This window comes from Cryptomeria japonica, chromosome 9, assembly GCF_030272615.1.
Source record: "Cryptomeria japonica chromosome 9, Sugi_1.0, whole genome shotgun sequence".
Taxonomy (NCBI): domain Eukaryota; kingdom Viridiplantae; phylum Streptophyta; class Pinopsida; order Cupressales; family Cupressaceae; genus Cryptomeria; species Cryptomeria japonica.
In genome coordinates, this window is record NC_081413.1 from 716182239 (window position 1) to 716470596 (window position 288358).

Sequence of the window (288358 nt, forward strand, 5' to 3'; positions counted from 1 at the left end):
CAGGGACCGTGGCGAATGGAGTGCACACGGTCCTCGCAACTTTTTTCGAAATTTTCAGGGATGAAAGTTATGATGATTTTAAAGCTAATCTGAAAAAATTGAGTGATTTTACGATCTGTAGATAGGCCAAATTAAAGTTGCAATCTCAAGATTGAACCCTACCCAGATTGTTGAAAAATGCAAAATTTGAATTTTGAAAAAGAGAGGGAAACTGAAATTTTGGATTTTATGATTTTAGAGGGAATACTAAGAGCAATGCAAGCTTTGAAATTTAAAAGTTGACTCAATTTCACGCAAAATTCAATTTTGAAAGCGGAAATCAAAGTTGGTGTAATTAAACACTTAATTTCAAAAGTCACAAATTGCAAGAATTTGAATAAAGCACTGAAATTTTGAATGAATGTCGACACACTTTTCAGATTTAGGACAGTAAGAACACAATTTTGACACAAAATTTTAATTTCAATGATTTTTGAATGATTAGAAGCCTTAATCCAAGCAATCCCTAGACCAACTTTGACTTTAATTTTGAAAGTGTTAGAATTGATCAAATCAGCCAAAATTTTGGATTTTAGCAGAGAAATACAGTAAGATCTAGCTCCCGAAATTTCAGAAAAAATGTCGAGGACGATGGCGCTCGGGGTGCACACAGTCCTCGCAACTTTTTTCCAAATTTTCAGGGATGAAAGATATTATGATTTTATTGCGGAATCCAAAGTTACAGCTGATTTGGAGATGTTTTGATCAGTGAAATTGTCGGTCAAAGGTTGAACAAAGAGGGTTTTAAAAACTAGGGTTTTGACACTTAACCACTTAATTTTCAGAATTAAAGCACAAATATGAATTGATAGTTTGCAATAGAAGGGTAGATCTGAAACAAGCATTAACAATTAGACATTTCACAAGCTTAATTACTAAAAAGAAAATTTAGGGTTTTTATGCAATTAACCTCTAAACTTTGCAAAATATCAAACATGGAAATGTAATCAAGGAAGCCAATTTTTCAGATCTAACCATGAATAATCAGAAAGGATGTTCACGTCAGGTTCACCAAAATGTAAAGCGAAAAATCACGAGCGAACCCTAAGTGTTCCCCCCACCACTCCAAGGGGAAAGGGGGTCACTTAGGATTGACGGTTTTCACTTAGGGGAGACTTTACATTCAAAAAAGGGGTTGAAACCCACAAGATCCAATCCCACACAATGCAAGATTGGATTCTAAATGAGTTTCAAGGGTTAAGATAGCAAGGCTACCCTCTTTTGTAAAGAATGTAGATAGAAGGATTAAGCTAGGAATGCATGAAAAGTGAGAAAGATTCACTTATAAACAAAGATAGGAATATAGGATGAAGCTGCGAACCTAGAATTAGCAATAAAATGTCGAGACAATGTTGTCCTGCAAATTTGAGCAAAATTTGACGGGACGATGGCGCCCGACGTGCACACGGTCCTTCAAAAAATCTGCGAAACGAAGGGGGATCTGTTCGTCTCTGCACAAGGATTCCAGATCTTCAATTACAGCCGCGTACCTACAACCTACACACAGAAAAGCGAAGATGATTGGGGGGTTAGGGATTAGGGGTTTGCCCTTAGGTCAAACCCCGGTTTTGGAATTAACCAAGAAATGAGAAATGTTGTAAATGTAAATGATTGTAATGTAAAACAAGTACTAGTACCTTGTTGTAAGAATGTTTGTATTCTTACATGTGAAGGTGTAGATGTTGTTGTATGTTGTATGTTGTATGTTGTATGTAGTATGTGTTCTCCTCTTCAATGGTTGAATCCTTGTCTTGAATGCAACACTTAGCCTTGAATGGAGACTTAGAATGATCAATTGCTTGAAGGAATGCTTGAATGCTTGAATGCTTGATTGTTTGAATGTTTGAGTATCGCTTCTGCCCTTTTTTCCATCTTCTAAAATGGGAGAGGAAATGTAGTTTATATACTTGTCAATTAGGGTTAAAAGACTAATTTTTCCGACCTTAGGCCGACCAGGAAAGGTTATTTTCCAATTTGCAAACTTAAAGACCCGAGACCCAAAAGAGATCGGGCCCAAAAATAGGGCCAGGGACTAGGGCGTTGGGCGCCATGGTCCTGGGGGACCAGGGCATTGGGCGCCATGGTCCTGGGGGACCAGGGCGTTGGGCGCCCTAGTCCTAAAGGACCAGGGCACTGGGCGCCATGGTCCCACCTCCCGGGATAGCAGGGTGTAAGGAGGATCAGGCCAGGGTGCTGTAAAAAAATGCAGTTTTCAGTGTCATGAACAAGTTTCGGGGTCTCCATTCAAGTTCAGTGTTGCGTCGCCATCGTGAAGACCCAAATGTGGTTGAAATTGCAAGTGTCACAATTTTAGGACGCTGCACCATCAAAGTATAGTTTCCAGTTTGTTTGTGCTAACAATGCAAATACTGATTCATCTAGAAAATCTACCACCATCGGATGGCTGTCTTGTAGGGGTACCTCTGCAAGTTGATATGCTATGATCTACTCCTTGATGGCTTTTATGTCGACATATTCAATGTCGAATTCACTAAGTATCATGACCCACTTGGCAAGCCTTCTGGTTAATGCTACTTTGTTCATCAAGTACTTGAGTGGATTGAAGTGTGCAATGAGCTAGACTTTATGACTCAACATATAGTGTCTCTATTTTTGTGATGCAAAAACTACTGCAAGATATGCTCTTTCTATTGGTGTCTAATTGAGTTCATATCCAATGAGTGTTCTACTAATGTAGTAGATAGCTCTCTCTTTTCCTTGTTCATCATGTTGTGCTAGAAGAGCACCTAAGGAGGAATTTGTCGCAGCTATATACATGAGTAATGGTTTCCCGTGTATGGGTGGAACCAAGACTAGTGTGGACCAAATATATTATTTTAGTGTTTGGAATTCCTCTTGGCATTTTTGTGTCCATTTGAATGTGACACCTTTCTTTAAAAGATGTTGAAATGGATGACGCTTTTCTGTTGATTGGGCAAAGAAGTGCCTTATGAATTGTAATCTACCCTGCAGGATTCTAAGTTGCTTGAGTGTAGTGGGCGATGACATGTCTAGAATGGATTTTAGTTTCTCTAGATCTATTTCAATGTCATGATTGGATACAATGAATCCCAAGAGTTTGTTGAATGTTACTCTGAACACACATTTTTTTGGATTGACTCGTACATTGTATTGCTCAAGTCTATCAAAGATCTTAGCCAATATGTCTAGATGATCATCTCTTGTGTTGGATTTTGCTAGAAAATCATCTACATAGTCTTCCATGATTGTGTGTATCATGTCGTAGAATAAAGTGGTCACTGCCCTTTGATAAGTAGCACCTACATTTTTAAGGTTGAACGACATCACATTCCAGCAATATGTTCTCCATGGACAAGTGAATGTTGTCTTAGGTTGGTCCTCTAGCACAATTTTGATTTCATTATAACAAGAAAAACCATCCATGAGTGATAGCATTTCATTTCCATTTGTCAAGTCCACTATCATGTCTATGTTAGAAAGTGGAAAATCATCATTTGGGAAATCCTTGTTGAGATCTTTGAAGTCGGTGTAGATCTTGATACCTCCAGTATGCTTCATTACTCGAACTAGATTTTGAATCCACTCAATATAGTCTATGGGTCTAATAAAAATTATTTTCAATAGATTTTGTAGCTTGATTTTGACCAACAAAGCTATGTGAGGGTGCATCTTTCTGAGTTTTTGCTTATATGGTTTTACTCTTGGAAATAATGGCAAATGATGTAAGACCAATTCAAGATCTAACCCTAGCATATCTGCATAAGGCCATACAAAATTGATTGGTCTGTGTTTAAAGAATTGGATAAACTCTTTTTCTATTGGATTTAGGGACTTGGCTAGGTGTATATTATGAACATTTTTCAGCATCACCGATTTGATTTCTTTGGTTTCTTTAACCAATAATTTTGATTATTCTTTATCAATATGAAGAGTGTCCATTCTGTTATGAGTAATGTGTTCTGCTTCATTATCATTGTCTTGATTGGAAGAGGGGTTGGCTTCTCCAAAATATGCAGTTATGTCCAAATACATTGCAAAGCTAGCCTTGTGATCATCACAAGGGAGTTTGTCCCTTGCCCCCAAGAATTCAACTATGGCTTCATCATTTTGAAACAATTCTAATTGTGGTTTTTCTTTTTGCCCCAAATCTATTAAGTGAGGATGCATGAGACAAAGATAATGTTCTTCTATTGGAGGAGATGTTGTTGAGAGCATACAAATTCTATTATGGTCATAAACATATTTGACAGATGGTGGACTGATTGGTATATCTTCATATTCAATTCGATCATTTTGGTGTGGTTGGTTATCATAAGCTTTGAAAACTGAATATGAATCTGTGGGTAGATAGGAATTCATAATCATGTGAATCAGTCGTTATACTTTCTGCATAGGTTTCTCTATCGAATTCCTCTTCACCAATTTACTCAATTGGAGATAGCAGAGTTTCATTTGTGTTGATGATATATGGGAGAGTAGTCTTATTTGCATCTTCCTCTTCCATGATAGAGGCCTCATTAAGTGCTTGAATGAGAGATAGGGGCAATATGGAATTACCATCCCTTTTTGGTGCTATATATGTTTTTGTTGAGGCTCTTGTTGATACTGATGATGATGTAGATATATCTAATGCTGGTGAAATCCATGTTTCCATCACTGGTGCAATCCTTGTTTGCATTACTATATTTACATGGGAAGTTGGTTGAAAAATTATTTGCAATGTGTTGCTTGATGATTCAGAATTCAGATTTCCTTTTGTTGTTGTCAAACTCTGAATTATTGGGGAATCTGGTCGGGGTATTTTTCTCCACCTTGTTAATCCATTGTATCCCAAATCCCAATTCTTAGGATTTTGTGTAGGAAATATGGGCTCAAATATGCCTTGTGCATGTGCCCCCAAGCTTGTGGTTCCATCATAACCATGGTGTTTTAACATTTTGAAACCATGACCATATTGTTCTAAGGGGAGTTGGACATTCAGAGTGTCACTATCTTCTCTGTACAACCATTCATTTATATCTTCTTCTAAATATTCTTCATTGAGTCCTCCCCACCAGATGAAGGAGCAGTCATCAGAAAACTGGATGATTTCCTTTCCTTTGTCTTTGTCTGTTGATTACGGTAATGCTCTCTAAAAGGATTGTGGAGATAGTTGCCCTACTGGTAATGTCCTAGAACATGAGTACTCACCACACCCTTCATCCTTGATTTAAAGAGGAGGTGTTGTGGGTGTGCTAGGTATTGATGTTGGTGTTTCTGCAACTTTTAGGGATTTCATTTTTAATTTTTGTGGAGCTGCCTAATTGTTTGGTACTTGATTATTTGTGCTTTCCCTCAAATAATTGTATTGTTGAAAAGGGTTTGGGTCACCATGAATGGTGATCTCAATGTCATTATATGAGAACTTAACACATTGGTGAAAAGTCGATGGTTCTTCCTGCATGGTATGTATCCATGGGAGACCTAACAACATGTTGTATCCTGATTCTCTATCTAGGACCTAAAATGTGATATATGTTGTAACTAGTCCCACTTTTACTGGCAAAGTCACTACACCCTTAGAAGGGTGTTCCTCATCATCATAATCTTTGATATTGATTCTCTTGGTAGGATCAATATGATGTTTGGAATATCCTAAAGCTTTAATCAAATGCAATGTACATATGTTAAGGACAACTCCACCATCTATAAGTACTCTTTGAACCTTCTTTCGATGAATCAAATCTTCCAAGTGTAAGGGATCATTATACATGCATCGGTCTATAGGTATATCATGTTCAGTGAATGTGATATTTGAAGATGCCAAGTTTCCAACCATTGACTAGAATGTGTTCTTATCAATATCTTTGGCAACAACTGAATCTTGTAATGCTTTGTCAAGGACTGCCTTATGAGCTGGTGAGATGTGTAGTAACTCAAATAATGAAATTTGAGTTGGAGTTCATTTCAACTGATCCACCATATTGTAATTTCTAGTTGTTGGAGGTGGATTTGATGGTACCCCTTGTAATGTGACCTTTTATCTTCTAGTGATGACAACACAATCTCTTCTTTTGGGATTTATTGTGCTTATGGTCACTATTGCATCTCCTCCCCTAAGTGTGTTTATGGCATAATCAAATGCGACATTGGTATAGTTGAAAGTGTTGTTTTGTGCATTGGAACTAGAAGCCTTTATGTTGTCATGCTTGGCAAAAGGATCCTTGAAGATGGTATGATATGTGTTTGGTGTCTTACTGGCATCTACAGTAATGTCGCCTTGATCAATGAGATCTTGTATGAGGTTCTTCAACTTGTAGCAACTTGTTCTCTTGTGACCTTTATTGCAGTGGTGTTCAATCATTGTCATTCCACCAAGCGGGCTTGAATGGACCCAGTTCATATGACCTAGCTTTTGGTAGATTTATGGCATTACTTTCTATTAGCTTTTTGAGTGCTGATTCAATAGGTGCACCTACCCTTGGTGATCTTGGATTGCTTGACTGAATTGCATTGGCATTGTTTATCTGAGTTTAATTCTTAATGGTAGAATCAATTGGTCCTTGTAGAAATATTATTGGTTGAACTCTATTTACAACATGAGCATCAACAACTTCGTCACTTGTGACATTTTTGTTCCTAGGCCAAAATTTTGGCCTTTCATTGTTTGTACTTGTGGCTGGCCCGTTATTTTTGTGGTGTTTCAATATTCCTTTCTCTAATAAGCCTCTTTCACACTTGATGTCTTTCTCCATGATGTCCTTAAAAGTCCTTAGGCACTACATTTGCAATGGATACTTAATTTGAGGCACAATATTTTCATTGAAAATGTCTACTTGCTCAACTTCAGGGATATGGCTAAGACATCTGCGGTATAGGCCCCTCCATCTTTGCAAGATTGTAGCAAAGGATTCTCCTTCCTTTTTCTTTGTTGCACATAAATCCATCAAGGTAATTGGATTATCTATATTGAATGCAAAGTTTGATATGAATAACTCATCCAATTCACCCCATGAGGCAATTTTGAGTGGGAGGTGTGAAAACCATTCCAATGCTATCCCTCCAAGTCTTTTGGAAAATAGCCTCATTAAGTATGTATCTTCGTGGGCTTCCTCAATACATGTCGTGAATAATTCCTTGACATGATCTCAAATATCACCTTTCCCTTTTTACTTGTTGAACCTTGGAGTTTCAAAATGTGGGGGAAATGGTGGCATGTACAAATTTCTGTCAAAAGGATATGGACATAGGTCCTCCATTGTATATCTCTTTTTATCATTAACTGTTTGCATACTGGTCATTTTCTTCTGAAGATTCTCCATTTGCTGAGTTAGGATCTATGTTTGAGTCAATGGTGTACTGACTTGATAAGTGTTTCCCACAAAAGGGATAGTGTTGGAGTATCTTAGAGCTTGCTGAAATGTGGACTGACCATGTAATCGTGCACCAAAAGTCCCACCAGGTGGTGTAAAGTATGCAAATTGTGTATTGATATTCGGCTGAGCTTAGCTAGTTGTCCCTTGATTCACATTTTTTCCACTGTAGGTGGATGCAACTAAAACTAAAGGTTGAGTTATACTTGCTAAAGTAGTGTTTTGAGCTATGGTAGCTTGCATTGTTACACTGGGTGTTGTCCGGGATGCAACATTAGTACTTGCTAATGCCATTGTTGACTGTGTTGAAGTTGTAGTTGATTGAGTATTTTGAGTTACACTCAGGGTTGATTTAGCAAATGTTGCTTGAGCCTGTGTAACAATAAGCACTTCAGTAACATTTTGATTCAATGTCACACCTGGCGGCAATATTGTTGAAATTTCCACCCCAGGAGGTAACTTGGCTCCATTCTAGACTAAAAGTGTGGGATATATATCTCTATCATTGTTGATGAGGGTGTTGAGGATCATAATCATTGTTGGATCTTGTCGGGCTGCCTCCAATTCTTCTTTTCTCAGATTATGTTGTATCTCATCAATGGAGGTCAACATGTTTGTATTTTTTGGTAAGGTTGTGGGTCTTTGACCCCGTGTTTGTTGATTTGTGAACAGATTTGAATTCCATGTGTGGTTAACCGAAGAGTCGTTGTTAGGATCCATCTGATGTTTTTCCTTTTGAGCATGTCTTAATGGCATGAATTTTATTCCAAAGTGATATTGACTCTGTAAGACTCTCTAAAATGCAAATGCAAGACTCAACTAAATGCAAGGTCCTATAAAGACACTTATTGAGGTTCTTGGGGAGAACCTTGCTCTTGTATTGTAAGCTTCTCGAGCATTTTTTCAATTTATTCTTGTCTTCTTTGCTCCTTAATTTTGATAGCAAGGGAAACCTCTAGACACACTGATCTTCTGATTTCTTTGTTTATGACAGCTTTAATTTCTCTATATGATGGAAGATCAGTTCTTATAGTTCAAGAAAAATCGTCTAGGCTATCAACTATTTCTAATTGACTTTCGCTTGGTTGAAGGTTGGGTTGTTCGAATGGAAACTGAACATCTCCTTTCAAAATCATGCAACTAGGTATGCTTCTAAGACTCTCTAAGGACTAACAAGCAGACAATGCAATCTATGAATGAAGACTTGCTACCAAGGATTTTGAAATTCAAACACAAGGCTTTCAGCGTATTGTTGGAATGCTTCTAGTTCTGCCTCTTCTTTGATTTAATTTTTGAGGTCTATTTCAATTTGCACTGACTTCTGAACTTCATCATCTGTGACAACTTGGACTATGTTGTATTGGTCTTGATAAACTATCAATTCCTCAGCAAGAATATTCAAACCATCAATTATTTCTAATTGAACATTGTCTGGCCCAAGATTGGGTTGCTCAAATGGGAATTTACCGTCTCCTTTCAGACCTATATGCTAAAGACTACATTGCAGACTATATAGAACCTAGGAATGATTAACACTTTTCTTTAAGAACTCTAACAAGGATTTAGAAACTCTGCTATGGTTTTTTCAACCAATCATCTGATGGTTTCCTTTTGAGCTGCCTTTTTTATCTTTTTCATCAAGACGAATAGATTTCTAGATCTCATTGTCTATGACAATTTCAACTATGTCATACTGGGCACTATTAACTTTTAATTCCCAAGGGAGGTTATCCAAACTATCAATTATTGCTAATTGGTCGTTGTTTGGCCCAAGATCGGCTTGCCCAAATGGAAATTTGTCATCTCCTTTCAGACCCAAGTACTTAGGTACACTTCTAAGACTGTAATGCACTATTGAATTCTATATGAGTGGATGCAAACTTGATTCAAGACTACTCTTTTGTGATGTGAGGACTTGTGTAAGGACTTTGTATAATAAGAGGACACTAAAAGACTATGCATGAACTAAATGCCTAGGACTTAAGATCACTTGAAAATGCCATGTTTTCCATTTCTAGAGTGTCGCAAAAGTTTGATTCTGATCTGATGTTTGATGTTGATGTTGAAACTTGACCTTGCTAATGTGTTGACCTTGTTGAACTTTGGTATTGCAAAGATAGTAGCAAGCAAAGAAAACAATTTTAACAAAGAGAGCACCTGTTTAAAGGAATTTTTCAAATCCCCATGAATGTTGAGATCTTTTTCAAGACCCCATTTGTTTTTTGATAGTATTTTTGGCAATTTGATAGCACATCAAGAAGACTCTCCTAAGGTCAAAAGGTCACAAGTATTACCACAACCCACATCTTGATACTCTGTCAGCTCAAACAACCTTGTCACACCCTAGGGTGTGCCCCTTTTTTTGCCTTTTCCGAAAATTAAACCAAAGAAGATTGCTCTTCAATTGGCCTGTTATAATTCTTCCCCACCCTTACATTGTGATAATTCAAGTGTCTGGTTACTGATTCAGTTTGGCATCTAAATCTTAAAGTTTTTAATCAGGCTTCTGTTCAGGTGGTCATAATCAGCAGCATGTTACACTCTGTTAAGGAGGTCTCCCAGTCTGAAGAGGTTGGGCTCTTTAGGTTTTTACGTGCCAAAGACACTAAGGGAAGCATAACATCGTTATGACAACATGTATCACCTGTTGCTTACAACTTTCATTGCAAACAAATTGATTTTATAGTGGTTTAGAATACTTGGCTTTAGCCATTACCACTTGGGTCATTTCCTTCTCACTGGCCCCCTCAAGGCAACTCGGGAAGGCAGACCCTTTAAAGGATGTAAGTACAAAAATTAAATGAAAGCATAAAAGAAGAGAGTCTAGTTTTCTGATCACCCATTAAAGGGGAGAGCATAATACCTATCACTTCAAAGACATGTGAAACATAATTCTTTTTATACTCCCATTGCAATGATTCTCTACTCTAAGTGGAGATGTTGCTCCACATAGGCATGGTATTCAATTTTAATCCTCATAGCAATTTGTGAAGTAAAGAAAAGAGTTTTTTTGTTCTTTTTAAAAGCACCAAAAGAAATTTTTCTACTCTAACCCTACAGATGAAAATTACATTAGTGGACACATGGTGGACTATCCAACCTATCTTTCCCTTGGTTACAAAACTCTGTCTTTTTTACAATCAGAGAGTAATTATGACAAAAATCAGCAAGCATGAAAGACAAATTGAAGAAAATTTCAAATTGCAATTGTTAATTAACTACTAATCAATTGTGAACTAACTACTGATCAAGTGTGAATTATTGTACCATCAAGTGTGAATTATTGTGCCATCAAGTGCGAATTCATCTCTAAGCAATTACAAATTAGTTAACAGACAGAATTTAGAATTTAATTTAGACATAAATATAAGATAGGAGAGAGAAGTTTATTTTGTGATGGTGTCACTCCAGATTACACAAGCCATCACTTTGATGTCATCGTAAAAATTAAATTTAGCAAGGAATCGATCAATGTTTTTGTAGTATTGAGTGATTTCCTCTCCCTCTTCAATTTCAAGAAGTTTTATTTCTGCCTTTAGAAGACCTTGGTATGCTCTGTGTTGTCTTCTATGTTATCTTGCACTCCTAGCACCTAAAATTTTGAAAGTCACCTTACCTATCATCAGATTAGACATATTTCATGCAAAAAAGATGAATTTTCCAAAATTAGAAAACATTTATGGGTTAGGTGCGCAAGACCAATTAATTGCAAAACAATAAAGAAAAATTGAATTTTGACTCTTTCTGGCAATTGCGGAATAGTTTCAGCAATTGTGAGATATTTTAAAGGCAATTGCGAGACATTATAACATCAATTGTGAACTGATATTGGCAAGTGCAAATTTCTGCACTGTCAATTGCGGACCTACATTTTTTAGGCTCATACGGATCTACAAAATCAAATAAATCATAAAGCGAAGGTTAAATATGTTGCTTCACATCCGGTTCACCATTTGTTTCAAGGGTAAATTAAGCATAAATAACTTAATTAGATTATCAGAGCGAATAACCATTTCTAATCTAATCAAATTACTCCTAAATGATAATGAAATAATGCTAAAATTAATTCAATTATGAAATGAATTGAAATCTAATTTAAGACTCCCTCAATTGATTTATTAAGGCTTCCATTGCTCTTCTCCTTAGTTGTTGTTTAATTGGCTCTCAGGTATTTTATAGATTTTCAACACAAAAGGGGTGAGGATTTGAACTCAAGTGTTGATTGATAGATAACTAAAATTGATTGATCAGTGAACTCAATAGATTGATTTGTTAACGGAGTTGATTAACTCATTTGATTGACTTGTTAACTCATTTGATTGGGGAATCAACTAGATTGATTGGATAGTGAACTGAATAGATTAGTAAGCTAACTAAATTGATTGAGAGATGATTGATTAGATCGGTTAGAAGACTGAAATGATTGATTAGCTAGAAAAAGTTGATTGAGAGTTAAAAAGGGTGATTAAACAGTTAACTGAGATAACTGATTTAATTGCTCGGTTAAGATTTTCAACATGTGATTGTAGTGACATGAAATTGTGACCCTTTCAATTGTCGACCATGTTAGGGTCCTCATGCATGCAAATCGAATCCGTAAGCGTGATCAAAGATCGGAGACTTGCTCAACACCTGAAAACTACATCTCTCTTGCCCTCTGCATTGCCCCAACTGCATCCTGTACTGGAAAAAAGGGCAAGACAGGGGCATGGCACCCTTGTCCCTACCCCATTTTGGGGTAGGACCCTTTCCAATTTTGCATTGGAGGTTGTGCATTAGGCAAGAAAACTCCCCTAGTGTTGGCCTGTGACAAAAAATCAGTCAATTAACCCTAATTGACAAGTATATAAGTTGCATTTTCCCTCTCATTTGCCTAAGTTAAACAAGAAGATAAGTTGGATAAGTGATAAGGTGGGCATGAGATCAAACATTCAAGAGCATTCAAGCATTCAAGGATTCCTTTCCAGCATTGAGAATTCTCAAGTCTCCCTTCAACTCTAGGTGTTGCATTCAAGTCAAGGATTCCACTATTGAAGAGGAGATTCATTCCAAAATTCAGCTTCATACAAGCAAATCTATCAACATTTCTATCACAACCTCCCTTGAGGTGATTTACATTTCAGTCATCCATTTACATTTACTTGCAAGTACTTTCTTTCATAATTTGGTTAATTCCAAAACCGGGGTTTGACCTAAAGGCAAACCCCCAATCCCAACCCCTTTCCCTCTTTTTTCTATGTGTAGGTTGTAGGTGCGCAGTTCTACTTTTGGATTTGGACTCCATTTGCAGACGTGGAAAAACCCTTTTTGTTTCATGGATTTTTTAGAGGACCGTTAACATTGTCGCCATGGTCCAGGCAACTTTTTCTTAAATTCACATGGTGGCTTCATCTTGACATATTGGTGCACAGCTTCATCCTATGCTTCTATCTCGATTTATAATCAGATCGTTGTCGCATTTTCACTTGGTCATAAGTACACAATTCAATCAATTCAAATCTCATTCTAGAAGAGGGGATTAACTTACCATTCTTATATCACTCAGAATTCAATCTTCTTCTTAAGAGGTTGAATCTAGTGCATTTTCCCCCCTCTTCTAATTTAATGCATGAAAAGTGTTTGAAGGGGAATCCAAAGTGAAACTTTCATCTCTCATCGGAGGGAAGAAAAGCTTTCCTCTAGATCTCCATCATTTTTTCAACATTACATTTTGGTGAACCCGGCGCCTTACATGCTTTATTCTGAAAATCATTGCATATTTTTCATTTACAAGTTTAATTTTTCTGCAAACTTAGTGGTTAAATCATTCAAAACCCTAGTTTTAAAATTGAAATTGAATTTGTGTTTTGATTGCTATTGTCTTAGATTTGAAAAATTGCTTTGTTTGTCAAATTCAATTTCCTCCTTGTCATGTTCAATTTGCAAATCGAATTCATAAAATGAAGTGGTTAATTGTCAAAACCCTAATTTTCCAAAATAATATTGAACTTGTGCAAAAATTGAATTCCCATTCAATTTTCAGATTTGTCTCCATTCCTACAATTCAAACTTTTTATTTCCCTCTTCTTTACAAAATTCAAATTTCAAAAATTAAGTGGTTAAGTCATAAAACCCTAATTTTCAAAATTAATTGGATTTTGTACAAATTTCAATCAATTTCATTCAAATTCAAATTTCTAAAACATTTTCCAAGGTGTCCCTCCCCTTTAGGTTTGACCCTTTTCAAATTTGTAGTCCAATTCTTGTTTTTCTTCAAAACCCTAATAGGGTCCTATTTTCACATTTGAACCTTATTTTCGCCTATCTAGAAATCGTAAAATCCGCTAATTTTTTGGTACTAGCTTTAAAATCATCGTAATATTTGTCCCTGAAAAATTTTGAAAAAAGTTGGTCGGACTGTGTGCATTTTCGCCACGGTTGATTTTTTTCCCAAAATTTTGGGAGACTTTTATGACTATATTTAATAACCCAAATCTAGAAGATTGGTTGCTTTTGTTGATTTTTGATACCTCGAAAATAAAAAATATCTCCAAAATTCAACATTTCAAATTTTAAGAAAAACTTTTAAATTAAGAGGTTAATTATAATCTGCCCTGATTTTTAAAATTCTATTTTTTTTAAATTAAGTGGTATCCCCTTGGCCCTAATTTAAAATTCCAATTCCCTTTGATTTATTATTTTGGAAATTGTGTCATTATCTTCCTCCAACAAAGTTCAAATTGTTTAATCATTATTTTCTTAAATTTTGCATTACTCAATTTTGTATGCTTTGTTCAAAATTCAAAATTTTAATTTTCTCTCTAGTGCATGAGTTTCACCACTATTAGTCCTACCTACACTATCCCCGTTAGACGAAGCATCAGAATTAAGGCTTCCCAAGGTTTAATTACCAAGGAGATGGAGCATAATTTGGGTGACTTTTTTAATGAAGATAATGCTAATTCTTCACATCCTAATCATGAGCCCATTTATCCCATTGATGAAGAAGAAGCTTTAATGAGGGTCTCCATAGATCAACTTTCAAAATTGCACAATCAATTTGATAACTTTCAACAATGGATGTCCCAAGAATACCCTAATAGTGAAGCTCTTCCATTAATTGAAGGTCTTAAACGCATGATTCAAAGTGATAAGAATAGAATTGATATATTGTGTGGCATTGCTCATATCGTTGATTCTATTATCATTCCTATTAAGAGTTGTGTTGAAAACTTAGGTTATTAACAACCTTCAAATCAAATCAATTCTTCTATTCCTTTGACCACTTCAATGGCTAGTATTCCTACTTTCACTTCAAACATCATGGCTACATCAACTCAAAATGTCATTCCTACAACCATTGGTCATGGGGGAAATCCCTCTTCTTCATTTAATCCTCCATCATTACCTATGTCTTCCATAAGTATTCCTATTATCCCTCAACCAATCAATGTGACACAAGGGGGCAATTCATTCAACAATTTTGTTCCTCCTTTAAGTGTCTTGTTTCCTACGCAATCACCACCTATGCCTACTATAGTCACATAAATCTATCCACTTAATTAAATGAATATTTACTATTTATTTGATTAGTTAACCACTAGTCATCAGTTAATTCAATTTAAATTAACATTTAATTAATTCATCTCTAAACTCTTCTGCTATTAACTAAATAAATTATCCAATTTATTTAAATTAATTCATTAAAACCACATCCCAAATCAATTAAATGAATAAAACATATTTATTTAAGTTAACCCCTTTCCTCTTTTAAATAAATAAATAAATATTTATTAAAATCCCTAAACTACCCCCCCCACTTGCATTCTCCTACAAATGCAAGTTGCACCTATTTTGTTGAAATAAAGTTATTTTATTTTAATTAAAATCCTATTTTCCCTCAACCACCAAACCCACTTGCTCACTAAACACATTCTAGATTCTTCTAAACCATTCCTAATTAGCCTAATCCTATCCCCTAATTATTGTCACATTCCTAAGAAACTTGGAGTCACTTCTCAAAGCCTCAAAGTCTTTGAAAAACATTAAAGGCTTTGTGTCTTCAACAAGTTAACCCCTAAAGTCTTCCAAACCATTAATGGTTCTTACATAACCATTTATGGCTCTTACATGACCATTAATGGTTAAACTCAACTCACCCACATGGTTAGAGACTTTCCCTCTAACTCAACCCCCAATTAACTCATGGGTCTCTTCAAGCATTCATTTCTTTGACCATGGTTATCCTCACTAACTCTTCCACAAGATTTTATCCATTGGATAAAGGCATTATTCATTGGATAAAGGATTTATTCATTCAACTCAGCCTAAGCCTTACCTCCTAAGGTAACCTTCAAGTCATCTCAAGCATTTAATGTTTTTTCCCTCTCCTCTCAAGCCATCTCATGTTGATATTTGTCATCCTGGGATTGGGTTGAAAGCCCTCACATGGATCACAAACCCATCAATCCTAGCCCTTGTTGAGATTACCCAATCTCAACCATCCATTACTCTATTTTTCCTATAAATAGAGCCCATTCCTTCATAATCCAGATCTAGAAATCTTGTAAGCATCAAACCTATAGTAATTTTAAGAGAGCATTTTTTAGGAAAAATTAATTTGTTACTTTGGTTAAAATTAACATAGATAATTAGGTGCTTTCTTCCATAATTAGTTTGTTTACACTTGCTTTTGCGTAATCTTCATTTTCATAATCTTGAATCTCCATAAGACATCCAAAGTAGTGTAAAAAGTTGAGGGCTAGACTCATGTGGAACTTGGAGAGGAGAGGAACAAGGGAGGAGCAACTATGAGCATGTTGGCAAGCATTTGGGAGTGTTTTGTGTCTTTTCTCCATTTTTATATGCTTTCTATAATCTGTTTAATATATCTCTTGATATGCATGCTTAGGACTGTAGTTTCTTTCATCTTTCATTGTTGATTGATACTAACAAACACTAACGTTTGAATGACTTGTCTTGTGTTCCTAACATCCTTTTTGCAATGCATCATTTAATTACTTTGTTATTTTGGTTAAAATAACATAGATAATTAGGTGCTTTCTTTCATAATTAGTTTGTTTGCACTTGCATTTGCATAATCTTCATTTTCATAATCTTGAATCTCCATAAGACATCCATAGTAGTGCAAAAAGTTGAGGGCTACACTCATGTGGAACTTGGAGAGGAGAGGAACAAGGGAGGAGCAACTATGAGCATGTTGGCAAGCATTTGGGAGTGTTGTGTGTCTTTTCTCTGTTTTTGTATGCTTGCTACAATCTGTTTAATATCTCTCTTGATATGCATGCTTAGGATTGTAGTTTCTTTCATCTTTCATTGTTGATTGATACTAACTAACACTAATATTTGAATGACTTGTCTTGTGTTCCTAACATCCTTTTTGTAGTGCATCACCTACTTATCATAATGTCCCACTACCTTATTCTCAATCCATGCCTTCCTTCAATAATATCAAACCACCTTCTCTATCAACCATGTCTAACATCAATTCTTCTATCGAAACAACCATTAAAATAATCTGGCTCAAACTGTATCTTCCTTACAACAACAAATTGCTTCTATGAGTCAATCCAAGTTTAGTATGCCCACCTTTAATATTGTGAGCCCACTTTCTCTTGATATTGTTAAATTCGTGCCACATAAGCATGTGGAGGTACCTCAAATGGAACTCTATAATGGAAAAGGTGATCCTCTCACACATGTTAAAACATTTCAAACCTTGTGGACTGATTTTGCTTATGATCAAATATTGCTTGCAAAACTATTTACAAGAACATTAAGAGATAAGGCTTTACAATGGTAGTGCTCTTTGCCTTCTTATTCCACCACTTCTTTTCAACAGCTAGCAAATTCTTTCATCTAACAATTTCAAAATAACATTGATCCTAAAATCACTTTGACTGATTTAATGCATTGTAAACAAGGTGTTAAGAAAAAGTGATTTATTTCATTGGTAGATATAAGCATTTGTGAGCTCAAATTTCTTTACATGTACCTGATAATGATATTCAAAGAATTTTCGTTTCTAATTTGCAAAAAGATATTAGGGAAAAGTTTCTTTTGTCTGAGTTTACTTCCTTTCCGCAATTTTGTGTAACACTCCACAATTATCAACTAGTTGTGAGTAAAATGGAGCAACCCACTCCTATGGCTCCAGGTGATAAAGGGGAGAATGTTCAACAACCGTTTGCGAAGTTCAAACCAACAAAAAGCTTCATCAAGTTCAATGATACAATCAACAACAACAATGTAAATACTACAATAGGTGTGCCTTCTATTTCTATTTTTTTCAAAAGAGAAAGACAGCTTACTCATTTGAATGAATCTTTAAATAGTATTATGTCTCAGTTGTTGCAAAGAAATGTTATCAAACTTCCTCCTATAAAACAAGTTGATCCTTATAAACTTGCATCCCCTTATTTTGATAACAATTCCTTTTGCCAATTTCATCATTAGCCTGGTCATGATACCCGAGAAATGTTTCGCATTGAAAAATAAGATTCAAGATTTGATTGATAACAATACTATAACTATGGCAGGTGTGAATGATAAAGGAAATAAATCTGTAGCTCCTCCTAATCAAAATCTTAAAATTTTTACTGATCGTTTGCCTTCTCATACCTCTGACATGATTGAGACTAGGTATACTTCTTTCTCCTCTGAGTAATTCACTTCTATGGCACTAAACTTGGTAAATATGGTAGAAAAACAAGATACGCCTAAGGATTCTTGTATTATATTTGACCCTAGTGACACCATGAGAGCACCAAATGGCCCTTTATACATAGTTGCAAAGGTTAAGGATATACCTTGTCGTGGCGCTCTTGTTGATCCCTCTTGTGTGGTTAACATCATCACTGAGGAGTATATTTTCACTTTACGAATGCATAAACCAATATATGATTCCTCTAAAGTAGTTGTGAAGTTATTTGATGGATTCTCTTGCCCTACCATTGGCTCTATCACCCTTCCTGTTGAAGTTCATACTAAATCTATGGATGTTGACTTTCTTATCATACTCTCTTCCAAGAAATTCTACGTGAAGTTGGCCTATCCTTGGCTATCTTCCATGAAGCCTATTTCTTCTCCAATCCATAAGTGTTTCAAATTTCCTCACAATGGTAAAATCATAACTGTGAACCATAGCTTATTTAGACCATCTGAAAGAAGCCTTGGCATTCCTATTGATTTCTTTTCCCCTAAGAAATTTCAATCTCTTCCATCAAGGAGCGATGCTCTTTTTCAATCTTATCCAAAATGGAAGAAAGATATGATCTTATCCTTAAGTCAACCTAGATCCCCAACACTTGACATTCCTATCATACTTGAAGATGAAGTTCTTCCACTCACAGAAAGAACTAATCTCCCTCCCAAGGAAGATCTTCAATCTATCTCCTATGGAGGTGACTATGCCTTCTCCTAAGAAGAACAACAATATTCCTCTTAAGGTTAGACCTGTACCTCCTCCTCATGATGGACCTGGCCTTCTTCCTACACCTAACATTCCTCCTTTATATGGCATAGTTCCACCTCCTTCCTCTTATAGAGAGAAGAGGCTTGCTTCTTCTCTTGTCCAGCCTAAAAGATCTCAACCTAAACCTTCAACTATCAAAGAGGAAAACATTCCTACTTCAACAAGTGTTCCTCCTCCTTCTCAACCTTCTACTAAGACTCAACAAAATCATTGTGCAAGAGAATGTCGAGGAAGACGTCATGCTCAAGCTCGTGAAGTTGTCCCTCAAACTATTTCATCTCCTAAAACTCCAACAATTGATCTGATTCCCTTTTCTCCTAAGAAAGATGTTGAACCTACATCTCCAAATCATAAGTTGCACAAAACATGTGATGGTTTTACTCCTATTCGTATTCACGCTCCTCTTTCCATAAATCTTGATGAAGAAATGAGTGAAAATGTTATTCATGGTGGTAATACAACTCCTTATGCTTCTGATAGTGATTATGAATATGTTGATGTGGATAAACATTTATCAATTGAATTTTCACAAACCCTAATCCTAGCTCCTATAATCGAACAAAGTGACTTATCACACGAGCATAGTCCTTGTTTGGATCTTGTGTTAGCTCTATCTATTGTGCTTCATGTCGCTCCTCTAGCATGTTTCTCACCTTCCCGAAATAGTGATCACCAAGATCGGGAGGTGGATGTCATGCTAGATTAGTAACATTATCACTGTAGATCTCTTCTCCCTCTTCTTTCTTGCTCTTTTGTGACAATCTTCTATGTGTATCCCTGTTCTTCTATTGTTCCCTTAATCTCTATTTGGGGATGATGCAAAGCATTGAGATCTTTTCTTGGCCTCTTTCATGTTGACTCAAATGACTCATCTCTTTCCTTTCTTTTAAGGTAGTGTCCTTTCTTTGGGGAATGGCGATTATTATATGCATATACATATATGATATACATGAGTTATCATACAACATACTAACCCTAAGGAAAGTGAAACTGCCTCGTGTTTTGTGTTCATTATCCTTGGGTTTATTCCTCTCTCGGGGGCTAAGTCCTTGCGATAATGTGCTCCCTCTCTTCTCTTTCCCTTGAGTGTATCCTACCTTAAAACAATTGCTACCAATAAGGCATGCATGAGCGTACGTGGGGGCATACACTCTGCTCATATTTTCCTTTTTGATACTTAGAATTATTTAGTGAACTCAGCTTTTCTTTATAATTTTGGTATCTTTTTCATGACTCATAGTAAGGGGAACCTTGCTACTTGCAGTCATGGTTTTCCCCTTCTCGATCTTCCCTTTAACTTTGTCAATCGATGTCGTAAGATCCTAAGTCCACAGGGGGCTTGGTGCATCTTGCCTCCTTTATGTGGTAGAAGTCTTTCAATCTTGTTTCCTTGTACTTTATCGACAGTATTGGTGTACGCTTATACTCCCGCTAAAGTGGGGGCTAAATATAGTGTCATGAAATTATGACCCTTGCAATTGTCGACCACATTAGGGTCCTCACACATGCGAATCAAACCCCTAAGCCCGATTGGAGACCGGAGACTTGCTTGACACATGAAAACTACATCTCTCTTGCCCTTTGCACTGCCCGAACTGCATCTTGTCCTGGAAAAAAGGGTAGGATAGGGGTGTGGCGCCCCTATCCCCCCTAGGACAAGGGCGTGGTGCCCATGTCTCTGCCCCATTTTGGGGCACGACCCTTTCCAATTTTGCATTGGAGGTTGTGCATTGAGCGGGAAAAATCCCCCAGTGTCAGCTTGTGACGAAAAATCAATCAATTAGCCCTAATTGACAAGTATATAAGTCGCATTTGCCCTCTCATTTGCATAAGTTCAACAAGCAGATAAGTTGGATAAGCGATAAGGTGGGCATGAGATCAAACATTCAAGAGCATTCAAGCATTCAAGGATTCCTTTCCAGCATTTGAGCACTCTCAAGTCTCCCTTTAAGGCTAGGTGTTGCATTCAAGTCAAGGATTCAACCATTGAAGAGGAGATTCATTCCAACATTCAACTTCATACAAGCAATTCTATCAACATTTATATCACAACCTCCCTTGAGGTGATTTACATTTCAGTCTTTCATTTACATTTACTTGCAAGTACTTTCTTTCATCATTTGGTTAATTCCAAAACTGGGGTTTGACCTGAAGGCAAACCCCCAATCCCAACCCCTTTTCATCTCTTTTATGTGTTTAGGTTGCAAGTGTGTAGCTATACTTTCGGATTTGGACTCCATTTGCAGAGGCAGAAAAACCCTTTTCATTTTGCGGATTTTTCAGAAGACTGTGTACACTGTCGCCACGGTCCGGACAACTTTTTCTCAAGTTCGCAAGGCAGCTTCATCTTGACATATTATTTGCTAGATCCAAGTGCATAGCTTCATCCTACGCTTCTATCTCAAGTTATAATCAGATCTGTCACTTTTTCACTTGGTCATAAGTACACAATTCAATCAATTCAAATCTCATTCCAGAAGAGGGGATTAACTAACAATTCTTATATCACTTAGAATTCAATCTTCTTCTTTGGAAGTTGAATCTAGTGCATTCCCCCCCTCTTCTAATGTAATGCATGAAAAGTGTTTGAAGGGGAATCCGAAGTGAACCTTTCATCTCTCCTCGGAGGTAAGAAAAGCTTTCCTCTAGATCTCCATCATTCACCTTTTTCAACATTACAGTGATGTAGGAGATAACTTGAAATTCAATTTCATTTTGATTTCATCCTGAATTTGAGTTTTCAAATACTGAAATGCACATGAAATTAACTGAAATTCACATTTCTTGAAATGTTAATTTGGAAGAAATAAAATTAATTGAAATGATATGAAATTTGAATTTTGGGAAATGTGAAATGAAATTAGATGAAATTAATTGGAATTGGAATTTGGGGAATTGGAGGAATAATTAATTAATTTAAATAATTTAAATGAAATTATTTAAACATTAGAAATGAGCTTAAGTAAATAATAAATATTATTTAACTAAGGAATTAATCGTGATTAATTAAATAATTAATATTTAGAAGAGGGTTAACTGATTAAAATGATTTGAGAATAGAAATAGATATAGTTAGTTTAATCAAAATGTGTTGAAGGGTGATGATTAAAAGATATAGTTAGTTTAATCAAATAATTAAATAATTACTTAATTAAATAGAGGAATAATTAGTGTAGGATCAATGAGACATTTTTAGGTTTCTACATAAACTATACAAAATTATGAAAAAAAAACTAAAACATTATTATATTAACACTAATTTCTTTGCCCCCTTCTTCTCCTCGGCTGCTAAACTCCCAGTTAGTGCAAAATGGGGGGAAAATCTTTTTTTGTGACTTATATAACAAAGGGGTTCCAGTCATAACCCCTTTGCCATGCGATCGCCACGTGACTACCACATTGGTCCAGCTAGAACCCTTCTGATCAAAACGGTTCTGCCCAGATTGTACGAATTAGCTCTAAGTGCGACACCAATCGGTACTTTTACCCTCTAAACTCTCATTTTTTACCCAAGATAGCTCATATGAACTTTTAGACACATCTATATGAATGTGGAATTTTTCTCCTTATTAGGATCCTTTAATTGTAGGCGTTACAACTAGAGCCTTTTTAATAGTCTCAAAGGGTGTTTGACAATCAATTGTACAAGTAAATTTAGAGTCATTTTTCAACAAGGTAAATAATGGGTCCACTATCTTAATAAATCCTTCAATGGACCATCTATAATGCCCATCATGTCTTAGGAATCTTTGTTCTTCCTTTTCACATTGTGGTGCAAGTTTTTGTATAATAAATTCAATTTTTTGGGGATCTAAATTAATCTGTTTTTGGGATATATGATGTTCAAGAACAATGCTCTTAGTCATCATAAGAAGACATTTCTCATGATTTGATAGTCAATGTTCTCTTTACCACTCTAAAACTTGTTTTAAACTTTGTAGAGATTTATCAAGTATTTTCTCATGAACTATGAAGTTGTCCATGTATACCTAGATGCAAGTGGTGGTGACATATACAAAAAAATCTAGAAATCCTCATCGAAAAGTGATTAGGGTATGCAAGGTTTGAAAGAAAAAATCCTTATAAGAATATGTTCCCTAGGGATGAGTAAAGGTGGTATTTTATTGGTCCTCAATTGCCACTTGAATGTTATTATAGCAACTAAAACTATCTAAAAAATAAAAAATAACTTCTAGATAGATTTTCCAAAACTTGATCTATAAATGGAACTAAAAAATGCTATTTGTTGCTTTGTTCAACTCCCTATAGTCCATACAAAGATGCAATTTCCTCTTTCTTTTAGAAAAAACATCATTTTAAATCCCTTGTGGAAAATTCTTTTCACAATAAATTGAAACGTTGATTAAGATCATGCAATTCCTACACCAAAAATGCACCTATCTCGACTAAACTTTCACATAGAACTCTCGAAACATATCTAATTGATAAATCCGGTTAAATAAATGAAAAAATGCTACTACATAAGCAAAAAATCTAGCAACAATAGAAACAAAATCTAGAGATTATTCAAACAAAATCACTACCTAAACTACAACTCACAAAAGATTGCAAACACTTAAATACTCTAAAAAAAAAATCAACTCCACATATGGGACTGGTCTAAAACACATTTCTACAGTAATTAACCTTACTTCAAGAAAATCAAACAAATTTGAGAACAACACCATACAACAATTCCATCAACTATACACTCTAACTTCCACTCCAAACATAAAATATTTTTCATCCACAAGCTCCAATCTACAATGAGCTCTCATACATTGAAGAAGACACAAGCACAAAGATTTGTGAGAGAAATATAATAGATGCAATAAATGTCAAAATGATAAACTTCTAATTTTTACATGAAAAGGGCCCATAATGGGTACCCAAACTCCCATGCCTCGCTTTGGAATATTCTACAAAGTGATTTCCAATAATAGGTTGCGACAATTTTCATAGTGTTGTCAAAGTGATTTCCACTAATAGGTTACGACAATTTTCATAGTGTTGTCATAGTTATCCATGTATTTTGTGAAAACTATAATATGGGGGCAATATTAAATTAACAAAAAAATACTTGATGATGCTTGTAAATTCTCACAACAGAACTATGTTTTTTATTAATAAAACAACAAAACAAGGGTGTTGACCCTTGCAAAGACAAGCCAAAAAGGCTACATACAACTAGTCAAGAACAGACCTCTGACAACAAAGGCCAAATAGCCCATTTACAGCACACTAGCAAAGCAAATAGTAACCCACCACAAGTGTGGGTAGAAGTTTCACCCACAACTCGGGGAAGACTTTGGGAAGAAGGGGAAGAATGATCTTTCCTCTGGTGACAAATGACAATTCATGCAATACTATCATTTGGAACACCAACACAAGGGAAAGAAAAAGAAATCCCCTTAGCGAGACTGCAAGCACTAGGAGCAGGATGTTGACTAGGTGACAGATCCACAACTGAAGGCTAGAGAAGAACATGAGAAATAGGTGGAGAAGGGTCCATAGGTCCAAATGGGAACAAACCAATAGCATGAGGTGAAGGAGGATGCACGAGGCTTGAGGAGGCCACACTAGTAGCAGGAGGTACAACATCATCTTGTGAGGAATCATCACAATCTTGTGAAGAGTCATCAGAAGAAGAATTAGAAGAGAGGACAGTTAGATGATCATCATTAGCATCCTTCCACCAAGTGGTAGTCCCTTAATGGTGCGAGAGAGAACAATTTGTGGTCAAGTGGCTAGTAGAGAAGCAAGGACGACAACAGAAGGGGAGACCCTCATAATCCAACAACTTAGTTTGTGGCCTATCCCCAACCATAAGAACCACATCCCCAAGAAGAGGTATGAAGATGCTAATATCAATTAGAATGCGTATGAATGTAAAAAGACCAATGTTGGAAGTGGTATCATCAACCTTCAAGAAGCGATCGATAGAGTTGCCATTGGCCTCAAAATAGGAATTCTCCCAAAAATGAAGGGGAAGGTTGGGAAGATGAACACACACTGGACACACACTAAGTGGTTCAGTAATAGGGTTGAAGTAGGTTGTCTGTGGTTTGGTCGAGAGAGAATGAACACCCTAAGCCCACAACTTGCTCAACACCAAATAACAGGCAATGGAAGAAACAAAAGAAGCAACAAAAATGACTTTAGCACAAGGAAAAAGCTCAATGTTACCCAAAACTAAAGGCTTCCAAGACTCAATCACCCATTGATGAAGATCCAGGAGAGAAGGCCAAAACCCAACAAATCTACACACCAACTTGCAGCATTGGTAGAAATCCACATTTTCCACCACATCTTGGCCACAAACCACAACAGGGGAGGTCTTGGCACAAGTAAGAGGACGAGATTTCCCCTTGGGAGGAAGTACAACAGCACAGACAAAGGATTGTCCACAAGCAATAGAAGAAGGCCTTGGAGGAGGGACCCCAACACCAGAGGGCAAAACATTCTCACAAATAGTAGCACCACCCACTATCAAACTAGTAGGAGTTGTTGAGGGACCAAGTAACATTGACCAAGCAACAGCATTGGAGGGCACAAAAACCCGAACGTGAGAGGTAGAGCACATAGGGAGAAAGTTAGATGAAACCAAAATAACAAACACCAATGCATGAGTAATTGAAGGACTAGGTAACATTGACCCAACAAGAACATCGGAGGGTGCAACCCCAATACGAGAACATGCAGGGGGCAAACCAGACGATATCACTATTGTAAAAGTTGGAGTAATTGTTGTCATTTTCAAACCAAACCCAAGTGTTCAAAACAAGTGCATAAGCGAGAGTGGGAGCCATTTGTTGTCTCACACCCTAACTATGTTGGTATTTAATTTAATAGTGGCAAATATTTGATTTTGTTTGAGCTCGGTTCACATTTATTCACAACTTAACTAGTAAATGAATTATTAACCAACATATTGGTAGTTAAATTATTTAATACTTAATTTGTCAAAAAATGTGAATTGAGTCCAAACAAAATTAACTATTAAATGTAATATTTTCCTTAGCTTCTTAAATTAACCCACAAGTAAAAATGATGATTTATATCAATCTCGGACTTATTATTTTTAGAAAGGAAATATGACACATTGATCGCATGTTTACTTTTCTATACTAATTTTCTCAATATTATAAAATTTCCCCATGTGCAATCCACACATAAAATATCTAGCCCAATTTACATACACATTTATAAGTTACCCCAAATAAATATTTAATGTGGCAAAACATATCTCCTAAGCATGGACCACAAATAAATTGTTATTTCACATAATTAACTTAGTCTAATGTTATGCACAACGTACAAAACCTATTTCTAACAAGATTGCCATTGCAACAAATTAAAAAAATTTAAAGTGAGATATCCAAAGCCTAGAAGACAATGAGTTTGATCTACTAAAACCCATATATTTCAATCACATCCAAGCTTAGCACATACTACCTATCAACTAGAATGTTTGAGAAGTGAGGAATTTGGATGAAAAGATAGTTGTAGAACTTGAAAGAACACAAGAGTGGATGAAGAAAACTACTAAAAAATCAAGTGCAAAACCTCTAAAGACAAAAGGAACTGTAGAACAACAAGGAGAAGAGCAAATGAAACCTTCCTCCTCCCACCCTACATTATTAACTAGCTCTCAATCCATAGTTGGAGATGGAAGAGATGATGTCATGTCATTTTTTGGTTAATACCAACATTCTTGGGAGGTTCCAACATCCTTAAAGAATTTCAAAATTCTTAGAAAGGATCGTTGAGGCATTTATGGCTTTATTTAGACTTATTAAAGATAAGTGGCTCATTTTGATATTTTTCAAGGAACAAGGTATGAAGATATGGAATATATATTTTTCCTTTCTATAAACAAGTTAATTAGTAACTAGCTACTCTAGCATCACATGTAGCACTAGAACTCAGAAGTTGCATGTTGTAACTCCCAAGGGGCCAATATTAGTTAGAAAGGTGTTAAATGAGAGGAATAAATTAGATTTTTTTTAAAAGCACCTAAAGTGTATGAGGAAAAGTTTGAATGCTCGAGTGGTTAATAACAATTACAATTATTATTATAAGTGTAAAAAATTTGTTTTCCATGCAAGTTGTCATAGTGGAGGTTACTTTCTAAATTTTGTCAAGAATCTTGCAACGGTCATAATGGGGGCCTATTTTGAAGGGAAGTTGATGAAATTAATATTAATTTATATACTTTTCTAGGAAGGGATCATTTATATTTAGCCCTCTACATGATTGCAATAAATTTTACATTCTAGGCATCTCTTTTCATCTTGTAAAAACTCCATCAAAATATGTTTAGACAATGTGTTCAACAAATAAATTTATGTAATTGGCTTGAGTTTGAAATGGCTCCTCCCACCTACCCTTGCTCAAACGTTGTTTTTGCTCTGCATATTCTGTCTAGTATCCCTACAGTGCCTACGCTCTCTGCTTTTCCTCCCCTTCCCCCTCGCGTTGGGGTATGGTGCTCCTACCATGGTCAATGGAGTCATTTCTTCTCACGCAATGCCTGTTGTTGGGTTTGCCACTTCTCCTACCCACTCTCCTTTGAACACAACTCCTTGTGTGGACAATGCTCACCCTACGGTCTCAGTTGCTGTGGTATGGGCCTCTATGGTGGTTGCTTTGGGTCCCCCTATTAGTGGTTATGCCTTGGTGGTGGGTGATTTGTGCTCTCCCCCCTATGAATGTCCTTCTAGATGGTTTCATTGTTGTGAATCTTGTTGCTCCTCTTGATAGTGATGTTGTTACTGATGACAACCCAGCTGCAGGTGCTAAGGTTCAGTCTAGACCTCCCTTTGTTGGCAAGCACATCTTTGCTCGTGTGGCCAGATCTATTGCCCATTCCCCCAAGGGTGTTCGTCCTCTCCCTTGTGTCAAGTCCTCCCCTATGGTGGCTTGTGGACAACATTAGGTTCCACCAACGTTGTGCTTTGGTGTACAAATTTTTTGGGTTCTGGCCTTCGTTACCAGACCTCCATTATTGGGTGAGTGACTCCTAGAAGCCTTTCGTTGCTCATAATATTGAGCTCTTTGCTTGTGCTAAGGGTTTTTTCATTGCTTCCTTTACGTCTTCGTTTGATCGTGATCTAGTTTTGGGCAAGTTGTGGGCTTGGGGAGTTCTCTCTCTCTCTCTCTCTCTCTCTCTCTCTCTCTCTCTCTCTCTCTCTCTCTATATATATATATATATATATATATATATATATATATATATATTAAGCCTCGGACAACTTCTTTTTACCCCATTTTTGAACCACTTAATGTGCGTCCGATTTGGGCTTGCCTTTTGAATCTTCCCCTTCATTTCTTGAAACATTCTTGCTATGAGGCCATTGGTAACTCTAATGGTCGCTTCTTAAATGTTGATGATGTCACGTCATCAATGGGCCACTCCACCTTTGCCTGTATTCTAGTTGATATTGGCATCTCCTCGCCTCTCTCATGTGATGTGGTTCTTATGGTTGGGGATAGGCCTTGTAGTCAACTGTTGGATTTTGAGGACCTCCCCTTCCACTGTCGAAAGTGCTTCTCTACGGGCCATTTGGCTTCAGATTTCACTATTCTGCATCACAGGGGTGCTACTACTTGGTGGAAGGATGCTACAACTGATCACTTGACTATCTTTGCTTATGATTCTAACTCGGTTGGCTCCTCTTAGGAGGATGATGATGTTGTTGATGTTGTTGTCGATGTCATTGTTCTGGCCTCTTCCACCCCTGTGGATTCAACTCATGTTGCTCCACTTTTGCTACCTTGTTCTTCTCCTATTGATGTTGGTGTTGTTTCTGCTTCTGATGTTGCTCCTTTGCAACAACCTATTGCGGTTCTACAGTAGCATTTTGTTGCTCTGCAATAGCACTCTATTGGTGCTACTCATTGTAACCCTACAGGGCCCTCCTCGCCAGACCTCTCTCTTGTTGGTCCAGATGATAGTATCACCTGGACTGTGGTTTGTCACAGGTGAGAGGGGAAGTCCTCCTCCCTCCCTCAAAAACCTCATTGTCAAGGCTCAGGTGTTTCCCCCTTCACTGAGGTGGGTCTAGGTAGTTGCCAGTTTGACAAGCTTTTTCCTTTTCGCCTATCCAACCTCGTTTTTGTTAGACTTGTGTGGATATTGTCATTGATGTCAAACCTGGCTATCTGGTTAGAACTGGATGGTGTATGTTGTTGAAGCAATTTTGGTGTTGTTGGTTGAGCATCAATGTGATATGAAGCAATAAGGCATAGTTAATCTATTGGAGTTATTTCTGTAAGATCCTCATCTCTGAAATCTTGAGTTGTTCTTATTTTGGTTTGTATCATATTTTGGTATCAATAGTGTGTGTTTCGGTATCAGTTATATTAGGTATATCTGATTGTGTCTATCATGGTTCATGTATTTGGCATTTGTGGTATCCATTTTTCAGAGTTAGGAGTTGGAGTTTTGTGCTTATGGGTTCGTGTCTAGTGGACCCCTGTTCTATTCTGGTAATTAAGGTATATTAAATAAATAAAGGAAGTGTGTAGAAGATCAAGTGAATGTTGACTTTGTTATCATGTTCTTTTTGGTTTAGGCTTTATTGGATAACATGTTCATCCAAGTAGCATATTATTGTGTAAATCATTTGTGCTTGACCAACATATTATCTTGGTGTATGCTCTTTTTGGTATACATACATACATATATGTGTCTGTGTGTGTGTGTATGCAAGGTGTGGTATGGTGGATGTGAGTGGAGGATGTATATGATTTAGTAGAGTTAGAGAAGTGCGAGTTATGGATAGTGAAGCAATTGCAGTAATAGGAGCACCGAAGGAATACATATAGAAGAGTCTGTAGACAGTGTTGCAATAATCCTTTATCGGATATGTTGCAAGTGATTGGTTCGGCTGAGTAGTGCAATAATCCCTTACCAGATTTGCTACAGGTGATTATGGAGACTGAAATAGTGATCTCTTACCAAATCTGTTGTGAGTTTTGTGAGTTGTTATCTGAGCTTAATCTAGAACTGACCTCATGCATTAGGAGATGCATTTTTTTCTCAATTCAATCTCTTTATATTGTAGTGAGCATTCTGGTAGTGAGCTTCTTTTGTAATCTAGCAATGAGCCAACCGATAGTGAGTCATCCCATTTTGTAAACACCATATGATTAGTTATATTATCTTGAAAGCTAACACTCTCCATGGTTTTTCCCATTTGGGTTTTCCATGTATAAAATCTGGTGTTCCATTTGTGATTGTGTTATTTTTTTATTCTGCATTTGCTATTTCTTGTTGATGAGCTTAATTGATGAAATTAATACATCAGAAAAGTTTTAGTTGTTGTAGAAATATCGATTCAAACCCCCCTCCCCCCTCTCAGTATTTCGATCCATTCAACCAATTCAATAGTTTTTCCAGAGCTTGCTCCCCTGTTTGTTGTATCTCTTACTTCCCAAGGGTTGTTGTATTAAGGGTGAACACCCTTGTTCTTGTTGCTATTTTAATCAAAAACAAATAAATTTATGTAGACAAAAATCCATTAAATATTAGTGACTAATAGAAGATACTCCCTTTTTAAGTTTTTAAATATTATAAGATGAAACTCATTTAATACATGAGGGAATTCTCATCTAAAAATTGCTACAAAGCTTCATGGGATTATAGTTTCAACTAGTTTTTGGTGCATATATTTACAAGTGGTAGATTGCACTTTGACTTCGATTTGTTGTAAGTTTTTTACTATTATTTGATGTTCATTTTTCTATTCTATCATTTCCTAAGACCATTATTTTGTATATGTGTGTTTCATAGTACAATTTGATGTCATTTAGTAGTGTTACAAGTAGTATTCCAATGAGATTGTCAATTTATATTTAGCTGTATTGTTGCTATAGATTACATATTTCTATGATTTATTGTTGATAATGTTATGACTCATTACAATACATCTTGATGTAAAAATTAGACTTATACCATATACAAATTTTAGAGTTCATATGTTTTATTTCTATGTTTATCTGTGAAATCTAGTGCAATAAAAGTAAGGGTAATGACTACTAATAACATTATTTTATAATACAAAGGAATCAAAGTTAAAGAGAGAAGCTTGGTCTGAAAAAACTAGTTAGAATTTGAAGAGACAAGCATAATGAGACAATTCATCGAAAAGGGTAAAAGTTGGCCCTAGAATTATTTTTAACTAGTCAAATACCATTTTGGCTAAATTTCCCATCAAAAGTTTTGGATCATATAGCAAGGCAACAAGCTAAATCACGGATAGATAAAAATACAAATCTAGTAGAATGAATTAAAACATAAATATGTATTGTTGTTTAGATAGATCACATATATTTATTAAATTGATGCTAAATAGATAACTACAAGAAAATAATGGTTCATTCATGTTTTGGACAAATGACACACAAGTAGGGATACAAGGGAAGGCACTAAAAAGTATCTCGTCTATGAACTCACCAGTATACAAATAGTGTTAGCTTAATATTTTAGAGCACTAATTATGGAGGATTAAGACATACTCATTGTCCACTATCCCACCTCAAGGTATTTGGGGCTAACTACTCATCAGTACATTAGATAATACCTATGGCTTAAGGTTGCCTAGATTTAGGCAATAAAAAACCTTGATAGATTTGACAATATACCTATAGATTCATGACAACTTGTAGTTGTATACAAAGGTTATCTAAGGCCTGGGTACTGGAGCAAAAATACTCCTCAATTTTTTATACTTTATGGGAATCCAATACAACCAAAAACTTTTGAAGATATTTAAAACTCCATGACATAAGGTTTCTAACCTTGAAAAAATAACTAAAGGAAAAAAAATATAAGAACTTGGGTACGACATAATGTGACTATGGTTGTATCTAATTTATGAAAACTAGGCTCCCTCTAGGGCGAGGTGAGAACATACTACATATAGTCATGAATGGTCCCAAATTGAGGATTTTGCTTACCACAATAACCCTAAACGGGTTATGATACCACTTGCATTGAACCTACTTAATAAAATAAGGTAAACACACAAAAATGAAAAAGAAACGAATTTTATTATCTTTATACTACCAAATTGATGGGACAATCTCCAAATACAAAATACACTCTAGTTACAAATTATCTAAAATGCTCTCATTTGAGAAGTCATTATGCTATATACAGTACTCCCAAAGGCAACTAATACAATCGCATGCATGTGGGATAATTACTTTGTTCTCACAACTAGTGGAATGACTTATAAAGCATATTTATTAATATTGGCCAAGAAATATTTCAAAGCATATACACTCAACTAATACTTATAAATTGCTAATTTATTAGAATGTAAGAAACTTGTTCAAATTGAATATTTTTTTTTTTACATAAATATAAACTTCTTAAACATAAAAGATGAACTTTGGCCAATTTTATTTTCACAAAATAACCGTAAGAAATAAACCAATGCAATAAACAAAGGTATATTCTTGTTGAAGCCATTCATTCATACGTTTGGTAGTAATAAATGTAAAATTATTGACCTTGCCAAGAACTGAACACCCTATTCTTATTAGATTGCCTTAGTTAAACAAATACATTTAGGGGTAACTAAACTATAAAAATTAAATTAAAAATAGCCTATGTTACAAACATTCTTAGATTAAACATAAGCACATGCTGATTAATAGAAATCCCTTGACAATTAACATGAACTCAGGAAACTTGATTGTGTCAAATAATCGAAGGACTCAAAGTTGAAATGGTCTTTTGTATTATTCGAGTTTCTAAGCCCTCCAGCATAGCCTTCATAAAGTGAAACTCTCTTCTGTTAAATCACTTCATATAATTCTTATTTTTTAAAAATAAAGCAAGCATATGCTGGGCTCTTCGCCCATACATATCAGATAATGAAAACTCTGGGAATTTGATTTTGCGACATATTTATTGAACACCATGCTTGGTACATACAAAGGGAAGGATTGTGTTTTAGTTTTACACGTCTCTCATGCTTTCCTATCATGTTGACAATTTGTCCTCGCAATATTCCTGCCATTGACAGTTTTCCTCTTTAAATTCCTGATGCACTTTAGACTCTCAATGCTCGAGACGAATAGTTGTTCAAAGTAAAAAGTAAGGGCCGTCGGCGGAAATTCATCAACGTTCAAATAGAGAAAACCGGTTCTCCGTGAATTGGTAGTATTTCCATTATGGTAATGAACAAGTCAAAAGCACCTTTAATCACAGGCGATAGAAAATGGACCCCCAAAATTGTGAAAAAATTCATGGCCTAATGAAGGAAATTTGAGCTCTTTCTGCTTAAGCATGGCTAACTGAGACCAATTTTGCAATTAAATGGTAAATTCAAAACAGGATCCGACTCATCAAGCATCTCACAAGAGAAGTCTTTTGACGTCTTTGAAGCTAGCAGACAAGGCATCCAGAAACATACCTGTAGAACCAACAGAAACAACAAACATGAAAACTTGAAGAACAAAACACTTTCATCGGCTGCAGTATGGGTAAAAGTATTCCAACTTTATGATATAAAAAAATATATATAGAAAAAAATACATTTAAATATTAATCATTGAAAATTTTGAAAAATACAGACAATTTGGATATATTTTATGTCAAAGAATGACTAATGCCAAAACAGGGAAATGATCAAAAAACCATTAGGCTTACACAAAGTTTCCTTGAAACATTACTTAAGGAATGGAGCATCTGCAAAACATTGTATACCAAATATATTGCCTACCTCCAATACGATCATCGTAGACTCTATTATCAGCTGATAATGTTAAGCTCATTTGAGTGACAGTGGATACTTTCCCTTGCCCTGAAAAGAAATATAATTAGTTACTGCATGTCTATCTTGGGATGAAAATAAAAGATATCATTTTTAGCTTAACCAACAGCATACCATTAGAATCTTCTTCCCACACAACCACTTTATTGCCTCTTCCCACAGCCAAGATACAGGCCTGTAAACCAGTTAATTCTCTCATTACGAATGCTAGAAATAGTTAAAAGATTCTTAGAAATACAGGCATTGTAAACAAATACACTCCGTTATTGACATTTTCTAATGAATAATGAAAACATGAAAAGAAGAAATGTTTATCTTGTTTACAAGGAAATACTTTAAAAAAAAACATATGTTCCATCAAGCTTCTGAATCGAGATTGCAGGGGCCAGGGTGACACATTGTAGCTTCTGGGAGGCAATTTTCCAGGGTACGGAAATTAAAAAATAAAGGTGAACTTTTATAATATAGAAAAACTTTAAATATTCATATGCTAATACATTCACAATATTCATTATGTAATCATATTATGAAATGTTAGAGTTGAATTGAGAATTCTCACAAGTTGAGATGCAAATTTAACAACATTTCAATGCCTAATCATTTGAGTTTTGTTGGTTGCCTGATCGTTTGAGTTTTGTTGGTTGAAAATTTTGTATATTGGGAAGATGTGCAAAATTGTGGTTTCAGCCACAGCATGTGAATGTAAAACTCTCCTAATTTAAGGGAAGACTCCTCCTTTTAACTAAACACTAATCTAATTTGAGTGGGACAACGTCCTTTTCTCTTTTTTCATAAAAGATGATATTCTTTCCTCTTCCTAGGAAAGAAATAACAGTTTTGAAAACAAATACAACAGCTTAAAGAAATGATAAGAATGCTTAAAATAAAAAGGAAGTGAAGTTTCCATGAAAGCCCAAAGTCTTCCGTCACTTCCCCTGGGACAGGGACATAGAAACAAAGCACAAAGTCTTGAGTTCCCACTATCTTATCTACCTTTTCAGAATAATAAAACAAAAACAATGAACAGCATATAACAACACAAAGTCTACAAGTATGATGCACCTTCAAATGGGAACAACCACAAGCACAAAGTCTTGTAACTTTTCTCAGATTTTAACTAATAACTAAACAAATTCAACCCTCACTATTTGCAGCACAAAGTCTGCAAACAATCAGATTGAAGCTCCTCTCAACAACTTCACTACAATAATCTCAAATAAATATAAAGCACTATGCCACTATGACACAAGAACACAATGAACACAAAGTCCGAAACTCACAATCTTCTTCATATTACTTGAGAAAAACAATTTTACAAGTGCAAAGCTCAAAGTCTTTATGATTGCAAATTTTTGCAGAGTTTTTTTGCTTGCTAGAAAAATAAAAATTACATAGAGCACCCTCCTGTATATATAAGAGAGGGCTGAGAGCAAAAAGTGGGAGAAGTCTAACTAACTGAGACTTATTCCAAAACTAACTATGACTTATTCTAAATTACAATTTTATTGTCTTTCGACTTATAATTTGTTTACATGCAATTACAAGTTATAAGAATGCAAGTAATGTGACTACTTGCAATTACATCTTTTGACATTACATATAATTTGTCAAAACTAAATTACAAATGCATAATTGAAACTAATCTAAGTGTCTGAGACACGACTTTATTTACATCATCCTCTATCTAAGAGGTTTTCATGCTGCTGGCATTTGAAGTATTCAAGATCAGTGAAAGTGGAACAACAACTTGCATCATTTGACCATGAATGGTGACCTCATGAAGATCAACCACTGAACTTGAAGATAATTAACATTCTTCATTGGCTATTGTGACAACGAAAGTCACTGCTTTTTACCACATAGCACTACTACAATGCATTCTTCTGCTACATTACTTCTTCATTTGTCAAGTCTTCTCTGCTTCATGGTTCATGCCATTTTGACCCTCTATGCATATGACAGCATACTCTTTCATTTGACATCATTTCTGCCATCAACATATGACAGCAGTGGCTTTTTCTTGCTGTCCTTTCATATGCATTGAGATCTCTTGTAATCGGGTCTTAGAAACCCGATTACAAGTCATCAAAGGGTGCCTTCTTGTAGTTGGGTTTTGGAAACCTGATTGCAAGTATTGATCTTGCAAAAGGAAAATGTGGGAATGAAAGTATATGGACAATGTGAATTTCAGATCTTGGGAGGTCGATTGCAAGTGAATGGAAGGACGCTTAGAATGCATGACTTGGGAGCAATGATAAGCTTTTACTTGCAATCGGTAGGACCCGATTGCAAGCAAATAAACTTGAAGAAATGGTGGGTAAAATGATACATCTTGCACTTGTAATCAGGTCTTGAAAACTCGACTGCAGGTGAAAATTGTTTGCAAAAGAGTGAGCGAAGTTGATTGTTGCCTTTGAAATCGGAATTTGGGAGCTTGTATGCAAGTGATGTTTGAATGTTGAAAACCACTTGCAATCGGGTTTAAAAGACCCGATTGCAAGTAAAGATAACTTGCATGAAAGAAGGTGAAAAGGAACTTGCAATTGGGTTCCAAAGAGTCGATTGCAAGTAAATATAACTTGCAAAGAAAATGTATACCCTCACACTTGCAATGTTGGACATAAAATCCAACTTAACTTGACAAAACTGCACAACCAAATGAACTTTAGTTGCAGTGGGGTCTTAAAGACCCGATTGCAAGTAATAATGCAAGACAACTTGTAATGATGCTTCAAAAACCCAACTTTGCAAGTAACTTGTAAAGTGAGCAAGAAGTTCCTACTTGCAGTGACATTTACTTCCAATGACAACAAAGAGTTCCTACTTGCAATGACTGACTTGAAACCCGAAATTGCACAGAGAGCTAGGAAATTGAGCAGGAAGTAAAGTTAACTTGTAAAGTGAGCAAGAAGTTCCTACTTGCAGTGACATTTACTTGCAATGACAACAAAGAGTTCCTACTTGCAATGACTGACTTGAAACCTGAAATTGCACAGAGAGCTAGGAAAATGAAAGCCAAAACTAATCAAAATTTGGACAATGATGACAAAATCACCCATGCATAATTAGACACCAACCAATATGAATTTTTTGCCTCGTAAAACGTGCTTTAGAGAAAAAAAAAAAAAACTATGAATTTTGCGAAAAAATTTGTAGGAGTTGTCTATTTTTGAAAATTCAAAAATTGAGACGAGAAGTTTTTTATCGATATGCACATACAACAAAATAAAAATGCTAAAAGGAGACAACTACAAATTGACAAAATGTAGACAACTAGATCTATTGCTGTTATGCCTCTAGCTCACCTTTGCTTACAGCTGAGTCAAAATCAGATTCTGATCTAAATCACTACCAATATGAGGGACTACCTCATCCAATAGAACCCTAAAAATTCCCTTATGTGTCTCCTTGTCATCAATCTATGTGGCATCTTTGCAATTAGTCTTCCACCATCGATACTCGAGTTTGTCAATCTTAAAATCACAAGGCATTATGCATGCCCACCAACTCTTACAACTTTTTAGTTTGTCAAAAGGCAAGCCTATTCTTCTTGACTAACTTAATGAAGTTGTGTGAGAACCAATTCCTCTCTGCCGAAAAGGAACTAGCAGCCCGTGAAAAGAGACAAGTGACAAACATCCTCAACTACATTGCATCCATGTCCAACATCCAAAAGGGTCGGATCAAACTCATGAAGCTCAATCTATCTTCACCTCTAGTTTGTTAAATGTTGGACCCTAAAAGTTAACATAGTCAATTCACAGTGTTCAAAGTAAGTTGGCTCCTGAATAATATATAGGTTTTCGGGGAGCTTCATTAACCCTTGTTTCACCTCTTCATCATCATTAATAGACACTTTTTCAGGCCTTCGTGCATATCATGTAGGATTTAGAGCATAAATTACCATATGAAGCGAGGTGTTCCACCACTATGTCACAATATGCCTAATACACTCCCCATACAATCCACCACTATGTCACAATATGCCTAATACACTCCTCATACAATCCAAAATCAGATTCTCTTGTATGTATCGTTTGCTTCATCTACCCAAGCATGATATCAAATGCATTGTAAATCTCTCGACTGAAAAGTTTGTATCAATATATCTAATGACCCACACAGCAAGTGAGGTGAAGGAACAAACATATTTACGAACAAGAAATTTTCAAACAAAAAGACTCAGTTTTAAGTGAACAATTTACAGAATGAAAATAATTTACAAGTTACAGATATTAATAAAATTAATAATAAAATCATAAATTTCTTATGTCAAAGATCTTTTGCTTCACACTTTCTCTTTCAACTATGTTCACCTTTGACAATTTACCCCACTCTGCATTAACCATCATTAACTATATATATCTCTTGCTTTTGCTACAATTTTATTCATCCAATCTATATTTCTTACGTCTTTAATATGTTGTTCAATGCATAAACACAATATAAAGTCCAAAAAATGTGCTTATAATCACCCTCCGCCATCATGCCAACTTACACATGTTAAATCAAAGACCACCTATACAACATCTGTGGCTCCAATCTCCTCTATGGCATACTTCAAAAGTGTGCATCCTTTCTCTTCCCTAAATAATCGATAGCTCTAAGAAAATAAAATTCAACTACACGTGACATTGATATTGATAAGTGTCGATGTCTAATATCAGTCCATGCAACCATGATTATAGAGCACCCCGTTCCCATAAAGTTTGCCTCGTGTCCTCACCAAACTACTTTCGAATACTCTCTTCCAATGAGACTGGTGTATAGTTTATGTTCCCTATGAGGGGCATATGAGAGACCAATAGCAGTTGTATCATTCAACATTTGTATTAAATATAGAGAACATGCCACATGAAATGGGATGGCATGGGAAAAGAAAAGTTTGACAACCAAAGAATCTACCACTTCCCATGATTGCAGATTGAACATCCCTACAACATTAATAGCCCGTCTCTTTCCCTTAATAGAACCTTCTATTTGCAACCAAAACACCTATCACATCTGCAAAAAAAAGTCATAATTAAGTGTTATGCAAATGTGTGTGTGTGTGTGTGAGAGAGAGAGAGATTGATCCAAGAAAGCATGATTGATATGCATATATTGATTGACTGAATAAATCTGGATTGGTTGCAATGATAACAAAGAATGCTTATAAAAGTATAAACATAAATCCCTAGATGAAACTCTAGGTGAGGATTAAGTTAGTCATGGCAAGTATCTTCATCCTATTCTATGAGAGAACATGACCTAAATATAGCTCAATCTAAATATAGAGAAGCACTTCGGCTTAAGTGTGATAAAGTAATAAGTGACCTAAGAATTAACAATTGATTAATTAATTACTAGGGCAACTGCCTAATTACTCCAGCATTCTTAACATCCATGGTTTGTGTAGGGAATGCACATTAGATTGCATTATCTCTACTAGCATTCCCTTATTTCTCATTCTCACCCAACCTAGACACCTCAATCTTCTCAACTAATGTTATTTTTTCATATTATTCTAACCCTTGTCCACTTGTGCACAAAAAATGACTATAAACCCTTGGATAGCTTCCCCTATAATCCTTGTTGAAAAATGATATAACCAACCTCTACTCCCTCTAAATAAAATGTTTTTATTGTCCACACCTAGAACCACTAGTATCTCCATGACCACTTTGTTGAATCTAAACCTCTTCACCTCCACTATCCTCACTGTTGCTTATATTTTTTTTTCTTTTAACTCAAAATGCAGCTGCAAATGTAAATGTAATGTCCCCTACTCGGAGGCTGTCAATTCCGAATGATTAACATACATAACTATGCATTATTATGTCTTAAATCAGATTACTAAATTTAAGGAACAATTAGGATTTATAATACATTTGACAGTTACTATACTGAAGCCCCATTCCTTATTTCTTTCCTAATCATCAACCCTAATGGAGGATGGGGAATCACTTGTCACAGGGCGCTTGGCCACCAATCTACAAGTAGGCTCCCTCAAGGTTTCACGACTCTGTCCATTTCCCATCTTGGGCTTACCTATCTTGTGAGGTATTACTCCACCTCTCCCTAACAAAACCAACCTATCCTCATGAGAGGCAACAGCGAATGATAACGAATGGGCTATGAGTACACTAACTTCTAATGTATTATGATTGTATATGAAATTAAGTATGACAGTCATACGTATTGCAGTCTAAATTAATATAACTATTAAATTCTGCATAAGAACAATTTCAGGCTTCATATATTAAGCATACATATTCAGCACATCCCCATGCGTACCACCAAAAACAAGGATGTTATTGCCTTTAACTTAATAACAGTTCTGATCTGATCTGTTCGATGGTGATGGCGCTGGAGGCTTTTGATTCCTCTCCTATGTATCTCTCAATGTGAGGGAGAGGTCACACCTCTTCATCATGTATGCCCTTTGACAATAGACACACCCTTTCACCATTATAATCCTTTGTAGGAGTGCAACTCTTCATTATTTCTGTCTTTTGAAAGGGACACAACCTTTCACAATCAGATTTGCACTTCTTATTTAAATCAGATCTACACTTATGATTCCCAAATTATCCCCCTTCAAATGAGTTCTCTTCTCCTTTTTATACCTCATCTTTGGGTGAGTCACAACTTATCATTTCATGCCTTTTGAACTAACTGTAATCAAATATTAATCATATTTAATTAAATTATTTAATATATTTTAATTTTATTTTTATTTTTATTCTTTTGTATTTTAATTTTATTATTATTTATTAAATTATATTTCAAAGTAAGGACATTACAGTAAACGTAAAATCAAGCAAAAATATTTGTAAATTTGAAAAATTTCAACTGCAAATGAACACTGGATAATAAAATTACCTTACATTCTTAATATTAAAAAAAATAAAAAATCTTATAAGTATTTGTAACTTTGAAAAAAATAACTGCAAATGAACACTGGATAATAAAATTACCTTACATTCTTAGTACTGTTCCGTATCTTTGACTTCTCACAAAATGTAAAATGGCTAAATGAGAGGGCTAAATGAGAGTTTTAACTCTTTTGTTTGTAGGTTTTAATGAACACTGGATAATAAAACTACCTTACATTCTTAGTACTGTTCTGTTTCTTTGACTTCTGAAAGATATGTAAAATGGCTAAATGAGAGAGTTTTAACTCTTTTGTTTGTAGGTTTTAATATCATTTGTTTTAGGTGAAAGGACATAAATAGGTGTGGGGTCCTTGTTAGCCCCAGCAACTCTTTTTTCTATTTTTGTGTTTTTTTATTTTATTAATTTTTTTATATTATTATTTTTTTATTTTTTTTTTGAAAAGTCTGGGTCACAAGGCAGTGCAGTTGGGGTCCATCTAGACATTCCCTAGCTGCCTTAAGAACAGCTAGTTGTCCCCTAGTATTTCCAGAGATTTCTATTTTTTTCCCTATCGAGTATATGGTGTAGGGCACGTCACTATGGGGAAAAAAAATTCAAAGGGTTCGGTACGTTTGAGTACATCCATGGAAAAAACAAAATAAATATATACATTAAAAATAAATATATTAATTATATATTAAAAATTAAATATATATGAAGAAATTGAGAAATACAACTTCAAAGATCCCAAGAACACCTACAAGCAAGATACCTGTCACAAGAGAAGAATGGAGGCAAAAAGCAATAATGGCTCTGAAGAAGAAGATTATCATTCAGAGAGGGAATACAATGAAAAAGTACAATACAATCCTTATAAAAGGATATTCGCAACCCTAAACAAACCCTAAAGGGATAAAGTGTATTTAATACCTACAATATTATTAAATGCCTAAGTTTAGCTTAAGCGTAGAGTATAATAGACTAATAATTAAAAAAATTAATTATTAGCTAATACATGATAACTCTAACACTCCCTCTTAAGATGAACTTAGGGAGTAGCTAAAAAACAAAATGCATGAAGCAAAAAATGCAACTACAGATGAAGGCAAATTTGGGTCCCGGCAACAAAGACTGATGAGATACCCAATCACAACCAAATCTCTATAAACTGGAGAAATAGACAAAACCACGTAGGAAAAAACTCTACTCCAAAAAGAGATGGAATACAAGTGAAAGACTGAAGAAGCCTCCAAACAAGAATGTTCCAAAAGATAGGAACAAAAGAAGAGCAGAAGAAAAACTGAAGCATGAAGAACCTGCAAACACTGTCGAAGTAACTATCGATCTGAAGAACCACCACTAAAATAGAAGATGATCAGGTAGAGAAGACTGTAATCTGCATGAGTGCCCTCAAATAACACTACTCGAATCAGATGGCAAACAAAGACAAACAACTGAACTCGAAGATACAGATGGCAAAAAACACCAATGTCTGAAGAGTTGATCAATCGAAGATGGAAGGTTGCCTCCAAAAATAGGAATGAAAGAGTGTCCATATGGGAAATGATCCATCTCACCGAAATGCATAGGTAACCAGCCACTGCATCTGCCTAGTACATAGGAACAAATACTAAATACATAGCTCACTCCAACGAACCAAGGAAGCATTAGAACCAACAACCAACAGGAGAAACCCCCCCATAATGCTAACAAGGGAGAGGTGAGGTGACAGGTACACTGAAACTGAATGCCAAGAAAAACTGCATGACGAAGAACTAGGAACATCAAGAGTGCAACAGAAAATACAAACACATATAAAGGCAAGTGTCGTGGAAGGAACACTCACTTGACACACATCATGATGCTAACGTCATGGAAGGAACACTCACGTGACAAAGGTAGATGGCAAACAAAGGCAAACATCAAACCCCCCCATCGCACTTTATAACAGAGTGCAAGTACAATAAGGCACAAGATGTGCAAGATCCCAAGCATGCAAGGCATAGTGGCACTTTATCTCAGTGCGTTTGCAAAAAAGAAAAATGCTTACAAAATGATGTATACAATGCTCAAAAAGGACAAAACGCTAGAAATACATGAAGAACAGCCAACAACAAGGCATTCCACGCAAACGAGAAGCTTCCATGATCTCATATGTCCAAGTAATTCACTAGAGTGTGAAACACAAAAAATTGAATAAAATGTACCTGGAGTTAAATCTGGAAAAAGTGCATGGATGGCTGTGAAGAGCTCTGAAACACCATCCCAACGCCACTGGAATCGCAAAAAATGGAGAAACTCACGAAAAGATATGAGCTCGAGACTGAAAACAGCACCGCTGACTTCAAATGGCTATAGAATGTACCAGCAGAAAAACCACGTGATAAAACCCACAAATCTAGAAAGTAGATGAAACCAACTTTCCAACAATATCTCGTTTGCCCAAAAACCATATCGTATGCCCAAATGAAAAAAAACCCTCTTTTAGGGCACAAAGAGGGTCACAGAGGCCAAGAAGGGCTTCCGTACTGCTGACGTCAGCGAAATATTCCGAGAATATTCTCTCACCTGCCAAAAAAATCCTCCTTGCTGAAAAAAAAAACTGTTGCCTCAAAAAACCCGCCTGAAAAATTGGCAGTCGTTGGAAAAAGTATGCTTGCAGGAAACAAAATCAGGTTGCCGGAAAAAATTCTCTGAAAAAATTGAGCGGTGCCGAAAAAAACGTCAGCGACATGCTCGGCCTGAGCGGCAGCTGCCGGTGGCCGACGGGCGGGGGCCTAAGCAGCGGTGGCGGGAGGTCACCGGCAGCAGCGGATGGCGACAATCAGAAGGTGGCGGTGGCCTAGGCAGAGCAGTAGTTCCAATGGCGATGGAGGTGTGCATGCATGGAGGCCGAAGGGCGGGGTCCACGGCCTGTTTCGAGTTCGAGTTCGTGCCCAAAAAAGGGCAAAAATCAAACAAAAATTACCAGAGCCAAAGTTGTCCAAATTGGACAAATTTTATATGAAAATGGGGTTTTCCGGGTGTTCTGAGCTCAACGGTGAGGTTTGCCTGAGCCCAAAATGCCTAGAAACAAGAAAGCTCCCCAAATGCAAATAAAAAAACTCTGAAAAAACTTGAAACCCTCCTCCAAAAAATCTTCTAAAAAATCAGGAACAAGCAGCAGCAGATGTAGGCTATGATACCATGAAGAAGTTGAGAAATACAACTTCAGAGATCCCAAGAACACCTGCAAGCAAAATACCTGTCACAAGAGAAGAATGGAGGCAAAAAACAATAATGGCTCTGAAGAAGAAGATTATCATTCAAAGAGGGAATGCAATGAAAAAGTACAATACAATCCTTATAAAAGGATATTAGCAACCCTAAAGAAACCCTAAAGGGATAATGTACGTACAATATTATTAAATGACTAAGTTTAGCTTAAACATAGAGTAAAATAGACTAATAATTAAATAAATAATTATTAGCTAATACATGATAACTCTAACAATATACATTATAAATAAAAATATATATATTAATATTTAATATTAAATACTGTAATTATCAAAGTATTTTAAATTATGAATTTTAAAAACTATGATTCCATATACAATTTATTATTTAACAAATAATAAATATAAATTAAAACTTATATATAGTATTAATATATAACGATTAATAATCTATGAAACACGAGGACGCATCCCCAGGGTTTTTTGTCGTTGCTCCTCCACCAAAGTTGTCTTGAGGACAAGGAGCGGCTTGGGGACATTTCCCAGCCATTCCCAAAAAATTTCAAATGGCAAGATGGCCAAGGAGCAGGGTGGGGACAGCCAATCGTCTCCTCATTTCCAGCAGCCAAATGACTTTGAAAAACACCCATAAATATTTAAAGAAACACACTTTTTTTATTTCTTTGTGGCCCCCATGTCCCTCTAACCTAAGTCAGCGCATTCGAATTCAAATTCAAGTTCGGCAACAATAAAATTCTGATGAAATTTGGCAAAGGCAAAAAATTTGAAAAAAAAATTGGCATTAAATTTTCCTTATATAAATTTACTATTAAATATAAATAATATATATAATAAATTATCAAAATAGTTTAAGATTGCAAAATAGATTTGAAATCATTCAGATTAAAAATAAATAAAAATAATAATAAATTAAATATACTAAATATTAATTTTTTAATGAAAAATTAAAATAAATTAAATTATAAAACAATAAATCAATCTAGATCTATTTAATATTAATAACTAAAAGTATATTAAAATAACATTAATCTTAATGCAAGGAATGAAAAAAAAAACCCTAAAAAAACAAAACAAAAATTCTAAATGAAAAACTATGCCAAAGCCTATAGGGACGACGGGTTACTTGGGTGAGTCTAAAGCTTTGATGGCGGCAATGCAGTACGAGCGCAAAAAGTCACAGCTGCGCAGGGGCTCACACAACTAAGGAATAGCGGCGGCTGGGCATAGCCACAAACAAAGCAGCTTCAATGGTGGACTTGGCACGACCACAAACAACTTCAACCGTAATGAACAACAAACCACTCATTTTGCAGTACAAATTTCCAACGAATTTTTCTGAATTTTATTATTTTTTTATAGATTCACAGAATTCCGAACCTATAGCCAAAAATTCAATGAATGCAGTGACTAAGCCTCTAACCCTAACATGACAACACAAAACACTCCATTGCATTTGACTTCATTTTTACAAAGGAAAAAAACATTTGCAGCCAAGTTAAAAAGACAAAGCAGTAGGGTTTGAAGGTATTGTTGGAAAATCCAACATTAATCAGCAACAAAGGAGAGGAATGAGGTAGCACATTGTTAGGCCGTAATTAGGAATAAAACTTTTAAGTTATTGTTATGTTTTGGAGTCGGACGTGTGGGTTCCCGTGTTAGATACAACGGTTGGTACCTCAGCCAACCGCCAGATAGTATATATTGCCATGTAAGGGAACCCCAGTAATAATGTTGATGTACTAAATATTTTGGTAATGCAATAAAAGAACATCTTTCTGCCATATGATTGTCACTTCCATGCTCTGTAGATAGTTGAATTGTTATATGTTTTGTGTGTATTCCTCGTTCATTCTAGAACTTAAATAATTCACGATAGGGAACAAACATTTTGGCGCCGTTGCCGATTCAAATTCCAGAGATCAAGATGGCAGCAGGCGGTAACCACTAATGGGCCGACCATTTCAACAACAGTTAATAGTCACTAAAGGTGATACACACAAGGAGCCCATGCAGGCAGAAGCTAGAGAGGATCAACTGACGGGGGATTTGGTGGAACTGTGAGACGTTTCTGTCACCCAATACGTGCAGAGGGAATCTCGGGAGAGAGCGGTCCCTGAAGGCACAATACATGGAGAACTCACAGTAAATTCGGTCGTATTTGATCTTCTGGGGAGCCTTCCTAGACTGCTAGCACGGAACCTCATTAAACGGCAAGAGCAGAGAGAAGAAACCAGTTGGGAACGTCGTCGGTAGCAAATCCTACAGCAATACGAAGAAAGGAGTCGTAGGGAAGAAGAGAGGGATATGAGCAGATGTCGTACCCCCCACAATTAATGCCCCTACGTCCCAACAAGGACCGACAGCATACTGGTACCAACGGAGAGGTAGGTGAGGGGTCCATACGAAGATCCCTACAAATCAAAGAACAAAACGAACAGAGACGTATGCTGCGACAAATTGTCGAAGGGTTGGAGAGTTCAGAAGGGCGAAGCAAGAGTCGAAGTGAGTCGGAGCCGTAGTCGGGAGAGAGAGAAACCATGCATGTGGAACAAATTGGTAGGGGTTGCTAGGACCCTGCCACTACCGAACGTAGCGGAGGACGATCTCACCGACCAAGCAGCTCACTTGACATTGAGTGAAGAATCTGGAACTTAGTCCGAGAGCAATCCATCAGAGCACTCTGACCGCGACGAAAGGGTTGCACGGGACCTACAGGGTGAGGTTGCCGAACTTTTTGAGAATAACCTGTACCGAATTGGAAATCTATCGCTCGGGGAAGACTTACAAATAGGAGGGTTAGACACAGAAACTTCGGGAAGGAGGGAATATAGGAGTGAGGGTGACCAAAGCGCGGAGGACGAGGGTGGACGCGTAGAAGGCTCGTGGATGGAGCAATACAGTTCGATCCGGTCAAACGCGTACTGTACCTTCCAGGCGCATAACACCTTCCAGGCATATAATAACTTCCAAGCGCTACATAAAACCCTCTAGACGAAGACAATGGCACATACCCTAGAGAAACAGAAGCTTCCAAAGTTCATGGGAGATGGGTTGGAGGACCCCATACGACATTGCAAGACACGCGTAACCATTTGGGACGCAAACGGCCAAGATGACCAGGATTACTAATTGAAGGCATTTCCGGCCACCCTTCGAGGGATAGCAATTGACTGGTACACGAACCTTGATGCCGAGCATAAAACATCATGGAACAATCTGAAGAAGGCCTTCCAGGAGGAATTCAAACTCCTATGTGATGACAATGAAATTGTGGCGGAGATTTACAATACCAAGTAGGGAAAAACTAAAAGTATCCGGGCTTACATCCGAAGATTGAAGGAACTACTCAACAAAATGAAGAACCAGTCGGCTGATGGGCTGAAGAAGAGATGGTTTGTCAAAGGGCTGGTACCATCCCTCAGACAAAAGATGAAGGTGGTCCCTCCATCGTCATATGACAAAGCATACAACCAAGTGATGGATATTGAAAGTGAGCAAAACATCAAAGGGGAAACAAAGGGCAAGTGACGATGACAGTACGGACGGAAGGAGCGACGACGAATCCAAAACCGTACAAGCACTTTGAAAGGACATGTTGCGAATGATGAAGGAGTTGAAGGCTGATAAAGAAAGTGGTAGAGACAGCAAGGAGCTTTGGTGCACCGACTGTTAAGCAGAAGGGCATACGAAGGGGACATGTTCAAAGAAAGCTTTATGTGATATCTGTCAGGTACTAGGCCATTCCACAAAGGAATGCCCATACAATTTAAAAACACGAAGCACACAAGTGCTCTACACTCAAGGCGAGCAAGCTACCCCACCAGTCACACCACCTAAACAATCAGCAAACTCAAAGGCTTCACCAGGAGGATACCGTAATAATCGGCACGGGAACAACCGTTCCAATAATAACACGCCAAGGAGTAAAATTCAGTATGATACAAAAGGGCGGCCCATGATCTAGTGTCGGAAATGTAATGAGTGGGGCCACTTTGCTCGGGAATGCCAGAACGGAAACAATGGTGGAGGTTTGTTGTGCAAATGGTGTGGTCCTGGAAACCATGAGGACACTAACTACCCCAAACAGAAGGGAGTAAACATGTTGGATGTAAAGGAGCCAGACAAGGAGGTACTGGCAATCACAAGATTGCAAAGTAAGAAGGCGGTATACCCTGATCCCTGCACAGAGGAGAGACTCCGGGAAGCAAAGGCTGATGTAGAACGAGCAATGGCGAAAGAGCGCAGGGCCTCACACAATACTACTAGTACCCCACCCTGCTCAAACTCCGAAAAAACCATCATTAAACAAATGTTGCAGACCACCATACCTGTACGCATGTCCAACCTTCTGCAAACAATGCCACAATTGAAGATGGCCATTACAAACATTGTTCGTGACAACACTGCCAACTAGGAACACCATCAGATGGCAGCAAAACCATCTGGCACAAACCCAATGGCCGCAACAGAACTACCTAGTACATCTACTACAGACCCCATGCTGCTCACCGTAAGCATTGGTCGGAAGCCTGTCGTGGTCGAGATGGAGCTAATGAGACAGAAGTTGACGAACACCATTGTTGACGACGGCTCCAAAGTGAATGTGTTACCGGAGGAGACATGGAGGGGTCTAGGTAAGCCAACTCTCTGGCCACCAACATTCCACCTTGTCGGCGTCGACCAACATGGAATTAAGCCCTTGGGGACACTCATGGCACAAAAAGTTGTGGTCGGTACCCAAAACTTTTTTCTTGACTTTGTGGTCATACCGTTGGAGAAGGCGGCCTATGACGCCCTTCTAGGAAGAGGTTGGCTAATTATAGCGAAGGCGAACCACAACTGGAAGAAAAACACACTCTCGATCGAGAGTGAAGGCCAAAAGTACATGATCGACTTGAGAAATCAAGTCGTGGGCGAGGAATTGGCATCCTCCAATTCAGACTCAGATGACTCGCATAATTGGGAATGGGGCTCACAGAACGACCGGGAAAGGATGGAACCTAATGACGAGGGCGTTTTGGAACTGGAGGGATGTTCAGAGGATGAAACAAGTTCCCTCGTCGGACTCAATTCACAGATGGAAGACTATTAAGTATTTCACCCTGATTGCCACATGTTGCAAATCTACAAGATCGGGGAATCAAGTGCAAGTACGGAAGATGCAACTTTTCCTCCAAAGTACGGGGAGTACCGTGAGGGGGTAGCAAGGGTGGATGATACACCCGCACACCGTTTTGAACGGGACAAAGTCATCAAGTACAAGGAGTCCAACATGAACAAGGTGAATTTGGCAAATCATATCAATCCGAAGGTAATTCTGGTCAGGGACGATTGGAACCCCGTGCTAAAAGCAGCGGCATTTAAAATCTTCCTAGAGTACAAGGATGTGTTTGTGTGGATGTACAAGGATCTGAAAGGGATACCCCGGAACTATGCGTACATAGAATACCCCTCGTACAAGGTGCCCAACCCGTACGAAGGAGACCATATAGAATGAACAAGAACTATGCAGCAAAGGTAAATGAGGAAATTGAAAAGATGCTGGAGGTCGGAATCATCTTTAAGGTAGAAACCAACGAATGGGTATCGCCAATTGTCATCTCACTAAAGGAGGCAAATCAAATCAAGATATGTGTGGACTTCCGATGCTTGAATGTCGTGACTATCAAAGATCCATTCCCAATTCCGTTCACTGACAACATTTTGGAGGAGGTAGCAGACCACGAGATTTACTCATTCCTGGACGGATTTTCTGGATACAACCAGATCAGCATTGCTGATGAAGATAAATTGAAAAAAAATCCATCGTGGAGGATGGAGTATATGCATATAATCGCATGCCGTTCGGACTGTGTAACGCTTTGGCCACCTTCAAGCGGATTATATTGCACATCTTTGATGGGATGTTCGTCGGAAGTTTCAAAGCATTTCTGGATGATTGGTCTATTTACAGCAAGCAGGAAACTCACTTGAACGCGCTCAGGGAGTGCATGGAGAGGTGTAGGCGGGCCCAATTAGCCCTGAATCCCAAGAAGTGTCGGTTCATGGTACCACAAGGTAAGCTGTTGGGGCACATTGTGTGCAAGGAAGGGCTGAAGACAAACCCCGACAAGGTAAGGGTAATTGTAGATATGGAAAGTCCAACGGATGTCACGAGGGTAAAATCCTCCCTGGAACATGTCGGCTATTACAGGAGATTTACCAAAAGTTTTGCACAAGTGTCATGCCCTTTGGATAAGTTGACAAGAAAAGGCGAACCATTCACATGTGGAGTAGAACAAGAGGAAACATTCAAGGAATTGAAATCCCGATTGGTGAGTGCACCAATCCTGGCATACCCGGATTGGGACAAGGAGTTCCATGTCCACGTGGACGCCTCCAACTTCGCCATCAGTGCCACTCTGGCACAAGTAGGTATATAGGGGTTGGATCACCCTATATTTTTTTGCCAGTCGTCTGCTCTCCAAGGCTGAACGGAACTATAGTACGACAGAAAGGGAGGCACTAGGGATGGTGTACGCAGTGCAGAAGTTCCGCCACTACCTCTTGGTGACACCATTCACCTTCTACGTAGACCATCAAGCCTTGATGTACTTGGTGGACAAACCGGTTATCCAAGGACAGATAAGACGATGGTTGCTACTGCTCCAAGAATTCACCTTTACAATCATCGTACGGCCTGGGAAGAGTCATGTCATAGCAGACCAACTGCCAAGAATCAGATCTGAAGAGCCAGGGTAGGGAGTGAATGGGGCTTTTCCCAATGCTCACCTATTCCAAATAGCCGTACTACCTCCTTGGTACGAGAGCATTGGCGAGTACCTATCCACCTCTACATTTCCATGGGACATGCCACCAAGGGAACGGCGTGAGCTAGCACTGAAAAGTAAAACCTTTCAATTGATCAATGGCCTACTATACAAGATGGGACCAAACCAAATCCTGCGAAGATGCATGATGCAGAAAGAAATTCCTAGCGTACTGAAGAAAGCTCATGACAGATTGGTTGGGGGCCAGATGAGGCCTGATACTATCGCACGAAAGGTTTTGTTGGCAGGACTGTGGTGGCCAACCTTGCACACTGATGCACGCAAATGGGTGGTTGGATGTGACACATGTCAGCATACCGAGAAGCCTCTTAAACGGGACTTCATGCCCCTATTTCCGTCCTAGCCGCAAGAACTGTTTGAATGATGGGGACTGGATTTTGTAGGACCTCTCAAGGTGAGCAATATGCATAGATGTCAGTACATTGTGGTAGCCACGGAGTACCTGACGCAGTGGGTCGAGGCTCGAGCTCTGCCAAACAACACTGCCATAAGTATAGCGAGGTTCCTGTACGAACAGATTGTAACCAGGTTCGAGATCCCAATCCAGATCACAAGTGATAGGGGGTCCACTTTGTTAACCAAGTCAACCAGACAATGACGACCGAATTTAAAAAATTTCACAATCTTTCAAGCCCCTACTACCCCCGAGCGAATGGCCAGGCGGAAGCCACAAATAAGGTGCTCGTGTCTATCATTTATAAATCCTGTGAAGTGGAGTGGGAGGATTGGGATGAACGTCTGCCAGCAATACTTTGGGGATATTGTACCTCTTACAAGGTGACCACGGGCCATACACCGTTCCAACTCATGTACGGCCAATAAGTGGTGGTACTGACGAAGTACACTGTACCAAGCCTTCGGATTGTTGTTGATAACCGGTTGGGAGATGAGAGAGTTTGCATGCTCAACTGCCAAACCTCACCAAGCTTGATGAATGTCGAATGATGGCACAATGGGCGACGAAAGTGGCCCAACATTGGTCGAAGCACTGGCACGACAAACATCTCCGGCGAACAAACTTTTGTCCTGGACAACTGGTTCTCAAATATAACGGCCGCAACAAACTTCGTCCTGGGAAGTTCAGAGTTCGTTGGCTGGGTCCCTATAAGATTAGGAAAGTGGGGACGAATGGAACAGTGAAACTGTCTAACCTGGATGATAACCCAATTCACAATCCTGTCAACGGCTCAAAGTTGAAATTGTATCGAGAGCGTGATAAACCAGTCCTATCAATCAACATGTTCGGATATGCCACAAAAGGAGACTGGACTATTGGAAGAAGCAAGGAAATTGAGGAAGACCCCATGGTCGCTACAAAACCGTATAGACACAATGAAGATTGGGCTAAGCCACTTACATCCATTGAAGAGCGATTGGTTCCAAAGCAAGTTGAAGGCATAGCGGTGCCCAAAATTCACAAGCACCTGACAAATGCCTAATTTGGTGATCTGGTAACATGGATAAGGATTACGGGACATTGGAGAAAGAGGGCTCCTGTTGAGGTGTATTTTGTACACCATCAAACACAGAATAAAATACCCAAGGGTACCTTATCCTCTCTTGAGTAAAGCCTCTGATTGCTGAAGATATCGCGGAAAAGGATCAATCAAGATGACTCCAAGGTTCTTCGTTGTAGGATCTCTACGTGTGGATAAGCTCTCTGTGGTATGATGTGATTTGCTGGAATCACAAGGGGACTTACATTTGATGATTGAATGTCTGATCTGCTTTGAATATTGCTGGAACACAGGCTCTTGCTAGCTTTGATTTGAAAAAAGGAAAAGAGATGAGGGCGAGGAAAGGATCTAATCCTAACACTAAGAATGTAAGAGCAATGAATGATCTTTGATGAAATTCTAACTAGGTCTTGTTTTGACATCACAGGACCATCTCCACAAGGCTAGTGCGATCTTCGAAGGAAAGCTTTATGATGTTCAAATCATCACTACAAGCATAGACACCATCAAGCTGATGCATATCAATGAAGAAGCAACAATTGAAGTTAAGCTTAAGTTGAATAATTCCAGTTGACTACGCAAGGCAAGTCTGCAATCAACAAACTGCTAGTAGTATGGATATGCGAATTTAACCATCAATCAAGCATATTTCTTCCACTCATCTAATAACATGAAATCAAATACGAGAAGTATAGAGACCATGCAAATTGTCGAATCGACCCATAAATTTCACCATTTCTTCAATGAAGTTACAAGTCTTTTACAACAACATCTTGGCAACAATCTTTGCCTTCTCTCTCTACTCTACTCTAATTGCTATTCTATCAACTAGCTAATCACCTTCTAACTACTCTCTATCTACTAACAGCTTCCAACTATTTCTATATTATTTTTACAAAATGAAGAGTCGGGGCTTATATAGTGCCCTCAATACATCGACGGCTTAGATCAATTCGAGATCAATGGCCAAGATTCAACAATAAAAACCCTAATTAGGGTTTGTTACAACCATTACATAACATTTAATGCTTGACCAATGATAAAATTGTATTGCTTGGACACATGTCCTCTCTGGAAAATTCCACCAATGAATAGCCGGGGTAGGTACATCGAAGTTTGTGCCACCTCCCATGAGTTAGGTACATTGAATCTGGACATGTTGAGGTGGACCACACTGACTGGAGAAGTGATAACTAGGATGCCACCTCGTCTGACACTTGTAACTTGGTAGATATTCAACTTGATGTTGTTGAGAAGCTAGCTTTAATTAATTCATCTGGAACTATCTGCTTCTTCAACGAACCCTTGCTCTGACTTCCTTTTCTTTGATGTGCAGGACGATTATGTACCTCGCCTTGGAATGTTGGATTGGAGAAGTCGCCCTTGATGACATTAGTCCAAAGAAGGCCGTCCTTGTCGATGCGAGACTGTAGGAGGTCGCCCTTATCCTTGCTTGATCGTCCCGGAGGAGACCGTCCTTGATCTGGCTTGATTTTCCTTGATGAGATCTCCATTTGATGCCTACACAACATTTCAAAATTAGTAATATATCTTGAAGTCTAAAATTTAAACTTAAAAGGAAGATTCAAGATTTTAATTAGGAAACTTCATGATAAATCTTGAGTTATCATTTCCTAATTAACCATGTAATACTTAGATTTTCCAAAACAAATGTCTAAAAAATCAAACCTTGAACAAGGGTGTCAAGATGATTTCGCCATACCTCCTCTTGAGTTTTAAACTCTAAGAAATGATGTAAAAAATAGATTTCGCTAGGCAAAGTGTAGATCAAAGCCTTCTCTTGAACAAATTGCGCCTCCTTCAGCTTGGAAAAGAACTCCACCTTCCACTAGCTTCTTCAAGATCTGGAAATTTGCCTTCAAATGTCTTCAAAAATCTGGAAATTATCCTCCAAACTAGCAAGAAATTCGCCTCTCCAATTTGCTCCTCCAATTCGCATTTTAAAACAATGAATGAATGATTTGCATTTGTCCACAACACTCCTCTCTTATAGAGCGCTCACCTTCTTCAACCATGAGGCTGACTTAGCAAATAAAAGCTGAAATAATAAATAAAACCTCAAAAGGAGTAGGCCGACCTAGCAAATAAAGGCAAAATAATGCCTTGTGCGCTCAACTTTTAATTTTTTATTTCACATAAATTAATTTTAAATACCTTTATAATAGAAATTCGATTTTAGGCCCAAAATTAATTTATTAAATGCCAATTTAATTAATTTTTTCAAATATTTCGAAGTTGGCAAATTTAGCTTCTAATGCGATTTGGAAGATGTTAACGTCCAAAATATGGTAGAAAATAGTGAATGCCAATAACTTCGCTCTGGTCCCTTGGAGAGGGACAAGAGCACTTTTTTCATTTTTAGGCTAGGATTCTCAATTTTTGAAGTCAAACCTTTGTTCACCACGCTTTAGAAGATTCTTCCCATCTCATACAACGTTGCCTTAGCATAATCTCGAAGGGAATTAGTTGTTTTCATAAAAAGTGGGACGGTCCTTCAGTGAGGGACGGGAGAACTTTTGAGTCCATTGCATGAATTCTTGATCATATTAATCTTCAATTTACCCTCAAGGCGTAGAATATCACATTTCACACCATCTTGAGCCTTGGTAAAAAATATCATTTCAAAATGCAAGGTAAATGGTCATATTTGGAAAAAGCGCTCTGGTCCCTTGGTGAGGGACGGGAGCACTTTTGCCAGTTGTCGTCAAAATTTGCAACTCTCGCATCTCAATTCCACTTCAAGGCATTTTAAACAATTTTTCAAACTTGCGCCTTGGCCTCAATTTGTCCAAAATTGGTGAGAAAGGCAAGATAACATGTTAAGTGCTCTGGTCCCTTGGAGAGGGACGGGAGCACTTTTGCAATTCCAAGCCAATTCATCCTTTGCTAGTCTTCCAAATTATCTTCAATGGATGAATCTTGCCTTCTCTCATTCATTTCAATCACGCAACTTGCCTTGCCTTGGCAAGAAATTTGTATTTTTAGAAAAGTGGGATGGTCCTTCAGTGAGGGACGGGAGCACTTTTTGACCTTGGCATACTTTTTTTTCTTCTTTAAATCTCTCAATTGCGTCCAAGGCATAAAACATCCTTTCTCCCTCTTATCCAAGTCAAGTTTTGCCATAAAATATCAAACAAAGAAGAGAAACTTGAAAAAGTGGCATGGTCCTTCAGTGAGGGATGGGAGCACTTTTTGTCATTTGGGTTGATTTACTCTTTTGTAGACTGCTTAAATTATATTCAATGGACAAAACATGCTTCCCTTAACCTCTTCAAATCATAAAATCACCTTAACCTTGCAAAGATAGTGCAAATTTGAAAAAAGTGGCACGGTCCTTCAGTGAGGGACGGGAGCACTTTTGTCTTGGTCCCTTGGTGAGGGACGGGAGCACTTTTTGTCATTTGAGATGATTTCCTCGTTTGTGATCCGCTTAAATTATATTCAATGGACAAAACATGCTTCCCTTGACCTCTTCAAATCATAAAATCACCTTAACCTTGCAAAGATAGTGCAAATTTGAAAAAAAGTGGCACGGTCCTTCAGTGAGGGACGGGAGCACTTTTTGCAATCTAAGCCAAATTGTCTCACTTTTCACCTCGAAATTTCTTTGCTAGGGAAGATTTCATCTTACTTCATCCTATGAATAGAAGTTAATGTCCGATAAAGGTCTAAAATTGTGCATATAAAGAAAAGTGCTCTGGTCCTTCAGTGAGGGACGGGAGCACTTTTGACCTTCTAGGCCAAAACTTCATCATTTCATTGTTTTCAATCAAGTCTGGATGCTCTATAATGTTCATTTCGTCCTTCACCATGCCTTTGATGTCTCAATTTAACCAAACAAGGCCAGGAATGGCCCAAATAAGTCTTTTCGCCCTGGTCCCTCAGTGAGGGACGGGAGCACTTTTGCCTTGGTCCCTTGGAGAGGGACGGGAGCACTTTTTCCTTTAACCTTCAAAAATTCACCAATTTTGTGCCTTCAAAATCTTCAAAAGTATCAAGTCATGTCCAATTATCATTCCGGAAGACCCTGCACAAAACAAAATAGAAAAGTCAATGACAAATATGCATAAAATAACATTTGTGCTCTAGTCCTTCAGTGAGGGACGGGAGCACTTTTGTCCTTTCTGGCTAAAATATTCAAAATTTAGGTCTCCAATCATTTCACAAGGCAGAATTAGGCCATCTTCAAGGCCAGGAATTAGTTAGCAAGCCCTCGCAAAACAAGAAATTGCACTTAGAATGAAATTCGTTCTGGGCCTCCAGTGAGGGACAGGAGCACTTTCTCTATTTCAGGTATCATCTTGCCTCCAAAATTTGATCAAAATTTACCTAGGCAAAAATGTACAATTTCATCTTCAAAATGCTAACACTTAGACAAAATTTGAATTGTACCTCAAAAAACCCTGACTAGACCTAACCTGAGACATATCTGACTTCCTGACAGACTTATCTTACTTCAATAATCAACCCTAGGGAGGATGCTTAATAACTTTCAAAATTTGACTGGACTTAGCTTGAAAAATATCCAAAAGAAACCCCTAAGGTTTAGCCTTAGCCCAGACAACTCACTCACTCACTCAAAACCCTAAAAGCAGAGAGAAGAACAAGCAAAACAAAAAGCGAAAAGAGGGGGTCCCCATTTGCAATGGGGCGATGTGTGAAAACGTCACAATAGCTCCCTACGAAGATCTCCACGAAGGCTATATCGCGTATGACATTGATGAGGAGGCGGAGGCAAAACGGAAGGCGTAACTTGCTGGGAAGGAAGAGGAGCCAGTGGACCTGGAGGAGGTAGATTTGGAAGAATATGGTGCCACCTTGGGACCGTGCCTGAAAAATGGTCCTGAAAGTCGAAGATTTGTTTGTGATATCTCTCCAATCGGGCAAGTAGGAAGCCGGTCCTAATGCACTTTACCGGGTAATCCCCAACCCCGCGGGCCCACCGCATGTGGATGGCAAAAAAGTAACATGGTACCAGCAGTACGGAGGACGATACATAGATGGGAGATATAAAGGGGTGGGACCAGCACTATTGGTAGATAAAATATGGAACCTGGAATATGTGGGCACATGTTGTCCCAAGGAATGTTACAGGAGACTACCACATGTGTGTGCATGGCTTCACGACTCGGAGATCAAAGTCCGACCCCAGGAGGATTCGACGGGGGCAAAGAGGAAAATGGATAATTCTGATGACGAAAGTGATGATAAAGGGCCAAGAAAAAATTGAAGGAAGGAATTAGCAATAAAGCAAAGCCGGGAAAGAGACTAAGGTTGGTGGGACAAAAAGCTAAGTTGCGTAAGCAAAAGAAGGCGGTCGTGCAAAGAACAAAGATGGGACCCACCAAGGTACAGCCAAGCAATAAAATAAGTAGTTAGGGGAGGCATGCAACTCAGTACCGTAGCCACCTAAAGGTACGAGGATTAAAATTTTAAAAATGTTGCCAAGTTAAAAAATTAAAAAGATATTTTAAAAGGAGTACTAAAAATAGAAAAAGCAAGGCATGACTTAAAAATTAAAAGGAAAAGGTTGGAAGTAATTAAAAAATTAAAACAAAAGATAGAAATTATGAATATAGAAAAGGGAAAATTGATGATGGTGAAAAAAAGATTATTTTATAAAAAATTACTGAATTTTGCCCTAACCCTAAAAGTGAGAACTCTATAAGATGTCCCGAGTGGCCAATTTCCATAGATTGTACAGCCAAGGAGCAAGTTAGAAGCACAGAATCGGCGCACCGTACGATTTCCGTACGAAACCAATAGAAGGATGCAAGGGGGTGATTGGAGTGGTTCGTACTATTCTTGTACTGAATTTACTAAAGGAAAAAGTCGCAAGGGAAAGAGAAGCATGTACATACCCTATATGGAATTCACACCAAAAGACAAAATTTGCGTGGAAGGAAAAAATCCGTACAGTACAAAAATTGTAGGCAGAAGTTTGTACGGAGGTTGCAGAGAGTGGAAAGCACAACGGTACGAAAATTGCAATAGATAGAAGTTCATATGGAGATTGTACGGAGATGGCAGGCATCGGAAAACCAAGGGAGTCGTACGGATACCGTACGGGAATTCCACACAAAAGCTCATACAGTGGCAGTACGGAATTTGAAGTGACGCAAGAAACACAAGACGGAGGAAAGTTGAGAGGCGACCGTAAAAATCCGTACCATAACACAGGCAACGAAATCTGTACGGCAATCCGTACAAGGCGAGAGAGGGTACGAGAAAAAGTCACTAAAATTCGTATGGAATTGGCACAAATCCATATGGAATTAAGCCGCTACAAAACTCCATACAGTGGAGACAAGGAAGAATTCGGGAGGATTTGCATGGACGGCAACAATCCATACAATTGGCACGGCTGGAGGAAACAGAAAAAAATTTTGTACACCACGAACAGCTGGCAGAATTCAGTTGATTGCGGAAACAGTTGGGCTAACGGATTTGACAAGGACAGTGTAGATTTCTTGGGTGAATTGGACAAGCAATTTGATTGTATAAAAATTGATCCAGATATGCCGAGGCTGAGTTTGGGAAACCCCAACGACAAAGGCACAGTCATTTTCGTTGGGAACATGGCCACACCAGGCAGCAACAAAGGAAAGGTGTGGGCATGTGTGCAGAGAGACGAGCCTGTAACTGTGCAGTCCTTGACATGGGAGGGGTTGAATGGCAATGACTGCAAGACATGGTGGGAGGAGACGGACGACACCAATATTATCAAAATGAATTTGAAGAGGGCAGGGGTCGACCACATTCTCACCATGCCAGTTTTTAACATTAAGGAATTTGAGCCTGTACTGAAGGGAATGGTGGCAAGATATCATCGGCATACACACAGCTCTATGGTACAATATGGGGGATGTCATCTTACCATTTCTTATTCCACCCTCGAGTTCGCCAAAATTTTTGGGATTCCCAACCAAGGCAGCCCTGTCATTAAAAGAAAAATGACATTGGAACAAAAGAAGCAATTGGTTTCGATTGGTTTGCTGAGGGGACATGACACAAGGCGAACAAAACAGCATATGAAAGTCTGGCAGTAGCCACGGTGTGAAGCGGACATTTCTGGCCAATGCAGAGTGGCGATGTATCATGGGCATCATCAAAAGCAGACTGATAGAAGCTAGTCAAGGGTCAAACATCGTCGTGTGGATGATGTATTTGATTAACGGGTTGAGGAATGGCACGGTCTTCAATTGGGCGTCATTCCTTTCGGAGTGCATCTATGAATGCCTAGGGCTACAACACAAGGTTTTTAATGTCGCATCATGCCATCGCCATGTTCCTGGATGTCGTTCGTACAAGAGTTCCACCTGAGAAGAGGGGCGACTTGCAGCCATTAGCCAAGCTAGAGCCATATAGACCCCCCATCTTTTACTGCACGCATCTGGACATCATGACAGTCGACAAGGAACCACAGCAAAAGAGGCGATGACAAGATGTGGGGCAATCCCCCAAAGAAGGCAGCGGGGATAGTGAGGAAGATGTCGTGGAGGCATCCTCGTCCAACGATGAGAGTGGAGATGATGACAGTTTTCGCTTGGCTCCAGCCCTCGGCCGACTGCTAGCTGAGGTTGGAATGGAGGGTGGTGATACTCCAGTGGCCGAGGAGGTGACAGAAGGGGCAGGAGACAGTAGCATGGTCATGGAAGTGACGGTGGTCGAGAACCCTCTAGACAGACCACATGTGGTTGAGCAGACGAGGGATGTACCAACCCAAGCAATTTATGTCGTGGTCATGGAGGCATCACCGCCACCGCCACTTAGGGTGACCCCTGGACAGGAGGAGACCGTCCCACACTTGAGTCCCACCCGAGCTGATGACCACCAGGAGCAGACAATCGACTCCTGGCTGCTGGAGACCCTCGGGGTAAGGGTGGAGAAATTGCCGCCGTCACTTGGTGGGGATGGAGGACTTGATACCAGCAATTTGCAAATTGGCGGTGTGGAATCTGATGAAGGGAAGGATCTCTAGACTCATAGGCCTATAGGAGAGCTTACATTGCACAGGGAAGTTCAGGAAGGGAGGGGGCAATCTTCCTCGCTTCATACAGAAGAACTGATACTTCAACTGCAGAGACGTGACCCTGCAGACCCATTTGGCACTTTGCAGCATTGTGCGTTCCAATTGGAGGGCATGGCGAAGCTCCTGAGTGACGTCGGACATATCATGAAGGGTGTGGAAGTTGGCTAGGACCCGAGGATAGCTCAAGTGGCCGAGCGCCTGTTGTCCTTTGTCAGGGAGGACTATGAGGGGGAATTCTTTCGATGCTTCACGGCCATCAGATAGAGACCCTAGAGATGACAGATACTTGGATGAGGAACATGATTGTCACAGAAGAGACTGGGATTTATGGTTCCTTGCATGGAATAGAGACAGCCTTTCGGGACCTAGTCTTGAAGTATCAGTGGATGGCAGTGGTGAGGATGGAAGCCATGAAGGCCCAGCAGGATCAGGCAGTGCAGGAAGCAGAGGGTGTTAGGAAAACATTGGCCCACCATATTCAGCAGAGCCAGTTACAGTTGGCTCAGGAGCACTCTCGGATTACCACGTTGGAGGAGACAGTCGCCAGGAACGTGTAGGAGTTGGAAGTGAGTGGTAAGGTGAAGGATGAGCTGATAGCTAAGGTAGCAGGCTTGGAGACTAGACTAGATGAGAAGGAGCAACAGTTGTAGGAGTAGGGCTAGGAGACTCAGAGAGACCGCAACAAAATTGTTGAGGCTGCCCATATGGTCAAGCTGGCACGAAAGCAAGAACTGGCAGCTACACAGCGACTCCAGCGAGCGGGCACATCTCAGTCATTTGTACTTCCAGGGACGCCCTCTCATCCCTCTTCACATTAGTTTTAGTTGCTATAGAAGCTTCCATTTGTTTGTCATCTAGAAGACGACTTTTTTTTTTTTGGGGGGGGGGGGGGGGTGATGTTAGGCCGTAATTAGGAATAAAACTTGTAAGTTATTGTTATGTTTTGGAGTCGGCCGTGTGGGTTCCCGTGTTAGTTACGACGGTTGGTACCTCGGCCAACCACCAGATAGTATATATTGCCATGTACGGGAACCTTGACAATAATGCTGGTGTACTATATATTTTGGTAATGCAATAAAAGAACATCTTTCTGCCATCTGATTGTTACTTCCATGCTCTGTAGATAGTTGAACTGTTGTTATATGTTTTGTGCTTATTCCTTGTTCAGTCTAGAACTTAAATAATTCATAGTAGGGAACAAACACACATAACAAGAGAAGTGAAAGAGATATGTTAATTTTCCATTTGATCTTTTTTCTTCAAAGTTTAAAAAATAAAATGTATGATTTTTTGTGTTTTTTTATTTTCAGTTTCAAAAAAAAAAAACAATGAGCAGCAGTAGTGAGAGTAGTGGGCATGATGAGAGGAACGAAAAAAATGAAAACCAACTTGGGGGTTCATTGTAGTTAGCATACAATGTCTATTGTTATGTTTGATAATATTGGTTATCCAACAATGTATTAATTGTTCATTTTAAGTTATTTGTCACTCTCGAGTAGTTATAAGTGTCAGTTGGTTGACAGTTATGTTCCTCTTGGCAACTATCAGGCCCTTTAAATACATTGTGTATCATCAAGGAAGGTGGTAAGTCGTGGGAACAACTATAATTCTTGGCTGACCATCTCTGGTTTTCTTCTTTGTAATAATCCCACCTGTGAATAAAGATATATTTTACTCCTGTATCTAGTAGGCATTGTCATCTCTATTGTTACTTGCGGTATTTAATTTATAAGATAGAGTAGTAAACATTCATCAAGGTGTGCAAGTGGTATGGGTGAAGGGGGACAGCCTCAAGAAAATCCATTTTAATGCCCTTGAAGCCCTTAAAAACATGCAAAAGGCAACTTAAATTCTTAAAAACCTCTTCAATTGGTGACAGCCATAGAGAAATATTTTAGGGGTAGTAGATTGTGGTTGTGTCACATTTGTAGATAGTATTTTAATGGGAGGTACACGAGTGTATTTTCATCTATTGGGTTTTGCAAGCCAAGGGATGAAGGTTTGTAAAGAGATAAAAGACAATGAGAGGGTGGAGTGATACAGATAGCACATGGAGGCGGAATCAAAGTCTATGGGGCTCCAATGCAAACATAATCAGCTATGCATGTGCCCTCTATGTTTGGTAGTCCTAGTGGTAGTGGTAGTGGTAGTGGTAGTGGTAGTGGTAGTGGTGATATTCATGTTTCCACAAGAGGGAAGAGGAAGACTACTTCTAATGAGCAGCCAAATATAGTTGCAAGTTTGTTCAATGTGCATGCACAAGATGTGGCAGAGTCCTCTTAAGCCAAACTTTCTATTTGCATGCCATGACATTTCATGTAGCACGTTCTCCTAACTTCAAACAAATATTCAAAGATGTTGTTGGTGTTGGTCCCTCATTCACCCCCCTAGAGAAAATATGCTACACACTATACTCCCTGACAAAAAATATTCCAAGGTGAGTGTGGTAATGGAGGATATGAGATAGTGTTGGATTAGGACAAGCTGCTCTATTGTCATGGATGGGTGGACCAACAATAGACAGTGGCCACTTATTAACATCATAGTCACATGTTCAGCTGGCTCATATCTTCTTAGAGCTATTGATTGTTCTAGTAAGCACAAGGACATAGAATTCCAATTTCATATTTTGAGAGATGACAGAGAGGAGGTTGGGGCCTCCAATTTTGTCCAAGTGGTCATTGATAAGGCACATGTGTCCAAATTAGCTGGTTTGATGGTGTAGGGTGCTCACAAGCACATCTTTTGAACCCCTTATTGTATTCATGCATTAAACAACGCATTGAAAGACATAGGGAAGATAGACTGGGTGCAACAAGTGGTTGTACAGATATCCCAATGTTAATTTGCAACCTTCACACCTCGCTCTCTTCAAGACATTTTCAAAGAAGTAAATCCTCAAGCCTATAGAGACAAGGTATGCCGGTTATTTTATTTTGTTAAAGAGGATGTTTGAGGTGCACAAGGCTCTACAATTGATGATGATGAATTCAAAGTGGAGTAGATGGTCTAATGCAAACACTACAAAAGGGGAAAAGCATCAAATAAAATTCTTAGGGATGATTGGTGGTCCAACGTGAGGTAAAAAAATTGTTATTAGGATTTTTTAATAACTTGTTGATTTTCATTTTATTAAGTAAATTTATAATTTATAATTTGATTGCTGATTTTATTAAAAAAATCATATTCAAATTTTCTAACTTGTCTTGTTTCAAATTTTGTTTCCAGATGTATTTGCTCCTTCATTTCACCAATTGTGGATGTCATTAGATATACTGATACAATTTATCCAGGTCAGAAAGATATTTATGAGACATTTGACAACATGCTTGGAAAAATGAAGCAAGCAATTTCTAACGGGGATCCTAATTTGGGATTATATGAGCAACAAATTAAGCCCATTGTGATGTGGCAATGGAACACTATGAACACCCCTCTTTATAAAGTAATCTTTGCTCTCAATCCCAAATGGTATGCACCAAAACCTAGTAGGTTGCCTCCTTGTGATGACAAAGAGGTGAAAGAAGGATTTATGAAGGGCCTCAGAAAGATGTATTCAATTGACAAGTCGAGTTTTCTTTGCACACAATAGCTTGCCTTTACTAATCTTCGCAGTCCAACATTTGGCAAACCAGACACAAAGATAGATAGAGCTACATTAGCTCAAAAGGATTCCATTGGATGGTGGAAGGGTATGGGAAAGATGTACCAGAGTTGAAAAAACTTGCTATTCATATCCTTTCATAGGTTGTTAGTTCCTCTATTGCAGAGAGGAGTTGGTCCACATACAGCTTTATTCACTCTAGATGTGCAGAGAAATAAGTGGCCATTCATAGTGCTTTGCGACTCCACGATCATCAGACTTTAGAATATAAAAAAACCAACTTTATGGTGGTATGTTGATCCAATGGACGCCACCCAAATTGATGAGGAGATACAAGAGGGATTTGGTTGGAGTTCCATTCGATGAACCAGCCCCTCATACTCATAGTGGCAGTGACTCAGAGTCAAACTCTAAATTTGATGCAATGTTGGCAGATGACAATTAGAGGCAGCCATCATACTCTCCATCACTATATTTTACAGTTTTTGATATTTGTGACTTTGTCATTTTGACATTTGTAGTGCAAACTTGTAGCCTTTGGGCATTTTGGTGTACGCAGCATTACTACTTTTCAATTGTATAGCTTATGCACATTGACATGAATTATGGAAGCAATCAAATATTAATTTGTTCAACTCTCATGTGTAATCTGTTGTTGTGTTTGAAGGATTCTATAATGTATATGTCAATATTATTAATGCTTTGCAGCTTTATCAATGTTATCATACGAATATTCAAAATTTCCATACATTTTTTAAAATATATATATATATATATTCGTCCCCTGCCATCCCCAAAAACAATCTCAAAAAATCTTGTCCCCAAAACATGTCCCCTCCTCCCAATGTCTCAGAAACTTGGTGGAACATAGCTTAAAGTTGTAATGGATCATCACATTCTACTAAGCGAAAGGGTTTGCCACCTTTGTTTTAATTGAAAGTGAAACTTGCAGCCTTTGGGCATTTTGTTGTAACTTGTATACTATTTTTTAAAATCACATGCATATTGACAATGAATTATGAAAGCAATTAAGTTTTGATATTTGCTCATTTGTTCGACTCCCATGTGAACTCTCAATTTAATACAAATGTTATGTATTAAGGATCTATAATGTATTTAATGAATGCTTTATCAATTGACAAACAGTCACACCAAAAAATTTACAGTTGTGCATACAACTTTTCTAGAACAGATATTGATGGCATACCTGTGGAGGATTGATGATTGCACAAAACCGATCTATAGGGAACATTCCCAAGTTAGAAATGCTGCAGTGAATAATACAGAAATTAGAAGCATGACCACTTGTCCACCAATCAGTATTTTTTGTATATTGCAATTCTTGTAATAGAAATTATCTCAGAATTCACTAATTAAAGCTACACTTGCCTGAAAGTTCCACCTTGAAATTCACTAGGCGCAAGTTTTCCAGTCCGTGCTTTATCTGCTAGTTCTTTCACCTGCACAATGGAGCCAACTTTGTATTGAACAAGCAATAATTGTTGTATATTTAAACATGATTTGGATGATCTGACAGCATGGATTGTATAAGTCACCAACTCAAAGATTTTCAGACTACTCTCACTGTATGACAAAACTAGTTAGCTCAATGTAAAGTGAGGTTGCATACATGAACAAAAGAAAATATTAAAAAAAGCAGAAAAATAATTAGAGACCACTTCTAAATTACTGACTAAATTAGAGGATTGCAGCAGAATGCATTATGTTCCCATATGGTTGTTCTAAATAATAAAGGAAAGGTGTACAACTGGAAACAAATTCTTTTTCCAAAATCTAGATGTCCTCCCAAATACTTTGTGTGAGTACAATTGCAACTTCAGCGTGACTATACATACAGAGGCCTTTTATTCCAAAACAATTAAAGATAATATGAAACATGGGTTCAGATAGCCCTTCAGTTTTTCAGTTTTCTGACTTTAATTGTGAAGGCCCTTGAATGTATTCCCATGCAAGAAAGAAAACCAAGATCAGACCATAAATAGAAGAATAGATCCTCCTTCTAGATAAGTAAACTATTTATGATTAATAGGGTGAGAATGGAGATGAGGGAGTAAATGAGCTTGTACAAGTTGGAGAGAGCAGGATGATGCACCAGTGGTAACCTCACCAACCAAATTGATGACTCCACCAAAAATAGGGAGATTGATATAGATTCACAATAAAATGGACACTTCACCCACCCCAAGTGCTATTCCTACACACCACCCATATTTTGCAGTTTCTAGAGGACACATGCAGTGCATGCATATGATCAACATGTACATAATGTGAATACACAGGAATAATATGATCAAATTGATGACACCGCCACAAATAGGGAGATTGATATAGATTCACAATAAGATGGAGACTTCACCCACTCCAAGTGCTATTCGTACACACCACCCATATTTTGCAGTTTCAAGGGGGCACTTGCAGTGCATGCATATGATCAACATCTACATAATGTGAATACAAAAGAGTTGATGTGGGAGTATCCACTGTAACTTCACATAACATGGGAACGCATGGTGTTGAGGAGGCAGCACAAGGTGTTGCTCTTTTAAGCTCTTCTATTACACAAATTTTTACTTTAATTGCCAGTAGATTCAATCTTGACAGTCTGACAGCACTGTTATATCTGAGTTGAGGCAGGCTGAGTCATACATTCAAAAGTATTAGTTGCTACCAAATGATGAAAAATACATGATTGGTTAATCAGAATCCAAACTTGCAAATGCAATTCCCTCTGCTAGGACCCCAGTTGTGTTCATTTTATATATTACATTGCAGGAACTTGTACTAGTTTAGCCGATCCCTTTAGAATCAGTAGAATAAGTACACATTCACTAATAAATGAAACTAAATTTATTCGGCTGAGCCATCCTATACTGCCAAAACCTACTTTTTTATTTTGCTCCATTATTTTAAGATAATCCACATGTTGGAGTTTCTAATCTGATCTAGGACCTAATTTTTAGTTTATGTATTTTATGTGAAGTACGATATTTAGGGAAGCCTCCTATAGTGTTAGGTTATCCTCCTTTGATATTTAATTTGGCCATAACCACATAGATTGTTCTTGGTTTGAGGATCTCAAAGAACTTTCTCAGAAAATAGGGAGAATAAGTTCTTCTCTTCCCACAAAGGTTCTGTTACTTCACATCTTGCTCTTTGTGCTTCCTCTCCTTTCTTGGAAAATGAGATATACCTGAATCAAATATGGACCAGTCACCAAGAGGTCAGGCTCAGTGTTAGAAGACCCCAGCAGCAAATAAGAGGTCTTAGATTCAACTCATAGCTAATCCATTAAAGGTTTTACATGGTATCAGACTACGAGTCAGAAAAATCAAGCTACGCTAAGATCCCCAAGCACCTATAATGTGGCTCAAGTTGGGCAGTTGCAAAACAAGTCACACCCAAAAGGTAAAGCAGAGATGGACCAGTCACCAAGGGAACCAACAGCTGAATGGCATAGCACCCCAGCGGCAAATGTTAGGTCCTTGGTTTGATTCCTAGGTGGTCCTTAAATTTTTTCACATCCTTCTTGGTTATCTATAGAATTTTTTTTACATCCTTCTTGGTCATCTATAGAATAGTTGGTCTGTGAAGGAGGTTTTTGTTAACTATTTCAATATTCAACAAGGTGAAACAGTCACTATTAGAAATGATTTAGGTCTTACAATTTCTAGAAGTGCTGAAGCCTTTGCTGGAAATTTTTGAACTATAAAGAGATTAATTGTATTGATGTCCATAAATGACCAAAAGTAGATCAATGGGACTAGAGGTTACAGTAGTTAACAAAAGAAAGTTCTAGGAAGAGAGAACCCTAGAATCAAAATAACAAAATTGCCTATGATAAACAAAAGCAGTGTGCCACAAACAAATAGATATACAAATAGCAATAAAAGGAAAACAAAAGCCCCAAAAGCACGCGCTGCTGAAGACTTGAAGGAAATTCCATCAAATATCCCTGTTTGCATCTGAAATGGAGTCATCATATGAGCCGTTGTCAATCACTATGAGAAATAATTCTCATTAGATAGCATCTAATGTTAAAAGGCCACACTAGGATAGCCTAGGAAAAATAAAAGCACTAAAAACTCACCTAACATGAAAAGCTAATGTTGCTCCTATAGTAGAAAAGAAGCTCATAATGAATCTACCCTTGTGTTTTTGGGATGGCGGATAACTAGTATATCCATGTTGGCAAATGCGGTTGAATCATTTTAATGCAAAGAAGCAAAACTATGATACCAAGGGAGAGTAGGCTAGGGAATGGGATAATATGAATAGTAATGGTGTATTGAGAGAAGCACCACCTAACTAATTTATCAACTTTGATATGTGAAATATTGGTATACATTGTCCATTTTCTGTTCCTTGTTGCATAGGTGGGTTGCAAAAAAGAGGTGATCAACATTGGGGTTTTAGAGGCCCTAGACTCCCCATTGTAAGGATCTACAATAAAGGGTGATGGCCTCAAAAAAAAGAGCTAGGCATTATTGGTCCATATATCTGAATAAAGTAGATAGACTATTGCCTAAGTACCTATAGAGGTAGAGAAATCTTTCTCAAATTTCATAGCAAATGAGGCATCTAAAAATGAAGTGTTCCTTAATCTCTACCTTTTGAAGATAGCAAAGACAATAGATCCAATCCTAATAGAGGATGGGGTGATCAATTTCCACCCATAACTAGTGAGAGTGTTCTCTCAACTAAACAAGGGAAAACCTAAAGCCACAATACCAATGATATTGGAGATAGTGAGAGGACAAAAACCATCCACCATCTATATGAAATTTTGAGCATAGAAAGCCAACTTGGGGTTGAGTGGTTCACAAGGGAAGACCAAAGGGGTCCCAATATACTATCAATAGATATCCTCTCCAATGCTTCTAATGATGTCCTTCATGGGAACAAAGCAAGGGTGGCATCAAAGGAGTACACTAAAGGGGGTAGCCTATTAATAGAGATGCCAATAGAAAGAAGCAACTTGCTCTCAAAATACCAAGAGTGCTAACGTAAAGTAGAGACCAAAGAAGCAACGAGGACAAGTGAAACCATCCTCTCAAAGGAGCAAAGTGCTAAAACTGTATAACTCTCATGACCAGCCTTTCGTTCTCTGGGGCTTGATCGAGGGGGTGGCCCCCTTTCAAGGTGAGCCGGGAATTGTAAGGATGGCTCCTCCTTACATGCTCTCAATAATATTGAGGATGACCCACCTTAATATTGCTATTTGCAAGTATTCCTAGGAAATTCACCATATAATTTGCTATTACGAATATGCTATGATGTATTGATCCTAATATTAATGATGTCATGATTTATTGATCCGAGTATTATTGATCTTCGACAAGATAGTCTAAAGCATAGTTGAACTACTCGCGACTCGGCTTGACTCGCCAAGCCCTTGGGAAAAAACTTGGGGAAAACTCGGGAAAAACTCGAAAAAACTCGGTGAAAAACTCGGCAACATAAAAACACGCTTAATTTTAATAAAAAATGCATTTTTTTGCAAAATTTAATGAGAAGATGCATCCAATGAGTCAATAAATGATAACACAAAAGAAACAAGCTGATTCTAGATATATTTAAATACAAAATGTCTACAAAATCGCATCCTCATGAGGAATGTTGATGGCTGGAAGCAAAATAGTAAATAGTTTTTGTAAAACCAAAAGTAAATACATCATTACAAATTACAATTACAACTTCCTCTTTCCAGCTCTAGGTAAAACTAGAGGGTCTAGTCCTAGAAGTCTGTAGTGGGCGTAATTGTGCCTCCTCGCTCGGTATGGCTGGCTCATCCTCCATCCTGGATGAAGCTATGTCTCCACCTGCTTGTGGCATTGGCAATGACTCCTCATCCTCATCCTCTTCCTCCTCAATGTCATCCAGCGTGAAACCAAATCCACCCCCCTCCTCCTCCATAGCTTGCCTCTCCAAATCAGTGTTGTCATCCTCAAAAAACAATGGAGGTTGCTCCTGTGATGTCCAATCATTGTAAGGATCTATATCATCCAAGTCAAGTGGACCACCTGCTACTTCCTCTACCTTCCTTACGCGCAATCGAAGATTATATTGCACAAAGACAAGGTCATTGAGGTTAAATTTTCCCTACTTCCATCACTATATATTCTGATGAAGAGAATGAAACTGACCTGAAAAAAAAAAAATTGATAATTTTTTGACATGTTTGGGCCTCTTTTTTTAGTCTAGCCGAGTTTTTTGAAGAAACTTGCCGAGTTTTTTGAAGAAACTCACCGAGTTTTTTTCTGCGAGTTAAAGTCAAAAAAACTCGCAGAGCTCAAAAACTAGGCGAGTTTTTTAAATTCGCCGAGCACTCTACGAGTGTGTCATCTATGGTCTAAAGGAGAAAATTAAGATCAGCTCTATCTTTTGAATAATTCTTAGAATTATAAGTTGACTATTATAATGAAATGTCTTTAGTTTTAATAAAATTATATTTATAAATATATTGCAACTCTCATCTTAAGTTGGAATTGTTTTTAGGGCAAAAATTAGGAATATCCCAAGAAGGGGCATTACACGCAACCTTTGGATCATTCATAAAGACATGTGAACCTATGAAGAAACTATCATTAGGTAGGTCCAAATACTACATCACTTTCATTGATGTTTTTTCAATTTTCCATGGATCTTCTACATCAAGCACATGGGTGAATTCTTCCTCAAGTTTAAGTAAATCAAAGCATGCATTGAGTAAAACCAATATGACCAATGGATCAAGTCTCTTTGTTCAACTTAAGAGGTGACTATGTTAGCAAATAATTTTGAAGGTATCTAATAGATCATGGCATACTGCCTGTGGATATTGTTTAGTTCCCCAACAACTAGAACCTCTATTTTATCGAGTTGAGTAACCTTCTTGTTTGTAGGTGTAGGTGTGAGACCTAGCCTTCGACATACTGCAAGAGGCATGACGTTGCTAGAGGCATCGAAGTCCATCAACCAATTATACAACATTTTGCAAAAAATTCATACAGATAAAAGGAATGGAGGTGGATCATCTTTTCCTTGATAGAGAATAACATGCTTGTCATTTTGGGGAGCTGGTTTCTATTCTAGGATCGTTGAGAGTGGCGACCCACTTACAATAGCTTCCAAGTTTTCCTTTTGCATAACACCTTTCTTTGTAGTGAGTACCTCATTCTTGTTGGGCTTCTCATCTTTCACCCCGTTATCCCTAATGACGATATGTGTATTTGTGATGGGTGACTTTTGGCTTTCCACCGCGTTCAAATTCTTGATTAATTCTTTACTTTTTGTCATAATAGCCCTTTCAGGGGTGCTTATCTTTTGAGGCGCATCCACTTTCTTTGGTGAGTTGGAGGAACTTTGGACCATATAGATTGTATTTGGTGATTGCCAATCTTCACTTGTTTGACCTTCAGGGGTAAAAGGCGAATATTGGGCCACGTTGGTATTCTGATCTAGATTTGGCTAGGAGGCATTCATCTTGTTCCTAGGAAAGTTAGATGCACTTGGAGTGTGTTGACGTGTATTTCATACACAATCATACACAGAATAAAATACCGACAGGCATCTTATCCTCTCTTGAGAAAATAGTCTCTAACTGCTGAAGATCTGCAAAAAGGATCAGTTAGATAGACTCCAAGGTTCTTTTAGTGGGGTCTCCACGTGTGGACAAGCTTTTTTAGTGGTATGATGTGATTTGCTGTTTCCTTCAAGGCGTCTTACGGATTCAATGGCTCGAAGATTTTACTAATCTAAAAGGAACTTTCAAAAAATGGAAAAAGGACAGGGTTTAAGTAAATCTAATCTAGTCTAATCCTATGAACGACTTAGCATGAATGAGATTTGGCAAGACTCAACCAATTTCAATTTTGCCATAAGATAACAACTCAACTGAAATTAGTGCGATCTTCTAAGGTGATAATGGTATTCAATGCATCAAAGGCCAAGGACACTACCACGAAGGTACATATCCTAGATACGAAAATGCTTGAAGGTTAAGGATTCAAAGTGTTTTCCAGTCGACCACGCAAGGCGTTCTTACAATCAGCAAGAAGCTAGTGGTTTGGATTGCGAATCCTACCAAATATCAAATCTCACACTTAGTCTTTCAAATTAACAAAGTACTTCGATTGAGCGTGATTCAAGTACATCCAACAACCATGAAGATAACTCAAGAAACTTGCAACAAAACACCATAACTTCAATATTTTATTGATTTCCAAGTCATCATATACAACAATTGCTTGAACTTCTCTCTTCAAGACTCAATCTTGCTACAAAATAAAATTGCTTACAACTCTAATCTCTCTATTTCACTCTTATCTGACTATTCGACTATTAACTATTTTTCTATTATCAAATGAAATGAAAAATGGGGGTATAAATAGCATCCCCAGTTACAATGAAAGGTCCAGATTGAAAGCAAATCAATGGACAAGATCATGACACCTAAACCCTAATTAGGGTTTGTTACAAATGACCTCCTTTTTACTGAACAACATTAAATACATAGCCAAATATTAAATTTGGCACAAAAATCTAGGAGGTATCAACCAATGAGAAATAAGATGTCATGCCATCTGTAACAACCTTTCATCTAGAATCTTATTCCCTTTCCAATTCTCTTTCTTAGCATATGCAATGAATTTAGTCACGATTCCTTCGATTTCTGTGCTTGGAATCTCGGGAAGATTCTTGATACTCTCTTCTAAGTGGATAACCTGATCAAATGCATCTAGAAGAGCTGCGTCCCAAGTAGGTTCAAGTTCCTTTGTTCTATCAATCAGGAGCATGGTGGCATACATCTGATCATACTGCTCATCTGTAACATCTGCGTCCTTGCGAAAGATGATCGTGATTCTATCCTCAAACTCTTGTAAATCCACATCTGTCTCGACCTCGATCCTTCTGCCAAGAATGGTACGAAGTACCTCAAATACTCTGTCCTGGATCGGATTGATCACCTCCTCAACTTGACCACATCTAACACTGATGTCCTCAAAGAGAACACTCTTTATATGGAGTAAGGTTGACCACTGAAACAAACTGTGAGAATCACCTTCTAAGATCCTCTCTTGTGCTAAAATTCTTCTGGATGTGTGTCTTATAACTTTCAAGACAGGGATGACAACGTCCTTGGTATGGGCAAATGCAGCTACTGTTGCCATCAATCTGTGGATTATCTCAAGAACTTGGATAGCCTGATGGGTGATCTTCGACATCCTTGTAATAAACTCAATGGCCACCGTGTGAGATCTATCCATCCAACCACATGTACGCTGGACCAGGTTCCTGAATCTTTCTGCTTCATTGATTGATTGAAGGGGCAATGCCTGCAATGGTGATCTAACTGGATCCTGACGTCCCAAAGGTTCATTGATGTGACTGAAATATGTCCTCCATGCACCGACCTCCCTCTCAAGCTTTCTATTCTTTTCTACTTCTTCTCTAAGCTTGTCCTTCAATGCCTCAAATGTGTCGGTGGCATCATCTAAAGTCTGCTCTGCTGTGGATGGTCCTAACTCAATAGTCTGTATATGATAGTCCTCTGCTAGGATCTCACCCTCATATTTGTCTGCTGCCGGTGTAGCTATCTGCAGTTTTCTAGATCCAGTCTCATCTCGAATCATCTTGGACATCTTTGTAGCCTTCTTCTTCTCTGTTGTCATATGTGAGCGTCCAACAAGGCTCTCTAAATCAATTGCACTGTCCTCGTCCTCAATTACGATCACCTTAGTCAATCTTTCCTTCAACCAATCTGGGATATTTGATCTTGTCTCTTGAACTTGAATTTCTTTGTGTACTATTTCTTCTTGTCTGGGAGGAGATGTTACTTCGTTATCATTATCTAAATCATAGTCTTGGAGAGATCCATCGGATGAAACATGCTGTGCCTGTCCTTCCTCCTGTCTATCATTCTGTACCATCGATTCCATGGACTCTTCCACTCGAACTGTTCTATCTTCTGGTCTGGAAGAAGTACCTGGTGTTTGATCTTTGCCGGCACTTTGCTTTCTCTTGGAAGGCTCTTTCTTTTCTGATCTTTCCTTTCTCTTCGAACCTCTCGAATGGAGATTGCCCTCACTGGCACATCGAAGGTTACCTTCACCTGAATTCCTAGGATTAGGATTGCCTTCACTAACACTGGCTCCACCTTCGGCTGGCTTTTCTTCCAAAGTAAAAGACATAGCTATGCCTTGTTCTCTCAACTTCTGATGCTGAACGTCTACCCATCTGCGAGTACAAGACAAGACGGGTGCCATCAAATCATCTAAATCCACGGCCTCGGGCTCATTCCAATTCAAACTTATTGTTTTGCTTTCTCTATCATATGAAGATTGGATGTGCCTGCCGTTGTCCTGAGCTTGGTCGGCCACTCTGTAAATCTTACATTTCCTGATGAAATCCAAAGGCAATCTAGAATGTATCTTTCGTTTCACTTCGAGATCATCTAGGAGATTCATCATAAAATCTTCAATTTGGTACTCATGTCTAAATCTTCTACCGACCGTCTCCTCTAAATGTCCATGAGGATCAAAACTATTCCTCCAAGCAAAAGATGAAAAAGGATACAAGGCTAACTCCTTCTCTGCGTCATCCATGGCTGAGACATTAGGACATACCTCAACTGAATTACCCAAAATAATAGGTACCTGAACTCCATTCTGATGTCTGTGTCTGAATGCCTTCACATATGCTGCCAACTGCCTTGTTACTTCAAGTAACACAATTCTATCTGTCGGGTACCTCGGCAACATGTATGGAGGTAAAGGACATCCATACACTCTAATGTAAGTGAATTTGGGAAACTGAATGAACCAAGCACCGTACCTCTTGATTAACTCCTGGGCATCCTGAGATAATCTGTTGTGAATCCCTCCTTGCAACGTCCTTGTGATGTTCATCGTGAAAGTATCATTGATTAACTTATAGTTCTTTCCTGGTGGATGATGCAAGTAGGTATAGGATTCACAAACTCTGACCTCGCCGGGTCCTCTTCCAATCACTCCTCTGTGAGGTAGTCCTGCGTACTCAACGCTCCTGATTAAGGCATAGATGACGTATGAACTCATGTGGAAGGACTTAGTAGCCCTGAGTCTTCTCAACTGTACGTCCAAGCAATGGCTAATTATCCTAGCCCAATGTATTGTACCCTTTCCTTGAACAATCACCTGGATGAAGTAAAACATCCATTTCTCAAAATAGAAGGCATGAGGTGCTCTTGTAACTCTATTGAGCATGGTAATCAAATCTCTGTACTCCTCTTGGAAATCAATCCGGTGTGGTGTGTTCGGTACTTTGCTCAGACGGGGACGACTCTTGAGTAGCCAGTTCTTGTTGATTATGCTTAGGCAAGCATCTGGATCATCATCATACACTGATCTGGCTCCTTCAATACTCTTGTATATCATGTCCCTGTGCTCTGGAAGATGGAAGGCTTCACTTATGGCTTCCTCAGAAAGGTACGCCAAAGTGTTTCCCTCATTGGACACAATTGTCCTGGGCTGTGGATTGTAATGACGGGCACACTCGATCATCAACTCGTGGCACTGAATGGCTGGAGGAAAACCGGCCGCCTTGATGATGCCACTCTCTATTATTCTCCGGGCGACAGGTGATGGCTTGCCGATGTAAGGGACCTCTCGGAACTTCTTTGTGCTAAAGTTCCCCAAGTTTGTATCTCCAACGTTGCTCCACTTGGACACGATCTTGGTCTCCACTTCTTCGGTCTTCTGATCTTCTTTCATGAGAGCCGAGCGACTGGTGGATGCTCCCGCCTTTGGGGTCGCCATACCTACACAACATTTCATTATAAGAAATAGATTTTGCAATAAATAACGTAAATAAGAGAGATAGATTTTAGGAAACCTCATGATAAGTCTCTAGAGTTATCATTTCCTAAAATAAACGATTGAGCTAAGAGAAATTCAAGAATCAAAATTTCAAAATTTGAAATATGACGATGAATGAATAAAGCAACAATAATTAAATCGCCATACCTCGACAGAGAGCTAACTCTAGAATGCAAAAACAAAATTTGCCTAGGCAAAATTGAGGTATAAAGATAATCTTCAATATGATCTCCTCAAAATTGACTTCGCCACCTCTGGAGAGAATGTGATCTTCAATTACCGCCTTGGACGTGGTCTCAAATGGATCTTCAAATTCGCACAAATAAATCTCCAAGTCCTTAGCAAATTCCCCTTTGGCGTGGTCTTAGATGGATCTTCAAATTCGCATCACCTTTTGATTGCTTACGCCACCTTGGATGGAATTCGCTTACGCCACCTTGGATGGAATTCGCACCTCTCCAAACACACTTCGCACTCCACGCAAGATGATACTAGCGCCACCTTTGGTTTGAAATCGCACCACCTTTGGATGAATGAAACTCGCACTACATTCGCCTCTTCTCAATTCGCATGAAGGAAGGTAAAATAATGATGTAGAAAATGATAATTCCACCCCCCTTATATAGCGCTTGCATCCCTCACCCCTTAGGCCGACTTAATAAAAATAAAACCATTTTTTAAATGATTTGCAATGACATAACAAGGCCGACCCCCTTAAATGAGCGCTCAAATCGATTTTTTATTAATTAATTAATTAATTATTTAATGCCTTGCGTTTTTTAATTTGCAAATTTCGATTTTAAATAAAGGCAAAAATAATTAATAAGTGTTTAACGCCACATTAAATGCCAAATAAAAGTGGATTTTTAATTTTTAAATTGATTTAGCATTTAAAGCAAATTCGAATTGTTTTAATTTGGCGCCAAAACTGGAAAACAAAGGGAACGTACCTCATCGCTCTGGTCCCTTGGAGAGGGACAGGAGCGATCCATGATTTTGGTCTAGATTCTTGCGTTTTCAACGTTCAACTCCTTCATTTCCATGTCCCAAATCGATCATCTGGTGGTCCTTCGAATTTGATTGCCTTTCTTGTGCGAGCAAATGCATCTTATGACCATTATCGCTCTGGTCCCTTGGAGAGGGACAGGAGCGATCCTAAGTTTTTTTGCTTGAAATTCTCCATTTTGGTACGATCCTTTCCTTGTATCATCTTCCAAACGTCATTTAAAACCCTGTGCGTCCTTGTCTTAACGTGACTTTCAAAGAATGTCATGTGTTTTATCTAACATCGCCCTTGTCCCTTGGAGAGGGACAGGAGCGATCTCCATGTCTTCATGTTCATCTTGTATCTTTGACCTTCGAAATATCAATGCTTGTGTTCTTTTGCGCTTATTCCCATTTGCTTTTATTATGTGTTTGGATGCATTAAAGGGACCATCGCCCTTGTCCCTTGGAGAGGGACAGGAGCGATCCATTATTTCTCCTTGATCTTGGCGACTTTTAAACTTCGATCTCCTTTGCAATGTCCTTCAAACGTCGTCCTTCGCACTTCCTAACCTCGCTTCGCCTTGATCTTTGAAGGAACGTGAGTGTTTTGATAGTATCGCCTTGGTCCTTGTCCAAAGGACAGGAGCGATGTGGGGCCTTTACACCATTTGGCGATGTTTGGACGTTCAAAACTCTTGTTTATCACCTTGTTGTCATACCATGGACCCTCCAGAACATTGCAATATATTGTCCTTACGTGAATTTTGCATGAATTGATCAATACATCTAATATCGCTCTGGTCCCTTCCTGAGGGACAGGAGCGAAGTTCATCATTATGTGCTTGTTCTTGTTTGTACCAACTTGCAATCATCCTCATTACGTGGAATGACGTCCTTTAAGTCCTCTTGGTAACTTGAAACTTGTTTGCCTTTTGAAATCTACGCCATTATGTAGATATCGCTCTGGTCCCTTCCCAAGGGACAGGAGCGATCTGGGTCTTAGAGCGCAAATCCTTCCATGTGATGGCCTTTACAACCTTGCGCTTGATGGAAATGCCTTGAAATGTCTTCGCCACCCTTCGTCTTGACTTGGATCGGCCTTGAACCTTGGAGGGACGACCTTGAACTTGCGTAGAGAGTATTATCATCATCATCGCCCTGGTCCCTTGGAGAGGGACAGGAGCGATCCTTCCCTTGTGGCTTTCATCTCACTTTGCCATGCTCTAAGTTTATATTCAACGGATTCGTCCTTCTTCACTCTATCCGCCCATGCCTTGACATTGTTTGTAATTTTGCAAAAAAGGCAATTATATCAAAAATCGCTCTGGTCCCTTCCTGAGGGACAGGAGCGAACTAGGCATTTAACACTGGTATGGACGTCCCAAAAATCTTCAATTTATATTCAATGCGCTCATCTCATGTTCTCCTTTGTTTTTGAACGTAAACTTGCCTTGACCCTTGTCTGGATTTTGCAAAATGAAGGAAATCGCTCTGGTCCCTGGGAGAGGGACGAGAGCTACAAGGTACCTCGCCCTGGTCCCTTGGAGAGGGACAGGAGCGATTTAGTCAATATAGGTCATTTTCCTTCGTTTTTTGCATCTCAAATTATATTCATTTGGCAAAGTATCTTCCTTCGGACGTCCTCAAATTGCTAAGTCATCAAAATCTTGCAAGGACAAGGTGAAATTTGAATTGTAGCTCCGGTCCTTCACTGAGGGACAGGAGCGATTTTCCTCCTGGAGGCATTTCTGTGCTCACGAAAATCTTCAATTTATATTCAATGGGAAGGTCTCGCCGTTCTCCATCACTTCAAACGTAAAATTTGTCTGGACTCTGCAAGGACAATGAGATATTTGAAAATGAGCTCCCGTCCTTCACTGAGGGACAGGAGCGATTTTGCTCCTACAGGCCAAAATAACAAGATTTTTCACATTTTAACACTTCACGAGGCGAAAACAAATCAATTCCAATGCCTAGGATCAAAATTCAAAAAAGTCAAAATTTGGTCAAAATATTCAATCAGACAAAAATTCACATTGACGGTCAACACTTAGACAAATTCAAGCTCTGCATGAACATTCCAATTGAAAATTAGACCATTTTGGCGAAATCATTGCATTCAAAATTTGCATTCTAGAAAAGGAAGCTCAAAAGCTCTCAAAACGACTGGATTTTGGCTTGAAAAGGCAAAATTTAAAAACCCTAAGGCTTAGCCCTAAATCCAGACAACTAACTGACTAACAAAACCCTAAAAACGAAAGCGAAAACGAGCGAAAAACAAGCAAAAAAGAGGGGGTCCCCATCTGCGATGGGGCGATGTGTGAAATGGTCACAACAGAGTGGTATTCTTTGTAGTAGGATCATCTAAGCTTCTTATCAAAGTCTCTCGAATTTGTGGTACTCACATTAATTCCATTAAAGAGAGACCCACTTTAACTTTCTTGAACTCCTCCAGGACATATGCAATTAGTATTTTCACTTCGCTTTGAGAAGCAGTAGCTTGATTCCTATCCTGTCCTTGGGAAACAGTATGATTTGTCTGTCTTTGAGATGGCTTCATATCTCTAATATGAACTTGTGGAGAAGCTACACCTTGCCTATATTCAAGTGCATCCTTAGGATAGCCCGGAGTGTTATTTGTGTTAGGATTTGGCAATGTCAAGAAGTTATTGGGAGGAATTGATGTCGTTAAGGGACCTTGTGTCCTATTATTCCTTTGATAAACCCTTGGTTGGTTGTTCTTGGATATCTTCTGGTAATTTGAACTTCTCATGTTCTCTTGATTCTTCAACCGGTTTGCTTGAAGACAAAGTTGGGAACCTGGAACCTGGTGGTACCATAGGAGCACTTGCCAATGCAGGTGGAAATCTACCATCTTGATCTGGCATATCTTCGTCCATGGGAGGAAGCTGAAAATCCTCAAGAATTAGAGCTTGATCATATCTAACTATAGGGACTATCTTTTATCCAATTGTTGAAGGGTTCTCTACTGCCTCTTTGTTACACACCTCCTATTGGAATATGTCAGCCGCAACTTTGAATTCAGGACATTGCAATTCGGAATACTGACTTCGGTTATGCAATCGACACCAATTTGATAGGGCTGCCTTGACAAGGAAAACTTTGTCAGTTTGTTGTTTTCCAGCTGTTGGCAGATTGTCCAAAGGTGAAGGAACGTTTCCGTTACTAGGCATCGTGTTCCACGTCCTCTTCTAGAATCCTTGATTGTTATCACGAAACCCCTGATTGTTTCCTTGATAATTTTGGCTATTTCCTTGGAAATTCTGATTACTTCTTTGATGATTCTGATAGTTGCCTCAATTGTTGTAGGAGTTCCTTTGCAGGTTCGGTAATTGATTTTTCGGATTACACAGATATATGACATCAGCTGACAGTTTCTTTACTTGTTCAATTAACTCTCTCATTTCTTCTTTTTCCTCTGGCATTCTAGTGGACATTGGTGCACCTTGTAGGTATACTGAATTTGTTTGGGATGCTTGTGAAACTTGACTGCTCAAATGTAGTACCATTTGATTAGATGGTTGTGGAGCTAGATATGTTGATAAGGGGACCAGATTTAGTACTGGTGTCTGATTTATCAATGATTGGTTTAATCCTTGTATTTGGTTAGCCGCCACTGGTGCTACCATATGTAGTAACGGACCCGCGATATTCTAACCCAAACCTTTGCTAACCTCAATTGCTTTAATGTACACTATGCTCAAATCGACTGGAGGAGGATGAGCTTTTACAAACGTTGTCGTGAGAGGGTTTAAAGCATGATAATATATTTCTTGTGCATTTGCTGCAAGATAAGGGGGCTTCAAGCTCATGAGTTGATTGGCTCATGCTCAATCCTTCTACATTCAATAAATTGTCTATACAATTCTTTTGGTGTAACTAGAAGACCGAACTTGCCAAGGAAGGCATCCTTAAGCAATTCCCACGATGTGATGGATCCTACAGGCAAGTGGATAAACCAAGAAAGTGCTTCGTCTCCCAAGGAGTATGGAAAGAGTCTGCAAGCTATGTTCCCAAATCGGATTGGTTCATTCCTCAAACGATCCTCGAATAACTTGAAGTAATCTTTTCCAGTTTGGTTAGGATCTTTAGGATGGAACTTGGAACAGAAGTTCTCTAGGTTCTTTGGCATATCATGGTAAGTTGCAAACTGAAGAGGAGACAGGTTGTTGACCATTCACGTCACTCCATGTGGTGGAGGAGGAGGGGGAGGTGGGGGAGGTAAATTGTGAGCCATTGTGCTCCTACTTGGTTGAGAACTTGACTATGCACTTGACTGACTGATCATTTGAATCATTGGTTGGCTTACTTCTTGTGTTGCAGTGGACTGAATTACGTTTTTTGAGTAGTTCCTTGATCTAAATCTTGCTCTTGGTCCTGGTCGGTATCTTGATCTTGATCTTGCTCTTGATATTGGGGTAGTGGAGTTTGAAATAAACTAGAAAGATTTCCTACTCCTGGCTCGTTTTCCCAATCAAATATTGAATCTGAGCTAGGAAGCTCTTGATTGGATGAAGCTTCGTGTTTTCTGGTTCTTGTCTTAGGCGTGTATCTCAACTCTTGATGCTTCCTTTCTCTTGGAGCTGACCTTAGAACTCTTTGAAATTTCTCAGGTGAAAATGAATTGATATAATCCAGCGTGATTGTCCTTCAATTTACTAATGTGGAGGAAGTGGAGCGAGGGGAAACATTTCATCGAGGAGTGCTCTTTCAATAGCAACACCAATCTCTATAGCCTTCTCTTCTTCTTCAATCAAAACAAGACGCGTGTTAATATACTAATCATCACTTCTTTTGTTCCAAGCAAGATGGTCAAGTTCAGTGAGTCTTCTTGATTATTGTTGTATTTGAGGTTCAGTTGAAGCACTTCTAATGAGCCTCTATGCGGTAGCCCCATTGCGGTTTATGATAGATTGATTTCCTTGACTGCTTGTTCTAGGAATAATAATGGTCAAAGGTTGATTTCCCAAAACTTCTTCCTTGTCAATGATGCTCCTCACTTGTCTAAACTCAACTGAACTTCTCTAATTTCTCCATGCAAGGGTATTGAACTGTGAAATGATATCTTGTTGTTCACCCAAATGCAACTCTTCTTCTATCAAAACCATGTGATCTGAAACAATAAGCTTTCACTTCAGCCCTACTAGCACCAATTTTGTTGATGGTGTTTTCACACACTATGCAATGCAGAATAAAATACCAAAGGCACTCTATCCTCTCTTGAATAAAGACTCTCAAATGCTAAAGATTTGCAAAGGATCACTTGAGATGACTTCAAGGTTCTCGATGTTAGGTCTTAACGTGTTGGATAGCTTCAATGGTATGATGTGATTTGTTGTACCTATGAGGGGACTTCCGTACTATCTTGATTCAATCTCAATGGTTGTGACGTTCTTCAAATGATGGTGCGATATCGCTCTTTTCTATCTCTACTGATTGTTGATAAAAAAGTGAAAAAGAGAGTAGGGTGTAGGAATGCTATTCTAAGCTAGTAATGCAAGACAATGGACAATTTCAAGTCAGCTCAACTAAGCTTTGCTTTGACATCTCATGAACATCTCTACAGCGCTAGTGCAATCTTCTAAGGGTAGCTCAATGATTTTCAAATCACTAACTCAAACATAGACACCTTCAAAATGAAGCATATCAATGATGAATAGTAATTGAAGTTAAGCTTAAGCGGAATGATTCCAATTGACCACACAAGGTGAGTATGTAATCAACAAACTGCTAGTGCTATGGATAATGGAGCTTCACTATCAATCATGCAATGTATCTTTCACTCATCTAAATACTCAAAGAAAATCTACACTAATTTTTTTGTTTTTTGATTATAATCTCTCACCAAAGGTATGAAGAAACAAGCAAATGCTCCAAGAATTCAATAAGTCACCAACACTTCAATGATTTTATTAATTTCTGAAACATCAAGCAACAATTCTTCAAAGTCTTCTAATTGATCTCTTTCTAATTTCTGCTTCTAGTCTCTAATTTCTCATCTTATGAGATACAAATGAAATGAGTTGAGCTTATATAGAGCTCCCAATTACAATGGATGGCCAGGATTAAATCAACATAAAGGGTCCAGATTTTGCCACCTAAACCCTAATTAGGGTTTGTTATTACAAAATACCTAACTTATTGCAAAGCATTAAATGACAACCAATGGGAATATGACATCCATTTGGCACAAAATATGAGGAAAATCATCCAATAGGAAAAATGATGCCACATAGGATCATAACAAACTTTCTTCTAGAATCTTGTTGCCCTTACTTTTCTCTTTTTGCAAATTCAATGAATCTGGACGTCATAGATTCTATCTCGGTTATTGGAAATGCACATAGATTCTTCAATTGCTCTTCCAAGTAGCTGATTTCATCCAAGCTCGACACGAAGGTTGCATCCCAATCTGGTCCAAAGTCTCTGGTCTTGTTGGCAAGTACGGTGAATGAATGGATAGCATCTAGCTGCTTCTCGGAAGGTGCTCCATTTGGGAGAAGAGAATTTACACTTTATCCATCAAATCTTCTGCAACAATGTCAACTCCTTCATTCTTGCTTTTCTCAAGAATAATCTCAGCCACTTCCAAGATCTTATCATGTATTGAATTGATTGCTTGATCAACTTGCGTGCACCCACCATTGGTGTCCTCAAATATGAGCCTCCTCATGTGAAGCAAGTTACACCACAACTGGAAATCCAGTGATTGTCCATCTTTCAATATCTCTTCACTTATCAATGTTTGTCTCAATGTCTTCATTACTTGCAATATAGGGATGGTGAAGTCTCTTGTGTAGACAAAGGCGTCATATGCTACCTTGAGCGCTTTGGGTCCTCTCAAGAATCATCATGGCCTTATCAAATATCCTCACCAACTCCCTTATGAATGCCTTTGCCCTTCTACGTGCCTTAGTGATCCAAGCATCCATTACTTGTGTCCATGCCTTCATCTTTTCAAAACAATCAACCGTATCTGGAGGAGGTAGCGATGATAGTGAAGTTGACGGTTCATGTTGCTATAGTGGAACCTTGAGTTGTTGGAGGTAGCCTCTCAATATATTGTTCTCTTTCTCTAACTTGCTATTCTTCTCGACTTCCAATTTGAGCATATCATGAAATATTTTCACTGTATCATTCATATCTTCCAATGCTTGATCATTGGTGGGAGGACCTAGATTGATGATCTCCAAATCAAACTCTTATGTTGTAATTTCATCTTTTGTCTTGTCTACTCTTGGAATGGCAACCTGCATGACCCTGGATCCTTCTTCATCTCTTGTCATTTTGACATCTTGGTGGCTGCCCTCTTCTCATGTTCTTGATCTCTATCCAGGTAGCTACCTAGATTGAATGTATACTGTTCTTCTACAATCACCTTCTTTAACAATATTTCCCTTAACCAAGTAGGTATAGTTGATTTTTCCTCTTCAACTTGTATCTCATTCAATTGCTGCTCTCATGGGGGAGATGTAACTTGTTCTTCATCATCTTCAATGTTCACATATGTATCACTGCCTGCTTTATCATTGCCTGGCTTGGGTGAAACTACCTTATCTTGGACCATTTGTTGTTTTCCCTTATCACTCATTCCGTGATCAATAGCTGTTCCAACTGCTGGATTCACTTCCACTTGATGTACAGATGAAGTACTAGAGGAAGGACGAGGTGCTTGACTTGACTTGAGTTTCTTCTTTGGATGTTCTTCCTCATTAACTTCCTTTTGTTGGGATCCCTTGGAATGAGATGATTGAGCTGCACTCTCATTATGACTCTCATTTTCTCTTTCATCATCAAAAGATTCGACTTCTCCCATCATTTGAAATGTCACTTGGATGCCTTTATCTTGCAATATATGTGTTTGTGGTTCTACCCATCGCTTGGTGTTGATCAAGACTGGCCTCATGAGTTCTCTCAAATCTGTACCCTCAACATCAACCCAATTGACCTTCACTTCCTTGTCCTTTTCTTTCTCATAGATAGGCAAGAGGCGTCTTCCACTATCATGTGCTTGATCAGCAACATTGAAAACCTTAGTTGCTCTGACGATCTCAATAGGTAGCCTTGAACACATCTTCCTTTTGATCTCCAAATCATCTGGTCCATTCATGAAATGATCTTCTTACTGCAACGGATGCCTATGCTTCTTTCCACTTGTCTTTTGAATGTTGTCGTGAGGATCAAAGTTGTCTCTAGGAATGTATGGTTGGAGGGAGAAAGACATAAATTCTTCATCTATTTTCTCTGTTGATTGCAAGGATGGACAAACTTTCAAAGATTTTCCTAATGAAACAGGAAAAGAAGTCTTTGTCTTCAACTTGTTCTTTTGTACTTTGTTATATGTTGTCAATTGTCTCACCAATTCAAGTAGTATTAGTTTGTCTGTAGGATATCTTGGTAGCATAAGAGGTGGAAAGTAGCATCCTTGAACTCTTATATAAGTGAGTTTAGGAAACTGGACGAACCATGCACTGAACTTCTCTACTAACTCTTGTGCTTCTGGGGATAGCCTTTGAAGAATACCACCTTGCAGTGTTCTTGTAATGTGCATAGTGAAGGCATCATTTGCCCTCTTGTAATGTGTCTGATTGAGGTAATGCAACTATGTGTATGAATCAAATGCTCTCAATTGTCTTGGTTTAGTGCCAATCAATCCTTTGTATGTTAGTCCCACATTCTGATAAGCCTCGGCGAGTGAGTATATGATGTATGAGCCCATGTAGAAAGTTTTTGTTTGCTCAAGCCTTCTGAGTTGCAAATCAATATTGTTACTATTAGAATAATACTTTATTATTTTATTATTAATGCTCAATATTGTAAACTTAGTGTAAATATCTTAATAAGATCTTGCTCGATCTTATTGGCAGTTTCTTTTTAGAAACTTGCCCTCTTGTAATTCTTTGTAATCCTATTTATTGAGCGTTTGCTCATTGTTAATATACATTCAATTTTTTACCAATTACTTGCGTAATATGGTATCAGAGTAGGATTACAAATTTTTGGAGCAATCTTATAATTCTAAAAAAAATTTAGTGAAGATTGCTTTCAAAAAATTTCGGAGTATTTTTCTGTGGGTGTCTAAAAACAAGATTTTTTCACGTTTTTTTTTGTTTTTCAAACCCTCCTTTCCTATGTTCGTGGCTGCAGTATTTGGCGTCCGTGGCTTTTTGTTCTGCGGGTTTAGGCTCGCGTTTTTCTAAAAATCACATTTTTCGAATTCCGTTTCATTTAGGTGCCAAACTTCTGCATTTTTTAGCATCATTTTCTAGCTCGCAATGACAGGAGGCATATGCATTGTTTCGCGACCTGTGATTTCCATGCCATTTCTCTGCAACCTGCAACTTGGTCATACATGCGTTTTCAGACTTTCGGCTAGGTTTTTTACCCTTCAGATTTAGCCGAAAAAATTTTCTGCTTGCAGATTTGTGGTTGGTTTTTCGAGAACTCACCTACGTTGTTGTCCGATTTTTCAAGGTGCCTCGATTTTTGTGCCTCGATTTCGAGCCAACGGATTTCAATTCTGATTTCAGATTCTTTCTGGGTTTTTCGCAAGGATTTTTGGTTGTCTTCTGATTTTTCTAGGTCAGCCGGAATTTTTTTTTCGAAATCTGTGTCACTCGTACTTCATTTTGTTTAAGTTTGTACCTGCATCTGCCTCTGTTTCTGCATTGGGATTCGAATTTTTTGCTAGCACCTCTTCTCAGTTTTTTCATTTTCCGTGCATTGGGAAATGTGCTAGATGGCGTGATTGACCAACTTGATGTTGGAAGGCAGTCAGCGATTTAATGGGAAAAATTATAACACCTGGAAGCAGCACATGCTAACTATTTTTGAATGTCGCCACCTGGATAATCTTGTTTTGGACAAGGAGTCCCATCCTCAAACACCTGGAGCTGACCAGGACTAGTTTGATGACCGCAATCAAGAAGTTGTTATGCTTCTCAAGCTCTCTGTTATAGATGACCAGCTCCCTCAAATTCCTTCTGGCAAGTCAGCTGCAGAAATCTGGAAGCATCTTAAGGAGTTGCATGAGACTTCCGACATAAGTCGAGCTTTTTTTCTGAAGAATCAGCTATTCTCCATTATGATGGATGAACGCATGTCCTTACAGGAGCATCTTACAAAAATTAAGGACATTCGAGATCAGCTCGAAGCTATTGGTCGGAAAATGGAGGAAGAGGATATGGTAGTCATCACTCTGAAAAGTCTACCAAAACCGTATGAGCACTTTATAGAGACTCTCAACATTACTTCTACTAATGTTGATCTGAAATTTGCAGAGTTATGCACCAAACTTCTGCAGCAGGATCGTTGGAAACAACAGTTTGGTAGCGGTGCTACTTCAGCCTCCTCAGAACATACCTTTGTTGCCAAATCCTTTCACAAGGATAAAGGCAAATCCCAGTCATCTCAGTCCTTTCAGCAGAAGGGCTCTTCTCAATCTCAGGATGGTTCCAAGAAAAAGAAGGTGCAATGCAATTACTGTCACAAATTTAGTCATATAATCAAAGATTGTCGTACCAGATTGGCTTCCGAGCAGCGGAAGCAGGGAGGGTCTCAGCCTAAAGCCAATGTTGTTGAGCACACAGAGCAGAAAGAGTCTGCCTTTTATGCCTTCATGACTAAAAGACCTGCAAATCATGTGATGTCTTCTGCCTCGTACATTGATTTTGGTGCTTCTCATATTGCACTCACAGGCGTGACTAGTTTGTTGAGTTCTCTCCCTACACTGATTCAGTTATTTTTGGAGGTGGTGAAGAGTACACTATTGTTGGCAAGGGCAACGTTCAGATACAATCTGGAAGGAGGAATCTCATATTCCTCAATGTGTACTATGTTCCTGGTATGGAACTTAACCTCCTTTCTGTCAGTCAGATTATGCGACATTCTCCTCAACTGGATGTCCTTTTCAGTACACATAAGTGCTCGATTGTTGATCATGCTTCTAGCACTACTGTAGTTGTTGGCATTGAGGATCATGGTCTATATAGACTTGTAGATACAGGCGATTCTCTTGAGCATGCCTTCGTAGCTAAATCTTCATCTATCAGCAGTCTCTGGCATCAGCGATATGGTCACCTGAACATTCATTATCTTGCACAGCTTGTTCGGGAAGACTTAGTACATGGTCTACCTAATATTCAGACTCACAATCATCGCGTTTGTGAAGCTTGCCAAGTTGGGAAGTAGCACCGAACACCGTTCAAGGATGGTGACTCATGGCGAGCCTCTAAGGTACTGCAGCTGGTCAACGGTGATGTATGTGGTCCTATGAATACTGCTTTTGTTACTGGGTGCAAGTATTTCTTGCTTTTTGTTGATGATTTCAGTCGTAAAATGTGGGTGTATTTCCTTAAGCAAAAATCAAATCTGTTTACTGTATTTCAGAAATTTAAGGCCTTAGTAGAAAAAGAGTCTAGTTCTTCTATTATTACTCTTAGGTCTGATAATGGGGGGGAGTTTTGTTCTTCTGCTTTCTCTACTTTCTATGATACACATGGCATAAAACATCAGTTAACCACACCATACACCCCTCAGCAAAACGGCGTTGTAGAACGTCGTAACCGTGCCATTACAGAAATGGCTAGGTCTATGATGGAACATAGAAACGTTCCTAAGAAATATTGGGCAGAAGCAGTGTTCACAGCAGTCTATTTTCTTAATAGGTCACCCACTCATGTTAAAAATCAGTGTTCCACGGGGACGCGTCCCCCCCCTTTTTGGGTGCGTCCCCCCATCAGAAACGTCTCGGGGACGAGGGGACGGGGACGCGACGTCCCCCGCCATCCCGCCACCGCCACCCAAGCGTCATCGGGATGCGGAGACGTCCCCGCGTCTCCCAGGGAGACGTGGAGATGTCTGGGCGTCTCCCAAAGAGACATGGAGACGCCTCCATGTCTCCTTGGGAGACGTTTGTTGTGAAATATGGATCGAAGAATAATGACAGCGATTCTAGAAGACTGATTGTCGTGGGTTATTGATCATCTCCATCATTGAATCCAGTTTAAATACAAGAGGAAAGGTTGCCTATGTAGGGAAATGTCCATATGTGGCAGTTGCCACGTATGGACATGTCCCTACAGAGGTAACCGTTCATAACAATTAGTTTGTTTATGTTTAATTTCCAAACTATATGCTCTGTTAATATATCACTCTCCAGATAATAACCAATTTACCATCAGTTAGATTCACGAGGGCTATATCTTAACACTCCCTCTTAGCAGGAGTGGATCTAAGTAATTTTCTTGGGAGCATATTCTGTCATGACTTCCGACACAATTCGGGACAACATTTAATATAGTCTTGTCATGACAATAAACTCAATATCATGATATCCGGCTCAGTCCGGGACAATCACTTAAGAAGTCAATCATGAGATGATCACATACTTTAGGATCAAGATATTCGACACAGTCTAGGACAACAACTTAATGTAGTCAATCTTGACACTTGGTCAACTATTGTCAAGATCGTCACCTTGAAATAGTAACCTTAAACATAAGAAGATCTTCATCTTCTTGAACACGGTTAGAATATTGCAATATACATTTTATTTATTTATTCATGAACAAATTACACATGGTAGGAATTTCATCCTAATAATCTCAATTATAATCTAGTCATACCAAGTTTACTTCTGAAGTATTCTATCTTCAATCTTGCAAGTGGCTTGGTGAAGATATCAGCATTTTGTTCTTCAGTACTGATGTACACTAGTTTTATGACGTTTCGATCTACCATATCTCTTATGTACTGATAAGGGATCTCAATATGTTTGGATCAATTGTGAAAAACTGGATTTACTGAGAGCTTGATACAGCTTTGATTATCACAGTGAATTATTGTTGAATTCAAAGTTTTTCCAAATAATCCAAATAATAACTTTCTTAGCCATACCGCTTCACGAGCTCCCATGGAGGCTGCCATATATTCTACTTCGGTGGAGCTTTGTGCAACTGCTAATTGTTTTCTGCTGAACCAAGATATCATAGCAGAACCAAGACTGAAGCAACACCCTATAGTACTTTTCCGGTCAGTGGTACTTCCGGCCCAATCAGAATCAGAATATCCTTCAAGTTGAATCTCAACATTTTCATACTTTAAGCCAAGTCCAATTGTGCCTCGTAAATATCTTAGAATGTGTTTAGCAGCCATTAGATGTATCTTCTTAGGTTCACACATGAAGTGGCTTAATACATTTGTAGCATAGCAGATATCAAGACGAGTATTTACCAAATACATGAGTGAACCAACGATTTGTCTGTAGAGTGTGGGGTCTGTAGGTTCTAAATCTTTTGCCTCAATTTTCAGCTTGTGCAAATTAGTTTCCATTGGTGTAGCTAATGGCTTACACTCCATCATCCCAAATCTAGTTAGAATATCTGTGGTGTACTTTTCTTGATTTAGGAAGATGTAGTTTTTCTTATGCCATACTTCTAATCCCAGAAAATAATGTAGAAGCCCTAGATCCTTCATTTTGAATTCTGCTGCCAGATCTTGCTTAAATTTCTCAATGAGATTATCCTCTACTGTTATCAAAATATCATCCACGTAAAGGACCAATATAATCATATTGCCATTTGAAGCCTTGAAGTAGATGTTGGGATCTGCTAGGTTCTTGGAGTACCCTAGTTTGGAGAGATAGTTGTCTATCCTTGCATACCAGGCCCTAGGTGCTTGTTTTAACCCATAGAGAGCTTTCTTTAGTTTACAAACATAGCAATTTTTATCACGTATGGTCAATCCTTCTAGTTGTTCTATATATACTTCTTCTTCAATTGAACCATTTAGGAAGGCAGTCTTTATGTCCATTTGGTGAATTTTCCATCATTTGGATGCTGCAATTGCAATGATTGTTCTTACTGACGTATACCGGGCAATTGGGGAAAATGTCTCTTCGTAATCAATTCCTGCTTTTTGAGAGAATCCCTGGCCACAAAGCGAGCTTTATGTTTTTCAATGCTGCCATCACATGCATATTTGATCTTGAATAACCACTTGGATGAGACAACTGATTTGTCTTTTGGTCTAGGCACTATATTCCAAACGTCATTCTTTAGTATAGATTGATATTCTTCAACCATAGCATCTTTCCAAGCCTGTTTTGATAAGGCTTCTCTGACATTTGTTGGTTCAGAATTTGTGAGTTCGGTTAGAAGTGTAGCATAACATTTTAGAGTTCTTGTTCTCTTATTTTCTTTGGAAATTTCATTTGGTTCTACATTACTCTCTTCAATCATTTTCCTTGCCCATAGAGGTCTTTTCTTGTTATTGAGTATTTCAATATTTTCATCAACAAGAGGTTTAGAAGCTCTTATGATGTCCTCCCTCTCAGTGTCTGAAGGTTTGGAATTTTCTATGATATTCTCCCTCTCAATCTCAGTTATGTGATCTTCTTCTTCTTTAGTAATGTTATCATCCTCGTACTCTTTGAGTGTAGTGTTTTCTTCAAACTTTACATCTCTACTTATCTCAACAGATTTTTTCCCTGGAATGTAAATGCGATATCCTTTAGTTTTTTCACTATAGCCAATGAAGATACCTCTTTTTCCGGATGGTTTTAGTTTTATCCTCTTTTCTTTAGGAACATGTATATATACGGGACAGCCAAATATCCTTAAATGACTTAAGTCTAGTTTGTTCCCTGTAAAAGCTTCTTCAGGAGTTATGTTTTCTAGAACTGAGTGCGGACATCTGTTTTGAATGTAGGCTGCTGTATTTGAAGCTTCTGCCCAGAATGAAGTGTGTAAGTTTTGGTCATGCATCATGGCTTTTGCTGCTTCAATTATGGTTCTGTTCTTTCTTTCTGCTACTCCATTCTATTGTGGATTATATGGTACAGTATACTCCCTCTTAATCCCAATAGAAATACAAAAGTCTTTGAAGTTGTCAGATGTATATTTTCCCCCATTGTCGGATCTTAACACCTTAATTTTCTTCCCTGACTGGTTTTCTACTAGTGCCTTGATTTCTTTGAACTTAGATAGTACTTCATTTGAGTCTTTGCACTTTAGAAAATATATCCATGTTTTTCGAGAGTAGTCGTCAACAAAGATTATGTGGTATAAGGATCCAGTTAGGGATGGTGTTGACATGGGACCGCATAGGTCTGAGTGAATTAGTTTGAAAATACCTTTTGATTTGTGCTCGCTTGAGGGAAAAGAAACTTTCACATTCTTTCCCAAGGCACATCCTTTGCAAATGTCTGTGTGTTCAGATTTTAGTTGGGGCAGTCCTGAAGTAATCTTCTTTATGTTGGATAGAGTACTATATCTTAGGTGTCCTAATCTTTTGTGCCATAATTTATTATTATTTGAAACTTCAAGATTTAGTGCTTCCTTTTGATCACTGCATAGTTTGTATAGGCTACCATCTCTTGAACCTACTGTTATGGCATTTTTGATATTTGTATTTTTAGGCCAGAGTAGAACTTTATCTTCATTGAAAGTAACCCGATATCCTTGATCAGCTAGGCCTAAGATTGAGACTAGATTTCTTTTTATTCCAGGTACAAACAGAACATCCTTTAATTGTAGAGATACTCCATTTCTTAGTTTGATAGTACAGGTCCCAATTCCTTTCACAAGATATGTGGAGTTATCTCCAACAGTAACCTCTTCACTTGAGTGCCCATTAGGTGTTTCAAACTGATTTTTGAATCCAGTTATATGCCTTGATGCTCCACTGTCTACGATCCAAGTGTTTTTATTTGTATTTATTTCGCTTGATAGGGCTAAGAAGAAAAGTGAGTTTTCTCCTTTGACTTCAGCTAGAGTAGCTTGTGTTTTCTTCCTTTCTGGACAATTCCTGTGAGCGTGCCCATATTTGTCGCATTTGTAACACTGAATTTTAGACATATCTCTTTTCTGATGGTTTTTATTTCCTCTCTTCCGTTTGGAGAACTTTTTATTTTTGTTGAAGGTATTTGTATTAAGTGCTTGGATTTCTCCTTCTTTATTTGTCCCTAATCCTCTTGAGATTAGTCGAGATTCCTCTTGAATGCACTCATTCTTAAGTTGTTCAAATTTGGGTAAAGGGGGTGTTCTGCTAATACATTGAATGTAGGATTCCCATGAAATTGGTAATCCTCTTAGGGCTATGAGAGAGATTTCTTGATTATCTACCTCATTTCCAATAGTTTGTAATTGGTCTTTTACTTCAGATATCCTTGAAAAGTATGTAGATATTGTATCATCTTTATTCATCTTTATGTTTAAAAGTTGTTGTTTCAAGGTTAACATTCTGCTCGCATTGTTAACTTCATATGTATTTTTAATGGTTTTAAATACTTCATATGCTTTAGGCAGTCTGGCTATAGATGGAAGAATATGATCTTTGACTGAGTCAATAATTATTTTCTTTTCTTTATTATTACGCCTTTTCCAAGTAGATTTCTCTGGTTCATCATTTGGCATGTCTAGATTTTCTTCTATGTAAGACTCTAATTCTAGTTCTTCAAGAATGGCAATGATTCATATCTTCTAGGAAACGAAGTTGGAGGCTCCTTCGAGTCTATCTTCCACTCTCATATTATTTGACATTTTGAATATTTTCTTAGTCGGATATATCCTCTGCGTATATAGCCTCTGCGTTGATTTGTTATTTACTTCCAATAAATGCTTATGAGTAATATGGCTGTCTAATTTATTCTTTTAATATGCTGGCTCTGATACCATGTTGTGAAATATGGATCGAAGAATAATGACAGCGATTCTGAAAGACCGATTGCCGTGGGTTATTGATCGTCTCCATCATTGAATCCGGTTTAAATACAAGAGGAAAGGTTGCCTACGTAGGGACATGTCCATACGTGGCAGTTGCCACGTATGGACATGTCCCTACGGAGGTAACCGTTCATAACAATTAGTTTGTTTATGTTTAATTTCCAAACTATATGCTCTGTTAATACATCACTCTCCAAATAATAACCGATTTACCATCAGTTAGATTCACGAGGGCTATATCTTAACAATGTTTGGGTGTCTCCCTGTCCTTTGAGAGACGTGCAGACATCTCTCCAAGGACGGGGAGACACCCAGACGTCTCCTTTCGCCCCCACGTATATGCAATGTTTAAAATTAAAATTTTTAAAAAAAGTGACTTTTTAAGTTTTTTGAGGGTTAAGGGGTAACTCTAATTGGACGTGGGCCAATAGAAAAATAACACCCGACGCCTTTAGAAAATAATAAAAGTATTTTTGGCCTCGCGGGGCGCTGCCCCTCGACCTCGCCCTGTATCGCGACAGGGAACGCACAAGGGGCGCTGCCCCTTGACCCCAACTTGGGGGCACTGCCCCCAAACCCCCGTTGAAAAATATTAAATATAGGGGGAAACCGCGCCCATAGAAGTAGGGAAAATCTAACCTTAGAGTCTGATTAGGCTCCATATAACAACACAACTTAGAAATCTTGGTATTTAGATTTAGTATTTCAAATTTGAAATTTCCTAGTCTCATTTGAAATGTAATTCTTATACTGTAATACTGTCATACATCTTTTCAAAACTAGTTTTTCAAGTACTATATGTATATGTATAACTATATCAACACCACCACCCCGCCACCCCCCTGCCTTCGTCCCCTCGTCGTCCCCAAACTTAGGCCCTTGGTCCCCCCATCCCTAAGACGCATCCCCGCGTCCCCCCATGCCCAATGCCCGTGGAACACTGTTAAAAATAAGACTCCTGGGGAAGCATGGTCTGGTCGCAAACCTAGGATCAGCCATTTGAAAGTTTTTGGCTCTTTAGCTTATGTGTGGATTCCTGATAATCTTTGCCCAATCAATCATCTCTTTTCCCAATGACACGATCTCCATGAAGTAGAACATCCAAACCTCGAAGTGGAAGCCCTGTGGGATGTCGAAGACTCGGCTAAGGAGTGTGATTAGATTAACAAATTCCTACTTGAAATCGATCCTGTGAAACTTGTCTGGAAGCTTGGATCGTGGCCTACTCTTCAATAACCAATACTTGTTAACTATCCCTTGACATTTGTCTGCATCATCATCATAAACTATCTTTGCACCATCAGAGCTTTTGCATATCATGTTCTTGAACTGAGGTACATGAAAGGCCTCACGAATTGCTTCTTCGAAAAGGTAGGTGATCTCTCTTCCATCAAGTGTCACAATCACTCTCCTGTTCAGATCATAGTGTATGGCACATTCAACAATGAGTTCATTGCATTGCACTACCAAAGGGAAGCATGTTGCCTTCACAATACCACTATCCATCATTGTCTTGGCATATCCCATTGGTTTGGTGGTGAAGAGTAAGCTTTGAAACTTCTTCATATCAATCTGGCCTAGATTGGGATCACCTACATTGCCCCAATACGATATGACCTTGGACTCCACAATGACGTTCTTTGAGTCTTCTTTGATGAGGGCTTGTCTTGTTCCTACCATCTTGCACTTGTGAGAATTGGCTAAGTTAGTTTCATGAGATATAAAAAAAAATCGATCACCTAGGCTAAGAGCTTCTATCTTAGAAAAAAGCTTGAAACACATCTAAACATGACCACCCTTACTTCTTGATAATTGTTTTACAAGAGCTCTTAAATGATCAAAATGTATCAGAACAAAGTATCCCAAGACAAAATCTTGTGAAAATAAGGTATAAGGAAATGGATCGGTCACAAGAATAGGCGTGGCTCTCCATAAAAATGACAGAATAAGCCTTATTGCGAACTTGCTCTAAAGTAAACTGATTTCTGCACTTTATCAAATAATCTCTAAAAGCTGAATGTGCCTTTCATACCAGCCTATAATCTTTATCAGATCGCTGATGTGGATCTGATAACCTCCTTCCAATTCTAAGTTCGCACCAATCATCCTCGTGGCAATGTCAAAATGGCTACCTCATAAAGTAATTAGATGTGATATCAAGTGGTTAAAATGTAAGAAAACTTATATTGCTGACCCTTAAAATGAATTGGCTGTTATCATAGGAGATTGCTGTGTAATAAGCATCGTTTCCAACATAAGTCACAGGAGTTTGCAAAATTAAGCATTATCAATCAAACAAATTGCTGCCACCGTGAGAATCGCCTGTATCATAACCAAATCACTCCAATAAGCAATTCGCCAATGTTAATGATCAAATTTGAAACCTTAGAAGTCTTTTCTTGCAATCAAAATCGCCTTCAGTCAGACTTAAATTTGCTGCAGATGTAGAGAATCGACGCCCTGCAAATGAACACTTATTGAAGTCACTGCCCTCAGTGGTGAATTCACTGCACTTGGGAATGGATTTATCGCTGGATAAAGATCATAAATCGCTGCGCCTAAACTCAGAATCACCTTTTCTTCATGATTTTGCCATAATTCTAATCAAAATCGCATGGATTCCATATTGCTCTTAGCCAAACATGAATCGCTGTCCCTAATGGGTTCACTTATTAGCCAATTTGGTGATGAAATTTGAATCACTGGAAATGAAATTGGAAACAACCTTGACTTTGTGTTGATCAAATGAAATGATCAACACATATAGCAATTTAGCAAAATTCAATACCTCATCACAAATAGCCAGGCGAAATTCATTTAATGTGTTTGTGATTGAGGCAATGGGTGTCCTGCCTAGATTCATTTATTGTTTTCTAATCGTTGATTGCAGATTGTAAATAAAAGCATCCTTCTTCAAAATCATGGCATCCTTGGAAATGATTTCAATTTGTTTTGCCACTTTCATTAAATGTATCATAATCACTAATAGAATGCAATTGCCAAACATTAAATGTAATGCAATCGACACCAATAAAGGATCTCGAATTTTGCAATCAAAGTTATTGAATGTAATCGCCTTATTCAATTAAATTTAACAAAATGCATTGATCGAGCCACTTTGTTGTCATTGTATACTAAATGCATCTTTGTCTAGCAATTTCATATTGAATGTGATGTCATAAGTCTTCGAACTTTGTTTCCCTGGGTTTTAATCTCCTTGCAATGGATGCCTCCGATTAAATGCAATCCAATGATGTTTTTATGTAGGGCTTCAAGTTTTGCAACTCAAGCCACTTAGTGCAATTAACCTTTCATCATTGAAAATTTGAATGCAATCTTTTGTATTCTTTGAACTCGCAAATGCAGTGCACCCCATCCATTAAATAAGAATTGATCTATGTTTATCAAAGCAACATCGAGTTTTGCACCCAAATCACTTAGAACTTTAAAAACTTCGATTTTTTTATTGCAATTGCACTGACCACCTTGAATTTAATGATTCATGTCAAGCTTAGCACCACAAGGCATCAATTTTAAATGCTTCCTTGAAATCGATCTCCCCTTATCAAATACCCTTTCATTTATCATTTGAGTCCTTCATCGAACTTAGAATCTTCATTGCATGCATTGCATCATATGAATGCCAAGTGTTGGGATAGTGTCATTGATTGTTTGACTTTGTGCTTTGCACGCACCTATGTTCTTTGTTCATCACACCTATTCAAGCTAGACTTAATCAAAAATTTGCTCTCCTTCATACTTCATTGTAGTCAAAGATAGGGTGTTGAAAGCAATGACGGGGGGTGTCAAAAGCAATCACAGCCTAGATCAATTTCATGCCTTGGCCAAATTTTTTGATTTTTCAAATTTTGAAGCTGCATCGTTCTAGCTCACTTCATGCTGGAACATCTCAAAAGAAGATTTTGAGACTTATTATTCTAAGATACGACAAAGAAAAGAGGGGTCCCCATTTATGATGGGGTGATGTGTGATTCGGTCACAACAAGTACCCCCTTCTTCTCGCTAACTCTCTTCCTATTGGCTATAAATCATATCTAGGGCAAAATTAGGGTCTCTTACAAAAAAGGGACATTACAGTTGTCAACGCTTTGTTGATCACCACTTCAAAATATGCAATCATCAGAAGCAGAATGGCTTTCTTATTCATCATTGTCGACCTTGAGGAATCAGGCAACCAAAATCGATTTTGTTGTTACTTCTTTTGCAAATTTCTACTCATTTGTTTTTATTCTTTACCAACTGCTGAGTCAGAGCTGCAGTGAACTGAGAACCACACCAAACCCAGATCTAGACCCAGCACGAACTCGGACCCACATTCGGGCTTCCGATGCCAAATCTGGTAGCTTAGAATACTTCTAATCAGGACAATTTAGCTACTAAACATGCAAAATCTAAAAGAACAATGTTTATATGTCCAATCAAATCAGTTGCCCAAGTGATAGCTCTAATTTTCCTAAAAATGAACCACCACTTACATGACATAGCATTTTTCTTTATTTACAGACATGTTAGAATTTTAGCTTTAGCAATTCAACATATATAATATTCAATTCATTTTATGACATGTTTTTCTCTTGCTCAATTTTCTCAACACACATAAATGACATTTTTTGTTTTATGTGAAATAGATTTTCCATTAATATCTACAGAAATTGCAATAGCAGTTGAATGTGGAAAATGTGATGGCCTTTCTAATTGATGTTAGGCATATGAGAGAAAGAAAAATATATAAAGTGTCTAAGGCATCTAAAGATGAACTAGGCAGAGTAGTTTAGGTATGTTTTACCATAATGCAGAGATTACTATTAAATGTCTTAGTGTCACTGTCACAAAGGTCACAAACGATAACCTTCCATTGCCAATCCCTTGTCCATTTTCTGATAATTTGGAGAAGACATTAAATGGCATTCATTATTGAAATGATAATTCGATGTTATTAATTACAAAGGAGACGAAGGCTCCTTATATAGAGATTACAAGAAGATCTTTCCATAATGGAATCGATCAAGAATAGAAACACAAACGATAGAAAAGAAACTTCCTAAAACTAACTAAAGACGAAAGACATAAAAGGAAGTTTCTAAATACTAACTAAATGATTAAGATGACCATTACAGAAATATAACAATATTAATTTAATACCCTCCCTTAATGATCATTCTACTAACTACCCTATAGAAGACTTGACATAATCTGCAAGTCATTTGGCCATGAATACATAGAGGCTGCCCCCTTCTCCTCATAAGGCTCTGTGACATGAGCCTCTTGCTGAGACTGCCCCTGAATCTGGATATGACCAGGTTTGCCACAATCTTTCCAACATGATGTTGGGTAACAAAACTATCCCTCCCTTTATCTAGAGACACCAAGATCAACTTCTCAAAAAACTTTGATTTTTGTTGACAAAAAAATGGGCAAAAAATTGAAACCATGATTTGTGGAAAAATCGGCAAACCCTCCATCATGTTTTTTTTGGAAAAAATCAAAAAGCCCACCACCATGATTTTTTATGCAAAAAATCAAAAATCCCAAAAACACTGCAAACTGAAACCCTTCCCAGTCACTGCTAAAAAACTTCACACAATAGGCCACCTTGTCATTGCATGGGAAAAACAAGCCCAACACACAGCAATTGCGGCCCTCAAAACCCTCCATATTTTGTTTTTTGGAGAAAAATCAAAAAAACCATCCACAATTTTTGAGGAGAAAATCGTACAAAACCCCCCAATTTGTTCAAAAACTTTACTCGCCGCCATAACGAGTAGTAAACAAAAATAAGAACTCCCTAAATTTTCTAGAAAAATTCAAGCAAAACCCTTTCATGATACTTTGTGGAAAAAAATCAGAAAACCCACAATTTTTTTTATTTTAAAAAATCGCCAAAAAAGAACCTAAGCTCTAATACCATGAAATGATAATTTGATGTTATTAATTACAAAGGAGACGAAGGCTCCTTGTATAGAGATTACAAGAAGATCTTTCCATAACGTAAACGAACAAGAATTGAAACACAAAAGATAGAAAGAAAACTTCCTAAAACTAACTAAAGATGAAAGACATAAAAGGAAGTTTCTAAATACTAACTAAATGATTAAGATGGCCATTATAAAAATATTACAATATTATTTTAAATTTTTAATAGTTATAAGGAATACATTGATGATTAGATATGTTTTGTTGGATCCCTATTTGTGTTTAGGTAAAGTTGTTACAGAGGAGTGTGAAAAATTAATGTCTATTGAAAGCCTTTCAAGAAGGAACTTCCTCAAACTCAATGTCACAGAAGCTTCATTGAAGACAATTTTTATTTGCCAAAATGATGAGAGGAATTTGTTGGAAAGAAGTGCAAATTTTACACAAAACGTACAATTCAACTTGACAGTGACAAAATTGCATTATAAGTCATACAATATGTGTATCATAGCAACATGATTTTATAGTATTCCCAAACCAATGAAATTAGAATATGGAGTTCCCATAAATAACAACAATTAGGAGCTTGTTCCTCATCCCAAGGGAGTAAATATTGTTGGTTACAAATAGATCCACGAGACAGAAAGATTACAGCAGATGGTTCTATTGATGAGCATAAGACACAGCTCGCTACTAACAGATTTTTCCATAAAGAAGGTATTCACATCAATGAAAAAATTGTTCCTATTTAGGAAGTTGTCTCCTTATCAATCTCCTTCAAGTGGGAAGTTTATCAAATGAGTGTTAATAGTGCAATACTTCAAGGAGTTTTGCAAAAAGAGATCTAGGTGGAACGACCTCCTAATTTTCAGAATGAATATGATCCTCCACTTGTGTGTTAACTTCAGAGATCACTTTATGGGCTTTAGAAAGCCCCTGAATTACAGTATGAAAATATGCATCAGTTCTTCATTTCATAAAAGTTTAAGCAATGCAAAAAAATATATTCTCTGTGACCTTCATTAGTGCAATCATTTTCTTATCATTGTTCTCAATGTTGATGACATGATTATTACTAAGTATATGACATCCCTCATCTAGGACATGAAGGTTGTAGCTTCATGCCTCATTTGAGATGTCTGATATGGGACAATTTCATTATTTCTTGAGGATTACAATGACCCAAGACTCTTCAAATATTTTCCTTTCTAAACCTTTGCACACTTAAATTTGCTACAATAGTTTAGTACGTAAAATTGCATTCTTTCCCTCACTACTTTACTTACAAGGACACAATTCCACACAAAACCTACTATCAAGGATCCTCTTATGGATACCATACTCTATAATTCATTGGTGGGAAGCCTCATATCTCACATATTTTCAATCAGACATATTCCCTGAGATCAATTTTATTTCTCTATTCATGCAAACTCTTTGGATGTGTCATCTTCAAGTTACCAAGCATATTCTTTGCATTCATTATGTATCTGGTAGTTCCCCTACCTTGGTTAGTGTTGTGTTGATCATGCAGGTGAGTTGGGTAGTCAATAGAGCACTTATTTTTATACGTTTACTCTAAATTCAGGACCTATCAGTTGGAAGACTAAGAAGCAAGTTTCTCCCTCTAAATGGCTAAAGCCAGATGTTACAATATGAAGGAAGCCACAAGGTTGCTTATGTGGTTTTGCATGCTTCTTCTAAATAGGATTTTCCTCAAGAGGGACCCTTTTATCTACAGTGATTCATAGATGGATCAAAACATAGAGTTTTGTCACACTGTGACTCCAGGACGAAGGTCAAAAATAGTACTTCAGTAGCGCTGAAAGTTGAATATTTTCTCTCAAAAAATCTATACAATTTCAAAACAAACAATCCCTCATTTCAACTCCATATACAAAAGTTATGGCTTTTGGAGGATGAAAGATAAAGAAATTGAAGAGGAAGTTTCATAGTGGTGGTTTTGACATAGTAATGGTCTCATAGCGGTGATTTTGCAACTAACAAGGTGATTACAAAACCACTGATCTAATTGAAGCAGTGGTTTCATCATGTGTCATATAAAGAGCTCCTAGTCTTCTAAATCCCTCATTTTTCCTTTTATTGCAGCTTCTCAACATTCGTTTGAGCTTGTACATGCATAAATAAGTACTGTAAATGCAAAATAAGCATTGAAGAAGCATCCAAGAGATGCATGGGCTGAAGAATATAGTCATGGAGTTAGCGATTGTGACTGATTGTATCCAAATGGAAAAGTGTGGTAGTTAAGGACTGATCTTAGGGGCAGAAAACTATATGTTCTTGTGTGTGTATGACCCCAAGAGGCATAAAATTGTAATCAGACTAGAGATAGTGGATGAACAGGCCATAAGACATCACTATTGCTTGAATTTTCTCCCAGAATTCAGGTTTCTCCAAGATATATCCTCGTCTTTTCCATTCTTCTGCTACTTGCTCTTGTTCCTTCATGTTCAATGGATTATTTGAATGTTAAAGTACTTCAATCTCCATTGTAAATGTTAAAATATGTAATTGACAACAAACAGCATGGAATATCCATCCTAGTTATAGATCAGATGGAATCAAAGTGGTTGTCTCCATTGCTAAAGAGTAAAAGGTTATTGTGATTGATTTTACAAGTTGATGCACACAACAAGATCAAGCAGGTAATAGCTGTTGCCTTTTCAAACTGACATAGAATCTCATAGTTGGAACGAATAAATGAGAAGCATGGCAAGAGATGAAAAACTTCTCGATCAAGAAGTAAGGTTCCTCAAATAAAAAGTTAATGTAACCAGCATATCAGAGTCAATGAAGACATTGAAATGCATCATAGACGCTCTAAAGAAAAAGCTGTGTTCGTTGGAATACACCAAGAGCATGCAGAAATCCCCCTCTAAAGAAGAAGAAGACCAACCCATGGAAAAACAAGTCTACCAAAAATGGCTCAGTTGAAGGCTATAGCAAAGATTGAAATTCTACCATTTGAAGGAGAGGTCGATGCAAAAATGTTTGATCAATGATTAGCACAATCGGAGGTTCATTTTAGTGTGCATACTCTTATAATATAATTGAAGATTTCCTTTGATATATTTAGAATTGCAAAGCATGCTTTACTTGGTTTGAAAATCTTTTACATTCCTTGGCTTTGAGAAAAAAAAACTTCATTTAGTTCATGGGAACAATTTTAAAATTTGATTTAGAAACAATTTTATCAAATATGCCATAGATAAGAAAATCTATGGACTTCGAACTTTTTTTAAAAAAAGAAAAGGACAAAGTGTGTAGAAATACACTTGTGATATTTAAAGAAGAGCTATCCAAACGATCAAAGATGTTGAGGATGACAAACTTTTTATGAACTTCATTGAAGGCCTTCATAGCCATCTTTAGAGGCCTATTTTTCTCTTCAAACCCAAGGACATTATTTAGGTGTGCTTGCTAGTTCACTACCATGTGGAAAATGGTCCACTTAAATGTTATATTTCATATATATATTCTGATAAAGGAAGATTCCTCCATGGTCAAAATTCCTTCCTCCTAGCAAAAATCCGCCCAAGACATTTGCATGGCGCCAAAGTAAGGTCAACGTGGAAAAAGGAAAATATTGTGAATTCCATGACAAGGTCAAAAATCTGCCCAAGAAGGTCATAGGGCGCCAAAATGAGGTGACCTTGGAATTCTTTGAAATGCATCGAATCCTTGGCAAGCACAAAATTCTGCCCTACTCCTTAGGAGGGCGCCAAATAGAGGGAGTCGGGGAAGAATGGAAAAGGTTCAAAATTCCTCCTTCAATGAAGAATTGCGCCTATGAATAATGGAGGGCACCAAATAGAGGGAGTCAGGGAGGGTGAAGAGATTTGATGAATTCCTCCTCTGCGTCAAAATTCCATCCATGATAGAAGTAGGATTCCAAGAATCAAATGGACAAGGATGAAATGATGAATTCCTTCACAAAGTGAATTCCACGCCTAAGTTGGAAAATTATAAAATTTGTCTAAGGCATGAAAATCCAAGGGTCAAGGAGGGATGATTTTAAGACACCAAATCTTATTAGAATCTGAAAACTTTTGCAGATTTGGAATCATGAGAGATTTCTCTCTCTACTAGACTCAAGTCCTAAATTTTAGGGAAATCCCTAAAAATAGGAGGTGTGAAAAAATTGGTCAAAAGCTACCTACGGACATGATGAATTCAAAGAGCACAAAAAATTCCTTCCTCAAAAAACAAATTTCCAAAATTTCTTCTCCAATTCCAAAATGTGCCCAAGGTTGGAAGCAAGACGTAAAAAAATCAAGGTTCAGGAAGAAAAGTTCAAAATTCAAAAATTTCCTTCCTCAGGGAAGAATTGCGCCCAAGAAGAAGAATTCCAGGAAAGATGAAAATTTGGCTGTGTGGGGGAAATTCTTTCCTTCAGAACAAAATTCTAGGAAAGATGAAAATTTGGCTAAGTAATGAAAATTCCTTCCTTCACAACAGAATTCCAGGAAACTGGAAAAATTGACTAAGTGATGGAAATTTCTTCCTTCATGACGGAATTCTTGGAAAGTGTTGGAAATTCCTTCCTTCAAGACAGAATTTCAGGAAAGGTGAAAAATTGACTAAGTGTTGGAAATTCCTTCCTTCATGTTAGAATTCTTAGGAAAGGTGAAAAATTAACTAAGTGTTGGAAATTCCTTCCTTTGGGACAGAATTCCGAGCAAGGAAGAAATCACACCCAAGGATGAATTGAAGATAAAATTTCTAAGGCAAGGAAGGAATTAGGGATGAACTGAACAAGAAATTTCCCTAGGGAAAAATTTTGAAAAATCCATTCTCGAGCATCAAATAACATCCAAATCTCAAAATTTTTACAGATTTGGATTCGTAGGAGAATTTTCTCTCTCCTGGACTGTGGAACCCTAATTTGAAATTTTTTCCTAAAACATAGGAAATGTGCAGAATTGATGAAAAACCTTCTTCAAGCAAGGAAAGTTGAAGAGACTTCAAGAAAATTCTTCCTGAATCAAATTTTCTCTCTCCAACAATTCGAGATGTGCAGGAGCGGATGTACGATGACAGGGTCCACTTGCATGGCGAGGATCTATTGAACGCATGGCAATATGGTGGCGCATTCATTGCCGGAATATTTGACCAAATGGCGACCCAGTCATTGCATGTTGAATTTATGCAAGATTCTTTTTGCATGCAGCCGTCGCATGTGGAAATGATGGAGCATTTATGACATAATGGAGTGATTTTTGCATGGATGAATATTCAACGCATGTTGAGCGAATTTGAAAGAGGTGCATTTAATGCACAATGGATGCTATTTTGGGTACTTTTGAATTAATTGTATATGGGCTTTAGTAGGTATTAATTATTGATTCCCACCTTGTTGCATCTTGAGTGGGGAATCTTTTAGGGTGAAACCCTAATTAGGGTTTTGCATGTAATCATGGCCTGAGGCCTATATAAAGGGGTGACCCCCTGATTTGTAAGAGGAGGGAGATTTGTATGAAATTGTTGCGATAAGTTTTTGAGATAATAACAGTGAAACATTGTTCTCTGATGGTGTCCACTTAAGTTATTTTTTCAAAACTTGCATGGTTTCACCTTCCTCACTTAGAGTAGAATTTTATTTTATCAGTTGTTAGATAAAGTGCTTTGGTTTCAATGGAGAATGTAATGGTGTCTGATGAATTTCCATGGTTCATACTTTTTGCATCTTGCTGATTGTAAGTTGCAGTGTAAAGTTAGCCTGAGCCATAAAACTTGTGCTAAGTTCGGTTGTGGACCGTCATTTGGATTGCGTCGTTTTGGGTATTCAAATGCACTTTCTCGATTTGAAAATCCTTCAACATCCTCAGAAGATTGCATCGGTTCTTGTGGAGTTGTAGTTAAACTTGGCAAAGCAAAGCTTGGTTTATTTGGAATTTGTCCACCAACGCAATAACTGTTGATATCACTGTCCTTAGGAGTAGATTTAGGCCTTTCTAACCCTTTCCCCCTTATTTTCAGTTCATTTCAATTCGTTCGAAGCAGAAGCATCGTAGAATTGCCATATCTAATGATGGAGTTCCAGCCACAACAAAGAAGTGAAAGAACGATCCAAACATAAAGCCCCTTGGATTACCAGCAATCACATCAGCCAACAGAGTCACGTCCACGCATTGAAGGAACCTTGGAGTTAGCCGTTTGATCTTATTGCAATCTTAGCATACGGACTAACTTTGTTCAAGAGAGAGTAAGGTGATCGTTGGTAACTTTATTCTGTGTTCAACGTAGTCATAAAAAACACGTCAACAATGCCCTGGCACATGCTAATGTCTAGTCAAATTATACGTGTGCCGCATGGAGCACTCACATCCACGTGTTATGCTACCATATGTTTGTGCCATCTAGTAGCTTCTACACGACAAAACCTAAATATACAACTGGCACCATACATATCTAACACATGGTAGCATCAATGACACATGTCCTTGCAATACAACTACCACAATATGGGTTTGACATCTATCATCACCCCTCCAAATAGTTAGCACAACATACAATGGAAAACATCAGCATATCCATGGAGATTTGCTAATTGTGTACTTGTATAAATTAATAAATATCTCCTTTAAACATTTTGTAAGTAGAAGAGGCACAACAAAATGATCATATTTCCTCTCTGTACATTCATCCTATTCTTTCTAAAAAGTAGTGGTAGCTGCCAGAAGCCTTTTGTATCTCATGTTCTTTGTTTTGAATCTCTATTTTCCTTAACACATTATATAATCTTGTTGCATTACTTGCTAATCTATAGGATCATCCCTTGTATCACCCTAGGGACGATATTGCTGGTTTCAGAACTAAAGCTCTTCTTTCATGTCAGTGCAAACACGCACAACAATTAAGGGATCTCAATACACCTAGTTCAAATTGTGAAAGTCCAAACAAATTGTGAATGCACTCCAAGGTGCTTTATAAAGTTATGGAATTGTCCACAAGTTTCCTATTGTTGCATCTCCAAGGTAGTTTATAAATTTTCAGCCAACATTCAATGAATGTTCAAACCCGCTTTGGAGATGCAATAGCAAGAACTCCAATGAATGCCATCATTCATGTATGGAATGTGAGTTCAAGATGCTGATCTTGATTATTTGCATAAATTTTGGAATGCAATGCTTTTAATCTCCATGGATCTTGTTGTATCTCAAACTAATTAGCATGTATGGCATTGTACCAAACCACATGCATATCAACTAAGCCATACATAAATAACCAGTGAACCACGGGGACGCGTCCCCCCCATTTTTGGGCGCGTCCCCCCGTCAGAGACGTCTCGGGGACGCGGGAACGGGAACGCGACGTCCCCCGCCGTCCCACCACCGCCACCCAAACTCCGCCGGGACGGGGAGACGTCCCCGACGCGGAGACGTCTGGGCGTCTCCTGGGGGACATCTGGGCGTCTCCGTGGGAGACGCCTGGGCGTCTCCCTGTCCCTCAAGAGACGTCCAGGCGTCTCTCGAGGGACGGGAAGACGCCCAGGCGTCTCCCGCGTTCCCACGCGAATAAAGCGCATTTTTTATTTTTTTTTTAAGTTTTTTATGACATGTGCTTTTTGGGGGGGGTTAAGGGGTAACCCTAATTGGACGTGGGCCCCACCCTACCCCCCAAAACAACACAAAAACATATTTAGTTTGGATTTCACTCTCATTATGCAAAACTGATTTTTTTTCCAGCAGCTTGAAGAGGAGGAACAGCTTGAAGAAGATTGATTGAAGGGGTGAGAAAAGTGACTACAAGCGTGATAGGAGCTAGAAGAAGCAAGAAGAAGAGGAAGAAGAAGATTCTTCTACATTTTGGAGAGATTTTTCAAGCACAAGGTAGGGTTTTTCAACTTCTTCTTGTTTTTTTTTTGTTTTACTTTCTGATTTTCATTGTTCTATGTCATTTTTGGTTTTTTTAATTTTTTTTCCCTATTCATCTTAAGACTCAAAATGAGATTTGATGTTGAATCTTGAGGGCAAAATGATTCATCATTTTGCCCTCAAGATTCAACATCAAATCTCATTTTGAGATGAATAGGAAAAAAATTTAAAAATATATTGTTAAACAAGGCTGATTTTATTTTTATTTTTATTTTTATTTTGTGAAATGCAGTGTCAATTTGAAAATTTCACAATGAGCTCCCAAGGCACGAGTGAAGATAACATGGAAATCCATTCTCATAGTGAGAATGATTCAGAATTTGAACCTGAAAATGAGGGGGGTGACCATGGGGCTGATCCTGAAGCCCAATCTAGTTCTATGGCAAGTGCAGCAGCTAGTACAGGTTGCCCTTCAGAGTTGTTGGCACCATATGCTAGGGGTCATTTTGATCCTAAGTCTCCTCTAAAACAGTTTGCTTCACAAATATCAGTACAAGGCACTGCATCACATTCAAGTGGGGGAACAAGGAAGTGGAAGTGCAATATTTGTGACAGAGAATGGTTCGGTAGCATTAGCAGGGTGAATGCACACTTTCTATTTTGGAGAGGAAAAGGCGTGAAACATTGTAAGTTTTTGGAGGAACCCAAAAATATACATTACAGAATTGAGTTTAACAGGCTTTGGGGGGTTCCAGATGACACAAATATTTCAATGCCTACTACTTTGTCTGCTAGGGCATCACTTCACGACAGCCAGAATGTGCCAGTGCCACATACTTATCATGCTTCGCAGGCGGGAGGAATGATGTTTGGATCTCCATCTACTTCCACTTCTACTGCTGCCAGGGCTGGGAAACGTAAGTTGCATACACCACAGAGCAACCCCATTGCTGATATGTTTAATGTGCAGCTGAGAGATGAGATAGATGAATCCATTGGCAATTTCTTCTTTGCCAATGGCATTCCATTTCATGTTTCACGGTCTCCTTATTATAGGAAGATGATAGATATGGTGGCCAAGGGAGGACCATCTTATGTGCCACCAGGGGAGACGAAAATGAGGACCTCGATCTTGGATAAAAGCTATTCCAAGATCAATATTTTGATGGAGAAGATGAAGGCATGTTGGGTGGCATCGGGGTGCAGCATAGTTATGGATGGGTGGACGAACATTAGCCATCGTCCACTCATCAATGTCATGGTCACATGTGCAGAGGGCCCATACTTCCTTAGAGCAGTTGATTGTACAGGGCATCGTAAAGATGCTGATTTCCAGTTTCAAGTCCTCAGGGAGGCTATTGAGGAGGTTGGGCCACAAAATGTGGTCCAAGTAGTGACAGATGCAGCCTATGTGTGTAGAGCAGCAGGGAGACTCGTTGAGGCAGCCTATAGACACATTTGGTGGACCCCATGTTGTGTGCATGCCATGAACAATGCACTCAAGGACATGGGGAAGATTGACTGGATTAGAGGAGTGGTCACCGATGCGAGAGATGTGCAGATGTTTATCTGCAACCACCACATTTCACATGCACTCTTCAGGACCTTCGCGAAGAAGGAGTTCTTGAAACCAGTTGAGACTAGATATGCATCCTATTTCATTCTCTTGGAGAGAATGATTGAGTTGCAAGAGGCATTGCAACTCATGGTTATGACTAATGAGTGGAATAGGTGGGCTGAGGCCAAGACAGAGCAGGGGAGAAGGGTGAAGGAGATAGTGAAGAGTGATGTGTTTTGGACTGATGCGAAATACATTGTCTCCATCATTTCTCCAGTATTCCAGGTGATCAGATATGGGGATGGGGATGCACCTAACCTTGGAGAGGTGTATGAGTGCATTGACTCTATGCTTGGCCAGATGAGGGCTGCTGTGCGAGTGAAGGACCCCTCTCTAGCATTCTACAATGAGCAAATCCGGCCTATCATTCAGAGTAGATGGGACAAGTTGAACACTCCTTTGCATATGGCTGCCTTTGCCTTGAATCCTAAGTGGTACAAGGCTAGACCGGGTAGAACGACACCGATTGAGGATGATGAGGTGAAGGCAGGTTTCTTTAGGTGCATAGAGAAGATGTTTGATTCCAGAGATGCCGGCACAATGCGCACTGAGTGGGGAAGATTTGCCACTCTTAGAGGTTATTCAGATGCAGCAAAGATGGATATAGACATTATGGCACAGGAGGACCCACTTTTGTGGTGGAAATGTCATGGCCCGAAATCTTTGACCACCACTCTAGCCATCCGTCTGCTATCCCAGGTTTCCAGTTCTTCAGCTGCTGAGAGGAACTGGTCTACATATAGCTTCATCCACTCTCTTAAGAGGAACAGACTTACCTCTAAGAGAGCAGAGAAGCTTGTGGCTGTACACAGTGCTTTGCGTCTCATTGACCGCAAGACACTTATGTACAAGGAGAGTCCAGCGGCACGATGGGATGTAGAGCCAGAGGAGCCTTCACAGATTGATGAGGATGATCCTACCACTTCAGATGCAGGGCTAGTTGGTGTGAGCTTGAGGGACCTTGATCCTCAGGAGTCCAGCAGTTCCAGTGAGGAGGAGTTTGCAGATGATTAGAGGCCTCCATTAGCTACAGTTTGAGTTTTCACTTTTCAGTTTTGTCATTTTGTATTTGACTCGTCTCTTTTGTAATGCTATTACTACACGTATTTGTATTTGGCTACTCATTGTAATGATGAATCATGTAATCATCTTTATTATTATAGACTTTGCAATGGCATCAGATATTCATATTTTTCGTTTTCCTTTTTCGATATTCATATGATAGAAATGAGAAATCTCCAATTTGACAATTTCATTTGTCAAATTTTATTTACTTATAGTTTTAGCAATTAGCAATTAGTTACGTATCACTAATCTAAGTAATCTTGGTATTTCCTATAGTTTCATTTGAAATCTAATTCTTATACTGTTATACTGTTATACATCTTTTCAAAACTAGTTTTTCAAGTACTATATGTATATATATGAGCACCACCACCCTGCCGCCATCCCCCCGCCGTCCCCAAATTTAGGCCCTTGGTCCCCCCGTCCCCGAGACGCGTCCCCCTCGCCCCCCCGTCCCCCCGTCCCGAACGCCCGTGGAACACTGTAAATAACTAATTTAAATTCAATATTAGAATACAAATCTTAGAAAGAAAAGAGACATGCATGGGCAGCAATATTGCATAAACAAGAAATTTGTAAAGAACAAGAGCGAACTTCATAAAGCAGTTAGGCTACCTCTGCTGAGATTCCAGCCAGAGATTTCTGATCTGCATTCCGCAAAATAGGTGTCATCAACCCCTGAACGGATGCAAAAAATGAGACCAACAAACAAAAAAGCACTTAATTTTGTACTAACAGATGACATATCTATAGTGCATTATATAATTTACCTTTTCAGTAGCAACAGCAATAGAAATATCGATTGAGTCACATGTAACAGCTTCTTCCTTTTGAAGGCTCCAATAAGCTGTCCAAACATACCAATCAAACAATTATAAGCATTGCCATAGAAGATAAGACTGAGAAGAAAAAGAGGAGGAACAATTTAAATTTCTGGCCTTAACAATCCCAACACAATTTGTGCTAATGAATTCAAGAAAATTCTCTTGACAAGGAAGTATTGTTCACACATAATTGTTTGAATAAGGACCAGTTAGTCTTATATGATGTTTTATTGAAATTCAACTAAGTAGTTTCTTAGTCAATCTTTATTGACCCATATTTTATTAGAAGTGGTTCACAAGAACCCATCTCTTGTGTGCACGAATGGTCCAATCAGCACTCATTGCATCAAAGTGATGCTGGCAGGGATGAAACATCCGGACTTTCCAAGTTACCAATCCCAATACTATTCCAACTCAAGCACCACTTAAGCATGGAGATTCCCTCAAGATTATGCCCATTTGGCTTGCTAACCCACTTGCAAAAGTTTGAGCAATTGTTGTGCCTTACTAACCATTCATTATAGAGCTACTTAGCTCATCCATTTACATTTAAGTGGAGCTTTCTTGGTGTAACAAATTATATTATGTTTAATGGGGATTCAGCTTCATAGTTTCCAAGTCAATCTTTATTGGCCCATATTTCATTAGCAGTGGTTTGTGAGCTACTCATGAGATATGACAATGCGGTTGAATCCCAGTAAAAAAAAACACTGCTCATTAAATATGACTACACGGTTGAATCCCGATGAAACATCATCTAAGTTGACACACTGAAAATTCACAGGGTTCAGTCAACATTTTCCCCTCCATGTAGTCATATAAGAAAAAGAAGAAATTTATGACAAATTACAAGTAGAAAAAACAATAATGATCAGTTGAATTGTCCAATCAAAATAAATCAGTTGAGAGAGTTAAACATTTGATAGGGAAGCCATACATTGAGGATGTTAAATAATTCTAAATTGGGGGTGATGCAATGGCCTGAAACAGGCCTTCACTTAACTATAAAATCTTCCTCTACATCTAAAGTCATAGAAAACATTCTTAGAGCAGAGACCAGGAGAAACATTCAACTCAAATGACAGAAGACAATGACATCACCATGGCATCATCCTCTAAAACATCATCCAATCAGTTATAAAATCATCATAGTGCTTATTTTCAATATGTTTAATAGGAAGACATCATCAGAGAGAAAATCAAGTTGATTCAGAACCCCAGTTACCTCTCTCTAGCCAACCTAGCAGGCAATTTTTTTATTTTCTACATTTGACTTGCATAACAGGGATGACAAACATGATGTGGTATAAAATAAATGGGAAAACAATGCCTTGTAGACTTCCACAAGAGGGATCTCATTAACCAGATCGGTGCTGACTACACATTGACCAAGATATTTTCCTTTATTTGTACCTTAGTTTACTTGCATTAATTAACACTGATTGGTAAGTTGGGGATCTAAATTGATGTAGTCACTAAATTCCAAATCCAAAGTACATAAATCTAGAAACACTAAGCATGTACTATTTTGATTTAACCACCAATGCTATCTTTGCAGCTACATTGACCAGATCTAAACTGAGAAATGACTTTTAAGTAGAATTCACCAGTATTGAATTTTGCCAGTTGACTGATGAACTGTTATCTCGTAATTCTTCAAAGGCTTACGAAGAAGGGATCTGCTTCATTTATCCTCATAAAGGATGTTTGACAAAAAAATTGCATTATTGTCTTTTGCAGAAACAACAAATTTAAGTACAACACTTGATTCTACAGGATGACCACAGTATATGATAGTTCATATGATTCTAAACATGTGACAATCCCATAATTTATTTAAAATAGATATTTCTGTTTCATGAAAACTGTTGAGATTTGCCCTTGTGAATTGACTTTGAGTGATTATTTCTAAGTCCATATTTCCAAAAGGTGGGGGATACAATGAGAAACCCATGCTTTTATTTATGTATCAATTCCAATCTCTTTGGGTACTGATAAAAGCTAACAAAGACCGAGATATGTTTGGGTACAAATGGAAAGGAATGAATACAGTTGATACAGTTGAACAAGAATCTTGAAAACCAAAATTTTCAGAACTTTTTACAGCTTCTTATTTCACAATTTCAATGGCTTTAAATATTTAAAGTGAAAATTGGCAATCATACTTAGCCAACCAAATTCAATTTCGTGTTTCAGAACATGGCCTAAATTTTCTGAGGCATTTTATGGTTTCAAATTCTAAGCAATGATAGAGTAACTTAGCATGAACTACTTTTAGTTTTAAGATGAGTTCATTAACTACTACATACCTATCATCCTTGAATTTTGTTTTCAATATGTTAGTTGTAAATGTGTTTTTAGAATATTCTGTTAAGATTTGAATCTTCCTATCTGCTGTAATTTCATGATAAAACATAAAGTGGCTTTTCTAGACAATGCATCAAAGCCGTAAGCTTAAAGTTTACTTGCCTAGTTTTGCATTAGGATCTTTTTTACTTAAAAAGTATTTCAAACTATTAAGATCAATCTTGTGCACAAAAACACCACCAACAACGTATTGTCTAGCTTGGTCAAACCATGCATGATGACCAACATTTCCTTGTCATAGATGGAGAACCCTCTTTCAATTCCTCTAAATTTGCTTCTCTCAAAAGCAATAGGATGTACATTCTTCATTAAAACAACCCCAATCCTTTCCCCAAAAGCATCACATTTTGACACAAAAGGAAAAGAGAAATTTGAAATGGCTAACATAGGACAAGAAATCATCACCTCTTTGAGTTTGTCAAAAGTTTGCTGTCCTGAATTAACCATGTGACAGCCCCTTTCTTTGTCAAATCAGTCAATGGAGCAGCCAACTGAAAAAATCCTTTTACGAATCTTTGGTAATAGCTGCAAAGACTGAAGAATTCTCTCAATTGTATCAATTTTTTCACAGTAAGCCAATCCAAGATGGCTTGAATCTTCTTTTGATCAACTTGCATTCCTTTAGGGCTAATTATATGCCCCAAATATAAAATTTCAGTCACCCAAACTCACATTCACAATCTTTGGCAAAAAAGATTGCACCTCCAGAATACCCAAAACTTAATCAAAATGTCTCAAGTGATCTTCTTATGTTTTGTTGTAGACAAGTATATCATCAAAGAATACCAAAATAAACTTCCTTAATTGTTTATTTGACACTTGGTTCATACATGACTGAAATATAGCAAGAACATTAGTCAAACCCAAGGACATGACTAAAAAATCATAGTGTCCATAATTACACCGAAAGGCTATCTTCTGAACATTTTCACAAACTCTAATCTGGTTATATCCCAATCTAAGAAATTGGATACATGTTATTGATAGCCTTTTTGTTTAGAGCACAATAGCCAATGCACATCCTCATGTTCACATCTTTCTTCTTGACCAAAACTATTAAGGAAGCAAATGGGCTCAGACTTGGCCTAATGTGACCCATGTCAAGGAGCTCCTTAATGACTTTTTCAATCTCTTCCTTGTGCCTTCAGATGGTTAGAGTAGGGATAACTAGTTTAGCTCCTTCCTCTAACTCAATAACATAGTCAAATCCTCTATCCAGTGGCCTCCCAAAAGGTATGTCACTGAAAACTTTATTGTCCTTATCTAGAAGATACTGAACATCAGCATGGTATGTTTCTTACCATTTGAAGAAACAGTAAACATTATCAAACATTGAGCTGCCCACACAACTTGATCATGGCAAAAAGTCCTCTCTGTAAGTTTGGCTAAAAACAATTTGTGGAACACCATTTGACATTCTGCAAACTACTACCTTATACCATCTAAATGGAACTTGAGATCCATAGTTAGGAAGTTCTAAGTAATCTCTCCCAAAGAATGTAGCCACTGAACTTAAAATATTGCATCAGTATCTACTATAAGTATCTCTTATGCTAACAACATAGAAATCATCAATTAATTCATAATTTCCCAACATGAGACTCATTTTGGGAATTTTCCTTGTGCATTGGATAGGAAAACCATCAACAACCATCACTTTAAATCCTTCAAAGTCTTCAGTTCTAAAAGCTCTTTTTGAAACCACCCCTTCATTCATAGAATTATGTGTTGCTCTAGAATCAATGAGCACAATAAATCTTTGTTCACGTAGAACTTCACAAACTCTGAAAGGGTTATACTTGGAGTACCTGAAAGTTTGGCAAGGGTACCTCCTAAAGTATCTCTTTCTTCTTGATCTCCCAACAAAGGCTCTCTTCGTCATCACTTCCTTAGACTAACTCTTCAACTTCTCATTCTCCTTTCTGAGACATCCATGGCCTGGAGTCCTTGGCTCTTTGCATGTGAAACAATGTTTCTTCCTTGATTCATTTTTTGTCTTTTCATTGTTATGGAACTTTTTCTACAAGGTGAACAAAAAGTTATGAAATAACCATATAGCTGTTGATGTGTTTTTTAGGCACATGCGAACATAGAATAATACACCTTATCCTCTCTTGAACAAAATCTCTCAAATGCTGAAGATTAGCTTAAGGATCACTTGAGAAGACTCCAAGGTTCATGAATGTAGAGTCACTACGTGTGGATAAGCTCATTGGTTTGATGTGATTATGCTGGAATCACAAAGGGACTTACATTTGAATGCCTGAATGCTTGATTTGCTGGAACTTGATCATCTGATGTTGCTATATGGTGATGCTCTTTGTCCTAAACTAGCTTAAATTGAAAAAAAGGGCAAAAGGAAAGGGTTGAGAGAATCTATTCTAAGACCTAAAATGTAAGAAGATAATTGAATGATTAGCTAGAATCCTACTGGGCAAGGCTTCACCATCAAACTGAACAATTTGACACAACCTCAGTGCAATCTTCTAAGGACGTTTCAAAGATGTGCGAATCAATACCATCAAACATTGATCACCATTCAAGTTAATGCATCAGCAATGAGTGTAGAACGGTTCGAAGTTAAGCTCATATCATTCCAGTTGACCACACAAGGCATACTTACAATCAGTAAGAGGCTAGTAGGCTAGTGGTATGGATTAGGCGGAATCCACATGAATATATTCAACAAATCCCTCCACTCAATCTAGTCAAAATGAAAGCTAATTGAGAAGAAAAGACCTTGCGAGTTGTTGAAATAAAAAATCAAATTTACCATAACTTCAACGAAATCAATTGTTCTTTACAACAAGGTTTGGCAACAATCTTTGCTTTCTCCTAATCTAATTTCTATTCTATGCTATTCTATTCACTATATATTTCTCTATTCATTATTCTCCAACTATTAGCTATTAGCCAGCCATTAGCTATTAACCTTTACAAAATGAAGAGTTTGAGCTTTATATAGAGAGCTCATTTACAATTAACAGCCAAGATCAAATCTCTATCAACGACTAAGATTTTACAATGAAAACCCTAATTAGGGTTTGTTACAACAAACTCTCCTTAGCCAATGAGAAAATTACATTTAGTGAGTGTGAACCAATAGGTGTCAAGGGTAGGTACATCGAAGTTTGTGCATCTATGGGTAAGTATGGTACATTGAATCAAGACTTGTTGAGGTAGACCTTCCCTGATTGGTGAATGGTGACTGGGATGATGACTAGGATGTCACCTTTAACTTGCACCTTTATAGACTGGATAGATTCATCATCAGGAAGAGATATCAAGAGATATCTCTTGATACTCAACATTATCTAGCTTGCTCAAAGTAGTGGTTATGGGAATTATTGATATAGCTAAGTCCTTCTATCCTTGCATGCTTGCCTTGAGTGATTGTATGATCTCTCCTTTGCCATCTTATGATCTCTACATGTCAATATGATAGAATGAGAACCTTGAAGATATCCTGCTCTACTACTTGCAGCTGCTGAATATTTGAAGTTTTTCAACCTAGTAGCACTTTGAGTCCTCTTCATGCATTCGAGGTGTTCTTGATGTTGATGAAACTTCTTGAAGAGGTCTTCCTTGTATCTTGCCTTTGGTGTTGAAATTTTCTCCTTGAGATCCTTGTTTCGATCTTCCTTCAACCTAATCCATTTGATCTATTTCCTTACCTCCTGCAAAATAAACAATTGGGCATCAAACATACATGGTATATAACCCTTACATACTACCATTTTGACTTAATCCCTCATTCTGATTTTATGTGATTTTCTCTAAATCTGATCAAAAGAGGATAGATAATAATCAAGGAATTCATTGTAGCTGAACGGATTTCGCCTTGTGGAAGATGAATTTGCTGCTCTTTAGATGAATTTGGACTGCTCAATAGTGAAATTCGCTTCCCTTTTGACAAATTTGCTCCTCCTTTGTTTAATTCTGATGCTCTATGATGAATTCGTCCCCCTAAACATCAGATCCACATCTTCAATGCTCGAATTTGTCTTCCTTGATCATCAGGTCCGCACCTTCAATGTCTAATTTCACCCTTGTGCCGCAGCAACTCACCTATATTCTGATAAAATTCACTTATGTGCTGACAAAATTTGATGTCTAGGGGAGAAATCCGCTGTCTTGCTGGTCAGATTCAGTAGGTCTGCTCTCAAATTCGCACTTGGAGAAAAGAATATACTTGAGTTAATGGTTGAAATGAATGTTTTAACCTCTCCATTATAGGCGCTTAGGGTAAAGATCATGTCTTTTGGGTATAAGGCCGACTTGCTAAAACAATAAATTGCCTTCCTCATGCTGGCCGACTTGATAGATCATAGTTTCCCTTCTTAGCAATTCGAATTTTTGAATTGATCATGGCGCCAAAATGCTTGTTTTGTTGAATTTCGCTCTAGTTCTCTTGCAAGGTACACACAATTCGCTTCAAGACCTTAAGGAGGACAAGGTTGAGGTGATAATTTTCGCTCTACGTCCTTCCCAAGGACAAGACTCATAATGCATCTCGCTCTCTGTCCTTGGTAGGGATAGGACCTATAATGCTATTTTCGCTCTATGACCTGTTGCGACCTTTTCACACATCACCCCATTGTGAATGGGGACCTTCCCTTTTTCCTGCTTTCTAGGGTTTTTGTTAGCGCCTTGTGACCTTCCTGAATCACTATTGTCAAGTTTGTTAGTCTTGAGCAACCTAAGTTCTAAATTTTACGAGTCATTGTGTGCAAGCCATGGTTAAAACAGAGTCTAGACGTCGTCATTGTGTCTAGAAAGCCCAAAGGACGAAGATCGCAATTGATTTGAGCTAATTTGGACAACTTTCTATTTTTGGAAAGTTTTGCTTTTTTTGCTTTTTCCTATTTTTTAGGAAGTTTCGTTTTTGGCATTTTGAGCATGATCCCCGAAGTGGCTATTTTTAGAAAGTTTTTCCTATATTTTAGGGATGCTTGCTTTTTCTATTTTTAGAAAGTGGATTGAGGGTTTGCATTGTTCTCATTGAGATGCATTGAAGTGATCGACAAATTCATCCTAAAATCCAAGTTTTGACCCAAAAAGCTAATCTCCTAGATTATAGGAACCCTGAGGAATTCAATAAATGATTAAGGCATGGTTTTCGAATTTCAAGGCGATCTGATAAAAATTGCACTAGTTATGGAGATTTCAAGTTTTGGTCATGACGTTCCTGATCTTCATGAAGTCCACCTTGATGTTGGTGCACAAGTTTGTTCAAGTCCGCCTTGGTAAAGGTGAGGTAAGTCATGACCTTGAAAAAGTCCGCCCTATCATGAGTTGAAGTGCGAGCTAGGGTTGAAGTCGGCCCTATCATGAAGAAAGATGAAGCAAAGTCCACCCAAGGTGATGAGTAATGGTGCTCAAATCTCAAAAAGTCTGCCCTCCCTAGTTCCCAAGTTTGGTAAAGTCCACCCATGATGGAGAACAAGACTCACAAAGTCCGCCATGTGCAAGAAGGAGAGAAGCCATTCAAGTCCGCCCTTGGTCAAGGAATATGGTGTCTAAGATGGATGAAGTCCGCCCTTACCTTGCCTTGAATGAGATGAAGTCCGCCTTGATCTATGGTGCATAAGATGAGCAAAGTCCACCCTTGCCTTGGTGTATAAGATGAGCAAAGTCCGCCCAAGTTGATGAGTATAAGATGGTGCCTAATATGAGCAACATCTGCCCAAGGTGACGAGTATAAGATGGTGCCTAAGTCAGAAAAAGTCCGCCCTTGATCAGTATAAGATGGTACCTAAGATGGATGATATCCGCCCTGCTGCAAGTAAAGTTCACAGTGATCAAGAAAGTCCGCCTAACCTGCAGGTCTATGGTTCCTAAGTCAGAGAAAGCCTGCCCTATGGTTAAGACCTCAAGCATATGATGGTTCCCAACTCTCAAAAACTCCGCCCTATATCAGCATATGATGGTAAACAACTCTCAAAAAGTCCACCCAAGGGAGATACTTGCCAAATTTTGAAAATTAATGAATATTCCTCATCGATGTCAGCGAAATCTTCATGAAGATTGAACTGATAGAGAATTAGAAAGTTTTTGAAAAGAGGATATTGCAGATTCAATCCAAATTATGAACTAAAAATCAATTTAGAAACTTGCAACCAAGAAGAGAAATTGGAATTAAGACCAAAATGGAAGGTTTTGGATTTGGAGATTTGCAGATCTAGTTCGAATTATGGACTGAAAATGAATTTAGAAAGTTGCCTTGGAAGGATAAAATGAGGATTTTGAACTTGATAGTGATGACAAAGCAACTAAGACCAAAATGGAAACTTTCTTTGCAAGCTCGATAGACTGAATGTCCAAGTTCGATGAATGAAGAGCAAATTAGAAACAAATTTTGAAGATCCTTATGTTTCTAAAAATGAAATTCGAGCTCTTATACAAATGCCTCATTCATTCTCTCATTTCTACACCTAAAGTTTGAACTTTCTGAGCAAATTGAGAGAGAATTTGAAAGGTTTTCTGCAGGTTGGAAGTGTTTCGAAGAAGATTTCAAGTATACTTTGAGTTATCAACCATTTTTCAACAAATTTAAACTCAGATTGTTGAAGAGTTTTGACTATTGGGAGAATAAATCTATTGATTTTCTGTGATTAACTTCTGGTTTTCCCATTCTTCTTCATTCTTCGAAGGTGAAAGTTGATTTCATAGGCAGAATATTAAGGTTCCAACCTGATTTTTCTTCAAAGTTCTAAGGAGAAGGAATAAAAAGAAAAGAGATTTCCCTTTTTCTCTTTCTTATTTTCTGATGTTTGAATGGATTTAATGAAATATTCTTGGACTTAAATCTTCCCAAGTTCTGATTTATCAGACTTGAGTATTATGAGTTTCAAGAGATTTTCAAGATGATCAAGTATGGAAAACCCCATTTTGTGACAAAGTGTTGAAAAGAAAGTAAAAACCGCAAATTACTTAGCTACCAAACTCACAAACTATGTCTAAGAGTATAGAATTTGACTTAAGTTTGTTTGTTTTGCAGGTATCTCACAGCTAACATGAAATTTCAGGTGGATAAAGATTCCCCTCCGGAATCCAAGATGAGGTCTAAGTGGAAGCTGGTCGGAGACACAAACCTAGGACTTATCAACCTAAGAGAATTCAAGAAGCGAATGTATGACCTAGACAACTTGATGCCTACAGCAACTGCCAGAAAGATGATGAGAAATGGAATTGTACAAGCTGCTGGTTTCCTTCCAGCGATGCAGTGTATTGAGTTGGTGGTAGAATGCTCCAAACACTATAATCCTATAAGCCGAGAGATCATAGCACCTGACGCAAAAGTCTTGGCGAACATTAGCGATGTTGCTATCAGAGAAGCTTTCCGCATCCCTATTACATGACCAAGGAAGAAGCAACACAACTGTATCAAGATAATATTGAAGAATATGAGGCCAACATCAACCATCAATGGTTGGAAAAGCCAAGGAAGGTTGCCTCCAAGTTATGCAAGGACCTTGTGAGAGCCTATTTCAAGGAAGACATTGGAGATCTGATAGTTATGTTAAACAGAGTCATGGGTAGTCCACAAGGCGCGCCATTTGAGCCTTGGATGTACTATTTCATCAATGAGATAACTACCGGAGTAAAGATGATTGATTGGGCAAAGATTATAAGTGATAATCTTGATGACCAACTGAAGAATTTAGAGGAGAACGGGACATTTTATATGAGTTCCTATCTGGTGTACTCTCTTCCTCGAACCTACAGATATAGAGGACTCACCTGTAGAGGAGAAGTGGGAAATAAAGAAAATCAGTTTGCAGTTTATGATTGCTACCCACAACTGCACTCGGAGGAAAATTTTCACTTCAAGAGAGTCAACGATGCATTCTTAATGCACATTACAAGGACGCTCCAAGGTGGTCTTCATCAAAGGCTCTCTCAAGAATCTAAAAATTTTATCAGCAGATTCGGGCATTGGTACATCCAATACCCCAGATTTACTTATCTGAGAATTCAAGGATTCACTAGACCTCCTTACAAGTTGCCTATGTATCCCACCAACAGGGTAGTATTGCTTGAAGTTGTTAGACAGCTTGAAAATTATATGATTGTTCGGAGAGAGAAACAAAAGAAGGCAGGAACATCTTCTCTCACTATTGGAGATGGATTGGAGACGTGTCCATCATCACAGACTGTTGCTAGTGTTGAAAAGGAGTTTGCTTGGTACCCACTCTTCCAGTATAAGGCCAGGAAGCATTTTGATCCTCTTCACTAGATGAAGAAGGTTGATGGAGAAATATTCGAGCATAGACCTAATATCGAAGACTATTGGGCAAATGCAGCTAATAGTTTTGAAATCAAAAGGAGATTGTGGTCTAGACTTCCCCTAAATTTGATTAGAGTAACAGAAGTGTTTCGAGTATCGGATCAGCTTGAAGATGATCCCAAGCTTGAGCAGCCTCACTTTGATAAGCTAAGAAATGAGCCCCTTGCCTTGGTCAATTGGTCAAATTCTGAGAGGTTTGATTTGAGCGACCTCATGAGACCAATAATTGAATATTCAAAATGGTGGGCAACGGAGAAGACAAAGGGTCTTAGATCCAAAGGTATCAATCTCACATATGATCTCATGGGAACCAATGAATCAATATCTTCAAACCATGGTGTTTCAATCAATGTTGGATCCAGGAAAAGGGAAAGAACCCACTGAAAATTCTTTAAGGGGTAAAGGAAAGAAAGTAGTTGGAGATGCAAGCAGAAAGTAGAAACCTGATGAGGGTCATTCGACCTTAAGTGTTGCATCCACTGCTCCAGCTGATGAATAGAGGATGAATGCTAATATAGGGGATAATGAAGTAAGAGCTCCTTCCCCTTTCGTGGAAGAGATAATGGAAGAACCAGCTCAAGAGCCAAATTCTGCTAGGAATGTAGAAGTTGAAGAGCCTGAGTTGCCAAAGGAATATCTAGATGGTATAGTTGGATCAAAAGTAACAGAGGATAAGTTTGATGAAAGTGGTATGGAGTAGTCAACCATTCCAGATTGGCTGAGGGAAAGAATAAAGGGTAAGGCTCCTAAGGAAGCTCTTTCAAAGGAGAACACAGCAACATTCCTAGCTATGGTGAGTGAGCAGTTGAAATAAGACAGCCCAAACTAGCCAAGAGATTCTCTTTAATTTGAAGAGATAGCGCAGGATTCAGATCAGTGCAAGTAGCTATACCCAAAGAAAGTAAAACTCAGGATAACATTGCTCCAGAGGATTATGAGATCACTACAGTAGGTTTGGGTAAGCCTACTTAGGCTCAAGAGATCCAAGATTTTAATGATTCTTGCAACGCCCTCAAGGCAAGACTAGCCAAGGAAAAAGAAAAAAGAAGGAAGGTTGAGGAAGAGAATCAACAATGGAAGAGATATGTTCAACATTTGACGAAACCTATAGATCGAGAGGAGGTAACTGTTACTCCGCCCATACCTCTTCTGCAAGAGTCATTAAAGGATTATGAAGACATGAAGACAACCTTCAAAGAAATAAAAGAATAGACTGTGGATGCCTCAGAACGTGCTGACATACTCATTGAGAACCTGATAGCAGCACATGACTCTACATCTTCCTTATTAAGCAGAATTCGAGACATGGCTGAAGCTTGGGAAGATGTTGAGGATATACGGAGGAGGATTATTCCACATCTAAAGGTAATCAGAGGACTTTCTCAGCAAGATCTTGCAAACAGAAAAGTCATCCAGCCCGGTGACTTGTAAGATTTCAGCACTTGGTACTTTGCCTTGGTTACAAGGGCTGAATCTTTGAGAAAAGCCGTCAGAGATATTCAAGACAAGGTTTTCTTTGTGGCAGCTGAGATGTTGCAACAGGATGAGGTGCGAGAGAAGCATCTGTGTGCAGAAAATTTGAAGGCCAAAGTTCAAGGAAACTTCTTCAAAGTTTCAGAGCCAATTCTCAAAGAAAATCACTCCAGAGTCTCGAGCTTCATGCGCATAAACGAAGGTTTCCTGACACAAACAAATTGGCTGGAAAGATACTCTCGCCACCTGTATTGATGACGTGGATAAGGTCGACTTCCAAATTAGCAACTTGGCAAGTGTCACCCTAGAGGAGGTGCGACTTCTTGTGTCTAGGTACATCGAATCTACAAAGAAGGAAACTGGACACTCACCCCAATGAGAATAGCAGCTGCGCCACTTGTCTTCTTCTTGTTCATTTTAACTATTAGAGTTTGAGGAAACCCTAATTAGGGTTTTGAATATTTACTCTGAGCCCTTGATCATTGTTCGATCTTGGTCGTTCAAGATTTTTGGACTCCTATATAAGGTTACCTCCTCTTATTTGGAGAGTGTCAAGTTATTTGAAATATTGTTGCATGAAGGTCATTTCCTAATAATACATTACTTGTGTGCTTTCTCTTAAGGCCTTGTAATCTCTTTTGTTTGAATGATTAGCAAGGTTTTCAATTTCCTCAACACATTAGTTAGAATTTATTTCAAGTATGTCAAATGAATAAGAGATCTGATAAGTATTCGTTTATGGTGTATCTCCGCTCATACTTTTGGTGAATGGATGATTTTCATTTACTGTGTAAAGTTAGTCTGAGCTTCCCTTTGTGCATGTTAACTTCCAAATCATAAGCACGTCCTTTGAAGATTGCACCCATTTTGTGTAGTTGTCGTGAATGAGGAGGAGCAAAGTGTGGTTTATTGAGGTCATCAAAATCAATACCGTCTCTGGAATTCGTAGAATTAGAGTAGATCTCTCAACCCTTATCCCTTTGTCCTTTTTTTTTAAGCCTTAAATCCCGAAAATCCCAAAAAGAGAGAGAAAGAAAGAGCTTTCATTGATAAATCCATCTAAATCCCAAAATTGTTGACAATTTGTCCAAGCGTAAGTCCCTTTGTGTATTACCAGCAAATCACAATGCCCATTGAGCTTATCCACACGTCAAGACCTGACTAAAGAAACCTTGGAATTGCCATATGATCGTCTAGCAATCTTCACATACGCAGTGGTTTTTCAAGAGAGGATAAATTATCTTTTGGGTACTTTATTCTAATGTTTGGTAGATGATAAAACAGACACCAACATAAATTGGTGCTAAAAGGAGAGCTGAACGCGATGGATGTCTGAAAAGCTGAACATTAGATCACATCAATTCATATTTGCGAGAAGTTATCTAGAGCTTTTTACCCTCCTCCCACGCAACATAAATTGGCACTAGAAGGAGGGCTTGATAATAGAGACAAGTGATTGCTCATAATTTTCGGTAGTAGATATGATGCAGCATGATGTTGTCGCATGAATTTCCATTTGATCTGCTTCTAGAGCAACTTGAACCAAGACTAAGTCAAACAAATATTGCAGATCAACTATGTTCACTTGCTTGGAAATCAAAATTAGATCATTCTCAATTCAAGCAAGTCAGTCACGCCATCACTAAAGAAGAAAAAAAGGGTCGACAAAATGAAGCGACAATCAAGAGAGACTTGGAAAGACAGAAGATTTTGGCTCTTTGGCCTCAAGTCCTTAGAGAAATTCGGCAATTTTCTTTCAAACCTGCCAGTAGAATTTCACTTGTTGGCATGATGAAGAATGGGCCTACCAATCATTCCTCCTGAACCAAGTAGAGATCCTAAACCAATATTGCAGCCGAACTTAAGTTTTCATGACGAGCAAGAGAACGTCATCACAGAATTATACAACTTAGCTTGGAGTGTAAGAAGAAATTATCCTGACTGGCGTCGAATGCGCTTTATCCTTGAAGAAGAACAACAAATTGTTGATCACATTGACGCACAAATACGAAGGGAGCAATGTCTATTGCCACCCCAAGAAGTTGACCCAGCTCCCATACCAGCTCCTGCACAACCGCGACAAAATTGAAACGCGTTGGATCGCATAGGTTCTTTCTCCCCAGACAAATTTCGAAGAATCCTAAGATCGGCCCCGAGTTCATCCAAGGGATTTGTGGAGTTAGGATCCTCTACTAGATCCAAGCAAAGGAAAAGGATATTTGAAACCGGTGGAGAAGAAAGCTCACCAAGCAGGGACATTCCACGAGAGGAAGACATTTTCAGCTTGTTCCACATTTCTAGTTTATTCCAAACATTTGCTCCCAAAGCGCAAGTTACACAACTAGACCCGCCAGAATTCCCAATTCAAGGGACTTCACCTCCAGCGACTCCCCAAGAGGTTGCTCAGCAGTCTCCAACAAGAGTACATCAAGCAAACATCCCAATGGCTTGGCGCCCAGCTAATGCATCTCCTATGGTCTTTACAGCCTATCATTACATGCCCAAGAATCTGGAACAATTCTATTCCAAATTCCATAGTTGCGACTTGAGCCGCTAAGTTGATGAGCATATAAGGATTTTTGAAGATCTCCTTCATAATAGGGATGTCCAACATGAAGATGTTGCTTGCAGGCTTTTTCCCTACACTTTCGATGAAGAAGCTTCTCACTGGTATATCCACTTGCCAGCCGACTCCATTCATAATTGGCAGGAAATGAAAGATGCCTTCTTAGAAAAGTTCAGATCACCAATTTCCCCATCCGATTTATATCGGCAATTTATAGAAGTAAGGAGGCAAGAACACGAGCATATTAGCACTTTCAACAACAGGTTCCACAAGGCTTACACAAGGCTGAGAGATCCTTATAGTTTGAATAATGTTGCGACACTACCTGTTATTAAGCAGCTCTAGATCCCCTTACTGCCGTGTTTGCAAAATTCGCTCCTGACCCTTCTAGAGGGTCCAAGGCGAAATTCTTATAGAGCCTGTCCCTGGAAAGACTCTTGAACAAACTTAATTTTGATGTCTTCTTGTTGATGATTTAAGGTATAAAATGCTATGTTGAAATGAATTTATTATGTGTCCTTAATCATCTTTTTGTTTGTCTTGTAGTTAAAAGGCGACTATCTCCAGTCTGGCATCAACAAGAATGACCTTCTCCAGCCCAGCATCATCAAGGACGGCCTTCTCCGGTCCAGCATCATCAGGGACGACCTCTTCCAGTCCAGCATTCGAAGGAAAGGTACACCATCCATCCTGCACATCGAAGACAAAGGAAGTTAAAGCAAGGGTTCGTTGAAGAAGCAGACAGTTTCAGAAGAGTTAATTAAAGCTAGCTTCTCAGCAATATCAAATTGAATATCTACCAAGTTACAAGTGTCAGACAAGGTGGCATCCCAGTCATCACTCCTCCAGTCGGATTGGTCCACCTCAACGTGTCCACATTCAATGTAACTGACTCATGGGAGATGGCACAAACTTCGATGTACCTACCCCGGTTCTCCATTGGTCGAATATTCCAGAGAAGACATGTGTCCAAATAATGCAATTATTTCATTGGCCAGAATTGAGTTTGTTGTAACAAACCCTAATTAGGGTTTTCATTGTAAAATCTCGGCCATTGATCTCAAATTGATCTAAGCCATTGAATTGTATTGAGGGCGCTATATAAGCCCTGGTTCCTCATTTGTAAAGATAATAGTTAGTCAGTAGTTAGAAGGTGAATAGTTAGCTAATAGTGAATAGTCAGTTGATACAGTAGCAATTAGAGTAGAATAGCAAGAGAAGGCGAACATTGTTGCCAAGATGTTGTTGTAAAAGACTTGTAAAACTTCATTGAAGAAATGGTGAAATCTATGAGTCGATTCAACAATTTGCATGGTCTTTATACTTCTTAGATTTGATTTCATGTTATTAGATGAGTGCAAGAAATGTGTTTGATTGATGGTGAAATTTGTATATCCATACTACTAGCAGTTTGTTGATTGCAGACTTGCCTTGTGTAGTCGGCTGGAATCATTCAACTTAAGCTTAACTTCCATTGTCGCTTCTTAATTGATATGCATCAGCCTGATGGTGTCTATGCCTATAGCGATGATCTGAACATCATAAAGCTTTCCTCCGAAGATCGCACTAACCTTGTGGAGATGGTCCTGGGATGTCAAGACAAGACTTAGTTAGAATTTCATCAAAGGCCATTCATTGTTCCTACATTCTTAGTGTCAGAATTAGATCCTTCCCTCGCCCTCATCCTTTTTTCCCTTTTTTCAAAAAATCTAGGCTAGTGAAATCCTGTGTTCCAGCAATATTCAAAGCAAATCAGACGTTCAGTCATCAAGTGTAAGTCCCCTTGTGATTCCAACAAAATCACTTCATACCACAAAGAGCTTATCCACGAGTAGAGAACCTACATACAAGAACCTTGGAGTTGCCTCGATTGATCCTTTGGCGAGATCTTCAGCAGTAGGGAAACTTTGCTCAAGATAGGATAAGGTACCTTTAGGTATTTTATTCTGTGTTCGCATGTGCATGAAAAACACATCAACAGGTATCAAAAGGATAATCAGAACAATCGGGGTTTCGAGAACAACAACCAAGCTTTCCAGAAGAGGAAGTGGAATAGCGGACCTAATAATGACACTGTGCCATCTCCCTTGGATAATCAACCCGTTACTAATAATCGTCCTACAGACAATGTATATTTAGCAGAACCTGCTCTGTCAAAATGTGTAGATTGCACAACACTAATCAACATTTTGAACTACAATGCTACGAGTTTCAAGTAGCCGCAGATATTTTCCGACGTGAGAAAAGAAATTCATACACTGAGGATCCCAAGTAGCTGGATATGAATCGATTCCTGTAACAAGGTATGATCAAGCTTTAGTCCTTGAGAATGTCAAATCATACCAGCCCAATCAGAGATTCCCACCCACGTCTACTAATGGCCTAGTAGAGTCGCCACCATCCTTTGGAAGGACAAGATCAAGGTAGATAAAAATTGCTCTTGGACCACGGCAAGGACAAGACTTACTAGTTCACCTTAGGATCTTTACAAGGACATGGCTTGAAACTCACCACTTTCTTTTACCTCATCAATTTGAGCCTTAAGTTTTTCAGTCTCTCCACATGAAAGCATCATCAATTTGTAATGTCCCCTTTTCTGGGTGACATGAGATGAGCAGGGTTGACCTACCATTTGAGTTCCCATAGGTCAACGACATGGTTAGGGGACTCATTCTGAGGGTCATAGAGCTTTGCAGGGGCTCTGTGAGCCGTTTCGGACCTTCAGACGAGGTCTCCTATTTTTTAGGGAGAACTGGCAGTTGACTGAATGACCACATGGGGGACCAAGGAGCAGAGCAGGATCCTTTTGAGCAGTTACAGGTGTTTGGAGAGGGGTTCCTACTTTTTAGGGAGATTCCCTACTTTTTAGGAGGTTGTGCCAGTTTCCATATTTGAGGTTCCACGGGACCATACCATGGTTTCAGTTTCAGGAAGATTGGGTGTGTTTCCTAGTTTCTAGGAGCATCCCTAGATTTTTGGGATGGGATTGCCAGTCAGCCCATCTTGTCAGGCATCAGTCACAGGCAGGTGACAAAGTCAGATTCATGTTTGGTTGGTTATTTTGGGCTATTATTGGATCTATGGAAATATTTTAATATATTTAAATATTTCCTAAGTTAGCGTTTAAATAAATTAAAATAAGGCTATGTATATAGCCATTTCGGAGTAATAAGGGGTTTTTGGCTTCATCTGGTTTGATATGCCTATGTGTTATACCTCGTTGGAAAGGTCTTTAACTTTGCTACATGATTCTCACCTCCCGGAGTCTTTTTGGATGCTTGAAGCTATTTATTCGCAATAAAGTGATATTTTTCTATAGTTTGACGCCATAATTGGGAAAGTGTCACTTTAATTATAAAGCGCAAGCTTTATTATTCTTTAGGGTTCGACTTGCAAAGGGAAAGGAGTTATAAGGAGATGAAAACCTAATTGATAGCATCTTTGATCATTTTGAAACTTGCGAATTTGGGAATTGCTCTGGAAGAGTGATTTTGGTCTAGGACGCAAACCCCAGGTCTGAGCTTGCTGGGACGTAGCCCTCAGCAGGAGTTGACAGTGGATTTATCCAGGATTGCACAGAGATTGTCAAAGGTAGAAGACACATCTTCTTGGCCTGAAGATTCAGCATGCATATTGGGGGTTTCAACAGGACGGCTGGTCTATTTCAGCTGGCACGTGATTTGCAGTAGCTTCCACGCCTCCTTTTGCAACCACGACTTGTTTGTATGTTGGCTTGAAGGGTTGTATTCAGTTTATTTGGTCTTCCTTGTTCGTTGCCAGTAATATTCCTCCATTTGGCATCAATCCAAATTGAGAACAGCTCCAAATAAATGTATGGATTCTTCCTAAATACAAAACTAGGTTATTTGCCTGGTATGATTTGCAGTATTTTCAGATTGCTTAAGTGTTCTTACATATGAACATTGTTTACTGTTTATTTCACAGTTGTTGCTATTTATCAATTACTTTACTTATAGCATCAAAATCCAAAAAGAAACAATCCCTTTCTCCAACTTCTGTCTATTCTATAAGATCACCGGAAAATTACAAAAATATAGTATGTTTAATTAAGAATTTACAGCAGCAACAGCAAAAGGATCCATTTGGGATCTTTCACTGGTATCAGAGCCTAATCCTGCCAGCCTGTGTGGTGGTAATTGCATTCACTTGGTGTGATTGGATTTGGTTTTCAGTTGGACATAAAAAGAATCACCATGACAGGGTTATGTAAAAATAAACAAGCAGGGAGGGAATTTGATCAAACACCTTCAAAGAGTTCAAGACACACTAGAGGTACAACTACATCTAAAAGTACAAGGAGGCCCCCTGTTAAAACATTCAATGATACAGTCATAAGCAACTATCATGGGTATTGCTCCCTTCCAAAAAAGCTATAGGATATGCTTACCTTCACCCAATTTATGGGTATTCCAGATGAAGCTGAAGATGCTATGAATTCATATCAGCTGCAAATAAAAAGAGAAGAACCGATTGACTCATCCATAAATGAGGTTTGTAAAAATCTCTATGAAGAATTTGATGAACATGCTACAAGGGATGAAGTGGTACCTATGAATGTTGAAAACATGTCACAAAGGTATGGCAACCATTCTGATTTTTATAACAGCAGTCCTTCATATGAACACAATGATGATTCAAAGGTCATGGCACATGAGGAGGAAGTTGTAGGAGGGATTCCTACAGTTGGCACGCAATATATGAGTGTTAAACAAGAGGGATGCAAGGGGAAAACAAGCCATAGCAGCCCTGACTTTTATGACAACAGTCTTACTACTAGGGCTAATCAAGATTTCGATGCATTGGTGCATGAGGATGATGGTTGTGAGGGGTCATCTCAGGCAAACAGTCATTGTTTGGGTGTTACTGATGCTTTTGATATTGAAGATACATGTCATAATGAGTCTGATTTTTCAAATCAGACCTTAGAAGATGGGAACAAAACAGAAAATGTGCCTAATGGTGATGGTTCCGAGGAGAGTTTGACGGATGTGTCTGAGTCTATCTTGATAGGAGAGGTGTATGTTGAACTTGGCAAATCAGCAGCCTCTAGCATGTCATTCGAGCCACCCCACGAGGTTCATAACAAAAGTGATATAACTTCTCTTCCTCAAGATATGGCAGCCTTTGGTCAAGAAGAGAATAATGATTTGCATTCTAGACTTGAAGGTACGCATGGTGCAATCATAGCTTATGATAATGTGAATAATACAATCCATCATAAATCAGAGTTTGTGCATTTTGGGACAGCTGATATAGAGCAATCTCAGAGGATGAATGAAGGATGGTTGGCAAGAGCCAAGCAAGCCAAGTTGATAGCTCATCAGGCCAAGCTCCAACTTCAGCACATTCATGATACTCATCACCATATTGGTAAGGAGGAACAAGAGCTATCTAATTCTGATTTTTCAGCTGATATAGGTCATTTTTTTCATGGTGGTGATGGAATTGATAATGAGGCTCATAGTGGACCAGCCACTAATGAGTTATCCTTGATTGGCATAGAAGGTGTTCCCAATGCACCTTTGATTTTGTCACCTCTTTCATATGATAAGGCAGTGTTGTACTTATTGATTGGTGACTCAGTTTTCTTAGATTTGACAGTCGGCTATGAAGATCAGCATGTAAGGGACTTCATTTGTTACATGGCTCAACAAAACATTTACTTAGCAACCTTTAATGAAGGCACATTAATGGAAATAGGTAAAGTTACAACAACTGTTTGGAGGTCTTGGAAAAGTATTCAACACACTTTACTTGTTGGAAATTGGCTCATTGATGGATTCATAACAGCATTGATGGTTGGTAGTACTTGTGGCTCCAATTGGAGTGAAGTTCTTAGCCGGTTAGATGATGTTCAAGTTCACAGCAGCAGTATAATGAGTATTGACATGATGGATGGATATGACAGTGCAAAGATTTGGGATCCTGGTATTGACATGTGTGGTGTATTTCTTCAGTGGATCCATGAGGAGTTGTTTCACTTTGGGTATTGTTGACGTGTATTTTGTACCCAATCATACACAGAATAAAATACCTAAAGGCATCTTATCCTCTCTTGAGAAAATAGTCTCTAACTGCTGAAGATTCGCGTAAAGGATCAGTTAGGTAGACTCCAAGGTTCTTTTAGTGGGGTCTCCACGTGTGGACAAGCTCCAGTGGTATGATGTGATTTGCTGGAATCACAAGGGGACTTACATTGAACTTCCGATCTGCTTTGCTGGACACAGGCTCTTACTAACTTGGATTTGAAAAATAGAAAAAGGATAAGGGCGAAGAGAGGATCTAATCCTAATACTAAGAATGTAGGAGCAATGATTGATTTTTGATGAAACTCTAACTAGATCTTGTTTTGACATCAATGGAACATCTACACAAGGCTAGTGCGATCTTCTAGGGAAGCTTTATGATGTTCAAATCATCACCGCAGGCATAGATACCATCCAAGTTGATGCATATCAATGAAGAGGCGACAAATTGAAATTGAGCTTAGGCTGAACGATTCCAGTTGACTACGCAAGGCAAGTCTGCAATCAACAAACTGCTAGTAGTATGGATGTACGAATTCCACCATTAATCAATCACATTTCCTCCATTCATCTAATCATCTACCATCTAAGATTGAAGACTCAACAAGAAACCATGCAAATTGCAAGAAAAACGACATATTTCACCATTACTTCAATGAAAATGGAGTTTGTTTACAATCAATGGCAACAATATCTTGCCTTGTCCTCCTATTCTACTCTAATTGCTATTCTATCAACTATATTCTAACTCTTCCAACTATTTACAACTCTCTCTAATCATCTAAAATTCCTTTTTTACAAAATGAAATGCCTGGGCTTATATAGTGCCCACAATACAATTTGATGGCTTAGATCAATTCAAGATCAATGGCCAAGATTTTACAATGAAAACCCTAATTAGGGTTTGTTACAACCATTACATAACATTTAATGCTTGACCAATGATAAAATTGTATTGCTTGGACACATGTCCCTTCTAGAAAAATCGACCAATGGATAGCCGGGGTAGGTACATCGGAGTTTGTGCCACCTTCCATGAGTTAAGTACATTGAATCTGGACATGCTGAGATGGAACACACTGACTGGAGGAGTGATGACTGGGATGCCACCTCATCTGACACTTGAAGCTTGCTAGATATTCAATTTGATGTTGTTGAGAAACTTGCTTTAATTAATTCCTCTGGATCTATTTTGCTTCTTCAACGAGCCCTTGTTCTAACTCCTTGCGTCCTTGATGTGCAGGAAGATGATGTACCTCGCCTTGGAACACTGGATTGAAAGAGGTCGCCCATGTCTTGGCTTGATCGTCCTGGCGAAGACCGTCCTGGCGAAGACCGTCCTTGATCCGGCTTGATTTTCCTTGAAGAGACCTCCATTTGATGCCTACACAACATTTCAAAATTAGTACCATGATTTTGCAATACATAACATAAATTAGAGAGCAATTTTTTAGGAAACTTAATGATAAGTCCTTTATTAATCATTTCCTAAAAAAAGACTGAGCTAAGGCAAAACAAAATTCCAAAATCCAAAATCTAAGCTATGACGATTAACAATCAAAATCAAAACAATAAATCCATATCGCCATACCTCACTAGAGAGCTAACTCTAGAATGCAAAATGAGGAATTTGCCTAGGCAAAAATCAAAATTCGATAGTCTTGATGTGATCTTCAAAAGAACGTTCCTCTTATCAACTTCGCCACCCTTCAAGTCTTGGACGTGATCTCCTCTTCAAGTTAGCAATTTCGCCATCTTTGATATGTCTTTGACGTCCTAGGCAACTTCGCTCAAATAGAAACTTCAAGTTCGCCTCTCCTTTGGATAGTAGTTTCGCACCACCTTTGATTGAATTCGCTCCTCTTCTTGAATGATAATTTCGCCCTTCCTTTGTATGAAATTCGCTCCTCTTTTGCCTTCTCCAAGTTGCATATGAGAGATGATAAATGATGATGTGAAAATGAAATAAACACCTTCCTTTATAGGCGCTCACCTTCATATTGACCTTAGGCCGACTTGATAATTAATAAGGCAAATTAAACGATTTTTTAATAAATAATAAAGGCCGACCTTGACAAAATAAACCCAAGCGCTCCCTTTTGATTTTTATTAAATTAATAATTAATTATTAAATGCCTTTATTTTTAATTAATAAATTTCGATTTTTTACAAAGGCAAAAAATAATTAATAAATACATACCATGCGCTATTTAAATGCTTTTAATTAAATATCGATTTTTTTCTAGCATTTAAATAAATTTAAAAAATGTTTGTTTAGCGCCCAAAAATGAAAAAGTGGGAAGATACGTACCTCATCGCCCTGGTCCCTGACTGAGGGACAGGAGCGATTTTGCTCTTGTGGGCCTCATTTCACTTCATCACCTTCGAAAATTATATTCAACGGATTCGCAATGCCTCCTTTCATTCATTCATGCCTTGAGATCGGTTGAAATTTGGCGAGAAAATCATCTACAACAAAAATCGCTCTGGTCCCTTCTTGAGGGACAGGAGCGAACTTAAGCATTTTGGTCCTTTGTTGACGTTTGATAATCTTCAATTTGTCTTCAACGGGTTCGATTGACCTCCTTTCTTGCCTTCGAACATAAAGTTTGCTTGATCTTTGCCCAGATCGTACCTTATGAAGAACTTCGCTCTGGTCCTTCAGTGAGGGACAGGAGCGAATTTGACCCTCTAGGCAAAACTGGATGTTCTATCATGCTCATTTCGTCCTTCACCATGCCTTTGATGTCTCGATTCGTCCAAACAAGGTCAGGAATGGCCTAACTAAGCATTTTCGCTCTGGTCCCTTGGTGAGGGACACGAGCGATTCGCCTTGGTCCCTTGGAGAGGGACACGAGCGCATTTCGCTCTGGACCCTTGGAGAAGGACACGAGCGAAATTTGACTTTTCGCACTCTCAATCAAGACAATTTTAATGGAATATAACATTTAAGTATAAGTGACATTTCCTTCTATGTTTCTTCTTTCTTATACTTTAAGTTATATTCCATATATACTTTCAGGATGTTTGAGAGTGGTTTCAGACCTCCAGGAGTTATATTGCAAAATCTAGTTTTTGGAGGTTTTTCAGTTTCCAGACTTAGTCAAATTTCAGGATCAGGACATTCCAGACTTAGCCAAATTTCAGGATCAGGACCTCACTCAAGCCGGACTTGCTACCCTGTTGATCTCCCCGACAGCACTTCAAGTTATATTCATTTGATAAAATGTACCTCTTTGGACCTTCTCACATCGTCAAGACGTTAAAATCTTGCAAGGACAAAGCAAAATTGGATTTGTAGCTCCGGTCCTTCACTGAGGGACAGGAGCGATTTAGGCAATTAGCACTGTTATGGACGTCCCAAAAATCTTCAATTTATATTCAACGCATTTGTCTCATGTTTTTCCTTGTTTTTGAACGTAAACTTGCCTTGACCTTTGTCTGGATTTTGCAAAATGAAGGAAATCGCTCTGGTCCCTGGGAGAGGGACGAGAGCTACAAGGTACCTCGCCCTGGTCCCTTGGAGAGGGACAGGAGCGATTTGGTCAATATAGGTCATTCTCCTTCGTTTTTGCATCTCAAATTATATTCATTTGGCAAAGCATCTTCCCTTGGACGTCCTCAAATCATTAAGTTGTCGAAATCTTGCAAGGACAAGACGAAATTTGAATTGTAGCTCCGGTCCTTCACTGAGGGACAGGAGCGATTTTCCTCCTGGAGGCATTTCTGTGCTCATGAAAATCTTCAATTTATATTCAATGGAAAGATCTCGCCGTTCTCCATCACTTCAAACGTAAAATTTGTCTGGACTCTGCAAGGATGATGAGATATTTGAAATTGAGCTCCCGTCCTTCACTGAGGGACAGGAGCGATTTTGCTCCTACAGGCCAAAATAACAAGATTTTTCACATTTTAACACTTCACGAGGCGAAAACAAATCAATTCCAATGCCCAGGATCAAACTTCAAAAAAGTCAAAATTTGGTCAAAATATTCAGTCAGACAAAAATTCATATTGACGGTCATCATTTAGACAAGTTTAAGCTCTGCATGAACATTCCAATTGAAAATTAGACCATTTTGGCGAATTCATTGCATTTAAAATTTGCATTCTAGAAAAGAAGCTCAAAAAGCTCTCAAAAACGACTGGATTTTGGTCCGAAAAGACGGTAATTAGAACCCTAAGGCTTGACCCTAAATCCAGACAACTAACAAACTAACCAAACCCTAAAAAAGCAAAGCGAAAACGAACAAAAAACATGGGTCCCCATTTGCAATGGGGCGATGTGTGAAAACGTCACAACAGGTATACAAATGTTTATATCAGAGTAGCGCAGCGGTTGGGTGAAGTAACGTTTATCAGATTGATATGGGATCTAGTGAATTGGTTCTCAACGTGCAGGTGCAGATTGCTTGAGGGCAAGCAATCTTCGGGAAGGGAAGATTGTAATGTCCTCTTTTCTAGGTGACGTGAGATGAGTAGGGGTTGACCTACCATTCAAGTTCCCGTAGGTCAACAACATGGTTAGGGGACTCATTATGAGAGTCATGGAGCTTTGCAGGGGCTCTATGAGCCGTTTCGGACCTTCAAACGAGGTCTCCTATTTTTTAGGCAAATCTGGCAGTTGACTGAATGACCACCTGGGAGACCAAGCAGCAGAGCAAGATCCTTTTGAGCAGTTACAGGTGTTTGGAAAGAGGTTCCTACTTTTTAGGGAGATTCCCTACTTTTTAGGAAGTTGTGGCAGTTTCCATATTTGAGGTTCCACGGGACCATACCATGGTTTCAGTTTCAAGAAGATTGGGTGTGTTTCCTAGTTTCTAGGAACATCCCTAGATTTTAGGGATGGGACTGCCAGTTGGCCCATCTTGTCCGGCATCAGTCACAGCAGGTGACAAAGTCAGATTAATGTTTGGTTGGTTATTTTGGGCTATTATTGGATCTATGGAAATATTTTAATATATTTAAATATTTCCTAAGTTAGCATTTAAATAAATTAAAATAAGGCTATGTATATAGCCATTTCGGAGTAATAAGGGGTTTTTGGCTTCATCTGGTTTGATATGCCTATGTGTTATACCTCGTTGGAAAGGTCTTGAACTTTGCTACATGATTCTCACCTTCCGGTGTCTTTTTGGATGCTTGAAGCTATTTATTCGCAATAAAGTGATGTTTTTCTATAGTTTGACACCATAATTGGGAAAGTGTCACTTTAATTATAAAGCACAAGCTTTATTATTCTTTAGGGTTCGACTTGCAAAGGGAAAGGAGTTATAAGGAGATGAAAACCTAATTGATAGCATCTTTGATCATTTTGAAACTTGCGAATTTGGAAATTGCTCTGGAAAAGTGATTTTGGTCTGGGACGCAAACCCCAGGTCTGAGCTTGCTGGGACGTAGCCCTCAGCAGGAGTTGACAGTGGATTTATCCAGGATTGCACAGAGATTGTCAGAGGTAGAAGACACATCTTCTTGGCCTGAAGATTCAGCGTGCATATTGGGGGTTTCAACAGGGCGGCTGGTCTATTTTAGCTGGCACGTGATTTGCAGTAGCTTCCACGCCTCCTTTTGCAACCACGCCTTGTTTGTATGTTGGCTTGAAGGGTTGTATTCAGTTTATTTGGTCTTCCTTGTTCGTTGCCAGTAATATACCTCCATCTGGCATCAATCCAGATTGAGAACAACTCCAAATAAATGTATGGATTCTTGCTAAATACAAAACTAGGTTATTTGCCTGGTATGATTTGCAGTATTTTCAGATTGCGTAAGTGTTCTTACATATGAACATTGTTTACTGTTTATTTCACAGTTGTTGCTATTTATCATTTACTTTACTTATAACATCAAAATCCAAAAAGAAACAATACCTTTCTACAACTTCTGTCTATTCTATAAGATCACCGGAAAATTACAAAAATATAGTATGTTTAATTAAGAATTTACAGCAACAACAGCAAAAGGATCCATTTGGGATCTTTCACAATTCGGCCCTTAATAACACCTATTGAGGAAATTCACTTTGTGACCTCCAGAAGGTACATCACTTGGTGAATAAATTTCGCTCTGGGACCCCAACAAGGACAAGACATCAAAATTTCGCTCTAGGACCTTAAGAAGGACATGAAAAAAGTTCGATCTAAGACCTTAGGAAGGACATGAATCAAGTTCGCTCTAGGACCTTAGGAAGGACAAGACTCTGCAAATTCGCTCTTGACCCTTGGCAAGGTACAAGAGCTAAATGCAAAATTTCGCCCTAAGTCTTTAGAGAGGTACATAATCTCAAACAACTTTAAACTCAATCCTTCACTTTCCTTCACTCTACTAGATCATATCCCAAATCTTCATGAAACATGTTAACTTTTACCCTTCAAGAATGCTCAAGGAAGGAATTCGCTCTAATCTTGAGGCAAAGGACAGGTCTAAGGCAAGTTTGCTTCAGCAAGAGACATGACCCTATGTAGACACTTCATTCAATCTCTCCCCTTGCCTATACTCTATTCATCCAAACTTCCAATTCTTAAGTCACTTTAATGTCCATGTCAAATTAATCTTCAAAAGTGACCCTACAGAAGACTCCTCATTCAATCCCTTTCCACCTAAATTGATGAATTCTCTGGCTACTCAAGAAATTTTATCCCTTCAATGCAAAGATTAATAGCAAAGACTCTAAGACAACCTAGGATTGAGCAAAAAGGACTAATCCTAGAAAGCGAAAAGTGGGGACCCCCATTTGCAATGGGATGATGTGTGAATACCTCACAACAATAGCCTTATCAAGAGAGAGAAAAATAAAGGATAATATGATCATTTGGTTAAAATGGAGATCAATAAAGAATATTTATAAAAACCTTTGTATAAAAAAGAGGGATAAATATATTTATTTAATAATTATTAAAGACAAGCTTTGTTCAAGGGAGTGATGGTTCGAAAACCACCCCTTAGTGCTTATATAAAGCATATATGTGAGACTTGGAAAGGGGCATAGAGATCTTTCAAGGAAGATGTCCGATGAGCTATGGGCATTGGACATGAGGCACGCAAAGTGTGTCCAACTCGGGGTACAGAATGCACATAAGATTGTCTTGGGCAAGGCTACAACATATGTTGAGTGATTACTCTATAGCATGTTGTGTTATGAATGTTGAGTAATTACTCTGAGCATGTCGTTTTGCACCATTTGAGTGATTACTCTGGAGCATGTTGTGTTGCACATTTTGAGTGATTACTCTAGAGCATGTTGTGTTATGCCTATTGCATAATAACTTTGGAGCATATCATTTTAAGCATGGTTCTAGTACACTTGTGTTAAGCGTTTACTCTATTCAGTGTGACTTTGGAGCACTATGTTCAGCAATTTACTCATGATAAGTTCTAAAGAAGAATTGTTCCTCCTAGAGTGTGGCACAGCTATGAGGGCCAACACCACTAAACTCTTCCTCGGGTGAGAGTGGCCTATCCAAGTGCTCTAATTCAGATGAGTATTGAATTTTTTGTTGTTAAAAGATATTCAAAACTAAATATAAATAAATTGGAGTTATTCTAGTTAAAGTTCTCTAAATATGTTATGTTTTTCTTTTAGATCATGCTCATATTGTTGGATGCCAATTTATATCTTAATGATGGTGATCTTAACGTGCTTAAATCTTAAGCTAGTTATATTTTAGTGTTATTTTTCTAAATTTGACGGTGTAGATTTATTATGTCAACGTTGCAAATCAAACTCTATGATCCATCATCAAGGAATGTATGCATGAGATTTTTAATGCCTGATAAATTAATTGCATGTCTTTATTCATGAATATACAAGGTATATATAGCAATTTATAAGACGGTGTTCAAAAAAGAACTAACCATTTAACTGAAGCTTCAAACTAAAGCAAAAATAGCAACTACGTCTTCTAATAAAAGATGCCTAAAAATACTATAAATAAAAACACTAAATGACCATTGATAGAAGAACTAAAAATAACTGACTAAATATAATAAAATATTCTAATAATGCCACGTCTCTCTTCTCATGCTTTCATTCCCTGATGATGGATCATAGAGTTTGATCCGAAATGTTGGCATCAAAAATCTACACAGTCACATCCAGAAACATAACACAAACATTATGAACTGTGGAAATTTCATGTTTCTAGTTAATATCAATAAACAACATTTTTAGGCATTTAAGATACATTATAAATATATTTTATAATTTTTAAACATAGATGATGAAATTAAATTTTATAATTTTTAAACTTAGATAATGAAATTAAAAAAATTTGTTGTAGTACAAAATTAACTCTCATATATTAATAGATCCAATTTTATACTCTGATGAAAAGTGGCATTATATTCCTCTTTTCTTTAGGAAAATTTTTAATTTGACAAAAAAATTTCCTAAAAGACTTCTTTGAAGGGAAAGTCTTCTAAAATTTGTTCTTTACAATGAAAATTCAAGTGTCGAGGATCTTGTGATGATCTACTACAGAGATGGGAGGTTCAAATTGTTTGACTAAAGCTTTGAGGGGTTCAAACAAGCCTTATATGAACATCATAATTAACCTTCTTTCAATTATGTCACGAACCATTACTAAAAAAAATTGAAAACCACCAACATAGTTCTCAACACTTCCATATTGCTTGAGTTGTGATAACTTGCGAGAATGAACTTCAAGGTCCTCAAATCCTTCATATCAAATCTCTCAAGAAATCTTATGTTGAATTCATCATAACACTTGATAAGGTTGTATCTTTGAGTAACCATCCCATGGTACTAATATCAATGTGTTGTACCCTCAATATGGAGTGGTAAATTTGATGGCCTCATTTACTAACATTGGCCTAAATGATAGTTATGTATCCAACTTCTATCCAAGCTCAAGTTGTAAACTTGCTAGATCCATTAAAAGTGGGAAGTGTTGACTTCCTCAAAGCATGCTGCAAATCTCTCTAGATAGCTCAAGATCTAGGCACAGATCTAGGGGCCACTTTAGGATGACTTCATATTCATAAAATTTGTGAGTGACATTTCACTCTGAATAACCTCTGAAAGAACTCTATAGTCGACATAACAAGTTGCAATGTCATCCACAACAAGATTATGAGCTTCTACTTTAGGAACCTTTTCCTTCGTGCAAAGTAAAGAAAGTTGGAAAATTCTAGCAGCTAAACCAATCACAATCCTCTACGTGTTGGTGTGAGTATTATTGAGATTATTAGCCACAAAAGTGCTTCCTTCACCATTCTGTAATGTCCCTGTTGGTGTAAATAAATATTCATTTTGGATATTATTACACTTACTTAACTTAGGATAATGCATCTCTTCGTAGTTTGGATTTGAGACACTTAGGGAAGTGTGCATATAGTGATAGAGCTTTTAGGAGAAATTCCACCTTTTGTGGTCTTATTTTGCTGTTACACTCCACATTCGATGGGTCATCCACCTCTTGTGGAATATTATATTATTTCTCCTACCTACCCTTAGTATTTCTTACCTACCCTTGTTTCTCATTGAGCCACATGTCATATTTGTGTGCTCATACATCCATAAGGCCTTGCCTATATAAGCAGGCCTATATTCATTGTATTGGTTAATCCAGTTGATCATTTGCATATTGATGAGAATACAGTTTGTTCTTGTCATTCTATTGTCTCTTTTTGTGCTTTTCATTGTGCCCTTGATCTTGGCAAAATCCTACATGGTATCAGAGCTATTGGGACTTCATTGATTGGTTTCTGGAGACATCGTGGAAGGCTTCTATTTTCGGATTTGGGGATCTTCATTTTTTCGGGGCGTCATACAGCGATTTGGACATCACCGTTGAATCCAGGAGGCCGTTTCCAAAAATTTCGACTATAAAGTCGACCTATTTTGGTGAGAAAAATTTTTTTCCCATTTTGGCTATTATCGTACGGATTTCGAAAAAAAAAAAAATTTAAATATTTTTCAAAAAAAAAAAAAAATTCGAAAATCTAAAAAATAGCGATCAAAAATTTTTTTTAAAAAAACAACACATATTTTTGGGGGGTCCATAGACCCCCCCCCCCCCCCCGTGCAGTTTGTACCTACGTGTCGCAGGTATTGCAGGCCGCGTACCGTACCCTGTGGTACTCCCGCCAATCCGTCCGCCAGTCGGGCCATGCTGTCGGTCAACGTCCTGCCGACGGCACCTTACTCCCCGCCGGTCTCCGCCATCGCCACCCGAACAGTTTCCCGCCGGCCGCCTCCCGCTAGTCTCTGCACGCTGCCGCCGCCACCTCCGACGTCCTCAGCTCCGGCCGCTCCCTCCTCTCCGATGACCACTAAAACAGGCGGCCCCACGTCCGCCACGTGGCAGGCAGCCACTGGCCCGCAAGCAAAACCGTACACCTCTGTATGCCACGTCAGAGTCCGTACGCAGTCTAGTCTGTCTGCCACGTCACCCGCGTACAGTCAGCATATCCGTACAGTACGGACACCACGCAGGGGGCTGACATTTTTGTGACGGCCAGACGGGCGTCAAATTTAACACAGTAAACTGCTGATGTCAACGCCACATCAGCAGCTTTTTGAAAATTTTTTGACCCCTCTCCATTGAGCTTTTCAGTTTTGCAGTCCAACTTTGAAAGGCCATATCTTGCTCATTTTTGCTCCTTTTTTGGTGCAATTTTTTTTGAAATGGGCTAAAATTTCGTGATCTTCGCAGTGGTGTGGTTATTTTCTGATTTTGGTGCAGAGGTTTTTCGGAATTTTCGAATTCTTTCAGCTGTACCTGTCCAATCCTCAATTTTGCAACTTCAAAGGCCTCGTTTGAGCTCATACGACCTCCTTTTCAGGTGCCGTTTTTTTGAAAGTGCATATTTTTTTGTCTACTTTCATAATCTATGATCAAATTTCAGAGATTTTGAGTAGAAATTGTACTTTCAGATATTGGTCTTATTTGGCCTATTAGGTACTTGTAAATTGCTTGAATCTTACTTAGATCTCTTGCATTATCAGTATGAGACTTTTTTGGCCTTATTGAGGCAGTTGTAAAATTGTAAATCAGAAATCCACTTTGCCATTTTTTGCAAGTGGCCCATTGTATACGCACTACTTATAAAGTGCCAAAATCATCACTTTTGGGGGGGGTTCTTTCATTGAGTGAATTTGGGGGGGTGTCTTGTGTGATTGTGCCTCTCTTTGTGCTCTTTCCATTTTTGTTGCAATGAGTCCTAATAAATTTCCACCTTTAACTCCACATAATTATGCATCATGGAAAATTAAAGTATGGAGTAAATTAATGGAAAAGGGTCTCACACATTACATAGATGGAACAATAACAGCACCACCTTATCCTAAGGCTGATCCAAATGCTCAATTAGAATGGCTCACAAAGAATTGCATGGCTCTTGGAACCTTGGGCAAGTATGTATTAGATGACCTCATTTTTCACATTGAGAAGTGTAAAACAATTAAAGAGGCTTGGGATATGTTTTAGAAATTGTATGGACAAGTTGATGAAATCAGAGGCTATCAGAATGACAATGAGCTCACCAACTTGGATCCCAAGAGTTTTGATACAATCCAAGATTATGTCACCAAAGCAAATGAGCTAAGAGCAAAGCTTAAGGATTGTGGAATTGACAAAAAGGATGCTCAGTTGATATTCAACTTGTTGGACAAGCTTGCACCAGAATATGCAGCATTTGTGTCTAGCTTCCAAACTCATCGTTTGACAGTGGGGAGTTCTTATGTTATGCCTTCATTTGATGCTTTCACAGAAATGTTAATATTGGAACAATCTAAGTTGTTGAACATGGGGTTTCTCAAGTCTTCAAAGTCCAAGGCTTTGGTGGCTAATCAAGGGAATCAAGGAAGTCAAGGCAAAGATTCCAACAAGAAGAAGAAGCACTCTTAGTCTAAGCCACACCAGGAAAAAGGACAATCATCCTCTCCATCACAAGGCGATTTTTCATCCTCTTCCAAGAAGGGGACACCACTTAAGAAGGATAAACCAACTTGTGCATATTACAAGAAGTATGGTCATGATGAGCATTGATGCCACGCAAAGCAAGTTGATGAGTTAACCAATCTTCTTAAGAAAAAAAACATCAACTTGCCATCCGCCTACACAAAGAAGGATTCATCTCCTTCCTCTTCCTCACAGTCTAAGGGAAATGGGCAAGCATTTGTGGCTACAATAGGTTTTTCACAGCAATGGATACTTGACTCGCGTGCCTCATATCACATGGGTTCTACAAAGGAGCAGTTTTCTTCATTGGAGCCATCTAAGGTACCTCACATTTACATAGGTGATGATACACAAGTAGAGGTTGAAGGGAAAGGTTCAATTGACATGGATGATGGAACATTTGAAAATGTTCTCTATGTTCCTAACTTGTCTACCAACCTTCTCTCCATCTACCAAATCACTCACTATGGGAATGGGAAAAAGGTTGAGTTTACACCAGATTCAGTTGTGGTAAAGGAACTTGATGATGATGCCTTGGTAGCAGTGGGACTGTGGGACAAGTCAATGACAACTCAAGGCTTTATTCATTTTCCCACTTTGTGCCAAGTTCACCTTCTAGGGCCTTGCTTACTCATTCAAATTCAGAAAGTAAGCTATGGCATGAGCGGTTTGGTCACCTCAACTACCGCTATCTTCAGCAGCTAAGCACTAAAGACATGGTCACAGGTCTACCTCGAATCAGTTTTTCAGAGGGTGTATGTTCAGGTTGTTCCATGGGCAAGCATCCCGAAGAGAAGTTTGATAAAGGGAAAACTTGGAGAGCTTTGGAAGTTCTTCAACTTGTTCACAACGATGTAGCAGGTCCATTTCCAGCCCCTTCATTTAGTAAGGCCCGCTATGTTCTCACCTTCATTGATGACTACTCCCGCTTCACTTGGGTCTACTTTCTCATTCATAAGAGTGAAATATTTGACAGATTTCAGGACTTCAAGACTCATGTGGAGAAGCAATCAGCGAAAGTGGTCAAGATTCTTCGTACAGATAATGGAAGGGAATATGTGAACAAGAGACTTGAGAATTTTTGTACATTTGAGTGGATTGATCTTCACCATTCTGTCGCATACACTCCACAGCAGAACGGGGTTGTAGAACGCAAGAATAGAACTCTCAAAGAAATGGCTAGCTGTATGATACATGCACGTTCTCTTGATCCCGCCTTTTGGGCAGAGGCTATCAGTTGTGCCACACACATCCAGAATTGGGTTCCTCACAAAGCTTTGCAAGGTATTACTCCTTTTGAAGCTTGGGCTGGTAGGAAACCGATTGTGAGACATTTCAGAGTCTTTGGGTGTCCAGCATGGGCTCGCATACCTCCCCAGAAACGCAAGGCATTGGAACCTCAGAGTCGGCCTTCCATATTTGTTGGATATCCTGAGGGTGTTAAGGCATACAGATTGATGGATCCAGAGACACATGAGGTGCTCATTGAGAGGAGTGTTCACTTTGAGGAAAGCTCTCCTAGCTTAGCCTCTCTACCTCCTCCACCTTCCTCCATTGTGGATAGTGATGTTAGTGATTCAGATGATGAGACTCCTTCAACTCCGACTCGCAGGGTTACACCTCCGCAGGGTCCACATGCAGTTGAGGAGCCTCGTTCTCCACTTCCACCTCGACCTCGTTGGGCTCGACAGACACTTGAGTCCGCGGGTTCTCTAGTTGGGGATCCTTCAGATACACAGAGAACTCGATCACAACATCAGAATCTACCACATGCATTCATTGCTACCGCTTCCGATCCACAAACATTTAGGGAAGCATCAGGGGTTCCTGAATGGGACCAAGCTATGGAGGAAGAGTATAGTTCCTTGATGAGGAACAACACATGGGATTTAGTCCATCTCCCTAAGGGGAGAAAGATGGTTCGATCTATCAGACCAAGTTTGCAGCGGATGGTAGTGTGGATAAGTATAAGGCTCGGCTTGTTGCGAAAGGTTTCTCGCAGGTTGCAAGTGTTGACTATACTGAGAGCTTTGCACCCGTAGCCAAGATGAACTCCATTCGTTTGACACTTGCTATTGCTGCAGCTTATGGTTGGGCTGTACATCACATGGATGTGAAGAGTGCTTTTCTTCATGGTGATCTTGATGAGGAGATTTATATGGAGCAGCCACAGGGTTTCATCCAGGATACTTCCTTGGTTTGCAGACTAAGGAAATCTCTCTATGGCTTTAAGCAGGCCCCCAGGGATTGGTACGCCAAGATGGATTCCTTTCTTCTCTCCGCAGGGTTCACCAAGTGTCATTCCGATCCGAATGTCTACATTTTGCGACAGGATGACTCTCACTTGATACTTGTGCTCTATGTTGATGACTTGATCATTACAGGGAGTACTTCATCCATCATTAGCAGGGTCAAATCTGCTTTGCATGACAGATTTGCTATGACTGACTTGGGTCTTTTGCACTACTTTCTCGAGATAGAGATTTCACAATCACCTTCCAAGATTAAACTATCGCAGCCCAAGTATGCTCTTGATGTACTTGCACGCTTTCATATGGCTGATTGTAAGCCTGCCCCGACTCCCTTTCTTTCAGGCGTCAAGCTTGAGGCTCAGTGTTCTTCTCCACCAGTTGATGCCACTTTGTATCATCAGCTTGTGGGTAGTCTCATCTACTTGACTCATACACGCCCTGATATTTCATTTGCAGTTGGCATGGTTTCCCGCTTCATGCAGGAACCACATGAGCTTCATTGGAAAGCCACCAAACGCATCCTTCATTACATCCAAGGTACACATCACTATGGGATTCACTATGCAGCAGGCACAGGACTTCGCTTGGTTGGTTACACAGACTCCGATTGGGCTGGCCATCTTGATGATCGTAAGTCTACTTCTGGTTACAGTTTTCACCTTGGTTCGGGCCCCATTTGTTGGCAAAGCAAGAAGCAACATGCTATTGCTCTCTCTTTGACTGAGGCTGAGTATCGAGGCACTGTTAACGCAGCGACTGAGACCATTTGGCTCCAGTAGATTCTCACCAAGTTTGGATTCACCACTCCACGGCCGACAGTTCTACATTGTGACAATCAGAGTGCTATTGCGATCTCGAAGAACCCAGTCTAGCACCAGCGTACCAAACACATCAAGATTCATATGCACTATATCCGAGAGCTCATCCAGGAGCAGGTCATTGATTTGCAGTATTGTCCTACAGCAGAGCAGGTTGTTGACATATTCACCAAACCTTTCACCGAGAGTAAGTTCCAGTAGTTGCGAGCTCTCTTGGGGGTGCGAGATGTGTCATTAGGGGGGGTCAGCTGACTTCTCCTTCCTCTCTTATGGGGGGGACTTTTTCCTGTTTGAGGTTTTGTCCTTCTTCTTTGAGAGTCTTTTGTACATTCATCTCTCTTTTGGGGGGGAGTTTTTTCCCACTGGGTTTTCTCCCTTTCTCCATTTGTGAGAGATTGCATTGCATAGTTTTGCTTGCATTTGCATATTGTACATGGGTACCTGTCGTGGCCTAGTAGCCGGGACCCATCTTGCATTGTTGACTTGAGTCTTCATTCCCCTAAGTTGCACTTAAGGGGGGGTGTTGGTGTAAATAAATATTCATTTTGGATATTATTACACTTACTTAACTTAGGGTAATGCATCTCTTCGTAGTTTGGATTTGAGACACTTAGGGAAGTGTGCACATAGGGATAGAGCTTGTAGGAGAAATTCCACCTTTTGTAGTCTTATTTTGCTGTTACACTCCACATTCAGTGGGTCATCCACCTCTTGTGGAATATTATATTATTTCTCCTACCTACCCTTAGTATTTCTTACCTACCCTTGTTTCTCATTGAGCCACATGTCATATTTGTGTGCTCATACATCCATAAGGCCTTGCCTATATAAGCAGGCCTATATTCATTGTATTGGTTAATCCAGTTGATCATTTGCATATTGATGAGAATACAGTTTGTTCTTGTCATTCTATTGTCTCTTTTTATGCTTTTCATTGTGCCCTTGATCTTGGCAAAATCCTACAGTCCCCTTGTCACTTCTTCATACCTAATGCTTTATAAATGACCGTCTTGTGATGCTCTGTACCAAACTGATACAACCACTTCAGATCAATTCCTTCTAGATATGCATATACTACTTTCAAATCTGCCTGTTCATGTTCATATGTCTGATTTAACAATGCAAGATATTCTTATTTTGTGTATATTATGTCGATATGATTGGTTGATTACAAGGTGCTACTATATCTGATATGACATTCTGTGAATGCAACAAGACTGTGGCATTCGCTTAGAAGGATGAGGTTGCTGGGTCTAATCTAAACATGTACTTTAGCAACAATAATGGTGTTGTTTCCGATGTATATCCTGCCGCCCCATGCCTCCATTCCTGAACGTCGAGGATTTTCCTCTCTACAATCCCGAATTTTAATATATATACCAATTAGTATTCTGAAAGTCGTCTGCATCCTTGATCACTGCTGTTAGAAGATCACTGTTTTAGTCATTATCATTCGACCACTATGGTAATCTGTATTTTCTTTAGTCTCTAATTGTTCTCCCCCCCATGATAAGGGTAATTGTCTTCCTTCTTATACTTTACACTTTGAAGCGTTGCTTGTGAAGGACATGACTTTGTCCCTTCATAACAAATCACCCTGCTTCTTAATAGTTCATCGATTAGACTTCTTTAATCGATTCCTTCTTAATATTCCTATTTTTCATCTCGCCTATGAACAACTTTGATTATCGGGGCCAAAGTTAATTATCGGTGAATCTTTGATATCTTCCAACATTGATGCCGTCCTTATAATTGGTAAACGATCCTCTAGATACTAATCGCACCATCTTATACAAAATCAGTTAGTAGTCTTCCATTAAAGTTTAATGAATCACTAGACACGGATCCTATCTTAATCACTGGACATTATAATTGATGCCAGTGAAGTTAATCATAATACCATAGGATATGGACCCGCTTAGTATTGACGTCTCCTCTATCTGACAATGTCTTTATCGCTGCTTTTGATCACTGGTTGTTCATACACCGATACCGAGTCCCTTAATCACTGTTTGTTTGATATAAACAATCTGCTGCTATGTGTTGTATTTGTCCTCACATAATATCACTACTATGATAGCATTCATCATGTGTATTATCTTGATGAATCGGGCCACTTCTTTATAGAATCTCTTAAGAAATTATTGCAGACTATGGTCAAAGGAATTGGCCCCCTTAAAACAGTATTTGTGTAGCATATCTTGTGTATGACGGATTGGAATCCCTTAGAAGATATCACTTCGCTATTCCTCATATAACTTGCTTACTACGATTTGTAATGCTAACTTATATTTCTTCATTAATTAAACCTTTTTTTCTCTCAATAAGAAGATCGGTCCACCATATTATATGGATTCTGTTTCTGTCTTAGGATTATTGTCTTCAATCTGCAATCCGCATCATTCCACCTTCTTACGATGCTGCAAGGTCCTTTTACATGGGCTCATCTGCTTTTTACTTATTAATATTTTGCCACTATTCTCCATAGAATATCGCTGCATTAATCTTTGAAATCGCTACTCATTTATCTTGTGTAATCGCGGTTCATGGATTTTTATTTATAGACAGAATTATCACCATTTTTATAAGCATTCTCTTTGCACGATTATCTTTGTAACATGCTAATTAATGATATGTAGATTAGCGATTTGTTGGTGTTAGTATCCATTGCAAATATTTTTTGGCTTCTGTTCATATACTCTAAGTCACCTTGTATGGTATTGATATTTGATGTAATCAGACTCTCTTCTTAATATTGTTATATATTGGTCTCAATATTCTTCCTTTCATTATTACATGATAATAATCTTGATCATTCATAATATATTGTCATCAAACCATTTGGTTTTCAACTGCAACAACTTCATTATAAAGGTAATACAAAGAGTTTTCTTAATATTAACAATATTTGATGAGGTTCAATTTGGGGACATCACACATTCCAATGTCTAGGCGTAGTCATATTGTTTTGCATGGTAAGATGCAACTAAGACAACATGTCTTTAAGGTGTTCTAGCCTTTGTATAAGTCTATTATTAATTTTTCCAAAGGTGAGTGAGTTGGGAAAGCTCAAACCATGTTTCTGCGAGCGTTACAGAATTCTAAGAAGGATTAGTGAAGTTGTTTACGAGTTGGAGCTGTCGGAGGGAAGCAAGATACACAATATTTTTCATGTGTCTTGCCTCAAAAAGGCACTAGGCAAACATATATAACCCTCGAATGAGTTGCCTCTAATTGATAAGTAAGGAAAACTAGTTTTGATTCCCAAAGTAATCATGAATGTAAGGGAGAGCAAGCTAAAAAACAGAAGCACCAAGGAATACCTAATTCGTTGGAAAAATCTTCCAGTGGAGATGCAACTTGGAAAAGCCCACAAAGTTTGGAACATCCAAACTTGCAATTTGTTGAGGACAAGCAATTTTAAGTGGGTGGACTTATCATGTCCAATTTCCAATCAATCTAAGTTTATACATATTACAAGATGATGTTTCTAAACGAAACAATCATGAACAAAAGACTGAAATAGATACTAACTAAAACAACTAAATATTACATAATGACCATCAAATAAACATTAATTACTCTAATATCCTCTCTTAACGGTCATCCTATCAACTACACCGAGTTGCCCCCTAAATTTTACAAACTTGTCCAAGCTCGGAGACTTGGTGAGAATGTCTACAATTTGGCCCACTGTTGGAACATACTACAAGATCACAATTCCATCTTCAACAAATTGTTGGATGAAGTGACAATAAAGCTTTACATGTTTGGTTCGCTCATGGAAGATTGGATTCTTGGCAAGTTTCAGCACCCCTTGATTGTCACAAAACAAGGGTGAAGGACCTAGTTGAGACATTTTCATGTCAAAAGGCATCCTAAGTAACCACACTGCCTCGTGCATAAAAAAATATATGTGCAGAAACCCTAGAGCACCAGAACTCGCAGAAAAGCATCCCCAAAAGAAAAAGATTTTATGCAAACCAAGTTCGCAGAAGAATAGCCATGAAACCCACGAGTTCGCAACAAACAAACACTCCCACGACAAGAAAAGTGACAAATCGCGCTACACAAGAAACCCTTCACGCATGGAATGGAAAACACGATCTACAAACCCGGCACAATGGAGCAGAAAACCATCGCGCGAGCAATAAACAGGTGAGGGAGGAAGCAGAAGAAACCTAGCACCCAGGTCAAGAACCGAATAAGAGACGTGAGCCCACAATTTTTCTCAAAATCATTAAAAACAGAAATAGTTTGCATCACCCAAAAAGAAGTTTTCGAGGTACAATTTTTTTAAAGAATTTTAATCCCACGAAAGCACCTTTTGATTTCTAAAAAAAACTCATGATTTCAACACATACCCGTGATTCTCAAAAAAACAACCCTCGATCAAACCAAAGAAAACCCTTGACAAATTTGATAGAAAAAAAATAACTTTTGATTTGAAGTGAAATCTCATGATTTGAAAGTCCTAGATTTTCTTATAAAAAATCAATAAAAAACTTCATAAAAATTAATTTTTAGGCTACCCACAAATTTTATTCTTAAAAAAATTTGCCAAAAAATTTCAATTAGCTTTGATACCATGAAATGGTAATTGCTTAATTAATTATGAAAATGAAAGGATACATACAGGCAATTACAAGATGATGTTTCTAAATGAAACAATCATGAACGAAAGACTGAAATAGAAACTAAGCAAAACAACTAAATATTACATAATGACCATTAAATAAACATTAATTACTCTAATGGTCTTTCCTATTCTCATGTCCTGTGTTTTCCCTTCTGGAGCATGTCTTTTCTTCCAACTCCAATCTTCCCTTATTCTTATCAAAGTTTTGGACATTCCCTTATCAATATGCCCATTGCTCAACCCTTGACACCTCATCCTATAGTTTGAGTCTTATAATATGACCGACACCCAACCCCCAATATTTCTTCCTATGGTTTCATTTCCCTACTAACATTCCAACACATGTGTAATGTCCCTACTATTTAGAGATCATTAACCTGCAAAACAGATTGTTAGAACACAACATATAGATATGTATATATATATAAACCATTTTAATTCACAATCTATTTTTAACACTGAATTAGCATGATCATAATTTTTATCTAAAAAAGGATATGAATGCCATACGAAAGTATGTCCTTAGGCGGCTATGAAGCTCGCCTTCTTGGAACCCCTTGGTTCCAAGCCCTTCAGGAAATCGAAGTTGCGTTTGAATCCTGTCTTGGGTGTAACCTCTTACACCCAAGCCCTTCAAGGAAGACCCTTGTCTATTCCTTGCCTTGGGTGATGCCTTCATCATCCAAGTCCTCAGAGGGGACCGGCCAGATCCGTCTCTTCTTAGTTGGTGTTTAGTCAACTAAGCCCTATATATGCATATCAACCTTCAGTATATACTGCCCTAGGGTTTGTCAAAAACCCTTCCTTAGACTAAGGGAGTTTCCTCCCTATAGCCTCCCTCATGTGAATACCTTTACATTTCATTTGCTTCATTATTACAATTTCTATATAACCTTATGTACATAGCCCTGAATTCACATATATTATATATTTATAAAAATGTTCATTACCATTATCTTTTTATATTCTTTAACATGTATTTCTACTATCCTGATTTGTATTCGTTATTAACATTTCTTAACATTTAATAACCCTTCCTTATATATGCCTACAATAAGTTCCCATTTAACTTTACTAAATTACTCCTATATTTCTCCCTACACATACTACATGTCATTGCCTATATATATCTGTTAATACATTTATACCTTCTCTATATCCCTGGATATATATATACTATCCTACCTATTTATACCTTTATGTTTATTTATATGTTAATTATTCTTATTACGTATTTTATACAAGTAGACCCCTTACCTGTCTGACCACAGTGCCTCCTCTTTCCCTTCACCCGTATCTGCGCTCACTCCTTCCTATCTCCCTTTTAGCAGCCTGCATTTGGTGGGTTAAATACCCTCCCGTGGGAACGGGGTGACGGTTCGCAGCCTCAGCTGCGGCTACCGTCACACCATTTCCCTTCCAAAGGAAAGGGTGTGGCGGTAGACGCAGCCTGGGCTGCGTTTCCCATCCCACCGCTTCCCGCGGGGGGGGTGGGCCTTATACCATGCACTTTATTAAAGTGCGTAACATGAATAATAATAGTCTTTCGAACTATTAAGTGCATCAATATATATTTAATAATAATCATTAAATATATTAAATGAAATAATAATTATTTAATTTCTTAATCCTATATTTAAACATTAATATACCTTAAACTTTTAATTAAATTAAATTAATTAAATATCAATGTTAACATTATTACCTAATTTGATAATTGATTTTGTCTTTTATTTATTTATATTTTTTCAAAAGCAACCTTACATTATGCAATGCGATGGGGATATCACAGTCCCTCCGTCTCAACTTTGCTTGTCCTCAAGCATCTTTAAGTCCTCCTCTTTTTCCCAAGTGGCATCCTCATTTGGAAGATTCCTCCATTTTATCAGATGTTCAATGATAGTTCGGTTCCTGAGCTCTCTTTTCCGTGTGTCCAGAATGATCTTTGGGTATAGTGTAAGTTTCCCTTCATCATCTAGGGGAGTTAGTTCGCTGCAAGGAACTACGTGTTGCCCAAGAACCCTTTTAAGTCAGGAAACATGGAACACATTATGTATTTTGCTGCTTTTGGGAAGTTCAATCTCATAAGCTACTTCCCCAATCCTTCGAATGACTTGGTAGGGCCCATAAAATCGAGGTTTCAGTTTCTCCGTCCCATTCCTCTTGAGGGATGATTGCTTATATGGTTGTAACCTTAGGAATACTAGATCTCCGGCCTCAAATGTCCGTTCTACACGCTTCCTGTCGGCATAGAGCTTTTGTTGATTTTGAGCTTGTTGTAAATTTTCTTTCAAGATCTTCAGGATGTCTTTACTGTGTTGCACAAAATCTTGTGCTCTAGGTACTTTGCTTTCTTGGTTTGTTAGTTCCCCAAAGCTTGTGGCCTCATAGCCGTATAAGGCTTGGAAAGGACTCATCCCTATTGACATGTGCTGAGTCGTGTTGTAACAGTGTTCTCCTAGGTGTAACCACTTAATCCAAGCAGTCTGTTGTCCTGTAACATAATTCCTTAGATAGCCCTCTATCCATTTGTTTACTATCTCTGTTTGCCCATCGGTTTGAGGGTGGTAACTGGTACTAGGGGTTAAATCTGTTCCCGCCATTCTGAAGAGTTCTTGCCAAAACTGGCTAATAAACTTGCTATCTCTGTCACTGATAATATTTAGAGGGAGGCCGTGGAGTCTGAAAATTTCTTTGAAGAATAGGTCTGCTATCTGGTGGGCTTTATATTTGGTAGAGATTGCGAGGAAGTGGGCATACTTCGTGAGTCTGTCTACTACCACGAAAATGCTATCCTTCCCTTGTATCCTTGGCAACCCTGTTATGAAATTCATAGAAATACTCTCCCACTTTTGATTAGGAATAGGTAATGGTTGAAGCAATCCAGTTGGGTAGGTAAGTTCAGTTTTGTTGCGTTGACATGTTAAGCATTCTTGGACATATTTTTGGATATCCCTCTTTTGGTTCCTCCATGCATATCGTTCCCTAATATGTTCAGTTTTGTTGCATTGACATGTTAAGCATTCTTGGACATATTTTTGGATATCCCTCTTTTGGTTCCTCCATGCATATCGTTCCCTAATATGCTTATATGTTTTGTAGTATCCTGGGTGTCCTGCAAGGGGGTTATCATGAAATTCTTTGACAATTTTGCCTTTGAATTTGGTCTGAGGGGTCAAGTATATCCTCCCTTTATACAAAATGAGGTCTCCTTTAATCCTGAAATCTTCATTGGGTAGATTCCCGGCTAAAATTTCCTTTGTCTAGGGATCCTGGTCATATTCATTAAGGATCTCTTCCCTCCAGTCTTTTGAGATACTGGTAATGGTGTTGATATGAGCTCTCCTGGATAGTGCATCTAATGCCCCGTTGTTCACCCCTTTCACATATTCTATATCAAAATCGTAGGTTTGTATTCTACTCACCCATTTTTGTTGCCTGTCATTTAGATCCTTTTGGCTCAAAAAGAAGCGTAGACTGTTATGATCAGTCTTTACACCAAACCTACCACAGACCAGGTATTGGCGAAATTTAGCCAATGCGTGCATTATGGCCAGCATCTCCTTGTCATAGACAGAGTAGTTTCTTTCTGCGTCGGTGAGTTTTCGGCTCTCAAAAGCTATGGGATGTTTCTTTTGCATAAGTATGCCCCCAATTCCTTCCCCTGATGCATCACACTATAGTTCAAAAGGAATAGGGAAATCGGGAATGGCCAATACTGGGCAAGAGCTCATGGTTGTCTTAAGTTGTTCAAAGGCCCCTTGGGCTTGGTCATTCCATGCGAAAGCCCCTGTCTTAGTTAGGTCGGTGAGGGGTGCTGCAATCTTGGAGAACCCCTTTACAAAGCGCCTATAGTAGCTGCATAGCCCCACAAATCCCCTTAATTGGGTTAAGGTTCTAGGGGTGGGCCATTCCTTGATGGCTTTGATCTTTTCTTCGTCCACACTTACTCCTGCCTCACTAATTTTGTGTCCTAAGTAGATGATTTCTCTCATCCCAAATTCACACTTGGAGGCTTTAGCGTACAATGATTTTGACTCCAGAATATTCAATACCTCTTCAATGTGCAGGAGATGCTCTTCCCATCTTTTGTTGTAAATGAGTATATCATTAAAGAATATTAGAAGGAACTTCCTCAATTGTTGTCTGAATGTATGATTCATGCATGACTGAAAAGTGGCCGGGGCGTTAGTGAGACCAAATGGCATAACCAGGAACTCGAAATGTCCATAGTGACATTTGAATGTTGTTTTGGGAATATCCTCTTCCCTCATTCGGATCTGATGATACCCTGACCTTAGATCGATCTTGGAGAAGTATTTTGCTCCATGGAGTTCATCCATTAGTTCATCGATCCTCGGAATTGGGTATCTATTTTTTATAGTCTTTTTATTCAAGGCTCGGTAATCTATGCACATTCTCAGTGTCCCATCTTTTTTTTTGACCAATACTACTGACGAGGCAAAAGGGCTGCTGTTGGGTTGGATGTGTCCCATTTCTAATAACTCTTTTATGGTTTTTTCAATCTCCTCTTTGAACTTGTGGGGGTGGCGGTAAGGAGTGGTAATGACAGGTTTTGCTTCGTCCTCTAATTCAATGGAGTGCTCAAATCCCCTTTTTGGGGGTAATCCCGGGGGAATATCCTCGAAGACCTTTTTGTGTCTTCTCAGGATAGGTTGTATATTATTTTGAATGATCTGGTCTTCGGTTGGAGATTTATCCAGGACCACGCATTGTGCGACCCACTCTCCTTGATCGTGTCTAAGAATTTTCTCCATTTTGTTGCATGATACTATTTTTGGAGAGCCGTCAAGAATTCCCTTCAATATTATTTCTCTCCCTTCATGTTGGAAGCATATCTCCTGATTTGGACTATCCATGGTAAATCGTCCCAACGAGTTTATCCATGGCATGCCCAAAATGATGTCATTCTCTAGGTTTACCACAAAGAAGTTTCTTGTGATAGTATGTCCTCCCAGGGTGACTTCCAATTGGGGTATAACTTTAGTGCATTTGTCTATGACTCTGTTGCCCATGATCACTTCAAAACCTCCAAACTCTTGGGTTTTTAGTCTTCTCTTTGCTGCTAAATGTTTGCTAATAAAATCATGTGAAGCATTGGTGTCTACTAATGCGATTACTTTTTGTCCCTTGATAATCCCTTTGAGTTTGAAACATCTATTCTCATTTCCTTGAGTGATGACTGCCAGGGTACTGGGTATGTTGTTTTCAAACCTGGTTCTTTTATAGGGTCTTCCTTCATCCTGTATTTCCTCGGTGTTATTTAACTGTCCTCTTTTACACTCATGGCCTCTCACCCATGGGGTCTTGCATTTGAAACATAGCCCTTTCTCCTTGAGTTCATCTCTTTCCTTGCATTGGTGATTATAACTCCAGGGTTTTTTGCACAAGTGACAAGGCTTTTCCCGGCAGTCCCTCTGGGGTCCCTCATTCCTATGTGGAGTTTTGGTTGAGGTATTCTTGGGGGCACTAAATTCAACCATCCTAGTTTTCTTAATGACTTCCCCTAAGTTTTGTGGTTCCAAGGGTTTAACAAAATTCCTAATGGGATCCTTCAGGCCTTCTAAGAACATGTAGGTAAGTCTTCTCTGGGATAGGTCGGGGACCATTATTGACAAGTTTTGGAATTGATCTATATAATCTTCAATGGTCCCTGCTTGCTTAAGGTGTGTTAGCTCTTGGAAGTACCATTCGGAGTCTTTTTGGTCGAAACGGCTGATGAGCCTTTGGGTAAACTCATTGTAAGTGGAGACATTTTTATGTCCTAGGGTGATGAGACCGTTCTGCCACCAATTATGGGCAGTTCCGATTAAGTGTAGTATGGCAAATTTTATGGCATCTTCTTTAGTCATGGGACTGTATGAAAGGTAGGTGTCTAGTTTTTGTACCCAGGCTTGAGCAACATCCTTCCCTGATCCGTCAAAACAGGGTAGGGACATTTTGTTGACTTTAGCTTTGAGGTCTTTACCCATGGGTTTCTTTTTCCTACTTTCATTAGTCTTGGACTCACAGAAGTCTCTGAAGGATACCACCCTCTGAACTTCTGGTTCCAATCTAGCATAAATTTGGGTGATTTCTTCTACCCCAAGTGTGGCTGGTTCCTCCTCCTCCCTCTCATGTTCTTCCCTAGAGAGAAATTCGGGAATTGTTTGCCTAGAACTCTGAGGTGATCGTTCGTTGTCTACGTGATTAGAGTGTGTTTCTCTTCTAGGGTTTGTAATATCTCTATTGTTGCTGTTGGTGCTTTGGAGGATTAAATGGCTCATCCTTTCAAACTTCTCATTGGTTTGTTCCATGAAGATCTGGAACTGTTTGGCCAATTGATCAACCATCGCTTTTGCTCCTTTCTTCCTCTGATAGGTGATCATAAACTAACAACCTTTCCCACAGGATGGCAAGATTATGCTCTGATACCACTGTAATGTCCCTACTAGTTAGAGATCATTAACCTGCAAAACAGATTGTTAGAACACAACATATAGATATATATATATATAAACCATTTTAATTCACAATCTATTTTTAACACTGAATTAGCATGATCATAATTTTTATCTAAAAAAGGATACAAATGCCATACGAAAGTATGTCCTTAGGCGGCTGTGAAGCTCGCCTTCTTGGAACCCCTTGGTTCCAAGCCCTTCAAGAAATCGAAGTTGCGTTCGAATCATGTCTTGGGTGTAACCTCTTACACCCAAGCCCTTCAAGGAAGACCCTTGTCTATTCCTTGCCTTGGGTGATGCCTTCATCATCCAAGTCCTCAGAGGGGACCGGCCAGATCCGTCTCTTCTTAGTTGGTGTTTAGTCAACTAAGCCCTATATATGCATATCAACCTTCAGTATATACTGCCCTAGGGTTTGTCAAAAACCCTTCCTTAGACTAAGGGAGTTTCCTCTCTATAGCCTCCCTCATTTGAATACCTTTACATTTCATTTGCTTCATTATTACAATTTCTATATAACCTTATGTACATAGCCTTGAATTCACATATATTATATATTTATAAAAATGTTCATTACCATTATCTTTTTATATTCTTTAACATGTATTTCTACTATCCTGATTTGTATTCGTTATTAACATTCCTTAACATTTAATAACCCTTCCTTATATATGCCTACAATAAGTTCCCATTTAACTTTACTAAATTACTCCTATATTTCTCCCTACACATACCACATGTCATTGCCTATATATATCTGTTAATACATTTATACCTTCTCTATATCCCCGAATATATATATACTATCCTACCTATTTATGCCTTTATGTTTATTTATATGTTAATTATTCTTATTACCTATTTTATACAAGTAGACCCCTTACCTATCTGACCGCAGCGCCTCCTCTTTCCCTTCACCCGTATCTGCGTTCACTCCTTCCTATCTCCCTTTCGGCAGCCTGCATTTGGTGGGTTAAATACCCTCCCGTGGGAACAGGGTGACGGTTCGCAGCCTCAGCTGCGGCTACCGTCACACCATTTCCCTTCCAAAGGAAGGGGTGTGGCGGTAGACACAGCCTGGGCTGCGTTTCCCGTCCCACCGCTTCCCGCAGGGGGGGTGGGCCTTATACCATGCACTTTATTAAAGTGTGTAACATGAATAATAATAGTCTTTCGAACTATTAAGTGCATCAATATATATTTAATAATAATCATTAAATATATTAAATGAAATAATAATTATTTAATTTCTTAATCCTATATTTAAACATTAATATACCTTAAACTTTTAATTAAATTAAATTAATTAAATATCAATGTTAACATTATTACCTCATTTGATAATTGATTTTGTCTTTTATTTATTTATATTTTTTCAAAAGCAACCTTACATTATGCGATGCGATGGGGATATCACAACATGTCATATTGTTTTCAGTGGTCTGTGTTTTTTGCGATCACTTTCGAAATGGAATCTCTCCCATCTATGATCACTATTCAATTTTGAAGTTGCAGATGTACATGGTGGCCAACCTGTTCTATTTGTGGAGGATATAATAGAGCGAATGTGTTCATCCAAAATGATCATCTACACTTAATCAAATTCCTTTCAAAATCTGTTTTAAGCACTTTTGTTCCAGCATGAAGGTCCTACGATGAAAACCATAGCGATTTCAAAGGACAATTTCATACAAAATTTGTATTTGAGCATCACTGGGCATGGATTCCAGCCGCATTGTATTGATCAAATTCACTATTGCTGTTGGTATGAATTGCTGTTGTAGATACTGGTATTGCAAAACTATTTGAATGTAATACAGTCGTTATTGTAACAAGGAAGAGATCGGGATTTAAATCTGTTATTTGTTATTCATTATAAGATCAGGACTAATTTTGCCATTTACTGTTTCAAATGTAATGATAGTACTGATGCATAAACAGTAATTTTAATCTGAGTTGTCTAAGATCTAAGTGAATGCTAGGGCCAATAGTATTGTTATTAAGTGTTTGTCGATGGTTGAGAATCAGATTGGCAATTTTGTTTTGGTCTGGCACATTACAATCAACATGGTTCCTTTGCCTTCTTTTTTAATTGAATCATGTTCAAGCAAAGAATAACAGATGTGGTTGGTGGATCTAACAATGCAACTCAAATACGGATATGCTAAATGGAGATCCAAGATCCATTACCTCAGGGGATAACATAGACATGTTTGGTCTGAGGAAAAATGACAAAGTTCTTCTGTTTTCTCAAGGTTCCACAGATATTTACAGTGTTTTTTTCATGGTGGAGACTTCATTTTTTGGAACATAGAACATATTGATCACTAATTTAAAAAAAAGAAACATACCATTTGCTTCAGGTACAACTTTCAGAGCATGTGCCACAACTTTGATAACAATATCATTTACAGAAACCTTCAGCCCATGCTTTTCTGCAGAAATTCATACAGTCAACTTTTAATCATTCCAGAAAAAATTCCTTATAGATATTTCTTCTTAAATATGGCAGCTTCTTAAAGAAAATATTTTGGATGATGAATCATGTTAGTCGTATTGAATTCTTTATACCTTTAAGCTCTTTTCTAAGCACTAGCACAGGATCCAGAACCACATCTGAAAGTATTTCATATATTATTTAGTAAATCGCAAAGGAAACTTGGTAAATTATACTATATATGACCTTAATTATATTCATGAGGAAAGGCCTTCTATTCTTAACTGTAAAAAGTAAAACATTTTGCAGAAGAAAAGAAAAACCCAGTCAACTTACCTGCAGATAAATAAAGATGTGGTATCCCATGCTTTGCTTCCAGCAGCCGTTTTGCAATAACCTGGAAATTCTATATGTTAGTAATCATTTATGTTGCAATATCATGTTTCAACATTACAAATGAAAAGATTTGGTATGATATCCATGCAAATCTTTTGACAGCCCTACATGCAGGTCATAGCCTTACCAGTTGCCAATTGAAACTGATCACCCCATTGGCCAGCATGATAAGATATGCAGACTTTGTTTCCTCCAGAAGTTGAAGAGAGTATGATGTCCCAAGCTTCTCCCAAATTGAATTTTGGCATCTCTTTAACAATTAGACAATTTTGGGCTTTGCTTTGTATTCTCGTTTTAGACACAATTGTGCATCCTATTCTAAATATTGTTGATTTCTACTAAGAGAGTGGAATATGTGCCCAATCAAACCCTCTAATAGGAGTTGTATGTGCCTGATCAAACCCTCTAAAGTTTCAAAAATGAAAACTAAGCAAGGTGACCTCTAGGAATCTACAATTTCTAAAATATCCATACAACAAAATTACAAAATAATAGCACCATTAGATAGAGCACAAAATTGACCAAATCAAAAAAAATTGCACCAAAACATATTTCCGGGTGGCCAAGAAACAAGCTTGTGAAGTTGAGCAAAAAATCCAAACAAGCCAATGATAAGGGGTCAAACTGTACAAATGAAATTTGTTGATGTCAGCATGATGTCACAGAAAAATTTTAAAACAATTCACCAAATTTAAAGGTCTTCCAAAATTAGTGAAACCCCAGAAAAAATTAACTACGATTAAAAATAGTTATCGCTAGATTTAGAAAAACTGCTAAATTTAAGAGCTACCAAAAGAGCCTCTAAAGGGAGCGATGTGACTTGTTGTACACGTCTGTGTACTACTATAATATGTAGGTACAAAATGGTACAGCCCTTTTAAAAACTGTAATTTCTATTTGACTTTTCAAAAAAAACTATTGTTAGAACATTTTTTATAGATTTTTTGTTGTGTTTCACAAGGATGCATCACACCCCTTGCTGCCCCCTTGAACTAAAAAAGCCAAGGAACGTCCCAAAACTTGTACTGGAATTTGAGGACAGTATGAAATGTAAAGGGGGTGCCCGAGGCAGCCGAGGACATATGAACATCCTAGGGACGATTAGGCATCCCCTACAATAAAGGCATAATATTTCAAAAAGAAATTTTAAAAAAGGACATGTGACGAATAAATTTGGACTATAAAGAGGTGTGGTGGTCCCACAAACCCTCCCATGCCCCTTATTTGCCCTAATATGCAAAATGAAAAGATACATTCTATTTGAAGTTTTTATTGATTGTGGTATTGTTGGAGGCTTTGCCATTGCTGCTACAGAAAATGTCTAATATTGATATCATTGTTTAGTGTCTAGAGTTACAAGGATGAGGGTTTGAGGGGTGGTGAAGCCTTCCCATGTGACACAATTAAGTCTTAAAATTTACATTGTTCACAATGAATAACAGAATAAGCCTATCCACTTGAGTTGAAACTTGAAACACTTGAGAAAGTTCAAAGAATATAAACAACAATGGCCTGAATGAATTTATCACAAGTCACAAACAAGTAAGAAATTAAAGATTCAAAGAAGCTTAGAAATGATCAACTGGTTCAGTTGTAACAATTGCATCAAGGTATGTCATTTTGCTTTTTTTTCTAAATTTTTGCAGCTTGTTAGAGAGAGTTTGTTATTAGTTTTAAAATGTTTTGCTTTCACTTTGTTGTCACAAAAAGACACCACAAAATCAGCACTAGCATCAATGATGACAATGTGAATTAGGGCAGTAACACAATAGAAATTACTTCTCATTCTGAAAATTCAAACTTAAATTCTATTAGAACTCCATAAGACCATTTTGCATGAGCTTCAACCCTCTCTTCAAAAATTTGCAAAAGGCCCTTTCAACCCCAAAAAAAACCTTGCTTCAATTTACCACCAATTCAACCATTAATAAGGGTAAAAAAACAAGGGGCAGTAGGCATTGGTCATGTCATATTTGCAAAACCGATTAGCATGGATGCTGTAGTAATGTTACACACCGTTTATTGGGTGAGATTGCGCATCAAGTTAGAGTTTGTGCAGATATAACATTGGAACAACATGTTTGAATGCCAAGGTTGGTTAGACAAAGTGAGAAAAAAATTAATACTACTACTAAGAGTAAGAAGTGTTCATCCAAAACATTGCAATCTATTGATCAATATGACTATCCTAATGTATTAGTTGGAGAGTTGTCATAGAGGGAAGAAGGCCACTTCTACTGCAAGTAAAAAAAATATAGTGGTAGTGTTAATGAATTTACAAAAACATGAGCAAGTCGATGATTTAGTGGCAAAAAATTTATATACCCATGTTATCCTACTTCATTTGACAAAATGTCCTTATTTTAGAGGTATTCAAAGATGCAATAGCAGTTGGACCCTTTTATGCTCCCCTAGAGAACAAAGATTGCATGCCTCCCTCCTCGACAAACAATATTCAAAGGTGAACATTTTAACCGAGGAGATGAGACAAACATGGTGGTTGTTCCAATGTCATGGATGGGTGGACTAATATTCAACATCGACCACTCATTAATACTACTATTACATGTCCTACCAATTTATACTTTCTTAAAGCTATTGATTGCTCAAAAAAATGTAAGGATGTTGATTACCGATTTGCCATTTTGAAGGAGGCCATAGAGGAGGTTGGGTCTTCTAATGTTGTGCAAGTTGTGACAGATTCAACTCATGTTTGTAACTTAGCTGGTTTGATGGTTGAGAACAAATATATTTTTGAACTCCATTCTATGTACATGCTTTGAATAATGCCTTGAAAGACATTGGCAAAATAGATTGGGTGAAGATAGTATGGTCAAACCTAGAGACGTACAAATGTTTGTATGTAACCATCACACTTCACTTGCACTATTCCAATCTTATTCAAAGAAAGAATTCCTCAAACCAATTGAGACTATATATGCTAGCTTTTATATTTTGTTGTAGAGGATGGAGGTGCAAGATGCTCTACAATCCATAGTGGTTTGTATAGAGTGGAGAAAGTGGGCTCAATCAAAGACAAAAGAAGGGAAGGTGGTAAGAGAAAGGGTGCTTCATGACACTCCGTCCAAGAATAGATTAATATTTTATTTAATAATTAATATGTTCGAGTTTCTACTATGTTTTCCTTTTTATTTTCAAATTTTAATTTACATTATTAATAGTGTAAATGTTGCAATTTTTAAATGTTGCTCACAAATACATTTGCTCTAACATATCACCTGTTGTGGGGCTAATCAGGTATGCGAATACAAACTCTCCTCAGCGATAATTTTGAGACTTTTGATAGAATGCTTAATCCAATGAAAAAAGTAATTTGTGACAAGGATTTTGGATTACAATTCCATAAGGAGCATATTAGGCCTATCGTCACAATGAAGTGGAATACAATGAACACCTCTCTTAATATATTCAGGTATCTCTACTCTTAATCCCAAGTGGTATGCACCTATTGCTAGTCAAATTCTTCATTCTAAAGATGATAAATTAATGAAGGGGTTTATGAAGGCCATACATAAGATGTATAGCAATAAGGAGGCAACCACGCTTTGAAGGGACTGGCTTTAGTTTTCCAGTTTTTAGGGTCATACATTTAGCAAACCAAATCCTAGGATGGATAGAGCCATTATTGCACAAAAAAACCCATTGGGTGGTGGAAATTTCATGGGAAAGACACACTAGAGTTGTAACAACTTACTATTCATCTACTTTCACAAATTTCTACTTCCTCTAATACAAACAAGGATTGATCCACCTATGGTTTCATCCACTCAATAAAGAGGAACGATCTTACCTCTAAACAAGCAAAAAAGCTAGTTGTAGTTCATAGTGCCTTGAGACTTCAGAGTTGGTAGACTACAGAGTACTGACAGACTCCAATAGCATGTTGGAAGTAATGTCCCAACTTTAAAATATAATTTAATAATAAAATTAAAATACAAAAGAATAAAATTAAAAAAATTAAATTAAAATATTAAACAATATAATTAAAATTTGACTAAAGTTAATGAATGGTCAAAAGGCATGAAATGATAAGCTGTGACTCCCCCAAATATGAGGTATAAAAGGGAGAAGAGAACTCATTGGAAGGGGGGATAATTTGGGAATTAGAAGTGCAGATCTGATTGCGAAAGGTTGTGTCCCTTTAAAAGGGCAGAAATAATGAAGAGTCGCACTCTTTCAAAGGGTGCTTATGGTGCAAGGTTTTGTCTCTTGCCAAAGGGCATTTATGATGAAAAGGTGTGACCTCTCCCTCTCATTGAGAGATATAAAGGGAAGAAGGTTCATTTGAGGAAAGGGGATGAGATCAGGAAGAACACAAAATTATCCGCAAGCGGAAATCTTGGTATCACATCCTTATCGGAAGATCAATATTATCTAAGAAGATTGAATTGCATCGTTGGCAATCAACTACTGTTACTGCAGATCGGTATGCTGAGTTCATGTATAAATGTTTGTTATTTACACCTGTATTCTGTTGGAATAATAATCAATGACAATATATATATATATATATATATATATATCTGATAATTAAGCATTCCTAAAGGAGTATAGTAATAAGACTTACACCTTGCCATAATAGGAATATCAGATGTATATTTGATTGCATTCATGTACATATGCATTCATAATACATGACAGTTTATTATATTAGTGGCATAGCCTTAATTCATCTACTAAGTCCTATGAGTGGATAGGTTGGTATGTGTAGGGAAAGGTGAGTAAACCCATCACAAGTGATGGTGAGCCCAAGATGGGTAGGGATGCAGTCCTAGGCCTTGAAGGAGCCTCTTTGTAGTTGGTGTCAGCACCCTATGACAGTAAGTCCCCATCCCTCATTAGGATTAGGAAAGAAGCAAAGATAGGACTTAATGTAATGAATGTTGAATGTGTTATGAATACTAATTCATGTAATAGTTTAATAAATATGAATTGAAGCGTAACAATGTATAGTAATGTGTGTTGATTCATTGGGAAACAAGCAGCCTCCTAGTAGGAGACATTACATGTTGATCCCAAAGATGTTACATAAAGTAATGAGGAGGTTGTGCAACCGAGATTGGTCAAGATTCCATTGGATGAACCACCACTTCAACCAGAGAATGGCACAAACTGTGCCTTTTGATATTGATAGCCTAAATAAGGCGTAGTTGTATTTTGAAGTTTGACTATTTGAGACTTGAATTGTTTGTATATGAAATGCACACAACATATCTTGCTTATAAAGACAATGTTGAAAGATAAAATTAGACAAGATTATGACATTTGTCTTAATCCTAAGTTATGAGACAATTAACTTGGCAAATATTAAATGACTTAAGGCACAAGAAGAAAGTGCCAAAAGATGAAATAAGACCTTATGACAACTAACACATTCTAGAAAGATTCCCTAGGATCTAACTTAAGCATGCGAATAGGACCTACTAATATGCTAGATAGGTAAAATACCTTATTCACACCAACATTCCCCCTTAAATGCAACTTAGGAAGTAGTATATTATTATGCAAAAGATGCAAAACGTAAAGATTAATATAAGTCTTAGCTATTGGGCCATGTTAGGTACTCATTTACAATGTGACCTCTCACAAACAGAGAAAAGGCAAAAACCCAACGGGACAAAACTCTTCTCCAAAAGAGAAAAAATAAAAGCAAGTGGCAAAAGATGGTGGAATGATACCCCTAAGGATTACATCCATCACAAATATACAAAGAATTATCCCTCCATATCATGGAAAGGGAGAGACTATATAAATCCCCCCCCCCAAAACAATGGTAATAACCTACTGCAAAGGAACACTAGAAGCACACTTTGGAGTAAACACTAGAACCTTAATTGAAGCAACAAAGACAACATTAATTTGAGGCACAGAAACAATGGAAACTCTCGATAGAGTAACCTTGGAATATAATTGAAGCAACAAAAAATGGATTGATTGTCCTGCTACAAAGGAACCGTGAAAAACTCTCTATGGAGAAACCTTGGAATCTAATTGAAGCAACAAGAGATTGATGTATGATGTGGAGCTGAAATGATGTGATTTGATCAAAACAGCACCTTCTTAAATGCCAACATGTCTGAAATTATCAAGGCAAGAACTAAAATAAAATATATCTGGAACTGAATCTAGAAAAAGTGCATGAATGGCTTGAAAGAGCTCCTTAGTACCTTTCCAACGTCGCAAGAATCATGAAAATTGAAGATTGTGGCAAAAAGGTATTATCTTGAGAGCCAAAAAAGACAATTTGACTTCAAACAGCAATTACTAACACCAAACAGCAGAATTTAGAAAACCTACCTGCTCCACTACAAAGTACATTGAGCCAACTTTCCAACGATATCTTGTTTTGGATATGAAATGCACAAAAGAAGTCTTTCTTATAAAGACAGCATTGAGAGATAAGACCAGGCAAGATTATGACATTTGTCTTAATCCTCTGTTATGAGACAACTAACTTGACAATTACAATCTAGGACACAAGAAGTAAATGCCAAAAGATAAGATCTTATGACAACTAACACCTTCTAGCAAGATTCTCTAGGACCTAATAGCGAACTAAATGGGTAGATCTTATGACAACTAACACCTTCTAGCAAGATTCTCTAAGACCTAATAGCGAACTAAATGGGTACCGTATTACCAACAGCAAAACCCTTCCAATTGCATTATTTCAGGATATAGTTTGGAGATTATAAGTCATGGCCATGTTATGAGATCTGTCAACATGTTGGCAGATCATGTGGCTAACATAGCAAATCAATATGGCAGAAAACTGATTATGGAACTGAAAAATTCAACAAACATGAGGAAATTGAATCCATAGAGAGAATGCTCTTTTTATTATATTTTAACGATAGACCATAAGGGGATGATCTTGATGAACTGTCATGAAATGGAAAAACACCATAGTTTGGCGAAGCTATGGAGCTGAGTGGCTTTCATTTCCTGTTGTATGTTTATAATTTCAAGGACATTTATGGAATATGCTGGCAAGCACCTTGGTATGAAAGACCTCCTCAAAGTTTTAATATGTTCTGGGACTTAATGAAATGTAGAGAAATTGTTCTGAATTAATAGACAGGCACCAGGATCATATAAAGCTATGTAACAAGGGTAAGCTCTTCTTATCATATAAATTGTTTTATTTCTTCATGCTATGTTATTAGGCTTTACTTATGTTATTTGCCCCATCATTTTGCATTCTTTGAATTCATGTACTAACTTTCATTTTTCTGATGATAAAATCAACAGCTTCTTTTTAGCTGATTATCAGGCACTGAAATAGTCATTTAGAAAATCTTCCTAAAATGTAAGACTTGATTAAAAGGGGTAGAAAGGGCGAAACTTGCCTTACGAATTTGACTGTTCGGTATGTCTTCATGAAGCCCAGACGACTCCACATGCAAGGGCAACTGCAAAGATGTTTGTGAAGTTGACACCTTCTCATCTTTTGGCAGGCCCATTGGTTTTTGTAATTTCGATGCATCTGAAGATTTCTTTAAGTCTGTTCCAGACTTAATTGCTGCTAAAACATCTCCTTTCAAGAGCGTCCCATGAGGACCTGTGCTTTTAAGTGATGATGCATCCAATTTAAATTCAGCAAGAAGCCTCCTTACTGATGGACCAAATCTATGAGTCTGCCATTGTGGTACTCCTCCTTCATTTTGTGCTGTCTTCTGTCCAGTTGTATCTTTCTTTACATGTTGAGAAGAAGACTGGTTGGCTAAGCCATTTGCAAATTTAGGAATATCATCTGGATTCTCTACCTGCAGCCATAGACCTTGTCATTTTCTGTCCAATCTGCTCTCAAGAAAGAAGCAAAAGTATTAAGTCATACCAAATAATAAATATGATTGCACGAAAAATATATATCAATGTCACACTGAATGAAAAATAAAAGTTGATATATAGATATGTGGACAGTAAGTGCTTTACTGTATATTAATTTCTAATAAATGAAAACAAATTTTCTTTAACTATTACTGAGCAAGAACTTATGCGGCAGCAGAATGCATGCTAAGAACTTACAGTTATGGCAAGAGGTTGCCCAACTGATACATCCTTTGAACCAGCGGGTATTAGTATCTTAGCCAAATACCTGCAAGCTCCAAATTAATCATTAGAATTCCATATCAAAATTAAAATTACATTCTTTCAAATACCCTAAGTCATGTACATACCAGAAGCCATGGTAGGTCACTCAGTAAAGACGATAGAATCAATTACACATGATTCATTAAAAATTAGAAAAGAAAACAAATGAATTTCAACACTCCCTAAGCACGCCATAAAAGATTTTTCAATTCTAAATTTACCATAATGAAAGAGAAAATTCAAAGGCATGTCCATAACCATGATAAAACTTGAATCAACCAAACAGTTAATGAATAAGAATTGCTGAATTTTTTAATCAGAATTATCTTAAAATTTGTACAGATTCTGGACCACCATACTCTATTGAGTTTTCTCTAGCAATAACCAGAGTCAACCAAACAGCGAGTGCAACGAATTGCAGAATAAGTTAATTAATATCATCATATTATGTTATGATTTGTTAGATTCTAGACCACCACACTGTATTGAATTTCCTCTAGCATCAATCTGACACGGCCCCTTTGTCTTAAAGTTTCCTATGCCCATAATAATTTTGCAGATGCAGTTAATGCAAGCCTAACTTTTTTTTCTTGCTTCAGCTTTCGTCAGTTCCATTCATAGCCATTATATAGATTATCAAAAACATTTATTTTCCAAGTTATTAATCATTTTTTATTGTTTTAAAGTTTATTATACATGTACTTTTCTTGGAAGTGTCCCCATGGCATTCATATTCTTTTTCATCTGGTCCATTTAAATTTTCCTTAAGTTCGTTAGCATATAAATGAGTTGTGATATTGCATGGCAATTCATTCTTTAATTCTCCCTAAGGAAAGTATTTCATAAATGCATCTTTAAAGCTTCCTTCAATTTTCATTAATGTAGCTTTAAGGTTTTTTCTTCACTAGCACTGAATCTTCCATCTCTGCTCCCTCCAAGAGGCGGAGATTGCAGAGAACTCATCTTCCCTATTTACTATGAGATCCAACGGAAGATACCACTGCCTCTCTACAAAGACTCAATAAATACTCTCTCTATTTTCTTCAGATATCAAATACAGCAGTTCCTAGCCCTTTATCTATTGGGGAACATCACCCTTTAACATAGATCTTTGCACGGGATATCAGAATCCTAGATTCCCTTAGTTTATCACCTCCTCCTTCCAGTCCATCTAGGAGACCAATGTCTCTAAACAGCCTTTGGATGCTACTACTTCACAGAAAGACATATATAGGCCTAGGAGACAGCATTTCTCACAGCTTATCAATTCTACTCAAATGCTCCAAGACATTCTCCCTCAAAAAGATGTTTTTGATTCTTTTCAATGGCACAACTCAACTCCTTAATATTAGATCTACTCTTCTCCAATCATCCCAGCCACAAGGACAAATGCATATTATAAGCATATTCACTACTACAAGAGTTGCATTAACCTTGGATGTTAGAAGTGATTCTAGAGGGAGTGCCTTGCTTCCTCTTGGAATCCCCCAACTTGGCCAACCTAGCCATAGACACTCCCCAATGAGCACTATCAGATCTTATATCAATCCTCTCACAATGATCAACAATGACGCCAATGACTCCTCCATTTAAGGCCCAAACAAAGATATTCAATAAGACTTGCCTCCTATCTCTCTAATACTACTCATCTTATCCTCTTTGGGATCTTGTTCCCCCTACTTGGCTATTTGTATTGGTTTCTTGATCATATGTGTTTGTGTTATGCAACTGTATTGTTTTTGTCCCTTCCCCATTTTGGGCCTCTCTAGGATTTTCTCTTCCTAGAACTTTCTATTGTATATCGATGTACTCTCAAGTCCATTTTACCTACTTTAGGTCACCCATGGCCATTAATATAATTTCTTCTTTCTTTCTATCTATCAAGATTTCTTTCTTTCCTTCTAAATATATACATATATGTATATATGCATATATGTACATGTGTGTGTGTGTTTGTGTGTGTGCATATATATATACATACACACATATATATGTATACATATTTATATGTATATATACATATATATATATATATATATATATATATGTATATATGCATATGTATATGTATATATGTATATATATAATATATATGTATATACATATATGTATATGTTATACATATAAATATGTATACATATAAATATTATATATGTATGTGTATATATACATATATGTGTATATACATATATACATATATATACACATACACATATACACACATATCTATATATCAAGACTACTAATCAGAATATCCTATTTAAATAAATAATCTCTAGCTCTTCACAATGTCCAATATCAGTTATTGATTGTACTTTTGGAATGTAATGTCTCCTTTTCAATATATATATATATATATATATATATATATATATATCAAGACTACTAGTCAGAATATCATATCTAAATAAATAATCTCTAGCTCTTCACAATGTCCAATGTCAGTTCTTGATTGTACTTTTAAAGTGTGATGTCTCCTTTTCAATCAATTTGTGTTTGTGGAACAAAGGACCTATCCCCATCTTCAATGAACTACACCAAGGCCTAAGTATCATTCATGGTCATCCCCTAGATGCCTGCCCATGTGTCAAAAGCAGCAAAGGTCTAAAAAATTATATCTCTAAGTGATTGCAGGTTGTCAAACTTTTAGAGTTCAGTGTCAAACATGCCTTTTCATCTAAGTCCAACTTATCCTTGGTTCCCGCCAAACTTTTGCACTTTACCAAACTAACATACCTTTTTGCCCAACTCAACTTCTCCTCTATTCCTATTGAATTATCAGACTTATCCATCCCAGCATCCCTTTCCCTTGCCTTGTCAAAGAATTGGACTTACTCATACCAATATGCCTCATCCTCAATCCATTATAAATGCTTAAAGTCATGCAATACCCCTGACCTCCTAGTTCTAACATTCCCGCCTATTTACATTATTCACCTTACCCACCTCCCGCATGACCAAGAGAGCCATTAATGGCTAGTTTGACCATGCAAATTCTCTAGAGGAGATTCCCCCACCCAAAAAACATTATTCAAAACTAAGGGCACAAATTTACGTGTACTTGCAACTTGGAGGATGATAACAGCATTAATGTGGTGGTTGAGGTTTGGTCACCATTCCTCTTCTCCACTCTACACACAAATCAAAGGATGTCATTAATGCGGATGACAAGGCTGGCGCAGTGGATTTCTTCCCTAGGTTGTTTGAATGTGCCAAAGGGGGCATATTTCTAGTTTTTCAATTCTAGTATTATGAGCGATTATTCTACACAGAACAGTATTTGCAAAGGTTTTTAAATAATATTTCCATTAATATTTTTGTCTGGGACAATCATTAATGTCTACATATTTCCTAGAATCAAATAATCCCTTTGAGGAATAAAGAAACATTACTAACCAAAGAAACATAAATAAATATCAGTTCTGATCACCATAGCATGGTCATTGTTTTTAACAAAAAAAATCAAATTTCTATCAGTATTTAGTGGTATAAAAAAAATTGCAGAAAAGAATTCTGCTTTTGCTAGACTAACAGGCCAAATATGCCACAAACCCCAGAGGCAAAACCCTAAAGACATGTTTTTAGCTGAGATTTCTTGACACACCACTTTGGGAGTGCTACAAAAACTAAAGAGTTATTAAATTATGAAATACCGAACATGAAGCTGCAGACATTCACCCTAGTAAGATGATATTTCCTTGGCTTTACATTTTGAAATCTCCTTAACCATCATAGATTACCTTAAAATAAATAAAATTCCCATCAATTGTGCATGAAACCACTTTCAATCAATTGTGCATGAAACCACTTTCAATAAATACGAAATTCATTAATAACTTAGAAGACTATCCAAGAAAATCTGAAAGAATTCAGTCTCACTTCTGAAGCCATGTCAAATTCTAGTACACAACAACCAAAAGACCTAAATGTCACTTATTTCTTTAAATTATTGCCCCACTAAATGCATACTAGATTGAGAATGCAGTCCCAATTGCAAAGACAAAAAACAAGATTGATCAAATTCAATAAAAAAGATAGTGGAATACCCTTCTTCAAGTGATTCAAAATCAAGTGTTGCTTTATCCGTCTCTATGTCACAAAGGACATCACCTGGTTCTATCTGGAACCATTCCAGAACACAATCTATGTTAGGCAAAGACTTGAGAATAGGAAAGAATAAGTCACTCCCCAAGTAATATTAAGGAATGAACTCAGCAACGCAAAGACTTAAAACAACACATACTTCAAAACAACTTGGCAAGCCAAAAGTGAGAGTCAGAAAAACAAATATCAGTACAAATCTGAGATCGCCACTTCAACTTCGCAAGCTTTGTGACTGGTATTAATGTGTTTTGGATGCAGGTAATCATAAATGATTATAAGGTGTAAATGAGAAACTGTAAAATTGCTCGACAAGAACTCTTTATCATTAAAGTTAAGTTAGCTCATCCAGAAGATAACTCGACAAAGACATGGTTTAACAGCACAGAAAAGCACAAAGTTAACTCACCTTATCTCCCTCACTCTTCTTCCATGCAGCAATATTCCCTTTATCCTGCAGGAAACATCAAATATTGTAACAAACTCTGAAAGCCATACTCATGTGTAGATCAAGCCTATTATCAGACAGGAATTGCAAGCATAGGCACGTTTTGTTCATCAAAGTTATTTCTATAGGCCATTTAAATTGCTTACTGCCTTTAATTGTTTTGTTCATACCATTGTTGGGGATAAAGCTGGCATTTGCAGAACACTATGGATAGGTAGTTCTGCAATGTTCCATCCAAACAAAATAGTTAGTGAACGTAAGAATCTTTTAGAATTATCTACATTAAAGATTTCTTCATAACACAACTGTGAAGATTACTAAAGTTGTTGACAAATTTCATTTTTTTCAATGATTCAAATTGATAATACATTATTAGTAATGACAGCACATTTAAGACAACATTTTATAAGTAAACAGCATAAATAAGAAACCAATTATTCCAACCAAATTATATACAGAATTTAGTGTTTCCAATATTTGCTGATCCAAAACTGCTCACAGCTGGAGAACTCAGAATACAATAGACACCAAGAGACACCAGTATAGGAGCAACAACACTGCCCCTATGCCTGTACCCACGTTTTCTGCTTACTGTATTTATATATAATATAGCCTTACTCTTGTTTATTTATTCATCTTGCCTGATTTAAAATGGCACTCCCGTAACAATATTCACAACCACATGTCTCCAAGTGACTATGCAGAATACATTTATTAAAGTTCATTATTGATATACTAATAAGCAGAATGATTTGAATATATGGTACAACCACTTCCAGACAAATTTTTGACCAATTAACGATCCAAAATGGATCAGTTGTGTTAGTGTAGGGTACCCAATTAATCTCATCTAACTCATCCCTAATGCATTAAACATGAAAGCAAGATTCAATATGTAGTTTCAATTTCTAGTACCGCACAAGGTCTCAGAATTACTGAAGGAGCATGAGGACATTGTATCAGAGAACATTCCAGAGGAACTTCCACCAATCCGGAGTATCAGCCATCATATAGACCTCATACCCGAAGCAAGTTTGTCAAACAAAGCAGCACATCAGATGACACTGGCGGAGAATGCAGAATTGAGTAGACAGTGTTGTGCCTTGCACACATTCCCCGTCTCCAACAGGGGCTCCCCTCCCTTTGTTCACCTCGTTGAGGTCCTGCAATAATTTATGTCCGTTTGAGAGAGAGCTTAAAGCTGGAGCATGATAAGAACCAAATCAAGGTATGTCCATAGAATGAGCCTGGGAATTTGAACATCACCATAGGGGGAAGACCAGCCTTTAAAGGCCAAACCTGAGCTGAGACTTACCATAGTCCCCCCCCAAATTCTGGAAAGCGTCTCAAGAGATTAAGTCCTCGCAAAGATGTGAAAAGTTCGATGAAAGCCTTGATATTTGCCTTCCAACGTGGACCTGGCTTATTTTTATCAACCCCCCCCGCAAGCACCGAGCTAGTACCCAAGCTTTTGCCTTAGAATGCTTACAAGCCAATGTCTAAAAATGTCATTCCAAAACTTGGTGAAGAGAAGGCAGAATGATACAAGTGATTTATTGCGAATGTGGTTGAAAACGCCTGAGATAATACAGAGGAAATGGGGGCCAAAGGATATTCAAAGTTATGATTTAAAACCAAACTTCAAAAAATTTGGTGTTTTGATAGCAAAAAGATAAAAACGTTTTGTTCCCAATGCCCTTGCAAACACCAAAATTAATTCCAAATTTCACCTTTCAAGTGTTTAAAAGGTCAATTTTTAAGTGAAACATGACTCCAAATTCGGTGTTTTTTCCAAACAAAACAAACGTTTTATTTCCAAAATGATTGAAACCACCGAAATTAACATCGAATTTCGTTTTAAGGTGCTTTAAAAAGTCAAAGTTTTAAAAATATAAGCCAAACTCGGCTTTGGCAAGTAACTCAAATCATTTTGTTTTCAACCCTTCCTAGGCCAAGGAAAATACCAAAAAAAGCACCAAATTTTGTTTGGAAACATTTTAAGAAGCCAATGTTTAAAAACGTAAGCCAAAGTCGGCTTTTCTAACAAGGCCAAGTAAAATGCTTTTGGTTTTTGACCCTTCTTAGGCCAATAAAAACAATGAAGTTTGTTTTAAAGCATTTAAAACCCGAACTTCATTTTAACCAATCAAAAGAAATTTTAAAAAGGCCCATGAATTAAGTGTAATGTTATTTCTAACATGACTTTCAAACATGGATAAAATGCCAGAAAAAAAAAACATTTTAGAATCATTTTTTTACTAACATTTTGTCCAAGGTGTATCGCCCAAGCTAGCTTGAGCTCTTCAAATCCAACCTGGAGGGAAAATCGCATCTGTGCCATTTAAGGAGGAGGTTTTGCCAAAGGTGTTGCAGAAAGAGGTGCAACATCCCAGCATAAGGGCGTTGCTAAGAAAGGGAAACGCAAAAACGTTTCATAATGAAACCACGTCACCCTTACAAAACGCAGAGAATAGCACCAATACAAATCGTTGTTCTTCAAAAACGTGGAAGGATCACCTTGCAAGGGAGCAAAATATTTTTAGGAGTAAATAAGCCAAAGCATATCAATCCCCCCCAGGTATGTTTTTTTGTCTAATGGCAAAACAATTTAAAGTTTGTATTTGATGAAATTAATGATGAAATGCTGAAATCAAACCCTAGTCTTAAAACCAGCACCTATAGTTGCATCTTTTAGAAATCTTATTTAGAACTAACCCAAACCAAACCCTAGGTTGAGCACAAATAAATCAGCTGCTGCAAACAAAACTACAAAATCACCTTTCTGGCACAATTCAGGATTGGTACAAAAAAATGAAATTAGGGCTTGTCCCCAAAAACCTCCCAACTCCGAACTTTCCACCAAGTTTTGTCAAAATTCGTGTTTTTGCACCATAATGCATATCAAACTCTATTTCAAAATTTTGCTTAAGTCCTGAAATATACCCCAAACCTGAAACTGGTAATTGTTGCTTGTGGAAACTATCAATTAAACACTTAAAACTGCCTCTTTGCGTTCATACGCTTTATATTTGAATCATTTTCATCATTGTGCTAATACTTATGTGCTAACACCGTTTTTGGCAAGCTGACCCCTATTTTTAATCCTCGAAAAATACATTGTAATTCGCGTCCATGTGCGTAGGGTAAATGCCTCCTAAGGCAACCAGCTCTTCCAAGGCACCCAAGGCACCAGGTACATCCTAGACATCTAAAGTAGAGAATCCCCGCAAGGTAGATAAAATGAAATATGAATACCAGGGAGTGTTGCGGGAGTCCAAAATCCAAAGTAAGTGGGAGAATGTGGGGGATACAGATTTTGGGCACATCGATATCCAGCAATTCAAGGAGAGGATGTATGGCCCAAATACAACTTGGAGGGCACGGATGATGGTACAGAGCGGGATAGACTTAGCTGCCAGTTTCCCACAGGCTATCCAGAATTATGAATTGATCGTATAGTGCGCCAAGCACTACAAACCATCAGAAAGGGTAGTCTTCATCAATGAGATGGTTATAGCTGATTTTACTCCCCAAGCTCTCACAAAGGTCTTTGGCATCCCTGTGCATATGGAGGAGGCCCAAAACTCGTATGATCAAAGCCCAACCAAGTGCAAGAACAAGATGAATGACAACCAGTTCAGGGAAAAGAGACCTCACAATACGAAGATCCCCAAAAAGATCTACAAAAGTGCAATGAAGAATATGGGGATATGGTCACCCTCCTCAGCCAAGTCATGTGATTATCCCACTCGAACATGTTCGAGGAATGGATGCTTTACTATGTAGAGGAGGTCTTTGGGTGCAAACTCATGTTAGATTGGGCATAGATAATCAACGATAACATCCATGAGCAGTTGGTGCACTTAGTAGAGAAAAAGATTGTCACCGTGTCCTCTTATGTGGTGTACATGCTAGCTCGACATTCCAGGCTTATGGTGCTGATTCGCCTTGGCAAGATTGGGAATGGGGAGAGGCAAATAAAGGTACATGAATGCTACCCCCAGCTGCATTATCACAACATTGGCCAAAGGGAAAGGAATAACGCAGCATATGCAATGGGCCAGTATGAGAGGGTGAATGATGCCTTCACCATGCGGATGGTCACGGTAATGCAAGAGGGATTACAGCACAGGTTATCCAAACAAACAATAGCATTGGTGAAGCAATATGGAGCCTAGTTTATATAGTTTCCCAAAGTCACATACTTAAGAATTTTTGGATTTGAGGGCTCACCATATAGACTCCCTAAGTACCCCACACAAATTGGTCCTCCTAGAAGTGACCAAACAAGAAGGTGCAGCAGGGAAGATCCTCAGAGCCAAAAATGTCATAGGGGTGTCATTCCCAATGACCACTGGGAACAGAGATGTGTATGTCAAAACCGCTGCCCAAGCAAATCAATCAGTGGAGGAACTGGCAACATATGGTTTACAGAGCACACCATTAGGAAGAGATTTGATCCTATTGGGCTAAGACGAAAGGCCTATGGGAGACATTATAGGCACAAGGCAAGCATAGAGGACTATTTGACCAGTTGCAACGATGACTTTGAGGTCCGGAAAAGGGAGTGTTCCTGGTTGAGCTTGAATCAAATAAGGCTATACGAATATGCACGAGTCCCTAACCAGATGGACGATGATGGAGATTGTCTACAAGATCATATCTATGATTTTGTCAAGGATCGCTTGCCAACCTTAATCAATTGGTCGCATGATCCTATCATCAGTTTGGAGGTGATAATGAGGGAGCTCAAAGGATACATCGGCGCTTGGATACACCAATAGACTGAAAAGCTAATGCGTGAGGGTGTAAAGTTTACCTATAATCTGATGGGATGCCTCAAGTCACAATCCTTCGAAAGTGAAGAAGAAGCACAAGTTGCAGCCCAAGGGGATGAAGGAAACGAAGATAGTGAAGAAGCGCTCCAAAGAAAAAAGAAGAAGAAAAAGGCCAACAAAGAGCCCAAAGCATATAGAAAGTCTAGAAGAAAGAAGAACTCATCACCTGAGGCTCCTACCCGCAAGAAGCTAAAGATAAGGCGGCCCTCCACTACAACCACCTCTCAAGAGGACTCCACTGTTGCAGGAGATGCAACTGACATAGAGCGCCTACCCACTCCTCCCGTGCTGCAAATAGAATCAATCTTTGCAGAGACAACCAACCTAGACAAGTCGAATTTCCAACAACAAGAGATACAAATCATTGACTTAGAGGATCCTATGAATGAGACTGAGAAAGGGGAAATCCCACGTGTGGGGTCGGATGATAAAGAAGAAGACATAGACAGAGGTACAGAACAACAAGAAACAGAAGTATATCAGCAGCCATTAAGTAAAATTGGAGAAAGCTTGACCAAAGGAAAAGAGCAAGATATTGCTGAGGACCAACCTCTTTCTATGGATGAGCAAGAGAATATGAGTATTGGGTCAGTGACAGCGTTTGAAGAGCAAGGGAAGCAAATCGTAGTCACTTCCAACCAACCAACAGCTACTATATGGTTGCAAACCAGGATAGAAAAGAAAACAACAGCAAGAGCATCTGTAAGTCTTGACAACTTATTTGCCAGAGTACGACAGCCTCAAACCAAGGAGAGGAAGAAGCCATAAGACCTACTCAAGAAAAACCAGAGATGAAGGACAAAACAGGGTTGTCCATGTTGTTGTTCCACCATAATAAATCTATTGAAGAAGTGACCCCTCCTGATTATAGAGTTGATTCATTCTAACTTGTGTGGTCCTATGTTTGTTGCTTCTTTAAGTGGTTTTTGGTATTATGTTACTTTCAGTGATGACTTCTCTCGTAAGACCTGGATTTATTTTTTGAAATCTAAAGAATTTGATGAAGTGTTGTCTATATTTAAAGAGTTCAAAGCTCAAGTAGAGAATTTGTCTGATAAGAGGATCAAAGTTTTAAGATTTCACAATGGGGGTGAATATACTTCTGGTTTGTTTCAAAATTTCTGTATTGAAGATGGGATTAAGAGGGAGTTTTGTGTCCCTTATAATCCTCAACAAAATGGAATTGCTGAAAGAAAGAATAGGTCTATTGTTGAGGCAGCAAAAGCTATGATCCACGATCAAGGTTGTTAGTTTTTAGTGATCAGATTAACAGTATAAAACAGAAAACCAAACTAAAATAAAGCACACACATAACACGCTTATACCCTGGGAAAACCTCCCTCTTGGAGGTGAAAAACCTAGCTACAATATCTCAGATCTTTATTAAACAATAACCAATTGTTTCTTTACAGTTGAGCTTCAACACTTGAAGCTATCAGCAAACTAAACGCAGTGAACTTATCTGCAGATGTTGCTGTCACAAAGATGAAGTTCGCTGATGATGTCCATAGCCTTCAATGACAGTTCGTTGACCTTCAAGTGAAGACTGTTGTCAGAAGAGAAGGTTCGCTGCCCTTCGGATGGGGTTCGCTGACCTTCAAGGGTGTTCGTTGTTGCTTCCAACAGTGTTGGCTGTGCATCTACAGATGTTCACTGCCATATATATTGCAGAGATAGTTTCACTAAAAGATGATGTGAACAGTGATAAGTACTTTGTACTTATAGGCGACTTGACCTTTAATTCTTCAAGTCGGCTAGCATAAATCAAATGTATTAAAGTTGGCGCCCAAAATAGGGTCTGGCCCATAATAATTACAAGTAACATATTATAGTGTCAGCCCTATCACATCAACAAGTTACATTGTATCACCCATTTAGGGCCCAACATGAATCACAAGTTACAATGCCCATTTAGGGCCAGACCCAATTACAAGTTACACAAGTTGAGCACCCAAATAGGGCATGCCCTTTAACATTCACAAGCTTCATAATATAATCACATAAGAAGGCCCATCAAACATTTACCAAGCTAGGTCGGCCCAATCAAGGGATACGACCTAGCTATATTTCAACAAAGGTCTTCAAATATTTCTTTGGGCAGAGGCTTGCAGGACAGCTGTTTATGTTCAAAATCGTAGTCCACATCAAATTCTAGACAATATGACTCCTGAAGAAGCATTCTCAAGTATTAAACCAGAAGTTAGTCATCTCGGAATTTTTGGGTGTCCAGTTTACATTCATGTACCTAAAAGCATAAAAGGTCTAAGTTAGAGCCTTCAGGCAAGAAGGGAATTTTTGTTGGTTACTATAAATCCTCAAAAGCTTCAGAGTCTACATTCTAAATCAAAAACAAATAGAAAACAGCAAAGATGTTTCATTTGAAGAAGATATAGCTTGCAAAAGATCTAAAAAGACTTCTAAGGAAATTGATGGTGAAGATCTTGATATTTCTAAAAATATGGATACTGCTGCTCCTGATTTCCCTTCTGAGATTCAGAGGGAGTCTCCTGATTTAGAAGTTCCTATTGATCTTGTTGATCCTATAGATACCTCTGCTAAACCTAGTAATGTTTCATGTGGCAAGAAGAGACCTTTGTGGGCCAGGCATACTATGCAAGAGGCTGAAAAGTATTCAGCTCCTCGTGGTACTTTCAGAGAAAGTAAGAGACCTCATAAATTTGCAGGATATGTTGCTTTAATGAATCATATTATTGAATCCGAGCCTTCAAGTTTTGAAGTGGCTTCAAAACAGCGAGTATGGAAAGATGCAATGTTGGAAGAATATCAATCCATCATCAAGAATTAAATTTGGGATATTGTTCCTAGACCTCAAGGTAAATTTGTTGTTTCTTCTAAGTGCTTGTTCAAAATTAAACATGGAACTGATGGGAGTATTGAAAAATATAAAGCTAGATTTGTAGCTAGAGGTTTTTCTCAAAAGGAAGGTATAGACTATGAGGAGACCTTTGCTCCTGTAGCTCGGTACACTTCTATCAGATCTATTATTTCTATTGCAATTGTTAAAGGGTGGAAATTACATCAGATGGATGTAAAGACAACATTCTTGAATGGTGTAATTGAAGAAGAAGTTTTTATTGAGCAGCCAGATGGTTTTGTGATTCATGAGAAAGAATCACATGTATGCAGATTGAAAAAGGCCTTGTATGGCCTCAAGCAAGCTTTGTGTGCATGGTATGAAAGAATTGATCATTATTTGTTGAGCTTGGGTTTTCTCAAAAATGATGCAGATCCAAATATCTATTTCAAGGTAATTAATGATAAAGCCTTAATTCTAGTTCTATATGTTGCTGATTTATTTCTTACTAGAGAGGATGATCTCATTGCTAGATGTAAGAAAGAGTTAGCTTTTGAATTCAAGATGAAAGATCTCGGTCTTATGCATTATTTTCTTGGCTTAGAAGTGTGGCAAAGGTCAAATGAAGTCATATTGAGACAAGGGAAATACGCCATTGACATTTTAAAAAGATTTGGTATGTTAGATTGCAAGTCTATGGCAACTCCCATGGAAGCAAATCTGAAAAAGTTACATGATGTTGCAGCTACTTCAAATTTAGTTAATCCTACTATGTATAGGCAATTGATTGGATCTTTGATGTATTTAGTCAATAAAAGGCCTGACTTATGTTATGATGTTAACACTCTCAGTCAATTTATGTGTGAGCCTAGACAGATTCATTTTGTTGCAGCTAAAAATATCAATTTATGTCTGAAATATACTTCTTGTGAATGTCTGAAATTGCAAGGTTTTTCTGATTTAGATTGGCTAGGATGTGTACCTGACAAGAAGGGCACTTCCGGTTGTTGTTTCAGCTTAGGTTCGGCTATGATTTCCTGGTGCAGCAGGAAGCAATCATGTGTGGCCCAAAGTACAGCATAAGCGAAATATGTTGCAGCTGTTGTAGCAGCTCGAGAAGCAGTGTGGCTTCGAAAGCTTCTTACAGGACTGTTTGGGCAGCCTTTGGAACCAACTGTGATATTCAATGACAATCAAAGTTGTATAAAGCTTTCAATTAATCTTGTTTTTCATGATAGATCCAAGCATGTGGAGATCAAGTTTCATTATTTGAGAGATGGTTCAAAGGAAAGTTGTTGAGCTCAAGTACATTTGCACAAATGAGCAGATAGCTGACATTCTCATGAAGCCACTTCCTAGAGTGAAGCTTTCTTATTTCCGAGATAAGCTTGGTATTGTGGAGAATGATGCTCTTGCTGAGAGAGAGTCTCAGTTTCAGTGTTTTTTATTTCATGTTGTAATGAATTTTTCTCTGTGATGGAGAAAATTGAGGTGAAAGCCCTTGTAATGCATTTTTTCTCTGTGACGGAGAAATTTGACGTGAAAGCCCTTGATGCTATTTCCACTTATGGGGGTAGCCATAGTGTATGTCATGTTGAGAGACTCCATGACAACATCACATTGGGCGACTCTGTGATGAGAGCTTGTGTTTACTTCACTCATGGGAGTAGCCATGGTGAACATCATGTTGAGTGAATCCATGATGCTATCACGTTGAGAGAATTCGTGATAATTTATTTGTTATTTACACATATGGGTGCAGTCATTGTGTTTGTCATGTTGAGAGATTCCATGACTTGAAAATCTATAAATGATTTCTCCTTTGTTAAGAGGGAGTGTTAAGGTTTGTAACTTCAAGAGACATCATTTCTTGCAATGTCTGTGAGATTCGTCTTGTTGTTTGCATCCTTTCTAAGTTCGTGATTTTACTCAACCTCTTGCACTCGTTGTTTGTTGCGGATTATTTCCTTGCTTCCAAGTTGTTGGAAGCATTTTCATTCTTGTTTATATCTATCACCACCCCTCTTGATCATGCACTTATGGATGCTTCACGTTGCCAGCTGTTTTTTATTTTTCCTTCGTATTTCTTCTGGGAAAAAATTCTTTCATTTAGCCTTCCGTCGGTGTATAAGACTTATGCGCGTCATCGGCTATGTGTTTACTCTCAGTGCAAGAGGAGTTACGCATTCTTTAGTAACTAACGTCGAGTTTATGACGTCTTATCTCTCTGCCTTCCATCATCTCTGGCTATCCACATGTTCTTGTTCTTCCTTAACAATGCTCGGTGTAACAACTTGTATGTGGAGTGCAGTATAACAAATCATATGAAAAGTGTGGTGCAATTTTTATGTAGACAATTTATCATATATACTTCAATGATCATCCGTGTCAGGTTGGAAGAACGCTATCTCTACAGCTACCCTGATTTTTTCGGGCTTTTTCTTTGTTATCTTTGTGTGTATGATTGAGGTGCTAATATACATTGTAAAAGGAATATATGTCCTCTGAATGGGGGAAGCCATTCTCATAAGGTTATTTTTATTATGTTGATTGTAGTATCTATCATTGCTTGTGAAGCGTGACAGCACTGTATCAGATTTGTATTGTTAATAAAGCTCATTTGAGTGTGGCTGGGTTTTTCACCCTCAGGTGGAGGGTTTTCCCAAGATAAGATTTTGTGTTTTTGTGTTCTTGTAAGATTTCTTGTTTCAGGTTCTAAATTTAACAGGAACAAGCATTTCTTGCCAGATCCTTTCAGAAGGACAAAGGCAAATCTCAATTTTCTTAGCAGAAACCCTTTGCTCCGTCATCAGAAGGCTCTAAGAAAAAGAGTGTTTAGTGCAATTACTGCCATAAGTATTGTTAGATTAAAGTTGAGTGTCGTAAACACTTGGCTGCACAAGCTAGGCAAAGTGGTTCACAGCAGAAGGCAAATGTAGTGAGCACACTGAGTAGAGTGCGTCTGCCTTTTACACCTTCATGGCTAAAAGACCTGCAAACCATGTCAAATCTTCTGCCTGGTATATTGATTCAGGTGCCTCTCGCCACTTCACTCATCGTCGGGATTGGTTCACTGATTTTCAGCCATACTCAAATTTAGTCATTTTTGGAGGCGGGGAAGAGTACATAGTTGTCGGAAAGGGCAATGTGCAGATTCAATTTGGAGGGAGGAAATTAATTTTCCTCGATGTGTACTATGTTTCAGGAATGGAACTCAACCTCCTCTCAGTCAGTCCAATTCTGAGACATTCTCCTCGGCTCGACGTGACCTTCAACTCACATCAGTGCAGTATCATTGATCGAGAGACTCAGACAACTGTTGTTGTGGGTCTTGAGGATCATGGTCTTTTCAGACTAGTTGACTCAAGTGATTCTCAAGAGCTTGCCATGGCAGCCAAGCACTCCTCTGTTAGTACACTCTGGCATCAGCGATATGAGCACTTAAATGTGCACTATCTTTCTCAGCTTGTTCGGGAAGATCTTGTCATCGGATTGTCAAAGATCCAAACCCAGAACCTCGAAGTTTGCGGAGCATGTCAGGCTGGAAAACAGCATCGAACTCCCTTTTCCAGATGGCGACTCCTGGAGAGCTTCTAAGGTACTTCAACTGGTCCATGCTGATATTTGTGGACCTATGGCTACTCCTTCTGTTATTGGGTCCAGGTATTTTCTACTTTTTGTTGATGATTTTAGTAGAAAAACGTGGGTGTATTTTCTTCATCAAAAATCAGAAATGTTTGCTGTGTTTCAAAAGTTCAAAGCATTAGTAGAAAAAGAGTCAAGTAATCATATTATTACTCTTCGGTCTGATAATGGGGGAGAATTTTGTTCTTCTGGTTTGTCCCATTTCTGTGAACAACATGGCATCAAGCGCGAACTCACTACACCTTACACCCCTCAACAAAATGGTGTCATTGAGCGGAGAAACTGCACCATTACCAAAATGGCCCGGTTTATGCTTAAATAGAAGAGTGTTCCAAAGAAATTTTGGGCTGAAGTAGTTAACACTACAGTCTATCTTATGAATCGGTCTCCTACTGTGGCTGTGAAGAAAAGAATCTGGAAGAGGCATGGTCAAGTCGCAAGCCCAGAATCAGTCACCTGAAGGTTTTTGGCTCCATTGCTTTTGTTTGGATCCCTGATGCTAAGCGCACCAAGTTGGATCCTAAAAGCCAAAAACTCATGCTGCTACAGTGATAATCACAAGGCCTACCCACTGATTGACATCGAGACAGATCGTCTCATCTTCAGTTGTGATGTGGTTTTTGATGAGGGTCGAGGGCCATTTCAGCCCTCTCCTCCAGTTGTGGATTCTAAGGATCATCCTTTCAAGGCTTCAGACTTGGGTGTCCGTCTTCCATTCAGTCCACCTGATGGGAGGGCTCCAGCTATTCCAAATCCTACACCTACACCAATTCCTTCTTCTGCAAGATCACCTAGACACGCAATTGCACCACTTGACTTTCCTCAAGATTCATCCAATCTTCTATTAGATGAATTTGATCCTGTTGCACCTCCTGCCTCTGATGTCGGCACTTCTACTCTCTGGCCTAAACGGTGGGCTAAGACACTGGTTGATCTTCATGATGATGAGCTCCTCAAGGGTAGAACTGCTTGAAAGAAGAGCAAGCAGCCTGATTATGTCAATTTTGCTCTCATGGCCAACATTCCCAATGTGTATGAACCACAAACATACACAGAGGCGAAAGGGATACTTGAGTGGGAACAAGCTATGGCATTTAAGCACCAGAGCTTGCTAAAAAATAACACTTGGGTTCTATATGATCTTCCTCCCGAGAAGAAACCCATTGGATGCAAATGGGTCTATAAGGTAAAATACAAGGTTGATGGTACTTTAGATAAGTACAAGGCTTGTCTTGTTGCCAAAGGCTTATCTCAGCGTGAAGGCATTGATTACGAGGAAACCTTTGCTCCGACTACAAAGATGAGCACCATCAGATTAGTCCTAGCCATGGCCGCTCAGTGTGGTTGGAAGGTCCATCAAATGGATGTCAAGAGTGCCTTCTTGAATGGTGAATTACACGAAGAGGTCTACATGACACAACCTCCTGGTTTCACGGTTGCCGAAAAAGAACACTAGGAGCTCAAATTGATAAAAGCACTCTATGGCCTGAAACAGGCTCCTCGAGCATGGTACATGAAAATTGATAAGTACCTCACAGATCAAGGTTTCCAGAGGAGTCCTTCCGACTCAAATCTGTATGTCAAGACTACTGGCAACGAGATTATCATTATGGTTATATATGTTGATGATCTGATCATCACAAGCAGTTTGGCATCTTTGATTCAAGCAATCAAGCAGAGTTTATGTCAGTCCTTTGACATGACCGACCTTCGACTTCTGCACTATTGCCTAGATGTTGAGATTTGGCAACAACCTCATGGCGTCTTCATCTCTCAGTCCAAATATGTCGGTGCTCTAGTAGACAAGTTCTGAATGCAAGATTGCAAACCTGCCTCTACACCTATGGAGTAAGGCCTGAAGTTGTCGTCCAAATCCGATTCTCCAATTGAGAATGAATCCGATTTCCAACAACTAGTGGGCAGTTTAATATATCTCACCTCCACTAGACCTGATCTGAGCTATGTAGTGAGTTACATATCACGCTTCATGACAGCTCCTACATTCAAACATTGGGCTGCAGCGAGGCAGATCCTGCGCTATGTCAAGGGCACTTGCAACATTGGTATCCTCTATGGATGGATGAAAGAGCCCAGACTCATCAGTTACATAGATTCGGACTAGGCAAGCTCTATTGATGACAGAAAGTCTACATCCAGATATGTCTTCAGTTTGGGCACAGGTGCTATCACTTGGACCAGTAAGAAGCAGCAAGTTGTAGCTCTTTCCTCGACTAATGTTGAATATCGAGGATCAGTCAATGCAGCTTGTGAGACAGTTTGGCTTAGAAGGATACTTTCTGATCTCTAACTATCTCAAGCAGGTCCTACACCCCTCTTCTATGACAATCAAGGGGTGTTGAAACTCGCAAAAAATCCTATCTTCCATGAGCGGACCAAGCATGTTGAGCTTCATTGTCACTTCAACTGCAAGCTGGTTGAAGATGGATCCGTGGATTTGTAGTATGTTCCTATAGAGAACCAAACTGCAGATATCCTCACCAAGTCCCTACTTCCGAATAAGTTTGCTAAGTTCAGGGGGCTACTTGTTGTAGTAGACAAATTAACCAATGAGGGAGGGTATTAGAATATCCTTATTTCTATTATTTAATGGTTAATTATGTACAATATTGTAAATATTAGGAGTTTCCTTTCTTTCTTCAGTTAAAAGTTGTTTCTAAATAGAAATATTGATCTTGTATCTCTATTTAATGATCATCTTGATCGTTAATAAATATAACATAATTTACCAAATACTTCAACGTATTAATAATTTATAATTTTGAACATATATTGTTATGTAATATATATATATATATATATATATGTTCCCATACTCGTATCCAAGGGAAAAAATTGTCATACCATTGTATCGAGTTTAGATACCTATTACTCGAACCAATAACTTTGTGTGTGTGTATAATAATTTTTATATGTTTTTTGCATGGACAATAAAAGAAACCCACCGCAAAAATAAATTTGCCAAATCCATAAATCTAAACCAAGATGCAAGCCAAAACTGCCAATTTAGATTTACAACATTCTTACTCTTGGGAAGAGTTACAAAATGTATAATGAATATTGTCCTCCTTTAACCTAGCGTCCACTAGCTTCCTCAAAAGATAGAAGATCATGAGTTCTCATCACACAAGTCATTATCGCCAAATCGGTATGACAAATCTTACAAGTGTCATACTAATAACTAGTGAAATCAATAGTCAAATCTACAGGCATCTCAAGACACTCATATTTGTGAGAAAAAGTATTAGACGAACCCCGTGTAGCAACAAGGACTCCACATCATAAGGCTCCATATCAAGTGCCCCCAAAATCTAATCGCCTAAAAGCGTTGCCTTCTAAATCATGAAGAGATGGAAGCTTACAAGGAGAAGCAGGAAGAAATGTTCCAATAAAATCCATGAAACTCGCAAAAAGTGCAAAGAGATAACTGTTGTCATTTTATGACACCCTTGGTCCATCAGTGAGAACTGATCAAAGATATGTTCCATGGACCAGCGCTGCCCCAGTTGATCAAGGAGAAAAGCAATGGAATTATGAAGTGTGAGGTGTTGTCTTGTCAGAAGGAAGTCTCTGAAGTTCCCCCAACTTCGATGACCCAGGTCTCCAAAGTTCCTAAGCCTTCTCTTCCTCTCTCTTCCCTGGAACTCTGGAACCCCGAGGTTCCAAAGTTCCTTCCCTTTCTTTCCTTTTCTCTTTCGTTCTTCGGAACTCTGGAACCCTGAGGTTCCGAAGTTCCCTCCTAGCCGTTCTTCCTTCCTTTCTCCAGAGCTCCGGAACCCCGAGGTTCTTCAGTTCCCTCTCTTTGCTGCCTCTCCCTTCTTTTCCAAGAACTTAGGAACCCCGAGGTTCCAAAGTTCCTCTCCTTCTTTCCCTTTCTCTTCCTCTCTCCGGAACTCTGGAACCCCGAGGTTCTGAAGTTCCTTTGCACAGTTCCGCCTTTTCCTTGCCTCCTTTTTTCCCCAGAACTCTGAAACCCCGAGGTTCCGAAGTTCCTTTCCCTTGTCTTCTTCGAAACTCTAGAACCCCGAGGTTCCAAAGTTCCCTCCTCTTCTTCTTCCTCTTCCCCAGAACTCCTGAACCCCGAGGTTCCGAAGTTCCCTCCTCTTCTTCTCCCTCTTCCCCGGAACTCTGGAGCCCCGAGGTTCCGGATTTCCTTCCTTAGCCTTCCCTTCCTTCTTTCCCGGAACTCCGGAACCCTGAGGTTCCGAAGCTCCTTCCCTCCTTGCCCTTTCTCTCTAGTTTCTCTGGAACTCCGAAACCCCGAGGTTCCGAAGTTCCCTGCTACGTCTCTTTCCTCTTCCCCGGACCTCCAGAACCCCAAGGTTCCAAGGTTCTTTCCTTGTCTTCCCCACTTCGGGAGCCCAAGTTTCCGAAGTCTTTGGACTTCTTTCCGACTAGTGACACTTCCAGATGACGTAATCGACACTCAAGGCTTTAAATGCTCCGACAGTTTTGGTGACTTGTGCACCTTCTTTTGTGGAGCCACAGGGGTGCATTTAATGTTTTTGGCAAGATTTCCATCAAGGGAGGTATGGGGCCATGCTTGTTGTGGTGACTTATGTCATGTTTGCATACTCTGACTTTGGAAGGTCAGTCAATGCACCTTCTTAGGGTTGCCTTTTGTGGGTATGGCTAGGTTGCTTACAAGTACTAAGGTCAAGTGCATGCACTTCCCTGCACTCCCAGACTGACATGCAGGGGTCATGATCACTCTTGTAACCATTTTTCGATATAAGGCTGTTAAGACTCATTGGAAAGGGTTCTCTCCCTGCTGGCTTGAGCTATTCCATGCTCTCCCACTTCTCTTGTATTTATCTTGCATTTGTGCAACTGTAAGTTTGGCCATTGGCCTTATAATTAATTGAAATCACCATTCTTGCCTACTTTCAACTTATGTATGCTGTGTATGTTTCCTTACCTTCATCATAGGTGTATGTTTTGTGGTTCTTCTCTCATATATGTTGTGTTAAATTTATTTCTGAGTGTGACTTGTGGGAAACCTTCTCCCCTCTTGGCATTCAGTGAATTCTAATCTTCATACACGCATTGGGGTCACTCATACAACTGAAGTTTGTGCATCTCCTGGGTGTTTCAGTTGATTTTTTGTGTCATTTCGGGTGGGGAGAGGAACAATCTCTTATCTTGGTGCATCATCTCCTTTCATTCCAAGCATTCTCTCTTCCCTTTATCTCTGCAATTTGTTAGAATAAGTTTAGAAGTAAGTTTTGAAGTGTTGAGTTGGTTCAACACCTGCACCCAGATTGAGAAGGAAGTCAGTCTTCTCCGGAGATTCAACCCCCTTGCGCAAGGTCCCACACTTCGGGGTTGTTTCCATGTTTCACAAGGTTGCTGAGTTGATAGCTTAGCAAGGGTTCGAGCTTTTGTGATAACAATAACCAATATCTTGTAAGACAGAAACATGCACCAGGTCATCAACGCTCTCAAAAAATGGAGTGTCCCAATCATCCAGTGTAGAAACTATGGGACCCCCTCAAACCTTTGAGATAGGAACAAATATCTATTTAAGAGTTTCAAAGTCTACTTAAAAGTTTCAACTGACACTTCTTGATTAGCAACTTATTACACCAAATTGTTCCATGTATTGTGAACAATTCACAATAGTGAATAAGAAAAATAGGCAGCTTAAAATGCAATTTGTGTTCAAATAACCCATTTTTTTCCATGAGAGTTTCCTCAAAAACATCTTATCACGATATGATAACACCTTTCCTATGCATGTGGTTGTCATAGAAGTCAACAACAAACTAACGGCACAAAGAATAGCATAGATAAAAATGAGGAAACTCAAAAATATAGAGACATATATATACCTTGTAGGGTGATCTAATAAACCTCCAAGTCAGTTGAGAATCAGCAGCCTTGATAACAGAAGCAGGACTCAAAATAACATTCACAATGACATTTATAATTTCCTCCCTATGCATGTATATTTATATTTTGAAAGCATGTCTGATTTTGGGTATATTCATACAACAAGATAGTAGACTAAGGAAATTACACAATAACCTTGGTCTTAACCAAAAATCCATGTCTTCCACATTCTGGATTCTCTGCAACTTCACTAGGGTATAGTTGGCTCAAAAAGAAAGAGTATTTTTATTATTTCAATATTTGTATTTATACAACTTCTTGGCTGTTTGGTAATATCTGCTCAAAACTGTTGTATTAACTAGCACATTTAATCTAAACCTCAAAGTTAAGATACAAGGATTAACCTCCAAAACTAAAAGTAACACAATTTGAAGAGGTATTGCTTAGCCTTTGGTTATGATGTATATTCACATTTGTTAACACAACCATTTTTATATGTGGACTTATTTTCTAATGTGATTATAGCAATACATTTCAACTGCAAGGATTATGATGAAAAAGTAAATAGGATATTATTCCATCAAATCAATAAATTAGCATGAATTACCACAGCATATTTAAGGCAAAAGTTGGAAACCTGAATGCCTATAAACAACTCACCACTGGAAGAGAATTGCTGCGTCCGAAATGGCAGCTGAAACCCAAAACTTCTCCAGTTAATAAAGAATTCAAGGATTAGATAAAACAAAAATGCTCAAACAATTACAGATTCCTTACCTCAAGCTTCAAAAATTGACTCTGCTGAAGTCCAATGGATGAGATGAGCAAACCATGCCTGTAATATCAACTCCATTATGGTGGATGAATGGAAAAGATTACAAAACATTAAACATTTCCTAAAAATGCAAGAAATAAGGAGTGACCTCATATGTATCAAATAATAATTCTATCATGCTTATCACCTAAAAAATCAGAAAATGTCTAAACAGGAAATAAAATATTTCCAGCACTGTTTCAATTTTCTTCATGCAGACCACAAAAAGGAGCAAGAAATACATCCAAAAAAAATGTGTCAAAAGATTTTATTTTTTAAATTGCCCAAGGTACTAGTGTGCTAAATCTTACTTTGTATTTAAGTTCTTTTAGAAACAAAAAGTGTCCCATAACAGAATGTATAGTTTCCATTTAGGTAGACCTTAACCTTTCTCTTTAGCTTCCTATGTAATTTTTGCCCTTAGTTTTCCTTCCCAATATCACTTTCATTATTATTGACCTTGACACAAATAAACTAGTGAAGCACAACACCATCACCTCTCATACAAACAAATAGTGAAGCTTTTTAGTACAATGAGTTTAGAAATGATATTATATTAACGTACTCTGATGACCAAAAATAGGTCAATGGGACTTGAGACTACAACAGTTTACAATCCTAAACAGGCCCACAAAAATAAAAGAACCAAAAACAAAGAAATATAAAATACAATACAGCTGTGGGCCACCCAAATGTGGTCAAGATACAAAAACAAATAGCCAAGTAGGGGAATAAGAACTCCAAAAAAAATAAGATGAGAAGTACTAGAGAGAGAAAGATCCGGAGCTGCATTTCAAGGAATTGGCAGAGCTAAAGCAATGGGGTTCAGTAGAGACATATGTTGCTGATTTTCAGCAACTTGCAGTGCTGATCACAGATATTTCAAAGAGGAGACTCATGGTTCTTTTCATGGATGGGTTGACAAATCCACTGAGAGGGTGGATCAAGGCTCTCAATCCACCTACTTTACAAGAGAGTATCAAAAAGCAAGAGATATGGAGGCTTCTACTTCTAGAAGCAAGTTTCAGTCCAAATGATTCCCTCACAAAAAGAACAAAGAAAAGAAACAGTTTCATAGGGAATCACATCAGCAACAAAATGATTCCAACGGGTTGGATAGTGAGCAGCTGAATGACCTCGGGAGGAAAAGTGTGATTCCATTGCAGAGAACCTTGAGACCCATCACATAAGTGAAGTATGAAAGCCAAAGCCAAGCAACTAAAGTATTTTTCTGCTGTGGAATCAGCATCAGAAAAATCAGAACGACGTTCGGATTCCAAGAGCAGTGAAGAAGAAAATTGATCCGAAGAAGGGTCTAGGGAAGAGAGGACCATTGCAAAATTCACTAGTGCTCAAAAGGCAATAAAATTCAAGGTGAGAGATGTAATGCAAGGGGGATTGCAAACTGAAGAGCACGATGGGTTTAAGGTGATCGTAGCTAATGCAAATAAGCTTCCTTGTACTTTTAAGATCTCTAATTTGAGTATATAGTTGGGTGATTATGAGCTAAAGGATGAATTCTATGCAGTTGACATGGGGGTCAATGATGTTATTATTGGTATGACATGGATGTTGTCACTTGGGAGTTCTCTTTCAACTTAAAGAAGTTAGAAATGAGGTTCGAACATCAAGGAAGGAAAGTAGTACTCAAAGGACTTTCAAATGCAAGGCCCAAAGTGGTATTACTTAAAAGGATGGAGTGGTTAACTAGACATGATTAGGTAGAGTGGACAACAAAGTGTCTCATCATGCCAATGGTTCTGTTGATGTGTTTTTCATGCACATGCGAACACAGAATAAAATACCTAAAGGTACTTTATCCTCTCTTGAGCAAAGTTTCCCGGCTGCTGAAGATCTCACCAAAGGATCGGTCGAGGCAACTCCAAGGTTCTTGTATGTAGGTTCTTTACTCGTGGATAACCTCTTTGTGGTATGATGTGATTTTGCTGGAATCACAAGGGGACTTACACTTGATGACTAAACGTCTGATTTGCTGGAATCACAAGTCCTATTTACTAACTAGAAGACAAACAAATGGCAAAAGATGCATGGTTCAAGAAGTCTACTCTACTACCTAGAATGCGAGAAGATGGATGAATGACTAGGTGGAGTCCTACTGGGTTGGGTCTCACCATCAGGCTTGAACAATGCGACACCAGCTCAATGCGATCTTCTAAGGGGTGCTTCCAATATGTTCAAATCGTACACCATTAAACACTGATCACCATTCAAGATAATGCATGAACAATAGACGTTTAACGACTAAGATTAAGCTCATTTTATTCCAGTTGACCACGCAAGGCGCACTTACCATCAGCAGGAGGCTAGTGGTTTGGATTAGACGGATTCCATACAGGTGCATTCAAGAATTTTCTTCATTCAATCTAATCATCTACCATCTAGAATTGAAGATTCAACAAGAAACCATGCATATTGCAAGAAACGACACACTTCACCATAACTTCAATGAAAATGGATTTTATTTACAATCAATGGCAACAATTTCTTGCCTTGTCCTCCTATTCTACTCTAACTACTATTCTATTTGCTATTAATCATTAGCTATTCTAACCTCTATGAACTAACTATTCACCTTCTAACTATTAATGACTAACTATTAGCCTTTACAAATGAGGAGCTAGGGCTTATATAGCGCTCTCCATACAATTCAATGGCTCAGATCAATCTGAGATCAATGGCCAAGATTTTACAATGAAAACCCTAATTAGGGTTTGTTACAACAAACTCAATTCTGGCCAATGAAATAATTGCATTATTTGGACACATGTCTTCTCTGGAATATTCGACCAATGGAGAACCGGGGTAGGTACATCGAAGTTTGTGCCATCTCCCATGAGTCAAGTACATTGAATCTGGACACGCTGAGGTGGACCAATCTGACTGGAGGAGTGATGACTGGGATGCCACCTTGTCTGACACTTGTAACCTGGTAGATATTCAATTTGATGTTGCTGAGAAGCTAGCTTTAATTAACTCTTCTGAATTGTCTGCTTCTTCAACGAACCCTTGCTTTAACTTCCTTTGTCTTCGATGTGCAGGATGGATGGTGTACCTTTCCTTTGAATGTTGGATTGGAAGAGGCCATCCCTGATGATGCTGGACCGGAGAAGGCCGCCCTTGATGATGCTGGGCTGGAGAAGGTCGTCCTTTTAATTGCAAGACAAACAAAAAGATGATTAAGGACACATAATAAATTCATTTCAACATAGCATTTTATACCTTAAATCATCAACAAGAAGACATCAAAATTAAGTTTGTTCAAGAGTCTTTCCAAGGACAGGCCCTATAAGAATTTCGCCCTGGACCCTCTAGAAGGGTCAAGAGCGAATTTGGAATTTTGGACAAATTCCATCATGTCTTTATTCCAAAATACCTTCCAAGGCAAGCATACACTAGTCTTTTCTCCACCAAGGCCTGAGAATCCATTTCTTGATCGTCATTGTGAGCAATTTAGGTGATACTGGGAATTTCGCTCTGGACCCTTTGGAAGGGTCAGGAGCGAAATTCACCTTTTAGCTCAAAATTCACACTTTTGAAGGTCAAACATCTTTCTGAGGCATTCCAAATAGCTTTTCTCACCCTAGTCTAGGCCTGACTTAGCACAAAATTTGGAGGATAAGATGGTTTTAGGGTTTTTCGCTCTGGACCCTTTGGAAGGGTCAGGAGCGAATTTTTTGCTTGTAGCTCACTTCTCCATCATTTCAACTTGAATTCACCTCACAAGGCAAGGAAACACCTCTCTTCTCTCATCCAACCCAAGTTTGACTTGATTTTGCAAGGAGAAAAGGTGATTTTAAGATTTTCGCTCTGGACCCTTTGGAAGGGTCAGGAGCGAATTTCCTATTTTGAGCTTGTTTTGGCTACTCCATTACCTCAATCCAATATTCAAAGGCAAGAACACATCAAAGTCCACCTAACCATGCCATAAGACTCAAGCATTTGACCATTTCCAAGAAGAAAATATGAGTTTCCAAGAATTTCACTCTGGACCCTTTGGAAGGGTCAAGAGCGATTTTCAAGTTTTGAGCATGTTCCTCCATCCTTTCAACTTCAATTCACCTCCAAGGCTAAGGACACATTGCCTCTCTCGTATCTAGGCCATAAAAATCAAAATTTTAACTTGTCTTGCAAAGAAAGTAGGTGATCCTAGGATTTCGCTCTGGACCCTTTGGAAGGGTCAGGAGCGAAAATCACTTTTTGGCTCAATTCCCTCAATCTTGATAATAATTGGCAATTTGGAGTCATTCCTAAGGCCTTCTTTAATCATGATCCACACTAGATTTGGCATGAAACTAAGGGAAAAGATAGGTTTTGCACAATTTCGCCTTGGACCCTCTAGAAGGGTCAGGAGCGAATTTCCCTTTCTAGCCCAAAATCATAATTTTTTGAGACAACAATCAATTCAAGGACAATCTCAAGGGCATCCCTTACCTTGGTCTAGGCATGGCTTGGTACAAATTTTGGAGAAAATGATGGATTTTAGGATTTTCGCTCTGGACCCTTTGGAAGGGTCAAGAGCGAAAATCTTGTTTTAGGCTTATTCCTCCATCATTTCAACTTGAATCCACCTTAAAAGGCAAGAAAACACTTCTCCTCACCCATCCAAGCTACAAAAACCCAAGTTTGACTTGACTTTGCTAGGAAAATAAGGGATTTTGGGAATTTCGCTCTGGACCCTTTGGAAGGGTCAGGAGCGAAATTCACCTTCTTGACTAAAATCCTTCATTTTTTCAATCCCACTCTTCCTTACAAGATACATTTCATCATTTTTAATCCAAGGAACAAGGATTGAAGCCTAAGCAAGGTCAAAAAACTAGGTTTACAAGGAATTTCGCTCTGGACCCTTTGGAAGGGTCAGGAGCGAAATTCCCTCTCTAGGCTTGAAATTTCATCTTTTGTTGCTTTCCATCATTCCTCAAGGCAAGAATATGTTTATCCTTCCTCCAACATGCCTTGGACACTAAGAACTTGGCCTAACAAGGAAGACAATGAGGTCCATGAAGATTTTCGCTCTGGACCCTTTGGAAGGGTCAGGAGCGAAAATCATGATTTGAGCTTGATTCTCCATTTCTCCAACTCCAAACCACCTCAAGAAGAACACTTAGATCATTCTCCACCTAAGGAACAAGGATTGGATCCCAAACAAAGTAGCAAAAGAGGTTTATAGTGAATTTCACTCTGGACCCTTTGGAAGGGTCAGGAGCGAAATTCTCTTTTAGGCTAAAATCTTGCTCTTCAAAATCATCCAACTCCATCTCAAGACAAGAACATACCAATTCATTCCCCAACATGCCCTAAAAACCAACACTTAGTCAAAATTTGAAAGGAAATGAGAGCTACAAAGATTTTTGCTCTCGACCCTTTGGAAGGGTCAGGAGCGAAAATCACTTTTTGGGTTGGATCCTTGACTTCATTTTCACATTTCTTAATTCAAACAAGCATTTTTACCTTCATTCAAGCCTGGGAATGCGTTAGTTCTAGGTTTTGGTCAAAGTAGAATGTCTTATGGAGAAATTCACTCTGGACCCTTTGGAAGGGTCAGGAGCGAAATTCGCTTTGGACCCTTTGGAAGGGTCAGGGGCGAAAATTTGACATTTTGGTCTCTCCGTCAAGATCATTTTATGGAATATAACATTAAGTATAAGTGACATTTCCTTATATCTTTCATTTCCTTATATAAGAAGAAAGAAGAAAGATATAAGGAAATGTCACTTATACTTTAAGTTATATTCCATATATACTTTCAGGATGTTTGAGAGTGGTTTCGGACCTCCAGGAGTTATATTGCAAAATCTAGTTTTTGGAGGATTCTTCAGTTTTCCAGACTTAGTCAAATTTCAGGATCAGAACATTCCAGACTTAGCCAAATTTCAGGATCAGGGCATTCCAAACTTAGCCAAATTTCAGGGCATTTGAAGATCAAGATGACATTCCAGACTTCATCATTCACCAACTTGACCTAGCTCGGACCTTCAAGAATGATACTCACTCACCAAGCAAGACGCAATTAGTAACAAGAGCAAAACCAGGCCCTAAGGAAGATTCTCAAAGAAACCCTAATTCTGGGGCCCTATGTACTCACCCTGGCTCAAGCAAAGCCTGCAATCCAACGATCCCCTCGACAGCACTCATCCTGGAAAGGCTAACAGACAAAACCCTAAAAGACCTAGAAAACAAACCCTAGAAAGCAAAAAGCAGGGGTCCCCATTTGCAATGGGGCGATGTGTGAATACGTCACAACAGGTTCCTACAGTTTCAAACCAGCAAAAGGATTGTTACCATCTTGATATTCGAAGGTTGCTATCCAAGCATAGCAAGGTGTTTGGGAGTATCCCTCATGGAGTTCCACCTGAGAGAGGGATAGAGCATATTTGAGCTGAAGGAGGGAGCCAAGCCAATAATTACGGCGCCTTACCAACATCCTAAGAGGCATAAGGATGAAATAGAAAAAGCGATTAAGGAGATACTGGAGACGGGGCACATAGGACCCAAAAAGAGTCCACTCACATCAGCAATAGTTTTGATGAAGAAGAAAGATGGGACAATTTGGATGTGTATCGATTACAAGGCACTGAACAAAAAGACAATTAAGAACAGGTATCCTATTACAAGGATTGATGAATTGATTGATGGGTTGCATGGTACTCAATACTTTTCCAAGTTAGATTTGAGGTCGAGATACCATCAAATACAAATGAGAAAAGAAGATATAGAAAAGACTGCTTTCAGGTACCATTTCAACCATTTTAAGTTCTTGGTGATGCCCTTTGGACTACAAAATGCTCCAACCACTTTCCAAAGTTGCATGAATCAACTATTTAAGAAAAAGATGAGGAAATTTGTTTTGAGATTTTTTTATGACAACCTGATTTTCAATCAGACCTAGGAGGAGCACATGCAACATCTTGAGGAGGTCTTGAGCATCTTGGAGAGTGAGTCTCTATATGCAGATGGAGTGAGAATTGACCCTGAGAAGATCAAGGCTATTGTTGAATGGCCTACTCCTATGAATCTCACTTAGCTTGAGGGATTCTTTGGTGATTGTGGATTCTACAAGAGATTTGTTAGGGGCTTTTCACAAATTGAAGCTCCACTTACAAATTTGACTAAGAAGAGAGCTTTTGAATAGTCTGATTCAGCAGAGAAGTGTTTTGAGCACTTCAAGCAGGTGATGTTCACATGCCCTATGTTAGCGATACTCAACTTCTCCAAACCTTTTGAGTTGGAGTGTGATGCTTCAAGAGAGGGGATAGAAGCAATTTTGATGCAAGAGAAGCACCCCCACCGTATTTGAGAGCAGGAAATTAAGAGTTATGGAAAGGAGCTACTCTGTTTATGATAGAGAGATGTTGGCCATTATGCATGCCCTTGCCAAATTCAAACCATACCTAGTTGGCGGTAAGTTCATCATCAAAACAGATCACACAGCATCAAGTACTTCATCAACCAAAAGGATCTCACCAATAGGCAGCAGAATCAGGTCAGTAGATTGTAGGCATATGATTTTGACATCATATATGTCAAGGGTAAGAAGAATGTAGTTGCTAATGCACTTTCCAGGAGGCCTCACATATGTTCTCCTGTGGAGATTTCTGCTGACTAGAGGGAGTTAATTGCAACAAAGTATGCCAAATATTCATGGGCAACAAGAGTTATAGAGGGCACAATTCATGATGACAGGTACACAGGGACTAATGAGCTGATCATTTATAAGGATAGAATTTATTTGGTGCCATCTTCATAGCTTAAAGTGAATATATTGAAGACTTTTTATGATGCATCTATAATGGTCACCTGGATTTCTTCGGGACCTACAAGTAGATCTGAGAGAGGTTTACTTGGAAAGGACTAAAAAATGAAGTCCTTAAGTATGTTAAGGAGTGTCCTACTTTCCAGCAGAATAAGAATGAGCACACTTATCCAGTTGGTCTACTTCAGCCCTTGCCCATTCCTAATTAGAAATGAGAATGTATCTCCATGGAATTCATCATAGGGCTACCTAAGGTACAAGGCAAAGATTGCATTTATGTGGTGGTTGATAGGTTGACCAAATTTGTACACTTCTTTGCTACTTCAGCAACATATACAACTGCACAGGTAGCTGATTTGGTTTATAGGGAGATCTTTAGATTGCATGGGATGCCCAAGAGTATTGTAAATGATAGGTATGGCAAGTTCCTAAGTATCTTTTGTCAGGAGCTCTTCAAATTGAGTGGGACTGAGCTTGCTCCTAGTACGAGCTACCACCCACAAACAAATGGATAGATGAAAATTGTAAACAAATGGGTGGAAGAGTATCTCAAAAACTATGTTTCTAGAGAGCAGAGAGCAGAGAGCATGGATCAAATGGCTGCACCTAGGTGAGTATTGCTACAATACTACCTATCATATGTCCATCAGGACGCCATTCATGGCTTTGTAAGGATGCAAGGTGTTATTTTTACTGGTATGCTCTCCACGGGCAATAACTCATATTGCCCTCCCAACCATATATGATATATTTGTCTCCCCGTTGATTTATATCGATCTGCATATTTTTTGTTATTCTATTAAATCCCTTGAATGAGATCACACATCTCATTATGCATATATGAGAGGTGTCTTTACACCAAGGGTCACCACTCTTCCAAGTGGCACCAATTAATATATTATTAATATAATATAATATAATAATTATTGTATTATCATATAATATAATAATTATACATTATAATTATAATATAATTATATTATCACGTAATAATATAATTATATTATCTCAAAATAAATAAATATAATCACAACCTTTGTGACATCAATGTTGGCTTGTGGATTCCGACCACAGCTACAATAAAATCAACACTCCCTCTTAGCTAGGGAGGAATCCTTCTTAACAAGTTAATAAGTTCATCACTTCTTGTGATAATTGTCCACAATGGCTACATCCATATGTGGAAAGGAAAGATATCACCTCACTATGATATCAAGCATTAATATCACCTCACGTGATATCCACCATAGATATCTCCTCGTGTAATATCCACCATTATGGCTTATCCATAGATATCACCTCACATGATATCCACCATTATGGCATATCCATAGATATCACCTCATGAGATATCAATCATTATGGCATATCCATAGATATCACTTCACGTGATATCCACCATAATGATATATACAACCATTATTGTGAGATCGTCACCTTACAATAATGGTGAGATGTACAAGTGTTCATCATTGTGAGATTGTCACCTCACAATGATATTCACCATGGCTCATCTAGAGGGTAAACACACAAGTACACGAAAATCACCACAGACTCTCTCACATGGTGTTGTCATGGCATTACACACATGACATCCACCATGAACCATATCAGAGGGTGGAGATAAGGGCTTATACCTCAAGTCTCTCTCAAAGAGAAACACATTAACAAGAGTTTACAATTTAAACATCCTTCTCAAAGAGAAGAATGCATTACTATAAAATATAAATATATATATCAATGATGCTAAGACTCAATCTCAGCTAGGGCTTCATTCTCCACCACTCCAACCTTTGTCTCGAAAATGCACAAACTTCACTTTGGCAAGAGGCTTGGTGAGAATATTAGCCATCTAATCATCAGAGCTAATGTACCTCAACTGAATAGCATCCCTTTGCACCATATCTCTAATATGGTGATATATGATCTCCACATGCTTCGACCAGTCATGAAATACAAAGTTGGAGTCTTCATTACTCTTGTTGAATCCCAAGCTCTCCAAGTATCCATCTATCCAGGAATATCATGTCATAGATGTCAGCATAAAGGCCTTTTAGCCTACATGTATGGGACTCCATCCCATGAATCATAGTCCTCTAACTATTGATCATTAGAGAAACCATCTTGACATGGTCCACTCCCTCTGAACCAATATGACCAAGATCCTTGGAAATCAAATAAACCAAATTCTTTGGCTGCTCCCTTTGAAACTCCAAGTACTAACATCAACCTCATGTCCTTCTCGTCCAAGCTTGTCTCGGTTGGTTTGTCAAACTTCACATTCCACCACATTCTGCTCCAACACTCATTACCCATACTTATCTGAGGTTGTTGATGCTCCCCGTGGATGTTAATTGATAGAAAGAACCATAATGCAAATCAGAGTTTCCTCATCATTGAATATCACCCTATGATCCGAGTCATTGTCAATTTTGTTGTACTTCTAGAAAGCAATTTGCTGCCTTAAGCAATATCGATTCTATGTTGATCAAATGCAATGATCATCACAAAATCATAGTTGCCAATCTGCTTGGTTGAAAGACCTCAAAGCTGGATGTGTGACATGGCGCACTGGTCACAGAGAATCTGGGGCCCTTTGACCAAACACACAGATTCAACCACGGTCATAATGTCGTATCTTATTGGAAATAGAAATATCCTCCATCGATGATTAATTAATATCTCCTAGTATCGCACCTCTTATAACTTATTGTTATTCCATCCAAATCTCTATTACTTACTTCTTTGTGATAATCGCTGATTATCATTGGCAGTAATATGATTGTTTGGATTATGACCAACAGCACCATGAGACATTACTTGTTGTATGAACAGATCGCTTTTAGTTGTAGATTGCATCTTTCCTTTGACACCATTACTTGCATGATTATATTTCCATCTCTGCTGAATGAATTTTTCATTGTAACTATTGCGTATTATCTTTTGTGTAGCCGAAAATCTTGTAATTGGTTGTGATATTAATCACTTAAAATATTAAGACGCTACTTCTAAATGCTGTTTGCTATCTAACATAAACCCCAACGCTGCTGTGACCCAAGAAATACCACACTTCCTCTTTAGACACGAAGCATGATATTTCTAGAAAACTCCACGCATCTTTCTTTACGTATTCAATGCCATGAAATCATGCCAATATTTACAAATGCATTCCTTTGAGATTAATCGTTGTCTTCAAAATGATTATCTTCTAATGAAAAATATCAACTCCTCTGTCATAGCCGCTCCTGACTTGGATGACCATACCGTCTTGGTTTCTCTCTGTATCTTCCTTCCAATTCATTTATCGCTGTCTTTATTGTATAATCATTGTGATTACTTATTAGCGCGTAATATAAATTAGATCGCTTACTAATCAGTTTTGTTAAAATTTGCTGTTCATACCACAATTTATTAGACTGATATCATAAATGAATATTCAAATCGATTTTCTTTAATAACATTGTTTTCTTTATAAAAAAACTTAATCGCTGCACATCAAACATAATCTATAATTATTAAGTCATTGTGCAATGTTGTTTTCTTTATAAAAAAAACTTAATCGCTGCACATCAAACATAATCTATAATTATTAAGTCATTGTGCAATGTGCATTAAGTCGATTATATGGATCGGCTGTCATCTTATCTTCAATACTCTTCATTCTCAAATTATTGTTTCTGAAATTTTAATCATTGTGTATTGCTATCAAACGAATCACTGTTCATAGTCTGAATTGCTATGATGTTAATCACTCAGAAAATAGAGTAGGTTATATTGATCATGAACAAACATAAGCGTAGTTCTTCTTAGTTAATACAAGCTATTATACTATCGTTGTTGTCTCTCAACAAGTCACTGATGTAATCGCTGTCTTTTGGAGAATACAAAAACCTTTGTAAGGTTTGAATCGCTGCATACAAATTCACTGTTGTGTTTATAATCATTGCTACATGAGATCCATAGTTTCGTAGGATATAATAGCTGCTGTCATAATGAAGTCGTTGACTTTAATATTGAGATCTTCTTATATATTGTCTCCAACGTCTTCAAATAAATCAATGTTCACCTCTTCAAACTTTGCTCTGCATAAAGCGCCCACGTGATGAGGGGAACTCCCATTGCGGTGGATTCCAGAACCGCATTCCAATTGAAGTGAGAAATAAAGCCGCCGGTGGCAGGGTGTGCCAGAATACCCAACTGCAGAGCCCACCCGAGGACAAAGAACCCCTGATCGATGGCCACCATGTGACCGAGCAACCTCGCTGGGAGAAAGTCTAACGCAGAGGAAAATGAATTCTAAGCGGCGTCAGAGGGTGTGCGCAGCACCCACACGAACTTCACCCCGCTCGCCTCCAAGCCAAGCGCAAGCTCCTCCACCTACGTCGTCAAGCCATTGCATACACGATCCACAGGAAACAAACTGCTCTAATACCATGTTATTTTTACTGGTATGCTCTCCACGAGCAATAACTCATATTGCCCTCCCAACCATAGATGATATATTTGTCTCCCCGTTGATTTATATTGTTCTACATATTTTTTGTTATTCTATTATATCCCCTGAATGAGATCACACATCTCATTATGTATATGTGAGAGGTGTCTTTACACCAAGGGTCATCACTCTTCCAAGTGGCACCAATTAATATATAAATAATATAATATAATATAATAATTATTGTATTAGCATATAATATAATAATTATATATTATAATAATAATATAATTATATTATCACATAATAATATAATTATATTCTCACAATAATAAATATAATCGCAAGCTTTGTGATATCAATGTCGGCTTGTGGATTCCGACCACAGCTACAATAAAATCAACACAAGGCACCCAACTTTGTGGATTAACTTTCTAGGGATAGCAAAGGATAAGTAGCAGAAGTATGCTGATCAACATTGGGCAGAATACAATTTTGAGGTTGGGGACATGGTTTATCTGAGATTACAGCCATAGACAATCTACTCTCAAGAAGAGTGGAGCAAAAAAGTGTAAGCCCAAGTTCTATGGTCCACTCAAAGTTTCTCAATGGGTTGGAGAGGTTGCCTATTGTTGTGACCTTTTCACACATTGCCCCATTGCAAATGGGGACCCCCCTACTTTTTAGGCCCTCCTAGTCGTTCGGTTTTGTTTTTTGGGGTCTTTTCGCAGCAGTCTCTTCAGTTTCTCTGCTTTGCAAGTGTTTGGGGGTCAATTTCTTTAAGTTTGCTTTTTGTTTGAGTGAATTTGGCGAAGTCTAGGGCATGTTTCGTCAATTTTAGGGATTTTGTCTTTAGTCCTAGATTTTAGGGGTTTTTGTTGGGGTTTTGGAAAAACTGAACATATAACTGGAATCAGGACCCTTCGAGGAACCTCCTAGTAAAATTTGAACGAAAACGGAGCTTCCCATTTTTTAGGGATTTTACTGAGTCCCAGAATGTCTTCATTTTGCAAAAAATCATTTTTAGTAAGTGCTTTCCTGACCTACTTTGTCCAAACCCTAACATTTTGAAACACTTACTATTTGGGAAAATCTATTTTTGGCAAGTTCATCCCTGAAGACGCTGAAGACTGAATGTTCCTAAAGATCATTTCTAAATCCAGAAGACTCAGAAGGCAGGGAAGTTGGATCAAAAAAAAATGGTTAAGTATGGAACTCCTATTCCAGAAGTGGAAAGCATGCAAAATCATCTTAGTCCGGAAATTCACATCAATCCACAAATGCCATCTTGATCCGGAAATGGCTTGAAATTTGACTGTCTGAAAATTTAAAAGATCTTCTAAAAGCTAGAATTTGCATTATAATTCCTAGAGATCTTAAACCACTCTCAAACATCCTACCAATATATATAAAATATAACTTTAAGTATAAGAACTTGTACTTAAATGTTATATTTCATATATATATTCTGATAAAGGAAGATTCCTCCATGGTCAAAATTCCTTCCTCCTAACAAAAATCCGCCCAAGACATTTGCATGGCACCAAAGTAAGGTCAACGTGGAAAATGGAAAATATTGTGAATTCCATGACAAGGTCAAAAATCCGCCCAAGAAGGTCATAGGGCGCCAGAATGAGGTGACCTTGGAATTCATTGAAATGCATTGAATCCTTGGCAAGCACAAAATTCCACCCTACTCCTCTGGAGGGCACAAAATAGAGGGAGTCGGGGAAGGTGAAGAAATTTGATGAATTCCTCCTCTGAGTCAAAATTCCATCCATGCTAGAAGCAGGATTCCAAGAATCAAATGGCCAAGGATGAAATGATGAATTCCTTCACAAAGTGAATACCACGCCTAAGTTGGAAAATTAAAAAATTTGTCTAAGGCATGAAAATCCAAGGGTCAAGGAGGAATGAAAAGAAGAAATCCCCTCGGGAAAAAGTTCTCATCAGAATCTGTAAATTTTTACAGATTTGGACTCGTGAGAGAATTCTCTCTCTCCTGGACCCGGGTCCTAAATTTTAGGGCAATACCTAAAAAATAGGAGGTGTGAAAAAATTGATGGAAAAGCTCCCTGCAAACGTGATGAATTCAAAGAGCACAAAAAATTCCTTCCTCAAAGAGCAAATTTATAGAATTTCTTCTCCTGTTCCAAAATGTGCCCAAGGTTGGAAGCAAGATGTAAAAATCAAGGTTCAGGAAGAAAGGTTCAAAATTCAAAAAAAATCCTTCCTCAAGAAAGAATTGCGCCTAAGAAGAAGAAATTCCAGGAAAGTGGAAAAATTGACAAAGTGATGTGTTGTGCCTTGCACACGCTCCCTGTCGCCGACAGGGTCCCCTTCTTCTTTTTGGTTTTTTTGCCTTCGCCCGATTGAATTCTACGCAGGGTGTCTCGCGTCCTTTTGAGCGTGCCCGAAGCCTGTGAATTGGCAAGGTGAGTTGAACCTTAGGGCATTAAAAGTCCAAGAGATAGTTTAAACTTGTAAAATCGCCTAAGATAGGCGAGGAATGGTAGGAGCTCGCAAAATTCCCCAAGTAAAAGATAAAGCATCTCAAGGTCGCATAAGGACCCAAAGTGTTGATTTTCGCCAAAGGATATAGAGGAGATAAAAAAGTGCAAAGTGTCAAAAGTTGACAAAACCTCTTAAAATCCCAAAATTCGCACTAAGGTGGGGAAATTACGTGAGTTTCTAAGAGTTTGCGAAATGGGTGAAAATCTCGAAATTCGCCAGTATTGGATAAAATGCAAAGAGTTTGAAGTTTTCAAACCACCCCAAAGTGCCGAAGTTCGCATTATGGAGGAAAAGTGCGAAAAGTTAAAAGCTTGCAAAAGGCCTCCAAACGCCGAACTTTGCAAACACTCTTAAAACGCCGAACTTTTCAAACCTTCCCAAAATGCCAAAGTTTTAATTCTACGGGAAAGTGCGAAAAGTTTAAAGTTTGCAAAAGGTGTCGAATCGCCGAAGTTGGAAGGGCAACCCAAAATCGCCAAAGTTTGCAAAAGCAACCAAAAACCCGAAATTCGCATTATAATAAGTGCGAAAAGTTAAAGTTTTCAAAAGCAATCAAATCACCGAAAATCGCACACTGAGGGAAAAGTGAAAGAAGTAAAAAGTTTGAAAAGTAATTCAAAACCCTGAAATTTTCAAAAATCGCGATTTTTTTTTAAAAAGTTTGTAAAGTGCCTGAAAATGCCAAAAATCGCATTCCAAAGGATAAGTGAAATAAAGTTGAAAGTTTTCAAAGGCACATAAAATGCCGAAGTTCGCATCATAAAGCAAAAATCACGTTTTTTTTAGAAAGTGAATACTTGCAAAAACATTCTATAAACCCGAAGTTCGCTATGAGGTAGATCGCGATTTTTGAAAAGTTTGAAAAAATCCACAAAGTGCTGAAAATCGCATCATAGGGTAAAATTGCAGTTTTTAACAATGTTCACAAATGGCATTCACAACGCCAAAGTTTGAAAAGGCTTTCCAAACTCCAAAATTTACATCTGAAAGTGGCGCAGTGAATGGTTTTCAAACCCTCTCCATTGCTGAAGTTCGCCATAGGGTAAATCCCCGTGAAGAGAAAACGCCGCAAAACCCATTTGAAACGCTCAAGGAAAATCGCAAAATTCATAGTTTGCAGAAAACACCCAAGGTAAAATCACGCAGAAGTCAAGATCGCCAAATCACCAAGGTAAATCGCTAAGTCTAAGTTTCTAAACTGCATTTTTCTCTCCAAACTTAGGCGCGAAATTTGGAATAGGGAGTTAACCGTTAAAATTTGAAATCACATTACTCTCCCATTCCAAATTTGCTAGTTGTGAATTTATCTTTTCAATGCGCAGGGCATAAGACAGGCATTTTTTTCAAAATCTAAAGGAAATCATTCTTGCAAGCCAGGTTTGGCAGATTCACGCCATTCATTTCGCCAGGTAAGTTTTCTTTGTCTCACTTAAAATCATTTAAAATATATGCAAAATTGGATAGATGTGTTTGTAAAATTGATCAAATGATTAAATCTTTAAACCGCATCTTTTCCTGTTTATAAGGCGTCAGACAAAGCAATTGAAATCAAAGTCTGTTCCCAGGAGTTAACCAGAAAATGCATTTTTTAGACTTCGGGAATATTTAAACCTCGTCCATTTTGAAAATTGGTCCAAAAATGTCTAAGTGTAAATCTAGCAGTCGAAATCGCCCGAGTCCTTGAACCGCAGCCGAATTAGTAAATTTGTAATCGAAGAGCTTAGTAATGTTCATGTCTAAATCAATCAGGCTCTTTAGCTGAAATATCGTGCTTTCTTCAAAATTCGTTTTTCAAATTAATCCTTGTGTGCTAACATATCCCTTTTATCTAACCCACTTTGTTTCCTTCATATCGTCTCGTAATCCGCATTCGGTTGTGCAGGATAGATGCCTAAATCTGCAATAGAGTCCTCAAAAACACCTGGTGCAGCCGAAACGTCCTGAGCATCCAAGTCAAACATCCCTCGCAGAGTCGAAAAGATGAAATATCAGTATCAGAGAGGAGGATTGAGGGAATCAAAAGTTCAAAGCGTGTGGGAAAATGTAGGTGATACTAACCTGGGCCACATTGATATTCAAGATTTTAGAAACGGAGTATTCTCCCCTAATGCCTATGGCAGGCCTAGGCGGATGATGGAGAGTGGCATCGCCCAAGCAGCAGGATTTCCCCCGTCGGTGCAAAATTATGAGCTAGTAGTAGAGGTTGCCCAACATTACCAATCAAACACCAGATTGGTGCTCCTTGAGAATATGGTCCTCGCCGACTTCACTCCTGAAGCCATTAGCGACGCATTTGACATCCCCTTCCCGAACAACCCCATAGCAACAACTATAGATGAAGCGCAAGTGGCGTATGATATGAACCCCGCCAAGTGCAGAACATTGATAAATGAGGAGTGGTACAAGGAGAAAAGACCTCCAAGCATCAGAATTGGGAAAAAGACCCCCAGAAGCGACTTTCACAATGAGCATGGAGATATGGTCACATTGCTCAATAGGGTTATGGGACTCCCCCAATCTAACTACTTTGAAGAGTGTATGTTCTACTTCACAGAACAGGGCTTCGCTGGGAAATCCAAGTTCGACTGGGCCCAAATCATAAGTGACAACATCCACACCTACTTGATCAAACTTGAGGAGAAGAAGTACTTTACCATGACATCCTATCTAATCAATATGTTTGCCAGAAACCAGCCTCTGCCAGGTTTAATCATAAAAGGTGAAATTGGGAACGGCCCCAATCAAGTGAAGGTGTATGATTGCTACTCACAATTACATTATCAGGACATAGCTCAAAGGGAAAAGAACAGCCCTGCCTATGCAGTTGGTCAATATGAGCGTGTCAATGATGCTTTCACAATGCGCCTGGTCAGGCTGATGCAAGGACTCCTCCATATAAGGCTTTCAGAGCAAGCTACCATTCTGATACAGAGGTATGGCGCCTGGTTCATCCAGTTCGCAAGATTCTCCTACATCTGAATAGCTGGCTTTGAGGGTGCTCCTTTCCAACTTCCACGATATCCAACCAACAAAATAGTTCTCATGGAAGTTGCGAGGCAGGCATGTCCGACGAATAGTTTACTCAGAGACAAGAGGCAGTCTGGATTCGCCTTCCCTATGATTATAGGTAACCTTGATGTCCATTTGAAGAATCCAACCCATGCAAAAGAATCCCTTGCAGAACTAGCCTCTTACGGCCTCCAGGAACATTTCCCAAGGAAATGCTTTGATCATGACAATCTAGCAAAGAGAGCCTACGGCAGGCAATACAGAGCAAAGGAGTCAATTGAAGATTATTGGAAGAACTGCTCTGATGACTACGAGATCCGACGGCATGAATATTCAAGGCTGACTGTGCAGCAAATGCAACTCTATGAATACCGTCGGGTCCCGAATCAGTTAACAGATTCAGGAAATTGCTTACAAGATCCAATCACTGATTTTGAGGCAGTCATGGAAGCCCCAGGAAGGTACACTGATCAGTGGTTACACTAGCAAATTGAGCGGCTGATTCATGAGGGAGTCCAATTCACCTACCAAATGATGGCCAGCCTTGATTCTCAGTCCTCCGAAGATGAGGGAACCTCGAGTGCACCTAAGGAAGAGGTTGAAAAGCCCGAAAAAAGGAAGAAGGCTAAAGCCAGCAGAGGGACTCGGACATCTAAAAGAACAAGGGAGAAGATCCCTATTAGGAGACCAGAGGTCACTTCATCATCAAAAGACCTCAGTTCATCTGATGATGTAATAGAACTAGATTATATACCTGCTCTGCCTTTCCAAAGCGATGTTGACACATTCGGAGCCGATGATCCTCCTACACTTGACATGCTAAATACAAAGGTGGGGGTCATTGAGGCTACCGAACCTGAGAATCAAGTTGAGGAAGGAGAAATTTCGTCTACTCAAGGGCTTGAATTACATGAACCCACCCAGGGGAACTGCCACGAATTACAACTGCATAGTACTGCCAAGGATGACTCCACTATTGAAGAAGAGCAAAGGACAGATGAGACCCGTGAGCCTGAAAGGACTGAAGAACAACCATCACGTGAAGATACTAGATAGTTGTTCAGTGAAGTAGGAGAGAATTCAACTGCGAGCAAGGGACTTGACACTTCCTCCACTCCTCCTGTAACAGAGCAGCTACAAATATGCGATGAGCCAGCTAAAAACATTAAAAAGCAAAGTGGGAATTTAACCATAGCATCAGGACAAACTATACCTCAAGATTCGTTAGTTGCTCAAGCTCAGCGAAAGGCAGCCACCAAGCCACCCATTGACTTGGAAGACATTTTCTCGTGCATAGACGAAGCCAAGTCCAACGGGAAGAAAAAGCCTAAAGCATATTCCCAGATAACCAAAGATGAACAAAGGAACCGTACCCTCCATATCGCCACCCCGCCTGTCGATAAGCCAGCAAATCAAGTTACACTGGCTGATTATAACATCACAACCGTCCCAATCGGACGAGCCACCAAGGAATAGGAAAGGGAGGAGTTCAAAGACTCCGTGCAAAACATGCTCAGACAACTCGAAGAGATAACTGCTGAGAAAGACATGTATCGAGTTCGTATTGAGCAGGCCGAGGGGTACATTGATCAACTCCTGAGACCATTGCATAATGGCCCCGAATCCCATATTCCTCCTACAGCATTAGCGCAAAGGACCACTACAGAATTTGAAGGAGTACGAGATACTGCCAAGGCCATCAAGGAATGGATGCGAGGCATTAAAGAAAGGGGAGAACAAATCATTGAAGAGATAAAAGAAATGGCCCACCACCGAGAGACCATTTTGGTCAAGTTGCTCGAGGTAAAGCGGAATGCCTCAAAATCCATGAGGTAGCTGCTACAACTCTTCCTCTCGTAAGAGCTCTTTTCTGGACCCAAGCACAGATTCCTACATTGTCCGCCATCCTAGACCTCCACGACATCAACATTTTTAAAGAATGGTACTGGACTATCACTATGAAGAATGAGACAAGAGAAATCATTGACAAAGAGCAAGATGCATGCGAGGGAATTCTGAAGAACATGCAGGAACTTGGCAAGACAATCCTTTGATCAATGGTTTTGGGTTGGAAAAATGACCTGTCTGATGACGTAGTGCAACCAGACTGGGAGAAGTGATTGAGAACAGACAAGATCGCCTACTCCACTAAGGACCTAGATTTTGCCGGCAAACTACATTCAAACATTTTGTGTTTTGAGGCTCATCGATCCAGCTCGCAGGATGGTTTGAAGCACGTAGATCGTTATCTGGAAGGCATGTAGTATAAAATACGTCATCCCCCTATGCCTTAGTTCAAGGTGTTGTTCCAGTTGTGCATCAAGTTCCAAGAGTATGTTCGTGAAGAACGTGCAGCAAGTCGGGACCTTTGGAAAGAGTATTTGCATGGCGAGGATGAATTTTTAGTAAGAGGATATGAAGCTGGAAAAGAAAAAGTGCTTTCTTAAAATATATTTTTCTTTTAAAATTGAAAAAGCATTTTTTGGCCAAAGTTCATATTTAACTGCCAAGTCAACTGTAAACTTTAAACTTTGTGCATGTGCACTTTTTGAATTATTATGGATAGGTTTTTAATTACCTTTCTTTAGGTAGTTATTGCTCCCCTTTGGGTGGTTGCTGATATTTACCTTCCATTTATGGGTATGGGTACCCTTTTTGTACAAATGAATCTAGGCCACTTGTTTAGTTTAGATATTGGCCATTCATCTATTTTGGGAAATCTATTTAAAGGGACTGGTTTTCCCTCATTTTGGTAAGAAGTTCAAGGATTGTTGCTGAAGCTCTGGCAAAATTTACACAGGATTAATGGAAAATTAACGTTGTTTTCATTTCATTTGTGAGTGCATGGTCTCCTCCTTCACTATTTAAATTATTTTGTTATGTCATTTATTTTTCAATAGCATTTTAGGATAAACATCTGATAGAATCCTCGTTGTTCATACCATTAAGGACTGACTGACTGTCATTCCCTTTGCATGGTTAATCTGAACCCTATCATATGCTTAGTTCGGTTATTAGACAGTTAATGAATGAATGATAAAATTCTAAATTTATGTTTAATAGCATGAAAACTTATTTTCCCTTGAAGATCGCACTAGATTCTTACAAACGTTGTGCTTAAATAGCTGATAAGTGTTAAATCTGGTTAATTGGAGGTGTCTGTCTGTTTTTCTTGAGCAAGCTATCTTAGTTAAATAGTTAGATTTTCTATATCTCTTTTCCGTATCCCTCTTTTTTTTCCTTTTTTAACCAAGAAACCCCACAGTCCATGTTGAATTAGTATCAATCCAACTGAAATCAACCGATAACAAGACTGTTAGAATTTTAGGGAACTCATCTGACAATTGTCCATCTCACCGTAAGTCCCCTTTGTGTTTCCAGCAAAACACATTGAACCACTAAGTAATCCGACAATCAAGACCTGACAATCAAAACCTTGAGGTCGCCCCGTTTGATCAACAAAACCAGCATTAGGGATTTCCTTATCTCAAGAAAGGATAGGATACTCAGCGAGTACATTCTATTCTGCGTTGGCCGGATGGAGTTTGCAGCGATGCGACTTTAGACACGTCAACATGATGGAAATTCCTTCCTTTACGAGAAAGTGAAAAATTGACTAAGTGATGGAAATTTCTTCCTTCACGACAGAATTCTTGGAAAAGTGAGAAACTGACCAAGTGTTGGAAATTCCTTCCTTCGGGACAGAATTCCAGGAAAGTGGAAAAATTGACCAAGTGTTGGAAATTCCTTCCTTTAGGACATAGTTCTTGGAAATTGTGAAGAAAGTGAAAAATTGACTAAGTGATGGAAATTCCTTCCTTCACGACAGAATTCTTGGAAAAGTGAAAAACTGACTAAGTGTTGAAAATTCCTTCCTTCGGGACAGAATTCCAGGAAAGTGGAAAAATTGACCAAGTGTTGGAAATTCCTTCCTTCAGGACATAGTTCTTGGAAATCGTGAAAAATCGGCTAAGGCATGAAGAATTTCCTTCCTCAGTGGTAAAGTAGAATCAAGGTCAAGAATGGGCACCAAATGAAGGGTATGGAGGATTTTTCCTTCTCAAGCAAAATTCCTTCACCATGTGTTTTTAGCACCCAAGTTGGAAATGAAGTGTTGGACAGCAAGGAACAAATTTCTTTCCAAAGGAGAATTCCTTCACAACATGAATTCCACGCTAGAATGAATTGAAGATGAAAAAAACAATTTATAAGGCAAGGAAGAAATCAAGGATGAATTGGACAAGAAATTCCCCCTCGGGAAAAATTTTGAAAAATCCATTTTCGGGCATCAAAAATCATCCCAATTTCAAAATGATGATAGATTTGGAGTTGTGAGTGAATTTTCTCTCTCCTGGACTATGGAACCCTAATTTGAAAATTTTCCTAAAAAATAGGAAATGTGCAAAATTGATGAAAATCTTCTCCAAGGCAAGGAAAATTCAAAATCTTAGGAAAATTCTTCCCAGATAAAGTTTTCACTCTCCAAGGGTTTCTCGCCAAGTGGCAGCCGGATCAACGCATGAAGAATTAATGGAGCATCTTTTGCATGTAGCTGTCACATTTAAGGCATTATGGCAGATTCTTTTTTTTGCATGCAGTCGTCACGTTCAAGAGATGATAATGCATTTATGGCATCATAGGCCGATTTTGCATGGAGGCATATTTATTGTATTTATGATTTATTGGGCGACCTTGATGGATGATGGTGCATTCAATGCACAATGAATGCCATTTTTGGCAGGGATGTAATTAATTGTAATGGGATGGAATTAATTCTATATGGGCATAATAGGTATTTATTGTTGATTCCCAGCTTGTTGCATCATGTGTGGGGAATCTTTTAGGGAGAAACCCTAATTAGGGTTTTGCATGTAGCCAAGGCCAGAAGCCTATATAAAGGGGTGACCCCTCATTCGTAAAAAGGGAGGGAGCTTTGTATGAAATTGTTGCGATAAGTTTTTGAGATAATAACAGTGAAACATTGTTCTCTGATGTTGTCCACTTAAGTTATTTTTTCAAAACTTGCATGGTTTCACCTTCCTCACTTATAGTAGAATTTTATTTTCTCAGTTGTTAGATAAAGTGCTTTGATTTCAATGGATAAATTAATGGTGTCTGATGAATTTCTATGGTTCAAACTTTTTGCATCTTGTTGATTGTAAGTTGCAGTGTAAAGTTAGCCTGAGCCACTAAACTTGTGCTAAGTTCGGTTGTGAACAATCATTTGGATTGTGCCATTTTGGGTATTCAAATCACTTTCTCGATTTGAAAATCCTTCAACATCCTTAGAAGATCGCACCAGTTCTTGCGGAGTTGTAGTTTATCTTGGCGAAGCAAAGCTTGGTTTATTTGGAATTTGTCCACCAGAGCACTATTCATTGTTATCATTGCCCTTAGGAATAGATTTAGATCTTTCTAAACACTTTCCCCTTTACAGTCCCGTTCATTCCAGTTGAGTTCGTTCAAATCAGAAGCATCACCAAATTGCTATATCTGATGATGAAGTTCCACGCCACATCAAAGAAGTGAAACAACGATCCAAGCAATTTCGAGAAGAGCAGACTGTAGTGTCCCCTTCCTAACTTGTTTGATAGGGTGGATCGTTAACCTATTCAATTGGTTTTGTAGGCTAATGAGTTAGGGTTAGGGAACTTTGGAGGCATTGATTCAATGGAATAAAAATATTAGATGTTTATTTGGCCTCTAACAGTTGTGATGAGTGTAACGCCCTTTTTTGGAGTGATTTCCGATGAGTTTTCCCATATTATTTTTAGTAAGTCAATTTTGGGCATTGACTAAGCCAGTTGTCAACATTTCTATTTTAGACATGTCAATGGGAGCAATGGATATCATTGGCTCAATATTTGGTGTAGTTTGATGATTTTATTTTAAATAAAGATGAGTTAATATTTTATACAATTAAATTAAATATTTAACTTTGTTGTTGTTTAGTATTTATATAAAGACTATTTGGGCGCCAAGATTAAAGTGCAATTGTGATGTCCCCACTTTGAAATAGAATTTACTAATAAATAATAATAATATTAAAATATTAAAGAATAAAAATAAAATTTAAATTAAAATATAAAATAATATAATTACAATTTAGTTAAGTTAATAAATGGTCAAAAGACATGGAAGGAAAAGTTGTGACTCCCTCAAACGTGGGATATAAAAGGGAGAAGAGAACCTCATTTGAGAAGGGGACAATTGGAATCAGAAGTGCAGATCTGATGATGATAGGTTGTGTCCCTTTCAAAGGGCAGATAGAATGAAGAGTTGCACTCTTTCAAAGGGTGCTAATGGTGGAAAGGGCATGTCTTTTGCCAAAGGGTATACATGATGAAGAGGTGTTACCTTTCCCTCAAATTGAGAGATATAAAGGAAAGGAATCAAAGGCATCCAGTGACATCACCATGGATCAGATCAGATCAGATCAAAACTGTTATTAAGTTACAGGCAGTAACATCTTTGTTCTTGGTGGTATGCATGGGGATGAGCTGAATATGTATGCTTAATATATGAAGCCTGATAATGTTCTTATGCGGAATTTAATAGTAATATTAATATAGACTGCAATATGTATGACAGTTTAATAAGGCCTTTCTATCACTAACTGTTCATATGACGATTAAGTAAATTATATGATGGAATTTGTAATACCTTACAATCTCACCATCCAAATATGGAGGGAAAATACAAGGAAGCAAGAGCACTAGGCTCCAGCAGGTACGCAAACCCCAAGTGTGGGCCAAGAGGCCAAGTTGATGAGGTCCTTGGTGCTCTTGGGCTTGTTGGAGAGGGATAGACTCAAGGCACTTTGTGTGATTCTCCTTGAGCTCCATATGAGGATAGGTGTATTGAAAGAAAGTTTGTTGAATCCTTCATATACACTTTCCACTATATTAGGACTGACGAATATATGTTCTATCATGACATGATGGAAATGTTGTCTAATTTGTTGTGCAGGTTGACATTAGTGTCCTCTTATTGTTCTCTCTATGCACTAAAATTGTGATTCTAGGACAGAATATAAGAGGATCCCATTAGGAGGCATTACAGCAATGTAAATATTTAATAAAGGGGCCTTTTGGAGATTTGAACGCACTTTATGAAGTCTTTTATTTTATTTTAATATTTTAAAAAGGTTATTTGAGAGAGGCTGACCTCTTCAAGGAAAATACAAAAGAGAAAGTTGGAGCTCATTTCTCTTATGTTGAGTTTGATATTTTGGATATTGTTGTTGTTCCTGGAGGAGATTGTTCTTCTCAAGTTTGTGAGGATGAAACCCCTTGCAAGCGGCATTCTCCACATTATTGAGAGATATACTCTAGAGAACATCTTCGTAATTTCACACAAAGATCACAGCTAGGAATTATTGGAGTCTGATATCTTCTTCTTCTTCAGTTCTCAGAGCTTCAGAGTGTTGGATAGTATTTGTTATGGCTGATAAGGAGATTGCAGAGGTTATTGTGTGTTTGTTGGTCTCTTTTTCCTAGTCATACTTGTTGTGAGGTATTCACAAATCGCCCATTGCAAATGGGGACCCCCACTTTTTGCTTTCTGGGGTTGGCTCTTTTAGTTTTGTTGTTGGTCGTTTTAGTGTCTTAGCCTTTGCATTGAAGGGATTGAGTTTCTCAAAGGTCATCAAGCCAGGTGGGTCTCCTCAAGAGGTCAGGTCCATTGAGTGATTAGGGGTTATTTAAAGCATTCCTAGGATTTTTTTTGTGTACTATCCGGTCACGCTTCTAGTTGCTAAATCAAACCTTGGTTGAATGCATAATGTCCTTGTAGGCCCCATCCCTTACATCAAGGTCAAAGCGAATTCGCCTTAAGAAGTCTGAAATGTTATCCTGATCTTGATCCTGAAGTGTCCTGAAATTTGACAAAGTCTGGAAAATTGAAGAGTCCTCCAAAAACTAGATTTTGCATTATAACTCCTGGAGGTCCGAAACCACTCTCAAACATCCTGACAATATATATGGAATATAACTTAAAGTATAAGTTCACTTATACTTAAATGTTATATTCCATATATGAATAATGACGGAGAGACTAACTTGTCAAACAGCTTCATGTTGGAGAGGAGAGGAGAGAACTTCGACTTCAAGAGGAGAAGAGCGAACTTCATGAGTTGAGGTTTTGGAGCGAAGTTTTTTACTTCATGAGTTCAGGATTTGGAGCGAAAATTTCCAACTTAAGGAGTTGCAAAAAAGGAGCGAAGTTCTTACTTCGAGAGTTGAGTGAGAGGAGCGAAGTTTTTTTACTTCGTGTTGAAGGACTTTGGAGCGAATGAGATGTCCCCTTTTAGTTGACATCAGATATTCAATGGGATTGGCCTATTTCTACCCCTTGTAGGCTAATGAGTATGGATAGAGGGTCTCTTGAGGCTTGTATCGTCTCCAAAGTTCAGTGTGTTTTGATCTGGCTTTCGTTTGGTATCATTTGGACTTCATTTGCTATACTTACTATTTATAGCAAGTTTGAGATGTTAGAGATGGACCCCTTCTATTTTTAGTAAAGGGGTATGGTCATATGCAGCTTCATCATGTCAGCTCCCAGTTTAGACACCGTTCAAAAATGTTGAGTATTAATGGAGATATTAATGTTTATTTAGTTTACATAAACATTAATGTTTTGAGCTTATATTATTAAGTTATAATATAATTTTATATTATAACTTAAGTAAGGGTCCAAGTATCATTAAAGGGGACCATTTAATTAATTAATTGTGGCTCTTTTACCAAGGTGAAATATTAAATGACAAAGTGAAAATATTATATCATTAAATGTCATTTAATATCATTAATTGATTTAATGCCTTATTGGAGAAAATCGAACCTTCATGGGAAATATATATAAGGCTTTTAAAAAGAAGAGAAGGGGAGATTGATCATTGTTATTTTTGATGAGAAGACTTGTCTCTTGGCTTTGGAGAAGAAGCTGGGGTTTCTGCAGCTTGTCCAGAGTATCGGCATTGGAGAACGTGAAGACTTCATTGCATCAGCAATCTAAGGATGTGAGATATTCATCTGAAGTTGCTCCTAGGGTTGGCTTCATCCAGAAGTTGACATTGTGCTGACTAGAGATTTATTTTCAGATTTATTGGCATAGCTGAGGGCATATGTATATGGCAGATTGAGAACATCATACAGAGGGTTTATTTGCTGCTACAGTGCCCGTGAACAGTAAATCGCTACAGTACCCGTGAATAGTAAACGCTACATTACTAATGCATTTTAGAAGAGTTAATCTACAAAAATTCAAAGGGGTTTGAAGAGCGATTTTCAGATTGTTGGAGGCTACATTTATTGCTGTTAGTACCACTCATTGGCACGTGGGAATTACATGTATGTATGACAAGTGTTTGTGTTAAAGACAATCTGCTGTAAGTGCATTTTGGTCTCTTAGAAAGCATGCCAAATGTTCGTAGAAATGTCTAACAGTTGTAGATGCATATTTCATATGATTTCAGTCACACATTGTCATTGAAAGGTTAGTGGTAGGTGTTACATTGCATTCTCATTTAGTTTCAGACTTTGATGTATGACCTTTTGAGTTCAATGAATGCATATTATCATCTCATGAATCAGAATATCAAAAAGAAACCACAATCAGCAAATACAAAAGTTTCATGACAAGTGTTTGACACTATTCCTTGAGCATTTAAATCAGAAATTTTCAATCAGATTTGGCAAGGGATACTACAGCAAACTTCATGTTGAAGGACTTAGGAGCGAACTTCATGTTGAAGGACTTTGGAGCAAACTTCACCTTTGAGCACTTTGGAGTGAACTTCACCTTTGAGCACTTAGGAGCGAACTTCATGTTTCACTTATGTGGAGCGAAGTTGCCCTCTTCACAAGTTTACATTTTGGAGCGAAATTTCCAACTTCATGTTCAAGAGAAGGTGAGCGATTTCACCAACTTCGTGTATGAAAGGATATGAGTGAAATGCTAACTTCATGCATTAGAAGAGGTGAGCGAAATACTCACTTCATGTATTGAGGAAGAAGAGCAGTATGATCTACTTCGTGCACAAAGAGAGAAGAGCGAAGTACAAAGTTCATGAGTTGAAAGAAGTAAGCAAAGTTTTAACTTCATGTTGGAGGAAAGATGAGCGAACTTCATGTTTTCACCAAGGAGAGTGAATTCCATAAGCATGAGCAACATTGAATAAGAAAAGATAATCGCCTAATGAAGATATAAATATCAAATGAACTTCATGATTCCATTGAGAGGAGCGAAATAGAACGATCTTATAACTTCAACTTCAAGAAGAAAGGAGTGAACTTCGGGTTCAAGCAACTAAGAGTGACATAGTAACTTCTTGAGTTGAGAGTTTTGAGCGAAATTGCTACTTCATGTGTTTAGGAAGAGGAGCAAAGTTCATGATCTTGTTAAGTAGAGCGATTTGTGAATGAAGTTGGATATAAATAGAAGAGATAATCAAATCAACTTCATGTTTCACCAATTTGGAGAGAAGTTGTTACTTCATGCACTCATGATTTAGAACGAAGTTTTCATTTCACAAGCTACTGATTTCGAGCAATCTTACAACTTCATGTATTGAGCAAGGAGAGAGACATACTAACTTCATGAGCTAAGGTTTCGGAGCAGGCTTCCAGCTTCATGAATTGGTGTTGATGAGCGAAGTTGATAACTTCAGCAGCAGCAAGTTTCAAATGAAATTCTTTACTACATGTATTGAACAAAGAGAGCGAAGTTGTTACTTCATGAGTCTAAGACTTCAAGCTACGTCATGAATCAACAAAATGAAGTGAAGTTCATAATAAGAGTACTTCATGAATCAATAAACTAGAGCGATCTTCATCTTCAAAAGCTACATGAGTGAATTTTAACTTCATGTTTGAGATAAGCAAACTTCATGTAGGGTACTTTAAGGGCGAATTCTCTTTGTATGATCTTATTAAGTTTACATATTAAGTGTATTTGATACTTGCTTGTTTGTTTTTGCAGGAAATGAAGGAAAAAATAAGGAGATCAAACAAGAAGCATTCACTTGCGTGAAGACATGATCTACAACATCAACAACATGAAAGAAGTCACAAGAGAAGGCATTCCAGCAAATAGTTTCAGAAGAGTTAATCAAAGATAAAAGATCACCGTCATCATCGCTAAAGCTAGATAATGTTGAGTATCAAGAGATATTCCTTCATGGTGAATCAACTCAAGTATGCAAAGTGCAAAAGTGAAGTGGCATTCCAGATAGCGTTCCAATCACCATTCCTCCAATCAATAAAGCCCACATCAACGCATCCAAATTCAATGAATCAAGCTCATGAGTGATAGCACAAACTCTGAGGCACCTACCCCTGATATCTATTGGTCCACACTCATGGAATGTAATTTTCTCATTGGCCGAATTTAGTTTGTTGTAACAAACCCTAATTAGGGTTTTCATTGTAAAATCTCATCCATTGATCTCAAATTGATGTGAGTCGTTGAATCATATTGAAAGCATTATAAAAAGCTCAGGCTCTTCATTTGAAAAGGATAATAGTTAACGGTTAATAATTGGATAATAGCTAATAGTTAGGAAAGAATAGAATAGCAATTAGAATAGAAGTTAGAGTAGGAGAAGGCAAAGATTGTTGCCAAACATGGTTGTAAAGAACAATTGATTTCATTGAAGTTATGGTGAATTTGATTTGTTACCTCAACAACTCGCATGGTCTTTGCTTCTCAATTTGCTGTCATGTTGTTTAGATTGAATGCAGGAATTTGTTGAATGTATTTATGTGGAATCCACCTAATCCATACCACTAGCCTCTTGCTGCTTGTAAGAGCACCTTGTGTAATGCCCCACCAGAAACCCTAAAGAAATGCAACACTACAAGGCAACAAAAGAGTGCAACAATTTTTTTTTTAAAAGTTTAAGTACATTCATAATAACATTGCACGTATAATAACACAAGCGGAAGTCTAACAATGACATCCTAAAGGGTTACCAACGAAGATTACTTCAAATTAAAACTACATCACAATGTTAATCCAATTATCCATCCAATTAGGGAAATTCAATTACGATAATTAACTCAAACTCAAAAACTGATTCCAAATAGATAGGTTTAAAGAGTTACAATATTTATACTTCCAATGATTCATTTATACATAAGATGAAGGATAACTGAAATAACATACATTCCATTGAATTTCAAATTACAACATTCCATAAATTACAGGGCTTCAATAGAACAATAAAAGTACATAGGTTACAAATCCAAGGTTACAAAGTTTAAAATGCAATGACCACATGGTCACAACTGTACAATAATCTCGAACAAAAGCTGATACAAGAATCACGAACCAAGAACCACCAATGAAGCCGATCCTCGCAAGAAGGTAAGAACCAAGATATCCGATGGGAAGTGGCACTACCACCCGACCATGTGATCCCATAATGGAACGACCCCACAGTGCTAGGAGATAGCTGAAGACCCTCAAGCAAGCAATAAGGCAAGTACAACAGTACACATGACTCCGCAGAACTCAAGTGACTCAACTCACAAAACACTAGTGACCCTAAAGAGAGAGTGTCATCACATGGCTTAAGATGGTTACCCTAGGTAGGTCTCCATAGGTCCCGGCCCTCATCTTGGGTTATCCTAGTAATCTCTCCTGAACCCCCGGCTCCATCTAAGCATCATGCGGACCCTACCAACCTTTCGTGAAGACAAGGCGGTAGGTTTGCCATTCCAGGCCTTCCCACACACCTTGAGCCTATACAAGCACTCAACCGTGTGCGGGGTACAATATCTTAATTAATTTAATAACTACCCACCCCCTAATCAATTGTTAGGTTATCACTTATTATCTGACTTCCGAAGGGTTATCCTGCCATCCACTTCGAGTGCGGCCCCCACTCGAAAGCCACTCTCTCTTCTAGGACACTAACAGGAAAGGTACCTCTCTATGAGAACTCTATGGCGAAACTGACAGCCATAAATAATCCTAACATAACACAGGTGAAGGGTTCACAATCACTAACCCAGGATTGACCATTTGGAAACATGACACACAATGGCACACATCCACCGGGTTAAAACAACAACACCTGACTAAGGGAGTAAACTTCATACGACATAATGACAACTCACCAAAATTGCAACAACATTTAAACTTGACTGCAATTACTATAACACAAGGTCCTAAACAGGCAATCTTTTCTTAAAGCAGTCGAAAAGCATAAAATACTTGCAATAAAGATTCTCCAGAAATAAAGAAATTACATCTATATTAATATGAGGAAAACAATGAAGTCACATGTCTAAAAAGGTTAATTAAACCCACATTTAAAATTTAATCCCCCAATCATTTGATTATGATTAAATTATAATTTACCCAAATTGACTATAACCATAATCTAAATTAACTTTCCAATTCGAATATGTATATATATAATAATATAATATAATTTCCATATAAATGTATATTCATCGAATATACTATTATATGATTATATTATATTACATATATAAAGGAAAAATATAATATTTAATTTAAACAAAATTCACATTTATTCCCAAAATTTACAATAACTTTTATTTTTCCAAAATTCAAAAAAAAATATAAAATAAAACAAATAACCAAAATAATATTAATATTAATATTAATATTAATATATATATATATATATATATTAATACTATTATTATTAATATTATTATTTATTATTAAATAACACTTTTTTTTTTTAAACAAAAAAAAAATTAAAAAAAAAAAGCGAATTTATTTTGGGGCGCTGTGTGTTGGTTTATGGCAGCCTGCTGCTACCGCAAGGTAGCGAGTGGTCAATTGGAATGTTATGAGCTTAACTTCGAATCATTCTACACTCATTGCTTATGCATTAATTTGAATGGCGATCAATGTTTGATGATATTGATTCAAACATCTTAGAAACATCCTTAGAAGATTGCACTGAGCTTGTGTCAAATTGTTCATTTCGATGGTGAGACCTTGCTCAGTAGGATTCCATCTAATCATTCACTCATCTTCCTACATTCTTAGGATTAGAATAGATTCTCTCAACCCTTCGTCTTTTGCCATTTTTTTTCAATTCAAGTTAGTCTAGGACAAAGAGCATCGCCCAATTGAAATATCAGATGATCAAGTTCCAGCAAATCAAGTATTCAGGCATTCGAATGTAAGTCCCCTTGTGATTCCAGCATAATCACATCAAACCAATGAGCTTATCCACACGTAGTGACCCTACATTCATGAACCTTGGAGTTGTCTCGAATGATCCTTAAGCTAATCTTCAGCATCTGAGAGATTTTGTTCAAGAGAGGATAAGATACCTATGGTATTTTATTTTGTGTTCACATGTGCCTAAAAAACACATCAACAATACTCTTCTACAGGCTGGCCATACTTCTTTATGCAGGGTCGCACACCTTCCTTGTTGAGTGACTAGGGTTTGCAAGGTTCTAAATTACTGTTTTTGAGGCGTTTGGACCTGCTTAATCACCTGCATGGATTTTAGATAAGTCTTTGAAGTGTGGCGCCCAATTTGGGAGTGCCAAAGTGCAAATTTGAACAACTCCAGTTATTTCAATGCTGCATTTTCTGGGTATGTTTGAAATAGACATGTAATACTATCTGATGATCTGGGTTGCTCTTACATTTGAGCAAATTTGTATTTTCAGATCAGAAATAAAATCTGAAATTTTCTAATGCGTCACAAAACGAACTCCACCTAAGTACTTAATCCATAATGGCTGGATTGATAATCGTAGTGATGCATCATAAAATGTAAAACCTATGTTAGCAACATCTACACTCTCTACAGACTGCCATATAAACTTCGACCTTAACTGTAGCAGTAATATTGTGTGTGAAACTGCAAAGAAACAAATAAAATAATCAGTAAACAAGAAAATAACTAGATACAATTACAAAACACAATAATTCATTTGGAGAAAACCAAAAGGGGTAGAAAAAATCCAAATCTCACTATTCAGTGCTATTACATGGAGATCCTGCCATTAAAATGATCTTACAGGTCTGTAAAATCACAATACAACTTCCCTTGTCTTCACTCTACCCTTGCAACTTTACAAAAACCCTAGAACACCCTATCTATCTCCTTAATACAGAAATAAGAGCTTTCTTTCAGCCAAATGAGCCTTCATAATAATTATCAAACTACCTTTTATTCCTCTCTAGTGTTGCATTGATGGGAAATGGATTGCTTTCCCTAGAATACATTGGCCAGCCTTGCATAACCATCCAACCATCCAAACATCCACATGGAAACCCAAATGATCTGGATTCCAGCCCTAATGGCCAACAGAGAATCCAAAGGAATAACAGAGCACTCAAACAATGGTTGCCACATTAACACAACCTGACATAGTAACACAGCAAATATGACCCTTTTGGAAGCTAAACAGCCACCAAACAAAAAACAAAACCATCCCTTTCATGTTCTTTTGCCCTACAGCAACTTCCAACAATAATAACTGCCAGAACCATTCTGAAATGAGTGAAGATATTAATGCTTTTTGCCACAAATCTTCCAACAATGTTCCAGACCACTGCCAAAGACTTGTAAGCACATTTCTCCATTCATACACCAGCTACATTTTCATTCTCACATGCACTATATTGCCGAAAGCAATGATAATCATCCCAACAACAATCTCAACAGAAGAATAATGTCCCTATAACTCATATGGATCAAGAAATACTCCTCAAGTGACCTTATGTCTTCTAGGGTGCATGATATAACACCTGTAGCAGCCTGCATGATGCCTATATAAGTATGCATAATGCTTGTAGCAACCTGTACAATGCCTGTAGCACTATTACAAGTGAACCAATAGCATGTGCCTGACTTTGAAACCTTCCTGAACCGAACTACTGAACCAAATTCAGATCATACATGTGAACCATGTATTATTTATTAAGAAATATAAATGGTAATAGTTGCAATAATTGGAAGAAATAGCTCACTAATAGCTATAGCTTATTAGTCTCTAGCCTCATCAAAATTGTACCCATGTTAGCCTGCAAAATTGATAATATAGTGAAGAACTACAAAAAATGAATATTAACATGTCAGCTTGCACTTGTATATGTTTTATATGTTGTGCATGATAGGTAATGGTGCATATAAGTTGCCATTCATCTAGATGTTCCCTTTTGTTAGATATGAAAAAGAATTAAAAAAACCATAACTTGAAAAAGAAAAATTCAATCTTTTGGTATACCCTAAATTACTAAAACTGATGAGAAAATAATTATATATTTGTCTTGCAAGTTCTGTGATTTCATATCTGGATTGTGCTTATTTAATTTTTTATATCACTAAGTTATAATTTGTCATTTCCATAGGACTAGACCCACTATCAATATGTTTGTGTTTTATGCCCTATTGTCACCTATGTTGTCCCTCACTAATCGTTCCTCTTCTCATGTTGCCCTTTGGTATTGTCCTTGTTTCTTCCATCCCCTATGTTGTTTCTTGAAATTTGGTCCTCCTCTCTAGCCATACCAAAACATGTCCTATTTGCACCCAAAACAAAGTTTTAGATGTAGAGAGCTTGTCTACAAAGCTCACATGGACATGATATTCTCAAGGTGCTTCATATCTGACAAGAGTTTTTGTAATATAACCCATCTCTTTATAACAATAAATTATTAACGGATAATTTGGACTTGATTAATCACCTCAAGTATCCAGCTTTTTTTGGTAGAAAGATTAAAAACATATAAATAATTCCAATTCATAACAATTAACGTTGTCAAGTTCTTTTTCCAAATTGAAATAAATTGAACGAAAGAAAAAAGAAGAAAATGTACCTTGCAATAATTCCATGTTGATCATGGATCAAAAGAGACCTTTGCTTTGCAACAGAACTGCAACAATGCCCACAGTCAATGAGTACAAAAAGAAAAGGTTAAAAGCAAAGAAACATATTTTCTAAGAAATTTGGGAAACCTAAGCTCAATAAATGATACTCTTGAAGAATATATCAATTTCTTATGAGCACAAAATGGAAACAAAGGTTATATACCATTTCAATAAAACATTTCGAGCATATCAAATACGATAAGTTTTTTGCTGATGCATGTTTTATCCAACATGACAACAAATAATAAAAAAATATGCATATTTGATCGAAAATTGCAACGTTATAAAAAATTATATGCAGCTACTATTAGTATGTATATGAAGATCCTAAAAAAAATTGAGGCATACTTGGATTGGTTATAGTACACAGTTCATAAGCAGACAAATATCAATTAAAAACTCGCCAGGATTCTAAAAGAAGCATTTGGATTAGGGCAAAGTATATTCAATTGCCTCCAATAGATTAGAAACAAAAAATTTCCAACTCATTAAAAAAATACAAATTAACATTCGATACTGCAATCAAAATACATGTTTTGGGTAACAGCTTCTTTCTACTGGTGTTCCCTAAACTGCTTCCTCTGTTTTACATCATGTGCATTTCCCTTTTGAAGAAAATTAAAACAGCACTTGTTAGGTCGCCAGTTACTCTTCCATTAAAATAATCTTAATGAAAAATTTAAGTTCTCTATCCTTATCAAGTTTCTTTTTTGGCACGTTCAACAAATATCCAAACTATCATATATCTAACACTATCCGACAACAAAAACAGTAGCTTAAGACTATTTTTGTTCCTCAAACATGAATCTCAAGTGAACACAAGACCAGTACTTATCTGAAATTTCTCACATCCCAAACTAAAATATATAACCTTTATCTATTAAACCCAGCTATCAGACCCATACATTCCATTTTCAACAATCAAGTCCCATTTCATTAAATTCTGTAAAAAATTATCACTTCACACATTCTTAAAACTAAAGATGACCTAGATGCAAGATGTCTTGCTTGATTTCACACTGTTGAGTTGCCCATCTCAATATGATCTCTAGTTTTCTTTTCAATCAGTCAATATTACTTTTCTACATTATCTCTTGCTACAGAGTTTCCAACAAAAAATTAGGAAAGGGCTCCTAATGTCCATGGCCATTCTACTTAATGGGTTTCCTTAAAATGTTGGATACCTGGTATGAATTTTAGTTATATAGGGCACTGTTACCATGGAGATTTAAGAGAAAATTTGCATGGGATCTGCCAATTTCCATAATTTTCATCTGTCACATACATGTTCTGGATAATTATTATAACTCCAAACTTAATTTTACAAAAAAAACTACTTTCAAAACCATTAAGTATAAACTGCTTCCATTAATCTAGATAAAAGTCAAGACACCGGACATATAAACAAATAGATCCACAGATTCAAGCAGCCAAACAAATAGATAGATAGACAGATTCAAAACATACAATAAGCAGGCACACACATACATGCATAAACAAAAATAGGCATATGTACCTGCACTGGCAAACAACTAAATATATGCACATGGCATGGTCCACTCGACACTTATACAATACAATATTTATGTACACTGTTGGTCATTAAATATCAGTTTCGAGTTGAATTTTCTTTCTTTATAGAGCTTTCAATTGGTTCTTGTAAGACATCTAAGATCTTAAACTAACTGATTGTATGATCCCACTAATTTTTGTATGTCTTTGCATTTATATTGTAGTGCACAAACCATTCCAGTTTATAGGCGTAGCAAATAATTGCCACGATATGACCCTTAAAATACCAATCGTGGGATGTACTGGTTGCAAGTACCACATAATCTTTCGGAAGCTAGCATGCAATTTAGAAAGAAGGTTCGCAATGCAAGATTGACTATTATTATTTATTTGTATGTATAGTAGATAACTTCAAAATACTCATTAGTTTAAGGCTATGGAAGCCAAAGTCTTCTTATAACGTCTAGGAAAACATGACTTTCAGAATTTCACTAAGTTACCGGGTTCGCCTCTGGCCCCTCCTGGTACGGGTCCGGGTTCGACCGGGTCCGTGGTACGGGTCCGGTTCGACCTGGGTTCGACCAGGGTTCGAAAAACCTAGAGTGGGTTCGACCCTGGTCGAACCCAGTCGAACCCGGGGTCAAACCCAGTCGAACCTGGGCGGACCCAGTCGAACTTGGGCGGCTGGGCGGCCCGTAAAGTCAAAAAACAATGCAGATTTAATTTTTTTTTCAATTCCGCGTTGTAAAAAGTGAAAGTTATAACCTTAAAAAGCAGAAAATTAGACGTCTTAAAAAAATAGAAAACTGATGCACGCCATGGAGTTCTGTGTGGGTTTGAAGGTTGTGATTTGGTGTTGGCGGCAGGGGCGCTGCCCCTCAACCCCGCCCTGTACCACGACAGGGAGCGCGCCCTGGGCGCTGCCCCTCGACCCCGCAAGGGGCTCTGCCCCTTGACCCCGCTGGGGGCGCTGCCCCCAGACCCCCGCAAGGGGCGCTGCCCCTTGACCCCGTTGGGGGCGTTGCCGGCAAAATCCAGGTCCTCAATTTGAAAAATTAAACTTGGATGTTCTTAGTTTGAATCCATTTAATGATCAAACTTTAAATTGTTGAAAGTTGAAACAATGATACTTGAATATTTTATCATTTTGATATTAGACTTGATGTATATGATGCTGTTATGGTATGATCATGATGCTACGATTACAAGTTTATGTTGGTTTTGTTGTCTATATGATGCTATGTGACATGCTAATCTTAATTCATGCTTATAGGTTGCATATATATATAATTTACATGTTTTTGTACTAACGAACCCAAACGAACCCAAACCCCTTTTCAAAATTTTGCCGTACCGGCGTACCGGGTTCTTCGAACCCGAACCGGTGCCCGAACCCGAACCGGTAACTTAGGAATTTCAATATTGAGAACAACAGATAACAAGGAAACCCTGTCAGAAACATTGTCAGTCCTCCCAAAACTGTTTCCTGAAGAACAATAAACGTTTCTCGTAAAAAACTACAATGTTGTGTCACTTTTGGAAATATGAACCATCTTTCATTATCTTTTCTAACAACATCAATCCGAGGCTTCTTTGTTACAGATTTTATGATCCATGATGAGCCTTGGAGTGGCACAAAGGATAATGCACAAACCATTTAGGGGATTGATCTATCTAATTAACCCATGAGGTATACAAACTTGTGATGGAAAATAAAGATCAAATGTGGAAGCACCATTATACATTCAATGACTATAAAGAATACAAATATAGCTCTTCAATTAATGACAAACAAGATAATTATGCATATGTTTACAATGTTGGACTTAAAAACGTCCTATGGGCCAACCCAGAGATGGAAGATATGGTATCGAGAAATTAGCTACAAAAGATGGAGTCTATACCATGTCCAACTTGTTACAAATGGTATGGAATAGAGTTATAAAATCTTTAAATCAGTTACAAGATGTTTGACTTCCAAGAACTGTTAGCGTGCCAATTGATTCAGTGCTCAAACCAATCTGGAACATGAAATGTCACTTAGTCAGTTACTAAAAATATGTGCTCCTTTAGTGACTCAATGTTGTCTTACTGCACACATAGAGCCAAGACAAATGAGTTGCACCTAATAGTGTTGTGCCAATTGATTCAGTGCTCAAACCAATCTGGAAAATGAAATGTCAATTAGTCAGTTACTAAAAACATGTGCTACTTTAGTGACTCGATGTTGTCATATTGCACACATAGAGCCAAGACAAATGAGTTGCACCTAATAGTGTTCTTTGCAAGTGTTGCAAAATATGCAAAGTGCAAAGCTGTAGTGATGCTACGTTGTAAATCTCAAAAAGAGTTCTCTTGGAGCTATGAATCCAACCTGATTGTGGTTCGACTAAGTATGGGGTGGCAAATCACACAAGCATGCCCAAAGCATTCACTCATTCTTTAAAATTAATGGTATCCACTGCATGGATGGTCACCTGCAGAAACTGAATATTGAAATGCAGAGAAGCATATCCCTCAGATTTATTTGCATATTGCTCCTTATTCACAACTCCAAATAGCTAATAATTGCCATGACAGGAGAAAGTAGAGGAGGTTTCAATGAGATCATCCTTCTGTTTTGAACTCGATGTGCAAAATCCAAATCTAATGAATTTGAACTGCAAAAGGCTTGAGCAAAGGTGGAATACTTGAGGAAGATATAGGACAAATGTGTCCTCAACAATATTGTGAGATAAAGTACAAGGAACATTTTGCAGTGGATTAATCTTAAAATAGCGAGCTTTATATTGCTATTTTTTCAGATGCAACCAGACCCTGCCACCAATCTGAAAAGTGTATAGCTTGGAACCATAGCATTCCTTGCATTTCTGTTGTTGGCAAGTCAAAACCTATTGAAACTGCTGATGAATATGTTCAAGGGATTCTTCACTTTGTCCAATTCCTTTGCTTGTAAGCTACTTTGTGGAACTATAAGGATGGGAAAAGCACTGTTAAGAGGTGCCCCGAGTTGAAACCCATAAGATGTCTAGAATGGACTATGTCCCACAGATTTGTGGATAGCCATGTTATCAGCATGTTGGATGTATGCCAAGTTATCATTCCCAGTGCAAAGATGAGTACTACTGTACATTTTCAATAGCTGGGCTGGGATACGACTAACCATTTCAATTTTTCCATCGGTCTGAGAATAAATGTTGTTGATCTATACAGATGTGCATATAACATTTCTCTAAGCTTGGCAAAAGTGAATAGCAAACCTTGGATCTCAATAAAAACAATGGCAAGAGGAAACTCAAGAGTATCCAAACCTGTTGGATAACAGGTTTGGTTATTTAAGGTACATTGATAATCTTTTTGCATGCAACGAGAATTGTCATCTTTAAGAAACAATCGACTACAACAACTACAGTCATGTCAATGTTTGGTCAACTAAGAAATCCACGACAACAAATTCACATGGTCTAGTTGAACTGAAAATCAAGAGGATACACAAAATTTCTAGGTAACTGGTTTCAGAATGTTACACGGAACAACTTGATGTAAGCCTCTGTATCTTCAAGCATGTGTAGCCAATAGAAATTTTGTTCAAATGCATCAAAAAATATAGTTACTACAAAATGACCTGCTAATTGAGAATAACATGCCTACCATGAGATGTGTCATGCCCAAGCTTGGAGAGAAGCTTGTCAGACAGATACAAGCCTTCGACCTGTTGTCCTTGTTAAATGGCATTGTACATAACTATAGCATGAATTCTTAATGTAAAAAATACTGTGCAACCCAACTCATAGTGTTGTCGTCTCAAGTATTGAGCACTGTTAACAAGAAGTGAATGGAGGCCAACTCAATACAAACAGCCCTCTTCTCATAGGTTGCGTATCTTGGGAAGAAGTCACTGAATGTTTCCAAGTGATATACAACAAGATGTCCATCTTGCATTAATACTACATCGAATGTGAAATGGGATGCATGAATCCCAATTTCATGTCACACATTGCAAGGACTGTTGCAATGTAGAGCCTAGTTTGGAGTTCTTCAAATGCTCAATATTGCATAATGTGCATTTATATACTAACTTAGCTCACGCGATCTAATTCATCATGATTGACAATCTTGTGATAACTACGCCATTTATTGAGCGAATTTATAAGAGAAAAACTAAAATGACCATAAGATACATAACGGAACATGGTAAACCTACAGAAGGTTCGTCAGTAGGATATTCGGAAAGTTTTACACATTACAGGGAAACGAGTAGGATGTTAGGTTATACAACGAGATCCATGTTTGATATAAATAGTCCTATGAAAAATCAGTTCCAATCATAGCAGATTGCGAGAATACAAATTCAAAGACAGCTGCAAATTGAGATTATTAAAATATCAAAAATAAATTAGAGAGAAAGAGAGCTAAAGAAAAACTAACCAGCTGAAAATGTTTCTTGTAGATAAATAAGCCCGTGATCGAATCCCAGAGAGACCTAATTTCAGTATATCAGAAAGGCGATCGCGCAAGATTGCTGTAGATGCCATTACGTCAGAGGATTAGCCCTTTCAATCTCTCTGTATTTCTTTTAATTGTGATTTTTTCAGCGACTGGTCATCTGTTCAGCAAACTTTCAAACGTTTTGGCCATTTCGAAAGCCTGTCCATTATAACATAAGGGTAGGTAGGCAGGATTGTGTTTGCCCTAACATTAACATGAGACAAGTGTGAATTTTGTATGCGGTCTGCGTTCAGAAGGGAATTTAGATTTGTTTTGTGTTTTGAGAATTATAACCTTACTGTTCAAAACCAAAAACACATGCTGACAGTTCAGTGTTGAATTCCAATCATCAATAAACACGAGGCATCCCCTTAGACAATCGAGGAACGACCAAACAATAGAAGCTCGTCATTATAATTTGGAAATTTTGCCCATTTGGGAGGGTTAAAATAGGACAAATTAGAATAGAATAGAAGATTTTTGAGGTGATAGTATATGGGATAGTAAATTTTGTGATTTGCTTTTTTAAGTGTTGATATTATAATATTTAATTTAATCTTCTTTTTTTTTAAATAATTGTTTTGTTTTTTTAATTTTTGTATTTTATTTATATGTTATTGTAAGTTTTAAGTATTTTTTGTTTTTGGTGTTTCAATTATGCAAAAGACACAAACTCTATTTTCTTATATTTCTTTTGGCTTTTTGCATTTACATGTTCTATACTGAAGTCGGTGCAAGTTAGTCCTCAACAAGACTATCAAGTTCTTCACTCTCTAAAAGATATTGACCTCAAAATGGGTCTTTTACTAATGGTTAGAAGTGGGATTAAATGTGTTCAGGTAATATTTCTTTCTCCCTTAATGCATGGCACATACAGATGCTCAAATGTTGTGACAAGTAAGGCAAAGAAGAGGCATCCATGGTGGCCTTCATGTAGCATCATTTCAATAACTTGTTATTTTTTTATGTCTTCCTTTTAACCTCATTGAGTGGAGGGATGTTGTTATGTTTAGCATAGAAAGTCTTGTGAATGTATAATTCAAATCTTTAAATGAAAATTCAAATCTTTAAAAAACAAATTGCTTGTTTTGTTAAAGATATTAGGAATCTATAATTATATAATTTGTAGTAGAACTATATAAATTGTTGATTCTTGTTGAATAGTGTAAAACCATAATTCTTTTAGTGTGCATTCCTTTAATTTCTTAATGTCTTGTGTCTCAAAACTCTAGCAAAACTCTTTTAAATTTTAATCTAAAATCTTATATATGCATTGTGCACTTTTCCTATTTCATTGTTAATGTGTTCTCATCAGTCATAAATCATTTAAGTATTTTCCTTAGCATTGTATAGTAACTAAATGTTGGTTCTTTAGATTGTAATGAGTTGTTTGGGTCAATTAGTAAAACACTCTCCAAAATTTGAAGGCTCGTGTTCAACCTTTTTGTATAATTCTTGGTATGCACTTTAGGTCTCTTTTGTTAGTGAAATGGAGTGGACAATGATTGTTGAGAAAATTAATAATACAAATATGTACACAATTAAAAGCAATAAATAGAAAACATATAGATTTACTTGGAAAATCTAATAGTGCATCATGAAAAACTATGGGCAAAGGTCTCGCAATATTTTATTATCTTAGGAATAATTTACTATTACAACAATCTGCAGTTCATAACAAAAACAGAGCATGACAAACTAAACATGAGACATCCAAGTTGTCAAATCATCTTCAAATAAGACTTTCTAAAACATGTGACTTATTTAACTACATGACATACACATGTATGATTGATGTTTCTAAATTGTACATAATCCTTATGTAATAAAAGACCAGTTCTTCAAATTATGATGGGGATGCTAAGTCAATTGATAAGGCACAAGCTTAAAAATGTTATGAATGAATATTTCTGATATTGGGTATAGCTTGATCTCTACAAGACTTGTCGTCTAAATACCCTTGCAGGTACGTTTTCACTCTTTCTTAGAAACTCTATTGGAGTATCACTTTGTTATTCCTCCCTTGTAGCTCTTTTTCATGGCTATGTTTTTTGAACCCTACTTTTTAGGCATTGTGGGTCTTGCTTCTATGTCAGTAGACCTTTTTCAGTAGATGTTGATCCCTCCCCTCCTAGTCACAAGGTCAATAGTTGTCTTCCTCAAGTCGAGGGGAGACTAGAGTTGTTCATCAAGTATGCTTTAATTAAAGACTTTCTCTCTTATAAGGAGATTCATGACTTCATATGTAAGATATATAGTCTTTGATTATCTCTCCCCTTTCTACATTCCTAGATTAGCCACAAATGTGAGTCGTTTGGAGAGTACTCTCTTGAGTTCATCAGTAATGGATATTGTATTATTAGTTTTTCATTCTTGATTGATTGAGCAAAGGCTTTTGAATAAAAAAAAGACATTACGACACTACTAGACTCTTTATTCAATCTTGTAGAGTTGGATTTGACCCCCAAATAAAACATACTACTATTCTAGTGCGGATTCATATGCATGCCCTACCTTTAAATTTTTGGTCTAAAAATATTCTAACGCTCATAGCTAAAGCTATTGGAAGGTATATTGGTGAATTTTTCAAAAGGAAAATCAGTAGTTTATGCAAGAATATGTATGGAAATGGACCTCAACCAGCCCATTCCAGTCATATTCCAATGGAGATTGAAATAACCATTAACAACCTTTCTTGGGTCCAACAATTCGAATATGGGGGCCTTGTCCTTTTGATGTAAAGATTGTCATGCCCATGGCCACTTATTAAAAAAATTCCCTTCTCTTTTAGCTCCCAAGTCTGGGCCCTTTGATTCAACCTCTCTTCCCCTCGTGGAGCTTAAGATCTCAACAAATAATGACTCTATCAAGAAGCCTCCGGGAGGAGATGCCAAATAGAACAAATTTGTTAAACAAAAGAAAAATAGGAAAGCAAAAACGAAGGTTCGAAGACCTCCTCACTCATCCTCAAATCAATAGGAAATTTTTCAATCCTTAATTAATCGTGAAGATGAACACACCATGAAAATAGTGGAAGATCAAATAATTGCTCTCCTTTTGTGGTGATTATCCCTTCCCCTACACCTTCTCTTCTTAAACATATTTCTACATGAAAATGGTTGTGTCCTCTCACCATTGAATGTCCCTTTGATTGGTAATTCCCTGTATTATTCATGTTTAAAGGATGTCACCATGAGTATTCCAAAAAAGAATAGAGAAAAGCCTCAACTTCAACTCAATTAGTTAGAAAAATGTCCTAAAAATAACAACTCTCCCAGTGTGGGCAAAAATTTGGCCAAAGACTTATTGGCATCACACGGAGAAAAAGTTATTATTGAAGGAACAATGAAGCCCCTTTGTATACACCTAAAATTGGCTATAAGCAATTAAATAAATATTTTATATTTATTTAATAATTATTCTTCTATTAAATAGTTAATTTGAAAAGATTAATTTATTTAATTCATTTTCATGTCTTTCTATTAATTAATATTTTATTAATTAATTCATCTATTTTATTCTTCTAATTAATTAAATATCTAATATTTAATTATCCTATTCTTCTAATTAATTAAATATCTAATATTTAATTTTTCCTCTAACCAAGTTAATTAAATATCTAATATTTAATTATCTCCTCCAAACAATTAAATATCTAATATTTAATAGTTATTCTCCTATCCTATAGTCTCAAATATTAAATAATTCCTAAATTATTTAATCCCTTTTCCAACTCACCCTCCATCTCCACTTCATCTTCCCTTTGCCAACTCATCCAACATGTGGCTAAAGAAATTAATATTTCTTAAATATTAATTCATCATTTATCTTCAACTTCCAAACTTAATGAAAATTGTGTACGTACACATATTTCATAACCATTTCCTATATTCTCTCCAACACCCCCTACATCTTACGAATGACTTGAGTCCACTTGTCCTCTCATGCCTAAATTTCCTCCAACCATCCCTAGATTCCCTCAGTCAGCAACCCAGTCAAAGGTGAGATGAGTGACACTTGTCTTCTCCTTCCCCCTTTCTCTCAACCTTCACCTTTGCTCACAACCATTCAAATCTACAGATCTGATCAGGACTGTTGATCTGAGCCATATCATCTTATCCTCTCAAGGTCTATAAAATCAAGAGCTTCAATTAAGAGAGTTAGTCTTCAAAATTGATCATATCCATCTGTGAGTCTTTGAAGCAAATAGCAAATAGTAATAGCAAATATCATATAACATTTTAGCATAATCATGTAGTATTTGCATATCATAGTGTCAGTTAACTACAAGTTATCAGTCCATTCTTCATATGTCATCTTGGAATCCAACAGTGCATTGTCTGAGAGCGCACCATCTGCAACCAGGAACAGTGGAGTTAGGACACAATGAGACATAAGCCATGAAGGTAAAATAATGTTTTATTTCAATATGTATTTCATGTAGTTTCATTGGTGGATTTTGGATTTCCTGTATCCATTTCCATTGTATTTTGTGAAACTAACTTACTACAGGTAACATTTTGAGGATGAAATTCAAGCTCACACATTTTGGCGCCCACCGTGGGGCAAGACCTCGCGTGTACCTTTAAAAATCTCATAAAAAGTTAAATCAACGCATTTGTAATGCAGATTCACGCATGTGTGAATTCTGGCAGTGCTTTTGTTCGATAGGTTAGTGCATTTGCATTATAGGTTAGCACATATGTCATGCAAGTTAGCGCTTTTGTCTGAAAAATTGTGCATTTGCATCATAGGTTAGCGCATATGTCATATAGGTTAGCGCTTTTGTCTTAAATTATGTGCATTTGTATCATAGGTCCACCCATTTGCATCATAGGTTAACGCATATGTCAAAGAAATTGCACTTTTGTATCCACAAAGCAGCGCTTTTGTAGTCTAAGTTAGCGCTTTTGATCTACAGTTTAGCGCTTTTGAATAGAAAGATAGCGCATATGTTAGGTTAGCGCTTCTGTTTATAAAATTGACAAAATTTTCTTGCAGGTCTGAATGTCCAAGAAATCAGATTTTTCAAATTACTAACATGCGTGTGCAGAATGGCATTTAAGGCAAATTTTATGCATTTTATCATCTAGCTAATTAAAAGTTTTCATTTGGGAAGTAATATATCATATCTTGTTCACCTAGTTTAACTAAGAGGATGAATTGATAGCATGCAACTTGCATTTTTGGTATTTTCTCTAAAATAGTTACACATAGACTTTTAAAAGGGCTAAAATGAACACCATGCTTGTTGGAGCAAGATCTCCAAATAGGATTTAGCCAATAATTGCTTTGAAAAGGTTAAAAAGAACACTTGTATTTCGTGTCTCGAAAGTGGTAGGTATATGCTCTCCCCTTAATTGGGTGACCAAAAAGCCAAACCCACTCTTTTACGCTTTCTTTACTTTCAACCAATTAAAATCCTTTTAGAGGGCCTACTTTCTCGAGCTGCCTTGAGGGGGCCAGTGAGAGGGGAATGACCTAAAGTGGAAACGGGCTAATACCGAGTCCTTCTAATCCACTATAAATAAATCGTGTTTGTGACAAAAATCCCAAACAACATGTGATGATAAGTTCATATCGACACTGTGTTTCCCCATAAACCCTATGGAGCGTAACCTCTATAGGCTGGGAACCTTCTGTATTTACAGAGCTGAAAGTGTCGCATGTATGGCCACATGACCAGAAGCCTTTACTAAAAAACACTTGTACTAGTTGCCAAAATCCTTCTAGTTGTTGGCGCAAGAGGTCGGGCCTCTGAAGCGGCTCACATACATATGGTTCCTAGTAGAGATATAAAGTTTGCCATGGGGAGATTTCATGGAAACTGGTGCTTGGCTGCCCCAAAGAAGTGAGTGTCGAGGGTGGAGCCAGTGGGGTCAAGCATCTAAATATCTGCTTTGAATAGCGTAGCCTCAGGGGAAACTCCACGTGAGATTCAACAACTATTGTCTCAGCCTGCCATAGGGATTGTACTTGCTTGTGCAATTTGTTTATTAAACACTGTGTCTTCTATGTCTGTAACATGTTCCAAATGGTCAAAAATTGAAGAAAATTATCATCTACAAGGGAGCAAAAATTCAACAAATTTTTGAAAAAGTTTGATCAAAAGGGTAATACAAAAGCTTTTCAAACACTTGAAACACTAGACCAAAATCAAAGTGTCAAAACATCAATATCAAAATAATTCTTGAAGTAGGTTTGTCTCTAAACCATCACATACTTTTCAAAGTAGCTCAAACAACTAGGTTATTAATCCAGCAAGTTATACTCAAAAGGTTCTATAAACATCAACATTTAAAAAGTTATCGATTCAACTATCTTAAGTGCAAAAATCAACATATTTGTCAAGTTTCTCATCAGGATAATCAAATCCTCTATCACGAAGCTTGATCAAATCTATACTAGGTTCCTAATCTTGGATATATCTTTCCTATTTTGAACCTAGGTTATATCAAAACCAAAATTGCACCAACTTTGGAATCAAACAAACTTGTGAATTGTCAAATGCTTATATGACTTTTAAGTATCACCTTAAGAAAAGAAAACCCAATTATAAAGCTACTTAGAAAAGGATAAGATTCTTGTATATCAATTGCAAGATCTTATTGAAACATAGGACATTCTTACACCATTTTCGTCACTACTTACATGGCTGTGGTACAGAATTTGACGATGAAACTCTACAAAGACGTGCCTTTCAACAAAGAGACGCTTTATCCCAATGAACAAACAATAGTAGTAAGATCAACAAAGCATATCTTCCTAAACCAATAATCACCTATTGACTTTGTCCTTTGGGAATTTCAACAACATTGAAATAATCGCATGCCAGTTTTGACTAGAGCCCAACACGAGCAACTTAGAAAACAACAACAAATGGAGGAAGAAGATACTCCTATATTCCACACTTTTGGATTTACCGTTGTTGACGAAGAAGCAGTCAATAGCACCATTAGAGACCTTGAGCAAGATTTCAAATTTGATAGGCTAATGGAAAAATTGTTGGCAAAATAAAAAGAAAAATATCTCTTGATGTTGGCAAAATCTGGAGCTAAACTACCACAAGACTTTAACATGGAAAGCTTAAAACAAGATGCAGAGACAAGTAACACCCAAAACACAGATGATCCAAATAACGAGGACATAAACAAAGAAAGTAACGGAGAAACAAGGAAAGAAAGGGATGATAAAAGAAACGAGCGTAGTGACAAAAAGACTCACAAAGAAACAAGAAGAAACTATGTAGATAATCCCTTATCAAACCTTACTCAACAAATACAAACTCTTCAACAAAAAATACAAGACATGCAAAATGGGACAAGCTCCAAGAAATAATCATTAGAAGATATATGCCCATATCCTTTTGATAAAAATTTGAATATGATACCATTTCCGCAACATTGTGAGATTCCTAAATATGACAAATACGATGCAAGATCTGATTCTCAAGATCACATTAGGCAGTTTTGTACTATGAGCATGGAATTTGCTCACGATGAAACTTACCTTATGCGTCTTTTTCCTAGGAGTTTAAATGGATAATCAATGGAGTGGTTTTCAAGATTACCATCCAGAATCAAATCCTTTGAAGAATTTTTGAATAGGTTTATTTCACAATATTTCTACAATATACGGAATGAAATAACAATGCTAGATCTTTGTAATGTTAAACAAAAGAATGGTGAATCCTTTATGATTTTATTACAATGATGGAAACGCATATTTAATAGGTATCCCCGAGATGTACCTGATCAAGAAAAAATGGACATGTTCATTGATAATCTTATCAGTGAAATGAGTTATCGACTAAGGATGCAATGTCCTCCCTCTTTTGCCAAAATGATCGAGAATGGACTAAAAATAGAGAACGCAATGGTAAAGAAAGGAGAACTAATACTTTACAATAATTCATACAACAACAACAACAACAACAACAATGACAAACCCAAGTTGTGGTCAAAGAATAGGAATGTCAGCAATGAAGGGAATGACAATAATAGTAATACAACAACAACAACAACAACAACCAATTTTCAATCTATCAAGTCAAAACCCAAGCAATAACAATCCAGAAAACAACAAAGCTAAGTCCTTTTTCTCCAATCCTCGAAGAAAATTCACAAACATTGGAGAATCTTTAGAATCGACTCTAAAAACTTTACTTGCTAATAAATTGATTGTTTTGCCAGAAACAAGAAATTATGAACCACCAGTCAAGCCCAATTGGTTGAATGACAATAATTTTTGTAACTATCATTGGAATAAAGGACACCTAACAAATGATTGTCAGAGATTGAAACACCTTATCCAAGATCTAATCGATAATGGAACCATTACAGTGAATAGCCATAGAACGAACGAATCACACTTGGCTTTCAAGACTCCACTCCCAAATTATGACAAAGGCGAATCGTCCCAATTAAAAAATGACAAAGGAAAAACCAAGGTGAATTACACTTATACATACGATGATGTAGTGAATGTGATTATTGTCAATGAAAATTCATCTTCAGAACCAATCAATGTTATCACGAGAAGCAAAGCAAAGGTTACCTTTCTATGTGTAGCAAAAGATCCAACACCTAATCCACAACAATACAATTTAGTAGAGCAATTACAATGAATACCCACTCAAATATCAATTCTGGAACTTCTCAAGATTTCACCTATGCATAAGGACATTTTGGAGAAAGCTTTAGTGGAAACAACAATTTCAAAAGATTTGGTTATAGATCAGTTCCAAAATATGGTAGGACACCTCATAGCTCCTCATTGCTTATCATTTTCTGAAAATGATGACGCATCCTTGCAACATCCTCATAATGCTCCCTTACATGTTGAAGTTTCCATAAATAAAACTCGTGTCAAATGTGTGCTCGTAGATGGAGGAGTTGGATTAAACATTTGTGCATTAAGTTTGATAAAAGCTTTGGGATATTCAGAGAATGTAATAGACCCGAAAAAGAAAATAACCATCAAGGCTTATGATGAAGCAGAACGTTCTTCTAAAGGGACTGTTGTGCTACCAATAAAGATAGGACATGTGGAAAAGGATACATTGTGTCAAGTTTTTGATTTGAACCTCTCCTACAATATTCTTCTGGGAAGACCATGGATTCACAAGATGCAAGCAGTTCCTTCTACATATCATCAATGTGTAAAATTTCCTCATGAAGGAAAAGAAATCACTATAATTGTAGATTCCAGTCAATATTGCAATAATTTGAAGCCAACACAAGATACAAGAGTTCCACATAACAGAGAATCAGTATATCCTACCAAAGAAATTCAAGCAAAGTTATGGGAAACTTTTGAAGAAAAGCTCAAGTTAAATGATGAAGGAATGGGAAAGTATTCTTTGCAAAATTTTCCACTTTCCCCTAAGTCATATGGGAAACCTACAGATATTCAATCAAAGGCATCAGGAAAATCAAAACATATGTTTAAAGGAACCTTTGTTAGTGCTGGAACTCTTGAAGAGGAGAATGAAGACAAAGACATTCTTGGTTGGTTCTATAAAGATGAAGATGAAACTATAGCAACAACAACATAAGTCAATATTCCCATAAAACAATATGGCAAAGGATATGAAATCATGCAAAAGATGGGATATGAAGGAGAAGGACCAATTGGTAAGCAACATCAAGGTATTTCAGAACCTATTTGTCCACACTCACAATCCACAAAAGATAAATCCGGGCTAGGATATCTGAAGTCTAATCAAAAGCAACATAATCATCAACAACAAAAATGGAGAAAGAAATCAGTTTCTAAAGAAAAAAATTGGCAAGACAAGCTACATCAAGCGACCGAAATAGTAACCAATAAACAAAAGAAGCAAGAAGAACATGAAAAGAAAGAGAAGGAGATCATCATCCAAGGTGAAGAAAAATCTTGTCAACAAGTTCTAAAAATACAAACAAAGGAAAAATCTTCACAAGATATTCCAGAAGCAGTAAAAAAAGAGATGACAGAAATCAGGGAACTCTTTGCACCATATGACATTTCAGTATGGTATAGTGGAGTAATCTTGGATCAAGATTCAAAAACAGACTCCAATGAGTATGAATGGAGTCCAGATGTCTTATCCACTACATCAAGTAAAGAACATAATGAAGATCAAGTAGCTATCACAAAAGAAGTCTATAGCAAAACAAAAGATGAAGTTAGAAAGAAGGCAAGAAAAAATCAGAATCTAGAGAAAAGAGGCGTATGCAAAAAGGAAAGGAAATGACAAAGACAGAGAAGCAATGCCACAGGAAGCGCAAACACGGATCAGATATGGAAGAACCATGGAAGAGCTAAGGGATAGTCAAGTTGGACTAACTATTAGTCTAGAAGAAGTTGAGTTTGAAAGGAGACAAAATCTATTAAAAGAATATACTTCATCATGTGCACAAATATGTCAACTCCAAAATGCAAATAAGGTCAATCAAGAAGGAATTTGCAGTAGCAAAGATGTATGCATGGATATAATCCATTTTTTTAAGGGACAAACGTCAGTTGAAGGACCACTTGAGTGTGAACTACCAAATGCTAATATTAATCTTGTTAAGACTAATTCAGAAACGCTTGAGAAAGACAATTTTCAAAAACATTTAATCTGTGACAATACCTATTCTACACCAAGCTATGATCATTATGTCATGAACATTGAAACACCTAATGACGACAGTGATTATGATTTACCCCTTCTGCATCCTGAACTAATTGATTGGGATAATTTATACAACCCTGAACTAAATGTCTTTTCCAATGATCATGACTTAGTCGTGTACCTTAACATTGTTGAACCTATCCATCCTAAGATATCTTCCATTGCAAAATCAAGTGATGTTTCTCATAGCCAAGAGAATGCCAAACTTTCCAATCACAAAAGCGAAATAAAACAAGGAAAGAGACCTATTGTTGAAAACCGTTTTATGGCAACATTAGATCAATCAAAAGAGAACACAAAGGGTGTATCTGATGATGAAAACCTCTTAGAGGCACTAGAAAATAGAAATTTTGACATGTTTCCTGCATATTTTCAAGAGAGATATGCTATCCTGATAGAACCAATAGAAGCAGTAAACATTGATACATCACAAGATCCTAAAATACTTCATTTCACTGCCTCATTATCAGAAAGAGAGAGGAAAGAGTACATGGAATTCTTTAAGCAAAGACAAATAAATTTTGCTTGGTCTTATGTAGATATGCCAGGACTTAACCCAGATCTTATCATGCATAATCTTAATGTGGATTTAAAAGCAAAACTTGTTAAGCAGAAACTAAGAAAGATACATCCACATATTGCTCTCCTTGTCAAAACCGAGCTGACCAGTTGCTTATCCAGAATGGGTCTCAAGTATCGTACCAATATCAAAACCAGATAAAAGCATAAGAGTCTATAGAGATTTCAGAGATCTAAATAAAGCATGTCCAAAAGATGCTTTCCCGTTACCAAACATTGATATCATAGTGGACTTATCAGTAGGCCAAGAGATGTTTTCATTAATGGATGGCTTCTCAGGATATAATCAAATAAGAATCGCACCTGAAGATCAAGAGAAGACAACTTTCACCTGTGCATGGGGAACGTACTGCTAGAATGTTATGCCATTTGGGCTTAAGAATGCAAGAGTGACTTATTAAAGGGCTATGACGATAATTTTTCATGACATGATGCATACATTCATGGAAGATTATGTCGATGACATACTTGCAAAATCTCACACAAGAAAAGAACATTTGAACATTTTAAGCAAGATTTTTGACAGGCTAGAAATATATCAATTGAGATTAAATCCAAAGAAATGTGCATTTGGAGTAACCTCTGGAAAGCTCCTTGGATACATTATTTCAGCTCGTGGCATTGAAGTAGATCCTAGAAAAGTTAAAGCTATCATGGAGATGGAGTCACCCAAGAACATAAGTCAATTATGATCTTTACAAGGAAGGTTGCAATCAATCAGGAGATTTGTTTCTCAATTGGCCGATAGATGTCTTCCATTTACCCATCTTCTACATAAAAATGTTCCATTCAAATGGGATACAAAATGTGAAGAATCTTTCTTGCAAATAAAAGAATATCTTATGAGTCCTCCAATACTGATATCACCAAGGGGAAACCATTGTTACTCTATGTCTCAACAACAAATGTATCATTAGGAGCTCTCCTAGCTCAACATGATGATGAAGGAAAAGAAAGAGCAATTTATTATATCAGCAGAACGCTTGTTGGCTATGAGTTAAATTATTCCTCAATTGAAAAGATATGTCTAGCAGTTGTATTTGCAACCTAGAAGCTATGACATTATATGTTGATTCATTCTGTAAAACTAATAGCAAAGATAGATCCTCTCAAATATCTATTGAGCAAGTCAACATTGACAGGGAGACTAGCTAAATGGGTTATGATACTGAGTGAATTTGACAAAGAATATGTTGACCGGAAAGCTATAAAGGGACAAGTCATCGTTGATCAATTTGCTAATGCACCTCTACATAATAACATGCCTTTGCACATCAAATTTCCTGATGCAGATATCTTGACAGTAAGTACAAACTTTTGGGAATTGTACTTTGATGGTTCTTATATTCAATATGGATCAGGTGTAGGAATCTTTTTCATCACACCTCAAGGACACACAATTCCGAAATCGTATAGACTACGATTTCCATGCACCAATAATACTGCAGAGTATGAAGCATTGGCTATAGGGCTTAAAATGGCCATTAAATGGAATGTCAAAGAACTACATGTCTATGGTGATTCACAACTTGTCATAAATCAAATAAATGATGAATATCAAATAAAGGATGATAAGCTTATGCCATACAAACAGCTGATAGAGGAATTTAAAAGACACTTTAAAGAAACCACATTCACTCGGATTCCCAGAAATGAGAATAAAGCTGCAGATGCGATGGCTACAATAGCATCTCTCTTGCAAAATAAAGAGAATCAACAATGTTATGAATTTCTCGTGGAAGATATCTTAACCCCTACCATCCAATCCCAACACACCTATCGAATTTGCCATATATCAGGAACTAGTGAATCCTTATACGGTCAAACCTACCAATATTTGAAAGATCATATCCTTCCTCTAGAATTATCTCATAATCAATGAAGAAACTTTATCCATCAGTCCTCTCACTATACCATTATTGTTGATATCCTATATAGGCGTGGTATAGATGGTACATTGTTGAGATGTCTTGAAAAAGATGAAACTGAAAGAGTTCTTAATGACATTCATGCGGGTATTTGCGGTACACACTCAAGTGGTTTAACATTGGCTAAGAAACTTATCTGTATGGGTTACTTTTGGCCTACCATGGAAAGAGATTCATTCACCTATGCTAGAAAATGTAAACAGTGTCAGATCCATGGAAATCTAATCCATGCACCAACACAAGAGTTATATCCTATGACAGGATCATGGGCATTTTCACAATGGGGCCTTGATTTGGTAGGAAAGATCAATCCTTCATCTTCTAATGGACATAAGTTCATTCTGATTGCTACTGAATATTTTACTAAGTGGATTGAAGTAGTGCCTTTAACAACAGTGACAGGAAAACAAATATCATCATTCATCTTGAATTACATAATATGTCGCTATGGCGTTCCTATGACCATTATCACTGATAATGGAAGACCATTCAAAAATCAAGATGCGAAAGAACTATGTGAACAGTTTCATATCCAACATAGGTTCTCTACTCCATATTATCCACAGGGAAATGTTCAAGCCGAGGAATCAAACAAAGCTATCTTGAAAATCTTGAAGAAAACAGTAAATGAAGTTGGAAAAGACTAGCACATTCAGCTAAATCCTGCTCTTTGGGCATACCGAACTAGCATCCGCACTCCAACAGGGGCAACTCCATATTGTTTGGTCTATGGATCAGAAGCTATATTACCTATAGAAGTAGAGATACCTTCTCTACGTGTATCCTTGCATGGTCTTATACTAGAAGAAGAAGAACGAGTTTCTCGACTCCAAGAACTAGAACCGATTCAAGAACATCGCCAAAATGCAACAAAACATTTGAAAGTATACCAACAAAGAATGGCAAGAAGCTATAACCACAGAGTCAAGCCACGTATTTTCCAAATTGGAGATATAGTTCTATGGGAGAATCCAAGAAATCAACAAGACCAAGAAAAGAAGGGAAAATTTGAACCAAATTGGCTAGGACCTTTTGTCATAGTAGCAACATATGAATCAGGAGCATACAAGTTATCTACTCCTGAAGGTGATTGGTTTGATGAACCTATCAATTCTATCCATCTCAAGAAATTCTATGCTTGAGATATAAAGTCCTGAAAAAAATTAATAAAAAGCATATAAAGTCCTGAAAAAACCAATAAAAAGCATATAAAATTCAAAAAATGCAATAAATTTAGATGGTGAAAACCTGGTAAACAGGTGCTATCTAAAACGTGAGTTCCTCCATCTATGAGATCGCTTTGCGCACCTATCCACTCCATCCTATCGCATCTATCATTGCTATCTATCGCTAGCTTATCCAAAACATCTCTCGCATCTATTGCTCTGAACCATTTAGCAAGAAATATGCAACTTACCAACAGTTAACCAATCTTTGACACACTTGTCGTAGTCACTATCTTAGATTTTATCAGCATCGATCAATCTGCATTTGTATCTCATCATGGTTTAGATCTTGATCAATTCATATATCCATAATAATTTATGTTTCCGCTGGGGGCAAAATCCTAATTCCTTTTGCTAAGGTGATCTTTTGAACCTTTGAAAAAATCCAAAACATTCAAAAAACTTAGAAAATCCCAAAACATCTAGGGTTTTGAAACAGATAAAAAGCAACAAAGCAATGAAAATCAAGGCATTTCATAACAACTGAATCGTCAAACTTAGAAAATGAAGAATCAACCAGCAAGCTATAAAGGATTATCAAAGATCATTCATTAAGATGATTATATCAGTTAATGATCATTAGAACATGTGAATGGCATGCAAGATTCAATGTGTATATCTTGATTTTATTGTTAATCATGTACTCTATGCAACTCAAGGATGTCCATGACTAGAGAAAGTATGATGGGGCATGATTATTTTCTTTGATTGTTGTCTGTGGTTTATCTCTTACTATGGTATGAACTTGTCTCAAGATATAATCGACAAAAGATCAAGGAGGACGTTCCAAGTCATGCATGAAAGGAGCTAATCCTTATTTGTTCTACAAGCAATACTCAGGTCAACTTGATCCATTATATCAAGTTGCTTGCATTAACTTGCTATATCAAAATCCATGAAAGGAATACTCAGGTCATCTTGAATCATTATGTCAAGTTGTTTGTATTTTCTTACAACATTTTAAAGCTCAATGATGAAATCAAGCATTGTTACAAAGATAACATATGAAGAATGGCAGTACAATTTTTAGTTAGATGATTTTGGATTAGTTCATTTTTCATCTACATTATAAGCATTCATTTGTTAGTTGCACTATAAGCATATCATTTCATTAACAGATCAACGATCATAAATAAAGATTCAGTATACTTGGACAAACAAAAACAATTTGCATTCATTTCTTAGAATCATTTTAATCATCATTCATTTCATTTAGTTGCATTTTATCATTGCATTTATTTGCATTCAATTAAGTGCATTTGATTCATCATGTAGTGTATCATCATTATTATTTGCATTATCATTCCATTAACGATCATTTAGTTGCATCTTTGCACTTAGATTCATAATCATCATAAACATTACATAAAAACTCAAAAATATTTCATATAGATCATTTGCATTTACATAATCATAAATCAAAAGCAAATGAATCATTCATTTGCATTCCATATAGATAATTGCATTTGCATCATTTAAGATAGAAATCATTTTCATTTGCATCCAAGATCATCAAAAATCAAAATAAAAACATATAATCACTGCATCCATATAATCAAAGCATAAAGCATCATCAAAGCATCAAGGTATATAGATCATCAAATAGAATAACATGCATAATAAAGGATCATCATCATACAAGGTCCATGTCTGCATATAGATCATCCTAAAATAATAAAAAGTCCAAGTATACAATGATATCAAATAAACAATACAAATGCCTCATCTAATGCAAATCAAGTCAAGGCTGTCCTGTACCACTACCACCTGACTCTGTCCGTCTCTGTGGTTGTGGATGAGAAGATCCTCCAGATGCCTGTCTCCCATGATCACCACTCCTCTGAGGAGGTCCCATGACCCCACCACTACTAGTATCCATCAGCACGGTGGTATGATAACTACTTGCTCTTTGGCTCTCTACAACTACCTCCTCATATCGTCGTCACCAGTGGGAAGTCTCCTTCCTGGCCCGAACTAGTGCTCTAACAGTATCCGCTAAGAGAGTACCCGATCCAACCTATTGAATATGATCAAGAAGACCCTGAGTATCATGTTGTCTCCTAACAACTCTATCCTGCTCAGTAATAAGAGTTTGTACCTGTGCTCGAAGCTGATCAATCTATGCTCTCAGATTGTCAATAGTATCCTACCTTGGCACATCATGCTCTGGTATAACCACATCTGGCACATCATGCACTGGTGCAACCTACTCTGGTACATCCTATTATGGTGCATGAATCCCAATCCCCTCACCACCAACCTGTCCAACTACTGGAATCTTGGTCCGAGTAACTCTCCGCACCCGTTGTCTAATCAAGGGAACACGATCCTTAGGATCCTCATCATCTCCACCATGCACTCCAATAACTCAAGGATCTAGCTAAATTTGTCTATAATCAATGCCTCTCCCGCAACCCCCATCCAGTCCAGTCACCTTGCCTCCTGTCAATAGCAACCCTCTCGGTGATCTCATACCAGTCCTGCCACGCTCTCTCCCAATCCGTCCAACATCCCTCCCACCCATAGGACGTGGTCTCTCAATCTTTCCAACTGGTCCAAATGGTCCTCCACAGACTCTCAATTGACCTCCCCTTCGTCCAGGTCTCCTACCACCACCTCCTCCATCCCCACCATCATCTCCACCTCCCCCAGCCTCATGAGCAGCTCTAAGCTCTCATCTCCGTCTCCATCTCCTAGAAACTGGATCATCTGAGTCATCCTCATCATCTCCTGAACTGGGAGGAGGATCTGCTCGATCATTAATGCAAGGAAATAGATGAGCTAGTATATACTGAGCATACTCTGCAGTAACCCCAGGATCAAGAATGTGTAATCTCATATCATAAGCCACTCTTGGAGTAGCAACAAACTCTGCACGAGCAATCTCAAATGACAACGAAGGTCCCCAATCTCATCTATCTCTATACCGCCAAGCATATATCGTCACACTAGTAGGCATAGGCTGGATGATACCAAACTGTCTCAAAATCCGACCAATCAACTATCGCTCAATAATAAATGGTGTCCAACCAATGAGATATCTACTCTGCATAATACATGGTAATGTCTGTGCGTCATCCATCCATGGCTCACAATCAAGATATGGTCTCCAAGTGATGTTGTCCAATGAATCAAGCACCCAATGCTAATACTCCATCTTACCCAGCTTATGCTGAGTAAGGATATGGCTGCCTCTCTCCACGAACTCTATGATGGATAGGTCGAGTAACAACAATATGCTCCCAGCACAAGATCTGCAATAAAGTGCATCCAGTAGATAAACTCACACTCTCATCATACACTACATGATGAAGATCACGATATAAGTGTGCCAGCATGCAAACACCCCACGCATATCGAGTACGATGTTGAACCATACTTAGGAGAATCTCACCCCATCCAATAGAAAAACCTCGTGATCTCCTATGAGGACATATAAATCCTCCAATCAAACCAACAAGAATAACAGGAAGAGCCTCATAATACATCACCATATCAACCCATCAGATATCTCCTCTACCAATGCTCTCATCAGCAAACACAACTCTGCAAGCCTCTGTCCCAACCCGATCCTGATAATCATACTACACAAGCTCGCCAGTCACTAGGATATGCAGAATCCTATAGACATCCTCCAGAGTCACACTAATCTCACCTATTGGCAGGTGGAAAGTGTTATGCTTGTTGTGCCATCTCTCGGCCAATGCTGTCAACAAACCTCTATTATGTGTAATCTCAGGCATATATAACAAATGGCGTAAACCATGGGCGTCTATGTGTCTAATCTCAGCTTGGGTCAACTCCGGAACTAAATGACGCACTGCGAGTAATTTCTCCCAACACTGGAGAACATCAAGTTTCTCCTATTTTGTCAAGAGAAATCAATCAAATCAAATTGAATCATCAAATCTATCTATTTAATCAAATTGAATCATCAAATCTATCTATCAAATCAAACTGAATCATCAAATCTATCTATCAAATCAAATTGAAGCAACTTACACTGTAAAAATATTTTAAAACCTATTAATCATGGTTTTCTATCAAACACTGAGTTTACTCAAAAACTCTGCTAAGCTCTTACATCAGAAACTAAATCGGTTTCTTAGGGCTACTCTATCAATCAATCAAGCTAATCAAAGCTATCTATCAATCAAGCTAATCAATCTAGCAATCAAAGCTATCTATCAATCACGCAATCATGAAATCACTAAATTCAGACCCTATTTCATTATCAATGCGTATTAAACATGTTAAATCTACTTAACAAAGTGATTTTTAGCTTTTGCACTTATCAAAAATATCAATTTAAGCAAAAACGCTATCCTATTGAGCATTTGCGCCAAACTAAAATAAATGCGCTAAAACTAAATGCAAATGCGCTAACTTAGTGCATATGCACTATCCTTTTTAATAAAAGCGCTAAAAATATAGGCATAAATGCTAATCCATGCAAAAGCACTACCTTTCTGGGCATATGCACTAACAAACAACGCATTTGTGTTATCCTATGCATATGCACTAACATCTTGAATATAAGCGCTAACATACCGAGCATATGCGCTAATCTAAGCATATGTGCTAAACCTAGTTGCATATGCGCTAAAACAAACTGCAAAAGCGCTAAAATAATACTGACAAAATCGAAAAAAATAAAAAAATAAAAAAAATGCCTAAAACATGAAATTTTGAATTAAAACTTGAAAACACGGCTCAGAATAAGATACATGTTGGATACCCATACTCGACAAGTCGCTGGTAATGCCGAACTCGCTCAAATCGATGACACTCCAACGAAATCACCATTTCGCCACCTCAACAAGAATATTTTCAAACAAAAAGCTGACAAGGATAAAAATGAAGTTAAAATTAGCATTGGTTAATTTTATATTTACTATTTTGAAAAGTAATTAATTTCAATAGGACAATTTAATTTGTTTTTTCCAAATGAATTTAATTGACTAAATTTTTATTATCATGAGATCAATCGTTCAAACCAGAATTTTCGACAATTTCACGATTAATCTCCTGAGGGGGCACACAATCAGGATTTTCAATCTCCATCAGGCGCATTATCAAGACTTGATTTAATCTTTGAAACAATGTTGTTTTCACATCATTGCAAAGAGGGGCAAAATGCATACACCTAAAATTGGCTATGAGCAATTAAATAAATATTTTATATTTATTAAATAATTATTCTTCTATTAAATAGTTAATTTGAAAAGATTAATTTATTTAATTCATTTTCATGTCTTTCTATTAATTAATATTTTATTAATTAATTCATCTATTGTATTCTTCTAATTAATTAAATATCTAATATTTAATTATCCTATTCTTCTAATTAATTAAATATCTAATATTTAATAGTTATTATCCTATCTTATAGTCTCAAATATTAAATAATTCCTAAATTATTTAATCCCTTTTCCAACTCACCCTCCATCTCCACTTCATCTTCCCTTTGCTAACTCATCCAACATGTGGCTAAAGAAATTAATATTTCTTAAATATTAATTCATCATTTATCTTCAACTTCCAAACATAATAAAAATTGTGTACGTACACATATTTCATAACCATTTTCTATATTCTCTCCACCACCCCCTACATCTTAGGAAGGACTTGAGTCCACTTGTCCTCTCATGCCTAAATTTCCTCCAACCATCCCTAGATTCCCTCAGTCAGCAACCCAGTCAAGGTGAGATGAGTGACACTTGTCTTCTCCTTCCCCCTTTCTCTCAACCTTTACCTTTGCTCACAGCCATTCAAATATGCAGATCTGATCAAGACCATTGATCTGAGCCACATCATCTTATCCTCTCAAGGTCTATAAAATCAAGAGCTTCAGTTAAGAGAGTTAGTCTTCAAAATTGATCATATGCATCTGTGAGTCTTTGAAGCAAATAGCAAATAGTAATAGCAAATATCATATAACATTTTAGCATAATCATGTAGTATTTGCATATCATAGTGTCAGTTAACTACAAGTTATTAGTCCATTCTTCATATGCCATCTTGGAAGCCAATGGTGCATTGTCTAAGAGCACACCATCTGTAATCAGGAACAATGGAGTTAGGACACAATGAGACATAAGCCATGAAGGTAAAATAATGTTTTATTTTAGTATGTATTTCATGTAGTTTCATTGGTGGATTTTGGATTTCCTATATGCATTTTCATTGTATTTTGTGAAACTAACTTATTACAGGTAACATTTTGAGGATGAAATTCAAACTCACACACCCTTGATTCCTAACTCTCTCAACATCCCCAATCATCATAAAAAGTTGGAATATTAGCAGATAAAACAACAAATCCCATCAAGTTGTTCTTCATAAGTTTCTAGACAATAACAAAATTATTTTCATTCTTCTCCAAGAGACAAAAAATATTTTTGGATACAATGGCTAATACTGCAAACAAAATTTGTGGAGAGTGCACGACATGCGTGTTAATGCACACAATGCCTCTATTGGGGTATATACCTTATGGAGCTCCCTTAAATAAACTATGTTGAACCATGTGGCTACAAGAGATGTTCTTATCTCTATCTCCAAGAATGATATGACTACAAATTAAATTCTCATCATAATATTGTATGGTGATCTTGCATTGGACTACTTGAAAAGTCAATGATCTCTTCTTCATTATATGTGACACTCGTGATAAACCCATGATTGGGTTGTAGCTAGACAATTCAATGCCAAATTATCTTCAAGTGAACAAGAAGGTAGATTTATTATTCCTGACCTTAGATATAATCTCATGATTACTCAACTTTAGGATTTGTTCTTGGTTGATATAAAAGGGCCAGGCCTAAAATTCACAATGAATATTAAGAGGATTGCTCCACATATGAAGAAGGTCAAGTTTAAATTTTTCTAGTTTTAGAGGAAGGATATATAAAATAGAAACTTGTTCTCTAAGTGCTAGATGACCCCATCTATGACCACTCTCTCATCCATCTTTAAGGTGGGATCCTCTCAAGGTTTTATCACCATCCATTTAAATTTGAGAACTTTTCATTTCAAAAACAAGAACTTCTTCATCAAATTCCTACATGGGGGAAAGAAGGTTACCTCTTTGTGGAATTTCCATGTTTAAATTCCATAAGTAAATTCACTTCATCAAGGACCAATTGAAATGTTAGAAGAGAAATAATAGGTCCAATTTTCAAGCTTAAATAGGTCCTTTGGTCTCTCGTTGGGATGGGCTTCAAAATCACCTTGGAAATGGACCTATTACTGATTAGCTAAAAGATGAAGATGGCTATCTCTACCATGTTGTTGAAGATATTGATAACCAGGAGAAGATTTATTGGAAACAACATGCAAGAACTAACTAGCTTATTTTTGGTGATAGAAACAATACCTTATTCCATAGAACTTCCTATAGTAGATGTAAAGCGGAAAATCACGAGCGAACCCTAAGTGTTCCCCCCACCACTCCAAGGAGAGAGAAAGGGGGTCACTAGGGTTGACGGTTTTCACTTAGGGGAGAGTTTACATTCAAAAGAGGGGTTGAAACCCACAAGATCCAATCCCACACAATGCAAGATTGGATTCTAAATGAGTTTCAAGGGTTAAGACAGCAAGGCTACCCTCTTTTGTAAAGAATGTAGATAGAAGGATTAAGCTAGGAATGCATGAAAAGTGAGAAAGATTCACTTATAAATAGAGATAGGAACATAGGATGAAGCTGCGGACCTGGAATTAGTAGTAAAATGTCGAGACGACGCTATCCTACAAATTTGAGCGAAAGTTGACAGGACGATGGCGCCCGGCGTGCACACAGTCCTCCGAAAAATCTGTGAAACGAAGGGGGATCTGTTCATCTCTGCACAAGGATTCCAGATCTTCAATTACAGCTGCATACCTGCAACCTACACACAAAAAAGAGAGGACGATTGGGGGGTTAGGGATTAGGGGTTTGCCTTTAGGTCAAACCCCGGTTTTGGAATTAACCAAGAAATGAGAAATGCTGTAAATGTAAATGATTGTAATGTAAAACAAGTACTAGTACCTTGTTGTAAGAATGTTTGTATTCTTACATGCGAAGGTGTAGATGTTGTTGTATGTTGTATGTTGTATGTTGTATGTAGTATGTGATCTCCTCTTCAATGGTTGAATCCTTGTCTTGAATGCAACACCTAGCCTTGAATGGAGACTTAGAATGATCAATTGCTTGAAGGAATGCTTGAATGCTTGAATGCTTGAATGTTTGAGTATCGCTTCCGCCTTTTTCCCATCTTCTAAAATGGGAGAGGAAATGTAGTTTATATACTTGTCAATTAGGGTTAGAAGACTGATTTTTCTGACCTTAGGCCGACCTGGGAAGATTATTTTCCAATTTGCAAACATAAAGACCCGAGACCCAAAAGAGACCGGGCCCAAAAATAGGGCCAGGGACCAGGGCACTGGGCGCCATGGTCCTGGGGGACCAGGGCGCTGGGCGCCCTAGTCCTGAAGGACCAGGGCACTGGGCGCCATGGTCCTGAAGGACCAGGGCGCTAGGCACCATGGTCCCACCTCCAGGGACAATAGGGTGCAAGGAGGATCAGGCCAGGGTGCTGAAAAATGCAGTTTTTGATGTCATGAACAAGTTTCGGGGTCTCCATTCAGGTTCCGTGTTGCATCGCCATCGTGAAGACCCAAATGCGGTCAAAATTGCAAGTGTCGCAATTTTAGGATGCTACATTTAGCCCCCACTTTAGTGGGAGTATAAGTGTACGCTCATACTTCCGGTAAAGTACAAGGAAACAACATTGAAAGACTTTCACTACGTCAAGGAGGCAAGACACACCAAGCCCCTAGTGGACTAAGGATCTTACGACTTCAATTGACAAAGTAAAAGGGAAGATCACGAGGGAGAACCATGACTGTCAGTAGTAAGGTTCCCTCACTATGAGTCATGCAAGAGAAATACCAAAAATTTTCAAGGCAAAGCTAAGTTCGCCAAGAAATTTTCAAGTATCTTGAAGGGATAGATGGGGTGTATGCCCCCCTACATTAAAGCGATCACACACACCTCAACGGGGGTGATTGCTTTAAGGTAGTGATACACATAAGAAATGAGAAGGGAAAGGAGCACGTTATCACAAAGATTTAGCCCCCAACTGTGAGATAAACCCAAGGATAATAGACACAAAACACAAAGCATGAGGTGACTTCACTTTCCTTGGGGTCAGTATGCTGTATGATAATTTATGTATATTATATGTATGTATGCATAATTGTTCTTCATTCCCCAATCAAGGAAGGTCACCTAGAAGAAGGGAATACATGTGTCTTTTGAGTCAACATGAGAGAGACCAAAAGAGATCTCAATGCTTTGCATCGTCCTCAAGTAGACAACACTAAGGACAACAAATAGAAGAATGAGAATAACACATGGAAGAAGTAACAAAAGAGAGGAGGAGAGAGTCTGCTATGCTAATGAAACTAGTCTAGCACGTCATCTACCCCCCGATCTTGCTGATCAATATTTCGAGAAGGCAGGGAACATGCTAGAGGAGGAACATTCAACACAGCAGATGGAGCTATCACAAGATCCAAACAAGGGCTATGTTCATGTTCCAAGCCACATTGTTATTGTCTAAGAGCTAGGATAAGTGCTTTAGAAAATTCGTTAGATAAATGGTTATCAATATCAACAAGTTCATATTCACTATCAGAAGCAAGAGGAGTAACATTTTCATCATGAATAACATTTTCATCTATATCATCATCAAGATTTATAAAAATAGGATCTTTAACTTGCACAGGATCAAGACCATCATGCATCTTATGTTTAGGAGATTTTGGAGAAAGTGGAATAATGCTTGTTGAAGGTGTTTTTGGAGATTGTGAAGTTTGAGAAGCAGCTGCTTGAGCTCTAAGACGACGCTTTCGTCGGCGTTCACACGCAGAACGATTTCGTCTAGTCTTAGTAGGAAGTTGAGAAGATTGAGGAGGAGGAATGTTCTCATCCTTATCACTTGGGTGTTTAGGTTGTGGTCTCTTAGGCTGGATAATAGGAGAAGAAAAAGGTCTCTTCTCTCTATAAAAGGAAGGAGGAGGAACTGCTCCATATAGAGGAAGAATATTTGGTTTAGGAAGGAGACCAAGTCCATCATGACGAGGAGGTATAGGTCTGCTTTTAGAAAGTTTATTAGGCATAGATATAGTCACATCCATAGGAATGGGTTGGGAATCTTCTTGAGGAAAGACATTAGTTTTATCTTTTAAAGGAAGAACTTCCTTCTCAAGAATGATAGGAATATCAAGTTTGGGTGTTCTAGGTTCACTTAGAGATAGGATCATATCTATTTTCCACTTTTGATAAGATTTGAAACGATGATTAATTCGCGGAGGAAGAGTTTGGAATTGTTTAGGCCAAAAATAATCAATAGGAACGCTAGAAGTTCTTTCAGCTGGATTAAAGAGACTATGATTGACAGTAACAACTTCACCATTATGGGGAAATTTCAAACACTTGTGAATAGGAGAAGCAATAGCTTTCATGGAAGATAGCCAAGGATAGCCAAGCTTCACACGAAATTGTTCGGAAGAACGAATAATAGCAAAGTTCACATCAAGGGATTTGTTATGGACTTCGATAGGTAATGTAATAGAACCAATTGCAGGAGAAGAAAATGCATCAAATAATTTCACAACGACATCTGTTTTGTCATAGATCACTTGATTCAATTGCAAAGTAAAAAGAAAATCTTCAGTAATGATATTAACCATGCAAGAAGGATCAATAAGCACTCCACGACAAGGTGTATTCTTGACTTTTGCAACTATGTATAAAGGACCATTAGGTGCCCTGATAGTTTCACTAGAATCAAATGTGATGGAAGGTTCTTTAAGGTTTTCTTGCTGCTCTACAAAGTTAATCACATTCGGAGTCATAGACACAAGACCATCAGATGAGAAAGAGGAATCATTAGCCTCAATTGCATTAGAGGTATGAGAGGGTAATGGATTAGTAGAAATCTTAAGATTTTGGTTAGGAGGAGCTATAGATGTGTTGCCTTTATCATTCACTACTGAAACAGAGATAGTATTATTATCAATCAAATCTTGAATTTTACCCTTTAAAGCAAAACATTTTTCAGTATCATGCCCAGGTTGACGATGAAATTGACAAAAAGATTTTTTATCAAAATAGGGTGAATTAATCTTTGTAGGATCGATTTGCTTTATAGGAGGGAGAGTAAGCACATTTTGTTCCAATAACTTATTCATAATACTATGCAATGATTCATTCAAAGGAGTAAACTTTCTTTCTTTCTTGAAAAACTTAGAAATAGGAGGCACACCTGATGCTGCATTCACATTGTTGTTGATGATGTTTTCATTGAATTTAATGGACTCTCTGTTCGGTTTAAACTTCCCAAATAGTTGTTGACTACTATCATCCTTATCACTCGGAGCCATAGGATTTGCTTGTTCCATTTGACTCACAGTCAACTGATAATTGTGAAGAGTTGCACACTACTGTTGGAAAGAAGTAAACTCAGAAAACAGAAGTTTTTCTCTAATATCTTTTTGTAAATTAGAAATAAAGATTCTTTGAATATCATTGTTAGGCACTGGAAAAGAGATTTGAGCATACAAATGCTTATATCTACCAATGAAATCAGTCACTTTTTCTTTAACACCTTGTTTACAATGCATTAAATCAATCAAAGTAACTTTAGGACTTATATTGTTTTGAAATTGTTGAATGAAAGCATTTGCAAGTTGTTCGAAAGAAGTAATAGAATAAGAAGGCAACGAGCAATACCATTGTAGGGCTTTATCTCTTAATGTTCTAGTAAACAGTTTTGCAAGCAACCTTTGGTCATAAGCAAAATCGGTACATATTTTTTGAAAAGTCTTAACATGTGTTAGAGGATCACCTTTACCATTATAAAGCTCCAAATGCGGGATTTCAACATGTTTAGGAGGGATAGCTCGAACAATGTCAAGAGAAAGTGGGCTCGCAACATCAAATGTGGGCACACTAAACTTAGATTGATTCATAGAGGCAATTTGTTGTTGTAAAGAAGAGAGAGTTTGTGCAAGATTGTTAATGGTCGCTTCAGTCGAAGAGCTCATATTAGACATGTTAGATTGTGATGGAGGTATTATGTTATTGAAAGAAGGTATTGATTGAGAGTAAGGTGGCGGGATGCTATGATAGTTAGTCATAGGAGATGATTGGAAAAGAGGAGCACTACAAGGAGGAATGGAATGGTTAAACGAATTGCCCCCTTGCGCCAGGTTCATTTGTGGAGATGTAGTAGGAACACTCATTGAAGGAATGAATGAAGAAGTCGGATTAAATGAAGGAAGAGGGTTAATTGAAGAGGAAGGATTGCCCCCATGACTGGTGATCATAGGCGAAATGTCTTGTATAGAAGTAGTCATTATGTTTGATGTAAAGGTAGGTATACTAGCAATAGAAGTTGTCAATGGAATAGAATGATTAACTTGAGTAGGAGGTTGTGTATAACCTAAAGTTTCGGCACAACTCTTCATAGGCATCACATTCGAATCCACAATGTGTGCAATACCACGCAAAATATCAATTCGATTCTTATCGCTTTGAACCATACGTTTTAGACCCTCAATTAATGAAAGAGCTTGACTATCGGGATACTCTTGAGACATCTATTGCTGAAAATCATCAAATTGGTTATCCAATTTTGAAAGTTGTTCTACAGAAACCTCATGGAGAGCTTCTTCATCATTAGGAGGATTAGAGGAATTACCCGTGTCCTCGTTAAAAAGGCCATTCAAATTAGGTTCCATCTCCTCGTTAGTTAAACCTCGGAAAGACTTAATTCTACGGCTTCGTCTAACGGGAATAGTGTAAGTAGGGTTTATTGTTGTAAAACTCATGCACTAGAGAGAGAGAGAAGATTTTGAATTTAGAGGTAGCAAATTTCAATAAAATCAGCCAATCTCCTAGATTTAAGTTGTTAAATGCAATCACGACAATCTCCTGAAATTTCGGAAAAAATGTCAGGGACCGTGGCACTCGGGGTGCACACGGTCCTCGCAACTTTTTTCGAAATTTTTAGAGATGAAAGTTATGATGATTTTAAAGCTAATCTAAAAAAATTGAGTGATTTTATGATCTGTAGATAGGCCAGATTAAAGTTGCAATCTCAAAATTGAACCCTACCCAGATTGTTGAAAAATGCAAAATTTGAATTTTGAAAAATAGAGGGAAACTGAAATTTTGAATTTTATGATTTTAGAGGGAATACCAAAAGCAATGTAAGTTTTGAATTTTAAAAGTTGACTCAATTTCACGCAAAATTCAATTTTGAAAGTGGAAATCAAAGTTGTCGCAATTAAACACTTAATTTCAAAAGTCACAAATTGCAAGAATTTGAATAAAGCACTGAAATTTCGAATGAATGCCAACACACTTTTCAGATTTAGGACAGTAAGAACACAATTTCGACACAAAATTTCAATTTCAACAATTTTTGAATGATTAGAAGCCTCAATCCAAGCAATCCCTAGACCAACTTTGACTTTAATTTTGAAAGTGTTGGAATTGATGAAATCAGCCAAGATTCTGGATTTTAGCAGAAAAATACAGTAAGATCTAGCTCCCGAAATTTCGGAAAAAATATCGGGGACAATGGCGCTCGGGGTGCACATGGTCCTCGCAACTTTTTTCCAAATTTTCAGGGATGAAAGATATTATGATTTTATTGCGGAATCCAAAGTTACAGCTGATTTGGAGATGTTTTGATCAGTGAAATCATCAGTCAAAGACTGAATCAAGAGGGTTTTAAAAATTAGGGTTTTGACACTTAACCATTTAATTTTTAGAATTAAAGCACAAATATGAATTGACAATTTGTAATAGAAGGGTAGATCTGAAACAAGCATTAACCATTAAACATTTCACAAGCTTAATTACTAAAAAGAAAATTTAGGGTTTTTATGCAATTAACCTCTAAAATTTGCAAAAGATCAAACATGGAAATGTAATTAAGGAAACAAATTTTTCAGATCTAATGATGAATACTCAGAAAGGATGTTCACGTTGGGTTCGCCAAAATGTAAAGCGAAAAATCGCGAGCGAACCCTAAGTGTTCCCCCCACCACTCCAAGGAGAGAGAAAGGGGGTCACTAGGGTTGACGGTTTTCACTTAGGGGAGAGTTTACATTCAAAAGAGGGGTTGAAACCCACAAGATCCAATCCCACACAATGCAAGATTGGATTCTAAATGAGTTTCAAGGGTTAAGACAGCAAGGCTACCCTCTTTTGTAAAGAATGTAGATAGAAGGATTAAGCTAGGAATGCATGAAAAGTGAGAAAGATTCACTTATAAACAAAGATAGGAACATAGGATGAAGCTGCGAACCTGGAATTAGCAGTAAAATGTTGAGACGACGCTGTCCTGCAAATTTGAGCGAAAGTTGACAGGACGATGGCGCTCGGCGTGCACACGGTCCTCTGAAAAATCCGCGAAACGAAGGGGGATCTGTTCGTCTCTGCACAAGGATTCCAGATCTTCAATTACAGCTGCGTACTTGCAACCCACACACAGAAAAGAGAGGATGATTGGGGGGTTAGGGATTAGGGGTTTTCCCTTAGGTCAAACCCCGGTTTTGGAATTAACCAAGAAATGAGAAATGCTGTAAATGTAAATGATTGTAATGTAAAACAAGTACTAGTACCTTGTTGTAAGAATGTTTGTATTCTTACATGCGAAGGTGTAGATGTTGTTGTATGTTGTATGTTGTATGTAGTATGTGATCTCCTCTTCAATGGTTGAATCCTTGTCTTGAATGCAACACCTAGCCTTGAATGGAGACTTAGAATGATCAATTGCTTGAAGGAATGCTTGAATGCTTGAATGTTTGAGTATCGCTTCCACCTTTTTCCCATCTTCTAAAATGGGAGAGGAAATGTAGTTTATATACTTGTCAATTAGGGTTAGAAGACTGATTTTTCTGACCTTAGGCCGACCTGGGAAGATTATTTTCCAATTTGCAAACATAAAGACCCGAGACCCAAAAGACACCGGGCCCAAAAATAGGGCCAGGGACCAGGGCGCTAGGCGCCATGGTCCCACCTACAGGGATAACAGGATGCAAGGAGGATCAGGCCAGGGTGCTGAAAAATGCAGTTTTTGATGTCATGAACAAGTTTCGGGGTCTCCATTCAGGTTTCGTGTTGCGTCGCCATCGTGAAGACCCAAATGCGGTCAAAATTGCAAGTGTCGCAATTTTAGGACGCTACAACAGATGACATTTGAAAGAAAAATCTTTTCTCTCTTCAAGATGATTAAGGTCACTCATTTTATACTATCTAAGAGATGCATGGTCACTCCAACTCCTACTTTACAAATATTTTCAAGGCCAATATTGAGCCAAACATTGAAGCTCAACATGTTGCTTTTAATGGCTTTCAATCTCTGCTATTAGTTAATGATAACCTCAAGTTACTAAGCATGGGTAAGTCTCCTAGTCTGACAATTTCCCTATTCAATTTTCTTAGAACTCCTAGCACACTTTACAAGATAGTGTTCTGGATGTTGTAAGGAAATATTTTAGAAACAAAAGAATTCTTAAATATTGGAATCACACATTTGTTTCTTTAATTTGAAAGGTAAGGCGGTCTTCCATCTCTAATTTCGGGCCCATTTCCTTGGGCAATGTGATTTACAAAATTGTTACATCGGTGATAGCTAGGAGACTTAAATATTTTCTAAAGAAAATTATTTATCCTAAAGAAGGTGTCTTCATGGAAGAGAGACAAATTCTTGGATTTTACAAGGATCCAGAACCCAAAGTAGAACATTGCCAAAAGATACAACAAACAAAATCAACAACCCAACCTTAGCCTAATCAACAAGGTAAATTAATTGAAGAACTGGTTGAAAACATAAGTAGGCCAAAGCCAAACTCGGACAACACCAATGGATGTCAAAACAAGAAATTCTAAGGGTTTTTTCAAGGCTCCCTTAACCTGTGATAAATACCAAGGGTTTTTTCAAGCACCCATAACCTGAACATCAACAAACTCTATGAACAGAATCCTGAAGGAGCAATCTGGAACTAAGAGGTCTTGACAGGCTCCCCAAACCTTCAAATTGGGTTTTGAATTTGCTCCCAAAACCATCAGGTTGAAGTCAGCAAAGACGATCCAATTGAAAGCCATCTCCATTCCAGTACAACTCCTCTCCACCTCTATAGGAAAAGGATCCACCTCAATAGGAGCTGAAGAGAAATAGACCACCAAATGGGCATGCTAAATACTGTCCAACCCCATAAAATCCAGAAATAAAAGATCTAAATAACACCATATTGTTGGAAAATTGGGTTTTAAAGAGGCTCCCAAAAAATTAAAAAGAGGGACGAGGCACATACCAACCATACCCCAAGAAAGTGACCTCCATCAGAGTCTCCGCCTCCATAGGAGAAAAATGATAGAGAGCCAACACTGTGGAGATGAAAGCAGTCAAACAGCCAGCCTCAAGAAACAGGGCCAAAAAAGTGCCCAAAAGACTCCATCCAATAACGTCCAACCAGCCACTCTTCCCCTCAATAGAACAAGTTGAGAAGGAGAGAAAGATGAGAGCCAAAACAACTCTAGAACCCATCATGATGAAGATAACAACCAAAAATCACAAGTTCCATGATGAAAGAAAAAGAGAAACCCCCTTGAAGACCGAAGAGATACCAAGGTCAAGAGGCACACCATAGCACCCACCAAGCAAGGAACTGATACAATGCTAAAATCTTCCATGAGGATACCCTAAAGCACAAAAAAAGAGGACCCAACTAACCCCCAACACTAAGATCTTGATGGAGTTGTTATTTATCAAGAACTTATTCATTTTATGCACTGCTCCAACCATAAAGGAATATTCATTAATGGGACTTTTCAAAATCTTATGATAGGGTGGAATGAAGCTTTTTGAGTAAGATGATGACCAACTTAAACTTTGTGTAAGATTGGTTTAATTGGATTTTGAGTTGTGCGACTTCTCCCTCTTACTTGATTCTCATTAATAGTCTCCCCTCTCCTCCCTTCTCTGCTTCTCGGGGAATTCAAAAAGGAGATATGTGTTCTCCTTTCCTTTTTCTCATTCTTTTAGAAGGGTTGGGTAAGCTCTTTCTCCAAAAAAAAATAGCAAAGTCTCTTAAATGGTATCAAGTTAGAGAGGAGGCCTTCTCTTATTTGCAATGTGTTGATGATATCAATTTGATGGGGGCTACCACATGCTCTAAAGCTATAATTATTAAAGATAATATTAATACTTACCTTTGTGCTTCTAATCAAGTCATCAATTCTTGTAAATCTAAAGTTGGTTTCTTTACTATGGAGCAATAACCATAATAGTGAATTCTTAATATTCCAGGCTTCTCCCTCACTTCCTTACCTTTAGATTATATGGGAGTTCCTCTTCATTATAAGAGCCTCTTGGAGCATATTAAAAGAAAAAATAACCTTTGGTCCAATAAATTATTTAGTTATGGGGGTAGAATATCTTTTCACTCTTTATTATTCAAGTCATGTTTATTTATAAATTTTCCATCTTACTAGATCTTCAAATGTTCATTTGGAAAGACCTTGATAAGATGGCTAGGAAATTCATATGTAGTGAAAAGGACAAGAGAAAGTGAACTCTTTTCAAGTGGTAAAACATTACTCAGCCTAAGTTGCAAGGTGCCTTAAGCCTAAAAGGAGAAAATTTGAATAACAAATCTTTGACCAAAAAAAATATATTGGAGATGGATCTCTAATCTTAATTTGTTATTTAGTAAAATGATAACAGGTAAGTACTTGGGTTTTTTTGACCCAATTAATGTGATTCAATATCATTTAGCTAAAAGTGGCTCTCTAGTTTTGTAGGCTTTGAAACTTTTTTCTCTCACCATCAAGGATGGTCTCTTCTAGAAAATTGGTAAGGGTGAAAAAGCTTGTTTCTAGTTGGACACACAGGACTAGCATCCGTTATAGTGGTGGAGTTCTTGGCTTTTATCCCAATTAAAATTTCTCTTTAGAGTAGGAGGTGGGTTAAGATAGAACATCATCTCAAGAAATTTCAATTCAAGAATTACAGATATAAATAATTCAAACATTTGCATATGTGGCTAATTCACGCCCCTTTGAAGTTATCTATTATATAAATAACATTTTATCTACTCATTTTATCTCTTGTGGTGATTTCAAGTATAAAATTTCTTATGGATATGGTAGTTTAGGTTTTTATTCTATAAAGTTGGTTAAAAGCAATTGTTATCCATTATGTTGGTGTTTCCTTCCTTGTTATTGATTGGTGAAAGATTTGGAAACTAAAAGGTTAGTCGAAAGTCAACCTTTTTATTGTCTCTTTATGCAAAAAGGAATTCTTAACTCTGAGAATTTAAGAGTTGTGAGTTCATTGGATCTTCTCGATGTGTTTAGTGTTGTTCTTGAGAAGAAACTTTAGAACACTTGATTATTAATTGCTCCATTACTGGTAAGATCTAGGAAAGATGGTTTCTACCTTTAAAACCAAGAATACTGGTAATTTATCGAGCAACAACATATTGGGTAAGTGGAAAAAAACCAAGATTCAACTCAAGAGCTCTATATATTGGATGATAAATTAGGTTAAACTTTGTATTGTGTCAAGTATGGCTTGAAAGAAATAATATTTTTTCTAGGAAACCTACTCTTCTATTGATGTTGTTTGGGACCCCATACAAAGCAAAGCCATCAGAACTATTAATGCCCATGACAAAATCAATCTTCATAGTGATAAGTGTTTGAATGACATTGTAGTTGTTGTTTCAAAGAAGTTGAGTAAATGAAAATGAGAATAATCTCTTTAAGGTTGGATAAAATTCAACATCGATGGTGCAACCAAGGGCAATGTTGGGTGCATAAGGGCTAGTATAAATTATAGAGATCGCGAGGGGACTGTGTTGTTTTGGGAAAATTGATGTCTTAGTTTGGACACTAACAATGTATAAAATACATTATCCATCAAATATGCCTCTCTGTAAGTGGGCAACTATAGGTTTAGGCATGTTATCATTGAGTCTATCTCGCAAATCCTTATTGGTGCTTAGGGTTGTATAAGAATTTTTTTTATTCAATCTTAAAAGATGGGGAGCATCATGACCAAAATTAGGAAAATTTGGATTGATATTGAAGATGTGACATTATACATGAATAGATCTCATAATAGTTTAGTTGATTATTTAGCAAAAACAAGGTTTGAACAAGCTTTAGGCATCATATTGCATAACATTAAGGTAAATGAAGCTATTAAAATATGACAAGTTATAAATAATTTGTAGAATATTTTTCATGATCATTAGCTCTTTCTCTTTATTGGCTCTCAGACTCCCTTGTGTGACTTCATTTTTATATTTTGATGTTTCTTGTTCCTATCCTAGCGTTCAAGTGTTCTTTGCAACTATTTGGTTTCTTTAATTAACCTTTTCAAATCTTTCCTAAAGTTAATAAGACATTATGCAGGTTGTAGATATTGACATCATTGTGTATTTTTAGAGCTACTTTATCAGGTTACCATTTTTTATTGGTTATAGTAGGACTCCTTGTATCCAATTAATAAGTTAGGCTGAATGGATCAGTTGTATAACTCAAATATGAATTAATCCTACATTGAGGAACCTTTAATGGAGTATAGGATACATTAAATTATCAACCAAGGAATTTGGAGTTTGAGATGGGTCTACATTGTATGTGCACTATGGGAGACTCAAAGCTATTCTATCGAATGTGTATAGGAAATCAACTTAAATAAACAAACTAAATTGAAAGTATAAATGTGTTAAGAGTAGATATAATTGCGCAACAATTACTACAAGTAACTGAAAGTTAAGTTGCAAGTTTTGCTAACTCTAACTATGAAAGATGTAGCATACCATAAGTAGTCCTTGCTTGGGTAATTTGTAATCTCCTACAAATGGATTGATTAACTAAGTACTCATAATTTCATAAGTAACTTGCTCCATTGAAAGTAAAATATTATATTTTCTATTAAAACAAGATCACTATTGCTAATATAATGATGGTCCAATCTTATTTGCTTGATTACAAACTCAAACTTATCAAATAATAGGCTCTAACAAATATATGACTAAAACGAATTGGCGTCCCCTCATTCCTTCAAACCAAGAAGAGGACTATTCTTCCAAGTGACACAAAATAATGACTGGAATTTAGAATCCTATTGCAAGGTGGTGAATGAGGGATTCACTAGTTTATTTATGTAAACAAGGAATAAGCCTATTTCTCACAGTCCTTACATTAAAAGGAGATGAGATCAATAGATTCACCTCCAAAGGGTGGATGAATGTTGATTGGTTTCAGGTGGCTCCCTTTGTGGGTTTGAATTGAATACTAAACATAAGAAATTGAATGCTATATATATAACTAAATATGAAAAATTAGCATAAATGAACATAAAAAATGTTTAGATCAGACATGAAGTTTGTAACTATAGGTTTGAGATGAGGAAGATGATCAAAACCTGTGACTAGAATTTGAACCTTAAAAGTCAAGACAAAGTAGCTCCAAGTGAATTTGTCCCTCGAGTGTTAAATGCAAACATTTTTTATTGATTTGGAACTAAAATGTTGCTCAGAGTCTACCCTAGAAGTTTGCGGGAAATTCATTGAACAAAGTAGGGCGGGCCAAATTTGTCCTCTGATTTTTGTGCTTGCAAAAGTTGGATCTAATTTTCTCTATCTATACTATCTAATTCTAGATTTACAACTCTTGAACCTGTCACTTACACACAAAAAGAGAAGAAAGATGTTGGGAATAAGGGTTTTCCTAGATCAAACCCTAGGTTTGGAATTAACCCTTGAAATGAATTAAAATACTAAATAATATACCCCATATTTGTTGTAGATGATGCAATTCTCTTTGAATGTGATCACAATTATTGTTGTAATAACATAACATGACAAGACAATACATGAATGACCTAATCAAACACACATGCTTGCATGAAGATCACAGTAATTTGCTTGCTACATGATGTATAGAACTTTAAGAATGCTTGAAGAATAAATCGGGATGAAATGTCACCTCGATGCATTATGAATGCTTGATTATGCTAATGCTTGTGATGAAAGATATGGATTGACTATATATGTCAAAATGAACTAGAAGAATGACCTTATATAGGGTTCTCAAGGTATTTCCTCTATTAGGGCAACCTCCAATAGTCATTTTGAGACATCGTGATCCAAAACCAATAGGTGGGAAATATACACTAACCCATTCAAAATTGGGCTCGGTTTGGGAGGACAAGGGCACTCTGGGCACCATTGTCCACCCAGAACTAGGTGAACAAGCTAGAGATGGTGTGCATATATCCTAGGATAGAGGTTTTAACAACCATGTGAATAGATGACATTGGTTTTGAGGTGAAAGGCTATACATAAGATTAAGTGAGAGCTGAAATGTGTGACACTAAGGAAAGGGCAGAAAAGTGATGTAAATTCTAGGGGTTACAATTTATGATGATACATTTATCCCCCACTTTAGTTTGAGCATTAGCCTATGTGTATACTCATGGTAAATAACAAAAGGAAAAAAGGAAAACAAAGATAAAAGACACACAAAAGGGGTTAGTGTTAGGCCCAATATGGAAAGCTAATGTACTGAGAGGGGAGGGGTGAATCAGTACTCCAAAACTTTTCTTTAATAATAACCTTACTGTTATGCATAAACAAAATAGTGCAATAACATAAAATAAAGTTAAAACAAACAGATAACAATCATACATGATTGAACTCCATAACACATATATTTTGGTCACGCAGAAACTCTTGGTTAGAGAGAAAAACTGCGGTGGGGATGGCACCCACAACTTCACTACTGCAATAATAAAGATTGCTCGGTTAGAGCTACATTTAGCTATTTGTGATAGCTTACCCTGGAAGGAGTAACAAGATATGTTAGATCTACCTTGCTAAAGGCTTTTACAAAATTGATCTGAATGTTGCACCTGGTTAGAGGCTTTACAATTTATAGACTTGGTTAGAGTCTTTTACCCTATTAAAGGTTTCTCTTTCAACTTCACAATATTACAATAAGATCATTACAAATATCTGCAACTTTACATCTGAAATGTTATAGCAGATTCTATGTGCTCAGAATAAGATTACCTTGCTTATAGCATACCTCGGTAACCCATATTGTAACTCGGTAAACCCTTTTGTTTACTCTGTTCTTCGATTGTTCTTTGATAAACTTCTCGGTGACCTCTTTGTGTCTCTACAACAATCTTCCTTCACACATACACACACATTATACTCTCTTCCCATGCTGTATAAATAGATCTCTTAAAATAGTGACCTTATTCATTGCTTCGATCTTACAAACAAGATTCCTCGAATGAATAACTAAACAAAATATTTCATTGGTTAGATTGACCTTGCAATCATACACAATCTTCTAGTGCAATTTCCAATGTAATAACAGTTAGATGTGCCTCGATCTTGTAACACGTGTTCATGTGCATGTCTAGGTTCAATGTATCTGGTAACACGTTTCACTCGGTGAATATCAACTCAGTGTGTTAACTTTATTTCTCGATAGCCGTAAAAAGATACTCGGTAAACAGCTCGGTGAATACTGCGTTCTGTGACTACTTTCTTCTGTAACCGACTAGACTGTTCATACCGACTTCTCTGTGTGTACCGACTGCATGATTCGGTAATGCTAACTGACTAGAATATATAGTATGACTTTGAATATAAAAATGAATGGCAATTTGATAAGTAGTGTAGACACCCAAAATTGTCCAGTTTAATTAAATAAATATTTTTATTTATTTAATTATCTAAGCCTAATTCTTCTATTAATTAAATAAATTTTTTATTTATTTAATTAATTCATTTATCCTCTTCTAGCCTTATTTATTTAAATTATCCTTTGCCTAAATTAAATAAATATTTTTATTTATTTAATTATCCTACTTCCTCTATTAATTAAATAAATCTTTATTTATTTAATTATTTTATTAGCTTTTTCTACACATGACACATGTCACTCATCTCTTAATTCATACACTACCTACCTCTTTCATTATTTTACTATTTCTTCTACCTACCCTCTAATCCTAGCCGACCTCTCTTTTTACACCTCTCAATCTTAACCCTCCATTTCATATTGTGTCTTCTATTTAAGGAGATGCTTCCTTCATTGTCAAACCCTAATCACTCATGCTAATGATCATTTTTGGCTACACTACGATCCTACTTGCAACCACATTCCGTTCTTTGTTGAGCTCTTGTGCATATAAAAATCTAAGAGCAAATATATCAAGCAAGATCAATGGAGATAGGAAGAATGGAGATCAAAACCCTATTGGACATGTGATTGGTATAATCTTTGTGATTTTGTGTTATTTGCATTGTCTTAGGTAATCTTCATATGTTATGGTGGATCTTTGTTGATTGTTAGGCTAGGGTTTAGTGGTTGGATTCATTTAGCCTTTCAATATTGTTGTTATTGTTATCCATTTTCACCATATACAAGTAGTAACAGTTAGTACTACAAACAAAGGCTCTAAGTCAACTATTTGAAGAGACCTCAATAATTAAAATGTCTTAATTGCTAATACCATTCTTGAAATGCTATTGCAAGAGCACAAGTGGTAACATGAAAAGAGCAAGAGCATGCTTCGATTAATAATTTATGATCCAACAACTAGCAAGATATCTTATGTTATGGGTTCATGGGGAGGAAAATGGAAACATGGATTCCATGGGATAGCAAGTTGTGTTATGCTAAGTGCTCCATTGGAGAGAGAAAGGATGAGTTGAAATAGTCTAGCAAGTTGTGTTATGCTAGTTCCACTCATCCTACAAAGACAAAAATAAGAGTCATTTAGTCTAGCAAGTTGTGTTATTCTAGTCAACTCATCCTGCAAAAGGGATGCCAAGCAAAGGTTTCTTATTGATTCATGGGCCTCCCAATAGTTGGGTAAGATAAGATCATTTTGGTTCATCCTTTTGATGTTAACAAAGAAGTGTGTAAGATAGAAGTAGAGGTGGAAACATTATTCATTCAATGGGATGGGGAATCCCAAAAATATCCAAAGTAATTTGATTTGTTAAAGGAGATTAAGGGATTGAAGGAAGAAGAGTTAAGAAAGAAATCATCCTAGGGGATGAAATTTTTGACTTTATTCAAAATAGTTTGGATAAATTCGAATTCAAATTAGTAGTTACTAAACAATACATAACTAAAATGATAAGGCAACATCCTCCAATGTATCAATAACATAAAAATTATGAAGATTTTGTAACAAGCAACCTTGGAAGTCAACTACATAGGTAGGACTTGGGTCGGTTGGAAGGAAAATATATGATTCTCTCTCATTGGGAAAAGTTGGTCAAGATAAAGTTCAGTCCCAATAAGAAATTTGATGAACAAATTTTGAATGATTTCTTAGAATTGATCCTTTCAACATAACAAGCAACGAGGATAGTCATAGCTTTGGAAGATACTTTAAATAAATTGAAAGAGACTCTAAGGGTGTTTGAGCTTAGGATAGATTGGGTAGATGAACCCAATAAAGAGCCATTGGATTATTACTTGGTGAGTTATAGAGAATACAAAAAGAAGTATAAGCCATAAATTACATTTTGAATTCAAACCCAATGGAATATTCTTTGATTCTTCCAAAGATTATTTTGTTTAATTGATTTGGTGGCTAAAAGTGACAAAATAGAGGCAAGATAAGTAGAATCCGTTTCAAATTTAGTGGACTCTACCTAGCTCAATAATTCTATCACCAGCCCATAGATATCTACAATGCAACACAAGGAATTCTTCTTCAACCAACTGTTAAAATTTTTCTTCCAAGGTGTAAGGAGTTAGAAGTCTCAGTTTAACTGAAAGTATAAAATGTTCATTCAAAGCATTTTGAGTGACAACTATTAGTTGCCAATGCTTGATAACTTCATACTTCAAGATCTTGCAAGTTCATCCTTCTTTTTAGGTGATGAACTCATGGTTTTCACTTCAATTTTAGGTCAACAAACCATGTGTTAACTATGCCTCTTAGTTTAGTAAGATTTTCAAGCATATTTTAATCCCCAATTTTGAGGAAGGGTTTTCTTATAAATGTAATTTCAAAACTCATTTGGAGGGTCCAAAAAATTGATGATTTGAGGTCCAAATTTAGTAGCAACATTCAACTTGTTTTATTTCAAGCATTCTAATTAGTTTGAGATTATATTTATTAAGAATTTGTAGACTTAATACCAATGCTTTGCAGGTATATTTTGAAGATTCGTTGAAAATAAATTTCACAGTTTACAAATCTATTAGATATCTTGCATGATTGATTGGATTGTTCTTTTACTTACATCTTCCTTAATCCAAAATTGATTTGAGTTTATTAAACATCTTTTTTTATTGTAATCAACCTGCGCATCTTTCATGGTAGTTGAAGTCAATGATGAATGTGTGAATGAATATTAATTATTATTGTTAAAGTTTTGTTGATCTCATTTTCATGCTAGAATTGATGGTTTTGACATGTTAAATGATTCATGTATGTAATGGTTTTTTGGATTTGATTGATAATATTGATTTGAGAATATTAATAATTCATTTTCTTATAGCCCTTGACTTATCTTCTACAATTTATTTTTATCTTTCAGTTCAGAGAGATTGGGAAATCTACATTTGAGGTTGTTAACCAGCAATGCCCCTTGAATAAATAGGCCATATAAACACTTAGTTTTAGTTATCATCTAATGTTGTGACCCACAAAAAGGAACCTTGGGGGGTTTGAAATATCTTATTATCTACCTCTTTTAGAAGAGATTGAGTGGAAACACTTAGTCTGTCTTTAGTGTGTCAAAAGGCTTATCAACAAAACTATCTAGTGCCATAGCTTTAATATTTCCTAACTTCAACTCTAATGTTCCTAAAGAAAGATCAACGATCATCACGCTATCGCTGCATATATGTTAGATCTATCTGAGCCACACTGATATATGATCTTGACACACATCACAATGCAACTTAGTCCAATCAAGTGGGCAAGGCAATGAGTTTTCTAGCTTCTCATTGGATTATGGGAGCGTGTTTTTAGAGTTGTAAATGTTGAGTGTGCTTTGTGATGATGCCCTATACTGGAAGGTGGAGGTGAACCCAATGCTTACTGTAAACACTTAAATTTGATTAATTTCATTAATTGAATTTAATTGCCTTTGTCACACTATTAATTAAATAATTACATTATTTAATTGATTAATGTCAACCCTTCTGGAAAATTAATTCAATTAATTATATCACGTCCAATTAATTAATAGATGAATCTTTGTGGTCATTTTACTAATTAATCCCTTCCTTATTTTATTAATTAAAATAAATACACTTATTTGATTTATTTCATTCATGTTAACCCTTTCTTCTTAGCCTTTTTAAATTTTAATTAAATAATTCAAATTGTTCCTATTTGTGATGTAGAGAGGTTGCCCACTCCTTTAGGGTTTGCCTATTCTTGATGTCTCTCTAGGCTGTCTCGTGAACCTTCCAATGGTTCCCACTAACCCAACCTTACAAAGGTTGTAGGGCTCACCTTTACTGACCTTCCCAAGGTCCTATGACTAAGTTGATCACCCTTAGACTTGTGAGTGTCCAACACTCCTCAATTGAGACTCTTCAACCCAACACCTTCTCACACTTTCCCCATGAGCCAACCCCCTCTACCTTAGGATCTTCATACATTCCTTCCCAACTCACCTAGGGTTGATTTTATTTTTATTTCCAACCCTTTCTCTTCAACTAGGTCTGTGGAGATTACCGGTTTCAAGCTTAAGGACCAATTTGCTCTTTTAGGCCTACTAGGAGACCTAGTCCAATTAGCCCTACCGTTGAGGTATTTTGCACTTATCTGCCAAAAGTCCTAGACATCGGTATGAAATCTTTAGCTTTTTGGATACCCTTTTGGAAAATTCATACAATATTTCAGAATTGGTTTTGGGTTTGGTCTCTAACCCACCTAACCCTTTTGAGGCCCACTTTCCACCTTTTAAGCCTACAAACTAGGGTTTTCTCAAATGTCCTCACCAGTCCGAATGACCAAGAAATCTAATGATTATCTCAGGTCTGTACACCCATGAGGATTTCCAATACAACTTGGTATCAATTCCATTCTTCGGATTTACCCATCTAGGGCCAGTTGTCCATGTTCCCCATTGCTTGCTAACTCAACGTGCCAAGCCTAGGGTATGGTGGCAAAACTGGAGTTCAACCTTCCTTTCCTTAAAAAATAAAATGAAAACATAATGTACAAATATTCCTAGCATTCCACAAGGTTTCAGTATGTGGTTCCACCATGGAATGCTAGGTTTGAATCACGAAGTCTTCAAAACCCTTGTTTCAAGGTCTTTAGGACTCGCTTGCAACAAAAATGCCAAAAATTGCAAACAAGAACACTTCAAAATCTCAAATCACCATGAAATTGAAGTTAAGTATTTTTTATAACAATCCATGTCTTGATCTGGGCTTGGAAATCCGTACAATACCAAGGAAACTCAATGCAAACCGTTGAAAAACACCAAAATTGAAGGCTAAATCTTGCTCTCCTTATTCCAATTCTTCAACCAACATTCTCATTGATTGTCACAAGCCTTATATCAGCCTTGGGTTGGTTAAAAGTGTCTTTTAACTGAAAAAGACAACCAACTAGCCGTTGGTGTTTGGAAAATGCAAAAGTTGCAAAGTTGCTATGAGCAACTTTTGCAACTTTTTACAACTTTTACATAATTGAGCAACTTTTGCCCAAATCAAACCTAGATCACTTCTAAAGGTCCAAATGACCTTAAAAACCATTAAACAACATCAAACAACCTATTCTAACATAAAACCAACTTTACTACCAAGTACTCTACCTGGCACACTTAAGAGCTCATAGGCCAGCATTGGCAAATCAGTGACTCCTAGGGTCCTTACAAACATCTGAGTACTTGTTCACTAGCCTATTGACCTTATAAAAAACCAAAATCTCATGATTCCTAACTCCTGGATCCTACACAACAAAATTTATTCAAGTGCTCTTGCACCAATTTGGAGCACATGGATCCTAACTCTAACTCCCCTCTAACCCTTCTTCTATTCCTAACCCACTAACTAACATATGGTTTCTAACCAACCTTATCCTCCTAACCATTCTTATCCCATGCATGCACATTCCTTATTTTCTAAATAATTTGGGAAAAAAATCTAATTTGGGTGTTTTACTCCCAAATTGACATGTGGCCTCTCTTCCACTTGTCATCATATGCATCGACACTTGGCCTCCAAGAGGACATTTGTCATGATTTCCTCTACCACTTGACTTCACAAGAAACAAGTGGCACATTTTGAGGAATCCCCATCCCTTCTTCTATTTCTATTTGATCCCTCCATTTTCTTCGCAAAGCATCCACTTTCACATGAACATATCGTTATATTATCATTTTTAAATTTGCATCTTGTTAGCCCCCGATTCTTTTTTCAAAAATACTTGCCCCTTTTTAAAATGGTCATCCTTATTGGTCCCCACTTATCAGTTAAAACCTTATCGATCAAATCATAGTGTATCAGAACTTTGCTTTGAGATCATCAAGTTTCGTTTTTGCCTGATGTCATGATCCCTAGGAAAAGGTCGATGTTTATTGAGCGACAGACAGAAAAACTCACAGGATTGATTTCCAGTTTCTTCCCGATGCCCGATACACACTCAAAGGCCGATATCGAAGTGTTAAAGCTTTTCATCTCCCTTCTAGTTGCCTTAAACTGCCCAGCAACCATGTGACACATGACTCCCAAGGAACAAATCAAAAGGAGATTTGCTAGTACCATCATTTATGACAGGTTAAACAGTTGAAGGCACATAAAGGTGGCGACGTAAGCCATGAATTTTGATATTATTATCTTTTTGTAGGAAATTTGATGCACCAACCTTAAGAGTTGGTTAGAGTAACACATGTTATTATGATTTTTCTTTTCCCAGATAGTTCTACCTCATGATGGTCAACTTCAATTTGATAATCCAGACCTAAATTGGCCATCAAATGAACAAGGGAATATTATCCTTGGATTGCAGTCTCTTGCATGGAAACAAGGAATTGATTTTGTTGAATATAGAAAGAATATCGCTTTATTAGAGAATATTGCAGAGCGAGCCAGAAATCATGAATAATGTCTGGAGGAGGAAATTGTTGCAAGAAGAGATTCGGGTAATTAGTTTTTTAGACATGGTGTGTAAAGAAAAGATTACATGGTGCAACCAAATGTTGAACACATGCATGATGACATCCTTTTCGACCTGACCAACCTTGCTCAGGAGGTTATAGAAGATGAAGATAAATTTTCAGCAGTCCTCTGGGTACTTATAGAAGAGGTGACGAAAGTAAAGATGATTGATAATCAGGTTGTCGGTCGGAATCTAGTGCCTGAGGAAGAACAAATGTGAAGTTTGTTAGACAGTTTAGATAACTAGAAGATAACTAAGAGGGGGGGGGGGGGGTGATTCAGTTGTCATAGATTACCGGAAGCATTAGCAATTTAAAACAATACTAGAATAGCAGTTAATCCAATTAAGAATAAACAATAATCAAAGAATAAAAGCCATCCACACAACACCAAGATTTGTACGTGGAAACCCCAGTAAAGGAAAAAACCACAGTGGAAAGCCTACCCATAGTCAGATAATACTTCTGTAGTAAGTATATGAATTTACAATGAAGGGGCCTGCACTTGCAAGAAGGCCAACAACCTAGAGCACACTGCTCATCACAAAAGGAGTCTCACTGACTATATGCAAATCCAAACTGCAATCCGGAGAAGTGTTGAACTGCAAAAGATAACATCTCCTATGCCTGAGTAGAGTTCCGGTTAAGCTCGATACCGGAGGACTAAATCCTCTTACAAACCCAATTCGATCTCTAATGATCGACCAACTCTTTTGCCTGAATGATATTACATTATTCACACATTACATTCCTTGACCATGACCTCTTACAATAATCATGATGATCTACAATGATGTCTTACATCTTATTTATACAAACCCTTGACCATACACAATCAGGTCAGTCACTAGACAATAAACTAATTACATAATTACAAACCATGTCGGCCTTAGACCAAGACAAATAATATCCACACATAAGACATCCCAGAAATACAACAATAGGTCTATCCACACGTTACATCAATGCCGGTCCATAACCTAGATCAACCGGGACCAAATATAGGTCCACACGCTTCAATAATGATCTCCAAACACCAAGTCTCGAACATGATTGCCAACATCATCCTGAAACTCCATCAGAAGTTGCACCAACACCAATCATGCAATGCATCAAAAGATCTCCACCAAAAGCTTTGTCGGTGAAACCCTCACCGAAACCAAAAACCAATCTTCTGAGTAAGCAAGATAGCATCCAATTACCATACCAAAATCAACTGACTAAATATGAGTATAAGCGTTATGAACAAGTCAATTCCATCATTGGATTATACCAGAGTCAACCAGATCATGGTAGATCCAAGTTAACCAAAAACTACTCAACCTACCGGGACCAGAAGGGTGCTGGTAAAGCATCCAAATAGCTAGTGTTGACATCAATACAATACATAATCAATTCCACCAAATAGCCAACAAAGGTGACAACTATTTATTGTAAAGCGGAAAATCGCGATCGAACCCTAAGTGTTCCCCCCACCACTCCGAGGAGAGAGAAAGGGGGTCACTAGGGTTGACGGTTTTCACTTAGGAGAGACTTTACATTCAAAAGAGGGGTTGAAACCCACAAGATCCAATCCCACACAATGCAAGATTGGATTCTAAATGAGTTTCAAGGGTTAAGACAACAAGGCTACCCTCTTTTGTAAAGAATGTAGATAGAAGGATTAAGCTAGGAACGCATGAAAAGTGAGAAAGATTCACTTATAAACGGAGATAGGAATATAGGATGAAGCTGCGGACCTGGAATTAGCAGTAAAATGTCGAGACGGCGCTGTCCTACAAATTCAAGTGAAATTTGACGGGACGATGGCACCTGGCGTGCACACGGTCCTTCGAAAAATCAGCGAAACAAAGGGGGATCTGTTCGTCTCTGCACAAGGATTCCAGATCTTCAATTACAGCTGCGTACCTGCAACCTACACATAGAAAAGCGAGGACGATTGGGGGGTTAGGGATTAGGGGTTTGCCCTTAGGTCAAACCCCGGTTTTGGAATTAACCAAGAAATCAGAAATGCTATAAATGTAAATGATTGTAATGTAATAAAGTACCAATACCTTGTTGTAAGAATGTTTGTATTCTTACATGCGAAGGTGTAAATGTTGTTGTATGTTGTATGTTGTATGTGGTATGTGATCTCCTCTTCAATGGTTGAATCCTTGTCTTTGAATGCAACACTTAGCCTTGAATGGAGACTTAGAATGATCAATTGCTTGAAGGAATGCTTGAATGCTTGAATGTTTGAATATCGCTTCCGCCTCTTTTCCATCTTATCAAAATGGGAGAGGAAATGTAGTTTATATACTTGCCAATTAGGGTTAAAAGACTAATTTTTCCGACCTTAGGCCAACCAGGAAAGATTATTTTCTAATTTGCAAACTTAAACACCCGAGACCCAAAAGAGACCGGGCCCAAAAATAGGGCCAGGGACCAGGGCGCTGGGCACCCTAGTTGTGAAGGACCAGGGTGCTGGGCGCCATGGTCCCACCTCCAGGGATAGCAGGGTGCAAGGAGGATTAGGCCAGGGTGCTGAAAAATGCAGTTTTTGATGTCATGAACAAGTTTCGAGGTCTCCATTCAGGTTCAGTGTTGCGTCGCCATCGTGAAGACCCAAATGCGGTCGAAATTGCAAGTGTCGCAATTTTAGGACGCTACATTTAGCCCCCACTTTAGTGGGAGTATAAGCGTACGCTCATACTTCTGGTAAAGTACAAGGAAACAACATTGAAAGACTTTCACCACGTCAAGGAGGCAAGACACACCAAGCCCCAAGTGGACTAAGGATCTTATGACTTCGATTGACAAAGTAAAAGGGAAGATCACGAGGGAGAACCATGACTGTCAGTAGTAAGGTTCCCTCACTATGAGTCATGCAAGAGGAATACCAAAATTTTTCAAGGAAAAGCTAAGTTCGCCAAGAAATTTTCAAGTATCCTGAAGGGATAGACGGGGTGTATGCCCCCCTACGTTAAAGCGATCGCACACGCCTCAACAGGGGTGATTGCTTTAAGGTAGTGATACACATAAGAAATGAGAAGGGAAAGGAGCACGCTATCGCAAATATTTAGCCCCCAAGTGTGAGATAAACCCAAGGATAATAGACACAAAACATAAAGCATGAGGTGACTTCGCTTTCCTTGGGGTCAGTATGCTGTATGATAAGTCATGTATATCATATGTATGTATGCATAATTGTTCTTCATTCCCCAATCAAGGAAGGTCACCTAGAAGAAGGGAACACATGTGCCTTTTGAGTCAACATGAGAGAGACCAAAAGAGATCTCAATGCTTTGCATCGTCCTCAAGTAGACAACACTAAGGACAACAAATAGAAGAATGAGAATAACACATAGAAGCAGTAACAAAAGAAAGAGAGGAGGAGAGAATTTGCTATGCTAATGAACTAGTCTAGCACGTCATCTACCCCCCGATCTTGCTGATCAATATTTCGGGAAGGCAGGGAACACGCTAGAGGAGGAACATCCAACACAGCAGATGGAGCTATCACAAGATCCAAACAAGGGCTATGTTCATGTTCCAAGCCACGTTGTTCTTGTCTAGGAGCTAGGATAAGTGCTTTAGAAAATTCGTTAGATAGATGGTTATCAACATCAACAAATTCATATTCACTATCACAAGCAAGAGAAGTAACATTTTCATCATGAATAACATTTTCATCTGTATCATCATCAAGGTTTATAAAAATAGGATCTTCAACTCGCACAGGATCAAGACCATCATGCATCTTATGTTTAGGAGATTTTGGAGAAAATGGAATAATGCTTGTTGAAGGTGTTTTTGGGGATTGCAAAGTTCGAGAAGCAGCTGCCTGAGCTCTAAGATGACGCTTTCATCGGTGTTCACACGCAGAACGATTTCGTCTAGTCTTAGTAGGAAGTGGAGAAGATTGAGGAGGAGGAATGTTCTCATCCTTATCACTTGGGTGTTTAGGTTGTGGTCTCTTAGGCTGGATAATAGGAGAAGAAGAAGGTCTCTTCTCTTTATAAAAAGAAGGAGGAGGAACTGCTCCATATAAAGGAGGAATATTTGGTTTAGGAAGGAGACCAAGTCCATCATGACGAGGAGGTATAGGTCTGCTTTTAGAAAGTTTATTAGACATAGACATAGTCACATCCATAGGAATGGGTTGGGAATCTTCTTGAGGAAAGACATTAGTTTTATCTTTCAAAGGAAGAACTTCCTTCTCAAGAGCGATAGGAATATCAAGTTTGGGTGTTCTAGGTTCACTTAGAGATAGGATCATATCTATTTTCCACTTTTGATAAGATTTGAAAAGATGATCACTTCGCGGAGGAAGAGATTGGAATTGTGTAGGCCATAAATAATCAATAGGAACACTAGAAGTTCTTTCAGCTGGTTTAAAGAGACTATGATTGACAGTAACAACTTCACCATTATGGGGAAATTTCAAACACTTATGAATAGGAGAAGCAATAGCTTTCATGGAAGATAGCCAAGGATAGCCAAGCTTCACACAAAATTGTTCGGAAGAAGGAATAATAGCAAAGTTCACATCAAGGGATTTGTTATGAACCTCAATAGGTAATGTAATAGAACCAATTGCAGGAGAAGAAAATGCATCAAATAATTTCACAATCACATCTATTTTGTCATAGATCACTTGATTCAATTGCAAAGTAAAAAGGAATTCTTCAGTAATAACATTAATCATGCACAAAGGATCAATAAGCGCTCCACGACAAGGTGTATTCTTGACTTTTGCAACTATGTATAAAGGACCATCAGGTGCCCTGATAGTTTCACTAGAATCAAATGTGATGGAAGGTTCTTTAGGGTTTTCTTGTTGCTCTACAAAGTTAATCACATTCGGAGTCATAGACACAAGACCATCAGATGAGAAAGAGGAATCATTAGTCTCAATCACATTAGAGGTATGAGAAGGTAATGGATTAGTAAAAATCTTAAGATTTTGGTTAGGAGGAGTTACAGATGTGTTGCCTTTATCATTCACTCCTGAAACAGAGATAGTATTATTATCAATCAAATCTTGAATTTTACCCTTTAAAGAAAAACATTTTTCAGTATCATGCCCAGGTTGACGATGAAATTGACAGAAAGATTTATTATCAAAATAGGGTGAATTAATCTTTGTAGGATCGATTTGCTTTATAAGAGGGAGAGTAAGCACATTTTGTTCCAATAACTTATTCATAATACTATGCAATGATTCATTCAAAGGAGTAAACTTTCTTTCTTTCTTGAAAAACTTAGAAATAGGAGGCACACCTGATGCTGCATTCACATTGTTGTTGATGATGTTTTCATTGAATTTAATGGACTCTCTATTCGGTTTAAACTTCCCAAATGGTTGTTGACTACTATCACCCTTATCACTCGGAGCCATAGGATTTGCTTGTTCCATTTGACTCACAGTCAGTTGATAATTGTGAAGAGTTGCACACAACTGTTGGAAAGAAGTAAACTCAGAAAATAGAAGTTTTTCTCTAATATCTTTTTGTAAATTAGAAATAAAGATTCTTTGAATATCATTGTCAGGCACTGGAAAAGAGATTTGAGCATACAAATGCTTATATCTACCAATGAAATCAGTCACTTTTTCTTTAACACCTTGTTTACAATGCATTAAATCAATCAAAGTAACTTTAGGACTTATATTGTTTTGAAATTGTTGAATAAAAGCATTTGCAAGTTGTTCGAAAGAAGTAATAGAATAAGAAGGCAACGAGCAATACCATTGTAGGGCTTTATCTCTTAATGTCCTAGTAAACAGTTTTGCAAGCAACCTTTGGTCATAAGCAAAATCGGTACATATTGTTTGAAAAGTCTTAACATGTGTTAGAGGATCACCTTTACCATTATAAAGCTCCAAATGCGGGATTTCAACATGTTTAGGAGGGATAGCTCTAACAATGTCAAGAGAAAGTGGGCTCGCAACATCAAATGTGGGCACACTAAATTTAGATTGATTCATAGAGGCAATTTGTTGCTGTAAAGAAGAGACAGTTTGTGCAAGATTGTTAATGGTCGCTTCAGTCGAAGAGTTCATATTAGACGTGTTAGATTGTGATGGACGTATTATGTTATTAAAAGAAGGTATTGATTGAGAGTAAGGTGGCAGGACACTATGATAGTTAGTCATAGGAGATGATTGGAAAGGAGGAACACTACAAGGAGGAATGGAATGGTTGAATGAATTGCCCCCTTGCGCTAGGTTCATTTGTAGAGATGTAATAGGAACACTTATTGAAGGAATGAATGAAGAAGTTGGATTAAATGAAGAAAGAGGGTTAATTGAAGAGGAAGGATTTCCCCCATGACTGGTGATCATAGGGGGAATGTCCTGTATAGATGTAGTCATTATGTTTGATGTAAAGGTAGGTATGCTAGCAATAGAAGTTGTCGAAGGAATAGAATGATTGACTTGAGTAGGAGGTTGTGTATAACCCAAAGTTTCAGCACAATTCTTCATAGGCATCACATTCGAATCCACAATGTGTGCAATACCATGCAAAATATCAATTCCATTCTTATCACTTTGAACCATACGTTTTAGACCCTCAATTAATGAAAGAGCTTGACTATTGGGATACTCTTGAGACATCCATTGCTGAAAATCATCAAATTGGTTATCCAATTTTGAAAGTTGTTCTACAGAAACCTCATGGAGAGCTTCTTCATCATTAAGAGGATTAGAGGAATTACCCGTGTCCTCATTAAAAAGGCCATTCAAATTAGGTTCCATCTCCTCAGTAATTAAACCTTGGAAAGACTTAATTCTATGGCTTCGTCTAACGGGAATAGTGTAAGTAGGGCTTATTGTTGTAAAACTCATGCACTAGAGAGAGAGAGAAAATTTTGAATTTTAAAGGTAGCAAATTTCAATAAAATCAGCCAATCTCCTAGATTTAGGCTGTTAAATGCAATCACGACAATCTCCCGAAATTTCGAAAAAAATGTCAGGGACCGTGGCGCTCGGGGTGCACACGGTCCTCGCAACTTTTTTTGAAATTTTCAGAGATGAAAGTTATGATGATTTTAAAGCTAATCTGAAAAAATTGAGTGATTTTACGATCTATAAATAGGCCAAATTAAAGTTGCAATCTCAAAATCGAACCCTACCCAGATTGTTGGAAAAATGCAAAATTTAAATTTTGAAAAAGAGAGGGAAACTGAAATTTTGAATTTTATGATTTTAGAGGGAATACCAAAAGCAATGCAAGCTTTGAAATTTAAAGGTTGACTCAATTTCACGCAAAATTCACTTTTGAAAGCGGAAATCAAAGTTGGTGTAATTAAACACTTAATTTCAAAAGTCACAAATTGCAAGAATTTGAATAAGGCACTGAAATTTTGAATGAATGCCAACACACTTTTCAGATTTAGGACAGTAAGAACACAATTTTGACACAAAATTTCAATTTCAACAATTTTTTGAATGATTAGAAGCCTTAATCCAAGCAATCACAAGACCAACTTTGACCTTGATTTTGAAAGTGTTAGAATTGATAAAATCAGCCAAAATTCTGGATTTTAGCAGAAAAATATAGTAAAATCTAACTCCCGGAATTTCGGAAAAAATGTCGGGGACGATGGTGCTCGGGATGCACACGGTCCTCGCAACTTTTTTCCAAATTTTCAGGGATGAAAGATATTATGATTTTATTGCGGAATCCAAAGTTACAGCCGATTTGGAAATGTTTTGATCAGTGAAATGGTCGGTCAAAGGTTGAATCAGGAGTGTTTTAAAATTAGGGTTTTGACACTTAACCACTTAATTTTCAGAATTAAAGCACAAATATGAATTGATAGTTTGTAATAGAAGGGTAGATCTGAAACAAGCATTAACCATTAAACATTTCACAAGCTTAATTACTAAAAAGAAAATTTAGGGTTTTTACGCATTCACCTCTAAAATTTGCAAAAGATCAAACATGGAAATGTAATCAAGGCATCCAATTTTCAGATCTAACCATGAATAATCGGAAAGGATGTTCACGTTGGGTTCACCAAAATGTAAAGTGGAAAATCGCGATCGAACCCTAAGTGTTCCCCCCACCACTTCGAGGAGAGAGAAAGGGGATCACTAGGGTTGACGGTTTTCACTTAGGAGAGACTTTACATTTAAAAGAGGGGTTGAAACCCACAAGATCCAATCCTACACAATGCAAGATTGGATTCTAAATGAGTTTCAAGGGTTAAGACAGCAAGGCTACCCTCTTTTATAAAGAATGTAGATAGAAGGATTGAGCTAGGAACACATGAAAAGTGAGAAAGATTCACTTATAAACGGAGATAGGAATATAGGATGAAGCTGCGGACCTGGAATTAGCAGTAAAATGTCGAGACGGCGCTGTCCTGCAAATTTGAACAAAAGTTGACGGGACGATGGCGCCCGGCGTGCACACGGTCCTCCGAAAAATCCACGAAACGAAGGGGGATCTGTTCGTCTCTGCACAAGGATTCCAGATCTTCAATTACAGCCGCATACCTGCAACCTACACATAGAAAAGCGAGGATGATTGGGGGGTTAGGGATTAGGGGTTTTCCCTTAGGTCAAACCCCGGTTTTGGAATTAACCAAGAAATGAGAAATGCTGTAAATGTAAATGATTGTAATGTAATAAAGTACCAATACCTTGTTGTAAGAATGTTTGTATTCTTACATGCGAAGGTGTAAATGTTGTTGTATGTTGTATGTTGTATGTGGTATGTGATCTCCTGTTCAATGGTTGAATCCTTGTCTTTGAATGCAACACTTAGCCTTGAATGGAGACTTAGAATGATCAATTGCTTGAAGGAATGCTTGAATGCTTGAATGCTTGAATGTTTGAATATCGCTTCCGCCTCTTTTCCATCTTATCAAAATGGGAGAGGAAATGTAGTTTATATACTTGCCAATTAGGGTTAAAAGACTGATTTTTCTGACCTTAGGCCGACCAGGAAAGATTATTTTCCAATTTGCAAACTTAAAGACCCGAGACCCAAAAGAGACCGGGCCCAAAAATAGGGCCAGGGACCAGGGCGCTGGGCGCCATGGTCCCACCTCCAAGGACAGTAGGGTGCAAGGAGGATCAGGCCAGGGTGCTGAAAAATGCAGTTTTTGATGTCATGAACAAGTTTCGAGGTCTTCATTCAGGTTCAGTGTTACGTCGCCATCGCGAAGACCCAAATGCAGTCGAAATTGCAAGTGTCGCAATTTTAGGACGCTACATTTATAATATGAGTTTAGTGTTAGTTTTGGTAATTTTTGTTTTTATCCGAAATCATGTTTAAAAGGTCATTTTCAAGACCGTTACTCTGAAATGAACTATTTCTTGAAAACAAAAAAGGGGATTTAGATATAAAAAGGGATAATTAGTAGATAGAAAAAGGAGGGGGGGGGGGAATGAAAAGGGGGATGAATTTTGGAAAGTTGTGTTGTTTTCTAAAAGACAAATATGATGTGGTTTATGTTTTGGTTTTCCTGAACAGTTTATCTAATAGATCAGACTTTGTGCTACTTTTGGATAAATTGCATTTTTCATACGTGGGTGCTTCCTGTTCAGTTTCCATATGTCAAAATATTAAATATTTGTTCTTCATCTATTGTTCATTGTGGTATAATTTTTATCTTTCAATGATATTATGCAACATGAATTAAGTTGGTGTTCGGTTGGGCAAATGCTTTGTCATTTGTGCAATTTTTCCTATTCCTTGAATTTTTCGGATAATAATTTTGTCTTTCATTCTTTTTGGTTAAAAGCATATATTGAAAACCCTAAAATAATATCATAAGAGGGATTTGTACCTCTAAAATTTAGAGGAAAGTTGCAGGGATAATTGCAACCTATCCAACTGTTGATTGATAGTTTGTTCTCTTGTGTGGGCATAGAGTCATATTTTTATATTTTTTAAGGGAATGAAATTTGTTAACCAACACGTCTAGCATCCATCTTGCATCCAATTTAGTTTAGCTTTCATATTTTCACAACTATGGAGTGATTTCAAGCACCCTTTCCAAAGCGAGCATACATCATCAAGGACAATCAAACCAAAAGGAGATTATTGACTTTGCACTTTCTCACTCTTTTATTTATTTAGCTTCTTTTCTTAGCATCATAATCATGAGTGTTTTTTTGGTAGGTTATGTAGTTTAGGTTGTTTATCTTATTTTCAATCTATTTTTCTCTCACAATTTCTAGCACACACTTACAAGCCTAAGCCGAGGATTAGGGCAACAACACATTGTTAGGGATGTGGATCCCATTGTACCTTACAATGATTGATATGCTAATACGTGACATTTAGATGGAAAGTGCAATACAAAATGGTGAAGTATGATTGACTTAACTATATTCAAGCATGCACTTTTCTTTTCAAATATAATATCTTAAATATTAGTCATTCATCTTGTTGTCATATGCTTGTATCAAAGGTCAACATTCAAACTTAGAAACAACTAGTTCCTATTATTATTGGATAAACTGTTACACAATAATGGTGATTTGATTGGTTTAGGTTGATTTCTTCCAATTTTTTTACAATAAATATATGAATAAGGATCATTATGTCAAGAACTATTGATTACACTTATTATTTTTAAGTAGCTCTAGCTCTTTACAATGAAATTTGAAGAACTAGGGTCTCAATTGTAAATGGTCTATAAGTGAAACATTGAGTCATTTATTCATCAATTTGCTTCAAATTTGTATTGATTAGCTTGAAATTATCAATGTAATTAAAATTTAGTTTGTAGTTTGAGTGAATTGCTAGTTATTTGTATTTTTTGAAAAACCCTAACTTGAAGAGAAATATTAAGCTTTGAGTATGGCTAGCACATTTAGAACCAAAAGGGGATTTAAGGAGAATTTGTTGGTTCATTTTTTAGGGTTTGGAAAGAAGACTGTGGGTTTCTTTGGCAAGAAGGGGAGTGATGAAAATTTTGTTGATACACTAGGAGGATTTAGGGATGTAATTCTTCCAACCCCAAGATGGTCCATATTTTGAGTATCGGTTCAAAAAATGATTGTCAAGATTTCCTTTAAGGAATGGATTGGTCTTAGACATGGACAAGGTTTTAGTGCCAAATATCTTTGTGGATAAAAATTTTATTGGAGCAATTGCAAAAAGATATGATGCTAATTATAAGAGTGTTTTGGTAGAAAATGAAGCCCCAATAATTGCCTTCGCCGATTCTATATTGTTGAGGTGTTTAACCTTTATAGAGTTGCAAAAAAGGCCATAAACTTTGATGAATTCATAACTAAGTATGAGACAAAATAAAAGTGTTTACAAGTCCGTGCAAATTCACATACACAAAATCAAGGGTCCATATGGAAAAGGAGTGTGAATTATGACATTGGAGAAGGAGACTTGCAATATTGATACTTTTGAAGATTACTTAATTAAGACATATCATTGACTCTATGAAATTGTATCTGAAGATATAGAGCAGAAGATACCAGTTCACTTTGTTTTTATGGAAGTGAAAATTCATGAGGATAAGATGAATATGGAATTGGATTTTGCCTCCTTTTTAGCTGACAAGATGCATAGGCAATTGGTGCCTATTAAGACCAATAGTGTAGAGTGTAGAGTGTGAGTTTAAATTGTACTCTCTCATGTGACATAATTATTTATATGTTGCAAGAGATATACAAGATCAAACTTTGTAGGTAAGGAGATATGATGATAATAAGAATCCTCTTCCAGTTTAGTTTTGAACTTACCTATGGGACAAGGACTGTGAAATTTAGATTTTATTATTTTTGAAGAATTCATTGTCAAAAAATCAATGGGATATTTGAATTGCATTAAATCTAACTTGGAGTTACCAATTAAACATACTTGTAGTTATAACTAAATAAGCATATGCATAATCATTTTAAGAAAAAAAATCACACTCAAATGCCCTATATAGATGTAGAGTTGCAATTAGCATGCAGTTTGAACCTAGGTGGATTGTTGAATGAGAAATCTCATTGCATTTGATTCAATTTTTAAATTTTAATTAAACCATCCAAACAAGAAAGCATACTATGGCTTCCTAACTATCAATAAAATGTCTAAGACATGTATCAATCCATACTTCTTTCCTTTTGGCACTTCTTCAATGGTGATCACCAATGTGAACCAAACCAAATAGGAAAGGAATGTGCTACTAATTTGACAAAGGTTATTTTAGAGGTGCTTAGGGTGGAAATGGAAACCATGTTATCTTTTTGCCTGTGTGTTGAGCTTGGACACAGAGTTAGATTTTAGAATTGAGTGCAAATTACTTGTGTTGGGGTAATTGCTAAAGAATCCACTGCAACAAAATATCCTAGAATATTTACATTCACCAATTCTCAAAATAATGTATTATTTTTTGGTAAGGATTTAATTTGAGAGATTAAATATTTTTAGCCCTCTACACCACCTCTATCTCTTTTTCCTTACTATCTTGTACCCTTTGACCCTTCTCTTGCTTATCTTTCTATTCTTTTTTCTTCTATAGATTTTTTTACTAGTCCCTTTCATGCCATAAGATGTGTTACCTTTTTGTCTTTATTCTGATGTTTCCTTTTGGGATTTTAGTTGCTCCAGTTCTTTCTTATACTACACCAAGATATTCATGTAGTCATTTTTTGTTAAGAGTTGAGACTGTCGACTCAACCAAATTCTTTTATTAATAGAATTATTTGGCCTTTCATTGACAATGTGTATAGGTTGCTTGAGGAATCTAAAGTCTCATTGAATTGTGTCTCATGACTATTATCCTCTTCATCAATAACTTGTGTATCTTTAATGAAATATGCATTGCCTTTCCCATAATTGTTATGGTAATGTACAACTTGTGGCATGCCAAATGTGGTTGGTAGAAATGGGAACAAAAAAAGTTACCTATTCTTCTTGGCAATTTATATCAATACCAACATTCATAGCTCCCTCTACCTGTTAGTCTATTTTGCTCTCGGACATAATAGCCTTAAGTAAGGAGATCTTTAGTGTTTTAAGGTCTCATGTCAATCTAGATGACATTTCTCTGAGTTTCTTCAAGGTAAAATCATAATGAAGTTGTTTGTCCATATGTTTAGCCTTTGTATCTTGGTCTAATGAAAAATATAAAAGGAGGATCTTGGTATTTTCTTGGTTATTAAGACTCTTAGTTTTCCCTAAAAATGCCAAGTTTTATTTGAATGCATATTGGAGGGAAGAGTTACTTTCAACAAGATTGTTAGTCCATTTTTTTTCTCAAGAATAATAGGCTTTAATAAGGAGGTCTTTAGTGTTCCAAGGTTTCATGCCAATCTAGATG

The 288358-nt window shown here is 37.7% G+C and overlaps 2 protein-coding genes across 2 annotated transcripts; one reads left to right on the forward strand and one right to left on the reverse strand.

Annotated features, from left to right (window-relative positions):
* Nucleotides 1–32467: 32467 nt before the first annotated feature.
* Nucleotides 32468–231886, reverse strand: LOC131035274 (dihydrolipoyllysine-residue acetyltransferase component 1 of pyruvate dehydrogenase complex, mitochondrial). The gene is made up of 19 exons (XM_057966946.1): nt 231387–231886; nt 225395–225451; nt 190802–190859; nt 190685–190718; nt 173047–173096; nt 172838–172882; nt 172374–172447; nt 168262–168331; nt 167583–167999; nt 160153–160213; nt 159951–159995; nt 159731–159814; nt 110489–110565; nt 110334–110396; nt 65066–65136; nt 64884–64944; nt 33750–33810; nt 33585–33665; nt 32468–33275 (listed from the first exon to the last, which is right to left on the reverse strand). The coding sequence occupies exons 1-19, from the start codon at nt 231491–231493 to the stop codon at nt 33217–33219; spliced, it is 1575 nt and encodes a 524-aa protein (XP_057822929.1). The 5' UTR covers nt 231494–231886; the 3' UTR covers nt 32468–33216.
* Nucleotides 106773–109758, forward strand: LOC131858185 (uncharacterized). The gene is made up of 2 exons (XM_059211303.1): nt 106773–107050; nt 107328–109758. The coding sequence occupies exon 2, from the start codon at nt 107349–107351 to the stop codon at nt 109665–109667; it is 2319 nt and encodes a 772-aa protein (XP_059067286.1). The 5' UTR covers nt 106773–107050; nt 107328–107348; the 3' UTR covers nt 109668–109758.
* Nucleotides 231887–288358: the final 56472 nt, after the last annotated feature.

Coding starts and splice junctions, on each gene's coding strand:
- LOC131858185 (XM_059211303.1), top strand. CDS start 107,349: ATGAGCTCCCAAGGCACGAGTGAAGATAACATGGAAATCCATTCTCAT.
- LOC131035274 (XM_057966946.1), bottom strand. CDS start 231,493: ATGGCATCTACAGCAATCTTGCGCGATCGCCTTTCTGATATACTGAAA. Junction 225,452..231,386: donor ACAAGAAACATTTTCAGCTG/GTTAGTTTTTCT, acceptor GCATTGTTGCAG/TTCTGTTGCAAAGCAAAGGT. Junction 160,214..167,582: donor CGAACAGTCAAATTCGTAAG/GCAAGTTTCGCC, acceptor TAGAATTTCCAG/GTTATTGCAAAACGGCTGCT.